The sequence below is a fragment of the Aquarana catesbeiana genome, linkage group LG01 (genome assembly GCF_042186555.1).
Source record: "Aquarana catesbeiana isolate 2022-GZ linkage group LG01, ASM4218655v1, whole genome shotgun sequence".
Taxonomy (NCBI): domain Eukaryota; kingdom Metazoa; phylum Chordata; class Amphibia; order Anura; family Ranidae; genus Aquarana; species Aquarana catesbeiana.
Genome location: NC_133324.1, coordinates 482,311,797 through 482,600,154, shown reverse-complemented (window position 1 = coordinate 482,600,154; position 288,358 = coordinate 482,311,797).

The following is a 288,358-nucleotide window of genomic DNA, read 5'->3' as shown; positions in this document are numbered from 1 at the left end:
TCATATTCTTCCTTAATGTTCATGTTGATAGCTTCTAAGAACAATTTTGTTTCAGGGCACCACCACCAGTGCCTAAGCCCCAATTTTTCTACCCCTGTTTAACAGGGGCATATAAGTATAATTTTTGCGGTAATATTTTGCAGCAGGGCTCATTCTTGCGCTCAACTAGAGTATCTGTGAGGGGTTGCAGTGATGTGGCACCAGCACCGGTGCCTAAGGTCCAATTTTTCTGCCCCTGTTGAACAGGGGAATGTAATTACAATTTTTGCTGTAATATTTCACAGCAAAGCTCGTTCCTGTGCTCAACTAGAGTATCTGTGAGGGGTTGCAGTGTTGTGGCACCACCACCAGTGCCTAAGGCCCAATTTTTCTGCCCCTGTTTAACAGGGGCATGTAATTACAATTTTTGCTGTAATATTTCACAGCAGGGCTCGTTCCTGCACTCAACTAGAGTATCTGTGAGGGGTTGCAGTGTTGTGGCACCACTACCAGTGCCTAAGGCCCAATTTTTCTGCCCCTGTTAAACAGGGGCATGTAATTACAATATTTGCTCTAATATTTCACAGCAGGGCCCGTTCCTGCACTCAACAAGAGTATTTGTGAGGCTTTACAGTGTTGTGCCACCACCACCACCACCACCGCCTAATGCCCAATTTTTCTGCCCCTGTTTAACAGGGGCATGTAATTACAATATTTGCTCTAATATTTCACAGCAGGGCTCGTTCCTGCACTCAACAACAGAATCTGTGAGGGGTTACAGTGTTGTGGCACCACCACCACTGCCTAAGACCCAATTTTTCTGCCCCTGTTCAACAGGGGAGTGTAATTACAATTTTTGATGTAATATTTCACAGCAGGGCCCATTCCTGCACCCACCAAGAGTAACTGTGAGGGCTTACAGTGTTGTGGCACCACCACCACACCACCACCAAAGGCCCAATTCTTCTTCCCCTGTTCAGCAGGGGCATCTAATTACAATTCTTGATATAATATTTCACAGCATGGCCCGTTCCAGCACCCACCAAGAGTAACTGTGAGGGCCTACAGTGTTCTGGTACCACCAACACCTAAGGCCCAATTTTCTGCAGAGTATATAGGGCAGGCCGTATATTATATACAGGTGGTCTCCTACTTTCAAACATCCGACTTACAAATGACTCCTACTTACAAATGGAGGGAGACAACAGGAAGTGAGAGGAAATCTACCCCAGGAAGGGAAATTCTCTCCTGTAAGAGTTAATATGGGAAAAAGTGTCTCCACTGATGCTTTATCACCAATCCTTGTTTCCCTAATAACCCAAAATTTTCAAAATCCAATTATCATTGGGACAGAAAGTGAGGTGAAATCTTCTGAACAGGGGCACTGACACTCACAGGTGCAGGGGAACAGGGGCACTCACACAGCTGTATGCAACTGACCTTACCATATGCGATTTATTCTGCTGAAAAGTGTGAGTGAATTTTTTACCCTTATTATATAGGGATTACATATCACACTGCCTGCACAATGGTCTTTCTTTCTTTGTTGTTTCATACTGCGGAAGTTCTTTGAAAGCCAGAAGCCAGCCCATGCTAATGAGCAGCTGAATATATGAGCAAGCCAGCTATCACTGGGGATTACTCATTGAAACCTGTCTATATTCATCAAATCACCAAAGACGGTATATTTTTTCACAGCAGTATGCTGTCCTATTGAGATACCTGTGCACTGTGGTTCATCACATTAATATATCTTATCTTTATTTTTCTCTGTTTAATTGTGTTCAATAATTTATTATCACATTGATATTTAGTTATATGATTTTGTTATTGTGATGGATGTTATGTTAATATATAATAGGCTCTATTTGATTATTTTGCACATGATTCACTGATTAATCATTAAGAGATCACACCGTGTTATATTGGGAGGTTAATATTAGCGCATTATACATTTTGAATATATACAACACTTCAATGTCTAAAATCTTGCAAAGGTTTCTCCAAAATTTGGAGGTAAATTGTACCCCTCTATCCGAGATGATATTGTTTGGTAGACCATGCAGCCTGACTACTTCCTTTATGTCCATGGCGGAGGGTGTGCCTATCATAGGCAAAAAGTGTTCCATCTTGGATAATTGGTTCACAACTACCAAGATGGTTCTTCTGGGGGCAAGTCCACTATAAAATCCATTGATATCTTCTGTCAAGGTAGCTCCGGAATGGGTAGTGGTCTTAACAAGCCCCAAGATCTAGTGTTGGACCCCTTGTTTCGCTGGCAGGTAGTGCAAGAGTTAATATAATTTTTACAGTCAAGTTTCAAGGTGGGCCACCATAAGGATAGTTGAATGAGTTTGGATGTTTTCCGTACTCCAAAGTGCCCAGCAAGTTTATGATCATGGAAGGTTTTCAGGACCTGAAGTCTGGCTTGCTGTGGAACAAAGATCTTGTCCTGGTGCCATAGGAATCCCTCTTGACTTTTTAGTGAAGATGCCTCTGGGTCCGTACACTGAACTGATGCCTGTTCAATTGAAGCTCTTAGATCAGATTGAATTAATAGGAAGTTATGTGCTGACAGAATTGTACTGGGCATCATTTCCTCAGGAGTATCGGGAAACATTCTAGATAATGCGTCGGCCTTCCCATTCTTGGACACGGTGATAGGTGATGTGGAAATTAAACCTGGAAAAGAACAAGGCCCATCAGGCTTGGTGGGGTCTTAAGCGTTTGTCAATTCTGAGATATTCCAAGTTTTTGTGATCTGTAAAGATCATTATAGGATGGGTGACCCCTTCTAAAAGATATCTCCGTTCTTTTAGGGCAGTTTTTATAGTCCATAGTTTCCAGTCCCCAACATCATAGTTTTTCTCTGGCTGGCTCATTTTCTGAGAAGAAAGGGCCACGGGTTAGAGCAATGCCTTGGGCCCTTGATGCTGAGACAGAACTGCCCCTGTGGCTATTTCCAAAGCATCAACCTCCAGTACATTGGGAAGAGCGGGGTTTGGATGTTGTAGTACTGGAACTGAAATGAACAGAGAGACTTTAGCTTGTTAAAGGCTGACTGGGCTTCTGGAGACCACTGAAATCAGATATGGTGGTGAGTTGCTTGGGTAATAGGTGAAATGATGGAAGAAAAGTCTTTCACAAACCACCTGTAAAAGTTTGTAAAGCCCACAAACATTTGAACGCCTTTTTTATCAGCCGGGGCAGGCCAGTCCAGAATAGCTTTCACCTTTTGTGGATCCATTGCGATCCCATCTGTAGAAATGATGAGTCCCAGGTTGAATGAATGGTTTTTTTGAAGTTGCATTTTTCAGCTTTAACATACAGTCCATGTTTCCTCAAGGTAAGAAGTACTTTCTTTACATGAGTTCTATGAAGCTTTAAGGTAGCTGATAAGATGAGGATGTTATCTAAGTAAACAATGACAAAGTGATCAAGGTATTCTTAGAAGATGTCGTTCACGAGATGTTGGAACGTGGCTGGTGCGTTACAGAGTCTGAATGGCATTACTAGATACTCAAAGTGTCCAAACTGTGTCCAGAACATTGTTTTCCATTCGTCCCCCTCTCGAATGCGTACAAGGTTGTAGGCACCTCTCAGATCTAGTTTGGTGAAATCCGAGCTGTACGAAATCTTTGGAAGAGTTCAGGAACAAGTGGAAGTGGGTAGTGATTTTTATGGTAATTTTATTAAGCTCCCTGTTGTCCACACATGGTCTTAGTGTTTTATCTTTTTTTTCAACATGTATAGTAGGCGTGCTTGTGGAGAGCCAGTAGCGGCAGGCGTTTGGGTGATCCAGAAGGAGTATCAGAAGCCAGGCCGGGGGTCATACACAGCAAGATCAGTCAATAGCATTGTCGGGATTCAGGCAGTAATACTGGAACAAGCCGGGGTTGGTAATTCCAGATGATGAAAATTTTACCAATATATACACCAGCCCCTCTGTATATACACCAGCCTCTCTGTATACACCAGCCTCTCTGTATATACACCAGCCTCTCTGTATATACACCAGCCTCTCAGTATACACCAGCCTCTCTGTATATACACCAGCCTCTCTGTATACACCAGCCTCTCTGTATATACACCAGCCTCTCTGTATATACACCAGCCCCTCTGTATATACACTAGCCTCTTTGTATATACACCAGCCTCTCTGTATACACCAGCCTCTCTGCATATACACCAGCCTCTCTGCATATACACCAGCCTCTCTGTATACCCAGCCTCTCTGTATATACTTCAGCCCCTCTGTATATACATAAGCCTCTCTGCATACATAGCCTCTCTGTATATACACCAGCCTCTCTGTATACCTAGCCTCTCTGTATATACACCAGCCTCTCTGTATACCCAGCCTTTCTGTATATACACCAGCCTCTCTGTATACACCCGCCTCTCTGTATATACTCCAGCCTCTCTGTATATACACCAGCCTCTCTGTATACCCAGCCTCTCTTTATATATACCAGCCTCTTTGTGTACCCAGCCTCTCTGTATATACCCCAGCCTAACTGTATATACATATATCTATGCAGCACAGTTTAGTTTGAAAGACAAAGGGAAACTCTATGGGCCCATTCACACCTACTTGTAGGCATAATACGTCCTACATGCACATGGGAGAGTGTAAATCCAGCTTTTATGTCAGTTCCAATGGTGCCAAAGTCACCAAGAGGAATACAACTGATCTAAGGGAGGTTTCACACTGCCCAGTGCAGTCCTGCTGTGCATTGGGCAAAGGTTTTGTGTAGGTTAGCTGTGCTTTCTAATAGACTTCTATGATGTCCAGCAGTTTTGGTGTAGTTTCAGAAAGTGCATCAAAGATGCAGCATGCAGGAGTTTTGGTGTGCTTTCAGAAACTGCACAAAAACCACAGGACCTCATGATCCATAACTATGGGAAAATGCAGCTAACTAACATGAAACAACGGGTTAGCTGTGCTTTAGCAAAAACACAGTGGAGCAGTGTGAAGCCGCCCTTAGTCCTGCAATGTGTAGCAGTGTTAACTGCATTTTGTAAACCAAAGAAAGTCATAATTTTAACTGTCTTTTGCATTTAAACCATTCCATGTCAAGTGTAATTGCAATCCATGGAAAGCATTCAAGAAATAAGTAGAACAGAAGGTTTCTAACCTACTCATCTCGCCCTTGCTCAGTGGTCTAATAGAATAATCACTGCGCTGGTTTGTAATTTTTCTTGGAATCCATTTAAGACCTCAGATTCTCTAATTTTATTGTGTTTGCGCTGCCCCTCATTGGTTTATGTTTGGCATTGTCCTGTGAAAAGGGGCTACAGCAGGGGTAGGCAACCTTAAAGAGGTGGAGGTCTACCTGAACAACATGGGAGAAGTAAAAAATCACAAGCATAGTGTTGCCCTGTGTCACCTCCTCACACCTGATTTAAAGTCTAATTGATGTACTACCATGTCGCAATCTCATGCATTGCACTGCAATCGTGGGTTTAAATCAGGTGGTGAGAAGACAACATATCGCCTCCTCACCACCTGTCAAATACACTGGGATTGCATTTCAGAGGAGCAGCAGTGCTTGCTGCACTTGTGAATGAGCCGTTAGTTGCATTCCGGTAGTGGAACCCTTAGGGCTCGTTCACACGTAAAGTTGGGGGTGGTAAATCCTTGCGGTTGAGTCGCTGTTAAGTGTGAAAGCAGCCCTATACTATTATGCTCAGTGCATTGCTTCACACTGACCTTAAGATCTCTTCTTTCCTGTTGCTGATACCACTCTGGAGACCGCCAGCCAGGATAAGATGTGGAGTGCAGTTGGTATTACTCCGCATGAGACAGGAGCCAGCACTACAGAGGAGGCATTGGCTTATGTGGCTCATGCGCTCTACTACAGCTCCAACTTTACAAGTAGTCCCTCTACATTGCACTCTGATGCTTTGGAATGGCTGGTCCGCAATCCCAGACCGCGATCTACCAGTCACCTGTCTGCGATCTACTGGTAGATCGCGATCTACAGGTTGCTGACCCCCGGTCTACAGCTAGGGGGGCAGATGAGGTCGCCCCTTGGACAGTGCATTATCAGAGGATACATTTTTGGTAAGTAGATCACTATCTAAAGATAATCATGCTTGCCTTCAGGAAGAGTTCTTATCACCACTACTTCTTTGGAATCTTCTCTGGCCAGTCATTGAACTGGTCAACTAGTGGTTAACCCTCCCCTCACTATCGACCGATTTGACTCTGTCACTCTTTTGTTTCAGTTTATCTGCATAGGCAAAGATGTCCTTTTTCGATTCTTTAAAATCTGAAGTAATGTAACTTTCAGAGGCCATTTTCTCTTTTTCAGAATCAAGGGCAGTAATCTCCAGTGTTCATTGATAAAGCTGCACTTTCTTCTCTTCTGTAACCAAAAGCATTACATTTAAAGAAATTAGTCACCACAATCCATTTCTTGAGTTGATATTTAATTTTGAAACCAATTAATTTTGAATGTTTTTAAGCCCTATAGAATTCAGACAGCATGAAACCATGTAATTATAAATTAAGTAAGACAATGGATAAGTAGAAAAAGGGGCCTCTGATTCAGTACATACAATATTTATATAAATATAGAATATATATTTTTTAGAGTATAAATACCAGCATACAATTTTCAAAACCAAACACACTACACACATACACCCCCCCCCCAAAAAAAAAGTTAAAAATTGCACAGGGTCCATTCCAACAAAAACATTATGAAATCCATATGTTATATACCATTTAGGATCTTGAATCAATAAGAAAAAAATCAAAGTCAGACATCTGAAATGGTAATGGTTGTAAGATTACAATAATTGTTGTGCCAGCACACAATTGATTAGTCAGAGCTATTCACTATGCTTAAGCCAAGTGTATAACACTGTAAAATATAAAAATAATTTGTAATTTGGCCCCCTGTAACACCTTAAATACCTGGCTGATCCTGCCTGGTTCTGCCCGCCCCTTTGTAAACTGACCACGGTTTATCATAGGTGGTGAGCCCTGGCAGCATGGTCAGTTTACGTGCCTCCGTCATCCACCCTGTCTCCTGTCCTCCTCTGTCCTCTGTCTTCTACCCCCTCCCCTCACTGCCTGTCAGCTCTGTGTCCGTGCCTGCCCCCTCTCCTCCTGCTGCTAAAATTACAGTTCACAATTCACACTATCCTCTCTGTTTATTAATGTAATATGCCCCTGTGTCTGTGGCTTATAAAAAAAATGCAGCTATATACCTAATTTTAGATCAGCGCTCAGCGCTCACTTGACTGGCTGCAGAGGCGAGGCCGAGTAAGCGGGGGGAATCTCGGCCCTGCACTTGCTGCAGAGGTGAGGCCGAGAGAGCCGGCCGGTCACATGAGCGCTGAGTGCCGTTCTGAAATCAGTTATATAGCTGCATTTTTTTTATAAGGCACAGACACAGGGGCAGATTACATTAATAAACAGAGAGGATAGTGTGAATTGCAAACTGTTGGTAACAACCCCTTTAATTTTCTTTACCCACGTAAACATTTTTAAATTTTTCAGAATTTTTTTTATCTCGTTTGGTTTGTAATTTTATTTTCATATTGCACATCATTTTTAGATTTCTGCCTTTTGCCCTTTGCCTTGTTGAGGTAGAGCACCCCTTTAGTTTTTTTTTTTTATATTGTTTTTAGGTTTTAGTACCTTTTAGCATTATTGTTCCTTTTTTGTTTGATTTGCAGTTTTGTCCTTCTTTGATTTTTCTCACTTCAAATTAATATTGGTGTCTTTCTTTGTTTTTTGTTTTTCCCCCCTCTTGTTGCAAGTTAGATGTTCCTTTCTTATGTCATAGTGATCTACCTTATTGCAATGTCACTTCTGGTTCTGCCAATGATGCCAATTCCAGTCCACGGAATGCACTGACATGCCCAGGTGTGATGATTTATGGCCATTGGGACACACACCGCTCTCCATCCTGATTCAAGGGCACAATTGGTACCTGTTATTTGGCAAGTGGTTATCATTTATACTCAGTAATTGTTGCAGCCAGTATAGCATCTAGTATGTTTTATAATGTATGCCTTTGTACAGTGTGGGACATATTTACAGTATGTTACACCATTGTCTGCTTCATTCTGTTTTGCCCTCTTGCACTCAACCCAACACTGCGTTACTTTAACTGACAATTGTCGTGCGACGCTGTACCAAAACAAAATTGTTGTCTTTTTTCCCACAAATAGAGCTTTCTTTTGGTGGTATTTGATCACCTCTGCAGTTTTTTTTGTGCTATAAACAAAAAAGAGCGTCAATTTTGAAAAAAAAAACAATATTTTTTACTTTCTGCTATAAAACATATCCAATAAAAATATGTGAAAAATCAAATTTCTATATCAATTTAGGCCAATGTGTATTCTGCTACATATTTTTGGTAACAAAAACCCCATTAACGTATATTGATTGGTTTACGTAAAAGTTATCGTGTCTACAAACTATGGGATATTTTTATGGCATTTTTATTTTTTACTAGTAATGGCTGCGATCAGTTATTTTTAGTGGGACTGCAACATTGCAGCGGACACATTGGGGACCAGTGACACCAATACAGTGATCAGTGCTAAAAAAATGCACTCTCACTGTATAAATGACACTAGCAGGGAGGGGGTTAACATCAGGGTCAATCAAAGGGTTAAGTGTGCTCCTAGGCAATGCTTTCTAAATGTGGGGGGGGGGTGGACTAACTGGAGGAAGAGAGACATCTGTGTTCCTAATTAGCAGGAATCACAGATCTCTCTTTTCCTCTGTGGCAGAACGACGGTCTGCCTTGTTTACATAAGCAAGCCCCCGTTCTGTCTCTTCTACAAATGATCACGAGTAGCCAGCGGCCATCGTGGCCACTGGACCCCTGATTGGCTCCTGCTGTGTCCAATTACAGCAGCAGCGGGTCTCCGGAAGCATCCCAGACCTAGGAAGAGGAAACAACATACAGGTACATTGTTTCTGCCGCAGTATATGTGCAGTGGGTGGTCCGGAAGCGGTTAAAACATTATTTTTAGATATGCATATATACTACAAATTCTAGAACTCACATAATACAAGCGATAGACATAATACAGCATTAACATGTCCCTCACTAACATGTGAGGCTGTTGAATGTGCTGTATAATCTGTATGTAGCTCAAGGCTACATACAGAATACCTCACTGTGTGCCGAGTTCAAGCCGAGACCTTTCTGTCTCATACCCAGAACACAATAGAATCTTTGTGATCTGCACTTAGCCCTTCAGAGAAAGCAATGTATTCTAGCAATGAATACAAAGCTTCTTTTGATTGGCTGAGTCAGAGAGGCGGGCTGATGATGTCACAACCTCTGATTCATTGCTAGAATACATTTCTTTCTCTAAATGGCTGAGCAGCGATTACATAGTCTATTGTGTTCCGAGCATGAGACAGGAAGATCTTGGCTCTTACCCAGAAGGCAGTGCTGTATGCTGTATGTATCCTCAGCTACATATAGTTTACACAGCACATCCAGCAGCCTCACATGTTAGTGAGGGACATAGTTTGTTTGGGCCACCTTGGTCCAAACAAACTATGTGAAGTGTGTGCAAAGCTGGAGTTCAGCTTTAAACTGTCTTAGATACTTTCATCCAGTTTTGGTCTGGCACTCCTTTTTGTATCTCTAGAGTTTGACAGGTAGGGACAGGTGCATAGACCTGGATGCACAGGGTCTGGGTTTGTGCACCCTGCAAAAGCCCTAAATCTGTATATGCTGCTACAATACAAGACTCATGAGTGCCGCTTCCAGTTGAGGTATCTACTTACTTTGAGTCTCCTGGCAGTCTCAGCCCACTAATGTGTATATATATATTTATACATATTCCTAAGGCTCCATTCACACCTAGGCAGAATACTTGTTAATGGCACCCCATTAAATCACGCTGCAATCATGGCAAAATCACAATGCGCAAAGTTTGTCACTCACTTTCCTTACATTCAATATAAGCTTCAAAAAAAGCCCTCAATGACCTTTGTGCTCGCAGATAATGTAAATTAATTCATACTCAAATTTCAGATAAGTAGGTCTCAGCACTCAATGCTCCCACTCTTCACTCCTGAGACCAGGGTACGCAGAGCTGCCTGAAATGAAATCATCATTTAACCCAAAAAGGGGCATCCTTGGATCGCTGACTGGGTGAATCTGCAGGGGACAGTGCCAGAGATAGAGTGAGTATAGTAGCCCTAAAACATCTTTTTTGTTTTTTAAAGATGTTAGGCATTGAGCCTAACAAGCTGGAGTTTGTCTTTAAAACATGTTGCATCGGTAAGGTTTGCAAAATAAAGTATACAGGTTGTATTGTCTAGGGGTGGAAAGGGCATTGTGTACTTTTTTCTAAAGGTAGGTGAAAAATAATGAGATTTCGAATCTTAAGGAAAAAGTTCAATTCCAGCCTATCCCTTTTTGTCTACAGTGCTTTTAAAAAGTATTCATACCCCTTGAAATTTTTCACATTTTGTCATGTTACAACCAAAATCGTAAATGTATTTTATTGGGATTTTATGTGATAGACCAACACAAAGTGGAACAGAATTTTGAAGTGGAAGGAAAATGATAAATGGTTTTCAAAATGTTTTACAAATAAATATGTGAAAAGTGTGGTGTGCATTTGTATTCAGCTCCCCAATACTTTGTAGAACCACCTTTCATTGCATTTACAGCTGCAAGCTTTTTTGGGTACATCTCTACCAGATTTAGGTCTGGGCCATTCTAACACATGGATATGCTTTGATCTAAATCATTTAATTGTAACTCTGGCTGTATGTTTAGGGTTGTTGTCCTGCTGGAAGGTGAACCTCAGCCCCAGTTAAGTCTTTTGCAAACTCTAATGCCCCGTACACACGGTCGGACTTTGTTCGGACATTCCGACAACAAAATCCTCGGATTTTTTCAGACGGATGTTGGCTCAAACTTGTTTTGCCTACACACGGTCGCACAAAGTTGTCGGAATTTCCGATCGCCAAGAACGCGGTGACGTCAAGCACGTACGACGAAACTAGAAAAGGCCAGTTCAGAACCAAGCGCGGCACCCTTTGGGCTCCTTTTGCTAATCTCGTGTTAGTAAAAGTTTGGTGAGAGACGATTCGCGCTTTTTCAGACTCGTGGCTTTCAGATCGTTTTCTGCCGTTCAGTTTGTGCTTGTGGGTTTGTATCTGCTCTTCAGTGCATGCAGTCAGTTCGTATTGGAGTTTTCTGTGCGATCTTGTCCGCTCGTTGCTGTTTTTCAGGTCGCTCTTCACAGGCCTTGCTGTTCTTCAGTGCGTTCTGTTACTTCGTTCTGAGCAGCCGACCATTTTCTAGCCATGTTTCGTATGCGTACTCCTCGTAGAGTTCGTGCTGTGCGGGGGCTTGGTGTTGGGGTCCTGACCTTGACACAAGTCCAGTCCATGAACAGGGTGGGGAGGAGTTCATGGACCAAGAATTGGTTGCTTCAGCGTGACAAGTTCTCTCATATGCCTTTGCTCCGTGAGATCCGTGAGAATAATCCTGATGATTTCAGGAACTTTCTCAGGATGACGGACCCCGTATTTCACCGTTTGTTGGCTTCGCTGACCCCCTATATCAGCAGGCAGGATACCTGCATGAGGCAAGCCATCACTCCGGAGCAGAGGTTGGTCGCTACCTTGCAGTATTTGGCCACAGGGAGAAGCCTGCAGGACTTGAAGTTCTCGACAGGCATCTCCCCCCAGGCTCTGGGGATCATTATCCCAGAGACCTGTTCTGCCATCATCCAGGTCCTGCAGAAGGAGTATATTAAGGTAAGATTTTTATCCTTTAATATCACATTTTATTGTATTGAATGTTTGATAATATATTGTATTTCTTTCCTCATTCCCTAATTACCATGATTGGAATATGCTGTGAATGTCCCCTTTGTCCTCATGCATGCTGGATTTTTATGTAATTATTATTTTAGGTCCTTCATACATATTTGCCCTTCAATAACCTCCCCAGCATGGTGTCTCCTGCCCTATATTCACCTCATGTAGTTACTTAACAATGTATTTTATCAGCTCCATAGTAGTGCTTTACCCCAAACACCCCCTAAAATGTTTTGAAATGTTATTTTTGATTTAAATTCAGGCAGAGGGCCAGAGGCTTTTTTTTGTGGTGTCCCCAAATTTTTTGTAACCCTCCCTCCCCCAACTGCTAAGTCAGCTGATCCCAATTCTCTATCCTCAATCATCTATCTGCTGACTTTGCCAAACCCATACACACTATACCCATCTCTTTAGTGCTCAGATTTATGGATGAATTCCCCAAAGCATGTAGTGCAAGGGCCTGCCGGTATACTTTCCAATGGTACTGTTTAAAGTTCTTGTATTCTATTATGATCTTGATAGGTAATAGCAGAATGTCCAAATGTGCTCAAATGTGTACAGTGTGTATTTATATCTTTGTATTATGACACTTCTTACCTGTCCAGTGGGCTGCCAATAGTGTAACTAAGGAGGGGCTGTTCCAAGTAATACCCTGTATTTAGGCATTCATCTCTCAATGAAGTGAAGAGGGTTACCTGTCCAAGAGTCCCCCCCCCCCTATAATGTTAGAAATGGCCCATGAGAGGGGGGGGGAATATGATAGGTGTACCTTATACTTTGTTGTTGTTAAATTCCCCTTAATAAATGCTATCTGGAGGTTGACCCATAATGTTTGTGTCTAATCTGCTTGCCAGGTTTCTGTGAAAAAATAGTAATGTTTATTGTTTTTTCCTCAACAGTTTCCTTCCACGCCACAGGAATGGCAGACTGTGGCCTCCCACTTTGCCCAGCAGTGGGACTTTCCTAACTGCGGAGGGGCAATTGATGGGAAACACGTCCACATCATCCCACCACCCAACTCGGGGTCGTACTATTATAATTACAAGGGGTTTAATAGTATAGTGATGTTGGCGGTGGTGTCGGCTAATTACGACTTCTTGTATGTGGACGTGGGGAAGAATGGCCGGATGTCCGATGGTGGAGTGATCGCCCAGACGGAGTTCTACAGGCGTCTCCAGAATGGCAGCTTGGACTTGCCACCTCCAGAGGACAATGTTGAAGGTCTCCCATTTGTGTTCGTTGCTGATGAAGCATTTGCGCTGGGGGACCACCTGATGCGGCCATTCCCGATGAGGACCGTCACCCCGGAACAGAGGGTTTTTAATTACCGGCTGGCCAGAGCCCGAAAAGTGGTGGAGAACACATTTGGAATCCTGGCCAGCCGGTTCCGATTATTTATGACACCCATCCATATGGCGGAGTATAAACTGAACCATATAATACTTGCCTGCTGTGTTCTCCATAATTTTCTACGAAAACATTCAGCCAACTATGCTGGCTCAGTTGGGCCTGAGGCCGGAATCCCAAATACATCAACAATGACGGCACTTGAAAGCGGCCGTCCTGGCTTGCCCTCCCTGAATGCCCGTGATGTCCGGTTACGATACCTGGAGTTCTTTGCGGGTAGGGGGGCTATCAATATGCCAGACAATATGTGACACCTTTTTCAAATAAAAAACAACCAAAAGAAATTCTTGGTGGACATTTACTGCTTGTGTTTGTTTTAGCTGACCCTGACAGAAATGTGTTGAGTGCAGAAAATGTCGTGATTGGGTAACCTTATAAAAAACAGTGTTGGCTGGTACTTCCTAAATGCAAAAACACATTTCACTACAAGTGCACTTGCAACTGCACTGAACCTGCACTTGTAGTGCAAAGAGGATTTGCCCTTAGGAAATAACCCCCATTTGTGCATAAAACAACAATTACATCACCCCAAAAGTGTTGTAGTGTTGAGACAATAATCCACACATTCTTGAGTAAGGCACTTTTTTATACCTGCACAATCACATGCGCATTTACCAAAGGTTTTTAAAACAAACCAACATGTTTGTTGTATAACAATGTTTGCAGTAGCATTATGAAAAATCAAAATATCCATTTCAGATAAAACAGGCCTGTGTAAAACCAACAAGAAAGCCAAAAAACTTGAACTTACAAAGTTCACATTAGGTAAAACCTGAAGGCTAGATCAGACATCAGTATTTAGGAACTGGGTTTGATCTAGCGTTCAGATGGGGGGAAATTACCCCTGGAAAAGCCAAATTTGGAAGATGCACACCAATTTACGAATGGCAACATGTGCTATCTGCCATCAGGGGGGATCAAGGGACGTGTTTTGGGGGAGAAAGCCTTTCCTCAATGCGACTTTATAATTGAGGAAGGTGTTGCACCCCCAAAACGCGTCCATTGATCTCCCGTGATGGCAGATAGCACATGTTGGCACACTGTGTGCATCCTCCAAATTTGGCTTTTCTAAACATTTTAAAAATTTTTGGAAGATTGGACCACAATAAAACAGGTGATTTTGTGGGGTTTAAATTCGCCCCAAAACATCAATGATGTTATTATTTTTTTTAATAACATCACTGATTTGTTTCTGGATGTTTTGCAATTGGAGATTACACCCCATGATCTCCCCGATAAGTATCTGGGCACTTTCTGAAGTAAAGCGTTCAGGATCCCTCACATCACGATCACCTAAAAAGAGATAAAGAACAAAAAAAAGGTCTCAAAAATCTGCCACCATCCATCTCGTTTACCTGAGTCTGTGGTCGCAGACACTCACCTGTTGTGGTGCCAATCTCCACCACGTCTTCTTCTTCCTCCTGCTCTTCTTCTTCGTTTGGGGGTATTTCACCTTCTTCCATAGGTGGGGGGTCTGTGGTCTCCTCGGATGAGGGCTGTCCTCCGAGTCTTTTCTCCCCTATGTAAAACAAAAATGGTATAATTAGCACACAGATATTTGATGGCAGAACTAGAAATAGGAAACATTGCTTGGAAGTGGGGTACAATTGTCTATTTTAGCCGAGTTCCAAGATGTATATTTTTTTTATTGCCCTTTGTCAAGCTGCAATACTTTACATGTTTGGTACAAGCTTCACAGATGTAGCCCCCCCTATAGTATACACTGGAGCACCTGTGTGCCCCCCTAATAAAAATGGTGTTCTGGGGTCCCACACTAGTGCTCCAGTGTCCAGATGTGAAAACAGCTGCTCAGTGTCCTCTCTTTACACACAATCTAGTTGTCATTTCATTCTAGTAACAAACCCATCTACACAAACAAATATTTGGCATCCAAGTAGGCCCCAAAAAATGTGTGAAAATGCATATGGTCTAAACAATGGTGTTCTAAAGGCCGAAATAAAAATGTTTGATACGAACGAATAATGGGCCCATGAACATTAAAGTTGCCCTTTTAAACGTTACAATTAATAAAAGCATATGGAGCAGAACGAACGTAATAAAGACAGAAAGAATAGGAACACAGCACAACTACTTACTTTTTTGCAGCACTCTCCGGATCTTTCGGTACTGCTCTGGCTCTCTCAACTTCAGGTCCGACCACCGCTTCCTGAGCTGATCTTTAGATCTTCGTACCCCGAAATTCCTCTCCAGACTCCTGACCACTTTACCAATGATTTTGGCCTTTCGGATGTTGGGGTGGGGGTAAGGCCCATATTTTCCGTCATAGTCGGACTTCCTCATGATGTGTACCATCTCCAACATCTCCCCAAACTACATATTTGTGGCCTTAAAACGTCTCCTTCTGGATCGGGACGTGCCTGGACCAGGGCTTTCCTCCTCCTCCTCCTCGTTGCTATAATTAGCATGCACCTGCTGTAACTCTGCCATCATGCTCTTCACCCACTGCGCCGAACGAAAAGGGGCGGGGAATACACTAGAAAGAACGTCAGGGGCGGGCGGAGTTACAAGCATGCGCAGTGTGTATAAAGCGTAACACGCGTGCGTATTACGTACGATCTGTGAGCGGAGGAAGGAGCATTGGACGCGCCGATCGCAAGAACGAAGGTAAGAGACAAACTTGTGCCTATACTGCTTCTAGATTGAGGCCTATATTGTAACAAGATTAGGAGAGTTTTGTCTGACATTAGGCTTTGTCTTGTGTTGTGTCTTGCAGTGAACATGGATATCTTAATGAGAGATACTGACTTCATGTCACTATTCATTGATATGCTAAGTGAGCTGCCCTGTCTGTGGGAGATTACCCACCCCCATTTCAAGAACCAAGCAAAGAGGAAGGCAGCACTGGAGCAATTGTGTGAAATTGTGAAGCAGGTGATCCCCACGGCAGACATCACTTATTTAAAGATTTTCATTGGTGGCCTGAGGAGCACATATCTGAGGGAGCGCAAGAAAGTCCTGGATTCACAGAGATCCGGAGCAGCAGATGACATCTATGTCCCCAGGATGTTGTACTACGACAGGCTGCACTTTCTGGCAGGCCAAACTGAACCCAGGCCATCCCTCTCCAGTCTTCCTTCCACGCTTCCTTCCCCCCTGGCTGAGGCTTCTGACGCCCAACCTGGGCCTTCCAGGCCGCATGTGGAGGAGCCCAGATTGAGCCAGGTATAGCATTCCTCTAAATATTTCTGCTTGTCCAATCAATGATGTTAACTAGATGTTAGTTTGGAGTACTCATTTAGGATTGTGATTGATGATGCAAAACATTACAACCATGTCCGTTTTTCATACACAGGGAAGTCTCAGCCAGGAGGTGGCCGGGCCAAGCCGGCTGGCTGATCTGCAGGTCCCTCCACCCCCCCTGAAAAGAGAAAGTGGCAGTAGGACGAGTGCCCTAGAGGAGGCGGCTATCAGATTCTTTTGGAGGGCTACAGAGGTCCTGGGAGCACCACACACCATGGAGGAGAACATTGCTGCATTCATAGCATATAAAATGCAGAGGATGGAGGAGGGCCAAAAAGCCATGTGTCAGGCCCTCATATCAGAGGCTCTGGAGAAAGGTATGAGGGGCCAAATTACACCTCACACACAGCTTTGGGATGGTCCTCCTCCTCCTCCTCCCTCTCCTCCAGGTCCTCCCAGTCCTCCTCCAGGTCCCCCCAGTCCTCCTCCTCCTCCAGGTCCTACTCCTCCTCCTGCCACATCTCCAACTGCACAGCCACAGCCCGGAAGGAAGCGTGAAAGGAAGACCAGACAGTGATTGCCCTGGGTCCAGTCTGGTCGGCCAAAAAATGCAGCCTCTTGTGGTACCACAGCCTGGGGACACTGATGTCATCTGCTGCTATCCAGATCTCTGTGAATCCCGGACCAGACTGCCCTCCCTTACATATGGACTCCTCAGGCCACCAATTTTGATGTTGAAGAATTGATGTCTGCCGTGGGGGTCCCAGGCTTCACTAATTTCTCCTGTTGATCCAGTGTTGCCTTCCTCTTTGTTTGGTTCTGATCCCTTAATAAAGGATTTTTGTTTGGAATTATACTCTCCTATGTGTTTTACTTCAAAAAGGACAGTTTGTTTGTGAGGATTCAGGTACATTTCTAATATACAATGTGAAATGAACAAGGGACACCAACACCAAACAATCTCCTTGAGATTAAATAATAAAAGATATCAATGGTGTTGGGGTAACTTGCCACACAAAACACACACAAAAATATTCTGGAGTAAAAATAAAAATAACATTGAACAAAGATCAGCCTTGGAAAAAATCCAAACATTAAAGAAAAAAAAAGGCTTAAAAACAAAAAAAAAAAACATAAAAAATATAAAACTGTCAGATGTGACAACTAATAACAATATATTGAGGGAATCCCACTAAAAAAACACAAATAAAAGTTTGTGAGAAGTGTGTGTGAATATGAGCAGCAAAACTACTTAATTCTTGTCACATTATAAAGAAGAAGAGAGTGCTCTGTATTAAACCATTTTTTACATTGCAGCGTGACGAAAGTGCTGTATCCATTGCGAACGCTAAGTTTACCAGAATGAGCTGTCCCGTGTCGGAATTTCTTCTGAGCATGCGTGGCACTTTGTGCGTCGGAACAGGCCACACACGGTCGGAATTGACGCGATCGGATTTTGTTGTCGGAAAATTTTATCTCCTGCTGTCCAACTTTGTGTGTCAGAAAATCCGATGGAAAATGTCCGATGGCGCCCACACACGGTCGGAATTTCCGACAACACGCTCCGATCGGACATTGTCCATCGGAAAATCCGACCGTGTGTACGGGGCATAACAGGTTTTCTTCTAAGATTGGCCTGTATTTGACTCCATCCATCTTTCCATCAACACTGACCAATTTCCCTGTACCTCCTGAATAAAAGCAACCTCACAACATGATGATGCCACCACCATGTTTCTCAATTGGGGATGGTGTGTTCAGGGTAATGTGCAGTGTTAATTTTCCACCACACATAGCATTTTGCATTTAGGCCAAAAACTATAAGTTTGGTCTCATCTGACCAAAACTTGACAATTATTTCACCTGGATCTGTCTTCCAGGTCCACAATTTTAGATTTCATCCAGGAGATGTCATCATCATGGAAATTATGGGAGTCTATCAGATCGTTAAATGTAGAAGCAAAGTCACCCATATTTTCTTCTATGTGTGTGACTCTGTTTCTCACCTCAGTGACTTCTGTTTTAAACTACTGCGCCAGTGTCAGTATGTCTGCAATGATTGTGCTTCTCAGGGAGACCAACATATCTTTTAAGGTGGTGTCCAGCACAGGTTGGTTTGTTGTAGGAAATTCTAGTATAGAGTCTTGTAACTCTCTAGTGTCCTCCAGGTTGCTTGATCACTTGCTTCTAGCGCTGTATTGAAGGAGGCATGTGATTGATTTTACAGGGCTGGAGGGATGTGAAGAGGATTGGAAAGCACAATCATCATTGTGTTGGTATCCGGGGATACTTGGTGAGAAGTGTATCTGCTTCTCCCCCTGCTTGTTATAGCTGCCATGTGAGGGACAAGAGGATGCCATCTTGGCTGGAGAGGTGGCGGGGTTGTGAGAAAAAGTCAGTCTTCTTACCCGGGCGAGTGTGGTTTTTTCCTCTTGCGGGACATGCAGTCAGTGGGTGCCCAGTCCAGAAGGGACTGAAATCACTGGTTTAGCAGGCACTGTGTGTCTACGATTTCTGGTGAGCAGATTCCATGCAGAACAGTCTGCTTATGCAGCCATCTTCCACACTAGCCGTCCATGCCCCCAAAGCTTGGGATATTTTTTTTAAACCTAACCCTGCTTTAAACTTCTCCACAACTTTATCTCTAACCTGTCTGGTGTGATCCTTGTCCTTCATGATGCTGTTTGTTAACTAAGGTTCTCTAACAAACCTCTGAGGGCTTCACAGAACAGCTGCATTTATACTGCAATTAAAATACACACAGGTGAACACTATTTATTTGTAAAAAATTTGAATACCATTTTACATTTTCCTTCCACTTCACAATTATGTGCCAGTTTGTGTTGGTCTATCACATAAAAGCCCCCAAAAAAATACATTTATGTTTTTGGTTGTAACATGACAAAATGTGGAAAATTTCAAGGGATATGAATGCTTTTTCCAAGGCACTGTATAATCTGGTGATTTAGGGACCCATGCTTGGTATGCAAGAATGTTATCCCCGAACATACCTACAACAGGCTCTTTGCTGTCTCTCAAATACAGAAAGTTTGAAGTCTCTCACAGCTACCATTAAGGTTCACACTTGCCTTGAAAGTCTGAAGGTGATTGGATATACAGGAAGCAGAAAGGAGATACATAGCACAGGTTAGAGGAATTATACTTCCAGTGACTCCCAGTAATTTACCATATCAATTTATCAAGTGATTTATGAACTGCAGTCTGAAAAAAAGTAAAATTTCAGACTGCAGTGCACTGTAAGATAGCTGCATTCTGACCAAGTGTTGGGGGGGGGGCATTCAGAATGAATTGAGTTGCAACATGCTAACACATGAATGGTGTTGTACAACACATGTGGTAACACAACGTTGCCACAATATGGTAGTGAATAGGTGCTAATATATTTGCAGTGTTTGACTGGAAGCATTAGCAACTCACTGATTGTTTAAACGTGTTATTTAAAATTCCTCTTTGTGCTGACGAGATGTGTAAAATTCTGGAATTATGTGGCTACAGATATTACATCTGTTCATGCAAAAATGCATGGTAAGTTAGCATATTTTGTCCTGACACATCGTTTGGGTAGTGCGTAAATGTACTTCTATTCTATTTGTCTTTAGTATATTTTCTTTAACAAGTAAAGGGCTTTCTGCATGTGATATGGGAGCAAGTTTGGACAACCATAAAACTCACTGTTTAAATCTAGCCTCCATATCTTTAGTTATGGCATTAGTCTAGTCTAGTTGATATTGGAGAAATGTGTGCCTGTCAGGGTTTCAAGTAACTCAGGAAATAGTGCTGTCTATTTTGTGTTCAATAACATTGATTCCCTGAGATAAGTCATATATTTATTTAGTGAGCTTATATGTGATACACTGGCTAGTTGTTTTACCGATAATTCAGAAAACCAAGCAAAAACAACATTAATGGAGCACTGCAATTGCTCCTGAGGAATATCTTCTACAGAGCTTATTTGACTTATTTGAGTTTGTTATTTTACCAATAGAGAAGGTTAGATATGAGCGAATATTAGAATTTTTAAAGGAGAACGATAGACAGTCCGCTGTATCTGAAGCCTAGAACCTATATTGAAGGTTGTTTTGAAGTTAGAAGGTGACCTCTGTGATGAGGAAGCAAGAGTGGAACCATCTTAACTGTGTAGTGTGAAAGAGGATTGGTTTCTTATTTTCTTTATTTAAAGAAGAAGTAGGGCCAAAGCTCTTTTGGCCCTACTTCTTCGGTGGATCACAGGAGTGCAGTTAGTTCTCCACTCCTGTAACCCAGATTCAGCCAAGAGTGGGTAAAAATCCATTGTCAGCTGGCGCCACTCAGCTGGTTCAGGCTCTGGAGAGATACCAACTTTAATGTTGGGATTTACCCAGATGCCTGGACTGAATGCTGGCTCAGCCTCTCAGCGAGCTGCTCCTGCCCCCTCCACATCCCAGTGCTCCAGTGACAGTCACTGGCTCTCATTCACTGAAGATGAAGAACTGAACGATCTTTTGGTCTTTGATTACTCAGTTCTTAGTCTAGAGGCAGCAGGGGACAGATGCAGCATTGGACGGATACTGCATCTACCTAGGTGAGTATGACCGTTTGTTTTTTATATTCCTGCACTTCTCATTTAAGTTTTTTCCTTATTTAAGTTTTTTCAATACAGAAAACAATTACCAAAGTAAGACTGGATATAACAGTGCAAATGTATGTAAAAAACAGTAGTGCATGTACAATGCATGCCGGAGAGATTAGATTCCTATACCCTTACAGAGGAAGTGTCCAGCAGTAAAAATGTCCCATTACACTGGGTTCCAAACACTATCTCAGAAAATGCTAATAGTGGGGGTAAGGAAACAGGCATAAGTTTGTTTCTTGCAAGGGGAAGTTCAAAGAGTTAAAAAATATTTGGGGAAAGAGTAAGAAGCTGTAGTTAAAGGAGAACTAAAGGCATTCTTTTGGGTAGAATAAGAGAGGGTTATAACCCCAGTAAGGTTTATTTTTGCCATCTGTGTCCCATTGGGGAGATTTCCATTCACTTCCTGTCCCATAGCCAAAACAGGAAGTGAGAGAAAATCCCTCTAAAGAGAGGGAATCCATGGTTATCACTAGGGTCACCAAAACTAATGTCCCCATTGGAAGATATCCCCACTATTTCTGTTGTAAGGACAACCCAAAATTTGGGATTTTCTTTTATTTTACTTTTAGTGATAATGGTAAACAGGACTAATAGAGAGGGCGAATATTCCTAACAGGGACACAAACAGCAATAAAAACAAGACAGGTGTTCTAATCCCTCTCTACTTTCTACAATTTTTTAAAAAAAGTATTAACTTTCAGGGGCGTGGCCTGGACAGAGACCAAGATGGCAGCTTAACTTGCTAGCTCCTGCGACCCGGAGACCGAAATTAGCCTTGTGGGGAGCTTACATTGCCGAACCTCTTCCAAATCACCATGAGCAGGTCCACCAGGAGCTCCTCCACATCCCGAGCTGTGACTGACCCAGGCACACAGCTCAGCAGAAACATACCGGAGCTATTCCGCACCCAGCGCTTATCTGTACACGCAGGCCTCACAGGCCCAGACCCCGAGCTCGCCTAGCCCTGTATCTGGAATGCCAATGACGGAGGAAGCTACACCCAGCGCGGTTCGAGCTCAACCTTCCAGTAAGGATGAGCCAAACACCCCCCCGGTTCGGTTTGCACCAGAATCTGCGAACGGACCGAAAATTCGCACAAACTTTAGAACCCCACTGACGTCTATGGGACTCGAATGTTTGAATCAAAAGTGCTCATTTTAAAGGCTAATTTGCATGGTATTGTCCTAAAAAGGGTTTGGGGACCTGGGTCCTGCCCCAGGGGACATGTATCAATGCAAAAAAAACTTTTAAAAACAGCCGTTTTTTCGGGAGCAGTGATTTTAATGATGCTTAAAGTAAAAAAAAAAATTTTATATTCCTTTAAATATCGTACCTGGGGGGTGTCTATAGTATGCCTGTAAAGTGGCGCGTGTTTCCCATGCTTAGAACAGTCCCTGCACAAAATGTCATTTTTAAAGGAAAAAAGTCATTTAAAACTGCTTGAGGCTTTAATGTAATGTCGGGTCTTGGTAATATGGATGAAAATCATTGAGACAAACGGCATGGGTACCCCCAGGTCCATTACCAGGCCCTTTGGGTCTTGTATGGATATTAAGGGGAACCCCGCACCCAAATTAAAAAAGGAAAGGTGTGTGGCCCCCAGGCCCTATATACTCTGAACAGCAGTATACAGGCGGTGAAAACAAGACAGGGACTGTAGGTTTGTTGTTAAGTAGTATCTGTTTGTAATTTTGAACTGGTACATTTTTAACGTGTTTAGCTCCAGCCAAAAAATCTATTTGAAGCTTTTTGGAAAACCTAGGGAAGGGTTATCACCCCTGTGACATTTGTTTTGCTGTCTGTGCTCCTCTTCAGAAGATTTCACCTCACTTTTTGTCCCAATGACAAATGTTTTTTGAAAATTTGGGTTTTTTTGTGAAACAAGGATTGGTGATAAAGCATCAGTGGAAAGGAGAAAAGATTTTCCCATATTAACTCTTACAGGCGAGAATTTCCCTTCCTAGGGGTAGATTTCATCTCACTTCCTGTTGTCTCCTTCTGTTTGCAAGTAGGAGTCATTTGTAAGTCGGATGTTTGAAAGTAGGGGCCTGCCCTATATACAGAAATCTGGGCTTGGGTGTTGTTGTGGCCACAACACTGTAAGCCCTCCACAGGCCCTGCTGTGAAATATTAGATCAAGAATTGTAATTACATGCCCCTGTTGAACAGGGGCAGAAAAATTGGGCCTTTGGTGGTGGTGCTGGTGTCACAACACTGCAACCCCTCACAGATACTCTAGCTGGAGTGCAGGAACTAGCCCTGCTGCAAAGAATTGCATCAAAAATTGTAATTACACGCCCCTGTTAAACAGGGGCTGAAAAATTGGGCCTTAGGCACTGGTACTGGTGCCACAACACTGCAACCCCTCACAGATACTCTAGTTGGAGTGCAAGAACTAGCCCTGCTACAAAGAATTGCATGAAAAATTGTAATTACATGTCCCTGTTAAACAGGGGCTGAAAAATTGGGCCTTAGGCACTGGTGGCGGGACTGGCGGCGCCCAGAACCAAAAATGTTCTTACAAACTATCATCATGATCATTGAGGAGGAAGAGGATAATTACTCAGTATAACAGGATAGTCACTCAGCATCAGCATAGGCAGTCTTTGAAGGGATCTGACATTTCAAAAAAATGTATTCAGTTACATCAGCATCAGGTGCTTGGTAGCTGGTGGTGATCCAAGACTGATTCATTTTTATGAAGGTCAGTCGATCGACCGAGTCGGTGGACAGACGCACCCTGTGATCGATTACAAAGCCTCCAGCAGCACTGAATGTGTGTTCCGAAAGAACGCTGGATGCAGGACAGGCCAGTAGCTCAATTGCATACTGTGCAAGTTCTGGCCAGTGATCCATCCTCAAGACCCAGTAACCTAAAGGATTTTCAGTGGGAAAGGTGTCCAAGTCAGATCTTGCCCCTAGGTATTCCTACACCATGTAAAACAGATGCTGGCGATGGTTGCTGGAACTGATCATACCTTGGGGCTGCGGACTAAAAAATTGTCTGAACGCATCGGTCAGACGGCCACCTTCTTCACGTCTCCTTTTTTGACTGACCGAAGCCTCAGCAACACGTTGTCCAGGAACAGGAGTTTGTAACCTCCCAGTCTCTGGGAACGCGTTGCACAGACCTTTCTGCAAGGCCTCCTGAAGATGTTTCATCCTCTGCTCCCTCTGCGACGGCAAGATAAGGTCCGCAACCTTACCCTTGTAACGTGGATCAAGGAGGGTTGCCAGCCAGTATTGTTCCTTCTCCTTGATACCACGAATATGAGGATCCTTCTGCAGGATTTTCAGGATCAGAGAGGCCATGCAGCGTAGGTTTGCTGAGACATTCAGTCCGGAGTCCTCTGGGTCACTAAGGATGACATGATCCGCAGCCACCTCCTCCCAGCCGCGTACAAGTCCATGTGTTTCTTGGGACTGTAAATGATCCCTTAAAGACTGCTGCTGATGCTGAGTGCCAGGCTCCACCTCCATACTGACACAATCCTCCTCCACCTCCTCGTCCTCTTCCTGTGTGATCGGCGAGCACGCAGGAACACTGTCTGGATAAAGGGGGCCTTAAGAGCTAAGGAAGTCCTCCTCTTCCTGCCTCTGTTCTGCCTCAAGTGCCCTGTCCATTATTCCACGCAGCGTGTGCTCCAACAGGTGGACAAGGGGGACATTGTCACTGATGCATGCACTGTCACTGCTCACCATCCTCATGGCCTCCTCAAATGGTGACAGGACAGTGCATGCATCCCTGATCATGGCCCACTAGCATGGGGAAAAAAACTGGCACCCACTGGCATGGGGAAAAAAGCTCCCCTGACCCTGATACTGCAGCTAGCAAAATCAACTGCCTGCCTGTAGTATGAGAACACCGCCAATCTTCTACAGGTAGCTTTAGATGAACACTGTGCAGAGGTTGCACTACACTAACTTGTAGCTTTAGCTGAACACTGTGCAGAGGACGCACTACACCAACATTAAAATAATGTAGCTGCCTGCGGTAGTGATAGGATCAGGAAAACACCACCAACCTTCTACAGGTAGCTTTAGCTGAACACTGTGAGGAGGACGCACTACACTAACTTGTAGCTTTAGCTGAACACTGTGAGGAGAACGCACTATACTAACTTGTAACTTTAGCTGAACACTGTGCACTACACTAACTTGTAGCTTTAGCTGAACACTGTTCAGAGGATGCACTACACTAACTTGTAGCTTTAGCTGAACACTGTGCAGAGGTCGCATTACACTAACTTGTAGCTTTAGCTGAACACTGTGAATGGAACGCACTACACTAACTTGCAGCTTTAGCTGAACACTGTGAGGAGGATGCACTACACTAACTTGTAGCTTTAGCTGAACACTGTGCATTACACTAACTTGTAGCTTTAGCTGAACACTGTTCAGAGAACGCACTACACTAACTTGTAGCTTTAGCTGAACACTGTGCAGAGGTCGCACTACACTAACTTGTAGCTTTAGTTGAACACTGTGCAGAGGTCGCACTACACTAACTTGTAGCTTTAGCTGAACACTGTGAGGGGAACGCACTACACTAACTTGTAGCTTTAGCTGAACACTGTGAGGAGGATGCACTACACTAACTTGTAGCTTTAGCTGAACACTGTGCATTACACTAACTTGTAGCTTTAGCTGAACACTGTTCAGAGAACGCACTACACTAACTTGTAGCTTTAGCTGAACACTGTGCAGAGGTCACACTAAGCTAACTTGTAGCTTTAGTTGAACACTGTGCAGAGGTCGCACTACACTAACTTGTAGCTTTAGCTGAACACTGTGAGGGGAACGCACTACACTAACTTGTAGCTTTAGCTGAACACTGTGAGGAGGATGCACTACACTAACTTGTAGCTTTAGCTGAACACTGTGAGGAGGACGCACTACACTAACTGTAAATAGTCTAGCTGCCTGACTGTGGTACTAATAGGATCAGAAGAACACCAGCAATTTTCTTCAGGTAGCTGTAAATACTGTAACAACACAAGCCTGCCTGTCAGTAGGAAGATAATAACAGGAACGGATCTAGCTAAACTGAATACAGTGTGTATATATATATATATATATATATATATATATATATATATATATACATACACCTGGGATGCATATATATACACAATACTGTAAGTGCAGCTAACTGACTGACCGTCCTGCCTAATCTAACTTAAATCAAATTACACTGTCTCTCTGTCTCTGTCTCTCAACGCCGGAGCACCCTACACAGGGCCGCTGTGCAGGCGGCCTTATATCATGTGGGGCATGTACTAAACCCCCGGGCCATAATTGGCCAAAGTCACCCTGGGGCCGTGATGCACCACACGAATTTGGCGCGAACGGCCCATATCGTTTGCAATTCGGCGAACGGGCGAACAGACGATGTTCGAGACGAACGTGGGTTCGACTCGAACACGAAGCTCATCCCTACCTCCCAGTCTATTCAATCTGGAAAATGTGGTATCCGACATCAAAAACACATTTACAGACCCCATAGCAGACCTCAGATCCGACATACAAACAGTGGTATATCGGATCGGAGATGTCGAGCAGACGACCCAGACCCACGCAGCTGCCATTCACCAGGTACAAAACACTTATGACTCCCAGCTATCCCTTCTCCTCGACCTCCACAGACATGTCAAGGACCTCGACAACCGAGGCCAAAGGCACAACATCAGGGTGCGGGGGGTCCCTGAGAGTGGTAACCCAGGAACCCTCCAACAGACTATTTGCACAATATTTAATGACTTAATTGACCTCCCTGCTGACTCTCCCATTGAGACGGAGAGAGCTCATCGAGCCTTACACCCTCAACCCTGTGAAAATGAACCACCAAGAGACATGATTTGTTGCATTGTTAACTTTTCCCTGAAGGAGGAAATTCTCCACAAAGCAAGAGAAAGGGGCCGAATCCTCCATAATGGCGCTGAGATCAAGTTATTTCAAGACCTGTCCCAGATTACGCTACAGAACAGGAGAGCGATGCGCCCCCTGCTGGAGATGTTCCGCTCTTGAAATATACAATATCATTGGAAATTCCCCTTTGGCTTATCAGCGTCCACTAGAGGGCGCTCCCTGCTGCTCTGTACACCGGAAGACCTGCAGATGTTCTGTGAACAACTTGATCTCCCACGCATTGAGCTTCCGGACTGGTACGCTTTTTACTTTCCTCCAGAACCTTGGCTCCCGGTCTCTCTCAACCCATCTCCAAAAGCCCAATGCCAAAGATCACGAAAGCACAGGGCAGATCCGCCATCACCGAACGCCCGGTCATCCCGCCAAGACCTCTACCAGCGCAGCCCGGGCTCCCCTTCATCACCATCCATGAGGAGAGATCGCCTGGTGGCCTAAAGAACTTTCCCTCTGTTCAGCCATGGATTTTGTCACGCACGTAAGTGCCTTCTTTACCAACGAATCTTATACCTGGTTTTCCTTTCTGCCTCTATTTTTCTCCTTAGACTGCTATCCTTCCTCACAGCACTCACCGACTACACTGGATCGGGAAGCAAACCGCTAACAATGCTTAGATGATGGAACACTCCCCTTAGATTGCTTGTGCCTATACCGTGAACATGGTCATCTCCCTGGACATCATCCAAACGCTTCATGCTGCAACGACTACTACCAGAGACCAAGCCCGCTGTGTTCTGATCCGCCTTTGAGAGGTAAAAAGAGCTATTACCCATTCATACCCAGAAAACTCCTATCCCTGGGACAAGACACTGTGGAACCTGTTGTGAGTACACTAGTGCTTGGCTGCAGGCCCCATAAGTACTTTTACCTGCCCATTGCATGCTTTAAAGTGCTCCTTCTCACACTCCAGGCCTACAAGAAGTACCCCTACCGCCTAACCCGCACCTTCATGAGTGACAATGTTGTATACAGCACCCTACCCATATTACGCAGGCTGCCATGGGGGCAACAATAGACTCATGTTAAAACAACCGCAAACTTGTAGTGACTTTAACCTTTCCTACATAATGCAGCCTTCCGGCTTCAATGGTTCGTTCAACTGTCACTAAACTATGCATGAGAGATGTAGCCATCTCTCTGTAGCTATGGACTGTTCAATTGCCTCTAAACTACGCCTAGGAGATGTAACCATCTTTCAGCAGCTATGGATTGATCAACTATCTCTAAACTATACTCTAACTAGTGATATAGCCACCTTTTTGCAGCTGTGCCACGTATAGTAGCTCAAAGATTGCATTTTTGATGTTATAACACTCCTCCTTCCTTTACAGCCTGCATCCAACACGTCCCTAGTTAATACTTTTTGCATATAGATGTGCCTTAGGCAGATGATGGGGACATGGAGTGTCTCGTGTGCCCAGGGGGGGAACACCATTCGGGACTTGACTAAACACAAAGCCCTCTTTTTCGCAGGAGTTTAACAAAACTTTTGCCAATCAATACACAACATAAAAGCAACTATCCAGTAGTCGATGGGGGGGATTTTGGGATTTTGGAATTTATGTTTTTACGCACACCTATTTAGTATCAATTACACAAATTTGACAGCCTGGGCTCCTGAGCTACTATCTAGTCTACCAAAATTACTAAAAGCAGCTATAGCCCACTCAATATTCTGGGATAACAACATTATATAAACACATGATCCCCCTCGAAATTGGGGAAATTTGAAGCTCACACTTGCTGTGAATTATCTTCAGGCTGCCTCCCTGCCCTTCCGCCCCTCCCCCACCACCTCCCCTATTTCCACCCCTCCCCCTTCCCCGTTACCCCCCTCTTTCCCTTCAACATCTTCTCTTTTTTTGTACTATTTTACAACCCGTTTGGTGATAAATGTTACTGATACTTTTGCCCTAGCGGGCCACTTGCAAGTTGACAAAACGCTCAGATACTGCAAATCTATCCTATGGCTGAGCTATTAGTACTGTTGTTGCTTTCTAAGCCATGGTTAACAAGTTGTCAAATGGTTTTTCTGTTTGGTTGGCTCCCCACTACCTTACCTTACACAATTTCAAATGCCCCCTTATTCTTGATCCCCGGTTCCCGGTTACCCCGTGGTTTTCGTCCCTCCTTTCATCCCCACACAGCAGTCCTCTGGGACTATTGCTGACACCCCCCATCATCTCCCTCTATAGGTGGAGTAGATAGTCTACTATCACCTCTGGTGTCTCTTTATTTCTCCTCTGACTCCTATCTGCTCTCTCCCTTACTTCTCATCCCCCTCTTTATCCTTGCTGCCCCACAACCCCTCTCCCCACCCTTCTGTCATACCCCGTACATCCCCCCACTCCCCTCACCCTATCACCCCTCACATCAGTCGGCTGGCCCTTGTGTGGATCTGCCCCCCCTCCCAGGAGAAACTTCTCCCTGCTCGCAGATCATCCCTCCACTTGATACCCACCACCACTTGTCTCGACACAAAAATTCCATCTCATCATGCAGAGTAAACCACTCGCCATGTCACCCTTGATGTTGAAATGTGTATCGCTAAATGTAAAAGGCCTCAACCTACCAGAAAAAAGATCCCAAATATTGTCCTCCCTTACTAAACATAAAGCCCACTTCATCAATCTGCAAGAAACACATTTCTGCTCGGATTCTATTCCTAAACTCTCTAACCACTCAGTTTTCCATGCCACCAACCCTGAATCTAAGACCAGAGGAGTCTCTATACTAATCTCTATACACGCCAACTTTCACATATCTGACTCTCTCATTGACCCTGTGCGGTTTATCTTCCTCAAAGGCACATACGCCTCAAAACCATTAACGCTAGCCAACATATACTGCCCAAATGAACACCACGTAACCTTCTTTAGGAAAACTTGCGATCTTCTATCTTCATTTCAGAAAGGATTAGTGCTCCTAGGTGGCGACTTTAATGGCCCTTTAAATCCTACCCTAGATTCTTCCTCAGGCACCACCACTCTACCATACAAGGCCCTCCACCAGATTAAACTACAACTTCAAAATCTTACCCTTCATGACACTTGGCGCACCATGTTTCCTTCCAACAAAGACTACACCTTCTACTCGACTCCACACCAGAAATATTCTAGGATTGACTATTTTTTCCTCTTCCAAACAGATCTACCCCTTCTACAACAGTCCACCATAGAACCAATGTTCCTCTCTGACCATCACCCGATCATGGTAACCCTTTCCTTCCCGGGATCATGCATTAAAACAAAAACTTGGCATTTGAACCCCTCCCTTCTTAAAGACCCTACAACGATAGAACACTTACGTACCCGCATCTGCCTATATTTCGCGGAAAACACCAGCCCAGAGGTTTCCCCAATTTCCCTCTGGGAAGCACATAAATGTGTGATCCGAGGTGAATTAATGTCTTTGGCTGCGAAAGCCAAAAAGGATTTCCAAGCACATATCAATGCACTTACCAAAACAATCAAAAATCTGGAAACTGACCACAAACAAACACATGCACAATCTACCCTCCAAGAACTAATGCATACCCGCTCCCTACTTCTGGAGGAACTAGGTAAGCTTACTAGGCGATGCTACATACTTGGCCAGAGGATTTTTTACGAACATGGCAATAAATGTGGTCGCCTTCTTGCCCGATCAGTTCATGCTTCCAAACTTTCCTCTACAATTCACCATATCCGTGATTCACAGGGAACCCTCTTGGCCAAGAATGAAGACATTGCCAAGGAATTTGAAAAGTTCTATGCAAAGCTTTACAACTTACACCCTAGTCACACAAACCAGATACCCACCGAAACTAGGGTTGCCACATCATCCCTTTAATCCAGGACACACATTAATTACACAGGTTGTGTGGCTGATTAAGGTGGTAATTAAATTCACTTGGTGCCTTATCTGCAATAAATCAGCCTCAGAACCTGTGTAAGTTATATGTGTCCTGGATTAAAGGGATGATGTGGCAACCCTAACCGAAACACGCCTTAAGAACATCAGAGAATTTTTATCCCAACACAGCCCAAAATCAATAACTCCTACACAAGTTCAAGAGATGGAGAGCCCCCTCTCAGGAGAGGAGCTGGAGATTGCCATCAAACAGATGAAGACTGGTAAAAGCCCCAGAGTGGATGGTATTACCCTCCAATACTATAAATTATTTGTTGATGTTCTCTCTCCTAAACTCCTCTCCACCTTCAATGCACTATCAGACCCACATACATTACCAGGTAGAATGTTGACAGCCCACATAACTGTCATCCCAAAGGAAAGGAAAGACCTCACCCAAGTAGCTAATTACAGTCCAATATCCCTTCTTAACGTAGACATCAAACTATACGCGAAGATCCTTGCTAATAGATTACTTCCCCTGGTACCTGGCCTCATCTCCCTGGATCAAGTGGGCTTTGTTCCTGGCAGGGAGGCCAGGGACAACACCATCCGCACTCTGAACCTCCATCACTGGCTGACATCCTTGAAAGCACAAGGATTTTTTTCTTTCCCTTGATGCGGAGAAGGCGTTCGACAGAGTGGCCTGGGACTACATGCGTGAAGTTCTTGTGGCCTTGGGCCTTGAGAATCGTATGCTAACGCGCATAATGTCCCTATACTCCTGTCCCACCGCAGCCGTAAGGGTTAATGGACACCCGTCGAACGCCTTCTCCATTAGCAACGGAATGCATCAAGGATGCCCCCTTTCTCCCCTTATATACATTCTGACTCTTGAACCTTTTCTCAACAGACTAAGAAACCACCCCGACATACACGGTGTGAACGTGAAGGATAGGGAATTCAAGGTCACAGCATTCGCTGATGACATTATTCTTTCTTTAACATCTCCTCGAATCTCCCTGCCCAATCTCCTTAAAAATATCAAGGCCTTCGGTATTTTATCCAATCTTAAAATCAACCACACAAAATCGCATGCCCTAAACATTACTCTCCCTCCAAATGAAGTAACCCATTGTGAAGAATCCTTCCAATCCCTATGGAAAAAAGAGGCAATCACAAACCTTGGCATCCAAATTCCCACCCGCCTGACGGATCTCTATATGAAAAACTTTCATAGTGCCCTTATCAAGGCCCAAAAACATCTGAAGGACTGGATGGGCCTGAATGTTTCATGGTTCGGCCGATTAGCCCTGATCAAAATTATCATTCTTCCACGTTTACTGTGCTTAATCCAATCAGTCCCAATACATCTACCACAAAGCTTTTTTACAACCTACCAAAAGGCCTGCTCTGCCTTCATATAGAAGAATTCCCCTCCACGTATTAAATACGTCCGCCTCACGTTGCATAAATCCAAAGGGGGTATTGGGCTACCAGATCTTCGCAAGTACTACACAGCATGTTATCTTACCAGAATCGCAGACTGAAACATACATTCTCTAAAAAAGACATTGATATACCTAGAAAATTGTTTTATGCCAAAACCCTTGCACTTGCTTTCCTGGCTACCTCACAATCACTGGCCTTCAACCCTCTCATCCCATCCGCTTATCTACCCCTCCCTTCTAGCATTCAGAAAAGCTTCACAATCTGGGACATTTGCGCCCATCCCAGGCCCCCTAACCACATTGAGAGGGAACCCTGCATTCACCCGGGCGAATCTCACTACTTTCTTAACCAAGAATGGCCCTATGAGGACGTGCTGGCCCTCCAATTTTTCTCGGGTAGGACCCTTATACCGCTAAAGAAAATGAACAATATCACCAGGACCGCCTCATTTCCCTTCTGGACTTACAGGCAAATCGGACACTTCCTCACGACCCATGCTCCACAAACTAACTGGACGAGACAACTCACACCTTTCGAGACCCTCTGCTATCGCAAGATACCTCAAAGGCATCTTATATCCCTCTTGTACACCCTCCTTTCGGAGGACACTACCCATGACCCACACCCCTCACAAGTCTCATGGAATAGGGAGCTACAAACCCCCCTAACTGATAAGGAATGGAACATCGTGTACGAATATGGCCAAAAATGCTCACTAAATGTTGCCATCCAAAAAATTGCTACAAAGTAATAACCAGGTGGTATAGAACTCCATCTCAGCTTCATAAATTTTCCCCTTCCTTTTCTAACACATGCTGGAGATGCGAGAAAGCAGAGGGTACTATGTTCCACATTTGGTGGGACTGCGAAAAGTTAAACCCTTCTGGAAAGAGGTTCACCACCTCATCACTCTTGTAACTACATTCACGATGGATTATACCCCTGCCCAGTTCCTTCTACACCACACATCTTTAGCAAAAAGATATTACTATAAGTCGTTAACCATGCACATGGTAAACGCAGCTAGACTCTTCATACCTAAACACTGGTGATCCAAGAACGCTCCAATGATCAGGGAATGGCTAACGAGAATCTCAAGCATAAAAGATATGGAAGAACTGATACACATCTCTCAAGAAAGAATGCACAAATTCCCTCTTATTTGGACGTGTTGGACCCACTTCACAACCACCGAACGGTATTGCCAATACGCCCCATAGGGATGACATGCAAAAACGGCCGTGGTCTCTGCTGGATTACAGGGGATGGGGGGGACTGGGGGGGTGGGCACCCCACGAGGCAGGCCGACAAACACTCCTCTCCACCCCACGCCCCCTTCCCTCGCCTACCCCTCCCTTCATCAAGGTTTCCTCACTTTCTTTCCCCCTCCCTCCCTCCCTCAAGGTTGAACGCTCGGCCTTCGACCTGAACCACCACATCCCCCACCCCTCTTCTTCTTATATCTTTTATTTTCTGTCACGATTTATGCCACACCAGGAAACGATATTTGTGTAGCTTTGACCCGGAGCGATCCTTTAAGATATCTGCCTCCCCCAGCTGTCCCGAGAGGGGAGGGGGAGGTGAAAGTAAAAAAAGAGACCCTCCACCTACTAATACTATGTCTTAAATCTCAGGTTTTGTTCCTAGTCAATTCACCTCAGACTGTTTTCATATGTTGTATCCGATTACTGTAACTTTCATTCAAGCTAGTAATGTGACTTAATTTACCTATTGTACTGTCTTGTCTGTTCACCCCTTTTTCATGCTAAATAAAAACTTTTTATGGAAAAAAAAAGTATTACATTTAGTTAAACATTTAGTACTGTAGGAGAACATGGAAATGGAAAGGTGTCAGAAGCTAGAAAAAGGTAAAAATAAAGGGTGGGGGTGAGGATGGGAAGGTAAGTGAGCAACAATAAGAAAAGAGAACAATGGTAGGGGTTTTCTGAGTGGGTGTAAGTCAGCGCATACCTTTATCTATGTTAGCATGGACCAAGCAAATTGCCTGGTCACTCAGGCAACTCCATTCACTGGAGTCATCTAGGTAAGGAGATTCCTATAGTCCTGAGAGTGAGCGAAATATTACCATAAATACCACATAGTTAGACATTTATTTATCCTATTCTGTTTAGTGAGGAGTAGTTCTTCCATTTCACAAATGTAATTAACCTGTCATAACCATTCCCTTACCAAGGGAACATTTGTTGATTTCCATAACCACAGAACTACTGCATGTGTTGCATTTACCAGTGGAAGTCTTGACCGGTGACCGGTGATGCAAGATGAAGCCCTGATTCATATTGATGCAATTTGGCATGCGATTTGACGTGTCAAATCGCATGCCAAATTGGCGGCTATTGCCCGCAATGGAACCATTTGAATCGGTGTGACGCCGACTTTGCGGTGCTGCACCAATTCCCAGAAGTAGTTTCTGTACTACTTTTGGCGATTTCAGATGCAATTTCAATAGACATCTGTGCAGAAAATTGCACAGATGTCTCTAAAATCATCAGACTGACATGCGGGAATGAAATTGTGTGAGTTCAGCTGAACTCGCACGATTCAATACTGCAGCAGTGTGAACCTGGGCTTACAGTAAAGTCATGTATTTTTTGCCAGTATGATTGCAATATCCAGCAATATCACATGATGTATGGTAATATGCCCACCTCTTTGTGACACCTCCAACAGGTAAGGGTATAAAATAATTAATTTCATATAAGACAGCCAGGGTCTTGTACCACTGTGTCAAAATCCTATAATTTGTTTCTTGGGTACAGCTGCTGACCGAGCTTTTGTGTATTGACAAACATGCCTCTTTCCATATTTCAACAGAAATCATTTTTTTCTCATTTTTATTTAACAGAGATGAAATAACCATGATTGCCTTCTCTGAGAAGCAAGTATAGCCAATATATAAAGTGAACACACATTTTTTAAAGGGGTATGCTTTTTTTAGCAAAGTTGATAACCCTTTGGGGGTTCTTCAAGTAGAGCTTAACCTGAGAATAGGTCCACTGAGGAAAGAAGCCAACAGTAGGTAGGAGCTTATGTCTGCTCTACCAAGAAATGCCTGGTTGCTGAAGATATGTTCACAAGTAGAGGACATGGGGGGACCACTGTCTCTGAAATTCCAAGGTTTCCCTGGGTGGGGAAATAAGTGTTCCTTCTTAAAGCAGTAAGTGGCTGTCTAAAATTCGAATATCTGTTTTCCTATGTATAGCTGAAAATAATTCTGTGGTGGCTCATGAGAGAAAGCATTTTAGATGTGTATGGATATCTGTATCCTTGAGCCAGGCAGTGGAATATAATGGTGTAGTGAGCCAGCTGTGTTCTATGGCAATTTGAGATGAGGTGGATGATTGCCAATCTATGATCCTAGCGAGGTGTGAGGCTTGATAATTTTTCATGAAATCATAAACTTCCAGGTCCTCATTACCTTTGAAAAAGAGAGAAAATTAAGTCCACATTGCAAAATGAGGAAAATGGCACTTCAAATAACAGCAGCATTACTGATATAAATGAATCCTCCAATTATCCCAATAAAGATAAAAATACAAATAATTAATTAGCTGGGGCTTGCTTTCTCTTATAGACTAAATAAATATCAAAGGTAATAATTCTGTTTTGCATGCTGACACCACTAGTCCTTCTCACAGTGTTCACACAAAAATGACAATAAATAACTGTATCCAAATGTGTTGCAAACTATTTTAGCTTGTGCCAATGGCCGACTAATAGACACAATGTTGCTGAATGGTGGAGATTTACTCACATGTGGGGAGATCTGTATGCAGCTTCTAAGTTGCAATCCTGTGATAGCAATCTACAGCTCTAATGACGGCACTCTGCCTCCATAGGCAGCAAAAAAGAAAAAGGAATACAAAGTGATAGGCTCACAACTGAAGGAGCGCCATTGATTTTTGTCTATGGCCTGAATGGTGACATATAAGAGAGAGCTTTTTTTGCAGTACAGCTGGCAAGTCTGCCTGAGAAACCTTGAGCAGCTGATTGTGACATCACACCTGTTCACCCATCCTCATTTCTGAAATGTTTCAAAGGAATCCTGTTGTTTTTACTTATTAACTTTAGTTGCCTTTGGGGCCATTGAGAAGAATCATTAAAGTCTAGAACGCTTATCAAACCAGACAAAGTTGAGAAGTAGTTCTCCAGTTGAGCAAAGAAAGTTTTGTGAAGTCAGATTGGTATGGTCTGTGGAAGGTAAAGCAGCAAAGGAAAAACATTAATCTTGATATCTGCTAATATACTGAGCCAGGTAAAAGAGACTTTCCGTCAGTGTTTAAGAACAGATTGAAGGGTGGTGTGGATTGGAGCAAAATTAGGTTGTAATAGCTTAGATGGGTCAGAAGGAAGTTTAATGCCAACATAGCTCACATAAGAATTATTTCATTTAAAAAAAAACTTCAGTCGCCCTAAAGAGTATGTTGCAGGATTAAAGTAGATCTGAAAGGCAGAAGGTTTTTTACCTTAATGCATTTTCTGCTATTGGCGCACTCAGAGCAGGTAAGTGTAACATGTTTGTTATTTAAAAAAAATAAAAATGTTATCCTTTACAATCACTTTACCATTTACGGTTTAGAATATTTGATTGTTAGGTTAGACAAGGTGCCATATTCCTCAAAGACACTAATTTGACTTCTAAAACTAGGATTGAGGGGGGAGGGTGAACTAGAATTACATCAGACAGGTCAGACATTAATGGAGGGTGGAATGGGGATAGATGGGAGGAGGGTTATGGCAGGTGACAAGAAATTTCCCATGTTGCAAACAGCCATTGGAAACTATAGTGCTATTTGTACTACTAAAAATGATATGAAAAACACCAGAGCAAACTGTAATAATGCATTAAAGTGTTTGTACACCAATGCCAGAAGTCTGCAAAGCAAAATAGGTGAGCTGGAAGCTCTGTTGCATGAGGAAAGTTATGATGTAATCGGTATTGCTGAAACTTGACTTCAATCCTCACATGACTGGACTATTAATATTCCTGGCTAGGCACTCTTTCGGAGAGACAGGGTAAAAAGGAAAGGTGGCGGTGTCTGTCTCTATGTGAGAAGTGATCTCAAAGCAAGTGTGAAAGAGGACCTGGTTGATGGAGAGTGTGATGAGTCTGAAGCATTATGGGTGGAACTGGATATAGATGGGCGTAGTTCAAAGTTAATCATTGGAGTTTGATATAAACCACCCAATGTTAGTGAGGAGATGGAGACTCAGCTCCTTGCACAGATGGAAAGGGCTGCAAGGGCTGGGACAGTGATAATAATGGGGGATTTTAACTACCCAGAAATTGACTGGAGTAATGGCACTGCTGGGACAGTTAAAGGGCAAAAATGTATAAACCTATTACAGTAAATTTTATGGTCCAGTTTATTGAGACCCCATCTAGGAATGAAGCTCTGTTGGACCTGGTAATCTCAAACCATGCAGAGCTTATTACTAATGTCCAGATAAAGGAACACTTGGGTAGCAGTGATCATAACATGATTTCATTTGATGTTAGCTGTAAACAAGAAATACATACGGGAAAGATAAAAACACTTAACTTCAAGAGAGCTAATTTTCCAAGGATGAGGGCTGCTCTCCAAGATTTAGACTGGGAGGGAATATTTGCATTGATAAACACAGAACAGAAATGGGAATTCTTCAAAAAGACTGTTTGGGACCTCACTGCAAAATATATTCCCATGGGCAATAAGTTTAAAAGGCTAAAAACAAAACCTATGTGGCTCACGACCAAAGTTAGAAAAGCTATAAACAATAGGAAAAGAGCTTTTAAAAAATATAAAAATGAAGGAACACTAGTGTCGTTTAAATGTTACAAAGAATTTAACAGAATATGTAAAAAGGAAATCAAGGATGCAAAAATTCAAAACAAACGACAGATTGCAAAAGATAGTAGGACAAACCCCAAGAAATTCTTCAAATATATTATTAGTAAAAAGGTCAGCTATGAGCATGTAGGCCCTTTACAAAATAATCTAGAGTGGGTGACCGGGGACAAAGAGAAGGCAAATTTATTAAATACTTTCTTCAGCTCTGTGTATACAAAAGAGCATAGGGAAGCTCATGTCCATAATGGGGGTGGTAGTGACACAGCCCAAAATGATCCACAATGGCTCAAAAGTGATATGGTCCAGAAATATTTAGACAGAATAAAGGTGGATAAAGCACCTGGACCTGATGTCATCCACCCAGGGATCCTAAAAGAATTGAGCTCTGTAATTTCAAAGCCATTGTATCTAATTTTTAGGGACTCATTAATGACGGGAATAGTACCACTGGATTGGCGCAGGGTGAACGTGGTGCCTATATTTAAAAAATGATCAAAGTCTTTACCAAGTAACTATAGACCTGTTAGTTTAACTTCTATAGGCAGGAAGATACTGGAGCGTTTAATAAAAGACCACATAGACGAGTTCTTGCTGGAAAAAAAATTTTAACCAACGGACAGCATGGATTCATGAAAGACAGAAGTTGTCAGACAAACCTGATTTCTTTTTATGAAGAGGTAAGTAAAACCTTGGACAGAGGGATGGCTGTGGATGTGGTATACTTGGATTTTGCAAAAGCGTTCGACACAGTTCCCCACACGCGGCTCATGTGTAAGCTAAAGTCTACTGGCTTGGAAATATCAGTTTGTAAATGGATAGAAAACTGGGTAAAAGACAGAATTCAGAGAGTAGTGGTTAATGTTTCTTACTCTGAATGGTCTAAGGTTATCAGTGGTGTACTCCAAGGTTCAGTGCTGGGACCCTTACTTTTTAATATCTTGATAAATGATATTGGGTCTGGGATCAAAAGTAACATTTCTGTCTTTGCAGATGACACTAAGCTATGCAGTGGAATAACGTCCTTACAGGATGTCTCCAATTTACAAGCCAACCTCAATGCTCTGTCTAATTGGGCGACTATGTGGCAGATGAGGTTTAATGTTGAGAAATGTAAAGTTATGCACTTGGGGGCTAAGAATATGCATGCATCATACATACTAGGGGGAGTACAACTGGGGGAATCCATGGTTGAGAAGGATCTGGGGGTTTTGGTAGATCATAAGCTCAATAACAGCATGCAATGCCAAGCTGCAGTTTCCAAAGTGAGCAAAGTCCTTTCTTGTATTAAGAGAGGTATGGACTCCAGAGAGAGAGCTATAATTTTGCCCCTGTTCAAATCATTAGTAAGACCTCATCTGGAATATGCAGTTCAGTTTTGGGCACCAGTTCTCAAAAAGGATATGGGGGAACTGGAGAAAGTGCAGAGAAGGGCAACCAAACTGATAAGAGGCATGGAGGAGCTCAGCTATGAGGAAAGATTAGAGGAACTGAATTTATTCACTCTTGAGAATAGGAGAATAAGGGGGGATATGATCAACATGTTCAAATATATAAGGGGGCCATATAGAGAACTTGGTGTTGAGTTATTCTCTTTACGGTCAACCCAGGGGACACGGGGGCACTCTTTACGTCTAGAGGAAAAGAGATTTCATCTCCAAATACACAAAGGTTTCTTCACAGTATTGCCCTGTACAGACGGTTGGATTTTTCGATGGAAAATGTGTGATAGGACCTTGTTGTCGGAAATTCTGACCATGTGTGAGCTCCATCACACATTTTCCATCAGAATTTCCGACACACAAAGTTTGAGAGCAGGCTATAAAATTTTTCGACAACAAAATCCGTTGTCGGAAATTCTGATCGTGTGTACACAAATCCAACGCACAAAGTGCCACGCATGCTCAGAATAAATTAAGACAAAAGCTATTGGCTACTGCCCCGTTTATAGACCCGACGTACGTGTTTTACGTCACCACGTTTAGAATGATTGGATTTTCCAACAGCTTTGTGTGACCGTGTGTATGCAAGACAAGTTTGAGCCAACATCTGTCAGAAAAATTCCATGGATTTTGTTGTCGGAATGTCCGATCAATGTCCGACCGTGTGTACGGGGCATAAGAGTTGTGAAAATGTGCTATAGACTCCCTCCAGAGGTGGTTCTGGCCAGCTCAGTAGATTGCTTTAAGAAAGGCCTGGATACTTTCCTAAATGTACATAATATAACTGGGTACTAACATTTATAGGTAAAGTTGATCCAGGGAAAATCTGATTGCCTCTTGGGGGATCAGGAGGGAATTTTTTCCCCTGCTATAGCAAATTGGAGCATGCTCTGCTGGGGTTTTTTGCCTTCCTCTGGATCAACTGAGGGTATAAAATTGGGTATATTGGATTGTACAATATTTTTTATTGTATTTATTTTTTGTTTTTAAGGTTGAACTGGATGGACTTGTGTCTTTTTTCAACCTAACTATGTAACTATGTAACTATGTAATGCCGCGTACACACGGTCGGATTTTCCAACGGAAAATGTTCGATGGGAGCCTTTTGTTGGAAATTCCGACCGTGTGTAGGCTCCATCAGACATTTTCCATCAAAATTTCCGTTGCACAAAATTTGAGATCCGGTTATCAGGTTTTGCAACAACAAAATCCATTCACTTAAATTCCGATCGTGCCTGGGATTGGGGCAGGCTACTGGGCCCGGCCACCTCCTGGCTGCCACTTACCCTTGCCACCTCCTGGCTGAAACATTCCTGTGTATGAAAAAGGGAGATAGTTTTAGTTTTAAAAAAGCTAGGAAAACACATATGCGGGAGTACCCGGAGCTGCACAACCCAAAAGTAGGATACAAAAAAATTGAAAATTTCCCCAGGGGGTTTTTAAAGCAGCAAAACATTGATTAATAGTTGAAGATAAAATAGATCAAATATTCATAATAATTCAAATTTACGATAAGTTTATTGTAAAATACAAACTCTGGTTCATGTGCAACAAACAGCAGCATAAAACATCACTCATGGCCAAAAGGCCCCCAGGTGAACATATTGTAGCGTAGAACAATAGCGTAACAAAATTGATATCCACTGAATACCCCAATGCATTTCAACCCATTCTGGTCTTCTTCAGGGGATTTAGATTCTAGAAAGATATATCAAAATTAAAATTGGACTTAGAACTTTGAGCAATATGCAAAACATTTGTAAAACATTTGAATTATTCAAAACAGTGTCTCATCGTATTTATAGAGGCATATTTACCATTAGGTGGATGATAAAATGAAGGCGCATCGCACGAACCAGGTTGTTTAAAAACATGAAAGTTCAAAAAATACCAAGGACCACACATACCCCATCGGTGCCCTCCAGGCGCATCCACAGTCCATTGGACTTACAAGGGGCCACACACTTGGACCTGGAGGAGACAACGGGGGGCAAGGCACCTGCCATTGGGTATAAAAACTTTGTTAGTGGGTATTCTGAAAGCATCTAGTGCAGTTGGGCGGTTGCAAACTAGCCCTCACTGCAACAAATGTTTATTTATAATAATCAAACCTATTGATTTTGAATTGGATTAGTCTAAGATTAGTGTAATAGATGGAGTAAATTTGTATTAAATGGGATATACTACCCAATTGGGTCAAAATTGGGAAATGAATGTACTAGGTGTGCCACATATGATGGTGAAGAATGTGAAAATAATCATGTTGTAAAGCACTATGGGATATATGGCGTGGGAAGCAAAAATGGTGTAATATAAACCAAAGTGATGAAAAGTTGAAAATGCATATTAAGTGCCTATAATGGTGAAAAAATGCATATATCGATTAATTTAAACCAAATAGAATAAAAATGTGTAGGAAGGAGTGGAAGTGTCAAAATATGAACACAAACAAAAGTGTTGTATTGATAAAGAAGTGGGATGGGTGTACTAGGTTAGAAATACCAAGAGCCCAAGAAGGGAAAGGTGTGGATTGATACTAAATTCATTAAAAGGAATACCAATGTCAGCCAGTCTTATATATTTGTTGTTCAAAACACTGCACTTACCTAGTGTTATCTTCTTCTTAATGTATGTTGGCGACATTCCCGAGATCAACTCAAGATCATCTAAGGACTGTCAATTTACCCCCGCCACCTCCTGGCTGAAACTTTCCTGTGTATGAAAAAGGGACATAGTTTTAGTTTAGGTTCATCAATCACACACAATTTTCAGCTCATGACTTTTGCAAGTTGAATGTTAATAAGTAGAAACGACTATCATTCTGACCCCAGGATTTTTCCATCTTGTCCCAATCATTTGTGGCCACTACTGTCTATTGATATGTAAAACACTTTGTGAAATCAGAAATGAATTATCAAAACTAACATCTATTTAACATCATTAATTTGACAACTAGAAATATTTTTAAGAATGCTATACTTGACTCATGCTGGGCTCCTCCACATGTTGCTGCCTGGAAGGCCCAGGTTGGTCGTTGGAAGCCTCAGCTAGGGGGGAAGGAAGCCTTGAAGGAAGACTGAAGAGTGCTGGCCTGGGTTCAGTCTGGCCTGTCAGAAAATGCAGTCTGTCATAGTACCACAGCCTGGGTACATAAATGTCATCTGCTGCAGCTCCTGATCTCAGGGAATCCTGGACCTTCTTGCGCTCCCTATTATAAGTGCTCCTCATGCCACCAATTTTGGACGTTAAATACTTGATGTCTGCTGTGGGGATCATCGGCTTCACAAATTCAAGCAGTTTCTCCAGTGCTGCCTCCTCTTTGTTTGATTATTATATAACGGGTGGTTCACTTGCCACAGACAGGGCAGCTCCCTGAACATATCAATGAATATTCCTAGAAATTCCCTATCATTGAAGGGATCCATTTTCTCTGCAAGACACAACACAAGACAAACCCTAATGTCAGACGAAACTCTCCTAATTTTGACCCAATATAGGCCTCAATCTATAAGCAGTATAGGCCACTGATACACCAAGTTAAAATTGTACCTTCGTTATAACGAACGTCGCTTCCGTTACTTCGTCCTTTGCTCACAGATCGTACGTATGACGCACACGTGTTCCACTTTATATACACTGTGCATGCGTGAAACTCCGCCCGCCCCGATGTTCTTTCTAGTATATTCCTTGCCCCTTCTCTTTCGGCTCAGTGGGTAGAGAACATGGCGGAGAGACAACAGGTGCATGCAGAGGAGAGCAGCAACAATGAAAGGCCGGAGTCACGAACGTCCCGATCCCAGAGGATATTGAAAGCCTCAATTATGTCCTTTGTAGAGATGGTGGAGATGGTGGACATCTTGAAGAGGGCCGACTATGATGGGAAGTATGGACCTTACCCAAACCCAAATGTGAGAAAGGCCAAGATCATGACTAAAGTTGTGAAGATGTATATATAATTATTCCTGCGCTATCATGTGTGTAAAGAACAGAGCTGATGGGAAAAGCTGCCTGCACCGAATAGGGTACAACCAGACCCTGTGGGTAAATAAATAATTGAAATAAGTGGTGCTGCGCTAATCCTTAGTAAAAGTGCAAATAATAATAATAATAAGGATGTAATCCTATTAGATTTAATAGAGTACACTGAGGTGTAAAAAAGTATAAATATCTGAACTAAAATGAGTGCTCACTAAACCTTGAAAGACTGATCACGCAAAATCACCAAAATATCACTAAAAATGCTATCACTTTGTTTAATTTATAGTGATATTTTGGTATGTAGAGTCACTGACACTCATTAATTATTTTACACTCTATGAGTGCACTTGTAACATGTTTTTTCTGTTGTTTGAGTGATCAGTCTTTCAGGGTTTAGTGAGCACTCATTTTATTTCAGATATTTATACTTTTTTACACCTCAGTGTACTCTATTAAATCTAATAGGATTACATCCTTATTATTATTTGCACTTTTACTAAGGATTAGCGCAGCACCACGTATTTCAATTAAAGTTGTGAAGAGTCTACACAGGAATTTTGGGGTACGACGATCCAAAGGTCAACTGAAGAAACGCTGGTCAGACCTGAAATTGTGGCAGCAGGATCAGTACAGAAGGATCAGAAAACTGCTTCTAAAAAGTAAGTATTTGTCCTGTGTTTCTATTATTATTATTACTTGCATGCTGCTCCATGTGCTTTTCTTTACTGTTGTACAGTTTAAAATGGCAACTTTCATGTTCATGGGCACAGTAATCAGTCGTAGGAAACATCGTTCTTTCACCCACTTATAAGATGTTTTTGGCAGATGCAGGTTAACTACATTTGTTCAGGCCTATTTGTATTAAAAGAAGTTTGTTGTCTAGATGGGTTTGTAACTAGAATGAAATGCAAACTTGATTCAGTGTAAGGAGAGGACACTCAGCAGCTGTTTACACATCTGGACACAGGAGCACTAGTGTGGGACACCAGAACAAACTTTTTAGGGTGTCCCACACAGGTGCTCCAGTGGATACTAGCGGTGTCTCCATGTGTGATACTTTACCAAAAAAGGGAAGTATTCCAGCTTTAGAAAGGAAATGAAATGTTCTTCAGCTTGGAACTCTGCTAAAACAGAAAATTGTACTACACTTCCAAGCAATGTTTCATATTCCTATTTCTGCCCTCAAATATCTGTGTGTTAAGTATGCCTTTTTTTCACATAGGGGAGAAAAGACTCGGGACATCAGAGGTCACAGGGACCCCCCACCTCTGAAAAAAGGGGAAATCCCAAAACCACAAGCAGAGGATGAGGAGGGAGAGGTTTATGAAGTGGCGAAATAGTCACCACAACAGGTGAGTGTCTGAGACCACAGCTTCAGGTAATAGATGTATGCCTGCATATTTATAATATATGGTGTGTTTTTTTATTTATTTTTAGGTCATGTGGATGTTGTGGAAGAAGAATCTAATTTCACCAGTGAAAGTGCCCAGATCCTCATCAGGGAGAGAATGGGGTGCAATCGTGATTTAGAAAATATAAAGGAAAACATCAATGATGTTCAACAAAAAATGAAGAACATCATTGATGTTTTAGGCAGAATATAAAACACACAAAAATTGTACCATTTTCTTTTGTATTTTTGCTTTGAAAACAAATTTATAAAGTATTTTAAAAGCCAAATTTTGAATATGCACACAGTGTGTCAACATGTGCTATCTGCCATCACGGGATATCAATGTACATGTTTTGTGGGTGCAACCCCTTCCTCGCAACTCAATTAGGTGAGAAGAGGGGGTTGCACCCCCAAAACACGTCCATTGATCCCCCGTGATGGGAGCTAGCACATGTTGACATTAGGCATGGTATCAGGAGGGAAATCCCCAGTTTGAATCCCAATTTGTGTGCATCTTCAAAATTTGGCTTTTACAGGGGTGACATCACCCCATCTGATGAAGGCAATATCAACACAGTTTGGACATACTAATGACTGATATTGCCTTCATTTTATCAAAGTTGAACTTTGAAAGTTCCTGAGTTGTGTATGTTATGGTCTGAAACATGCCTGTTGAACCAAAAAAAGGATATTTACAATGTGAAAATAAAAAAATGTATACACCAAAGATGTTGGTTTGTTCAAAAACCCTTTTCTAACACACATGTGAATGTGCTTTGAGTAAATTTTTTTCTACTCAACAATGTGTGGCTTCTTCTTTCAATGCTCAATAGCAATTTTATTAGTAAGTTGGTTTTTACAGTGACAATGGGGGTAAGTTACTAAAGGAAAAGAAAAGAAGGAGGGCGCACCGACCTAGTGCATTACTACTGGTAAAGCTTTATTAAAGCATAAAAAACAGCAAAATATATACTCACAAACGAGCATTTGTATGAGGCTTTGACAATTTAGCAGGTTCGCTGTTCAGAACACCTGTAAACCAGGACCTGATGTCGAATGGGTTAAACCGATATCTCAAGATGGCTGATGCGTTTCAGGGGAGTACCCCTTTCTTCAGAGCCTAAGCGGGCAATGGCTACTCTCTCATAGTCACCTCTATATATGTGTCTGCGCACCCCAATCACTAGCGATGCCCACCCTCATGAGTCATGCCCACTCACATGGACTGGCCCTCCCTGGCTCCACCTGGTCAGTCACATGCACCACCATTGTCTCCTCAGATAGGACAACATTCCAAACAATGCCCCCATATACTTAACTAGGGGGTATAATTTACAATATACAGTAAATAAAGTAGAAACTATGAATGGTCAAACAGTATAACCCCTCAGGGGGAAGTAATCAGGCACATCTTACCTCCTCTGTGACACCCCCACACTAATCCCATGCTGTAAAGGGGTATGGGGGAAATATGATAAACCATATTAGGTACCAGAGAACCACAAGCCGCAGCCGGCAGTAGGTGGAATGCACGCCACTCGGATGACCAGGAAGTGCGGGTGTACCTGCATTCCACCCACAACTTCCGGCCAACCACGGTGTCACATCCATTTCTGCACACGCAAGTGATTAGGCCATGTGCGTGGAAGATGCGGCCCGGAAGTGCAGGTGTATTTGCATTCCACCCACTACTTCTGGCAGCCAATGGACTGACTTCCGCTCAAGTAATTCTGTAGTGTTGTGTGCGTGCACATAGCAACATGTGCACACGCCCACCCTCACTGCCTGCTCCAAACTACCCCCTCCACTGGCCCAATGCTAAACTGCATCTGGCACACAACTCACAAGGAAGGGGCTTGTTAATACAAAGCTGTTAAGGTGCGCAGACACATACAAAGAATATGGGTAATTCCCAATGGTTAAAAATGCAGAAGCAACCATCCATAAATTAGTTTGAATAAAAACATATTTTAAAAAAATTTAATTTTAAGACTATTTTAAAAACTTTTTGTAAAAAACAGATTGACTGCTCATACCAAGTATAAATATTCTGGGTCCATACATTTCATAACAACATTTCAAATGCAGCACCCTACTTGGTGACAGTCCATAGTATAACCACTGTTAGGGGCATTATAGTCCCTGCTTTTCAAAGGGAAGGTATACATGCACATTCATGCATGTATATACTGACCTACACGTTTACATAAAAAAAAAATTATAAAAAAAGCACACTTATGTGCACTGAGGGATGCTTCTCCTTTGCCCGCTTATAAATGATAGCTTATACTTAAAAATGAATATATGTAGACTAAAAATATATACATAATGTTACAAAAAATATATTACATGATCTAAATTACTATCAGGCTAACCTGTCTAGGACTAGAAACTACACGTCATATCTATCTATTCTAGACCCTACTATCTAAATGCCTAAATCAATATCTCAACTACACACATTTCTTGACCAATTCTCAGCAGAAGGGCCCATCTCACACTAAATGACAGTACACCCTTCAAATCCCATGGCTACAGAGTAGGTATCGTGAGTAAAACCCTACTACCTATTAGGGCCAAGCCTCCATAGATTGTATTTGTACCACAAGGAGATCTTTAATAGTTGAAAGACAATGGACAGGGTAGACAAGGTCATCCTGGCTATACCGCAAGGAATTCGGAAGGCTCTAAGGACTGCAAGTGTCATATGACAAGTCCCTGTCCATTGTCTTTCAACTATTAAAGATCTCCTGCAAGATGGCAGGCATTATTTTATAAAGTTGGTCGCACCACGCACTGAGAAACTAGACACACGAGCACAGAAGAGATTTCTACTGGTTAGTTACTAAAGGAAATTCCACTTTGCACTACAAGTGCACTTTCAGTGCAATTTCCTTTAGTAAATAACTCCCACAGTGCTTTATAATTTGCCACAATCACACCATTTTCATGACTCCCCATAATTAATTCATGGTGCTGAAAATGAAGAATATTTTTCTCAGTAATGAATTACATACATTAACAAAAACAAGGTGTGTGTAGCAGACCCACACCATAATAATAGTTCGCTGAAGAAGAGATTGTCACCTCATGTATCAAATAAATTACATTTGCACTATTGAAGAAAATGGCCAAAAAGAAAAGCCCATTGGAGAACCTAGGAGACAGCTAAAAGAAACCCAGGCAGTAAATCAAAGGAAATATTTCAGTTTAAGTTAAACAATTTAGGATAAAATGTTTCTTAAACATTTTCTGGCATATCAATAGCCCCCTACCAGCAAAGTATTCAACATACTTTTGTCTTACTTCGTGGGCACTTTGGGGGGGGGAGCCAGGACTGCCAGCTTCAAGCGCCATCAGGGTTTCTGGTTGAAGTCCAGCCTCAGGCCCAACTGAGGCCACATAGTTCATTGAATTTCTCCTTTAATGGTTGTGGAGAATGCAGCATGCAAGGATTATATGGTTAAGTTTATATTCCGCCATATTGATTGGCGTAGGGAATAGGCGGAACCGGCTGGCCATTATCAAGAAAGCGTTCTCCACCACTCTTCTGGCTCTGGCCAGACGGTAGTTATAAACCCTCTGGTCCAGGGTGAGGGTCCTCATGGCTTCAAAATGGTCGGCTGGTCAGAACAAACTAATAGAAAGCACTGAAAAACAGAAAGGCCGGGAGTGAAAATCAGAAACGTGCGGACAAGAACGCACTGAAAATCAAATACATAATATAAATACAAACCCACAACCACACGCTGAAGAGCAGTTATGATTGGAAAAGCACGAGGCTGAAAAGCGCAAATCGTCTGTCACCAAACTTCTACTAACACGAGATTAGCGGAAGGAGCACAAAGGGTGGCGCACTTGGTATTGAACTTACTCTTTCTAGTGCCGTCGTACGTGTTGTACATCACCGCGTTCTTGACGTTCGCAAATTCCGACCAACTTTGTGTGACCGTGTGTATGCAAGACAAGTTTGAGCCAACATCCGTCGGAAAAAAAACATAGATTTTGTTGTCGGAATGTGCGATCGTGTGCACGCGGCATAAGAGAAGTATTTGGACTGGTTAGTAAGAATAGCATGTCATCAGCTAATGCTGCGACTTTGTATTTTCGATCATTAATAATTACTTCCTGTATATTAGGGTATTCTTGGACTAGTCCAATGAAAGGTTCTAATATCAGGATAAATATAGTAAGGGACAATGGCCATCCTTGTCTGTTCCATTTGATATTCAAATTTCATCTGACAAGAGGCCATTAGTCCTCACCCTTCCTATGGGTTGAGCGTAGATGGACTGTATCCACCCTAGCATTTGTTGTTGTGACTCAGTGTGTTGGATAACCTCAAACATGAAATCCCAGGCTACCCTGTTGAATGCCTTGTCCTTGTCTGTGGACAATAAGAGGTTTGCATTAAAACACAATTTTGGTCATATACATGCAAATTCCACCATTTTGTACTAGCCTTCCATCATGAAAGTGACCAAAACAGATCAAGGCATCCTGCTATCAAATGCTGCCATGAAACAATCTAAACTGGTGGTAACTTAGTTTGCAAAATTCCTGTTTTTTATTTCCATTGCTCATTTTATTCAAAGTGACAAAGCTAAAGTAAACAGTCTCTCTTCTGAGCTGGAAACTAATAAAGTAGAATTGAACATACAGTACATATAGGCTCCCCTCATTTTGTTACTATAATGTATTATAGAAACTGCCTTTATACATTTCATTTTTTAAGCAGAGAAAACATTTTATACTCAGTGCTTTAAAATACATTTTTTCTTCCACACTCCATTATATGCAATGTATCAAACTGGGATATAATTTGCTAAATTAGTTGGAGATGTCAGTTGTACCCAGCATGTGGCTACATAAACAATGCATAACTCCAACCACAAAAAGCAGAAATAATATCTGCAATTTATGAGAAATGTCAGTTCCCTCGATATGTATATTGCTAGGGAACTGCTCTAATACTGGAATGCTGAGAGCTACAGATGTGACCTGTGTTATAGATATTAAAATTTGTTGAATGACTGTAATATCCTGCTGTAGAATCAGTGTCTATCTATTTGCATTACCAACCAGAATGATATAGATTTACAAAATGGAAAACCTAAAACATGCAAAATATCTAATAAAGCAGATTGATGGCAGTAAATAGTTAACTTTACACTAATAAGATAGATTTATATTCAGACCAAATTATTTATCATATTTAGATTTTAAAATTCGCAAGACCATCAAACATTTTTAGAACTGGGAACGGTTGGTCTGAAAATGACAAGAGTTACTCCTGAGCCCGTTAGGCCATTAAGCCTACTGACAAATAAATTACCGGTATCTTCTCTTAACTGACCAGACTATATAATACCTGAATCTAATAGGTTGCTGTACATTACTGTACGTTGAATATCCTCACAGATAATTTCAGTAACCTAATAAGTTTGTTTAATTTTTACAGAAAATAATTTTCCCTGTGTTATACCACATTTGGAATGAATGGGATTTTATTTGAGCTGGTACCAGGGAATGAAAACAGGACACATGCCCAAAGGCTATTAACGCATTGATGTCAGATAACCTTAACTGCTGCTTTTCCTTTTCATGGGCAAAAACATAACAATCCAAATTTGCATTTTTATGTAACATCTGCATTGACAAAAAAACCCTTCCTACTTTCAGATTGTGCCTACATGTCAGTCTTACTCCCCTTGTCTATGACCAGATTTTCTTCAGACAGGCTGTTTAATGTACAGCATCTGGTAAAGCTTTTTGAAGTAATTGCATTATGAAAAGTCTTCATTATCTCAGCAACTAGTGTTCTCCACTGTCATATCAGACTGGATTTTTTTCCATTTTCCATTTATAACTGCTCCACAGGGTTCTTAGAATGAAGATGGCCCATCATGTCTGTGGGAGCTTCTACAGTTTCCCTTGTGAGACCCTGCTTGTCAAATAGGTGCCAACAGTTTCAGATTTGTCAAGACAGTTCAGCATCTTGGTCTTCTGTCCCACTGATGTTGTGTCCTGGGCCATGACCCAGGATCAAAATGTCAACCCTATTTAAGTTACTGCCTATGTGCAGTAACTCAAAAAGGCATTCATTGCTGGGATTGGCAGTAAGAAGGTGGTCCCTGCATATTTAGAAGCTGGGTCTGGATAGGATCAACCCTTAGAGGGGGCATGGTTTTGGAATGCCCACCCACAAAGTGGGTGGATGAAATGTGTTTTGTGGGCAGAGTTAACAGTGTCATGAGAACTGGAGCCATAATGATATAAGTATATTATAAGCTTTACGGCATTGTTAGATACACTACCATTCTTGCTCTCTCAGATGATGCAGTGTCTTACATGCTGTACTGCAGAAATTGTCCTGGGCAGCAGTGAGGGGTAGATTAGCCAGCAACACTTATTTTTTTTTGCATCTGCTTGCTTACTTTTTATTTAGTTTTAGGACAGAACCAATAGTAAGACGTAATAACAAACACTATCTAATGAGCTCTGCCCTTGTGTCTGTAATTGTTTTATGAAAAAACTACAGCAAGGATGTGCTATTGAAAGCAGGGTGCTTTCTACAGTATATAGAGAATCACCAACAAACAAGAGAAATGAGAGATTAAGTCATGCATTATGAATTATAGTGAGCCCTCTGAACATCTCCTGCACCCTGTTACCCCTAAAGTTCTCTTTCTGATTTAGCCACAAATGTTCAGAGGTGGCCAAAAGAAGAAAAGAAGATAAGGAACAAGCTCCCACAATGTGTACATTTAAGAATTGCTGCTGCCTTCTAGGCACTAGTCCATAAGTGCCATTATGGAAACTAAAGCACTGGATGCAGACCACTAATGAAAGCCGGAAAGCAGATAGAACTTTGCCCCAGTACAGCTGACAGCCATGTATTAGACTGATAGAACTTTCTCTTGGTGGTGTTTACTCCCCGAGTTTGTATTTATTTATATAGATTTTCCTTTCTAAAGGAAAAAAGACAGAACAATTGGAAAAAAAATGAGGTTCTAGTCTCCTGTTGGTTATAAAGCATATAAAAATATTTTTAAAAGAAGAGAGTTTAGTGGGATATTAATGAGGCAACGATATATTCAATTACCTCCATCCCTGTATTTGTTTAATAAGGAGAGAACAGAACAGGCAGGACTTTAAATGAAGCATGTGTGGGATAAGGGTCTGATTGTTTTAGTAATGAACATATCTATATTACACAGTATGTGTTATATTCAAATATTTTATTCATAAGTAACTATATTCTATTATTTCAGAAAATTAAAAAATATACATGTAAATAGATAGAGATTAAGCGATGTAATCCCAGAAGGGGAGGGCACAAAGAATATACAAAATTAAAATTGAAATGCTTTATTATATAAAAGGTAAAATGAATGTAGGGTTCAAGACAAACCATACACTGGGTAACATGGAGAAATGACAATACATAGACACATAATATGAAATTGATGCAATATGAAAATTATTGTTGTGACACATTGGTCGACACATGGAGTTTGTTAGCTCTACGCATTTCACAACTTATCGTCGCTCCTCAGGAACAAGCATACATTGTGTCTTTGAAATGACAATAATGGAAATTTAAATTGGTCCAATGCATTCACACATAAAGGTACAATGAACGCAAGTTCAGAGTCCTAGCTGGTACTCACAGGTTATCCATGTACTTCTGGCAAGGGAGTCGAGTCACAGACGCCCCTGAGACAGGGCACTCCACAGCAGACAAACCCCATAGGCCACACCCAGGAAAGACGAGCACCAGTCCATGATAGATGTGTAAACATGAAGTGAGTGGTATGTTGTCACTGTGAAAAAAGTGAAATATTGTACAGAAAGTGCCTAACATTGAATGTTGCAGTGGTGAATGGGGAATAGGGTGAAAAAGTGTGAGTGCATGTGTGAAGGTTATAAGAAAAAAAAAAGGGGGATAGGGAAGGGGCAAATAATATTCAAATATGTGAATATAAAACATACTGTGTAATATAGATATGTTCATTACTAAAACAATCAGACCCTTATCCCACACATGCTTCATTTAAAGTCCCACCTGTTCTGTTCTCTCCTTAATATATAAAAAATATTGTTTCTTCATAGATTTAGTGTTAAAAAAATGTTTTCTGCTACATTGTAGCAGTGTACAGTATTTAGTCTGTGTGAAAGTTATAAAACTTAAGAACGATGGTATATGCTGTATGTTTGAAATGTAAAAACTCTGGTGTTTATGATGGCCTATCTCATTTCTTGAGGCCCCAAAGTGCCTGGACAGTACAAACACCCCCAAAATTACCCTTTTTAGAAAGCAGATACCCCAAGGTATTTATAAGTGATATGATTTCATTGTCTGCCACAATGAAAAATGAAGAAAGTCAATGAAATTTGATTATCTTTCTCAAAGTTGTAATTTTAATGAAATATTTCTCACACAGCATGGGCCTACTTACAATTACATCCCTAAACACATTCTGCTGCTCCACCTGAGCATGAGGATTCCACATGTGTGAGACTTCTTCCCTGCCTAGCTGCACAGATGAGCCCAAACTTTAACCCCGTGGAGCAGGCACCTCCCGACCCTTTAAGGGGTTTAGGATGCCAGGAGGGGGGTAGTGATCAGCAAACTGGAAGCATTGGCACTGGCTGTTATTAGGTTCTGGCTGTAATCAGGCTCTGGTTGTAATCAGGCAGTGGCTGTAATCAGGTGCTAGATGCAATTTGGGAGGGTTATATCAGGGTCTGGCTGTAATTAGGCACTGGCTGTAATCTGGCTCTGGCTGTGATCAAGCATTGGCTGTGTTTGGGCAGTGGCTGTAATCAGGCATTGGCTGAAATCTAGTGCTGGCTGTAATTAGGTGCTGGCTGTAAACTGGCACTGGTTGTAATCAGCTATGGGCACCGTAACCAGGTGCATTGGGAAACTGTGATCACGTAGGGGAACTGCAATTTGCACACAAGAAGAGAGATCACAGAGATCACGAGGTACAGGGCCATTCTCACTGATTCTGTACTTTTCTAGTGATCTCCAGAATATTTTTTTTTGTGTGTTTTTTTTCTAGTGATCTCCAGAATAATTTTTTTTGTGTTTTTTTCTAGTGATCTCCAGAATATTTTTTTTGTGGTTTTTTTCTAGTGATCTCCAGAATAATATATATTTCTTTTCTAGTGATCTCCAGAATACTTTTTTTTTTGTTTTTTTTTTCTAGTGATCTCCAGAAAAAAAATGTTTTCTAGTGATCTCCAGAATAATTTTTTTTTTCATTTTGTGTGTCAAGTTACCAAGACACCATTATTATCTTTTATTTTTTAACCTCAAAGATACAACTATGTTGGTGTCCCTTGTTAATTTGACATTGTATTTTCGAAATGTACCTGACTACTCAGAGTCACAAACAAACTGTCCTTTTTAAAGTAAAACACATAGCCAAGTATTTGTCAAAATATATTTTTTTAATTGAATAGGGAGCACAAGGTCATATCAAAATAAAGAAGAAGGCAATGATGGAGAAACAGTTGGAATTGGTGAAGCCTTTGTACACCAGGGCAGACATCAATTATTTGACTGTCAAAATTGGTAACCTAAGGAGTCCATTTAATAGGGAGCACAATACAGTCCAGGACTCAGAGAGATCGGGAGCCCAGGCCATCGCTCTCAACACTTCCTTCCAGACTTCCTTCCATGCTGCTGTGGTGGGTGGGGTGGCTGTGTTGTTGGTGGAGGTGGTGGAGGAGCATGGTCCAACTCACAGAGGTGTGTTTGTTGGGTAAATTCGCCCCTTGTCCCCTTGTTTAGGGCCTGCAGAATTATCTCCTCACATATAGTGCATTGGGCCTCCTCCATCTGTTAATTTATTTGCTGTGACGCATCCAAACGCATCCTGGCCATCAGGGGCCGTGCTAATTGCCACAGTAGCATGTCGAAGGAAAGCAGCCGTGGTCTTCTCCAGGTTCCTTGCCTTCCTGGTCTTTTGGTTGGAGGGTGGAGGGGCGGAACCTGTGATTCGGTCAGGCTGCTTGCCACGGCCTCCTCCTGGCTGTGACTTTCCTGTGTATGAAAATGGTACATAGCTTTAGGTTTTTGGTCATCAATCACACACAATTTTGAGCTTATGACTGTTGCAAATTGAATGTTAACAAATAGAAAAGACTATCATTCTGATCCCAGCATTTTTCATTCTTGTCCCAATCATTTTTGGCTACTACTGTCTATTGATATGTAAACCACTTTGTTAAATTAGAAATTTATGATCAATAACATCTAGTTAACATCATTCAATTTTTGACAAGAAATACGTTCAATAATGCTATACCTGGGTCAAGCTGGGCTCTTCCACATCTTCTTCCTGGGTGGAAGGCCCAAGGTGGACCTCAGGAGCCTCAGCTGATGTTGAAGGAAGTGTGGAGAGTGATGGCCTTGGTTCCGTCTGGTCGGGCAGAAAACGCAGGCTGTGGTAGTACCACAGCCTGGAGACATATACGTCATCTGCTGATGCTACGAATCTCAGAGAATCCTGGACTTTCTTGCACTCCCTATTATATGTGCTCCTCAGGCTACCAATTTTGGCCTTCAAATAGGTGATGTCTGCCGAGGGATACACAGGCTTCACTAATTCCAACAGTTTCTCCAGTGCTGCCTTCCTCTTTAGCTTGTTTGAATAGTCCCTGCATTGTACTTGCCAGAGACATGGCAGCTCCCTGTATTTTTCAATAAAGTCAGGCAGAAAATCTGGGGCTGTAAATTTATCAACCATTATCTGCAAGACACAACACAAGACAAACCCTAATGTCAGGCTAAACTCTCCTAATCTTGTCCCAATATAGGCCTTGATCTATAAGCAGTATAGGCCACTAACCACTGATGCCCCATGTTACAATTGTACCTTTGTTTGAAAGATCGGCGATAACGATCCTCCATCCACCACTCACAGATCGTACGTACGTCCGTTACATCGCCCACGTGTTATGCTTTATATACACTGCGCATGCTTGAAACTCCGCCCCTGTCCTTCTTTCTAGTGTATTCCCCGCCTCTTCTCTTCTCTGTGGGAGAGCACATGGCGGAGACACAGCAGGTGCTGTTATTAGCAACGATGCAAGCCCGAAGCAAGGCAGTTCCAGATCCAGGAGGAGATATAAGGCCTCAAATATATCCTTTGAAGAGATGGTGGAGATGGTGGACATATTAAAGAGGACAGACTATGATGGGAATCATGGGCCGTACAGAAACCCAAATGTCAGAAAGGCCAAGATCATGGCTAAAGTTGTCAGAAGTCTGCACAGGAATTTTGGGGTATGATGGTTCAAGGATCAATTGAGGAAATGCTGGTCAGACCTGAAATTGAGGGAGCAAAATCAGTATAGAAAGATCAGGAAAGTGCTGCAAAAAAGTAATTATTTTTTGTGTGTTCCTATTATTTTTGCTTTCGTGCTGGTCCATGTGCTTTTCTTTACTGTTGTACAGTTTAAAATGCCAAGTTTGAGGTTCGTGGACACAGGAATCGTTCGTATTAAACATCGTTTGTTCGACCACTAATACGTCATTTTTGGCAGATGCAGGTTAACTACATTTGTTCATGCCTATTTTGATTAAAATTAGTTTATTACATTGTTGTCTAGATGTGTTTGAAACTATAATGAAATGACAACTTTATTCAGGAGAGGACACTCAGCAGCTGTTTACACATCTGGACGCAGGAGCACTAGTGTGACACACCATAAAAACCTTGTTATGGTGTCCCAAGCAGGTGCTCCAGTGGATACTAGGGGTCTCTCCATGTGTGAAACTTGCACAAAACAGGTAAGTAGTCCAGCTTTTGAAAGTGAAAAATCATGTATTCAGCTCGGAACTCTGCCAAAACAGACAATTGGAAGACACTTCCAAGCAATGTTTCATATTACTATTTCTAGCCTAACATATCTGTCTGCTAAGTATACCTTTTTTGCATTCACATAGGGGAGAAAAGAATTGGGACATCTAAGGACACCAGTAACACCACACAGAATGAAGAAAGGCAACTCACCACACAACTAGAAGATGTGGATGCAGATGTTCAGGAAGTGCTGGGTGAAGTGGTAGAAATGGTGTCGACAACAGGTCAGTGTCTGAGACCACAGCTTCAGGTAATAGATGGATGCCTGCATAATTATAATGCATGGTGTGTTTTTTTTATTTTTAGGTGATGTGGATGTTGTGGAAGAAGAAACTCATTTCAGCAGTGCAAGTGCACAAATCCTGATCAGTGAGATCATGGTGTGCAATCCTGATTTAGAAAAGATGAAACAAAACATCCATGGTGTTCAAAAAAGACTGAGCAACATCATAGATATTTTAGGCAAAATCTAAAAAAAAAAACATTTTAAAGTTGTCGTTATGCTGTACATGTTTTTACAGTTTTAAATGAATTGCAAAGTCAAATTTTGAAGCTGCACACAGTGTGTCAAAATGTGCTATCTCCTATCATGGGATATCACTGTATGCGTTTTGTGGGTGCAACCCCTTCCTCCAAACTAAAGTAGGTGAGAGGAAAGGGTTGCACCCCCGAAACACGTCCATTGATCCCCCATGATGGGAGCTAGCACATGTTGACACACTGGGGCAATGCAAGTGCACTTGTAGGGAAAAGTGGATTGTCCTTTCTGAAATAAGCCCCAGTGTGTCAACATGTGCTAGCTCCCATCATGGGGGATCAATGGACGTGTTTCAGGGGTGCAACATGATACATGAGGTGACAATCTCTTCTTCAGCTAACTATTATCTTGTGCTGTGGATCTGCTACACACACACAATGTTATTGTTGTTAATGTATGTAATGCATTAATGATAAAAATAATCATCCTTTTCAACTCCATGAATTAATTGCTTGGAGTCCCTAAAATGGCCTGATTTTGCCAAATTTTACAGCACAGTGGTGGTTATTTACTGAAGGCAAATCCACTTTGCACTACAAGTGCATTGCCAGTGCACTTGAAAGTGCACTGGCAGTGCACTTGTAGTGCAAAGTGAATTTGCCTTTAGTAAATAACCCCCATTGTCACTGTAACTACACCAACTTAACAAATAAACTGGTATTGAGCACTGAAATAAGAAACCACACATTGTTGAGTATAAAACATTTTACTCCACGCACATTCACATGTGTGTTATACATGGTTTTGGAACAAACCAACATCTTGGTGAATAACATGTATGTTTGACATAAATTTGCCTTTTTTGGGGCTAAAGAGGCATGTTTAAAAACATAACATACACATCCCCAACTCAGTAACTTACAAAGTTCAACTTTGCTAAAGTGAAGGCCATATGAAACATTAGTATGTCAAAACTGTGTTGATTTTGCCTTCATCAGAAAGCTCTAAAAGCCAGATTTTGAAGATGCACACAAATTGGGACTCAAAATTTGGATTTCCCTCATGATCCCATGCCTAAAATGTGTGTATTTTCCCTACATCTATTTTTCTAAAGCCACAAAACACACAGTGTGTCAAAATGTGCTATCTCCCATCATGTGATATCACTGTATGTGTTTTGTGGGTGCAACCCCTTCCTCCAAACTAAAGTAGGTGAGAGGAAGGGGTTGCACCCCTGAAACACGTCCATTGATCCCCCATGATGGGAGCTAGCACATGTTGACACACTGGGGCTTATTTCAGAAAGGACAATCCACTTTTCCCTACAAGTGCACTTGCATTGCCCCAGTGTGTCAACATGTGCTAGCTCCCATCATGGGGGATCAATGGACGTGTTTCGGGGGTGCAACCCCTTCCTCTCACCTACTTTAGTTTGGAGGAAGGGGTTGCACCCACAAAACGCATACAGTGATATCCCATGATGGGAGATAGCACATTTTGACACACTGTGTGTTTTGTGGCTTTAGCAAAATAGATGTAGGGAAAATACACACATTTTAGGCATGGGATCATGAGGGAAATCCAAATTTTGAGTCCCAATTTGTGTGCATCTTCAAAATTTGGCTTTTAGAGCTTTCTGATGAAGGCAAAATCAACACAGTTTTGACATACTAATGTTTCATATGTCTTTCACTTTAGCAAAGTCGAACTTTGTAAGTTACTGAGTTGGGTATGTGTATGTTATGTTTTTAAACATGCCTGTTTAGCCCCAAAAAAGGCAAATTTATGTCAAACATACATGTTATTCACCAAGATATTGGTTTGTTCCAAAACCATTTATAACACACATGTGAATGTGCGTGGAGTAAAATGTTTTATACTCAACAATGTGTGGCTTCTTATTTCAGTGCTCAATACCAGTTTATTTGTTAAGTTGGTGTAGTTACAGTGACAATGGGGGTTATTTACTAAAGGCAAATTCACTTTGCACTACAAGTGCACTTTTAGTGCACTTTCAAGTGCACTGGCAGTGCACTTGTAGTGCAAAGTGGATTTGCCTTCAGTAAATAACCACCACTGTGCTGTAAAATTTGGCAAAACCAGGCCATTTTAGGGACTCCAAGCAATTAATTCATGGAGTTGAAAAGGATGATTATTTTTATCATTAATGCATTACATACATTAACAACAATAACATTGTGTGTGTGTAGCAGACCCACAGCACAAGATAATAGTTAGCTGAAGAAGAGATTGTCACCTCATGTATCAAATAAGTTACGTTTGCACAATTGAAGAAAATGGCCAAAATTAAAAGGCCATTTGAGAACCTAGGAGACAGATAAGAAACACAAACAGTAATACAAATGAAATATGAGTTTAGTTTTTCAAAAAAATGTTATTAAACATCTGCAAGATTTTGTTGTAAATCAATTGCCCCACTACCCACGAAGTAATCAATATAGTTTTGCCTGACTTTGCTGGCGCTTTGGGGGGGGCAAGCCAGGATGGCCACTTTCGAGCGCCGTCATTGATGTAGGTTCTGCAGAAAAAGTTGGCCTCAGACGCAACTGAGGCCAGATAGCTGGCTGCATTCCTGCGAAGGTAGTTGTGCAGAATGCAGCAGCTCAACACAATGTGATTACATTTGTATTCGGCCAGGTTGATGATGTAATGAAAAGCCTGAACAGGCTGGCCATTATACCAAAGGCATTCTCAACCACTCTTCTGGCATGTGCCAGCCGGTAATTAAAAACACTCTGCTCTGGGATCATCTTCCTCATGGGGAATGGCCTCATCAGATGTTCCCCCAGAGCAAAGGCCTTATCCGGCACAAACACAAAATTGATGCTCGCAACATTCTCCTCTGGAGGTGGCAACCCCAAGGTGCCATTTTGTAGACGCCGGTAAAACTACGTCTGGGCGATCACTCCTTCATCAGAGTTATGGCCGTTCTTCCCTACGTCCAGGTAGATAAATTCATAATTGGCCGTCACCACCGCCAACATCACCATACTACTAAATCCCTTATAATTAAAGTAGTACGACCCCGAGTTGGGTGGTGGGACGATCCTGACATGCTTCCCATCGATAGCACCACCACAATTGGGAAAGTCCCACTGGTGGAGAAACTGGGAAGCCACAGTCTGCCATTCCTGTGGGTTGTAAGGAAACTGTGGATTCAAACAAACTGTGGAGTCAAACAAACAAGAATAAAAAAATTACTACTTTTGCACATAACATTGCAAGCAGATTAGACACAAACATTCTTGGCCAACATAAGTATATCATTTATTGAAATTAGTATTTAAAGACAAAAGTATAAGGTCAACTTATCAGATTCCTCACCCCCTCTGGTGGCCGTTTGGTAAAATGTTACGGGGTAGATGTTTTGGACAGGTAACCCTCTCCACTTCATTGAGAGCTGAATGCATAAATAATGTGTGTTACTTTGGCCAGCCAATCCTTACTTAAACTATTGGCAGCTCACTGGACAAGTAAGAAGTATCATAATACAAAAATATGAATACACACTATCCAAATTGAAGCACATTTTTACATTCTGCAATTACCTATCAAGATAATAGGAGAACAAAACTTTAAACAGTACCATTTGAAAGTATTCGGGTAGGCACTTGCACTACATGCTTTGGTGAATTCATCCATAAATATGAACACAAAAGAGGTAGGTATAGTGTGTATGGGTTTGGCAAAGTCAGCAGATAGAGTATTGGTATCGGTGGACTTAGCGGTTGTGGGGGAGGGAGGGTTCAAAATGAGTTTGCCCCCCTCCAAAAAAAGCCTTTTGCTCTCTGCCTGAATTTAAGGACAACAATAACATTTGGACACATTTTAGGGGGTGTTTAGGGTAAGCACTGCAATGGAGCTGACAAAATATATTGTTAAGTTACTAGGCTAGGTGTGTATGGGCCCAGGATAGCATGCTGGGGAGGTTAGTGAAGGCAAATATGCATGAAGGACAAAAAAGGAGCATTAAAAGCTTACGGCATACTTGAGGACAAAGGGGACATTCACAGCATATTACAATCATGGTAATTATGGAATGAACAAATGAATAGAATACATTAGCAAACATTAAATACATAGAATGTGATGTTAAAGGATAAAACTTACCCTAATATAGTCCTTCTGCAGGACTTGAATTATGGCAGAACAGGTCTCTGGAATAATGATTCCCAGAGCCTAGAGGGAGATCCCAGTTGTGAACTTCAGGTCCTGGAGACTTCTCCCTGTTGCCAAGAAAGGCAAGGTGGTGACGAGCCTTTGCTCGGGAGAGATGGCTTGTTGCATGCAGGTGTCCTGCTTCGTAATATAAGGGGACAGCAAAGCCAATAGACGGTGAAAGACGGGGTCCGTCATCCGGAGATAATTCATGAAATCATCAGGATTATACTCCTGGAGCTCCCGCAGCAAAGGCATATGACAGAATTGTTCACGATTAAGCAACCAATTCTTAGTCCAAGTACTCCTCCTCCCCTGTTCATGGACTGGACTTGGGTTAAAGCAATAACACCAAGCCCAACAATAGCACGATCTCTCCGACGAGCATGCAACATGGTTAGTTAATGAATGGCTGCTCAGAATGAACTGACAGAATGCATTGAAAATCAGAAAGGACCTGACAAGCATGACCTGAAAACCAGAAATGACCGGACAAGCACGCACTGAAAATCAGAAGCGAACTATAAATAGAATGCACTGAAAGACAGAAACAACCTGACAAGCATGCACTGAAGAACAGATACGAACCAACAAGCAAAACCTGAAAATCAGAAACAAACTGAAAAGCACAAGGCTGAAAATCGTCACTCACCAAACTTCTTCTAACACGAGATAAACATGAGATTGGAGCCCAAAGGGTGGTGCACGTCTATTTGACTTCCATTTTATTGGCTCGTTGTACGTCTTGTACGTCACTACGTTCATAATTGTTGGCCAACATTTGTGTGACTGTGTGTATGCAAGACATGTTGGAGCCAACACCCTTCGAACAAAATTCCATGGTTTTGTTGTCGGAAAGTCCGATCGTGTGTACGCAGCATTAGAGTAATGACAAGCAATACAATATTTGCAGGGAAAAAACCTTTCCCTGTAAAGAAGATGTATCCTCTAATACTCTATTAGCAACGGCTGATGTATTATCCCTTTATACCATCGTACAACACATCAAGCCTGTGATTCTACTAAATGGTTGTTGAGAGAATTTAGTACACTGTTGGGAAATCATACTATTCAATACAAAAAGGAGCTTGAAAAAATTGTCCATTTGGGAACGAAAAAGGAGATTTTAAACAAAAAAGAAGCCAAATACCTGATCCCTGAGTTCCAGTTATCTATACTATCCCCAAGATTCACAAAGACAAAGTGATCCACAAGGAAGACCTATCATAAATGGGATAGACTCATTCACATTTAGAATGGGACAATATCTAGATAACTTCATACAACTGGCAGTACAACAAAGAAAAGCTTACTTGACAGACACAAAACACGTACTCCAACTGCTTGAAACAATCCCAGTATTAGAAGAAGAACTCTATTAGCAATGGCTGATGTATCATTGCTTTATACTATCATACAACATCATCAAGTCTGTGATTCTACTAAATGGTTGTTGACAGAATTTAATACACTAGTTTGCAAACAAAGAAAATGTTTGATTAAATGTTTGAAGTACAATCACTTCTGGCATGATCAAGCGTACTATAAACAAACCACTGTTATAGCCATGGGTGCAAAATTTGCACCCAGCATTGCCAACGCCTTTATGGCACAGTGGGAGGAGAATGCAGTTTATAAAAATCCTCTGGTTGAATTAGCCTTCTACAAAAGATACATCGACGATGTACACTAGAGAAACTTTAGCCAATTTAGACAACAATGACACGAATATTAGACTTACGTGGAACATCAATGAGAAACATATAAACCTTTTGAACTTAGATATACTTGTAGGAAATAAATTATTTACCAAAACCCATTTCAAGGACATAGATGCCAATAGTTATCTATCTATGAATAGCTGCCATTTTAAACCGTGGCTATATAATATCCCAATTGGTCAACTCATAAGGATTAGGAGGAATTGCACAAAAGAAGAGGACTTCATGACTCAGGCAACATTTATAGGAAACAGGTTTAAAGATAAAGGATACACGGATGGATTTGTACAGAACCAAATCGACCTTGTGAGCAAAATGGATAGGACATCAATGCTACAAAATAAAAGCAAGTCCCAACACAACTTGGAAGCCCCTTGCCTAATTTTGGATTACAATATCCAACATAAGGAAATAGAAAAGCTGGTAAAAAAAAACACTGGCATATACTGAAGAGCGATAGACACCTCAATAGCATTCTTCCGGAGAAACCCAACATAGTCTATAAGAGAGCACCAACTCTTATGCCCTGTACACACGGTCGGATTTTCCGACGGAAAAAGTGCGATCGGATTGTGTTGTCAGGAATTCCGATTGTGTGTGGGCTCCATCGGATTTTTTCCATCGGAATTTCCGACACACAAAGTTTGAGAGCAGGCTATAAAATTTTCCGCCGTCAAACCAACACCTTGGCACAAACGCTCTCAGACATCAGCATAAGGATAGTATTCAGTAGGGATGAGCCGAACACCCCCCCAGTTCGGTTGGCACCAGAACTTGCGAACAGGCAAAAAATTTGTTCGAACACGCGAACACCGTTAAAGTCTATGGGACACGAACATGAATAATCAAAAGTGCTAATATTAAAGGCTTATATGCAAGTTATTGTCATAAAAAGTGTTTGGGGACCTGGGTCCTGCCCCAGGGGACATGGATCAATGCAAAAAAAAGTTTTAAAAATGGCCATTTTTTCGGGAGCAGTGATTTTAATAATGCTTAAAGTGAAACAATAAAAGTGTAATATTCCTTTAAATTTCGTACCTGGGGAGTGTCTATAGTATGCCTGTAAAGGGGCGCATGTTTCCCATGTTTAGAACAGTCTGCCAGCAAAATGACATTTCAAAGGAAAAAAAGTCATTTAAAACTACTCTCGGCTATTAATGAATTGCTGGTCCGACAATACACATAAAAGTTCATTGATAAAGACGGCATGGGAATTCCCCACAGGGGAACCCCGAACCAAAATTTAAAAAAAAATGACGTGGGGTGTCCCCTTAAATTCCATAACAGGCCCTTCAGGTCTGGTATGGATACTAAGGGGAACCCCAGCCAAAATTTAAAAAAAAAAAGGCTTGGGGTCCCCCTAAAAATCCATACCAGACCCTTATCTGAGCACGCAACCTGGCAGGCCGCAGGCCCTCCCCCGGTGTGAAATTCTAAGGGGGTACAAAAGAGAGTTTTTGACAATTCCTTTATTTAAATTCTTCTTTGCTCTTTCTTCTATCTTCTCTCTTCCTTTGGTTTCTTCCTCCATCTTCTTCTTCTGGTTCTTCCTCCAGTGTTCTCATCCTGCATCTTCATCCGCGGCATCTTCTTATCTTCTTCTCCTCGGGCCGCTCCGCATCCATGATGGCACGGAGGGAGGCTCCCGCTGTGTGATGCTTCTCCTCTTCTGACGGTTCTTAAATAATGGGGGGCAGAGACTCCCAGTGACCCCGCCCCCTCTAATGCATGGGGACTTGATGGGACTTCCCTGTGGCATTCCCCGTGATGTCAGAAGGGGCGGGGTTACGTAACGGGTGACCCCACCCCCCGTTATTTAAGAACTGTCAGAAGAGGAGAAGCATCACACAGCGGGAGCCTCCCTCCATGCCATCATGGATGCGGAGCGGCCCGAGGAGAAGAAGATAAGAAGATGCCGTGGATGAAGATGCAGGACGAGAACACCGGAGGAAGAACCAGAAGAACCAGAAGAAGAAGATGGAGGAAGAAACCAAAGGAAGAGAGGAGATAGAAGAAAAAAGAAAGAAGAAGCATTTAAATAAAGGAACTGTCTCTTGTCATTTTTAACATTTTTGACCATTTTTTTGTGAAATGGTAGGGGTACTTTTGTACCCCCTTACCATTTCACACAGGGTAGAAGGCCAGGATCTGGGGGTCCCCTTGTTAAAGGGGGCTTCCAGATTCCGATAAGCCCCCCTCCCACAGACCCCCACAACCACCGGGCAAGGGTTGTGGGGATGAGGCCCTTGTCCCCATCAACATGGGGACAAGGTGTTTTGGGGGCTACCCCAAAGCACCCTCCCAATGTTGAGGGCATGTGGCCTTTTACGGTTCAGGAGGGGGGGTGCTCTCTCGTCCCCCCTCTTTTCCTGCGGCCTGCCAGGTTGCGTGCTCGGATAAGGGTCTGGTATGGATTTTTAGGGGGACCCCACGCCATTTTTAAAAAAAATTTTGGCGCAGGGTTCCCCCTAAAATCCATACCAGACCTGAAGGGTCTGGTATAGATTTTGAGGGGGACCCCACGCCATTTTTTTTTTGAACTTTGGCCGGGGTTCCCCTTAATATCCATACCAGACCTGAAGGGCCTGTTATGGAATTTAGGGGGACCCCCACGTCATTTTTTTAAAATTGTGGTTCGGGGTTCCCCCGTGGGGAGTTCCCATGCCGTTTTTATCAATGAACTTTTATGTGTATTGTTGGACCGGCAATTCATTAATAGCCACGAGTAGTTTTAAATTACTTTTTTTCCTTTGAATTGTCATTTTGCTGTCAGACTGTTCTAAACATGGGAAACATGCGCCCCTTTACAGGCATACTATAGACACCCCCCAGGTACGAAATTTAAAGGAATATTACACTTTTATTGTTTCACTTTAAACATTATTAAAATCACTGCTCCTGAAAAAAACAGCCATTTTTAAAACTTTTTTTGCATTGATCCTTGTCCCCTGGGGCAGGACCCAGGTCCCCGAACACTTTTTATGACAATAACTTGCATATAAGCCTTTAAAATTAGCACTTTTGATTTCTCCCATAGACTTTTAAAGGGTGTTCCGCGGTTTTTGAGTTGGCCGCGAACACCCCAAATTGTTTGCTGTTCGGCGAACGGGCGAACAGCCAATGTTCGAGTCGAACATGAGTTTGACTCGAACCCGAAGCTCATCCATAGTATTCAGACATCAACATGAGGATAGTATTCCAATAGGAGCCAGAGACTCAGTATTCATAAACCAGGTAAAAATAGATGGAAAGAAAAAGAATAGCATGATAATGTTTAACAAAAGGGTTTATTAAATAAGAGTGTGAACACAGATGTTAAAAGGTCATCACAGGCTAAGGTGTTGGTTTTACTCGAGATCCGTTGTGCCTGCTCAGCTAGATGTATCCCTCAAGCCAGATGATTTTAAAACTTATATGACTTGGGTGGTATAAGCCTCTTCAAGTCATCAACATCTGGTAAGCCTCCCTCTGTTCACTGGTGGTGGCTCATTCACTATATTAGTCCTTTTGGGGTGTCGACATCTGAAGAATACCTGTTCAAGTGTGTTTTTGATCATTATTTTCCATCATTGGACTTTGCCAATTACAGACATACTTGCCAGTTGTATTTTGGACTTTGCCCTCTATAATGATGTTTCTTGTCTGAATACCAGATTTGTCTCTATTTACATTTTTTCATTTGTTTTATTGTGGTCATATCACTTTATCTTATTTTGTCACATTTTTTATTCAGGATGTTATTTTTGATTTATACATGTCATATTGGCATTTAAACATTGTATATACATTTTTAGCACTTTGAGATATCTTTAGCACTTACATTGTGGAGACCCACTCCACAAGTATAACACTACTTTTAATGGTCACATTTTAAGTATATTAGATATATTTTTAAACAGCGCTACACAATTTTTATACATACACATATTGCTTTTGGTCTATAGCTGTGTTGGCTGCTGTTTTTTCCTTCATTTCCGCATAGTGCTGTATTTCTTCTTTCTTATTTTATTGGTTCTTGGGCAGGTACCCTGGCTTACAGGACGTCCTGAGGCAGGCCAGGAAAGTCTGTGTGCTTTTCCGCAGGTCATATAATGCCAGTGCTCGGCTGGCTGACTTCCAAAAGGAATTTAACATGCCCAAGAACTGCCTAATCTGTGACATGCCCACCAGGGGGAATTTAACGTTGGCCATGCTACTATGGCACCTGGACAGGGTCAGGGGAGCTTGTTTTTTTCCCCAGGCCAGTGGGCTATGATCAGGGATGCATGCACTGTCCTGTCACCATTTGAGGAGGCCACAAGGATGGTGAGCAGTGACAGTGCATGCATCAGTGACACTGTCCCTCTTGTCCACCTGTTGGAGCACACGTTGCACACTTGAGGCAGAACAGAGGGAGGAAGAGGAGGACTTCCTTACCTCTCAAGGCCCCCTTTATCCAGACAGTGTTCCTGCGTGCCCGCCGATCACACAGGAAGAGGACGAGGAGGATTGTGTCAGCATGGAGGTGGAGCCTGGCACTCAGCATCAGCAGCAGTCTTCAAGGGATTATTTACAGTCCGAAGAAACCCATGGACTTGTATGTGGCTGGGAGGAGGTGGCTGTGGATCATGTCGTCCTTAGTGACTTAGAGGACTCTGGACCGAATGCCTCAGCAAACCTACACTGCATGGCCTCCCTGATCCTGCAAAGCCTGTGGAAGGATCCTCGTATTTTTGGTATCAAGGGGAGGGATCATTACTGGCTTGCAACCCTCCTTGATCCACATTACAAGGGTATGGTTGCGGACCTTATCTTGCCATTGCAGAGGGATCAGAGGATGAAACATCTTCGGGAGGCCTTGCAGAAAGGTTTTTGCAACGCGTTTCCAGAGCCTGAGAAGTTACAATTTCCTGGTCCTCCTGGACAACGTGTTGCTGAGGCTTCGGTCAGTCACAGAAGGAGCGGTGGAGAAGGTGGCCATCTGACCAATGTGTTCAGACAATTTTTTAGTCCACAGCCCCAAGGTCTGATCGATTCCAGCAACCATCGCCAGCGTCTGATTCACATGGTGCAGGAATACCTAGGGGCAAGATCAGACTTGGACACCTTTCCCACCAAAAATCCTCTGGGTTACTGGGTCTTGAGGATGGATCACTGGCCAGAGCTTGCACAGTATGCAATTGAGCTACTGGACTGCCCTGCATCCAGCGTTCTTTCATAATGCACATTCAGTGCTGCTGGAGGCTTTGTAACCGATCACAGGGTGTGCCTGTCCACCGAATCGGTCGATCGGCTGACCTTCATAAAAATGAATCAGTCTTGGATCACCAGCTACCAAGCACCTGATGCTGATGTAACCGATTGATTTTTTTTTAATGTGAGATCCCTTCAAGACTGCCTATGCTGATGCTGAGTGACTATCCTGTTATGCTGAGTGACAATCCTCTTCCTTCTCAATTTTCATGCTGATAGCTTGTAAGAACATTTTTGGTTCTGGGCACCGCCACCAGTGGCCAAGGCCCAATTTTTCTGCCCCTGTTTAACAGGGGCGTGTAATTACAATTTTTGATGCAATACTTTGCAGCAGGGCTCATTCCTGCGCTCCAACTATAGTATCTGTGAGGGGTTGCAGTATTGTAGCACCAGCACCAGTGCCCAAGGCCCAATTTTTCAGCCCCTGTTTAACAGGGGCGTATAATTAAAATTTTTGATGCAATACTTTGCAGCAGGGCTCATTCCTGCGCTCCAACTATAGCATCTGTGAGGGGTTGCAGTGTTGTGGCAGCAGTGGCTAAGGCCCAATTTTTTCTGCCCCTGTTTAACAGGGGCGTGTAATTACAATTTTTGATGCAATACTTTGCAGCAGGGCTCATTCCTGCGCTCCAACTAGAGTATCTGTGAGGGGTTGCAGTGTTGTGGCAGCAGCACCAGTGCCCAAGGCCCAAATTTTCAGCCCCTGTTTATCAGGGGCATATAATTACAATTTTTGATGCAATACTTTGCAGCAGGGCTCATTCCTGCGCTCCAACGATAGCATCTGTGAGGGGTTGCAGTGTTGTGGCACCAGTGCCTAAGGCCCAATCTTTCTGTCCCTGTTCAACAGGTGCATGCAATTACAATTCTTGATCTAATATTTCACAGCAGGGCCCATTCCTGCACCCACCAAGAGTAACTGTGAGGGCTTACAGTGTTGTGGCACCAGCACCACCACCACCAAAGTCCCAATTTTTCTACTACTGTTCAACAATGGCATGTAATTACAATTCTTGATCTAATATTTCACAGCAGGGCCCGTTCCTGCACCCACCAAGAGTAACTGTGAGGGCTTACAGTGTTGTGGCAACACCAACACCTAATGCCCCAATTTCTGCAGAGTATATAGGGCAGGCCCCTACTTTCAAACATCCAACTTACAAACGACTCCTACTTGCAAACGGAAGGAGACGACAGGAAGTGAGATGAAATCTACCTATCTAGGAAGGGAAATTCTCTCCTGTAAGAGTTAATATAGGAAAAACGTGTCTCCTCTTCACTGATGCTTTATCACCAATCCTTGTTTCACTAAAACCCACAAATTTTCAAAAAACATTTGTCATTGTGACAGAAAGTGAGGTGAAATCTTCTGAAGAGGTGCACAGACAGCAAAACAAATGTTACAGGGGTGATAACCCTTCCCTATGTTTTTCAAAAAGCTTAAAAATATATTTTTTGGCTGGAGCTACACTTTAAAAATGTACCAGTTCAAAATTACAAACAGATTCTACTTAACAACAAACCTACAGTCCCTGTCTTGTTTGCACCGTCTGTATACTGCTGTTCAGAGTATATAGGGCCTGGGGGCCCCACGCCTTTCCTTTTTTTAAATTTGGGTGCAGGGTTCCCCTTAATATCCATACAAGACCCAAAGGGCCTGGTAATGGACTGGGGGGAGTACCCATGCCGTTTGTCTCATTGATTTTCATCCATATTGCCAGGACCCGACATTACATTAAAGCCGCAAGCAGTTTTAAATGACTTTTATTCCTTTACAAATGTCATTTTGTGCAGGGATTGTTCTAAGCATGGGAAACACACGTCACTTTACAGGTATACTATAGACACCCCCCAGGTAGGATATTTAAAGGAATATTTCACTTTTTTTTCACTTTAAGCATCATCAAAATCACTGCTCCTGAAAAAACGGTTGTTTTTAAAACTTTTTTTTTGCATTGATACATGTCCCCTGGGGCAGGATCTGGGTACCCAAACCCTTTTCAGGACAATAACTTGCATATTAGCCTTTAAAATTAGCAATTTTGATTTTGAAAGTTCGAGTCCCATAGACTTTAATGGGGTTCTAAAGTTCACGTGCACTTTCGGTCCGTTCGCAGGTTCTGCTGCGAACCGGGGGGGTGTTCAGCTCATCCCTAGTTCCCGACAGTAGGCGAAGGCCATGAATTCAGAAGATGCAGTCAATCCACTTGTTGGTAATATTTTTTTAAATTGGATGAGCAGGATCACCGCATGAATCAGTTTGCCATGGCGTTACAAACGCTCCTGAGTCGCACGGCTCACCTGGAATCTTGATATCTTTGCTTTCTGAGAGAACATTGGCCTGGGCAAACCCTCTATGGGAGATTCAAAAACCTGTTGTCTTGAGTTACCCTGAGTTTGTGGCTTCTTTTAAAAGGATATTTGAAATTCCTGCACGCTCCTCTTCTGCTGCCAAGTGCCTCATGTCCATCTAACAGAGTACGAGAACTGTTGCCGATTACGCCATTGAATTCCGTAATCTGGCAGCAGAGGTTGCTTGGAACAATGAGGCCCTTGTGGCTGCTTTTTCTCATGGTCTCTCGGATACCATCAAGGATGAGATAGCAGGCTGAGATATACCCACTGAGCTGGAGAAGCTGATCACGTTTGCCATCCTCATTGACGCCAGACTCAGAGAAAGACTCCCTTTTAAGAAGCGCTTGCGGAAGCCTCCTGTACATTTGTCTCTGAACTTTTCAGTCCCACCCTTGCCTTCCTCACCTCCCATGCCTCCTGGTACTGAGTCGGTCTGTGAAGATGAACCCATGCACTTGGGCTTCACATGTCTCTCTACGGATGAGAGAACCCTTAGGAGGAGGAAGAGATTGTGCCTTTATTGTTGTCAGTAATAGTACTCACCGAGGCCGAGATGCCGAGAGTGGTTCACCCTTGCGACTAAGCGCAGTCCGCACCCTGGAGGTGATACAGGGAGTGAATGACACAAAGAGGCACAGGCTACCCCGATGGACTGTAGGTATCTTGCATGAAGGTCCTTGCAGATAGTAGCTGCTGTGCAGATGATGGTGGGCAGGAGTATAGGCTGGAACACAAAAGGAAGTTAGTCCAGAACCAGGCTGGGGGTCAAACACAAGAACAATAACTTTACACTGCAGGTTTTGAAGAAGAGTGTCTAGGAGACACGAATAGTCCAGGTACAGGCAGGGGGTCAGGCAAGGAGACAGGAGACAGTCCAAGTAACAGGCCGACGTATAAACACAGGAGACTGATGGAAATCCATTTAAACAAGCCGAGGTCAAGGTTAGGAGAAGAGCAGAGGAATCCAATAACAATCCGGTAGTCACAATAGGTAGTCAGGCATGAGTAAAGGAAACAGGATCAAATCACACAGGAAGCTGAGACAAACCAGCAATTTGTTTGATCCTCTGAGTGCCTTTTATAAGCCGCCCAAAGGATCACATTGGGTGTGCGCTAGTGCGCGTGTGCGAGTGCCGGACCGCGAACGCGCATGCGCCGGAATGCCATTCTGCCGCGCATGCGCACACGAATACGGCCAGAATGGCAGGAAGAAACATTCTTCTGACAGTGCCCCCCCCAGGGGTGGCCTCTGGACACCCAAGGTAGACATCAACTCCGGGTGTTCTTGATGAAATGCCTGAATCAAACGCGGGGATTTCCGGATGGTTCCCAAGAATTATCTTCAGGGGGATACCCCCTCCATTTGATTAGGTATTGGAGCTGCCTACCTTTCTTCCTGCAACTTAGAATTTTTTCCACCTCAAATTCATTTTCTCCGTCAATCATGACTGGTGGAGGTGGTGGTTCCTCCCAGTCAGAAAAAGGACTGGGAACAACAGGTTTTAAGAGAGATGCATGGAAGACTGGATGCACTTTGTAAGAGTCAGGTAGAGCTAGTTCAAAGGCCACAGGATTGATTGCCCTCTTGATTTTGAAGGGACCTATAAATTTTGGCCCTAACTTCCGTGAGGGGATTGGCAGTCTGAGGTTGATGGCTGATAGCCACACTTCTTTGCCTACTTTAAAGGCTGGATTCTCCTTCCTTCCTTTATTATAGTGTTTGTTATAATCTTCCTGGGCTTTTTGCATAGCCTCTTGGATCTTTTGAAAATTCAGCTGGATGGCAGCTACCCTATCCTGTACAGCAGGGACAGCTAACTCCGGAATGGAAACTGGGAGGAAAGAGGGGTGAAATCCAAAATTCGACCAAAAGGGTGTTTTGATTGGTGGTGGAATGGATGGAGTTATTATATGCGAATTCAGCATACAGTAGGAGAGTGGACCACTCGTCTTGGGAGTCAGAACAGAAACATCGGAGGTATTGTTCCAGGGTTTGATTCGTTCTCTCCGTCTGGCCGTTGCTTTGAGGGTGATAAGCGGAAGAAAGGCAGATCTTTATTTCTAAGGATTTACATAATTCTCTCCAAAACCTGGAAGTGAATTGGACACCCCTATCTGAGGTGATGCTCACAGGGGTACCATGAAGCCTGATGATTTCCTTGAAAAATACACTAGCTGTAGCAGAGGCAGAGGGGGTACCCACCATGGGCAGGAAATGCGCCATCTTGGAAAGCCGGTCAATGATGACAAGGATAGTAGTAAATCCCCCTGAGGGAGGCAAGTTCACAATAAAATCCATAGAGATTTCTGCCCATGGTCGTTCAGGAATAGACAAAGGTTTAAGCAGGCCCCAAAATTTTGTATTTCGACCCTTACTGCGCTGGCATGGGATGCAGGAAGAAACGTAGTTCTTTCAGTCCTGTCTCCAGCCCGGCCACCAAAAAGAACGTGAGATAAGTTCCATGGTCTTTTGTGACCCAAAGTGACCTGCCAGTTTGTGATCATGGAAAGTCTGTAATGTTAGAAGCCTTGATTCTAGCGGGACAAAGATTTTTCCGTGGGACCAGAATAGGTCATTGTGTTTCTCCAAGGAAGATATGTCAGGTTTGGAGCATTGACTGATGCTGATTTAATTGCGGATATCAGGTCCACTTGGGTGACCAGAAGGAAGTTTTGTGGGGACAAGATGGTACTGGGTTCAGTTACCTGAGAGGTTTCATGGAACATCCGGGAGAGTGCGTCCGCTTTTCCATTTTTAGAACCAGGTCTATAAGAAATATGAAAACTGAATCTGGAAAAGAAGAGGGCCCATCGAGCTTGTCTGGGTTTGAGGCGTTTTGCTGTTCTGAGATATTCCAAATTTTTGTGGTCAGTGAATATCATGACAGGATGAGATGCCCCTTCAAGTAAATATCTCCACTCCTCCAAGGCAAACTTGATGGGCAGTAACTCCCTATCGCCCACGTCGTAATTCTTTTCAGGTAAACTTAATTTCTGAGATGCGAAAGCTACAGGGTGCAGGAGTGCTTTGGGACCCTGTCTTTGAGAAAGGATGGCCCCAGTAGCAGTTTCTGAAGCATCAACCTCTAGTATGAAAGGTAGAGCTGGGTCCGGATGTCGTAAGACTGGTGCAGATGAAAATAGTGCCTTTAATTTTAAGAAAGCTTCCTGGGCTTCTGAGGACCATTGAAAATGATTATGCTGGCGAGTAAGTTGGGTAATGGGAGTCACGATAGCTGAAAAAACGGCGATGAAACTTCGGTATAGATTTGAAAATCCTAAGAATCATCGTAACCTTTTTCTATCTACAGGAGCTGGCCACTCCTGAATTGCCTTGACCATCTCTGGATCCATTGCAACACTGTCAGTGAAAATAATGAACCCCAAGAATTATACAGTTGTTTTTTGGAATTCGCATTTTTTGGCTTTAAGGTATAATTTGTGTTTCCTGAGAATTGACAGGACCAGTTTGACCTGTACCCGGTGAAGTTCCATGGTGGCTGAAAAAATGAGAATGTCATCTAGGTAAACAACTAGGAAGTTGTCGAGGTATTCACAAAAAATGTAGTTCACTAGGTGCTGGAAAGTGGCCGGAGCATTACAGAGCTCGAACGGCATTACCAGGTACTCGTAATGCCCAAACCTGGATCTGAAAGCGGTTTTCCATTCATCGCCTGCTCGAATCCGGATCAGGTTGTAGGCCCCGCGAAGGTCTAGCTTGGAAAAGATTCGGGCAGAACGGAAACGTTGGAATAGTTCCGGAATGAGAGGAAGTGGGTACCGGTTTTTAATGGTGATCTTGTTTAATTCCCTGTAATCAATGCAGGGTCTGAGGGATCCATCCTTTTTCTCTACAAAGAAAATACCGGCTCCAGCCGGTGACGAGGAGGAACGGATAAACGCTTTCTCAAGATTTTCGTCAATATATGACTTGAGGGCCTTCAGTTCTGTTTTGGACAAGGGAAAAATGCGGCCAAAAGGGATTTCAGAGCCAGGCAAAATGTCTATAGGGCAGTCATAAGGCCGATGAGGTGGTAGATGGTCGGCCTGTTGTTTGTCAAAAACATCTTTAAACTCCAGGTAAACTGAGGGCACATGTTGAAGATTATCAGATATTGGTGTAATGGTTGAGCAGGAGGCTGGAGCTGGGAGGAGGCAGTGTTGGGAACAGTATTGTGATGAAAAAAGGACTTCTTTCTTGTTCCAATCAATTTGAGGTTCATGAGCCTGCAGCCAAGGGAGCCCCAGGATGATGGGGAACATGGGAGAAGAGATTATGTCGAAGCGTAGGTACTCCTGATGGCCGGAGTCCGTGGATCCTGAGTAATCAGTCCAGAACGGGGAAGAGACCCATCAGCCAGGTGTACCTGAAGGCTTTGGCTTTTAGTTGTCAGAGGAATGTGTAAACTGGCAGCTAGTGAGGCATCCATGAAGCAGCTACATGCTCCGGAATCAACTATAGCGGGTAGGCGAGCTTCCTTTCCCGGTAGCTGTAAGGAGACAAAGAGAGTAACATAAATCTGTGAAAAACCGGAGACTTGGTAGTTAATGGCAGGTTGAGGGTAGGACTTACTAGGTCTCACAGGGCAGGAATGGAGGAAATGCCCTGAGCCCCCACAGTAGAGGCACAGATTGGCCTGATGCCTACGTAGTCTTTCTTCCGGGGTGAGAGGAGCACGGACCAGCCCTAGTTGCATTGGTTCAACCTCAGGAGTGGTAGAGACTGGAGGAGCCGAGTAGGATGGATGGATGGGAGATGGTTTTGGAAGCATCCAACTAGGACGAGGGACCTGGAAGCATTTTGAACGCCACTCACGCATGCGACGATCCAGTTTGGTTGTTACTTGGATTAGGTCTTCCAGAGAATCAGGGGTCTCAATCCTGGCCAGCTCGTCCTTTAGAGTTTCAGACAGTCCCTGACGGAACTGGTACTTAAGGGCAGGTTCATTCCAGCCGGTATCAGCCGAGCTCTTCCGAAACTCAACAATATAGTTCTCTACCGGCCTCCGCCCTTGGCACAAGTTATGCAACGTAGCCTCGGCTGTGGCTGTGCACTGAGGGTCATCATATAACTGTGCCATACCCTTGAAAAAGGTATCTACTGCGTTCAGCATGGGGTTCCTCTGTTCCATTAAACTATGAGCCCAAGCTTGAGGTTCGTCAGCCAGGAGGGAGATGATGAAGCCAACCTTTACCACTTCGGTAGAAAAAGTCCTGGGTTGCAGAGCTAAATACAAGGAACAAGCATTTTTAAAAGCTCTGAACTTCTTACGGTTGCCAGAAAATCGCTCTGGTACGGGAACCCTAGGCTCCGGGGAGGCCATAATCACTGTAGGGCTGGCTGATATCTGAGGAGAGGAGACCCCACTGGGAAGTGCAGAGACAGCAGCCGCTGAAGGAGGTGGTCCGGAGAGTTGCTGAAGGCAACCATCAATTTGTGCATAGCCATCCTGCGACTTTTGGACTGCTTCGGTAAGTGCCGAGACTTGTGACACAGGATTTCCAATGGGGAACGCGCTCTGTCGGCCTCTGACATGGCTGGTTTGTACTGTCAGTAATAGTACTCACCGAGGCCAAGATGCCGAGTCCGCCCCCTGGAGGTGATACAGGGAGTGAATGGCACAAAGAGGCACAGGTTACCCCGATGGACCGTAGGTATCTTGCGTGAAGGTCCTTGTAGATAGGAGCCGCTGTGCAGATGCTGGTGGGCAGGAGTACAGGCTGGAACACAAAAGGAAGATAGTCCAGAACCAGGCTGGGGGTCAAACACAGGAACAATAACTTTACACTGCAGGTTTTGAAGAAGAGTGTCTAGGAGACATGGATAGTCCAGGTACAGGCAGGGGGTCAGGCAAGGAGACAGGAGACAGTTCAAGTAATGCCCCGTACACACGGTCGGATTTTCCGATGGAAAATGTGTGATAGGACCTTGTTGTCAGAAATTCCGACCCTGTGTAGGCTCCATCACACATTTTCCATCAGATTTTCCGACACACAAAGTTTGAGAGCAGGATATAAAATTTTCCGACAACAAAATTCGTTGTCGGAAATTCCGATCGTGTGTACACAAATCCGACGGACAAAGTGCATGCTCAGAATAAATAAAGAGATGAAAGCTATTGGCCACTGCCCCGTTTATAGTCCCGACGTACGTGTTTTACGTCACTGCGTTTAGAACGATCGGATTTTCCGACAACTTTGTGTGACCATGTGTATGCAAGACAAGTTTGAGCCAACATCCGGCAGAAAAAATCCTAGGATTTTGTTGTCGGAATGTCCGAACAAAGTCCGACCGTGTGTACGGGGCATAACAGGCTGAGGGTCAAACACAGGAGACTGGTGGAAATCCGTTTAAACAAGCCGAGGTCAAATTTAGGAGAAGAGCAGAGGAATCCAATAACAATCCAGGTCACAATAGGTAGTCAGGCACGAGTACAGGAAACAGGATCAAATCACACAGGAAGCTGAGACAAACCAGCAATTTGTTTGATCCTCTGAGCGCCTTTTATAGGCCGCCCAAAGGATCATGTTGGGTGTGCGCTAGTGCGCATGTGCGAGCGCCGGACCGCGAACGCGCATGGGCCTGATCGCCGTTCCACCGCGCATGCGCGCCAGAATACGGCCAGAATGGTCACATCTCTAGAGACGCTCTCCTGTGTTCCTGTTAAAGACTTGCTTGGCTGTCATTCCTTCTGGCTCCAGATCCTGCTTGCTGTTCTACTACGCTCATCACTGACTCCCTGACGTTTTGGCTTGTCTGACTATCCATTCCGGTTCCTGAACTCTGGCTATGTTTTGACTACATTTACTTGGTTTGCCTTTTGTTATTATTATTAAAGTGTGCTTTAACTGTACTTCTGTCTCAGTCTGATTCATGGTTTCTGAAATTTTCCCTCTGCACTACTTGGTGATATTTTTTTGTTTGTGTATATATTTTGTTTTTTTCGTAATTTGATTAGGTTTATTCATTCTTAACTATGCCTTATACGTTTTTTCAGACCCTTACCTTTTCTGGCCTTTTACTCATTAATGACATCAGGACATTTACGAGAGTAAATGGTGTTTGGTCACAGAGCCATATATATTTTTATGGTATGTTTTTATTTATTTTTTATTTTTATTTTATTTTGTATAATCAGCAGGTGGCCATTACGAATATTTAGATAGGAGACACTACTATAGGGCCTACCTTTCTTCTCCTTTTTTATACAATATAGGCTATATATACTACACTGCTCTTTTTATCAAATCAAGAAAATGGCCGCTATGTCATTGGATCCATTGGGGGTTATTTACGAAAGGCAAATCCACTTTGCACTGCAAGTGCACTTGAAAGTCCACTGAAAGTGCACTTGATAGTGCAGTCGCTCTAAATCTAAGGGGTAGATCTGAAATGAGTGGAAGCTCTGCTGATTTTATCATCCAATCATGTGCAAGCTAAAATGCTGTTTTTTAATTTTCTTGCATGTCCCCCTCAGATCTACAGTGACTTTACTTCCAAGTGCACTTTTAGTGCACTTTGAAGTGCACTTGCAGTGCAAAGTGGATTTTCCTTTAGTAAATAACCCCCATTGTGTTCATGAAAATGGCCACCAATCAACTTCCTGTTACCGCATATAAATATGATCATTTGAGATCCAATCCAGTTTCCTTGATGAAGTCACGTGATGTAACCCATAGGACATGGCCGGAAGTTAAGAGCGGACCGAAAGTGATGTAAGAGGTGTCTGTAACGCCATTCTTGCACTTTACATGTGCTTTTAAACATTATCTATATAAGATTCCATTTGCGTTTTTAATAAATCTTTGGTTGTTTAAACATTTTACACTATGGGAGGCATTTATTTTATTCTCACTTGGTACCCGTAAACTTGAGTGACACATCAAGACCTGGTAATTGGGAACCTGGAAGTGGAAGCCCGCCAACACCATAGATACCTATAAGGCTGATTCACCATTTCAGGTGGTGAGAGTTCTGTGGGCACTAAGCAAATCTGTGAAGTCACGGGAACACTGTTTGCACAAAAACGTAATTAGAAGGACTGTCTTATAGACACTTGGAAGAACTCTTTGAACTCTTTGGACTGTAGTTCAACCACATCAAGCACGTCACTGTTATTTGATATTTTTATTTTTTCATAATTATTTACATTGGTTATTAAGAAATTGCACTGATGATTTTATATTTACATTTATCTATGTGCACTGTGTACACTATAGGTCTAGCACTTGGTAGCGTGAGGGACCACACTCTTTAGAGCCTTAGATCTCACCCTGCCATAGGTGTGTGCAGCCTATTGCATTAGGGTGTGCACCCCAAAGATCAAACACACATGCCTGTGTGTGTATGCGTGTGTGTATGTACATATGTATATACTGTATGACACACACTGTTATAAATAAATGTAAGAAACATTTTAAAATGTTTTAAAACATCGACGGTGTCATTGTGCGAATAGGGCAGTGTAAATTGTCAGTAGAGCAGGGGATGTGTGAGTAGGGTAGAGGTTGGTGTCAGTCAATAGAGCAAAAAATGGAGTCAGTAGTAAAAACATAAGTTAAAAAAAGCTTTAATCAGTGCAAACCAATGAATCAATATAAAATCTATATGCAAAAAAGTGAATGTTCAAATTGCTGCTGTCACCAAAAAATTTTCTCACTGGGGGAGCCGTGGCTAGCCAGTGGAGAAGATGGTTGTATGCTAATACATCTCCACAGAATCCTGGGCTATGGCGGGGAAATATAGTGACCTGAGCCTCGTTTCACAGCGCCGATCACTGGACCTACAGCGGACTCTCCTCCTGATGCCTTCCCGCAAAAGGAAAGAGCCCACGAGACCCAGGAAGATGACAGACTTTCTGATACAGCCGCACCATCTCCATGCCCAAGATGGCACCTGCAGACATGAAGGAGAGTCACTCAGCTCCTGCACACAGCGTGGACTAGATGCGAGGCAAGGCTCCAGCCGCAACTACAGCAACAAGCAACAGGGACAAGGTCAGTACCCACCGCCTCCCTCTGCCTCATCCAGCCCAGCTAAAAGCAGACAAAAAACATCATCGGCCTCTGCAGATACATCAGACATTAGTGGCTTTAACTCCTCCCTAGACGATACCAGGGAACTACAAGAATCCATCTTTGACTTCCCTACACAAAATCAGCCAGTCATGGACATGACTCTTAAGGACATGCTGGTGTCACTGCGCTCCACCTTACATGCTGACATACTATCAATCACACAGCAATTTAAATCAGAGGTGGCAGCAGTTAACACCAGAGTCTCTCACATTGAGTCTAAGATGGGCGAATTCCACCTTTAACGACCTGGTAGAAGCCCACAACAACAGGGATGATGAACTTATTTCTATTAAATCAAAATTGGCTGATTTAGAGGACAGATCTAGACGTAACAATGTCAAAATTCGGGGCATCCCCGAATCGGTCAAGCCTGTAGATCTGAAAGATTACTTTCTAAACCTCATGAAAGCTGCACTTCCAGATGCGCCCCTGGAGGACCTAGTCATTGACCGAATCCATCGCCTTCCGAGGCCCAGAAACATCCCAGAACACCTCCCCAGGGATACTATAGTTCGGATCCACTTTTACCACATTAAGGGCCAGTTCATGATGACAGTTAGAAGTCGTGAAAATCTGCCCCAAGATCTACAAGAGCTGTCTTTTTTTGCAGATCTTTCTGCTTTTACTATGCAGCAGCGCAGACAGCTGGCTACCATAACCAAGCCACTAAACAATCATCACATTCAGTACAGATGGTTATACCCAGCCAAGTTATTGATCACCAGAGAGGGCAAATCACATGTGGGAACAAGCATCAAGGATGGTATCCGCCTTCTGAGAGATTGGCAATTTATAGACCCGCACGATAATGGGAAAGACATGCCACACTCACCTCCATCTACCCGTGCCAGCTTAGACACTGATGCAAATTACGTCTTTGTAACCCCGTATGGCCCAGGAGAATGCTTCTTGGCTATTTGTTTGCTTTACCTCCCAAGTTATAGTGGTACTACATCTGCACAGATTCCTCACAGGATCGTTTCTTTTTTATAAATGTTTGTTTGTTTTTCTACCCACCTAGTTCCCTTCCTATTATTCAAGTTACAGGAACAGAAGTACAAGACTCTCAAACTGATTTGTTCAGACACCTGGGAACCATTCTACCAGCACTTCAACGAGCATTAGCTTCTCATCAAGCTAAACACCACCAACATCAAGGGCAGCCCGATACATCTCTACTCCACTTTAATCAGCATAAGGTACGTTCTCTACAATCTCTCAATATCGCATTCAATATTTCATCATTAAATGTGAAAGGTCTGAACAGCCCACACAAGCGTCAAATGGCCTGGAAAGAAGCGTCCAGGCTTAAAAGTGACATTATATGCTTTCAGGAGACACACTTTATCTCTGACAAACCCCCTTCTTTTAGCAACCGTAAATTCCCTCAAATATTTACAGCAAATGGCCCAAAAAAAAAAGGGTGGTGTAGCGATAGCAATAAGAGACACTATTTTCATTTTCACGGATTGAAACCCACCTAGACGATTCCGGCAGATTTATTATACTAGTGTGTGAGATCTTTGCAGTTAAATACACATTGGTAAATGTTTATCTGCCGAACAACAACCAAGTCCGATTCTTAAAGAAAATATGGAAAAAGGTAGAATCCATGAAACAAGTGCACATAATTCTTTGCGGGGACTTCAACGCAATCCCAGGCAAGGATTTAGACACCACAAATTCCAGGCGCCAAAAATGTCGAAGAACAACTTTGGCACAATTCATCACCTCATCTGACCTCTTTGATGTATGGAGGTGTCAACATTCTTCAGAGAAGGACTTTACTTTCTTTTCCAATGTGCACGGCACATACTCACGAATAGATCTGTTTCTGGTAGACAAATTTATATTGCAGAGGATTGTTAAATCAGAAATTGATGTTATTTCTTGGTCTGATCATGCTCCTGTTTCCATAAGTGTGGGCAGGTGAAAGACCGAGACAGGAGTGAATAGATGGAGAAATAATGTCTTCTCTATATCACAACCCAAAAACTTGAAATTAATCAGGAATTCCTTGAAAGAATTCTTCGAATTCAATGCTCCCTTGGTGTCCAACCCTTTCACTCTTTGGAACACTCACAAGGTATTCATACGTGGCTTGCTTATACAACTAAGTGCCAGGATCAAAAAACAGAGGGCAGAGAGGCTCAATGACCTGCTAAATAAAATAAAAAACCTAGAATCCTTTAATAAACAAAACTCCACACAAAAGACTAGAGATTTGCTGTTCTATGCAAGACAAGACAACTTCTGGTTTCCCAGCAGGAGAACCGCTTTTGTATTTTGAAAGCAAACAATTACAGATGCAGCAACAAGGCAGGGAAACTGCTGGTGAACCAGTTGAAAGAGAAAATGACAAGGTAAAGAATTCCACACATATTGAACCCTAAATCTAAAGAAAATAGTATCAAACCCAAAGGACCTAGCAGACGCCTTTAGCGACTACTATGAAGCCTTATACAACCTCAAAGATGATCCAGATACCTTTCAACCCTCTAATAACCTGATATCTCGGCCTGGCTACCCTACTTTCTCTCTGCTGAAATCCCCACTATCATTCTTGGGGACTTCAACATCCCTGTTAACACTAACACTACTATTACTTCTAAACTTCTCAGTCTCACTTCATCGCTTGACCTGAAGCAATGGATACAGGCTCCTACCCACTCCAACGGCAACACCCTTGACCTTGCCTTCTCCTATCTGTGCACTCCGTGCAACCTTTCCAACAATCCACTCCCACTCTCTGATCACCACCTTATTAGTTTTGCTCTCTCCTTGTCTTCCACCTCTTCTCCCTCCAACCGCTTAACGGTTACCCGTAGAAACCTTCACCACCTCAACCCTTCTCTTCTCTACTCTGCTACTGATCACCTCTATGACAAAATCTCACCTCTGTCCTGCCCCAACCAAGCTACTTTCATCTACAACAGCTCACTGTCTTCCTCCCTTGATAAGCTTGCCCCCCTCACTACACGCAGAATTAGGCCCCGACTGCTACAACCCTGGCAAACAGATGACACCAGAAGTCTCAGAAAACGTAGCCGCGCTGTTGAGCGCCTGTGGCATAAGACTAAGACTCAGGAAGACTTCACACAATATAAATCTGCCCTCCTAAAATACTACTCCTGCCTTCACAATGCCAAACAGACCTACTTTATCACACTCATTAACACCTTCTCATCCAGTCCATGTCAACTCTTCTCTACCTTCAATACTCTACTCTGTCCTCCACTGCCTCCACCCACCAACACACTCACTGCCCAGGAGATTGCCAATCACTTCAAAACTAAGATTGATACAATTCATGAGGAGATCACCAATGCGCAAAAACCTCCCCCATGCAACACCCCATGTCCACAGATACAATCATTACTTCATTCAACTCTGTTACTATTACAAAGGTTGCTAAACTTCTATCTAGCACTCATCTAACCACTTGCCCCCTGGATCCTGTTCCCTCGCAAATGCTACGCTCACCCTCTGACTCGATTCTACACTCTCTAACTCACATTTTCAACCTCTCCCTCTCCTGTGGCATCTTCCCAAACTCTCTAAAACATGCGCTAGTCATCCCCATTCTAAAAAAGCCCTCACTGGATTCCACCAATCTCAACAACTTACGTCCAATCTCCTTACTCTCCTTCTCCTCCAAACTTCTTGAAAGACTGGTCTACATCTGACTAAGCGACCATCTGACCATGAATAAACTTCTAGATCCCCTCCAGTCCGGTTTTCGCCCTCAACACTCCACGGAAACTGCTCTCCTTAAACTCTCAAATGACCTACTAATGGCTAAAGCCAATGGACACTATTCGGTACTACTTCTCCTGAATCTCTCTGCTGCCTTTGACACAGTGGACTACCCCCTCCTCCTCAAAAAACTCCACTCCTTTGGTCTCCGTGACTGTACTCTTCGCTGGTTCTCATCCTACCTATCACACCGCTCCTTCAGTGTCACTTACAACTCTACTTCCTCCTCTCCTCTTCCTTTTTCCGTTGGGGTCCCCCAAGGTTCTGTTCTTGGACCTCTCCTTTTCTCAATCTACACCACCTCCTTGGGTCAGTTGATTGCCTCCCATGGCTTTCAATATCATCTCTACGCTGATGACACCCAAATCTATCTCTCCACCCCCCAGCTCTCTCCATCTGTCTCCTCACGCATTACCAACTTACTAGCAGACATATCAGCCTGGATGTCACATCACTACCTCAAACTCAACCTATCCAAAACCGAGCTCATGATATTTTCTCCCTCAGGTGCCACTTCCCCTGCTTTCCCTGTCAATATCAACGGCTCAACTATCAACCCATCTCCCCACGCCAGGGTCCTAGGTGTAATCCTGGACTCTGAACTAACCTTTCGACCCCACATTCTATCACTATCCAAAGCTTACTGCCTCAATCTCCGCAACATCTCCAAGATACGCCCCTTCCTAACCAATGTCACCACAAAGCTTCTAATCCACTCCCTGGTCATCTCCCGCCTCGACTACTGCAACTCCCTCCTCATTGGTTTACCTCTAAATAGGCTATCCCCACTTCAGTCCATCATGAACGCTGCTGCCAGGCTCATCCACCACACAAACCGCTCAGCGTCTGCTACACCCCTCTGCCAATCCCTCCATTGGCTGCCACTCAATCACCGAATTAAATTCAAGATACTAACTATAACTTACAAAGCCATCCACAACCTGGCCCCCAGCTACATCTCTAACCTAGTCACAAAATACCAACCTAATCGTTCTCTTCGCTCCTCCCAAGACCACCTGCTCTCAAACTCCCTTGTCACCTCATCCCATGCTCGCCTTCAGGACTTCTCCAGAGCCTCCCCCATCCTCTGGAATGCTCTACCCCAATCCGTCCGTTTTTCTCCTACTTTATCCACTTTCAGACGATCCCTGAAAACTCATCTCTTCAGAGAAGCCTATCTGGCCCCCAACTAACAACTGTACATTTATCTTCTCAATCAGCACATCACCCAGAGTTATTACCTCTTGTATCTTTTGACCTTCCCTCTTAGATTGTAAGCTCTAAGGAGCAGGGCCCTCTGATTCCTACTGTATCAAAGTGTATTGTATTTGTACTGTCTACCCTCAAGTTGTAAAGCGCTACGTAAACTGTTGATGCTATATAAATCCTGTATAATAATAATAATAATAATAATAATAATAATAATAATAACAATAATAATATCAGAATATTTAAACTCAATACATCTTCCAAAAGCCTCCCAGGCAGACCTATCCAAACTTAATTTACCCTTTACAACCCAGGAAATTGAAAAAAACAATTAAAAATATGCCCCACAACAAATCACCGGGACCTGATGGATATTAATCTAAATATTATCAATTGTTCCAACTTGAATTGTCTCCTTACTTGAAGCAGGTCTTTGACACCGCGATGTCCACTGCATCTTTCCCGAAAGAGATGTTAACAGCAACTATCATAACACTGCCAAAACCTGGTAAAGATTCTTCGGCTCCACAAAATTTTAGACCCATATCCTTATTGCATGTCGATGTTAAATTGTATGCAAAAATAATTGCTAATAGAATGTCATCCCTGTTACCGGAAATCATCAACCAACATCAAGTAGGTTTTGTAACCGGTCGGCAAACAAACAATGCTACAAGGAGAATGATCAACATACTACATCTAACAGAAAAATCAAGATGGCCTTCTCTGCTCCTTACTTTGGACGCAAAGAAGGCCTTCGATAGAGTTCACTGGAGATATTTAACTAAGGTTCTCGAGAAATTTGGATTGATAGGCCCGATCCAACAGGCTATACTAGCTCTATATTCCTCCCCATCTGCCTATGTATTTACTGAAGGTATGTTCCCAAGAAACTTCCAAATAACTAACGGGACAAGACAAGGGTGCCCCTTGTCACCCTTATTTTTTTCATTAGTCATGGAACCACTGGCAGAAACAATCAGAGAAAACATACTAATCCAAGGTATCCCATCACAAGTTAAACAACACAAAATATCACTCTTTGCTGATGATGTTATCTTGACCCCATCTGATCCTTATAATTCTTTATCTGCAACACACAAGACGCTATTACAATTTAGCAAAGTAGCATACTACAAGGTCAACGCATCTAAATCCAGCATTCTAGGAATAGCAATTGATAAATCCACCAAATCCAACATGCAAAAAGATTTTCCATACCCATGGTCCCAAAATCTATATCTTATTTAGGAATCCAACTGACCTCCCCAATTTGTTCCAAACCAACTATCAACCCCTTTATTGAATAAATTTCAAAAGGACATCTCCAGATATCAGAAATTCTATCTATCATGGAATGGCCACCTAGCAGCATACAAGATGCTACTTCTCCCAAAATTAATGTACCTCTTCAGAGCCCTCCCAATACCCATCCCACCATCCTTCCTCAAATCCATGCAAAAACAATTGACAAATTTCATATGGGCAGGCAAAAGAGCTAGATTCCCATCTCAAATGCAAGGGAAACACACAAGAGGTGGGCGGCTTAGGAATACCAATACTGAAAGATTATTATGCAGCAGCAATCCTAGATCAATTAAGAAATTGGTTCGCCCAAAAGGAAATTAAATATTGGTGCCAACTGGAGCAAGCATGGCTACACCCTATATCTCCAAAGTCTCTTATATTAACACATAACCTACAGCAAATTAATCTTCAAATAGATCACCCCACCATACAAGCCTCATTGCAGGCTTGGTTGCATCTGAAAGTAACATCCAGCTCAAATGCCCACGTCACGGAGGTCCCTATTCCACTAGAAGCACTTCTATGGTTGATCCCAAACATATCCTTGTCACAATGGCAAAATAGGAATATCTCCCTCTTGAAGGACATCAAATTTGGAAACAGGTTGATGTCCTTCAAAGATATACAGAATAAGTTCAACTTACATCCATCAGAGTTTTTGACCTACCTACAGATAGCTTCATGGTATAGGGAATGGAACACTTCTGACTCTCCCATTCCGACCCAAGCATGGAAACACCTCGATTCCTCTAACCCTAGAGCAAAAGGTATTTCCCAAATGTATAGAATAATCAATGGAAAAAGCACCTTTGTTAAATTCAACCCCCTACATAAATGGGAAAAAGAAATAGGCCAGAACTTCACGGACAAACAATGGACATTAGCAATACAATGTAATCGTCGGTTTTCGAGATGTTCTAACTATGAGAAACTGGCAGCAAAACTATTGGCAAGATGGCACTACACTCCGTACATAGTAGCCAAATTCTCTAAGGATATTTCTAATCTATTTTGGAGAGGTTGCAGCCAGGTGGGAACACTGATACATATGTTATGGTCATGCTCTCATCTCCGTAGCTTCTGGTCAGAAGTGTTCAAATTAATAGCGAAAGTTACGGGAGTCTTTACTAAACCTTCGGTTGAGAAGGCAAAACTAAGCATTAACATGTCAGAGTACCCAATATCAGTCAGATCTATAGCAATGCACATCATATTTGCTGCCAGGTCCCTGTTGATGAGCAAATGGAAGACTGATGAAATTCCAAGCGTGAGAGAAATATCCACGAAAATAAACACTGTCTCAGCATACGAAATGATACTGGCCTTTAGAGATGGAGCCAGCGCAAAATATCTATCCAACTGGACACTTTGGAATTCCCTAAATCAAAGAAGAATGTAGCCTGTCGCCTGTAACCCAATTTATGACTAAGGTAACTTTCCTCCCCTCTTTACCTCCTTCCCCCCATCCCGTTAATGTGTTATTGGTGATATGTTTTACACCAAACTTATATCATTTAACTGACAAGCTTACATCATTGACAGTGATATAAAGGACATCCACATAGGATTCCTAACAAGTTATGTTATTAATACAGAGATGCTATTGTTATTTTTTTTATTTTTTTTGTTGGTACCAAAGTATGTCTTGGATATTATACAACAATTGCAGAACATATGCTACTTTTAGATCTGTATAATTACTAATTGTACAATTATGAGAATTCAACATGTATTTTGTGTACCATGTTTTAATTTTCAATAAAAAACATTTAGAAAAAAAAAAAATTCTCACGTCAACTTTTCAATAACAAACAAACATGTGTAGCGCAACTCACAGTAATAAAACAGATTATTTAAGTGAATACATAAATTCTGTGCAACAATGTTACATCTAAGGTAACAACTGGTAAATGTTACTATTTTGAATCCAAAACCAATAGTGAGTCCAAAAGAAAAGAAGTCCAAAAGAAAAACAAAATTAATAAAGGAATTGACACTTCCTTATGCTCTTGATCCTCCACCTCTGTGCTGAATAATAATATAACAGTGCTCAAACGTGATCCTCCACCAGTGAAAGGATGGCAGCTCACCTTATACTTAGACCCCTGTGTTATCAGTGGATCTAAGTAGGCAGTCCCCTAATCAGGGTACTACAAGTTTGTGCTCTGCTCCGTTCTGGGTCTCTAATACCTCTTATCAGTGGTGTGAGTTCCCAATCAACGACATATGCAAACAAAATAGAAGATATCTAGTGCTCACCAAAACTTCAATGACAGATAATACAGGTAGAAAACTCACATAAAAGGCACTCAGCTGCTCCGGCGTATCAGGCAGATATATAACCATAAAAGAGTCCCAACATGCTTCAGCAAGGATAATGGTAACCGCGGGATAACATCCAAGGGTTCGGCTCCTAGACCCCAGATGTGTGACGTCCTAAGCATGGACTTCATCAGTGAGTGGAGCCCCACCCTACATATATCACTTAAATAAATTAACCCTCACAGCTCTATCGAATTATTGCTGCTCGCCATGATAGGAGGAGCCACGAAACGAACTGGACATCCGTGCTCCCTTAACCACTTAAGGACCACCCATTGCATATATTTCATTTTATATTCATATTCACGTGTCCCATCCCTTCCTTAGTCATATATGAGTTTATTCCTATTGATTCTGAGTACTTTTTGTTTCTCTTCTTCTATCATTGTTTCTTTATATCCTTTCTTTACAAACCTATTTGACAGTACTTATGCTTGTTGCAGATAATCAACTTCATATGTGCAATTCCTGCGCAGTCTAACACAATCAATTTCCTAGATTTGGAGATATATAGGAAACAAAGGAAATTATTTACTAAAAATTATTTTAAGCCCACCATTCGAATGCTTATTTATCAATAGACAGTTCCCATCATAGATCCTGGCTATGTAATATCCCTAAAGGACAATTTGTTAGACTGTGCAGGAATTACACACGTGAAGTTGAATATCTGCAACAAGCAGAAGTACTGTCTAATAGGTTTGTACAGAAAGGATATAAAGAAACAATGATAGATGAAGAGAAACAGAAAGTACTCGGAATGAATAGGAATAAACTCATATATGAGTCAGGAAGGGATTGGCCACGTAAATATGAATATAAAATGATTTTAGATTACAACGTCCAATATAAATAACTTTAAAAGGTGGACAGGAAGCATTGGAATATACTTCTAAAGGAAAGGGTATTATGGCCATATTTACCTATGAATCCTAGGTTTATTTATTAAAGGGCACCGATATTAAAAGATCCTTTGGCCCCGGAAGTCACTGATCACCCCAAGATAAAGAATATTGCATTGCATGGCTTCCTGTCTGGTTTTCATGCATGTGGACGATGTTCAACATGCAGACATGCTAGAAATAATATAAAAAAGAGAAAGGAGTTTGTGTCCATTAGTACAGGTAAACATTATATAATAAAAGATCTTATAACTTGCTCCTCGGTAGGAGTGATGTATGCATCACTGATCAACCCAAGATAAAGAATATTGCATTGCTTGGTTTTCTATCTGGTTTTCATGCATGTGGGAGATGTTCCACATGCAGGCATGCTAGAAATAATATAAAAAAGAGAAAGGAGTTTGTGTCCAAGAGTACAGGAAAACAATATATAATAAAAGATCTTATAACTTGCTCCTCGGTAGGAGTGATATATGCATTAGAATGTGGATGTGGTATACAGTATATTGGACGCACCTCTAGAAGCAAAGCTTGCAGGTGAGGGTAGGCGAGCACATAAAAAATATAAAGAAATGTGTTATTACACATAGTGTATCTAAGCATTTTAAATTGGTCCATATTAAGGATTTAAGTACATTGAAATTCTAGGGTATTAAAAAAGTGGAAAGGCACTGGAGGGGGGGGTTATATTAGGCAGCACAGTAGAAGGGAATCATTTCGGATTTTTGAGGCCAAGGCCCTTGCCCCTAAGGGCCTCAATATTGAGTTTGACCTCAATTGTTCCATTAGCGATCGATAAATCTATATCATCTAAACTTAGATAATGAGATAATCCCCCTCTATATTACAAATTAGATTTTTTTTCTTACATTTTTTTTAAATCAATGGGTATATTTTTATTATTGTATCATCTGAGTTGCAAATAGAGGTGACATGTTTAATATCAGTGGAGACTTATAGAGATTTTATAAAGTTGTTGTATATTTCAGCCTTCTAGTGAGCTGGATAGGTGCCAATAGGAGGTATTATATTATATTATATTATATTATATTATAATATATTATATTATATTTATGTATTTTTGATGATTGTGTTTAATACTCCGTGGGTTAGGCTATCTCTGATTTAAATCCTCTGCAGTTGCAGTAAGAGGAGATGTCCCCTTACACATTGATTAAGGGAGCATGGATGTCCAGTTCTGGTTTCGTGGCTCCTCCTATCCAGCGTCCAGATGTGTAAACAGCTGCTGAGTGTCCTCTCCTTACACATAATCTAGTTTGCATTTCATTCTAGGTACAAACTCATCTAGACACCAAAATGATTTTAAGAGAAGTAGGCCAGAAAAAATGTATTGAAATGCATCTGGACAAAACATGGTGTTTTATTGGCCGAACGAACAATGTTTCCTACGAACGAATAATGTGTCCATGAACATGAAAGTTGCCATTTTAAACCGTACAACAGTAAAGAAAAGCACATGGAGCAGCATGAACGTAATAAAAAGAAAGAATAGGAACACAGGACAGTACTTACTTTTTTGCAGTACTCTCCTGATCCTTCTATACTGATCGTGCTCCCTTAATTTGAGGCCCGAGGTTTGAGGTTAATTTGGCAGACTGTGGCATCCCACTTTGCCCAGCGGTGGGACTTTCCTAACTGCGGAGGGGCAACTGATGGGAAACTCGTCCACATCATCTCACCACCCAACTCGGGGTCATACTATTACAACTACAAGGGGTTCAATAGTATTGTGATGTTGGCGGTGGTGTCGGCTACTTACGAGTTCCTGTATGTGGACATGGGGAAGAATAGCCGGATGTCAGATGGTGGAGTCATCGCCCACACGGAGTTCTACAGGCGTCTCCAGAATGGCAGCTTGGGCTTGCAACCTCCAGAAGACAATGTGGAAGGACTCCCATTCATTGCCGATGAAGTGTTTGCACTGGGGGACCATCTTATGTGGCCATTCCCTATGAGGACCCTCACCCCGGATCAGAGGGTTTTTAATTACCAGAGCCAGAAGAGTGGTGGAGAACACGTTTGGAATAATGGCAAGCCGGTTCTGCCTATTTCTTACACCGATACACATGACGGAATATAAACTCAATCACATCATCCTGGCTTGCTGTGTTCTCCACAACTTTTTAAGGAGAAATTCTGTGAACTATGCTGGCTCAGTTGGGCCTGAAGCCGGAATTAATTTCAATGAACCAACCCTGACGGCGCTTGCAGCTGACCATCCTGGCTTGCCCCCCCCAGAGTGCCCGTGAGGTCCATATAAGATACATGGAATACTTTGCGGGTAGGGTGCCATCAATATGCCAGACAATGTCTGAGACATCTTTCAAATAAAAAAATGTTTAAACTGAACAAATATTTGCTTAGATTTACTGCTTGTCTTTCTTTTAGCTGACCCTGACTGAAATTTGGGGAGTCCTGAAAATGGCGTTATTGTGTACTTGATTTGATTGTAGCCGTATTAGTGTATTAGTCTGCGTTATTGTGTAAAATTAAAAAGCACTGTTGGGTGTTATTTACTAGAGGCAAAGACACTTTGCACAAGTGCACTTGAGACTGCACAGAAACTGCACTTGTAGTGCAAAGTGGATTTGCCTTCAGTAAATAACCCCCCATTGTCACTGAAAACACCAACTTTACAACCAAAAAATGCTTTTGAGCATTGAAAGAAGAAGCCACACATTGTGCTTTGATTAAAAGGATTGAGAATCAACAATCGCATGTGCATTTATAAAAGGTTTTTAAAACAAACCAACATGTTTGTTGTATAACACATTTTTAGGTCACATTAAAAGTAGAAATTGCCTTTTAAGGTAAAACAGGCATGTTTAAAACCAACAAGAAATACACAACTCTGGAACTTACAAAGTTCAACCTTTGTAGAAATTGAAGGCAATATCAGACATGAGTATTTATAAACTGTGTTTGATATTGCGTTCAGCAAATGGGGTGAAGTCACCCCTGGAAAAGCCAAATTTTGAAGATGCACACAAATTGCTGACAACATGTGCTAGCTGCCATCATGGAGGATCAAGGGACGTGTTTTGTGGGTGCAACCCCTTCCTCTCAGCTACTTTATTATTGAGGAAGGGGTTGCACCCCCAAAACGCATACACTGATCTCCCGTGATGGCAGATAGCACATGTTGACACACTGTGTGCATCTTCAAAATTTGGCTTTTCTAGAATATGTCAGAAAAAAAAGCAGAAATAAGTAAGGGATTTCAAGGGGTTTTAACCCCTTCAATACCAGGCACTTAGACACCTTCCCGCCCAAGCCAATTTTCACCTTTCAGTGCTGTCGCAATTTGAATGACAATTGCGCGGTCATGCTACACTGTACCCAAACAAATTTTTTATCATTTTGTTCCCACAAATAGAGCTTTGTTTTGGTGGTAATTGATCACCTCTGCGGTTTTTATTTTTTGCGCAACAAATAAAAAAAGAAACGAAAATTTCGAAAAAAAACAAGTTTTTCTTTGTTTCTGTTAAAATTTTTTGTAAATAAGTACGCTTTCTCCTTCAATGATGGGCACTGATATGGCTGCACTGATGGGCACTGATACAGCGGCACTGATGGGCACCGATGAGGTGGCACCAATGAGGTGGCATTGATGAGGTGGCACTAACGGGCACTGATGATGGGCACTGATAGGCGGCACTGATGGGCACTGATAGGTGACACTGATGGGCACTAATAGGTGGCACTGGTATGCGGCACTGATGGGCACTCATAGGTGGCACTGATGGGGACTCATAGGCGGCACTGATGGGCACTCGTAGGTGGCATTGATTGGTACATATGGGTGGCACTGATGGGTACATATGGGTGGCACTGATGGGTACTTATGGGTGGCACTGATGTGTGGCACTGATGGGCACTGATAGGTGGGCACTGATGGGCACAGATGGGCACTGACAGGTGGCACCGATGGGCAATGACAGGTGGCACCGATGGGCATTGACAGGTGGCACTGATAAAACATTGCTCGGCAGATCTGGGCATTGCTGGGCAGATCAGTGACATAATGGTGCCAATCAGTGCCCATTTGTGGGCACTGATTGGCACAGATTGGGCACATGTGGATGGCCATGGGGTACATACCTGGCCATCCACGTTGCCCCTTCCCTGGTGGTACTAGTGGCATCCCTGGTGGTCCAGTGTGGTGATCTGAGGGGGGGCTGCGCTGATAAACAATCAGTGCAGACCCCCCCTGCCAGGAGAGCCGCCGATCGGCTCTCCTCTACTTGCGTCTGTCAGCGTGATCAGCCGTGATTGGACACGGCTGATCACGTGGTAAAGAGCCTCCGCCGGAGGCTCTTTACCAAGATCGGTGGAGCGGTGTGTCAGGCTGACTCACCGCTCCACCGATCGCCGCGATGCGCGCCCCCGGGGGTGCGTGGCGGCATGTTATCCTGCTGGACGTCATATGACGTCCAGTCAGGATAACAGAACCACTTACCGGACGTCAATCCACTATAGGGCGGGCGGGAAGTGGTTAAACTCTCCCTAAAACATCAATGATGTTCTTCATTTTGTTTTGAACAACATTGATGTTTTGCTTTATGTTTTCCAAGTCCCTATTACACCCCATGATCTCCCCGATCAGGATCTGGGCACTTTCACTGGTGAAATGACCTTCATCCACAACATCACGATCACCTAAAAATATAGAAAAAAAAACACACCATGTATTATAAATATGCAGGCATCCATCTCTTACCTGAAGCTGTGGTCGCAGACACTCACCTGTTTTGGTGACAATTTCTATAACGTCTCCCTCCTCCTCCTGTTGTGTTTGTGGGATTTCCCCTTCTTCCTGAGGTGGGGGTTCGTGGTCTCCTCTGATAAGTGGTGTCCTCCAAGTCTTTTCTCCCCTATGTAAAAAAAAAATAGGTATACTTAGCACACAGATATTTGATGGCAGAAATAGGAAAGGAAACATTGCTTGGAAGTGGGGTACAATTGTCTGTTTTGGCAGAGTTCCAAGATGAATAAATATTTTTGTCCTTTGTCAAGCTTGAATACTTACCTGTTTTGTACAAGCTTCGCAGATGGAGACACCCCTATAGTATACACTGGAGCACCTGTGTGGCCCCCCTAATAAAAAGGGTGTTCTGATGTCCCACACTAGTGCTCCAGCATTCAGATGTGTAAACAGCTGCTGAGTGTCCTCTCCTTACACAGAATCTAGTTTGCATTTCATTCTAGGTACAAACCCATCTAGACACCAAAATGATTTTAAGAGAAGTAGGCCAGAAAAAATGTATTGAAATGTATCTGGACAAAACATAGTGTTTTATTGGCCAAATGAACAATGTTTCCTATGAACGAATAATGTGTCCATGAACATGAAAGTTGCAATTTTAAACTGTACAACAGTAAAGAAAAGCACATGGAGCAGCACGAACATAATAAAAAGAAAGAATAGGAACACAGGACAACTACTTACTTTTTTTGCAGCACTCTCCTGATCCTTCTATACTGATCATGCTCCCTTAATTTGAGGTCTGACCACCGCTTCCTGAATTGATCCTTGGATCGCCGTACCCCAAAATTCTGGTGCAGACTCTTCACAACTTTCGCCATAAACTTGGCCTTTCTGACATTGGAGTTGGGGGTAAGGTCCATACTTCCCATCATAGTTGGCCCTCTTCAGTATGTTCACCATCTCCACCAAGTCTACAAAGGACATATTTGATGCCTTAAATCTTCTCCTCCGGTATCATGACGTTTCTGGCTCCGGCCTTTCCTCCTCCTCGTTGCTGTAATTAGCACGCACCTGTTGTCTCTCTGCCAGGTGCTCTTCCCCACTGCACCGAAAGAGAAGGGGCGGGGAATAAACTAGAAAGAACATCAGGGGCAGCGGAGTTTCACGCATGCGCAGTGTATATAAAGCGTAACATGCGTGCGTAGTACGTACGATCTGTGAGCGGAAGAAGGACTATCAGAAGCGCCGATCGTGATAATGAAGGTAACATTTAAACTTGGGCCTATATTGCTTATAGATTGAGGCTTATATTGGGACAAGATTAGGAGACTTTAGCCTGACATCAGGGTTTGTCTTGTGTATTGCAGACAAAATGGATGGCTTCAATGACCACAATTTCCTCCCCCTGTTCATAGACAAATACAGGGAGCTGCCCTGTCTGGGGCTGGTCAAACACCTGCAATATAATCATAAACAAAAGAGGCAAGCAGCGCTGGAGAAACTGCTGGAGTTGGTGAAGCCGGTGGTCCCCACAGCAACAATCCCCTATTTAAAAGCCAAAATTGGTGGCCTGAGGAGCACTTATCTTAGGGAGCGCAAGAAGGTCCAGGATTCCCAGAGATCTGAAGCTGCAGCAGATGACATTTATGTCCCTAGGCTGTGGTACTATGAGAGACTGCGATTTCTGTCAGACCAGACTGAAGTCAGGGAATCCCTCTCAACCCTTCCTTCCACTCTTTCTTCCACCCTATCTTCCACCCCAGCTGAGGCTTCCGATGTCCAACCTGGGACTTCCAGCCAGGAAGAAGTGGAGGAGCCCAGCTTGAGCCAGGTATAGCATTGTTCTACAGATTTCTTGGCAAAATATAAATGATGTTTACTAGATGTTATTATTGATCACTGATTGCTGATTTAATAAAGTGTTTTACATATCAATAGACAGTAGTGGGCAAAAATAATTTGGACAAGAATGAAAAATGCTGGGCTCAGAATGATAGTCTGTTATATTTGTGAACATTCAATTTGCAACAGTCATGAGCTGAAAATTGTGTGTGATTGATAAAGAAAAAACTAAAACTATGTCCCTTTCTCATACACAGGAAGACCTCAGCCAGGAGGAGGCTGTGGAATGTGGCACACAGGAGGAGGCTGTGGAATGTGGCAGCCAGGAGGAGGGGGGGTTAGTGGCAGCCAGTAGGAGGTGGGGGTAAGTGGCAGCCAGGAGGTGGCCGGGCCCAGTAGGAGCCTCACAGAATCGCAGGTCCCTCCCCTCTGCCTTCCAAACAAAAGACCTAGGAAGGGGAGTAAAGTGGAGGATTCAGCACTCAGGCTGATTCAGGAGGCTTCTGTGTCCCTCAGAACCACCCCCACTTGTGAAGAGGCCTTTGCTTCCATGGCTGCCACAAAACTGCAGGACATGCAGGAGGGCCAACGCCTCATGTGTGAGAAAATCATTTATAAAACATTAAATAAGGGGTTGAGGGGCGAACTCAAACCCAAAACCCACCTGAGTGAGTTGGACCATCCTCCTCCTCCTCCTGCCACAAGTCCACCACCACAGACACAGCGTGGAAGGAAGCGTGGAAGGAAGACAAGAGAGTGATGGCCTGGGTTCAGTCTGTTCTGACAAAAGATGCAGGCTCTTGTATGACCACAGCCTGGGGACATAGATGTCATCTGCTGCTGTTCATGATCTCTTGGACTTCGGGACCAGATTGTACTCAATTATATATGGACTCCTCAGGCCACCAATTTTGCAGTAAAATAATTGATGTGTGCCCTGGGGGCCAAAGGCTTCACCAATTTCTGCTGTTTCTATAGCGTTGCCTCCCTCTTTCTTTGGTTAGGACCCCTTAATAAATTTTTGGTTTGATTTATTATACTTGCCTATCTGTGTTTTCCTTCAAAAAGGACAGTTTGTTTGTGAGGAGGCAGGTACATTTCAAAAATACAATGTGAAATTAACAAGAGACACCAACACCAACCAATCTCCTTGAGATTAAATAATACAAGATAATAATGGTGTTGTGGTAACTTGACACACAAAACACACCCCAAACTATTCTGGAGTAAAAAATAAATAAATAAAATAAAACACAAGATCAGGCCTTCAAAAAATCCAAAAACAAAATATTTAATCTAAAAACATCTAAAAAATAATATTTTTTCGGTAGATGTGACAAATAAAAATATTATATTGATGAAATCATGATAAATAATAAAGAAAGAAGTTTGTGAGGACTTGTGTGAATATGAGCAGCAAAACTATTTCATTCTTCTAGCATTATAAAGAAGAAGAGAGTGCGCTGCATTAAACAATTTAAAACATTGCAGCCTGACGAAAGTGCTATATCCATTCCGAACGCTAATTTTACCAGACCGAGCAGTTCCGTCTCGGAATTTATTCTGAGCATGCGTGGCACTTTGTGCGTCAGAATTGTCCACACACGGTCGAAATTGACGCAATTGGATTTTGTTGTCGGAACATTTTATAGCTTGCTCTCAAACTTTGTGTGTCGGAAAATCCGATGGAAAAAGTCTGATGGAGCCCACACATGGTCGGAATTTCCAACAACAAGCTCCAATCACACATTTTCCATCAGAAAATCTGACTGTGTGTACAGGGCATAACACTTACAACAAAGGGTTTTTATATATGGATATCTGGGGTTTATTGGGGGTAGCAACTTCATCTCCTGATAGTACAAAGTGTAACGATGGAATTGTCCAAGGAAAAAGCATCAGCTCTATATATCTCTGATCATGTGTAGCCTCAATCCCCCATGGAGTATCCTAGCTTCTTCCTAATTATATTAGAGCAGATCCACCAAGGTAGCCTTACCCTGGGGTCTCCTAGAGTGCATAGACAAAAGATATGCAGACATGTATTATGACTGGCCTCTAAAGGAATACATGGAGAGAGGTAAGCTGACATAGTGACTAGATTATAAGCGGTCTCCAATAGAAGGTGCTCTACGAAAGATAATCTCAGGATAGTTTATAATGTATTTAGAAATATAGGGGTCATTTAGAAGTATATACCAATGTCTACCAAGGATCTTAAGTAGTTCTTTTTGTTGCGTTGAAAACCAAGTAATAAACTTTACTGGGGAAGGGCCTTTATTATTGTTTCTGGGTTTATACAGCAAGACATTTCTGTCTTGAAGCAAAGCTCTATTGTAGGCCTTATGGAGCAATGATTTGCTGTATCCCGTAAGAAGCAGACGGGATCGAAGTTGGGACGCCTGCTTTTTAAAGTCTTCCAATAATGTGCAGTTACGTTTTAAATGCAAATATTGTGCATATGGTATGCTACGTATTAGGGTGGGCGAATGGGCACTGTTAGCATTAAGCAGGGTATTACCTGCTGACTTTTTTCGGTGGAGATCAGTGGCCAAACACTGATCAGGGTCCACAAATATCTCAAGGTCCAGAAGTGATTTTGTCAGGGTCAAAGGATAAAGTAAATTTCAGATTGAAGTTGTTTATGTTGATTAAATCAATAAATCTATGCAGCTCCTCTGCGGTACCTGTCCGCAAAAAGAAAATATCATCTCTAAATCTATACCAACATAAAACACGGTTCACAAATTCTTCCAGGGCATCAAAGTGCCAAAAGTGGCGCTCCCCCAGGTACAGATTGGCGTATGAAGGGGCACATTCAGTGCCCATTGCAACCCCCTGCACCTGGAGGTAGTGGAAGCCAATAAAGGGGAACCAGTTGTGGGTTATCATGTGGTATAACAATCACAAGAGTAACTCATTAAACTTCCACTGAGTATGTAGCTGTTCCATCAAAAAATACGGACAGTCTGAACTCCTTTATCATGTGGAATACTTGAATAAAGTGCTTCCACATCTTGGGTTACTAGCAAAGTTCTTGGGGTACACTACAGCCTTCAATGTATTTTAGAAGGTCCAGCATGTCCCTGATATAGGATGGTAAGCTAGTAACATGTGGCATCAAGTAAAAATTAACAAATTTGCTAGCATTCTCACATTGTGCACCTATCCCAGAAACAATTGGCCTCCCCAGTGGGTCTAATATATTTTATGTACTTTAGGCAACGCGTAAAAAGATGCATCTTGTTGGAACTGGACATTAAGATATTTGTAGACATCCTGAGATATTTGTAGACATCCACGTATGCTGTGCCAATAAGTTCCTTATATTGGCTATTATATTTCAATGTATGGGTGGGGGTGATAGCACAATACCACTCTTTGTTGGATAATATTTAAAGACACATGCGTTCATAATGGGGTTGTAGCATTACCACCACATTGCCCCCTTTATCGACAGGCTTAATGACCACATTCAGTCTATTGCTAAGGGTCTTAAGGCCTTCAGCCTGTAGCTTGCTCAAGTTTTTAACAACAGGTGAGAAACAGGTACGTTTAATGTCGCTAATCTCAGCCATGAGAAATGCCCACACATGTGGGTTCAGTCAGATCGGGGAATCTCTGGGATTTAACCTGAAAATTGGGGGGCTGATCTCAATATGTGGGGATATATATAGATCATCAGTAACAGGGGCAGATTCATTTTCCTCCAAAAGGAGGATGAGATCTCTGAGTGCACGTAAATCCTTCATGGTAAAGCTCTTCATATTTTCAGTAAGTTCCTTGTCAAAGCAAAACATGTTAAACAAAGCACTGTCCGCCGGGTGTGAGGAGGCACACCCCTATACAGAGATAGCCCCCGCTATAGTATTTGTCCTTGGTAACTGTTTGTTTCATTACGTATGTGCCAGTGTCAATACTTTGGATGCCCCCTACCTGTATACAGGGGGTGTGTATGCTCACCCACTAGTTTGGGTTAATACTGGTTTTTATTTTTTACTGGTTTTTATTTGTTCCTAATCCATTTTCTAGTAAAAGACAATATTTACATATACATACGATTTTGTGTGTTCGATACGGTGCCTAAAAGGTCCGATTTTCTGTGGTCCCTTTTTTGTTCTGTATTTGGGTATGTCTCTACCAGCTTTGCACATCTAAAGAGTGAAACTTTTGCCCATTCTTCTTTGCAAAATAGCTCAAGCTCTGTCAGATTGGATGGAGAGCATCTGTGAACAGCAATTTTCAAGTCTTGTCACAGATTCTCAATTGTATTTAGGTCTGGGCATTGACTGGGCCATTCTAACACATGAGTATGCTTTGATCTAAACCATTCCACTGTAGCTCTGGCTGTATGTTTAGGGTTGTTGTCCTGCTGGAAGGGGAACCTCCACCCCAGTCTCAGAAAATCGAGAAAGGTTGCCCCAGGGATTTTATGGGTGGGGAGGAAAAATAAACATGTTTTGGAGAATGTTTGATTGGTATGGAGTGAATGATAAGTGATATTAGTAAAAAAATATACTTTATTCAAAAATTATACAAAATATTGGTTTAAAAACAATGAATAATTCATACAATTCTTACACTAACATCATACAACTGTAGGTTCCAGTAATAGAGGCATATACAGGCATGATATTTTTAAAGACCCAACATGTTTCGGAATGTTAAAAACTACAATTCCTTCTTCAGGGGTTTCCTGTGAAGATATATTGTATGATCTGAAAAGGTGCATAAATAAGACATACCAATCATTATTACAGAAGTAGGTCAATTGTTTTATAATAGAATATCAATGGCAAGAGTAGTAAAAATGGGGGCTTGGGGGAAAACAAAAGAAAGACAACAGCTAACAATGGTAGAAGGACTTACTAGTTAACACAACCATAGCTGTATCCTAAACCAATATTAGTTTATAGTTCAGCAGATGACACTCCAAAATCCAATCTCCATAATACCAGTTAGGAATATCTGTTGAGCAGTAGAGTGATATATAGGTATATCTGTCTAAAATTAGACGTTGAGATTTATATGGAAATGCTTCAGTGTGTCTGAATCGATAGCAGCATCACATCATGAACACATAGAGTATGTCAGGCCAGCAGATTCAATAAAGAACAGCAACAATACAGGAGGTATGGGTTCCTGGATATGAATATATAATATAGTATGGTATGAGTGTGGCTAAAAAATTGAGTTATAATGTATATCATTATTAAAGCTGACACAATGGGGGATATATACATGGGGAAATCCCAATGTGCATAATTGTATGTACAATTTAGACGATTGCTAAATACAGAGAGTTGTAGCCCGGTTTCAGGTTAGTAAACTTTTGCAGGTTGCCTGCATAGGGGTGAAGGAACAATACATATATGGGTTGAGAACCAGTGAAGTGAGACTTATTGGGTCATTAGATGGAAATAAACTGAATTGAATTCCAAAGTGGTCAGACCGCTATGTAAATCCTAAAACAACAGGGGGGTGGGGGGAGGGAGGGACTGAGATGGGCAACGCATCTAAATGTAGCATCACCCCAGTGTCCCAATAAAGTATATATGATGACCATAAAAAAGTTATACAGATTGGGTACCTGATAAGAGTGAATACTAGCAAGAGCAGGTCATAAGATGGATATTTACTGTATAGTTTAACGGGCGCTGGGATATCCTGATTCCTAGATGTAGGATCTGGGTGTGTAGCAACAGACTGCTGCCAATCCAAAGTTTAAATGTCAGCTAATTGGGGGAAACCCCGCCTGATGCGGGCGGGCAATTCCACACCTGATGATGATTTGGGTAGGGATGAGGGGGGAGAGAAGAGAGTAGAAAGCTCCACCCAACCAAACTCGGCGGCACACCTCCATGAGCTGACTAGTGTCAGCAAGGAGGAGAAAAGCCGCTGAGAGCTGTTCCCCCAGCGCTGGGGCGTCCGGCGTCACTGCATCATGAGGCGCGATGACGTCAGATGTCAGAGAGCCGCTGACACAGGAGAGAGGAGCCTGTACCCTGCTGGCCCGAAGGGCAGCCGTATCGCGCATGTGCGAACGGCGATTCCTGTTGGACTGTTGGGTGCCCATGGTAAGGCCCCACACATAACAGGTGTGGGGCCTACCCATGCCGGGGGACAACATACATGGTGCAAGACAATAGCCCAGTGAGAAATAATGCTGCTGAATACTTGTGAAAAAAACAAACAAAAAATGAAAATAAAATTAAGAAACCAAACAGCCAAAATAAGATCTGGTATAGGAGGTCGGAAAAGGGGGTGGAGCTACAAAAGAAATAACACACATTGATTATATGTTCATTGCCATGCTACAATTACAAGCCAAATGGATTATACAATATGGCTATCAACATTGAATTATATAACGGCAGTACTGTACATATACCAGAAATCTGTAAAACGTAATAACTAACCTATGGGGAGCTGACAAAACTCATGTAGACCTGAGCCAGGGAATAGGATAGTGTTAAAAAATATGTTTGAAGTATATGTAATATATAAATCTATAAGTCACCTTCATAACCCCCTGATGTATATCCCTGTGGAAAAGGGTTTAAAGCTTAGTATTTCGTTCAGGCCTGGAGGTGAGGTGGCGTTCAAATTCGAGATCCACCTCATTTCCCGTTGGAGGAGTAATTTGTTTAAATCTCCTCCTCTGGGGGTTTGGTGGAGACGGTCCAGTACCAAAACAGATACTTTCAGAAAACATTCACTATGAACTAGGGCTACATGGCGGCCCCAAGGGAAGTCTGGATTTTTCGTTTTCAAGGCTGCTATGTGGCGATATAGGCATTTACATAATTTTTGGATGGTTTTACCCACATAATAGCAACCACATTCGCACTGTAGCAAATACACGACGAATGTGGTCTGGCAGTTGGCATAGTGTTTGGGGGAAAAATTCTATCCATTGGGGAGGTGTGGATTTTTGGCTGTATTAATGTATCGGCAATAGCCACATGAGCCACAAGGGAAGGTGCCGAGAGTATTGCAAGGGTCCGTCAAGTCCCCGTGTGTCAGAGGGGGGCGGGGTCACCGGGTGGCCCCCCCGTTATTTAAGAACCGTCAGAAGAGGAGAAGCGTCACACAGCAGGAGCCTCCCTCCATGCCATCATGGATGCGGAGCGGCCCAAAAAGAAGATGAAGACAAGAAGATGAAGAGAAGAAGACGAAGAGAAGAAGGTGAAGAGAAGAGCGGGAGCCTCCCTCCATGCCATCATGGATGTGGAGTGGCCCGAGGAGAAGAAGGGAAGAAGATGCCGACGCCGCGGAGGAAGATGCTGGACGAGAACACCGGAGGAAGAACCAGAAGAACCAGAAGAAGAAGAAGATGGAGGAAGAAACCGAAGGAAGATAGAAGATAGAAGAAAGAAGAAAGAAAAAAGAAGAAGCATTTAAATAAAGGAATTGTCAAAAACTGTCTCTTGTCATTTTTAACATTTTTGACACTTTTTTAGTGAAATGGTAGGGGTACTTTTGTACCCCCTTACCATTTCACACAGGGGGGAGGGCCGGGATCTGGGGGTCCCCTTGTTAAAGGGGGCTTCCAGATTCTGATAAGCCCCCCGCCCGCAGACCCCCACAACCACAAGCCAGGGTTGTGGGGATGAGGCCCTTGTCCTCATCAACATGGGGACAAGGTGTTTTGGGGGCTACCCCAAAGCACCCTCCCAATGTTGAGGGCATGTGGCCTGATACGGTTCAGGAGGGGGGCGCACTCTCTCGTCCCCCCCTCTTTTCCTGCGGCCTGCCAGGTTGTGTTTTCGGATAAGGGTCTGGAATGGATTTTTGGGGGGACACCACGCCGTTTTTTTAAAACATTTTGGCGCAGGGTTCCCCTTAAAATCCATACCAGACCTGAAGGGTCTGGTATAGATTTTGAGGGGGACCCCACGCCATTTTTTAAAAAATTTTGGCCGGGGTTCCCCTTGATATCCATACCAGACCTGAAGGGCCTGGTATGGAATTTAGGGGGACCCCCACGTAATTTTTTTTTAAATTTTGGTTCGGGGTTCCCCTGTGGGGAATTCACATGCCGTTTTTATCAATGAACTTTTATGTGTATTGTCGGACCGGCAATTCATTAATAGCCGCGAGTAGTTCAAATGAATTTTTTTCCTTTGAAATGTCATTTTGCTGTCAGACTGTTCTAAACATGGGAAACATGTGCCCCTTTACAGGCATACTATAGACACCCCCCAGGTATGAAATTTAAAGGGATATTACACTTTTATTGTTTCACTTTAAGCATTATTAAAATCACTGCTCCCGAAAAAAACGGCCGTTTTTAAAACATTTTTTGCATTGATCCATGTCCCCTGGGGCAGGACCCAGGTCCCCAAACACTTTTTATGACAATACCATGAATATAAGCCTTTAAAATTAGCACTTTTGATTTCTCCCATAGACTTTTAAAGGGTGTTCCGCGGCATTCAAATTTGCCGCGAACACCCCAAATTGTTCGCTGTACAGCGAACTTGCGAACAGCCGATGTTCGAGTCGAACATCAGTTTGACTCAAACTCGAAGCTCATCCCTAGTTACGAAGTGCCAATATTTGGTCAAGATTTGTCTCAGTTCTCTGTGTTCATTTGAAAAAGTTGTGATTATCCTGGTGTAAGGATTTGGGTTGGGGAGAGGTTTATTGTGTGATCGTAATAAGTCTCGTCTATCACGATTATTGGCTTTATTGAAGGCTCTTTTTAGGCATCTGTGGCTATAGCCTCTATCCAAAAGGCGGTTTTTTAGAGCTCTAACTTTTCGAAGAAAATCATCATTATTGGAACAATTGTGTTTGATTCTAAGGAATTGACTGAAAGGAATAGAATTGATTAATGGTTTTGGGTGAAAGCTATCAGAGTGTAGAATAGTATTACCTGATGTGGGTTTACGATGAAGTTTACAGGCCAACACATTATTAGGATCCTTAAATATCTCGACATCCAAGAATGTTATAGATGTATAATCATAGATCATCGTAAATTTTAGATTAAATTTGTTATTATTCAAAATATTTTAAAAAGTGTGAAGTAAATCAGTAGGTCCCTCCCATAGGACAAAGATGTCATCAATGTACCTGCGCCACATAATGATGTGGCGCAGGTACATTGAGAGATCCTCGTCATTAAACAGAGTTCTTTCCCATTCCTCCCAGGTACACATTGGCATAGCCACCCTAGTCTCAAGTCTTTTGCAGACTCTAAGAGGTTTTCTTCTAAGATTGCCCTGTATTTGGCTCCATCCAGCTTCCCATCAACTCTGACCAGCTTCCCTGTCCATGCTGAAGAAAAGCATCCCCCACAACATGATGCTGATACCTCCACGTTTCACGGTGGGGATAGTGTGTTCAGGGTGATGTGCAGCGTTAGTTTTCTGCCACACAGTGTTTTGCTTTTAGGCCGAAAAGTTCAATTTTGGTCTCATCTGACAAGAGCACCATCTTCCACATGTTTGCTGTGTTCCCCAGCTGACTTCTCGCAAACTGCAAAAGGGACTTCTTATGGCTTTCTTTCAACAATTACTTTTTTCTTGCTACTCTTCCATAAAGGCCAGATTTGTGAAGTGCACGACTAATAGTTGTCCTATGGACAGATTCGCCCACCTGAGCCGTGGCTGCTTCTGTGATTAATGCTCTCCTTGCCCGGCCCGTCAGTATAGGTGGATGTCTTGGTAGGTTTGCAGTTGTACCATTCTCTTCCCATTTTCAGATGATGGATTAAACAGTGCTCCCTGAGATGTTCAAAGCTTAGGATATTTTTTTATAACCTAACCCTGCTTTAAACTTCTCCACAACTTTATCCCTGACCTGTCTAGTGTGTTCCTTGGCCTTCATGATGCTGCTTGTTCTCTCAGTGCCGGTTCACACTAGACGCGGCACGACTTGCAGGTCGCCTCACCGAGGCGACCTGCACACGACTGCCGGGGCGACTTGCAAGACGACTTCTGTATAGAAGTCTATGCAAGTCGCCCCCAAAGTAGTACAGGAACCTTTCTTCTAAGTCGGAGCGACTTGCGTCGCTCCGATTAGAACGGTTCCATTGTACAGAACGGGAGGCGACTTGTCAGGTGGCTAGGTCGCCTGACAAGTCGCCCCGTGTGAACCGAGCCTAAGGTTCTCTAACAAACCTCTGAGGGCTTCACAGAACAGCTGTTTATACTGAGATTAGATTACACATAGGTGGTGGATATTTAATAATTAGGGGAGTTCTGAAGGCAATAGGTTCCACTAGATTCTAGTTAGGGGTATCAGAATAAAGGGGGCTGAATACAAATGCACACCACACCACACCACACCATATTTATTTGTAAAAAAATTGAAAACCATTTATAATTTTCCTTCCACTTCACAATTATGTTCCACGTTGTGTTGGTCTATCACATAAAATCCCAATAAAATACATTTATGTTTTTGGTTGTAACCAGACAAAATGTGGAAAATTTCAAGGGGTATGAATACTCTTTCACGTCACTGTATATTAGCTTGTTTAATTTATATGCATAATATTGCACAATATTTTTATAAGGAAATATTTATGTTTTATTTGCGCTGCATGTCTTTATGGACTTGATTGTCCATGGAGGCAATATGAAAATGTCTTCCCCAAACTGTTATCACATGGCTAGAAATGTAAAATTATCTAAAACATCTTTATATGCTTTATCCTTCACTAGAAATACCTGCACTGGGAAATTTTCAAGGGTTTTAACGTACAGTGCCTTGCAAAAGTATTCACCCCCCTTGCCATTTTTCGTGTTATGTTGCCTCACAACCTGGAATCAAAATGGATTGTTTAAGGATTTGCATCGTTTAATTTACAGAACAGGCCCACAACTTTGAAGATTTTTTTTTTTTATTTTATCACCCCCCCTAAAGTCAATACTTTGTAGAGTCACCTTTTGCGGCTATCACAGCTCTGCTTTGGATAAGTCTCTATAAGCTTGCCACATCTTACCACTGGGATTTTTTTCCCATTCCTCCTTGCAAAACTGCTCCAGCTCCTTCAAGATGGATGGTTTACGCTTGTGAACAGCAATCTTTAGGTCAGACCACAGATTTTCTATTAGATTGAGGTCTGGGCTTTGACTAGGCCATTCCAACACATTTACATGTTTCCCTTGAAACCACTCAAGTGTTGCTTTAGCAGTGTGTTTGGGGTCATTGTCCTGCTGGAAGGTGAACCATCCTAGCCTCAAATCACACACAGAGTGGTACAAGTTTTGCTCAAGAACATCTCTGTATTTAGCACCATCCATCTTTCCCTCAACCCTGACCAGTTTCCCAGTCCCGACTGCTGAAAAATATACCCACAGAATGATGTTGCCACCACCATGTTTCACTGTGGTGTTCTTTGGTTGATGTGATATGTTGGGTTTGCGCCAGACATAGCGTTTTCTTTGATGGCCAAAAAGTTCAATTTTAGTCTCATCAGACCAGAGCATCTTCCTCCATACATTTTGTGAGTCTCCCACATGTTTTTTCACAAACTCAAAATGTGCTATTTTGTTTTTCGCTAAAAGTAATGGCTTTCTTCAGCCACTCTGCCATAAAGCCCAAATCTATGGCTTATTGTCGTCCCATGTACAGATACTCCAGTCTCTGCTGTGGAACTCCGCAGCTCCTCCAGGGTTACCTTAGGTCTCTGTGCTGCCTCTCTGATTAATGCCCTCCTTTTCCAGTCCATGGGTTTTGGTGTGCGGCCGTCTCTTGGCAGGTTTGCTGTTGTGCCATGGTCTTTCCATTTGGTTATGATAGTTTTGATGGTGCTCCTAGGGATCATCAAAGATTTGGATATTTTTTCGTAACCTGTCCCTTACTTGTTTGGAGAGTTCCTTGGTCTTCATGGCAGTGTTTGGTTAGTGGTGCCTCTTGGTTAGGTGTTGCAGCCTCTGGGCCTTTCAAAAAAGTGTGTATATGTAATGTGTATATGTAATGACAGATCATGTGACACTTAGATTGCACACAGGTGGACATCATTTCACTAATTATGTGACTTCTGATGGTAATTGGTTGCACCAGAGCTTTTTATGGGCTTTATAACAAAGGGGGGTGAATACATACGTATATGCCAATTATCATTTTTTTATTTCTGAAAAATAGTTTTATGTATATATTTTTATAATTTTACTTCACCAACTTAGACTATTGTGTTCTGATCCATCACATATAATTCAGATGAAAAAAAAAACATTGAACTTAAGGCTGTAATGTTACAAAATAAGTAAAAAGACAAGGGGGTGAACACTTTTGCAAGGCACCGTACATTTAGATTCATTGTATATTTACTATGTCAAGGAAAGAAATGGCAGCATATGCAAAACACGTAAAAACAGCACCAGCAAAGGTGTGGTCTAAGATGGGATAGACTCTTTGATGTTGCAAAAAAATAAATAAATCACCTCAAACAGTATAAGTGGATAATATAGATACCTGAGCATGTGCAAAGCAATGTTTCCTATTGAGTCATGTGTTGCCAGTTTCTGACATCTAGACAGGTTTACTGTATTCAGAACAAGCCAAGCAATGTCTTAAAATCCCAATGTCTGTTAGCTGGTAAATAACTATATAAAAGGGATAAACCATAAATGTATAAACATAAAAAATAGGCTGTGTGGAATAGAAAACTGAGGACCAAACTGGTACCTCTAACAAAATAATAGAGGTTCTGTTTTTCCACTTGCATTACACTTGCTCTCAGATGTGCTTTTGCATTGTTACCCCATCACATGCATCCCTGATGGAAACCACAGGATGCTGTGCTGACAAATATTACACAGTCATCATCCATCGTTGTCACTATCAAAGACGTGGTCCAAAGCAATGAAGTGCAGTCAATGCTGGAGAAAGTGCTTGTAGATATTTAGTTGTTGGAAAGGTCTGAACGAGATCAGCAGCAGCACAGAGATGCACCCTTTGGCTGAAACTGTCACTTTTTTACAACAAAGATCCTTTTACTGGTGTCTTAGCACTGAATTTTGCCAACAATGTGGTTACCACCATAGATTAGCATTCAACAATAACTTGTTAGATCATCTAACATCATGGCAAATTATTTTGGCAAAATTTTCTTAGGTACTCATAATGAATTCTGATCAGCAAAGTTCGTAAATAAAACCATGGAAATCTTAAACTCCATTATTGAACCCACAAGCACTCTCACATTAGAGATTACAACAGACTCTGGTCAAATGACAGTGATTAATTTCCCTAAGCAGACGGGGTAAATATTGCGTGAGTACTTCGGAAACCACAATCCATCTTCACAATTTGGAAAGCTGAATAGATCACAGTGACTGTTATCTGGTATAAAAAATGATACAGGTTTATTTGTTTTACACTTATTTAATGCTATTTCCACTCAAAAGCAAAATAAAATGAGTTAAAATACATATTACAGGCTAAAGTGGATGTTTATGATAACGGACACTTTCCTATTATCTCAGGGCAGCAGCTCCTCTATTTTGTTGTATAATTCATTGTAAAGTTATTCCAAGGCATGAGATCATATATCTATCCTAGAGTGATGCCAGGGACAGCAGTAGCAGCAGCTGCAGGACGGGCTTCTCAAGGCTGCCCTATATGTGACCTTATCTGTGACCCAGAAACATCCTTTTTAGCAGTAAGACATAATACATTCCCTAGGCTGCTTTTCTCTAGGGAATGACCTGCCAAAGAAAGAAAAAATATTTGCAATGGTTCATTTTCTCCTTCCAGAAAAAAAAAACAAAGCCTCTATACTTTTCAAATCATAATGCAATAACATTTGAACTAATATCAAGTATTAATAATTGCATTGCAGTTAAACATTTTAATGAGTAAAAACAATCTTACATTTGCCTTTAATTATCGGTGTGCTTTGCTGTACATTGAATCTTTTTCTGTACACACAAATGGGAGACAAAGCTGTAAGACCAGGGGAACGTCACAAGATGAATAGGCCAGTGGGGTCACAATGACAATCAATAAGGTTGTATGTAGTTTTAGGGATAGTGAAAAAAATGATTGAAAAGCATTAGAGAGGGAACAAAACATACTCCCCCATTAGCTAAACAGGTCTCTCATAAGTTTAATCATTTTCCTGTACCATTTTTATGACTGTTATCTCAAGGAAGTGAGGCTTGCTGGCCATACCTATGCCTTTGACCGTAGGGTTGAAAAACTTTTGTTTACACTGGTTTCTGCAGAGATTTTTAGCTGTTAATGTCATACATCAGAATTAAAAATATAAGTATGAAATGTAGGAATGCCAGACTTAAGATTGAAACACATACAATGAAAAATTATGTAAAAAAACAAAACACTAAAGAATTGTTAATTTCTTTCTTCACCACACCTTCTGGGGTGTAGATTATTTGACAGCATTGGTAACTCATTTAATTATACATTTAAGTAGAAGGGAAGATGTTTGATCACTAGTACGTAAATTAGCAATAGAAAGGTATTTTTTTACACAGTACACATGTGTATGGGCTGTGAACCATTTTTTTCTGACACAAAAGGATGAAGGATTCTAGAAAAAGCTGCCATGAACAAAAACAAAAGTTATGCCATACAAGTGACTGAATATGACATTTCTCTGTTTTTTTTTCAGGGCAACTGCTGCTCTGAACTCCACTACAGACACCAGTATTTTCAACATCTTCCCCTAGACTTTGGACCCTATTACTGTTGCTATAAAGGCAACTTATTGAGAGTGAAAATCCAAAAGCGATTCTTTTATCATTGTTACGTGATAGCTTATGTTTTTGAGTTTTTTTTTCAAGATGTGCAAAGAGATCACACAAACATTTGCAGGTAAAAGCAAACTGTATATAACATTTAATTAGGTAATTTAACAAGAAACTTAGCTATAGATGCCATTCACCAAGAAGTCCAGCCTATTTTCAATGGCTTGGCAGATGATCAAACCAGAAGCGAGCATGTAGCAGCCCAGGCGAGAGGCTAACTTATTCTACCTGTGGTATATATAGGAATAATTGATGGTAATGACCTGTTGTAACCCCTGGAAAGTAGTACACATATTTCTAAATGGGCCTAGTCAGTTTGTAGTAAGGACATTCCTGTAGTATTTGGTCAATTTGTGTGTAAAACAATTAGTAAGGACATTCCTTCATTGTTTGGTCAAATGGGTACACATCCATCCTCTCAATAGCCCCTCAATCAGGCTTGGATACATTTTTATGTATTAGTGAGCCATGACAAGGAAAAAATAATAATTTCTCCATCAACTATCTGGTTTCATTTTTCAGCAGTCCTTTAACCATTCAATACCAGGCACTTAGACACCTTCCCGCCCAGGCCAAATTTCAGCTTTCAGCGCTGTCGCAATTTGAATGACAATTGTGCGGTCATGCTACACTGTACTAATTTTTTATCATTTTGTTCCCACAAATAAAGCTTTCTTTTGATGGTATTTGATCACCTCTGCGTTTTTTATTTTTTGCGCAACAAATAAAAAAAGACCGAAAATTTTGAAAAAAAAAGTTTTTCTTTGTTTCTGTTTTTTAATTTTTGTAAATAAGTACGTTTTCTTCTTCAATGATGGGCACTGATATGGCTGCACTGACAGGCACTGATACGGCGGCACTGATGGGCACTGATGAGGTGGCACCAATGAGGTGGCACTGACTGGCACTGATGATGGGCACTGATAGGTGGCACTGATGGGCACTGATAGGTGGCACTGATGGGCACTGTTAGGTGGCACTGGTATGCGGTACTGATGGGCACTTATAGGTGGCACCGATGGGCACTCATAGGCAGCACTGATGGGCACTCGTAGGTGGCATTGATGGGTACTTATGGGTGGCACTGATGGGTACTTATGGGTGGCACTGATAGGTGGCACGGATGGGCACTGATGGGCATGGATGGGCACTGACAGGTGGCACCGATGGACACTGATGGGTGGCACTGATGACACTGATTGGTGGCACTGATGCCCCTAAGGGTGGCATTGCTGGGCATCACTGCAATATAATGGTGCCAATCAGTGCCCATTTGTGGGCACTGATTGGCACAGATTGGGCACTGACTGGGCACATGTGGATGGCCATGGGGTACATACCTGGCCATCCACATGTTGCCCCCTTCCCTGGTGGTCCTAGTGGCGATCCCTGGTGGTCCAGTGTGGTTATCTGAGGGGGGGCTGCGCTGATAAACAATCAGCGCAGACCCCCCTGTCAGGAGAGGCGCTGATCGGCTCTCCTCTACTCGTGTCTGACGATCAACGGCTCTTCCTATTGACATCGTGATCAGCCATGATTGGACACGGCTGATCACGTGGTAAAGAGCCTTTGCCAGAGGCTCTTTACCAAGATCGGTGTAGTGGTGTGTCAGACTGACACACCGCTCCACCGATCGCCACGATGCGCGCCCCTGCGGGCGCGCCCCTGCGGGCGCGCCCCCGCGGGCGCACAGGGGCATGTTATCCTGCTGGACGTCATATGATGCCCAGCTTAGGACATAAAAAGGGGAGGGAAGGGTTAAAAGGTAACCCTAAGAAACAATCAAGGGAGATCAGCCACGGTATATGAATTAATTATTAGAAGCTTTGATGGTCAAGTACAAAATTATTAACAGTGTTCCAATCCAGGCGGAACAACCCTACCCTGGTTGGATAATGTTCATGTAATTTGCAAAAAATTCATGAATCACTAATAAAATCACATGGTAATAAGACAATATTGTCACAAATTAAAAAGCGCTAATGCATGCATGACCCTGCTATATCAAGACTAATACCAAAGAGGAAGGATGGACTTGAAAGGAAATGAGTTTCCCAAGGGTGACACCAAAGCTAATTGTAGCAAAGGTGTCTCCAGCTTTCAATTAACTGTAGAAATCTGCTGTTTTCTGTGATTGACCGGTATAGGTCATTAAATATGCATTAGTTGAAGATGATTGACATCCTATTGGCTGATTCAGTCAAGTTTGAAGCTGGATCAAGGGAAACAATATAAACACCCAAAGGTAAAGATTTTTCCGTTTGTGTTTTGTCAGGTGTCCGTAGTATAGGTGTTTATCAAAATGTATACGGTCTCATGTAGATAACAATTAGACTGATATCACTACAGCGGAGGAATCATCAATAGTAGAATATGTAGCACTTGGCTCATCTGTGGGCTCCAGTGTATGAATCTTATCCATCGATAAAAAAAAGTCTTAAACCTGTTGCATACATCAAAACGGGAATGTAATTGAACAATATAGGCCCGTGTATAGGCATCTTACCCCTATTGTATCACAGTTACAGGTCTCTGTATGTCCAGGATGGATTTCCAGATTCAATTTGCTGAGATGTCCTTTGGATCAGTTGATGATTTTAGGCTGTAGTTATGATTCGATTAGTGTCCGCAATTGTAGCCGTTGTATCATAAAGAGATATGCCTAAAACTGCTGTTTTTTAGCGAGAGGATTCAATCATCCCAGGCATAGTGCAGGACACATGCAGAGATAGTGTCTGTGGAGTACGGCTTGAATAGACCAGATAGCCTCCATGTGGATATCAGGTGGATATCAAGTGAATGTCAGATGAGCCGTTTAATCAGTCCAAACCTCCAGCGTGAATGGTAGCAACTCTGCCTTATCACTCTGACTTGGGGGTCATCGAGATATGTGGGGGCATGTTAGCGCTACCCTCCATCTACGTGTTTCGTACACTAGAACGTGTACTTCATCTGGACATATGACACCCAGTCAGGATAACTGAACCACCGCCCGGCCGTCATCTGCTATGGGCCGGGCGGGAAGTGGTTAAGCTAGGTACTAAAGCTGGCCATAGATGGATACAAATTTGGACAGTTCAGCAGGGACCAGCCACATTTCTGTCCATCTAGACATCAGCTGTTCCTATTCAAGAGGAGTCAATCGAATGACCGACTGCTCCCACACAGGACTGTTGGTAAATTTTCTTTCTATTGGTGCATACAGCCAATCGGCTGCAGTGCTGAACAGTGTATTCTGACGGGTGGAGGAGTCCCCACTGTCAGAATACAATAGCACACTGGGAAGGATTTCCCCATCCACCTCGTGGACGGAGCAATCAGTTTATTTCTTTTATTTTTTTATATCAGCGCTTTCACTAGCGTTTGAACAGCAATAATCTTTATTTATTTTGTTCTCTGAAACAAACTGAAAAACAAACATTCCTTTACTGACAAAATTCATAGTACTCACAAGAGAATACATAACACCCTTCTTTCAAATCTTTAACATTTTTATTCTTCTAATTCCTAACTGTTTTCTACAGCTTAACTCTAGTTATGCTATTGGCTGTAACTGGCATCTTCCTAGCTGTTTTCCGAAGCTTACTTTTAATAATATTATTGGCTGTAAGCAGCTTGCAAAGTGACTACCATAAGGCAACACACCTAATGAGCCTGCTGTAGCTGTATTGGAAAATTAGCAGGTTGCTTCTTTGTTTTTGTTTTTTTTTTTTTTTTTTGGGGGGGGGTTGTAAATATCACATTTAGCATATGATTTACCATTAAAGTGTATCTAAAGCCTAAACCAGCTGCTCTGCCCCGTCCACACCTCAGCTCCAGTGAACACTGGAGGGCAGAGCAGAGAATCAGGGACTGACAGTCACTAGCTCTTTGCTCACTGAAGACCAAGAACTAAGCGTTCAGCGGTCTTTCCTCAGTTCTCAGTGTAGAGCCATCTATGTGGGTATGTATGTTTGTTTTATGTATTGAGGTGTGGAGGGGCTGCTGCTGCCCCCTCCACACCTCAGCTCCAGTGAACACTAGAGGGCAGAGCAAAGAATCAGGGACTGACAGTCACCAGCTCTTTGCTCACTGAAGACCAAGAACTAAGCGTTCAGCGGTCTTTCCTCAGTTCTCAGTGTAGAGCCATCTATGTGGGTATGTATGTTTGTTTTATGTATTGAGGTGTGGAGGGGGCTGCTGCTGCCCCCTCCACACCTCAGCTCCAGTGAACACTAGAGGGCAGAGCAGAGAATCAGGGACTGACAGTCACTAGCTCTTTGCTCACTGAAGACCAAGAACTGAGCTTTCAGCGGTCTTTCCTCAGTTCTCAGTGTAGAGCCATCTATGTGGGTATGTATGTTTGTTTTTTTGTAAACCCACACTTCTCTTTTAACAAAAAAAAACCCTCATTCAATGCAATTAAGTTGAGGAGAATTGGTGAGGTTTTTAGTCCAAATCAGGGGTGCAGCAGAGAGTGAGAATACTGTTCCTGTACAGGCACAGTGCAGTGAGTAAATGTTGTCTCTCTAGGGATAGGAAGTGTATTATTGGCAGAATCCCCAACTGAAAACAAAGAAAAAAGCCTGCAATTTTATTTTTGGAGAGTTTTAAATATATTTTAATTCTTTTTTTTTTGCTTCCCTAACATCCAGACATTGACAAAAATTATGTTTAATGAATGTTTTATAAATTACCTTAAACTAAAAGTAATGTGGAAAGTGCTATAGCCACCCTAACAAAGGAAGTGAGTTATTGGCAGGTACACCAGATTTAAATTAAGTGGGCAAAAAATAAAAAATCTAATGCAGCCACCACATCAACAGTATGGATGTAGATATAATTATACATTTATAAAGAAATATATATGATATTTATTAAATTTAAATTGGGCATAAATATGCTTTAAGGTTTGGATAGACTTTAATTCTAATTCTTTGTTTTATTTTTTGCCTTTTTATTTTTTTCCGGATGTTTTTCCTTTACTTAATTCCTGTTCATGTGTTCTAAGTAGCTTGGACTGTCCAATCGCTTGGGAAGACAGACATATTGGAGCACAAAAAATACTTTGTGAATTTTGTGTACATTTAGCTTGACTAAAGTAATAATTTTTTAGTTGAGGTAAATGGTAAATACATTCTTTTAGAATTCAGTAGGGCATACAGTCTCTGTACAGCAAGCACTGGGGATCGCTGTGAAATTATATATGGAATTACATACAGCCAATTCAGGATCACACTTGGAATTCTCTCTTTTACAAATTCAAATTTATGTGGCTGACAAATGCTATAGTGGTGGTCTCACATCTCACTTGCGTTTTCTTGTTAATTTTACAGTCTACATGTCAGTTTTTATCTGATCATCAGGACTTGCAGACAGCTAAATCTATTTATCAAGCTGACTAATTGACATGTCTTCCTTCTTCCTGTTCCATCATGTCAGAGTCTCCATATTTATTCTCTCCAACAATTTAGCCCTTGGCAATTTCCTCTTGCATTTTGATTCACAAAGTATAGTGTGTCCCCTCTGTGCTGTTAGTTTTCAAACTATATGCACATTCTATAAAAATATCACTTACACTTGCTCTGTTTTTATAAAAAAAAAATGCATGCATGCATGCATACTTGCTTTGTAAAATGACTGTAATTTTTTCAATACAAATCACAAAACTGTGAAAATTCTTTAAAAAAAAAATATCCAGAGATTTATAAAGAAGATTAAGAAAAAAAAGATTTTTACTAGCAAAAAAAAAAATCACAACTTCCTTTTATTCACTATGCTAAATTCATTTTATCTTTGCAAAGTGATTTTCTTCTTTGGAAAGTTTGAGAGTTTTTACTTAATTTAATGACTTCAGTCAAGTTGGAGCAAAAATCTTGTTTTTGAATTTTCCCGTCACATGATTGGGAATTCTTGTCAAAGCTAATTTTCACCTTGTTTGACCTCGTTCACTAAGATAATAAAACATTTACTTTGCCAAGTGAAAATTCACTTTGAAAGTGAGCATGTTCTATTCCTTATAGATTCCATAATAAATCAGGGATAGTTTGTCTAATTAACACAGCTAAAGTGGAACTAAATCCAACATTTTCCAAAACAGTTACATGCAAGGCATGCCGTGAATGCTAACTGTTACAAATGCTTTGGCTCTCAACCAAACTGTCAAACCATCAAATGGGTTGTGTTATAATTGATCACATGTGTAGCACCATGGCAACTGCAGATCAAAGAGAGGCTAACATGGAAGCTTCCTTGGCTGTAAAGGAAAGGAGGGCTTAGTTCCATTTAACACACCAAAGTCCAATGAGAGTTGAAAATGACAGTTAGACAACTAAAGATAAAATAAAGATCCTTATCCTTGTATGAAGATTTGTAAAATGAACCTAATAATATAACCGGATAGGCACTGATATAGTTGTCTGTCATTGAGGTCAGCAGTAAAATGCAATTTTAGAACTACTTTTTTCTCATTAATGATTTGTGTCCTTGGTAACAATAGTATTAATTAGGGTTGTCCCGATACCACTTTTTTAGGACCGAGTACAAGTACCGATACTTTTTTTCAAGTACTCGCCGATGCCGATTACCGATACTTTTTTTTTAATGTCACGTGACAGTTTTTTTTTTTGCTAATTTTTTTTTGGGGGGGGGTGAACGTTGTATGTGTGTGTGGTTTTTTTTTTTTTTCTTTTACAATTTTTATTTTTTACAATAATATTTTTTTATTATTTATTGTTTTTTTTTTTTTTTTAAATCAGCCCTGTTGGGGGGCTTTGGTGAGATATCAGGGGTCTTAACAGACCTCTGATATCTCCCCCTTGAAACAGAGAAAGAGACCGAGGATAGAGATTCCCCAGTCCCTTTCTCTGCAGCGTCAGCTGCACTGAGAATGAATGGAGAGAAGACAGCGGCTCCTCTCCATTCATAAACTGACACATCGTAATCACAGAAGATTACAATGTTTCAGTTATGTGAATGGACAGAGTCAGCTGACTCTATCCATACACAAAGGAAGGAGGAGGAGGACGGAGGAACTGAGGGGGAGAACGGAGGGAACAGATAAGGAGAGAGGAATGCAGGGGACAGATAAGGAGAGAGGAACGGAGGGGGAGAGATAAGGAGAGAGGAACGGAGGGTGAGAACGGAGGGGGAGAGATAAGGAGAGAGGAACGGAGGGGGAGTACGGAGGGGACAGATAAGGAGAGAGGAATGCAGGGGACAGCGGAGAGGCACAGAGGAAAGGAGGGGGCACGGAGGAGGATGCAGTGACAGTCAGCTGTGAGCGATCACAGCTGTATGTCACTAAAGCTGGTGAAAGCCGCTGGGGGAGAATCTTGTAACTCCCCCACGCCCCGATCACAGCTGTCCTCTAGGTATCGGGTGAAGCATCGGGAGCATTTGCCCGAGTACAAGTACTTGGGCAAATGCTCGGTATCGGTGCCGATACCGATACTAGTATCGGTATCGGGACAACCCTAGTATTAATGCTTCCAACAGGCATATCACTGGATAATCATACTGGCACAGGGAGTCCAAATATTCTTTGGGGGTATCATTTTACAGTGAGACAAAGGAGTTCTGTGCATATTATACTGGCCACTCATAAGCAAATTTTATTAGTGGTATAACAAGCAGAGATTAATTTATACAGCATGGGCTAGAGGAAGTAAGCCCTCTAGTTGAGGATGTTAGGAGTTCTGTGAATTATGTCTGCAGTAGAATACATTAGAATTAAATTTAAGATAAATTAAGTGATTTTTCTGACTTTTACCATCATTGCATTGATAATTGGAAAGAAATTCACTGAATATTACATTTATTCCTGAAAATACTATTTATAATAGTACCACCTGAATTGGGATTATTACTGTAGGGGGGAACAGCCCTGGACTGAGAGATAACTTTCTCAGAACTAAAATTTTCAGTGCTTGTAATACATTGGAGAAAATGAATTCTAAGGAAACATTGTCTCATTTTTTTTATGCACTGCTGTATTTGAATTGAAGCTGTGTATACAGCATGTGTTTATACACAGCAAGACAATGATCGCTAGCTTGCAGCGTTTCAGAAATGTTTCACATGTACTGTCAGTGCCAAAAATCTAGGCTTCCAAACCCTATGAAAACACTAAATTATTTGTATAAAAGCGCCTTTACAAAAATCGTACTTGAACGAAGGATACCTAGAGCGAGATTGATTATTGCTTATCATGCTTATAATAGTGAAATGCAAAGAAAAGGACCTTGGTAATAGCACTGATTTAAAAATACAATTCTTTTTTACTAGTGATATCCATGAATCAGTTTTGTTATTTATTAATTTTTAGTCTGTTATGCTTAAGTGTCTATTGTCAGTTTAATATGTTTCATAGGTTGAGTGTGGAAAAAAGGTAAATAATTCAGCAGCCATCAAAATGATCCACATTAATAACAGAGGCAAGAGACAATCCCATGTGAAGTGCCCTACATTCTCTCTTATGAGAATTCTCACATAACTATTAACATTGAGCTTTGAGAATTTTTTTTACGCTAACAGGTTGCAGTTTTTTGTTAATCCACATTTTGCTCTGGTCTAAAATGTTCCTAATTTAAATGACAATTATTATATATACAGTCGTCAAACAGAATCTTCACATTTTGATAAAATACTTAATAGGGGTTTGGTTAGTTGCTCAACCAAACAATTTAAAAAAATCTATATTATTAGAAAAAGAGCAGCACTGGTCTGTACTACCCTCTATGCTCCCTCATTGATTGCACTAGTGACCAGTGACTAAATAATTTTTCATTGATTTACAATAAGTGCTAAATTAAACAGTAAAATACATTTCATATAAAATACCAATATGTGCAAAACAATACAAAACTATTGTGCAAAAATGTACAAAAATTGCATGACCATAAAGTGCAAACAATACATAACCATAAAGTGCTAATGAAGTGTAAATAATTAATATAAAAAATGCAAAAAGAGTGACAAAAAATAATTAATTGTCCATTCCAAAAGTCAATAAAAAAGTCTGTGTGTGATCAAAAGAGAAAGTCCTAAAGAACACTCCAATCTTGTGCATTATAGACTTCTCAGAAGTATTTTTCACACCCAGTGTGACCCTTCACCATTTACACTAAATTAACTCACCAGAGCTATTGGCTGGTCAAGTTATAAACCAGCTACTGCACACATTGCTGATCCCTTTAAAGGTTAATGGCTCCACATTAATGGCTCCAGACTCGGTCCCTTACACTGAACCCTCTCATACAGGTTCCAATCACACATAAAAGCAGGATAGAAGAAGGAATACTTCCATAGCATAAAAATGTCTAAAAACAGGCTTTATTTAAAATACCAAAACCACTTACATGTTCATAGTGCCTTCATGACACTAGGGTAACAACGCTTGTTCGTGTAGCCTAACGTCTCCGGCCAGTGATTCAAGCCACAAGCACAATACTGGCGTGCATGATGAAGTCAGCATTCTTGCCCCGGCTTACACGTTTCATCATGTGACATCCTCACGGAGCGGAAGGACGTCTGCTGTCACCACGCCATCTTTATAGAGGGTATCCACCCCATTTAACATTGCATTGTACATAAAAGATATAAAACACATAAAAAGTATACATCTGAACAGGCTCATATACATTACACTACCCCAGCATAATACCCCCATGTACTCGGGCCCGCATGTAGTGTATCCAACATGATAAGGCTCCTATGCATCTCTATCAATCCTTATCATTATGTGGTTATACATATGTATCAATGGGAATCAAACAGAAAGCATATTTATCTCCACATATCAAAGTGTCAATCAAAAATTGGTCAAAAAACAATTAAAATCGATGTCTATATTTAACTCAAACTGCAGATGATGCATTATAAAAAATATTCAAAAAAGCAATGTAAAGAACTGTGAAGTGCAGCCACCCTTAGCATTAGAAATTATGCTCAATGACATAGCATTATGATTAGTAACTAGAGTTTGTTTTAGACAAAATGGCATCCTGTGCAAATATAAAAGTGGAGACCTCATATGCTAAAATTCTGCACTTTGTGCCAAGGGCATCTAAACAAAACTAGGGAACTACACATTAAACCTCCCAAAAAAGTAATATATTGCAGCTTGCCAATTCTTAAATGTGGCAACTTTTTAGGCTTTTTCCCCTTTATTTCACCTGGTAAACAGGCCAGTAACACACTTCCTGTCTTAGGTTGTCTTCACTGTAAATGGAGGAGCAGACAGCAGCATTGTCAGTCTGGGGAGAGAGTAGTGTTAGATGCACTAGCAGATTTATGTTGACTTGACTTACAAATTAAAGCCAAACTTTTGGGATAAAGACTTTACATTATTAAATAAAATATGACCATTGTAAGCACCTCTGTCAGTGTTAAATGATGTGTTTCAACTCTCTAGCTGTCACTTTTGCTGGACAGCTTGGTCTTTAACCACTTCAGCCCCAGAAGGATTTGCCCCATTAATGACCAGGCCATTTTTTGTGATACGGCACTGCATCGCTTTAACTGACAATTGCGCGGTCGTGCGACACTGTATCCAAACAAAATTGACGTCCTTTTTTACCCACAAATAGAACTTTCTTTTTGTGGTATTTGGTCACCTCTGCGGTTTTTCTTTTTTGCGCTATAAACAAAAAGATACCAACAATTTAAAAAAAAAACATTTTTTTTTACCTTTTGCTATAATACATATCCCAAAAGAAATCTAAAAAAACTAATTCATTCATCAGTTTAGGTCGATATATATTCTTTTACATATATTTGGTAAAAGAAATTGCAATAGGCGTATATTGATTGGTTTGCGCAAAAGTTATCACGTCTAAAAACTATGGGATGGATTTTATGAGATTCAGCAAACAGGTTAGAAATTTAATGAAGTTAAAGTTTTTACCGCAATGATATTAGAAGTTCCTACTGGTAATGTTGTTTGTACAAAAGAGAAGACAAAGACTCAGCAGAATAATGGTGTATGTGCTAATTGTCCGATTTTGACTGAGCAAATAGATGACTTGCAAAATGCAATTCAAATAAAAGATATTCAGTTGTCTGAATTGCAGAATAATGTAAAAAGGATTTGTGTAAATTCTATAGTGGAGTCAAGCAAGAGTTCAGAGATTAACAATAGTGCAGACTCTAAACAGAAGTCTTCTATACCAGAAATGTGGTCTATAGAAATGAATGAACAGGACCATAAAGTTTTGCTAAGGCTACACCCAGCCATAGTGTTACAGGGGTCTCCTTTACTCCTATTCAGATGATTTGCTCCCTGCATCACAATTTGGGTTACCTAGCCTGAAAAACTACCACCAGGGAGGCGCTTGCACGGCAAGCAAGATGGCAGAAGCATGAGAGACTAGCTCCTTCCCTCTGTGACCCTGCACCGCTTCTGCAGTCCACAGGAGTCACACTATCCACCTCCGGAATCCCCCAGGCACTACATGGGAAAAGTTGGATTCCAAAAACACTTCTACCAGGGATTTAAAGTCCAATAAGTCCTGGACTTGAAATTTACAGGCCCTACTACAGGATCTGACACGTAACATTGCCAAAGAAGTTGGGAAAATTGCTCAGGAACTCAGGGGGGAAATCGATCAGTTAGGTGCACAAACTGATACGTTAGAGCAGTGTTTCTCAACTCCAGTCCTCCAGGCACCCCAATGGGTTATGTTTTCAGGCATTCCATTATTTTGCACAGGTGATTTGATCACTTTCACTGCCTTAGTAATTACCACAGCTGTTTCATCGGAGGGAAATCCTGAAAACATGAGCTGTTGGGGCGCCTTGAGGACTGGAGTTGAGAAACACTGCGTTAGAGAACCAATTCGATGAAATCGTACAATATGTGCATGTCCTAGAAGAGGATAATGCAGCTCTCAAACATACGGTCTTCCAGATCCAACTGCAACAAGAAGACTTGGAAAACAGGGAATGCCGTCAAAACTCAAGGATCCACGGAGTCCCTGAAACTGTAAATGATAAGGAATTGCGTGCCTACCTCCTGGGTCTCTTTGTTACTCTGGCTCCACACGATATTGATTGGCGCCTAGACAGGGCCCCTAGCTCCAAACCCACCCCCTGGGTCCAATCCAAGTGATATAATAGTTTGCTTCCACTATTTTGACAGTAAAGAGGCTCTCATGGTGGTTACATGTAACAAGAACCACATTGACTTTAAAGGATCCAAAATCCAAATATTTGGCGATCTGTCCCCTATCACCTTAGCTAAACGGCGCAACCTCCGCCCGATAACAGCGCACCTTCAACTTCACCAAGTACCTTACAGATGGGGTTTTCCCTTTAGACTCTCAGCCTCAAGAGATGGAACGCAGTACTCCATTAGAGATCTTCATGAATGCAAGTCCTTTATCCGTAACTTGGGACTGCCACCTATCCCTGAGGAAGACCTTCCACCTCCACCTCCCAATTTGGTCTCCAAACCCCTCCAGGCTTCTGCAAACCCCTCCAGGCTTCTGCAACGATCTGGACCCCGGTCCATCGGAGACACCAGAAGGCCTTTTCTAACCCTAAGCGCTCCAACCCATCCAGACCTCCCACTCGAAGCTCCTATGCCCTCTTGAAGTGATCCCTTTCTTTTTTTGTTCCATACAGATACCCAGGACTTCGTCTGATGTTTCCCGGTGTCTGTGGGGAGTGCTCTCCCTTTCCTTGTTCCTAAGGGCCTTATTTCCAGGATGTTAGCCTCCCTTGCTGCCTACGGTATGAGGTTCTATAATTAAAAATTCTTATCTCCACAGAGTGGTACTGTGGATACGACACTAGGATAAAATTTGCCACGTCCTGATATTTAGATTGTTAGGAAATTAAGGTTTTTTGGATGATGGACTTTTTAGGCATAACACAATCTTATAAAAAATTAATATTTATTACAAATTTAAAATCAAGACAATTACAGTATCTCGCATAAGTGAGTACACCCCTCACATTTTTGTAAATATTTTATTATATCTTTTCATGTGACAACACATGAAAAGACATAAGAAATGACAGAAATGATAGAAGAAGATAGAAGAAATGACACTTTGCTACAATGTAAAGTTGTGAGTGTACAACTTGTAAAACAGTGTACATTTGCTGTTCCCTCAAAATAACTCAACACACAGCCATTAATGTCCAAATTGGGCCCAATTAGCCATTTCCCTTCACCGGTGTCATGTGACTCCTTAGTGTTACAAGGTTTCAGGTGTGAATGGGGAGCAGGTGTGTTAAATTTAGTATTATCACTCTCACTCTCTCATACTGGTCACTGGAAGTTCAACATGGCACCTCATGGCAAATAACTCTCTGAGGATCTGAAAAAAAGAATTGTTGCTCTACATAAAGATTCCCAAGGCTATAAGAAGATTGCCAAGACCCTGAAACTGAGCTGCAGCACAGTGGCCAAGACCATACAGCAGTTTAACAGGACAAGTTCCACTCCGAACAGGCCTTGCCATGGTCGACCAAAGAAGTTGAGTGCACATGCTCAGCGTCATATCCAGAGGTTGTCTTTGGGAATAGACATATAAGTGCTGCCAGCATTGCTACACAGGTTGAAGGGGTGGGGGGGTCAGCCTGTCAGTGCTCAGACCATACAACACACACAGCATCAAATTGGTCTGCATGGCTGTCATCCCAGAAGGAAGCCTTTTCTAAAGATGATGCACAAGAAACCCTGCAAACAGTTTGCTGAAGACAAGCAGACTAAGGACATTGTTTACTGGAACCATGTCCTGTGGTCTAATGAGACCAAGATAAACGTATTTGGTTCAGATGGTGTCAAGCATGTGTGGCAGCAACCAGGGGAGGGGTACAAAGACAAGTGTGTCTTGCCTACAGTCAAGCATGGTGGTGGGAGTGTCATGGTCTGGGGCTGCATGAGTGCTTCCGGCACTGGAAAGTTACAGTTCATTGAGGGAACCATGAATGCCAACATGTACTTTGACATACTGAAGCCGAGCATGATCCCCTCCCTTCGGAGACTGGGCCGCAGGGCAGTATTTCAACATGATAACGACCCCAAACACACCTCCAAGATGACCACTGCCTTGCTAAAGAAGCTGAGGGTAAAGGTGATGGACTTGCCAAGCATGTCTCCAGACCTAAACCCAATTGAGCATCTGTGGGGCATCCTCAAACGGAAGGTGGAGGAGCACAAAGCCTCTAACATCCATCAGCTCCGTGATGTCGTCATGGAGGAGTGGAAGAGGACTCCAGTGGCAACCTGTGAAGCTCTGGTGAACTCCATGCCCAAAGGGGGTTAAGGCAGTGCTGGAAAATAATGGTGGCCACACAAAATATTGACACTTTGGACCCAATTTGGACATTTTCACTTAGGGGTGTACTCACTTTTGTTGCCAGCGGTTTAGACATTAATGGCTGTGTGTTGAGTTATTTTGAGAGGACAACAAATTTACACTGTTATACAAGCTGTACACTCACTACTTTACATTGTAGCAAAGTGTCATTTCTTCAGTGTTATCACATGAAAAGATATAATAAAATATTTACAAAAATGTGAGGGGTGTACTCACTTTCGTGAGATACTGTACATAAATTTCTCATATATAATTAATTCACAAAAATTTGCCTATGAGCATGAATAACGCACCACCTATATACAGTATAGTCAAAGACCTTGGAGGACCAGACTGATCACTCTTGAGAATTATGGAGTTTGACGAGGTAGCCTGTCATAAAAATGTTCAGCTCTACTCTACGTGTCTTCCCAATGGTAGGTATAGATTACCTATGTGCATGCTATGCATGTGTTTCTCTACTCATTTGCCAAACTCTTGTCGGGTCTTCCCGACATAGAAGGCACCACACCGGCACTGCATGTGGTAGACGACGCCTTGCGTCTTGCAGTTGCCAAAATGGCGTAAACAGAAGATCTCCCCATTCAGCAAAGCCAATGTGGTCCTCCTTCCTATGACTACACATTGTGAGCTGGATCCACATGGATAAGTACCCCAGGTTTTACATGGTTCCTTCCTTGCATTTCCCCTGTACTCACTCTGCATTAGCATATTTCCGATAGAGCCTGATTTTTTGTATGTGATCTGAGGTTTAGATGTCACCAATCCTCTCAGGAGGGGATGCTCTGTGAGGATCGACCAGTGTTTCGAGATGATCCTTCTTATCCGATTATGTTCATTGGAGAATCTCATAATGATTATAGTTGTTGTATCTATTTTACTTTGGTTTTTAGTTTTGAAGAACGAGTCCCGTCTGTTGGAGTTTTTAACATGATTAAAGGCCTTTTTTAGGGCCAATTTCATGTAGCCTCTATTCAGCAGTCTGAAAAGGAAAAGAACGAATGGCTAACCTACAGTATGTTAAAAACAGCGCCACATCCAGTATTCAAGACAGAGACTTTTCTGTTTCCTACTGCTGTTCAATTGAGACCGGTTCTGTCTTTCTTTCCTTATATTGATCTGAGCATCAGACAGTGTATTCACTTCTTATTTAATGCGTATGGATAGTTTCACCCTATCTATAATACTGCAGACTGTCCTTGTGGAGTTTTTCTGGCCCCCCTAGCCCTCCTTGTGCTGCGATGGACCATTTGAATTGCCCGGCACAAAAAGCCACCCAGTTTCTATTCTGGGCGGCGTTTCTGGAGGCTGATGGATGTATTACATCAATGCCCACAGCCTCCATCTTGCCACTCTGGCGGACATGCGCAGTCCGCCGAGTTGGCATACTGTGTCGGTGGGCTGGGTGTGCGCAATGCCGCTCCGACGTGCAGACGTTTGCGCATGCACGGTGGGGGCCGCGCCGCGCACACTCGACCCAGGGGGCAGCTGAGAGGTTTCCCTGGCAACCATCCCTAGTATCAGCTGTGCGTAATTCCTTGTGCCAGCTGATTGGGATTTACTGTCCTTAAAACCCATGGCCAGCTCACTCCCAAATCAAGCACTATGCTGCTGGATGTCGGGATGTGCGGCTGGTCTTTTCAACCTCTCCTATACTAGGGTAATTACCTTCCACATATCCTTTTTTTCCCCACTGTTATCCTATATAGTCATTTTTAATTTACACAGCCAGTTATCAACATTTTGTTTAAGCCATCTGAAGATAAAAAGTTTAATTAGAATACATCCCTCAGCAAGGCTTTCTTGCACAAAATCTGATGCTTACTTTGTACCTGTGTGTATGCAGGCTTAAATATCCACTCACTTATTGTGTACCTGTATATTTACAGGTGTAAACACTTACCTGTTATTAATACATTTCATACTACATATATATATACTTTTTTATTCTGCCCATTTGGATATTATAATGTTTAAGCAATTCTTTTATCTGTAGTAATCATACAGTATAGCTTAAACAGCACTCATATCAACATACTGCTGATCACCCCAGCACCTGGACATAATTCTAGGCACTTATGACAATGTTCTTTGAACTTTATTTATTTCTACTATAGATAGCATTACGAGTACTCCTATGATCAGCAGGCATGGGTGTGTATATATATATATATATATATATATATATATATATATATATATATATATATATATATATATATATATACACATATTTCTCTTGACTTTGTTGAATTATAAAATACCTAATTTTACTACACATCCAGCACATTTTTGATCTGGATTTATATTCTCAGTACATCTTTTCTTTACTCCCAGGGATTCCATTTGCCTCAGTATATTCTTCTGGCCGTCTCACTGCCGTGGAGTGTGGGGGAGACCTTTTTCCTCCTGAGGACATCATTACTCAGTTTAGATTTATAGATCTCTCTGATGCCCCATTTGACTTAAGACAGCTATCCCACCGGCTCAGTTATCCAGTGCTACTCTAACTGCAAGGTTTTAATGTATTCAACGAAGCATTGCAAAATTGCCTCACCATCTAACTTTATGTAAGTGCTCTACTGCAATACTCTAAGCATGTAGTTTTTTTGTACTCTTACATGTCTTGACAATTTACTGATTGTATATCTTTACTTACATCTTAGATGAACCCCTCTTTTTTTCTGCATCCCTGAAGAAGGACTAGAATATATACCGAAACGCGTTGGATGTGAGAAGGTTTTTTCATGCATATATTCTGTATGGTGACAGAAACGTATTGTTCAGATGAATCAATGTTTCGTTATAGTCTTTTAATGTTGTTTATCCATTAATAAAATGTGTTTATTATTATATTACTTTGTATACCTTGCTACACATTTTATATATGATATAATTGAGTGCCTTAAAAGTCCACCTAGGGGAACCCCTTTTGTCTTTGTCAATTCAGCAGTCTGGTAGTAAGTTCATCTGACTCTCGGTGGAAGTCCTCATTCGTGCTACAGTTCCTTATGAGCCGAAGAAACTGGCTGAATGGGATTGATTTTTTGAGTGGATAAGGATGGAAGCTGTCCGCGTGTAGCAACATATTGCCGGTGGTTTTCTTCCTGTATAATCTGCTTGAAAGTCCACCAGCATGGTCCTTGGAGATGGTTATATCCAAAAAATTAACCTCATGGAGGTTATAGGTCATTGTAAAGAAAAGGTTGAAGTTGTTCTGATTCATGAGATTCAGACAGTCTCTAAGCTCACCCTCTGGACCATCCCAAATAATCAGTATGTCATCTATGTATCTCTGGCACATACAGATGTGGCGCGTATACATAGATGCTATTTCTCCCAACAAGAAATCTTTCTCCCACTCCCCCAGGTACAGATTGGCATATGAGGGTGCGCAGCATGTCCCCATAGCCACTCCCTGTACCTGGAGGTAGTGGGAGCCCTCGAACAGGAAGGTGTTATGCCTTACAATGAAGTCTAACATTTGGAGAACAAAAGCATTGAACTTCCAATCGGTGGTGGCCCAATGTCTAAGAACACGTTCAATAGCTGCAATACCTAGGTCATGTGGGATACTGTTGTACAGTGATTCCACGTCAACTGTGACCAGTATTGCAGAGTTGGGAATCACCAGATTGTCAAGAATTTGTAATAGATGGATCATATCCCTTGTGTACGAGGGTAAGTCTATAACATGAGGCCTTAAGTGTTGATCTATTATTTGACTTATACCTTCAGTGATGGAGCCGTTGCTGGAAATGATGGGTCTTCCTGGGGGGCTAGTTTTTTGTGTACCTTCAGCAGGGTATAGAACGTGGGCGAACAAGGGTGCCTTGTCCATATAAAGTCCCACTTGTCTTTATTGATGGCATCCTCATTGAAGGATTCATAAACAAGGCAAAAAAATTCCTGATTGAATTTATCTACCAAAGCCGCATCTGTTATTATTCAATATTTTCAGGCACATTCTCTCATAGTTAACATTGTCCATCAGGACAATATTTTCCCCTTTGTCCGATGCTTTAATTGTAATGTCCAGACCACTGATCTGAGACCAGTGGTCTCAGATCCTTCAGCATGACATCTCCTTGTTGGATTGGGGGAGTATCTGGGAGTCCACCTCCAAAATCTCCCGCTGTGTGACCCATAAGGAAACAGCGTATAAAGTTCTACTTTTTTGGTATAGGACCCCAGAACTCTTACATGCCCATAATCCGACAACCTCAAAACAATGCTGTAGATGTAATAATGCGGTGGGCTCACATTACCATATTTTCTGGGAATGCCCCTCAGTTAATCAGTTCTGGGTACAGATCCAAATGCTTCTGGAAAAGTTGCTAGAGATCCCCATCCCTTTTAATCCTATGCATTATCTACTAGGTCTCCCTTTACCAAATATTCCTAAAGCTAAACGGAGACTCATGCTCTTTATATTATTAGCTGCTAAACAAGTTATCCCTAGGCTTTGGCTCTCTACTTCTCCACCTACACTCCCACAATTTTTCTCTATTATACATAGGATGGAACATTTGACTGCTTTAGTTGATGGTTCAGTACAGAAGTTTTCAAAAATATGGCAGATATGGGATGAATCCGACTATTGTTCTGACACAAATAGTCTCAGTTAGGGGATAATTGACACCTATGTTCCTTTTTGCTATGACTCCAATGTTGACATAAGCTATGTATACAGCTCTTTGTTGTGCATTCCCTCCACCTTTCTGTCTCCCCCCTGTTGGTATGGTGCATTACTAGTGCAGGTTTGAACCCTTGTTTATGAATATTCTAAGTCAACTTAGGCTGCAAATTCGTTCTTATTGGTATTCTTATGGTTTCTTTTTCTTATTTGTTATAAATGACAGTGTGTATCTGTACTATCCACAGAGTTTGTATTCTTTGTGTTACTTTGTATGCTTTACAAAAATTCTTTAAATAAACAATTACAAAAAAAAAAGTTTTGCTAAAAACAAAATGAATGAATAAAGCTGCAGGATGCACACAAGGTTTAGACAAACAAAAGCAAGATGGCGATCAGAGAGTTGCCACGTGTATAGCCACACCCAGATATGGTGAGATACACGTCACAGGCAGAACCAAAGTTTCAGAGCAGACAGGAAATGCTATTTGCCTTTGCGGTAAGAAATGTGGCCATGTACAGAAAGAATGTTTAAAATATAAATTAGATTCACAAAGAAAAACTTTGGAATTAGAATATGGGAAAACTTCTGAGCAACTTTTTCATCCTTGTCAAACCATAGGTTGACTGAAGTCAAACAGATCAGTACACTGACTGTTAATGATAGGTTAATCAATATGACAAACAATGTTACTGACAGAGATGGGTTGCTTCCATTGCCAAAATCAGGATTAAATTAAGTTTTGACTCCTCCAACATTAAACTATGTTGCTCCATTTTTATTGGATGAAAGTGGAAGAGCATATTTACAAGGTCTATTGAATGGTAGGAAAACTAAATGGTTAATAGATTTAGGAGCCAAACTCAGTTTAACTAAACACAAATTACCTATGAAGGCTACTTCTCCAAAATGCAATTTAATTGGTTTTAGTGGAAAAGAAAATGCAGTTGCAACTAAAGTTTCTAATGTGACTTCTGAGATTCCAGGACTTTTGAAAACTAACATTGACATGTGGTGTTGTCAAGATACAGAGAATATTCTCGTCTCAGCAAGGATGTGATTAGTAAACTAAATTGGATTATTGATTTAAGTAATTCTACTATATGGAAAGATTAATCTAGACCCACATCTTATGTTAATTGATCCTTCCATGTACAGTAATGTTGGAAGTATTTGTACAACAATCACTGACATATCTTCAGATTATAATTGGCCACATACAGGAACCAATCTCATATTGGAACAATTGGTTCAATCGCATAAAAATCTTTGGAGTCAGACCAAAAATGATACAAGCTTGTTTAAAGATTTTGAAGTAAATATTGAGGGTAGAGACCCCAAATTCAATACAAGTTGCCACAAGAATCAATAGGTCCAGTTGCTGACATTATACAAGAGTTTTTACAACAAGGAATATTAAAGAAAGCACAATCAGTGGTATATAATTGTATTTGGCCTATCAAGAATGCTGAAAATTTGTATTCTTTATCAGTTGATTTATTCTTTATCTTTTGTATTCTTTATCAGTTGATTTAAGATCACTGAATAAATGCATTACAAATAACAACCCTGTTGTTCCTGATTTACATTTAATGTCACACCTGGATGCCAAGGCCAAAGTATTTTCTGTACTGGAAATCTCTAACAGCCATTTTTCAGTACCATTAGCTAAAAGCTGTCAATATAAACTTGCCTTCAGCTTTAAAAAATAATTTTATGCATTCACTAGAATAATCCCAGGATTGGACATTAGTGATGGTATAGTGCACAAGTGTTTACAGAAAATATTATCAAAGTTCTGTAGACTAGAATGTATTTTCCAGTATGGGGACATGTTTTTGCTGACTACACAAAGTATAGAGGAACATATCGCTCTTTTGTTGAGTTACTTACTGTGTTACAAACGGCAGGGCTGAAACTGAACACAGAGACTTTTCAGTTGATGAAAGTTCAGATAGGATTCCTTCATATGCAAATTAGTCATGGACATAGACAATTATCACAGGAAAAAGTTAGAACCATTTCTGCTATTCCAATTCCAACAACTCACAAAAAATGACATACATGTTTGAGCTAAGTAAATCACTGCAAAGAATTTGTGCAGACATGTAATGATAAAGTTAAACCTTTTTTCCTTTTGTATTGCAAACTGATGTACCTGAGAATTCGATTTCAGTGACCTTGTCTCAAAGGTGATCAAAAAATATTAGGCTTCTTCTCCAGAGGTTTGACAAATATGGAAAAGACCTTTGACACACATATTAAGCAATTTTTAAGTGTTTATTTTACAGGCAAAGTAATAGAAAAGATTGTGAGATCTAGTAAAATCATATTACAGACACCTGATCTTTCACTAAAACTTCTTCTAGCTGCTTGCCGACCACCGGCTGTCAATTGACAGCCAGGCGGAGCGGCTCTCATTGCGGGAGGGCGTCATATGACTGCCTCCCATTTGAACAGGGAATGCGCGCGATCGTGTGCGCGCATCCCTGTTCCTTCAGTGGCGGCATGTCACAGAGACACTGCTCGCCACCGAGGGGGGTGAACAGCCATTGGACATGGCTGTTTACCACGTGATCGGCCGTGATGAAGTCACGGCCGATCACAGATAGGTCCACCCCATTGTGCACGGTGCATGCGCAGGATCGTGAGCACGCTGCGCATGCACGTCGGTGGCGGAGTGTTCCTGGGAACACTACTCGTCACCGACGCCGGTAAACAGCCCTTGGCCGGCTGTTTACCCACGTGATCCTTTCACAGCCGATCATAAATGTAAACACAGAGCGGTAACTAGCTGCTACCAGCTCTTCTCTCCTCACACACCGTTTCCAGTGTGAGGAGAGAAGAGCCAAAAGCAGTGAGTTACTGATCTGTGTTCTGTAGTGTCTGCACCAACACCACACCTGTCCCATCGCCCCCCCAATTGTCATCAGTCACCACAGTCACCTAATAAAGTGCACCTGTCAAATAAGGGACTGCCATCAGTGACCGTCAGCGGTGCACCTGTCACCCTTCACAAATCAGTGACCGTTAGCGGTGCACCTGTCACCCGTCAGCCATCACCCGTCACCCATCAGTGACCACCAGCCATCACTGGTCACCCATCAGTGACCGCCAGCCATCACCCGTCACCCATCAGTGACTGCCAGCCATCACCCATCACCCATCAGTGACCGCCAGCCATCACCCGTCACCCATCAGTGACCACCAGCCATCATCCGTCACCCATCACCCATCACCCATCAGTGACTGCCAGCCATCACCCGTCACCCATCAGTGACTGCCAGCCATCACCCGTCACCCATCAGTGACCGCCAGCCATCACCCGTCACCCATCACCTGTCACCCATCAGTGCCCATTAGCCATCACCCATCACCTGTCACCCTTTAGTGACCACCAGCCATCACCCGTCACCCGTCAACCATCACCCGTCACTGTCCGTGGCCTGTCACCCATCAGTGACCATCGCCTGTCACACCGTCATCACCTATCAGTGAACGTCAGCTGCCACCCATCGCACAGCCCATCAGTGACCGTCACCTGCCACCTGTCACACCGTGTCATGTCCAAAAGAGTATACAGCAGTGAGGAGGCTTCCAGATCCTCTCCATGACCAATGAGAGCAACAGGGAGTTCTCATCAGATTCCAATTCTGATTCTGAATCCAATTCGGCATTTGAACCGAATAGTCTGCAAATGATTCGGAGGAAGAATGGGTCCCTCCCAAAAGGGCACGGCACTCTGGAAACCAGGATTATATTCCCAGGCACAGTACCAGCGCTGCCACCACCAATAGGCCCCAGGAACAAATTCCCAGGCCCAGTACCAGCGATGCCACCAGCGTTAGGCCCCGGGAACAAATGCCCAGTACCAGCGCTGCCGCCGGCGATAGGTCCCAGAAACAACATGCCCAGACCCAGTACCAGTCCTGCCACATCACGCCTAAGTACCAGCACAGGAAATTCCATTTCAACTACTGGAGTGTCACACCCCCCAAGAGCCAGGGCCTCTACATACATGCCAGATGGTCTTGCCAACCCAAAATGGCTGCCTTCCAACTCGGCATCACCAATTATTTCCCCTTTCACAGCACTGCCAGGTGGGCAGACCAACACCCAAAATTTCTCAGAGATTGATTTCTTTCATATGTTTTTGCCCGACATTATGCTGCAATTTATTGTGGACCAGACAAATTTATATGCCCAGCAATATATTGTCAACAACCCCCAATCTTCATATGCCCGTCCTTTTGAGTGGAGAGATCTGAATTTGGAGGAGTTCAAAGTGTTTATGGGCCTGCAATTTATTGTGGACCAGACAAATTTATATGCCCAGCAATATATTATCAACAACCCCCAATCTTCATATGCCCTTCCTTTTGAGTGGAGAGATCTGAATTTGGAGGAGTTCAAAGTGTTTATGGGCCTCACCCTAAACATGGGGATTACAAAAAAAAATGAAGGACATGCCTATTGGTCCACCAACCCTATCCACAACATGCCCATTTATTCTGCCGTAATGTCCAGGTCCCGATACAAGATGCCCTCCCCACAATCATCCAAATTACGACAAGTTATACAAGATTCACCCACTGATAAATTTCTTTTCCCAACAATTTGCAGAACTCTATGTCCCCAATCAGAATATATGTGTCGATGAGTCCCCGGTACCCTTTTCAGGCCGGCTAGAAATAATGCAATATATTCCTAGCAAAAGGGCCAGATACGGAGTAAAGTTATACAAGCTATGTAAGAGAGCCATGGGATATCTGTATGCGTTCTGCATATATGAAGGAAGAGAGTCCCAGCTCCAGCCCACTGAATGCCCGGCCTACATGGGCACAACTGGAAAGATTGTATGGGACCTGGCATACCCACTTCTGAACAAAAGATATCACATATATGTTGACAACTTTTACATGAGCCTGACCCTTTTCAAACACTTATACATTGCAAAAACCCTGGCCTGTGGAACCTCCAGAAAAAATAGGAAGGGCTTCCCACAATCTCTAGCGAACAAAGAGCTGCGAAGGGGGGAAAGAGCATCATTGAGATGAAACGAAGTGCTGGCCTTGAGGTGGAAGGATAAGTGGGATATGCACATGATGTCCACCATCCATGACGACACTACAATTGAGGTACAAAGAAGACGAAGTCCCATTGAAAAGCCAACATGTGTCCAAGATTATAATCTCTACATGGGGGGAGTGGATTTTAATGATCAAATGATTCAGCCCTATTTGTCAATAAGGAGGTCCCGATTCTGGTATAAGAAGGTAGCAATTTATTTCATTAATTTGGCCATTTACAATTCCTACGTAGTCTACACCAAATCCATTGAAAGCCCCGCCCCCTTCCTAAAATTTATAGAAGAAGTTGTCACGTCCCTCATCTATCACCAAAGACCCCCCCCCAGAAGACCTTCGCTCTGAGGCTGTTTGCCGACTTCATGAGCGCCACTTCCCCTTCAGCATTCCACCATCGAAGCAGGCCGAAGACGGCAAAAAAAATGTTGCGTGTGCACCAAAAGAGGATTTAGAAAAGATACCAGCTACCATTGTCCCCAGTGTCCCTCCCAACCTGGCCTTTGCATTGGTGAATGCTTCCAACTTTATCATACATCCCTAAAATATTAGCCCATATTTTTAACCATTTCCCCATTTTCATCATCTGTGCTGACCATTTTCCATTCTTCCCCAAATAACCATGCCACTGCCTTCCACATGAACTGACCCTGGCCTGTTTTTTGACTATGCCTCTGCCTACCATTTGGACTGCTTCCACGTGAACTGACCCTGGCCTGTTTTGTGACTATGCCTCTGCCTACCGTTTGGACTGCTTCCACGTGAACTGACCCTGGCCTGTTTTATCAACTACGCTACTGCCTACTGTTTGGACTGCTTGCACGTGAACTGACCCTGGCCTGATTTATGGACTATGCTTTTGCCTACCGCTTGGACTGATCTGTTGCCCTGCTACTGTAGTACACAGGGGTCTCACATATGTGAGGGGCTCCAGAATTGTTTTTCCGGATGGAGAAAAAAAATTTGTTTGTTTTCTCCGGGTTTCGGAATTTCCGGATTAGGGTCTGGAGTCTGGAGGCTTCATAGAGATTTGGGTGGGTCGAAGCCTCTACCCCTGTGCCCCTGTGCACAGGTCTTACCTGATTGTGGCCCTCAGCCTGCTGCTGACTTACTGACACCATGCCTCTGCCTGTCGCATGAATGGACCACACCGCTACCTGGACTATGTAAATAATTAGCTGTAGCAAGAGGCAGTATGTTTATGATGGGCTGGAGAGTGGTACAATAATAAGTGTCTGCAGGTAACAGTGTACCAGGACCAATATTATGGCTGTGCTGGCTGTTTCTGCCTGGACAATTTCTATGGACTGTGCTGACTATAGACAATATTCCTGCCTGCTGCCTGGATAATTTCTATTGCTGTCGCTAAGCACATCCCTGCCTGCTGCCTGGACCAGTGCTCTCCTCTGTGGATACTACTAAAAGCACAGGTAATGCTTTTTTTTTAGCCTTTCCACAATCAAATTTATTTTGGATTGTAATTCTTGGTATGTGCATGCTATGGCTTAGAAATATGAAGGGTTTTCAAAAATGATAGGTTGCCAGGAAATTATATATGTCATTTATGCTCCTAGAATGCTTGATGGTGCTACTATATATGTGGCCAGGCTGTGTAAAAGTCTCACACATGTGGTATTGCCATACTCAGGAGGAGTAGCAGACTGTATTTTGTGGTGTCATCTTTGCTATGTACATGCTATGTGTTGGAAATATCTGATAAATTAACAACTTTGTGTAAAAAAAAATGCGTTTTCATTTTTTTCCCACATTTTCCAAAAACTTCTGGAAAAAAATGAACCGTTCAAAAGACTCATTATGCCTCATAGATTATACGTTGGGGTGTTTGCTTTCCAAAATGGGGTTTTTTGGGGTCATTTTGGGGGCAATTCCATTGTCCTGGTGCTCCAAGGCCTTCAAAAATGCAATAGGTGGTTGAGAAATGAGATGTGTCATTTATGCTCGTAGATCACCTGATGGTGCTACTTCAATGTTGGGCCTTTGTATGTGGCCACGCTGTGTAAAAGTCTCACACATGTGGTATCGCTATACTCAGGAGGAGTAGCAGAATGTATTTTGGGGTGTCATCTTTGCTACATACATGCTATGTGTTGGAAATATCTGATAAATCAACAACTTTGTGTAAAAAAAATGCGTTTTAATTTTTTTCCACATTTTCCAAAAGCTTCTGGAAAAAAATTAACCATTCAAAAGACTCATTATGCCTCATAGATTATACATTGGGGTGTTTGCTTTCCAAGATGGGGTCATTTTGGGGGCAATTCCATTGTCCTTGTGCTCCAGGGCCTTCAAAAGTGTAAATGGTGGTTGAGAAATGCGATGTGTCATTTATGCTCGTAGAACGCATGGAGATGCTACTTCAATGTTGGGCCTTTGTATGTGGCCAGGCTGTGTAAAAGTCTCACACATCTGGTATCGCCATACTCAGGAGGAGTAGCAGAATGTATTTTGGGGTGTCATCTTTGCTACATACATGCTATGTGTTGGAAATATCTGATAAATGGACAACTTTGTGTAAAAAAAATGCGTTTTCATTTTTTTCCACATTTTCCAAAAACTTCTGGAAAAAAATTAACCGTTCAAAAGACTCATTATGCCTCATAGATTATACGTTGGGGTGTTTGCTTTCCAAAATGGGGTCATTTTGGGGGCAATTCCATTGTCCTGGTGCTCCAGGGCCTTCAAAAGTGTAAATGGTGGTTGAGAAATGAGATGTGTCATTTATGCTCGTAGAACGCATGAAGATGCTACTTCAATGTTGGGCCTTTGTATGTGGCCAGGCTGTGCAAAAGTCTCACACGTGTGGTATCGCCATACTCAGGAAGAGTAGCAGAATGTATTTTGGGGTGTAATTTGTTGTATACATATGCTCTGAGAGAGAAATAACCTGTTAATTTGAAAATTTTGTAAAAAAAAAAAAAAAAAAAATCTTCATTTTGCAAAGAATTGTGGGAAAAAAATTACAACTTAAAAAAATTCACCAGGCTACTTACTTAATACCTTGGAATGTCTAGTTTCTAAAAAGGGGACATTTAGGGGGTATTTGTACTTTCCTGACTTGTTAGTGTCCGAAAAAATGAGATAGACCGTCAGTACATCAGAGGTGATCAGATGTGATCAATTTTCAGTGATTGGCACCATAGTTTGTAGACTCTATAACTTTCACAAAGACCAAATAATTTACACTAATTTGGGTTATTTTTACCAAAGATATGTAGCAGTATAAATTTTGGCCAAAATTTATGAAGAAAAATTACTAATTTGCAAAATTGTATGACAGAAACAAAGAAAAAGGCATTTTTTTCACAAAATGTATGGACTTTTTTATTTATAGCACAAAAAATAAAAAAAACACTAGTGATTAAATACCACCAAAAGAAAGCTCTATTTGTGTGAAAAAAGGATACAAATTTCATATGGGTACAGTGTTGCATGACTGAGTAATTGCCATTCAAAGTGTGAGAGTGCTGAAAGCTGAAAATTGGTCTGGGCAGGAAGGGGGTGTAAGTGCACTGTATTGAAGTGGCTAGAGAATATTAGTTCAGGAAAATTTTGTGAAAAATTTTCATTTTTGATAACATTTTTGCAATTTAAATCTATACAGGTAGATCTGGTAACAGAGCATTCTCAGCAATATGCACAAACGGATGCTTGTACAAATGCATCCAGGAAAACATGTAAATGGTGTTTTTAGAACAAGTGCTGAGAGAGGCTTTGAGCAAGTATTTGTTAATACTATCAAGATTCGTTCAGCAGGTCTTCCTATGTGGTACCCATAGAATGGTTATGCTATTCAACAAAAATTCTAAATAAAATGCTGAATTGTAAGATGCCAAAAAGTATAGTACAGCATGCATGACTCTAACTTTAACCACTTGACCACTGGGCACTTAAACCCCCTTAATAACCAGACCAATTTTCAGCTTTCAGTGCTCTCACATTTTGAATGACAATTACTCAGTCATGCAACACTGACCTATATGAAATTTTTGTCCTTTTTTCACACAAATAGAGCTTTCTTTTGGTGGTATTTAATCACAGCTGGGTTCTTTATTTTTTGCACTATAAAAGAAAAAAGACAGAAAATTCTGTAAAAAAATGCATTTTTCTTTGTTTCTGTTATAAATTTTGCAAATTAGTAATTTTTCTTCATATATTTTGGCCAAAACTTATACAGCTACATATCTTTGGTAAAAATAACCCAAATCAGTGTATATTATTTGGTCTCTGTGAAAGTTATAGAGTCCAAAATCTATGGTGCCAATATCTGAAAATTGATCACACCTGAAGTACTGAGGGCCTATATAATTTCTTGAGACCCCAACATGACATAAAAGTACAAATACCCCCCAAATGACCCCTTTTTGGAAAAAAGACATTCCAAGGTATTTAGAAAGATGCATGATGAGTTTTTTGAAGTTGTAATTTTTTCCCACAATTCTTTGCAAAATCAAGATTTTTTAAAAAAAATTGTCATATTAGCAGGTTATTTCTCACACACAGCATATGCATACCACAAATGACACCCCAAAACACATTCTGCTATTGCTCCTGAGTATGGCGATACCACATGTGTGAGACTTATACACAGCGTGGCCACATACAGAGGCCCAACATGCACGGAGCACCTTCAGGCGTTCTGGAGCACCCAGGCCAATTCTGACATTTCTCTCCTACATGTAAAAAACATCATTTATTTGCTAGAAAATTACATAGAACCCCAAAACATTCTATATGTTTTTTTAAGCAAAGACCCTAGAGAATACAATGGCGGTTGCTGCAACTTTTTATCTCACATGGAATTTTGCGCAGCAATTTTTCGAACGCTTTTTTAAAAAAAAAAAACAGTTTCGTGCTTTTAAAAAAAACAAAACAGTAAAGTTAGCCCAATGTTTTAGCATAATGTGAAAGATGAAGTTATGCTGAGTAAATAGATACCTAACATGTCACCCTTCAAAATTGCACACGCTCGTGGAATAGCGCCAAACTTCGCTACTTAAAAATCCTCATAGGCGACTGTTTAAAATTTTTTACTGGTTACATGTTTTGAGCTACAGAGGAGGTCTAGGGTGAAAATTATTGCTCTCGCTCTAACGTTCGCAGCGATACCTCACATGTGTGGTTTAAACACCGTTTTCATATGTGGGCGGAACTTAAGTATGCGTTCGCTTCTGCATGCGAGCACACGGGGACATGGGGGAAATTTTTTTTTTTTATTGTTCATTTTACTTTATTTATTTTAGTTTGATGCTTTTTTCCAAAAAATAAATTTTTTGATCACTTTTATTCCTATTACAAGGAATGTAAACTGAATATGGCATGACAGGTCCTCTTTACAGTGAGATATGGGGTCAATAAGACCCCACATTGAGATATGGGGTCAATAAGACCCCACATCTCACCTCTAGGCTTGGAAGCCTGAAAAAAAAAAAGATCCTGGCTTCGATCGTTGCGGTGAGTCGGTAGAAGCACCTGAGGGTGGCGGGAGGGGGGGACATCCCCTCTCGCCTCCCGTAAGAATGATCAAACAGTGGAACAGCCACTATGATCATTCTTATGGTGTAGGGAATCACTGGCTGAAAAAGCTGATATCTGAATGATGCCTGTAGCTGCAGGCATCATTCAGATATCCCCGCACAAAGTCAAGGAAGTCGTATGACGGCCGGCGGCGGGAAGTGGTTAAAACGCTTTTTTTTTAACACAAAGTTGTCCATTTATACAATATTTCTAACACATAGCATGTACATACCAAAAATGACACCCCGAAATAGATTCTCCTACTCCTGAGTATGACGATACCACATGTGTGAGACTTCCACAGCCTGGCCACATACAGAGGCCGAGTACAGCCGAGTATGGTAGAGTATGGCAGAATATGGCTGAGCATGGCTGGGTATGGCTGAGCATGACTGAGTATGGCTGGGTATGGCAGAGTATGGCTGGGTATCACCGAGTATTGCAGAGTATGGCTGGGTATTGCAGGGTATGGCAGAGTATGGCTGGGTATCACCAGGTATTGCAGAGTATGGCTGGGTATGGCAGAGTATGACTGGGTATGGCAGAGTATGGTTGGGTATTGCTGATTATTGTGGGGTATTGCAGAGTATTGCGGGGTATTGCAGAGTATTGCAGAGTATTGCAGAATATTACAGAGTTGTGCAAGGTATTGCAAGATATTGCAGGGTATTGCAGAGTATTGCGGGGTATTGCAGTGTATTGCAGAGTATTGCAGGGTATTGCAGGGTATTGTGGAGTATTGGGGGGTATTACAGGGTATTGCAGAGTATTGCAGGGCATTGCAGGGTATTGCAGAGTATTGCAGAGTATTGCTGAGCATGGAGGGATGGCTGAGCATGGATGGATGGATCCATGGATGTGACTGCAATTGTCACAGAGCAGCGCTGTGGGCACTACAGATCCAGCCCACAGCACTGCTGCCATCCGATCTCTCCCCTCCACTGTACAGATCAGTACACAGTGGGGAGAGAGGAACTGGTGTCATGACATGACGCCGGTTTGTTTACATGTGATCACTCCGTCATTTGACGGAGCGATCACATGGTAAACGGCCGTAATCAGCGGCCGTTTACTGTGATCCATGAAGCGCTGGGTCCTCTGGACCCAGCGGTCGCGAATGTTCTCGGGTGCGCGCCCCAGGGGGCACGAGAGAGCAGGATTCTGGGAGGACGTCACTGTATGCCCTCCTAGAGTTATCCAACCGCCCTCCAGCCGTCATTTGACTATGGGCCTGTTGGTAACTGTTTAAAGAGGAAAAGTGAATGGACACAGTTCACTTCAAACTTCTGGGTTGATATGAAGCCTTTCTTTGTTTGTGAAAACAAGGTTTTGAGTCGTAACCAAAAGGAGAAATTGTGTCCTGTTATATTTAAATACTAGCATAAGAGTATAGGTCATTTTAAGAAAAATAGGGCAATGCAAGGTAGTTAGAAATGTTATTATCAAAATATGTCTTTCATGTCATGATAAAAATGTTAGGATTGTAATATGTAAAAAGAATAAGTAAATGAGAGTAAATCTTAACCAATGCAATTTTTGTTTCAGGAAATGACTTATAATTCACCAATGGAAGAGAAATTAAATATTGATAGACCTTCCAGATGAAAACAAACCCCTTGAAGCTTAAGAATATCTTTTTTTTTTTTTTTAATCAAAAATGTGTTTATTGAACAAGTTCACACAGTTTCCAATGCACAAGCATCACATATTAATACATTTTCATGCAAAAGGTACAGTCTTCCCAGCGTCCATAAAGTTTATCTTGTCTTTAAACCTAAGATGTTTACAACATTACTAATACATATCGTACATCTGGCTTTTATCCATCAATAAACCGTTATGGTCCTCCCGTAGGGCATTGCAACAATCTAGGCATTACCAATTCCCTGGGACTTAGTCCGGGGGTATCCAACCAATTTTTTCTAATCTGCCAGAGCTAACCCTATGTTGATAAATATATTTTTCCATAACCAAGGTGTTTCCCATATGTGTTATCCAGGAGGCCACTGAGGGTGAGGAGACTGATTTCCAGCCAATCAGAATAAGTTTGCGTGCCTTGAACAATGCCCTAGAGAGTGCTATTATAGTCATCTCCTCTGGGACACCTTCCTCCAGGACCTCTAGTATGCAGTGAATTGGATCTAAGGGGACGGTAGTCTGGAACACTTGATTAAGCGTCCCAAGCACCTCACTCCAGGACCTATGGAGTTTTGGACATTTCCAGAGTAAGTGGATGATGTCGCCCGCATCTGCTACATAGAGAATCCGGCTGCCTACCCATTTTATATAATCTAAGTGGGGTGTACTGTACTCTAAGTACTATATAAAATTGGGAGACCTTTTGAGCCACGTTGAGAGAGCATATATTGATTGATTGCAGGACTTCCTCCCATTGGTCTCCTGTGAGTGGACCTACATCTTTCTCCCATAGGGAGACTAGGTGCTTTAGTTGGGTGAGCTTTTAAGTGATGCGTCAATAGCATCTGGTAGCAATGTGAGATAATCCCTTTAGTTTCCACACTGGTCTGCAATAAATGAAAAATGGGGGGCTGGACATAACCCAGTGGGTAGCATCTCCCTGCACGCCCACCGTATGTCGGAGCTGGAGATAAGGGTAGTACATAGTAGTTGGTAGATTAAACCTGGCTCGTAGTTCAGGGAAAGACAGCAACTTGCTGTTCTGAAATATGTGCGATAGTAAAGTCACACCAAAGGAGCGTCACCTGGGGCCCTGTTTTAGTTTTGCTAGTTCGACATAGGAGAGGTTCCCCCATATCGGACTATATTCAGTAAAGCCAGTCACCTCTTGTATCTGCCTACCCTCATTCCAGATTTTCTGGATTAAAGTGAAGGTGGGTGTCTGTTTATTAGATTTGTGGAACATCTGAGCTCCCAAGCCCATTGGAACAGTCTTCACTCCAGATCCAGTCAGCATCAGCCGTGCAGAGGAGCAGGCTTGATCCTGGGCCATGGAACCAGATGCTGCATTTGGGCCTTGATATAGTACAGTCAAGGGTTGGGCACTGCCAATCCTCCACTGTCCTTAGGGTTCTGCAACTGTTCTAATTTAATTCTGGGGTGGCCTGTGTTCCATAGTAGACGTCTAAAGAGGGTGTTAACCACCCTAAAGATTTTCAGGTGGATCACAACCGGAGAGTTGTGTAGGAAATATAGTAGCTGTGGCATCAGTATAATTTTTATTAAATTGGCCTTACCTGCCAGTTTAAGATTGTTCCAAGTTTTAATTTTGTCTCTAAATCTAGACAGTAAGGGGTTTATATTTTAATGGCAATAGTCCGCAAGTTTAGGTGATTTTTGTATTCCCAGATATTTGAATGAGGTCACCACCGGGATCGGGCAGGAATCCGGCACATCCACCGCTCATTCCCCATCTAGCTCCATCAGGGCCGACTTGGACCATTTAATCGTCAGGCCGGAGAAGTGCCTGAATCCTGAAATAATGGCGTTCACCTCAGCCAAAGAAGTGGTGGTGTCCTCCAGGAAAAACTTCATGTCGTAGGCATATACCATAATCTTTTTGTGAAGGTCACCATACCTAAACCCCGGGATCCCCTGAGTTGCCCTCACCACAGCAGCCAATGGCTCAATAGCGATGGCACTGAGCAGGGGAGACAGGGGACAGCCCTGCCTCATGCCCCTGCCCAAATCGAACGCATGAGACATCCTGCTGGACATCCTGATAGTCGCCTGCAGGGAGGCATATAACAGGTTAACCCAGGCTATGAATCGGTCTCCAAACCCAAACTTGGATAGCACTGCCCATAGGTATCTCCTGCTGATGCTGTCAAATGCCTTGTTGGTGTCTAGGGACAGCAGAGCCCTGTTCCCCCCATTGTCTGCCTGCAGCTGCATGTTTAGAAAAAGGCGCCTGAGATTGGTGGCCGTGGATTTTTGCGGCATAAAGCCTGCCTGGTCAGGGTGCATTATAGATGCTATAATCCGGTTGACCCGCAGCACCAAGACCTTAGCCAGGATTTTAACATCGCTCTGAAGGAGAGATATAGGCCTGTAGGAACCTGGGTCCACCGGATCCTTCCTTGGTTTTAGCAGCAGGATTGCTCTAGTCATTGAAGGCGGCAGACGTCCCTCCTCGAAGGAGGCATTAAATACTTCTAGTAAGTGTGGCATTATCTGTTCACCATATTGAGTAAGGACCTCCATGGGGATGCCATCCTCCCCGGCGCCTTACACGTGGGAAAGGAGCATGCCACACTTTGTAGCTCTTCCTAGGTCAGAGGAGCCTCCAGCTGCTGTCTGGCCTCCTCCGACAGAGAGGGCAGATCAATCCCCAACAGATAGGTTTCAAGATCAGTATCTGAGTAGCCATCCCTTGCCCTGTAGAGGTCATTGTAGAAGGATGCCAGCTCAGATATAATGTGTTCTGGATCATTAACCACCTTGCCATTGGCGGCGCGGATCGCTCCAACTGCTGGGGACTGTTGCTGCGACCTAGCTATCCTTGCCATTAGGCGTCACATTTTCTCCCCTTTCTCATAAAATGCCAGCTTAGTGAAGAATCTCTTGCATTCTGCAGTGGAGGATCTCAAGCGGTCCAGAGAGTCCTGGGCCGAGATCCATGCCTCCCTTGCAGAGTCCGTAGGATGCATGGCATAGGATAGTTCCAGCTGATGTACCTGGTCCCCCACCTGTTCCAGTAGGGCTGAAGAGTTCTTTTAACTGTAGCTATCTCTGCAATAAACACACCCCTGAGGTAGGCTTTGAAAGTTTCCCATTTTTGAATCTTATCCGTAAAGTGACTGTGGGATTGAAAGAATCAATCAATTTGGGTTGCTATTCGCTCTTGAGAGGTGAACAGTTTGAGCCAGAATGCATTAAGTTTCCAAGGCACCTTGGGTAATGAGGTGGGGGGTTGGGCAATCAGCCAGAGGGCCACTGGCGAGTGATCAGGCACTCCACGAGGAAAATATTCCACCCTGGATGTGTGATCAACTATATTGGGCCTGCCTATACTGAGGTCAATATGTGACAAGGAGCCGTGGGTTTTGGAAAAACATGAAAAATGTTTCGCGCCCGGGTTACGTATGTGCCATATGTCTGTCTAGCCCACTTCCGACAGTAGGCGGCTCAACACAGTACCCCTGCTACCCCTGGGGGGGGGGGACCGGGGGTGTCTATCCAATTTGGGGTCTAGATAGCAGTTGAAATCCCCCATAATCAGCACTGGGACATCAGGCTTACCTGCCAGGTACGTCAGCAACAACTGTAACACATCCCGTGAAAACGGGGGTGGGATATATATAAAAGCTAGCATCAATGTTAAGGTATACAGTTTACAGTAAATAAAGACAAATCTACCAGAGGCATCCACTATCGAATCAAACTCCTGGTAAACCAACGCTTTGTGTATTAATACACTCACCACGCGTGAGTACCCGGAGTGAGTGGAGTGATATGACTTGCCAACCCAGGCGTATTGCAAACACCCCACATTGTCTCTAAGAAGATGAGTCTCCTGAAGGCCAATGATAGTGGGGTGGAATTTGCGCAAACATGAGGAGATCATGATCCTTTTTAGGGGGTCATTCACTCTTCGTACATTCCACGATAATATAGGTGTGGACAATATTACATACAGTTAGAAATATGTTGAAAAGGGGCCCTTTGTGAGTCATCTGACCCTTAGAGATCAGATTGACCTGAACTGCACGATGGCCCGGATGTAGTGGATCATATTGCATCAAAAAGCATTTGCCCTGCAGGGGGGCTGTACATTGGAAACACAGTGTTCGCAAAAGGTGAATAGTCTTGCGCAACTGCGCGGCAGATCAGTAGAAAACAAAACATAAACTGAGATAGATGAGAGCCCCGGATCTAGCCATGATTAAACGCACATAGCCAAAACTTTCCAGGTGTTGTAGGGTATGCGATCCATTCTGTCTGTTTATGCCAACTGGGCATTGAAACATTAGCCATGTAACCCATGACCTCACGTAACTCACAAGCACCCGACACGTTAGCATCACCCATGTGGGCCGTTGCTAGTGGTGGAGATAACGAGTAATGAAAAAATAAAGATTTTTTTGTGTTATTCACTCACTGTGTAAATGACATGTATAGTTCTTCTTCAAAATGACAAACAGAAAAAGGCATTTAATGCCCTATAATTACCAGCATTTCAACTGCCAAACAGGGTTTATCCTGCTCCATCTTCTTGGCCTTGGCAGTGAAGATCCTGCTCATTGCGTCTTGTGCATTTTCAAAGAATTGGTTCTGTCCTCCGGCTGTCACCCTTAGCTTGGCTGGGAACATCATTGCATATGGTAACGGCAGCCTTTGTAGCCTTTTCTTGACATCAGCAAATTTCGATCGTCTGCGTTGCACTTCCGTGGAGAAGTCCGGATAAAATGAGATTTTGGTGCTATTGTGTGTGACAGTGCCCTTTTCTCTAGTCAGACGCAGCACCACCTCCCTATCCTTGTAATTCAGAAGTCTGACTAGCATCGATCGTGGGGGGTTGCCAGGCGGAAGGGGTCACGGGGGCACCCTGTGGGCTCTGTCCACAGTGTAAATAGGGGAAAAAGCTTCTTTGCCGAAAACTTCCTGCAGCCATCCTTCAATAAATGTTGTGGGATGCCGGCCTTCCACTTTTTCAGGGAGCCCCGCTATACACACATTGTTGCTTCTCAGGTGGTTCTCGATGTCGTCAGTTTTACTGAGAGCTTGGAAGACATTTTGAGTAGCCATTCTGACATCCCTGTGACATCCCTTCTCATTATGAGAGGAACTTATAAAAACAATTGACTTTTGACTACTGATGAAATCATTTACTCATCAGATATATATATTTTGTTTATTATTTTTTTTTTATGTGACATGATATGTTTATCATATCAAGATGAGATATTTTTTACACATTAACTTTTAGCATCACATGTTGTGTACTTTCAGAGTTCAAAGGGTTAGACCTCTTTGCAATAGAGTCACTTTAGTTAGGAGGAACATCTGGTGGTAATTAAGATAAGAGTACGTTTTTTCCTAAAGTTCATTCAGACAAGTTATGAAAAAGAATTCTGATAAAGTATGTTCCCAATGTGCCAAATCCCATGAGAATAAGGAAAAAGAGGAAAACCCCTAGGGTGGGACTTTGAAGGCACTACCAAAAAACAATGAATAATGAAAATATATTTATTACAAAAACAATATAGACAAGGTACTGAACATGGTCATGAATACTAAAAAATCAAGGTATACAACAATGGAGATACAGTATCCTATACCCGACACGTTTCAGAGCCGATTGTCGTCTCCTTCATCAGGGATTTAACAGGATATATGTAGTCTATGAAATCCAAAATTATACAGTCAACAGTAAGTTAAAACATCAATCCAATAACATACAGACATAGAAAAGCCAAATGTAATTGGCAACTCACATCTAGTTCAGTTGTATATACATGAGAAATCCATGTTCATATATAAAAACATTGCCACATGGGGTCAGAGCCTGAAAGAACTGGGATATTAGAGATGCTAAAAAGAAATCCAAAAAACATGTAGGGTAAGTATCACTGCTGTAGGCAGAGAACATAAAGTAGATAGCCCCTGTATTGAATGAAAGCAGCGCTTGATGAAAGCGCATGCAGCATTACAAAGACAGAGTACTTATTGCTAGTAGACTGAAGTCTGAAGTCTAGAGTGGATGTCCCAGCTTGTTCCTCTCAGTACCCGTGACACCGTGGGAAATAGGGGCCGAGTATATATAGACCCGTACATCTCTGCCGTGCTGTCCACTGAATGGGTGACAGCTGAGAGGCCCCCTGAGTCGAGTCTGCGCTGTGCCTCCATGCCACGTGTGCGCAGAATGACGTCATACACACACGCTGTGGAGTGACGCGACGCATGCATGTCCCGCCGACACTGCAGTGTCTCCAGGAGGCCGGGAAAGCGGTCGCCAAGGAGGTAAAAGGGGAGTGGCAGATAGAATCTATCAAAAGACAGGCCACTACCGCAGAGCATCCTGAAAAGGAGCGTCTTACCCGTGCCGGACAAGCGGCGCCATTTCCAATATAAAAAAGCTATATTCAAAATGGGAAATTAAGAAAAAATCCAAAAATAAAAAAATTATAAAAACTACATAGATGTAAAGCTTGTATCTATAGAGTCTGAATGACATTTGTATAGATGTATAAGATAATATAAGTTCAAAAAACAGGTTGCGGCCAGGAAAACGAGCGCACCCATGTGGCAATGTGTACATCGAGACATGCAGCAAAAAGCAAAGTACAAAAAACAAAGGAAAAGAAGAGAAAACAATGCAAACAATAAGAAAAATCATTTGTTAACAAGGGATATTATGATTATTATTATACAAATAAAAAATTTGACAAAATTCTTGTGTCAGTATGTAACAAGACAAAGAAAATTTAAACAGATAAGAAAAGAAAAACCAAAAAGAAGGATACAGAGATAGAAGTCAACCAAGAAGATTTACAGAATGTAACCCTGAGGACGGTTACTTTTCCATCCCCCTGAGGCAAAGCCAGGGGCGTTGCTATGTGGCAAAAAGACCAGGGGCTTCAGCCCGAAGTCCGCGCCTGGCACCGTGGGGGGGGACTCATCGCTGACGCACACAGACCTACCTGATGCACACTGACCTACCTGACACACACTGACCTGACATATACTGACCTACCTGATCCACACTGATCTACCTGACCCACACTGACCTACCTGACCCACACTGACCTACACTGACCTACCTGACCCACACTGACCTACCTGACCCACACTGATCTACCTGACCCACACTGATCTACCTGACCTACCTGACCCACACTGACCTACCTGACCCACACTGATCTACCTGACACACACTGATCTACCTGACACACACTGACCTGACATATACTGACCTACCTGACACACACTGATCTACCTGACACACACTGATCTACCTGACACACACTGACCTGACATATACTGACCTACCTGACCCACACTGATCTACCTGACACACACTGACCTACCTGACACACACTGACCTGACATATACTGACCTACCTGACACACACTGATCTACCTGACACACACTGACCTGACATATACTGACCTACCTGACACACACTGAGTGACCTACCTGACTAGACCTCAGGTGATGTGACCTCTGAGTCTTCCTGCAGCTCAGCCATACATCAGAGTAGAGTAGACTAGATAGCACTGCAGCAGGCACTCCACTGGTGACTCCAGGCAGCCAGAGCCATGACAGGAGAGGAGAGCTGAGCGGGGATCTCGTAGTGACACGGCGTGGTGGGCCGCATTGTAATTCCCGCCTTCTGGAGCCTACAGCTCCTATGATGGACCTCACACATCCCACGGTCCCGACATTGTCCCAGTGGAACGTCCATCATAAGCACTGCAGGCTCCAGAGGGCAGGACCTGCTAGAGTCTTGAGGTCAGATCGGTCCTCAAGACTCAAGTGCAAGTGCACGCTTTTCGTCCCGCCGTGGCCGTGCGCAGACGTAGTGTGTATCTCCGGGCCAGCCGCGCGTGCCTTGAATGACATCACACGTCCCACGATCCTGGCATTCATTGGACCAGTGTGATGTCCATCATAGGACATGGCAGTGCGGCGCCTATGATGGACATCTCACTGGTCCAATGCCAGGATCGCGGGCGGGACCGTGTGACGTCCAATAGTCTCGGTCACTCGGAGTTAGGTGCCGCAGCCCACATGACCGGACTTTGTGCTCGCTCATGTACAGTGCGGTGCCGCATTTTCATGGGGGAATCAGGGCTAATAATTTTAAAATAAATGGCCGAGACTCGGGGCTTTTCGGGGTCACATTCGGGGCTTCAGCCACATCTAGCCACCCCCTCCCGACGCCCCTGGGCAAAGCCCTCAAGGAAGTGCCTGAAACAGACCGCCTCATTGAGTCCCGGGGAAATGTAGCTCTCAAGGTGTATATCCAGCGGAGCTCCAGCTGGAGAAGATCTTTGTTCCAGTCTCCTCCTCTGGAGCTGGGGTGGATATGATCCAAAATCAAGAACTTGATCTTGGGAAATTTGCCCTGATGAACAGTATGTCTACCCAGAGGTAGGTCAGGATTGCAAGTCTGCATGCTTCTAATATAATAATAATAATAATAATAATAATAATAATAATATGGTAAGCTCGTTTCCAGAATTCGAGTTTCGTCTTACCGACATAAAAGCAGCCACAATCACAATCACATTTCAGCATACCACCCCAAAGGTCCTACAATTCGCAAAATGTTTTGGTTTGAAGATCCTGCCATCAGGTCACCTTTAAATTCGCTTTTCACTAGTTTGGTAGCAATTGAAGTTGCTTTCTTAAACGTAAAGAGAGGAACCTCTGGGTTCAATCGACCCAGGGATGAGAACTTTGTTAACACGTGCCAAAATTTGGAAACAATTTTCCGAATCTCAACATGCTGGTTGCAGTATTTGGTGATAATTCTTAATGGATTATCTTGGCTCAAGGATTTATGAGGATATAGAAGGTTGTGTCTAGTGTGTGATGTGGCTGGTCTAAAGGCTTTTTGAAGGGATGTGCGGGAATAACCTCTCTGCAGGGTGCCATCATCTCCTCTGGAGACCTCCACATTGAGAAAGGAGATTTGATCAGTGCTAGAGGACATGGTAAATGTCAAATTTAATTTGTTTTTATTTATTCTCTCCAGACACTGAGGCAACAAATCCATACCTATAATAGGCAGGGCTGCTGACGACCCCATGTGGCAATGTTTTTAACTATGAACATGGATTTCTCATGTGTATACAACTGAACTAGATGTGAGTTGCCAATTATATTTGGCTTTTCTATGTCTGTATGTTATTGGATTGATGTTCTAACTTACTGTTGACTGTCTACTTTTGGATTTCATAGACTACATACATCCTGTTAAAACCCTGATGAAGGAGATGACAATCAGCTCTGAAACGCATCGAGTATAGGATACTGTATCTCCTTTGTTGTACACCTTGATTTTTTAGTATTCATGACCATGTTCAGTACCTTGTCTATACTGTTTTTGTAATAAATATATTTTCATAATTCATTGTTTTTTGGTAGTGCCTTCAAAGTCCCACCCCTAGGGGTTTTCCTCTTTTTCCATTATTCAGACAAGTTAAGACAAATTTTACATTGTAATATGATTTTTTTTAAATCATTTCATATATATGATTGAATGGAAGTTAGGAAACATGTTTTATGTTTTAGATTTTGACAAGGTTATTTGTAAGGTTGTATGCATTATAGATTTATGCTAAACACAATTTGGAGGGAAAGTATGGAACATATATTTCTGAAGTGACATCCATACTTCAAAGCATTGTACTACAATTTAATTAATTAATTATTAAGGAAATTGATCATTTTTTAAAAGAAAAAGAAAATAATAAGGGTGAAAATATCTTTATGGTATATGAAACAAAAGGTTTACCAAGTTTACTTTTCCTTATATAGAATAAAAATTGAAAATATATTTGAATCAATTATCTTAAGGTCTAAAAGGCATGTATGGATACGGATGAGATACATTTGAGGTATAAATGGATTAAGAAAAGAAAATGATTGAGATTGCTTAATCAATCATTTTGAGAGGGAAATGTTATAAGCCTTTCTTTCTTAATTTAATATCTAATATTTATCAATTAACAATACTAACATTTGTATGAATGGGTTGGGTCTTTATTGTATGATTGATTTGCATATATTTTGGTCTTCTAGATTGGGAAAAGTAAAATATATAGACTTTTATACTTATATGAAAATATACATTTTATTATAGCTTCATAAGCATTCCTATGGAGAGCTAATATGTGGTAGTAATTAAGCTATACCACCCCCATCGCAAATGAGATAAGGTTACACATTTCTTAAGAGGCAAGAGTTTTCTGTTATGTATGATTTAAGAATATAAGTTCTGGAGGAGGCAGGAGGCGGAGCCTAGCAGAGCAGACATGCATTGTTAGAGCTCCACACCGCTGAGGAGAGAAGAGAAGGACAAAGCGGAGCCTGCAGGCTCAAAAGGTATCCATTTGAACCTTTTTGCCCCAGGGAACAAACTGTGAAAGTTTGGGCAGGAAATATGGTACTGGGAGGAAACCGTGGCAGAAATAAAAATCACCTCACAAAGAGCTCACAGGCACTCACTGCAGCTGAAGCAGCTCCAGTCACCTCACAAGATACAGCATCAGGGCGCTCTCACAGACAGAAAATGTCACAGCAAGACTCTCCATTTGAGTCAGATACAGAACAAATCCTCTCACAAACTTCTCCACAAGCCTCCTCAGTATCCGCAGTAATATTATTACAATTTGAAAAGATGCTTCATAAGGCTTTAAAACAAACCTCAGACCAAATAACAAAAAGCCTAACCAAAGAAATAAGAGAGCTGGGAAACCGCACCGCAGCCTTAGAAATAAAAATGGATGAAATTGAAATTACAACCCAAGAAAATATAACAGAATTGGAACAATTAAAAAAAGAGAATTTAATACTTCAAACTAAGCTCGAAGATTACGAAAATAGAGCCAGACGTTCAAACTTACGCATAAGGGGAATACCTGAAACTGTGACAGACCTGCAATCTACTATTACTGCTCTATTACAAGAACTAAAGCCAGATATCCCTATTGAACGTTTAGAACTGGACAGAGTACACAGAGCCCTCACAGCCAAAAAGAAAGATGGACACCCACGTGATATAATCACAAAATTTCATTATTACAGAACGAAAGAACAAATACTAATTGCTGCAAGAGAAAAAAAGGAACTTAATTTTCAAGGACACAATTATCACATTTTTGCTGACCTATCCCAACTTACTATCACTAAAAGACGATCCATGAAACCCCAACTAATGGAACTGCAACGCCACAACATTATGTATCAATGGGGCTTCCCCTTTTCAGTCAGATTTAACTACCAATGTACAATTTACAGAAGCAGATCAGCAGATGAACTACAACAAACCCTTTTAAAATTAAATCTGACAGAACCCACAAGCAGCAACACTCCCACACGCAGAAGAATGGCATCATCTTCACCTTCAGGCAGCACCCAGAAAATTTCAGAACAAAATGGGAATCATCATTCTCACAAAAGAGGCCGTTATGCCACATCATCCATGGACCAAGAAGATTCAATGGACTGACATCCTAATTCCTGATATCTCTTCATTTATTATACTAAGAGATGGTTCTCTATAAAAAAACCTATATTTATAACTGAATGTAACTGCATTCTGATAGTCACACACTGTGTGGGATCATGTTACATTCCAGTTATATTTCTTATTACTTCTGATTCATATAGCCTTAGAATATATAAGTGAAATAAGGAAATTCTTGTTCAGTTATATATTATCAGGTAATAACAATAGATTTATTACTTTTTAGGACAAATATATTCAATAATCCAGAAGTAATGGAAGCTTTTTCTTTCTTTTCTTAAAACAAATATATTATTACCTAACTAGTTCCTAGAATTATGTTTTTGTTTATTCTAATCTGAAGCAATACAACCTCAATTTTATGAGTTAACATATCTAAACAGTTACGTATGAATAAAATATGTAATTGTTTACTCTAAAAGGGTTAAAATCCCAAAATAATTCAAACTATCTTCATCAATACCAAAGTTATTAACAGTACCTTTCTAACTGAATTATTTAGCCTAGGGCAAGACTAAGCCTTATACAACCACCCTGGAATAAATAATTTCAACAAAAATTATATTCTGCACTCCAATTAATGAAACATCATTTTGATGACTTTTGACATAGCACTTCTCTCCTGTAAGCGGAAGATCCGTGTACCCCCATTAGCCCTCCTCATTCTCCCAACCATATTATGTGGGAGTGTGACGAAGGCACTTATTCCCCTGAGAGAGATATTTATTCTCTTTCACGGGTAAATTGTGATTACTTGCAAAAAATAATTTATACAATGTATCATCTAATCTCATATGTTTTTTGTTTACTCTTTACTCCAGAATTCACTGGTTTCTTTTCTATCTATTCATCTCTTCAGTCCACACAGGTTGATCTGCGCAGTCAGCTCTGCATAACAAAAAGTAAGTCAAAACTATTTGATCTATTGCCATGGCACCACTGAATATTCTTTCCCTGAATGTTCAGGGAATAAATGTCCCTCAAAAAAGGACCAAAGCCTTCCGTACTTTCCATAACAAGAAGGCTCACATAGTATGCCTCCAAGAAACACACTTCACCAAAGATTCTACTCCAAAATATATTTCTCCTTTTTATCAACAAATTTACATGGCTTCTGCCTGTACCAAGCAAAGGGGAACTCTAATTGCATTTCACCGATCCACACCATTCACCTTATCATCAGAAATTAAAGACCCAGAAGGTAGATACCTGATACTCATGGGTTATATAATGGATACAGCAATCACGGTGATTTCCTACTACTCTCCTAACAAACAACCTACACCATTCCTCTCACATATATTACAAGTGATTAATACACACAAAATAGGAACAGTGATAATGTGTGGGGATTCGAACCAGGTCCTCCTCCCATTTCTAGATAAATCACCTTTTACACCATCCAAAATAACCTCTAGATTACCTTTTTCTCAACTTCTTTCCAAATACAATCTGGTAGATTCATGGAGAGAAAGTAACCCAATGAAAAAGAAATTCACTTATTTCTCGCACCCTCATCAAACCTTCACCAGAATAGATCATATTTTTCTAACAATAGGAATGATACCAGAAATTATTGCATCAGATATAATTCCGATTCCGTGGTCTGACCATAATGCAGTATACACTACTATAGCCTCATCCATACCAAAAGCGCATGACCCAACGTGGTACTTACCGGACATAATGCTCAAACACCCACTACATCAGATGGCCATTGAACAAGCTTTAAAGGAATACATATCAATTAATAATACAACAGACATCTCCCCAATAACACTGTGGGAAGCTCATAAGCCTGTCTTGCGTGGTACAATACAAAGACAAATGGCACTATTTAAACGGGAACGCAAAAATCTAGCAAAAAAACTAGAACTCAATTTTAATACAGCCTACATATCATTTCAAGATAATCCATCTCAGAGTACAAAATCTCATCTGGAAAAATCTAGATTGGAATACGATCTATTTCTCACTGAGTCAGTTGATAAATCCCTCAAACGCTCCAAACACAATTTCTACATGAATACAAACAAACCAGGTACATATTTGGTTCGGGCATTAAATTCAACTAACAAATCTTTCAAACCAATACGTTTGAAATTATCAAAAAATGTTTACACTTGTAATCCAGTTAAAATAGTCCATAAATTTCACTCACATCTCGCAACTTTATACAAGACAAACAATGAATTTAATCCTACAGAGGCTGAATCCTTCTTCTCAAAAATAACCTTACCTGAGTTATCTCAGAATCAAAAAAGCAGTTTGGATGAGCCTATAACTATAGATGAAGTTGCTAACGCCATAAAAGACCTAAAACTTAACAAAAGACCAGGCCCAGACGGCTACTCCGCTTTATACTATAAAACATTCTCAGAAATACTCTCTCCCATTCTCACTGAAACTTTTAACAAACTTCTAGATGGACATTCTTTTCGGCAAGAAACACTAATGGCAATTGTTTGTATGATCCCAAAACCCCTTTCTGATGATACTTCCTGTGTGAATTATCGGCCTATCTCTCTGTTAAACCTCGATATTAAATTATTAGCAAAAATAATAGCAAAACGCCTCAATAGCATTATAGGAAAATTAATACATAGAGATCAAGTAGGCTTCATGCCAAATAGACAGGCAGGCGATAATATACGCAGGGCAGTGTTATTGGCACATATTGCTAAAAAACGGAAAATCCCTTTATGTTTTCTATCTCTCGATATTAAGAGGGCATTTGACACAGTATCCTGGCAATATATGCAATATTCATTACAAAAATGGGGTTTTGGACCCCACTTTTTAACATGGATCAAAGCATTATATAATAAACCCAAAGCCTATATAAAATATGCTGGATACAAATCTGAAGCCTTTAATATCGAAAGAGGTACCCGACAGGGTTGCCCATTATCTCCCTTATTATTTGCCCTTATACTCGAACCCATGGCCCAATACATCAGAACAAACCAAACTATAACTGGCATTGAAGTAGGAGGTATTACACACAAATTATGTATATTTGCAGACGATATATTACTTTTTCTATCATCACCACAGGTCTCTGGTCCTAACTTAATACCAGCTCTTGATGGGTTTGCAGCCCTATCCGGCCTTATGATTAATCCTAAGAAATGCCTAGTGCTTAATATTTCACTCACAAACATGGAATTGATCCCGGCTAGGGCTGCACTCCCATTCACATGGGCAGAAAAATCAATCCCATATCTTGGAATTCATTTAACAGCATCTCATTCTGACTTATTCTCAACCAATTATCCTCCTGTATTAAGACAGATCACAAATCTAATAAAACAATGGTCGCAACTTCCTTTATCCTGGATAGGGAAGATTAATGCAATCAAAATGACTATTCTACCCAAATTGCTTTATCTATTCAGAGTCCTCCCTATTCCAATTCCTTCCTATTTTTTGAGAATAGTACAAAAAAGAGCAACTTCATTTATATGGGGCTCTTCTAAACCACGTATACCTATACACACACTACATCTTCCCAAAAATAAAGGAGGCCTGGGATACCCTAATTTTACTAACTACTACAGAGCAGCACATTTGGCCAGTCTGTCCAAATACCATGCAAAACAGGAAATCCCATTATGGGTATTTATAGAGGCTTCAGAAAATGACCCTCTATTAATATCAAATTTATTATGGCTTGATCCTAAAGACCGCTTTAAAATTCATAATCCCATAACTAAACACTTCTTATCTCTCTGGGATAAACTAAAAACCAAATATCAGTTACAATCTCCACACAATCCTCTCCTTTCTTTTATCAGAAATCCGGCCTTTTATCCGGCATGGATCTACCCAAATTCTTTTAAAGCTTGGACAACATCAGGCATTCAGACACTAAATGACTTCATAGCATCTAAATCATTCCTTTCATTCCCATCGCTTAGAGAAAAATATGATCTACCAAACTCTGAGATATTTAGATATCTCCAAATCAAAAATTTCTATACACCATTCCTAAAGGGGGATACACCATTATCCCAATTATCCATTTTTGAATCAATCTGTACAAAAGATCCATTTGCTAAAGGTACAATTTCATCACTTTATAATCAATTATATGGAGTAGCAAATCTTAATAGACCCTCTTACGTTCAGAGGTGGGAGGAGGACCTGGGACGAACTTTAGAAGACACGGACTGGTCTAACATATGGCTCACATCTAAGTCATCTTCACCCAACATCTTAGCACTGGAGACAAATTATAAAGTCCTAACTCGCTGGTACCTTGTACCCGCTAGAGTGGCAAAATATTCACCTAATACCTCAGCTCTTTGTTTTCGAGGATGCCCAGAAATAGGTACATATTTACACATATGGTGGACGTGCCCAGTAATCCAAACCTTCTGGAAGGAAGTCTTCGTGATTGCATCTAAAATATTTAAAAAAATAATACAACCAGATCCATATTTAACTTTACTTAATCTAAAACCGGAATGGTTAACACTCTCTCAATTCAAACTTATGATCCAACTAATAACGGCTGCAAAACAAACAGTGGCCAAGGCATGGAAATCTCCTACATTGGTACTAGCAGAAACAATTCACAGAATGAATAATACAATGTCCCATGCTAAGATGGTAGCCATCGATCAAAATCAAATTCCAAAATTTGAAAAACTTTGGCATCCTTGGATAAAACAACAGTTCCTGTCAAACTTCAATGACTCTGTCCTGTTGCCATGGTAACAGATTAAATGACTTACAGAGACACCCATTCTAAGGCTTCAAAGAGAACTAAAAAAAATAATAAACTGACGAGCGGGACAACCTTGTGGACCATACCTCTACCTTTCAACCCTTTTTCTTCTTTCTCTTTCCTTTTCTCCACCTTACGATTAAAGCTCATTATCAGAATTTATTTGACCTATATACACTCTACTTGTAAACAATATGTATAGTAGGTATAAATCATTTAAATACCTACAAAAGTAACTAAGGAAATGATATATATCTTTAATTTAGGTTTACGTGAACCCAATGTTTAATATTTGAAATTTCATGATATTTACCTATATAAACCCTACTGTAAAACAATGAGCTTACTTTATAGATCCTTGTAAACTTACTTTATGTATCTTTATAACATTGTATACTCAATAAACTTCTTTTGACAAGGAAGAATATAAGTTCTTTATACTATAATATTTATTGATTACGATATAAATAAGAACAAGGGCTTTTCAATGAATATAATTTATACATATATTGGTATATGTATTATTTGATTTAAATGATAGATAAAGTTATATTGTATAAGTTAAATGGTTATACACATGGATCTTGCCCATCCCCAGGACCCCAGGAATGTCAATGCATAGAGACTGTGAGTTTAGTTTCTAGTCAACCCCCATCATTATGTGAAAGGCGGAGGATTGAAATTTAGGTTGAAATACATTGGAGTTTGTGGAACTATAAGACAAACCGACCCTCTTTAGGAAGGGGGGGGTTGAATTGTGGAATATAAGCTTTGGGACAAAGGGTTTTGCAGGGCACACCGCTACACATGAGGAAGCTGCTATAGCTTCAGACATACAGAGACACACATTTGATCATATACACAATCTTCATCTCAAGAATATAACTACATTATTGACATTTTTACATTTTGTATTTTAATATGATTCTTGTAATGTTATGCTATTTTATTATTAAATCCATTTTTGAGCTTTTACACAAGAAATGAATGGACTCTCTATTTCGGGACTTTTCTCATCAATATAAGTTTACAGAATATCAAGAGAATAATATCATATTTAACAGCGGAGGACAGAGGAGATATGCATGGAAAAGCAAACAAAAACAACTGTTAGTAGAAAATCTGACTAATACTTGTCCCTTCCTCAAAACTACAACAAAGGTTGTAAAGGTTAACCCCTCTGTGTAAGGTTTTGGTACAATCTTACTGGCACCCAAAAAGGGTCCTTTTCGTTAAAATATGAAATTGCATAGATTACATTGGGGCGGTGCTAAATTCAGTAAAATAGCATATCACGTGTCATGGCACAATAATTAACAGGACAGTAGTAAAGGAGGCAGGTACAACCCATGTGCACACATATGTCCTCTTTAGCCGTTGATGTAACAGTTGATGTGAGTTTCAGGTTTTATGTCACACACCAGAGACAGCAATTGCTCTAATGCAAGTTCTAATGCAAGTTCTCAATTCTGCTTGTAGTTTTCTTGGAATTTGGACATCTTTGCAGATGTCTCCCTCTCCACCTCTTCAGAGCAGCTTCCATGGGAGCCCAAAGCAACAGATGTTTCATATAAATCTATATTGGTTCTTGCTAGCTTGAAAATGTTAGGATTTTGTAGCATTTAATTACACAGCATAAACCTACTTCCTTTTCTACATCCTCTTTTTTTGGTGGAATGAGCACTAGAAACACTTAATTGATGTATATATTGTCTCCTCACTTTTCAGTATCAACAGATGCCTCAAATCCTTCTGTCTCTTCATGTAATCCCAAACAGACTTCCATGGACAGCACTGGGTGTATTGGGTCCCACTGGTTTCCACTAGTTCTGTGCTGATGGCACTGCTGGACATCTTCCAATGGCAAAAAGAAGTAAACAGGTCTTTCATCTACTGTATTAAGTTTCTGTGGCCGACCACTGCATCTACGGTCCTATGTTGCCTATTTCTCTGTGCTTTTTCAAAAGAGATTGAACACCACATCTTGAAATTCCAGTCTGCTTTGAAATCTTTGCCTGGGACAGACCTTGCTGATGCAATATAACTACCTTGTGTCTTGTTGCTGTGCTCAGTCTTGCCATGGTGTATGACCTGTGACATAAAATTGTCTTCCACAACCTCACCTGAGTAGCAGAGTTTAGCTGTTCCTCCTGGATCAGAACTTTATGATTCATCACACTAGCCTTTATCTGTGGTTGTGAGTATGTTTTGGGCCTATAGGTGTTTAATAAAAGTGATAAAGAAAAGATGAATACAATCAGCGCATAAAGAAATTTAAAAAAAAAGGTAGAACTGCAGCTGAACACAGAGATTTTTCACATAATCACAAGTCAAATAATACACAGGGAAGTGCAGCGCATGTCAGGGCTAAATAAAACATCACACACGTTTTACACACATGTAAAAGTCTGTAGGAATCCTAAGTAAAACAGTAGATAGAAGGTGGACTAACAGTCCCAGCAGGCAGAGAGTCCGTGTGAGTGATTTCAATATAAAAGTGACATTCCCTCCACCTCCAGCACACTTGCTTCGCTCACCTCTAGATGTGGACCTCTGAACAAACAGATGGTCAACACCGCATGTCCCATAAGGGTAAACTTCCAGGCAAGGTCCGGATCCACCGACCAGAATCCCCAGGAATATGTTATGTGAGAGAAAGACAGATCTAAGTGTACACTGTTGGCTTCCTTTAAATGGCTTTATTAATATTAAAATGGCTACTCACAAAGGTATCTTTAAAACAGCACTTGTAATATCAAACACAGGTAAGCATGGAGCTTCAAGATGACAGAGGGTGACGTCAGAACGTAGCTACTCCCCCGTACGTGCTGCGTTCACACGAACTTCCTCAGTGGGACAGAGCCTGCCCGCTCTCATGTTGAAGGTTCATGCTTACCTGTGTTTGATATTACACACGCTGTTAGGCCACCTTCTATCTACTGTTTTACTTAGGATTCCTACGGACTTTTTATTACACGTGTGATGTTTTGTTTAGCCCCGACATGCGCTGCACTTCTCTGTTTAATAAAAGTGGTTGTGGTAATGCACTAGGTATTTGTGCCCTTGTGTCCATTTTTACAGTTTCTTTCAAGATTCCCCAGTCTGAGGAGTGTTGAGTCAGGGAAGCATTACAGTGGGTATAAGTGGCACCTTCTGGATGTGTATACTTTTGAGTGCTTGTTTGTGCATACCTGTGATTTGGGGGGTCTGGGGGGAAGCTGCACATAGAATGTTTTTTTTTTTTACTTTAACACAGATAATACATTTAGGTAAAAAACCTAAAACCTTTACAACCACCAAGTGTGTTCAATGTTTGGAATATGGGAACCATATTGTATGTGTACTCCTTGACAATATAAATATACAAACTATATTTCAGTCTGGTCCCAGCAATAGACTAATCAATCTATTTTTGTGTATGTATACATACTTCTAAAGTGGCTAAAGAGAGGGATTATGGGGTAAGTTAACTGTTTTTGACTCATGTATGTGTAAAGCAAGCAATACTATGAGAAAGAATAGAAAGGCAAAATTATAGCAGGATGCATATGCAATAGATATAAAAAAGGAAACAAAAGGTATTCAGTAGTCAGTAACATCTGGAAGAATAAATCAAACACAATAAATGATGTAACAAAGAGACAACCTGAAATGATTTTGTCAAGATTTACTATACTTTGCAAAGTGTTTTCACTTAACTTCTGATATAGAATACTTTCTTAAGCTGAATCATTTAACCTTGCTTTTCTTTTACTTAATTCCTAGTGTGTTTTGTTTTTCAAAGGTAAATTTTATGCAGTGCATGCAAAAATTAAAATAAGGAAGATAGCTACAAGGATCTTTTTATGCACAAAAGAGCTGCTTGATGTACAAGGAAAGTCAATGCTAAGTAGAGTTCTGTTTCAGGTGGAAAAAAAAAATGCAAAATAGGTAAGAATTTCAACCAGCCAAGTAATACATGTGCGCCTTTGAAGATACTACATTTTCCTAATGCTTTCTTGCCATGCAAAAATAGTGTCTTATGAAAATATGAGACAAAACAGCTCACTCAAGCATATTCCTAAAAAGAAATCACATTGTTCACAATTGCATTAGCTAAGACCAAGGTTCACTGAAATGTGTTTCACAGTCTGACTCTCTTTTCCTTGAATGTACCTGAATTTTTCCTTTAGTTACAACAGCAGTTGACTTTAGAGCTGCTGATGTGAGGCTGATGAAAAAAAAAAAGTCAGCGAGTGTTTTTCCTCACATATCCTCCACGGGGAATCAGTGCCAGCAGATTAATATTTTCTATAGCCAGTAAACTGAATGGACATTGTTACTAGTTATTATGTGACAGCACACAGGACATTCACCGCACTAAAGAGTTCAAAAATTAGTGGAACTTTCAGCTAATTTGGCAGTAAATTTCTATTCAGTTGTTGACACATTAACATGAAATAGAGAAGCTTTTGACTTCTTGGTTTATTTTGTGATTACAATTGACTAGAAAATGCAGTTTTAGAGGTTATGTGTACAGTATACTAAGGCCCCTGGCAAATAGGTTTGCATCACTTATAATCATACTTATCTGTCTAATCTGGAATTATACGGCACAAGGGAGATTGAGGGAAGGGTCCAAATAAACTTCCATATTAACAGTTTAGAGGTATTTAAGACAAGATGGTTGATGAATATTGACTGAGACCTTGATGGGGATCTGTGAAAAGTAAGAAAGGCAAACTAACGAAAGGCGGTAGTCTATGTGTCCTCTCTCAGTGAGACACTGTACTAATGTAAAGTGTTACTAAACCCAGGGCCCTGCATTCACTATATCTGGTCTCCCACAGTACACAGAACATGGAAATGCAATTATTTTAGTAAATATAAACTGCTAAATACCCTTTCTCATCAGCAGTTAGAGCTTGTCTTGTGACGTCTATCAGTGTCTGGTTAAAGCTTGTAGGAGGAGTTTTCATTTTGCTCTGACTGTCCTATGAGGCTGCAGGGCCCCTGACCTTCTATCTGGACAGTGCAGATTGGTCGCATATAGTGTTATACAAATTAGACAAATCATATGGATATACTTCTCACTATAGATCTAACATAAGTTGCAGTTGCTCAGTTAGGGTGGGATATCAATTTGAATAACAATATATAGAGCACATATGGAAGTAATGGAAGATATGACAAATGTGCTCTATATATTTTTATTCAAATTGATATCCTACCCTAACTGAGCAACCTACGCATCGCTACAATGCTTGTTCTTTTTGCTAAGCAAATAGTGTAAATCCTCTCTCTCCGATGGTCTCGGACTCGTTGGCGGGATAGGGGAGATCTCCACTGGCCTTGCCTGCCTCCTTTCTCACTCTCCCCCCCTCCTTAGCCCATCTGTGTTGGTGGGCAGGGCGGGGCTGGGGGGGTGTGGGGGCAGCGCACGGCCACTACCACATGTCCCAACCAACATTGCGCATGTGCGGTAGCACATTCTGATGCTGAGGCCACATTCTATGAAGCCAGAGCACTAGTTTTGGCACAAACTTCACCTATTTAAGGTGAAAGTTCACACATAACTCTCAAGGTGATCCATATGGTGGCATGTACCTCTGGTCCTCATGTTAGTGTGGCAACCCCTCAGTGATTGCTCCTCTTTGTTGCAGGTATGTTGGTGTCTAGCAATGGCCTTACCTATATGGTATGCGTGGAGGAATCCCTGAGACTGGTTATTTACCCTTTTGCCTATTGTAACGAGCCCCTTGCTCGTTCGGTTCCACTCTCTCGACACTCCTCTGAGGCTATAGAATCAGATTGCAGATCGCAACATCTGATGGTTCGGTCATCCAATGCCCTGGAACTAGAACTACAGCTATGTGCCGTTCTAAACCAGCTGTGTAGCTCAGAACAAACACCAGGCAGGCTGTATGTAAGTTCAAACAGGAATCTCTTATATTGAAAAATACAGGCTCTTTTATACAGTAAAAGAGGAGGTGCATACCTCCGGCTCATATTACTCTGAACATACACCTGTGACCAGAAACCTAATTAACATGGGCTAATTAACTAATCCCTTTAATCAGCCTAGATGACTCAGACATGACCTTTAGGCCAGACTGGCCGTCTTGTAGCTCAGAAAACCCAATCAACATTATCACAATAGCAGAGTTAATTAACACAAACAACAATGGGGATCTAATGACTCTTAGATCCCATACTAGAGACTTATTTACAATACACATTCTAGCAGGCAACAGACAGACAGGTGGCTGGAATTGACATCAGCATCTCCTAACAGTATTTTTCCCAGCATTATGAATCAGCCACTATTCCTAATATGGCAAATCCAGGGTCCCCAGAGTCTGTGTATCCTGGGGGACCAGGACCCGAATCCACAGTGATACCACCTCAAGGGTCCCCAGGCCCACAAGCTCACAAAGAGCACCGTTCCCCCAAATGCCAGGGCCCACGATCGATTGGCAAGAGGCTAGCATTCAGTCCCCTCCAAAAGTCTCTCTCCCGGCTAGGTCTGTCACACCTATGTTTTTTTATAGACCTATCTTTGGAACTTCTGGACTATCTATACAAAAGGGGTGATCTGTTGAGGTGTTGTACTGTACAAATTCAGTAGGCACATGTAAGCATACTGTTATGTGTTCTTTGGGCAGAGCCTAAGGTCTGGGCCCTCTCCTTTCTTAATATGTATTGTCTGGTCACACGGGATTGAAGAGATAGATATATATGGGTTTTTTTACGAAAGGAAAATCCACTTTGCACTACAAGTGCACTGCAAGTGCACTTGAAAGCGCACTGAAAGTGCACTTGGGAGTGCAGTCGCTGTAGATCTGAGGGGGACATGCAAGGAAAATAAAAAACATAATTTTAGCTTGCATATGACTGAATGAGAAAATCAGCAGAGCTTCCTCTCATTTCAGATCTTCCCCTCAGATCTACAGCGACTGCACTTCCAAGTGCACTTGCAGTGCACTTGTAGTGCAAAGTGGATTTCCCTTTCCTAAATAACTCCCATAGATATGTTCTATTTTTTGTGATACTTTGATTTCTTAACAGGAAGATTCTTGGGCTTCTGGCCAGACAAGTCTGCCCTATTGGGCATCACCTGCCTGTTCCTAGGGTTGTTGCTTGTGGCCTGGAGTTTGGGACAATCTTGATCTGACTCGTCTATCTGTATCTGCGCACTTCTCAGCATTTCTGACTTTCTTGACATCGCCAAATGTTCTGCTCTCATATCAATTGTGAGTCAGTGGACAAAAAAAAAATCAAGAATGTACATATGTTTATTGTATATGAACTGTTTATTATGTATCTATTTTTTCTTTTCAGTTGTTCTAAACCATACAAATACCCTGAAAAAGCCAATACAGGTGAAACATGTTGGTACAAGTTTTTCACTTCCTGCTGCAAGTTATGTTAGATCTATAGTGAGAAGTATATTCATATGATTTTTATTATTTGTATGACACTATGGGGGTAATTTACTAAGATGAATGTGCTGCGCAGGTTCATACCTTAATTGGTACGCCGGATAAATCCTTAACTGAGCGTGTGAACCGGCGCACGCACAGCAGTACTTGGCCGCGAGAATGTTTCCAGCGCAATCCCATCGTGCTGGTTCTCGGCGAGATACATGTCGTGCTCGCTGCAATAAAACACATCTTCCTATTAAAGCAGCGTGAGAAAAACCGGCATGGGTTCCCCCTCCAGGGGTATACCAGGCCCTCCGTTCTGGTATGGATTGTAAGGGGAACCCCCTACGCTGAAAATCCATACCAGACCCTTATCCGAGCATGCAGACCGGCCGGTCAGGAAAGGGGGTGGGGACGAGCGAGCACCCCCCCTCCTGAACTGTACCAAGCCACATACCCTCAACATGGGGGATGGGTACTTTAAAGAAGGTTGCGTGCTGCGGCCCCCCCACCCCAAAGCACATTGTCCCCATGTTGATGAGGACAAGGGCCTCTTCCCGACAACCCTGGCCGTTGGTTGTCGGGGTCTGCGGGCAGGGGGCTTATCAGAATCCTGGAGCCCCCCTTTAATAAGGAGGCCCCCAGATCCCGGCCCCCCGTCCTACGTGAATGAGTATGGGGTACATGGTACCCCTACCCATTCACCTGGGGGAGAAAAGTGTCAAGAAAGAAACACACTAGACAGTTTTTTAAAGTAATTTATTAGGCAGCTCCGGGGGTCTTCTTCCGACTTCGGGGGTCTCTTCTGTGCTCTCCAAGTCGGATCCCCGTGCTTGTCGCTCATTGGGAAAGGAAAATGTTTTTTTCCTTTCGGCTCCTTTCACACTGAGGCGTTTTTCCGGCGCTATAGCGCTAAAAATAGCGCCTGAAAAACTCCCTACAGAAGTGGCTCCGTTCACTCCAGTGTAAATCAGGCTTTCACACTGGAGCGGTGTGCTAGCAGGACAGTAAGGCCCCTTTCACACTGGGGCAGTGGAGGCGTCTATGGTACAGTGCCTCTTTACAGTCATTTTAGCAGCGTTATTCGGCTGCTAGCGGGGCAGTTTTAACCCCCCTGCTAGCGGCCGAAAAGGGGTTAAATCCGCCGACAAAATACCACTCCAGCGATGTCCCATTGATTTCAATGGGGAGGAGCGGTGAGTTCACGGCTCCAAAAAAGCTGCTGGCAGGACTTTTTGTGACGCCCTGCCAGCACACCGCTCCAGTGTGCAAGCCCTCACTGGAGTGAATGGAGCTGCTTCTTTAGGGCGTTTTTCAGACGCTATTTTTAGCGCCAGTGTGAAAGGTTCCTAAAATAAGTCCTGCCAGCAGCACCTTTGGAGTGGTGTATAAACCGCTCCTGCCCATTGAAATCAATGGGACAGTGTGGCTATACTGCCGGCAAAACGCTGCTGCAGTATTGCATTTATATAAAGCGCTTTTTGGCCACTAGCGGGGGTTAAAACCGCTAGCGGCCGAATACTGCCGGTAAAGTGGCGCTAAAAATAGTGCCGTTTTACCGCTGATGCCCTTTCAGGTCCGCCTCGGACCTGTGCACCTGAACGGACACTCCATAGACTTCTATGGAGGGTCGGATGTCAGTGGTGACATGTCCGCTGACATCCGACCCACTCCAATCCAAAAAAGTGTAACGGAGGAAAAACCTATTTTTCCATCCGTCTGCGGATCGGATCGGGTGACGACGGACTCTACGGTCCGTCGTCATCCGATCCCCCATAGAGGAGAGCGGCACTCTGACAGGTCCGTCCCTGCACAGTGTGCAGAGACAGACCTGTCATCTGCCTGCTCAGCGGGGATCCACGGAGCGATCCCCCGCTGAGCACAGCGGGCTCCGTACACAGACACGTCCGTGTGAAAGAACCCTAAGGCCAACGCCCTTTGTACAAAAATCCATGGGAAAGTTTGTACAAAGTCCCATCATGTGTATGAGGCTTAAACACCAGAAATTCAAGTTTTCATATCTTTAAAGGTCACCATACACTGGCCAATCAGTTAGCTCTTCCATGAATTAGATTCAGTGCAAGAGCCTGTTTGGTTTTTTACAATTAGAAGTAATTCTTACAGTGCATCTTCCTATTACTGCTTTAGTCTAATGCTCTCTTTCCACTATTTCAACCCCAAAGTTGCATGATTTACAATGTGCTTTTTCAGGTTGTTTTCCACTATTGTGACTTGTCATGCCATTTGGGACTGAAAAGTTGCATCACAAGTTCTACCCCATGATTTACAATGAGTACAGTTCATATATGTGCGACTTGCTTACGCCCATGCGCACATGCCGTGTACACAGCGAGCACACATCTTTATTACATAAATCCATATTTGGCATGGAAATTAACCACTTGCTTCCTGGGTACTTAAACCCCCCTGCTGTCCAGACCAATTTTCAGCGCAGATGCACTTTGAATGATAATTGCGCGGTCATACTTAGCCAAATTTTTTTTTTGTTTCCCACAAATAGAGCATTCTTTTGGTGGTATTTGATCACCTCTGTGTTTTTTTTCTTTTGTTCATAAAAAAGAAAAGACATATTTTTATGAATAATTTTGTATATTTTTGGATATTCTGATATTAAATTTTGCAAACAGGTAATTTTTCTCCGTCATTGATGTATGCTAATGAGGCGGCACTGATTGGTTACACTGATAGGCAGCACTGCTTGGGACCACTGGTGGGCATTGATAGGTGGCACTGGCAGGTGGTACTGGTGGGGACAGATGAGGCAGAATTGCCTCTTCGGGACCAATGTCCCTTGTACCTAAGCCAGTGATCAGCTTTTATTTTTATCCTCATGCTGTCAGCGTGAGGAGAAAAAATAAACAATTACCGAGGTTTAGTTAACATCATGTGATCAGCTGTCATTGGCTGACAGCTAATCACGTTGTAAGGGGCCGGGATCGGCCCTTACTTTGATTTGTGATCACCCGGGTCTCAGTGCGCGCTGCGCACCCTGCAGGGAGCACACGGGGAGCCCGTCCTATGACAGCCTCCCAGAAATTCAGGTCCAAGCTGTGGCCGTCTTTTGGCTATAGCACAGACACCAAGTGGTTAATAGAAAAACAGATGCAGATTTCTAGGACTGGCCAAAAATAATGTTTAGAGTCAAAGGTAACTGATGACTTTCTATTAAAGGTCTAAATGGGCCATTAACATGCATCACAATTGAACTTAGGAATGTGTCTTTGCAAAGTTAAGCTAATTAAAATCCTTTCTTATTTTTGCTTGGGGATAGACTGCAGAGGGATTAGAAGTTTTGTCAGATGTCTACACCCCTGATAGGGTGAAGACACCTCCCAAATTTTACCAATTTCTCATTCAAAATTATTCACTTCCTGTCACATAGCCAAACATGAAGTGCGGGTAAAACCCTACCAATGTATGTCCTTGGGGACACACAGGTCAATCTAAATAGTTTCTCCATTTGGGAAATTGCACTCTAGCATTTTGCCATGTCCATCCCAAATTATTATGTATCTTGGGGTTTATTTACTAACAGGTAAATCCACTTTGCACTACAAGTGCACTTAAAAGTGCAGTTGCTGGAGATCCGAGGGGGACATGCAAGGAAAAAAAAAAAAACAGTATCTTTGCCTCTACATGATTGGATGATAAAATCACCAGTGTTTCCCCTCTGATTTTCATCAACTACACTTGTATTGCAGAAAGGATTTGCCTTTAATAAACCCAAAAATACCTAATAATTTGGGGTGTACACAACAAAGTGCTAGAGTGCACTTTGGGGACACTAGTTAGATTGACCTGTGTGTCCTCAAGGAAAAATATTGTTAGGGTTTTATTCTCACTTCCTCTTTGGCTATGTGACAGGAAGCGAAGCCAATTTTAAGAAAAGAAAAAATCTTGATTACCCTCAAATGTCCACAATTAGAATAGTCTTCAGCTTGATTTCAGTGCTGTGCTCTAAATCAGTGCTTCTCAACCCTGTCCTCGAGTACTCCCCAACAGGCCATGTTTGCAAGTTTTCCTTCATCTTGCACAGGTGCTTTAAATCAAAGACAATGGCTTTGTATTTTGGACAGCTATTTTAGATAAGATACATTTCCTAAACATGTCCTGTCGGGGGGGTACTTGAGGACTGAGGCTGAAAACCACTGCTCAAAAAGAAAATTGAATACTTACCACTCTGAAATGTTACTTTCCTGGTCACTATCCATGGCAGCATACGCACAATCCATGCATGTGCTACCATGAAGGCACCAGGAAAGTAAGTTAAACCAAAAAATAAAAATAAAAAAGGGATTTGTCTAAGACATGCCAATCAGCCTAGTTAAGCTGCAGCTGGGAAATCCGTTGCATGAAAAGAACACACAAAACATAAAAAAATGTAAACAATTTTATTGGTCCAAAAAAAACAGGACTTGGAAAAGAAGCAAGGCAAAAAAGCAAAATACGCATATATGTTAATTTGAGACACTAACAGAATATGTTTGCGGTTTGACCCTTTTGCAGTGTAAATTAACAGGAGTTAAAAGGAGTGCACCCACAAATGGACATCTATTAAGGATTAAAACAACATTAGGCACAACATCTTGAGAAAGAATTTTAAAAATAATGCAGCACAGACAGTTAAATCAAAGTGAACAACGTAAAAACAACAAAAATGGCCAATATAAAAAAGATTTTATTTTAAAATAACCACAACTCAAAAAAATACAACAAACCAAAGTAACAAATAAACTGGACCTAAGGGCCAGATCACACCATAGAAATGCAGTTCAAATGCATTCCAGGTGCTTTTCTGCATGCATGTTTTTGATGCGTTCCAGTGCGTTTTTGGTGCATTTTTGATGCAGTCCAGTGCTTTTTTCCCCCCTCTTATTTCTTAACCTTAAATAAGGACAAGTGTGTTGCAGTGCATTTTTGGTGCATTTAGGTGCGTTCCAGTGCGTTTTTGATGCATTTTACAGCGTTCCAGTACAGTCCAGTGCATAAAAAATGAAAAAAAGAACTGCAAGCACTGGTGTGAACTATGCCATTGAAAACCATATAACCTACTTTCCATGCGTTTTTGATGCAGAAAAAAAAGGCACTGGACTGCATGTGGTGTGAACTGGCCCTTAAGGTATAAAAGTTTTAGTGAAATGTCAATCCGGCAATACACATGTTTTGTAAATACGAAAATGTCATTTGCACATCGGCGTGCGCCGCAACTCATGGCGCAAATGCTTCGTAAATCAGCCCATATATGTGGGAATAGAGACTCAACTTCCAGGGGTGTTTGTTATGGTTTCAATACTATGTTGTAGGAACAAAAATTCACACTTTTAAGGGGTTATACCCCTTTTAACACAATGCAGAAAATTAACCCCTTAGGTTCCACAGTGAGTATAACAAGCATTCTTTACCGCATATACAGACTGATTTTACTGTTGTGGGTTTAATAACACTTTAATAAAATGGTTCTAAAGCCAAAACATTATTTTTAGTATACAATAGAGTAAGGTTACAACTTTATTTTATTTCTTTGTTTTTGCTGTCTGTGTCACATTGAAGAGATTTTCCTTCACTTCTTGTCTTGAGGTACAAGTTAAAGAAAAGAAAGGGAAATCCTCTCTTAGACAGTTGTGGAACAAGTGTCCTCATTGGAAAATGTATCCTCTTATCACTTACCAGGGCCAATTTAAAATTTTGGGCTTTCTCCAAATGATTGCCAGGACAAATAGAAAAATCAAGTTACTTGCAAAAGCTGCTGATCCTGCATAGTATGTAATGACATTGGCAAGATGTGCAGCAACACGACTGGAGAAATAACAGCTTTGTGGAACTGTTGATGACTACGAGTAAACCTAAAGCCCATTTCCCTCCAGCTCAGTAGATGTATCTCTATCTAAGTTCCCCACATATAAAACAATATGCTGCATATCCTGGGAGAAGGGGGCACATTTACGTTTTGGACCAATCCAGAGTTCTATTTTAAATATGGGAGACATGTACACTGCACATAGCGTAAAGTAGTAACATCTAATATTAACTGTTACAACTATATCAACAATTTTTATTTACAAAATTTATAATAAATTCATTAACTTACTGATGCTTACAACGATTCTGATTTGTGTATACTTTATATACAATTGCGCCCTCCTATTCTCATGAAAAATTGCACATCATCTTAGCAGAGTACAGTTACATAGTAATACTAATTATCAATGTTATTTCCACTGCATATCAGGGCTTAATTTAGATTAGTATAGTCACTAGGGATGGGCCGAACGCCCCCCCGTTCGGTTCGCATCCAGAACATGCGAACAGGCAAAAACTTAATTCGAACATGCGAACACTGTTAAAGTCTATGGGACGCGAACATGAAAAATCAAAAGTGCTAATTTTAAAGGCTTATATGGAAGTTATTGTCATAAAAAGTGTTGGGGGACCTGGGTCCTGCCCCACGGGACATGTATCAGTGCAAAAAAAAGTTTTACAAATGGCCGTTTTTTTGGGAGCAGTGATTTTAATAAAGCTTAAAGTAAATTTCGTACCTGGGGGGTGTCTATAGTATGCCTGTAAAGTGGCGCTTTTTTCCCCTGTTTAGAATAGTCTGACAGCAAAATGACATTTCTAAAGGGAAAAAAAAGTCATGAAGTAATAGTGAATAGTGAATTGTCGGCTATAGTGAATTGTCTATGTGAGAAATCAAAAGTGCTAATTTTAAGGGTTAATATGCAAGTTATTGTCATAAAAAGTGTTTGGGGACCTGGGTCCTGCCCCAGGGGACATGTATCAGTGCAAATAAAAGTTTTAAAAATGGCCGTTTTTTCAGGAGCAGTGATTTTAATAATGCTTAAAGTGAAACAATAAAAGTGTAATATTCCTTTAAATTTCCTACCTGGGGGGTGTCTATAGTATGCCTATAAAGTAGCGCATGTTTCCCATGTTTAGAACAGTGCAAAATGACATTTCTAAAGGAAAAAAAATCATTTAAAATTACTAGCGCTAGTGCCGACTATAATGCATTGTCGATCCGGCAATACACATAAAAGTTCGCTGATAAAAACGGCATGGGATTTCCCCACAGGGGAACCCCGAACCAAAATTAAAAAAAAAATGTGTGGGGGGGCCCCCCAAATTCCATAGCAGGCCCTTCAGGTCTGGTATGGGTATTAAGGGGAACCCCGTGCCAAAATTTTAAAAAAATGGTGTGGGGGTCCCCCCTCAAAATCCATACTAGACCCTTCAGGTCTGGTATGGATTTTAAGGGGAACCCCGCACCAAATTTTTTTAAAAAAATGGCGTGGTCCCCCTCAAAATCCATACCAGACCCTTATCCGAGCATGCAACCTGGCAGGCCACAGGAAAAGAGGGGGGACGAGAGGGCGCCCCCCCTCCTGAACCATACCAGGTCATATGCCCTCAACATTGGGAGGGTGCTTTGGGGTAGTGGCCTCCCAAAGCACCTTGTCCCCATGTTGATGGGGAGAAGGGCCTCATCCCCACAACCCTTGCCCAGTGGTTGTGGGGGTCTGCAGGCGGGGGGCTTATCGGAATCTGGAAGCCCCCTTTAACAAGGGGACCCCAGATCCCGGCCCCCCGTGTGAATTGGTAATGGGGTACAAATGTACACCTACCATTTCACAAAAAAGTGTCAAAAAGGTTAAAAAATACAAGAGACGGTTTTTGACAATTCCTTTATTAATATCTTCTTCTTTCCCCACTTCTTCTTCCATCTTCTTTCTTCTGGTCTTCCTGTGGTGTTCCTCTTCTTCCTCCATCTTCTTCTTCCCCCGCTTCTTCCTCCGGTCTTCTCGTCCGGCATCTTCCTCCGGCTTCTTCTCCACTTCGTCCTCCGCACGATCTGCCTCAGTGGGAGTCTTCCGCTGTGTAACGCTTCTGTTCAGATGACAGTTCTTATATAATGGAGGGCGGGGCCGCCCAGTGACCCCGCCCCCTCTGACGCACGGGGACTTCCCTATTGCTTTCCCCGTGTTGTCAGAGGGTGGCAGAGTCAAAAACGGGTGACCCTGCCCCCCTCTGAAAACACGGGGAAAGCCATAGGGAAGTCCCCGTGCGTCAGAGGGGGACGGGGTCACCGGGCCTGGCATGGAATTTGGGGGGACCCCCATGCATTTTTTTTTTAAATTTTGGTTGGGGGTTCCCCTGTGGGGAAATCCCATGCCGTTTTTATCAATTAACTTTTATGTGCATTGCCGGACCGACAATTCATTATAGCCGGCACTAGCAATAGTACTTTTAAATGACTTTTTTTCCTTTAAAAATGTAATTTTGCACTCAGACTGTTCTAAACACGGGAAACATGCACCACTTTACAGGCATACTATAGACACCCCCCAGGTATGAAATTTAAAGGAATATTACATTTTTATTGTTTCACTTTAAGCATTATTAAAATCACTGCCATTTTTAAAACTTTTTTTTGCACTGATACATGTCCCCTGGGGCATGACCCAGGTCCCCAAACACTTTTTATGACAATAACTTGCATATTAACCCTTAAAATTAGCACTTTTGATTTCTCCCATAGACAATTCACTATAGCTGACAATTCACTATAGCCGCTATTACTTCATGACTTTTTTTTTCCTTTAGAAATGTTATTTTGCTGTCAGACTATTCTAAACAGGGGAAAAAAGCGCCACTTTACAGGCATACTATAGACACCCCCCAGGTATGAAATTTAAAGGAATATTTCACTTTTATTATTTCACTTTAAGCTTAATTAAAATCACTGCTCCCGACAAAAACGGCCGTATTTTAAACTTTTTTATGCACTGATACATGTCCCCTGGGGCAGGACCCAGGTCCCCAAACCCTTTTTATGACAATAACTTGCATATATAGTAAGCCTTTAAAATTAGCACTTTTGATTTCTCCCATAGACTTTTAAAGGGTGTTCCGTGGCTTTCGAATTTGCCACGAACACCCCAAATTGTTCGCTATTCGGTGAACGGGCGAACAGCCAATGTTCGAGTCTAACTCATGTTCGACCTGAACATAAAGCCCATCCCTAATAGTCACACACATTCTCTGCTTTAACTTTTTTTATCTTAAGCTAGTGTATCTTTTGTGTTAATTTGGGAGTTTTTCAACGATAGGTTTATTTATAAGAGCTGATCTGGGGTATATATTGTAGGATGCAACATAGTTAACATATTCCTTACTTTTAGAATCTTTGTTTGTAATGCATGCATTAGCATACCAATATAATACTTTTTTACAGTGATCTCCTTGAGCTTATTCTGTTCAATAGACTTGGCGTGAAAGACATCACAACTAGAGCAAGAAAATTCTCAATTGGCTACTGGAGTTAATTAAGCAAAAATTGTTAATCACACATTGCTTGTCCTTTGATAGTATGAGGATTGCAACACAAACATGTAAATGTCTTGAAAAAACTGTTGCTGTTCAGGGTAATGCCGCGTACAGACGATCGGACATTCCAACAACAAAATCCTGGATTTATTTCCGACGGATGTTGGCTCAAACTTGTCTTGCATACACACGGTTGCACAGATGTTGTCGGAAATTCTGATCGCCAAGAACGCGGTGACGTACAACACGTACGACGAGCTGAGAAATATGAAGTTCAATAGCCAGTGCGGCTCTTCTGCTTGATTTCGAGCATGCGTGGAATTTTGTGCATCAGAATTGTGTACACACGATCAGAATTTACGACAACGGATTTTGTTGTCGGAAAATTTGAGATCCAGCTCTCAAATTTTTGTTGTCAGAAATTTCGACAACAAATGTCCGATGGAGCCTACACACGTATATGTAATGTAAATTTATCACTGATGACTTCTAATACAGAAAGCTCTGAATGTATTATCTTCTCTTTCTACGATCAATGCTTTTTTCAGATGGTCTTTTGATATATTTTTACATGCTTACTTGTATTCAGCCTAGTCCATTTTTCACTGTCATTATGATACAGGTCAACACCTGTTTTTCTTTTTGCACATTTCTGTATCTTTGTCAATATTTTAATAAACTTATGGGGAAAAAAAGTGTGGGCAGGCAGGCTCTTTATTGCAGAAGAGACATGCAACTTGCTTGCCTCCCATACAGGCAAATACAATGCACATATATCGAAAAGTGTATATATAAATGTGTTGCACCACCTCTTGTTAATGTGCAAACGAATACAATATAATAAAATATATGTAGAGCCCACCTACTTAGGTGTGTGCTATATTAGACAGTTAGGATTAAAGCTAGGCTAAATTGCCAGTGTTTTACACTGTGGTGTAAGCTGGTGGGTTTAATTTGGTTGGGAGGTTAGTTAGAATAGAGGAAGGTATGGCCACCTACACTCTGCCTGTGTAATTTCCACCCCTTTCTATAAAATGTTCTGGAAAGTGGGAGGAATAAAGGAATAGAGTGGCAGGTAGTCTTTTGGAGACCCCTCTGAGCCAATCATTGTTTTGCTTGGGCGGAGGCGGGACTTCTATAAAAGACAAGGTCACATGCTTCCAGGGGGGAGTTTTTTGGAGATCCAGAGAAGAAGGGTGTAGAGGCTGGTGCAGCTCGGGTGCTCTCCCCTTCGGGGGAGGAGGATATGCCATGTGGAGAGGAGATTTCAGGAGGAGATTTCATGAGAAGGTTGCTACTACTGACAGATACAAGGACTGGGAGAGGACCCTCTGTGGCAAGCATGGACAGTCACTCGGGAGCACACGTGAGTGTAACCCAGGGAAACAGTGCTTCTAAGAGACTTTAAAGGGGTTAGAGTGCGGGTCCAGGAGAAAAAGGTACAGAAGTGGGCCTTAAAGAATTAACACCCTGGAGGAATCCAATCAGTCATCTCTGGATTTTATTCAGAGTATTGTCCTTAGAGCTTAGCTTGGAAGTGCTGTACAGTCAGGAAATAGTAACTAACAGGAGGAAGGAAAGCTGCATTACACATTTGGAACCAGTGCAAGATGGAAGTTATTCACAGAGGCTTTACATGTTCTGAATTGAGTGTTGTGTTCTCATTGCATAAATCTTTGGGAGTTATTCAGAGTGGCTCTTTAATGCAATACCGCAACGAATACCGGAAGCGAAATAAAGTTTAAAGTTTAAATGTTTATGGACTGTCTGCCATGTCAATCTGTGAGGGAAAGGGGGTAACGGGAACACACTTCAGGAATGGATGAACTACCCAGCAGCTCCTACGGGGGTAGTGCGCTACATATAAATATAAAAAAATGAAAATAAATAAAAAAAGACTTTCTCCAACATGTTCACATTAAATCATCCATATACAACACAAATCAAACACAATATATTGCGCAACCCACATTAAATTTCTAGGTGCTCACAATTGTCAGTATAAATGTGTCCAATATAATATTCAGTGTTCACAAAGTTCCAAAAAACAGCATGAATAGATATACAGTTCTGAGGATTGTTCACAACGTGCTCAAAAATATATCTACCACACAATTTCTGGTGAATTCCACCACCTCATGTGCCTACACACTCACCTCCATAAGTGGACCTGTGTACTCGCAGGTCACAAGCACCTTCCCCTTTGGGGATCAATCCTGCTCAGTCTCCAACACTGTTGTTATTATTGCTCCTCCTCATAAACTTGAGAAAGATGGGATTTGATATGTAACTCCTTGTATAGGAATAAGAGTGTGTGGCCCCATTAACCTGTTCCTGACCAGCCGCTGCAGTTGTACTGTGGCAGAATGGCACGGGCAGGCGAATCGCCGTCATGTTATGTCGGGCGTGCACCCGCCGAGGGGGCACTCGCGCTCCCCCTCAGTGGCCCGATGGTCGGATACGATCCAGAACTGATCAATCCCCAGGCCCATGCCAATGAAATCTGGCCTGGACCTGGTAATCGGTCCTGGCGAATGAGATCCTTGCCCTGTCTGTGTAAGTGTAAACACAGCAGGGGAAGTGATGTCATCTCTCCTCGTGTTGTTCTTTCCGTTCCAGACCGAGGAGAGAGAACATCTAATAGTAAGTTCACCAACACTACACTGACACCAGTCCATGTAGGTACACTTGCCACCCCCTGATCACCCCCAGTTAACCCCATTTACCCCCTGTCACTGTCAGTGCAGAATTCAGATTTTTTTTTGATCGCTGTACTGGTGTCATTAGTGACAAAAATCAGCATTAGGATAATTAGTATTAGGCCCAGAATGGTCTAGGGACCCCCCCTAACCCCTTGATCACTCCCTGTTACCAGTGATCACTGTATAAGTGTCATGGGTGACGCTGGTTAGCTAGATTTTTTTAATAGCGTCAGGCCACCTGCCATATATTACCCAATAAAGGTTTAACCCCCTTGTAACGAGCCCCTGCTCGCTCGGTTCCACTCTCCCGTCACTCCTCTGTGACTATTGAATCAGATTGCAAAGTCTGATGGTTGGTTCATCCGATGCTCCGGGACTAGAACTACAGCTATGCGCCGTTCTAATCCAGTTGTGTAGCTCAGAACAAACACCAGGCAGGCTGTATGTAAGTTCAACCAGGAATCTCTTTTATTGAAAGGAATACAGGCCCTTTTATACAGTAAAAGAGGAGGTGCATACCTCCTGCTCATATTACTCTGAACATACACCTGTGACCAGAAACCTAATTAACATGGGCTAATTAACTAATCCCTTTAGACAGCCTAGATGACTCAGTCATGACCTTTAGGCCAGACTGGCCATCTTGTAGCACAGAAAACCCAATCAACATTATCACAAATCAACACTGAACTCTTCTTCACACAATAGCAGAGTTAATTAACACAAACAACAATGGGGATCTAATGACTCTTAGATCCCATACTAGACTTATTTACAATACACATTCTAGCAGGCAACAGACAGACAGGTGGCTGGAATTGACATCAGAATCTCCTAACAGTATGTGTCCCAACAGTATGAATCAGTCTTATCAACAGGGGGGCTGCTGGAGTAATCCCCCTCCCTCTACAGGGACACACATCCCAAATGACCACAGCAAAGAGTCCACAACAGAATGAGACAACATACAATATATACATATATACACGATTGAGTCTGATTAGTACAGATCAGACTGGATTTCTAATTCACCTTGCAGAGTATTGTTCCCTTAAAATCCAGGGCCCATAATCTGTTGGCAAGAGGATTGCGTTCAGTCCCCTCCAATAGCCTCTGTCCCGGGTGAGTGTGTCACATTTCTCCCCCATCAAAGGTTGACTAACAAGGTCCCAGACCTCCACCTGGTCTGAACATGCGTTAGTCAGGCAGAGTGAACTCACATAGTCTTCCTGCATGATCTAATTTCTTGGCTGCAAGGAATAGTTGATCTCAGTAGGTGTGGGGCAGAGGTCATTTACTCTCTGTCTGGCTGTCAGCGCTTCAGCTGGGTGGTGTTTACCATTCCATGGCTTGGCCTGTTGCTGGACAGAGGGGCCCACTGTCCCAATTCCCTGAAGCTGAGAAGAAACTGTAGGTACGAGACAGAGGCCAGCAGCGCTCTGCCCTGTTGCCAGCGATTCAGCTGGGAGTAGCAGCTCCACTACATCAGCTTGTCACCGGAGAGAGGGCCCGACTGCCCCGGCTCCCTGGATCTCCACAGTTGTTGCTGGTGCTGGGCAGAGGTTGGTAGCACTCTGCCCTGTTGCCAGTACTTCTGCTGGGGACTTCACACCCTCTGCTCTGGCTAACCGTTGGGGCAGGAGGCTGGATTCCTCCACTCCCAAACTGTGCAGCTGCCATTGGGGAGGTGAGCCAGCTGCTTCCTGTTCCATTCCCTCATCTGGCTGCTGGGATGACATGTTTGTGGTACTGTCTCCCAAGTGCATGGATCTTTGCTGGGGAGGAAAGGCCGCTTCCTCCACCCTGGCCAACTGTTGGGGAGGGACAACACACACCTCCTCTCCCTTCTCCCCCTGTATCTGCTGCTGGGAAGTGATTGCCACCTTCTCACCTTGACCCTCCAAAACTGCCACAGGTGTGGGGCAGAGGTCTTGGACCCTGTGTCCGGTTGCCAGCACTTCTGCTAAGGGCTTGCTAGGTGGTTCCTCCTCTACAGAAATGTCTATTAAATCCCCAGTCTCTGGAATTACTAAAAGTGTGGGGCAGAGGTCTTGGACCCTCTGTTCAGTTACCAGATCTTCAGCTGGAGAAGTTTGTTCTAACTCCACAGACACTGCTGTTGGTGCTGGGCAGAGCACAATGAAGTTTGGCCCAAATAACAGCTCTTCTTCTGCTGGAGGCTCACCAGGTTGTTCTTCCTCAGCAGAAAAGTCTTTCAAATCCCCTGTCTCTGCAACTGGTGTCTGGGGATAAAGGTACACCATCTCCTGTCCCTGGAACCCAGAAGATGCTATCAGTGCTGGGCAGAGGTTAGCAGAGGTCTGCCCGTTGTCAGCACTTCAGCTTTGGGGATAGCGATCTCCAGATTTTCCACTGCCGATTCTCTGGCATTCTGCTGGACAGGCACATTCCTCCATCCAAGATCATCCAATGCAGAAACAGGTTCATCAAGGTCAGTCAGCACTTGCTGCATCCACAATAAGACCTCCGCCTCCATAGCTGCGGGGCCAGGTTGGCAAAGCACATTGTTACTCTGCCACATTGTCAACTCTTCAGCCAGGATTTCAGAGTTGTCAACTGGTATTTCCTGATAGTCCCAGGCAAAGGGAGCCCCACCCTGCTGCTGAGCAGAGTCTAGCAGCTGTCTGTAGGCCATCTCAAGCTCCCATTCCGGAATGGCCTGAAACTCCAAATCTTCCTGTGCCCAGTGCACTTCCGAGACATTCAGTCTTTGCTCTCTGTGCTCCATTATTTCCTCCAAACGCCACTCCCGATCACTCCCAAAGTCAGGGTCCCTGGACAGCCTCCAGTACAACAATCCCAGGCCATCGTAATCAAAGCCTTCCGTGGGACTGTCATCCGCTGTCCATGGGCACACTTGGGCTACATACCACTGTAGGGCTCTGTAGCTCTCGCCCAACCACATTTCTGCCCGGATCAGCCTGCTTAACTCAGCTGTCCACTCCTGGTTCGGCTGTTCCCCCAATAACAGCATTCGCACTTCATACTGCGACCAGTACCTACCTTACATGGAGGTAGGGGAGAACTTTTCCCTGGTTTCGCTGCTCACGGACTAGCGCTTCCTTCCAGAGTTTGCAGCGGATAGAATCAAACCATCCTAGCAAGACCTGCTCTGATACTGGTCCTCTGTGCTGTATCTGCATCTCTCACAACCTCCTTCTGAATTCCTCTTCCATGGTGGCTGGTATCTGTACCTCTCCTTTCCTGCTATCTGGACCTTGGATCCAGGTGATGGTTTGGATGTGTTCACGGCAAGGAAGCACGATGCCACCGGTCCCTCCCGGCTCTCAAGTAAGTCTTTCATAGTGGCTCTCCTGCAGGCTGGTTTGGAGTGTCCCAGTAACTGGAGAGCAAATCCCACAGCTGCCAACCAATGTAACGAGTCCCTGCTCGCTCGGTTCCACTCTCCCGACACTCCTCTGTGACTGTTGAATCAGATTGTAACATCTGATGGTTCGGTCATCTGATGCTCCGGGACTAGAACTACAGCTATGTGCCGTTCTAATCCAGTTGTGTAGCTCAGAACAAACACCAGGCAGGCTGTATGAAAGTTCAACCAGGAATCTCTTTTATTGAAAGGAATACAGGCCCCTTTATACAGTAAAAGAGGAGGTGCATACCTCCTGCTCATATTACTCTGAACATACACCTGTGACCAGAAACCTAATTAACATGGGCTAATTAACTAATCCCTTTAGACAGCCTAGATGACTCAGTCATGACCTTTAGGCCAGACTGGCCGTCTTGTAGCACAGAAAACCCAATCAACATTATCACAAATCAACACCGAACTCTTCTTCACACAATAGCAGAGTTAATTAACACAAACAACAATGGGGATCTAATGACTCTTAGATCCCATACTAGACTTATTTACAATACACATTCTAGCAGGCAACAGACAGACAGGTGGCTGTAATTGACATCAGCATCTCCTAACAGTATGTGTCCCAGCAGTATGAATCAGTCATATCAGCAGGGGGGCTGCTGGAGGAATCCCCCCTCCCTCTACAGGGACACACATCCCAAATGACCACAGCAAAGAGTCCACAACAGAATGAGACAACATACAATATATACATATATACACGATTGAGTCTGATTAGTACAGATCAGACTGGATTTCTAATTCACCTTGCAGAGTATTGTTCCCTTAAAATCCAGGGCCCATAATCTGTTGGCAAGAGGCTTGCGCTCAGTCCCCTCCAATAGCCTCTGTCCCGGGTGAGTCTGTCACACCCCTGATCATAATAAAGAGTAAAAACCACCTGAATCCACCTGTATACTGTATAAAAAAAATAATAGTAGTAGTAAAAGATCAGCCGATTCGTCTGTGCAACGGGTTATCTCCCTAGAAGCAGAGTGATAATCTTGTGAGAAAAAAAGAAAATTGGGACCACAGTAGTCCCATGACTGCCAACAATGGGAGAGTCAACAATGGGATTGATCAATTATAAATACAACTTTATTGATAAATGCAAAATAGGGTATGAAAGAAGTCCCACTGACATGGCACAAAGGCCATATGAGTGGGATATGTTCCTTCATGAAATCTGCTGACACTAATAAAATATTGCACACTGAAGACAAAAAATAATAAACAACATTGTAACATTAAAAATAGACATTCTGGCAGACCCTCCCCCACCAACCCTAAGCAAAAAACTTCCTTAAATGGATTAAATGGGACCAAGAACGTTGTGGATCAGAGTCCTGCTTTCTCTGGGTGACTAGAGGTTGACTCAACTTTTCTATGTGAACCTGTGCCCTGACCCAGGCTTGGAAAATGAAAAGAAATGTCAGTAGAGATAAATAGGGGGCAGCAGGTCTTTTAATCTGATGCAGTAGAGTGGAATGTCCAGCTAGCAATAATAGTCCTGCCGGTATAGAGGTTGATCAAATATCAGTTTGTCCATGCATGATTCGATATATAGGTCTCCAATAATTCAAAAGTGAGACATGGCACACACTGGTAAACAAAGTTTTATTCAGCGAATGCAGGGAGCTGCAGAGACATGCACTGGTGATTTAAAGCACAGAACCGCTATAGCTCTTATCAGTTGGTGCATATTGTAGCGATAAGTCTAAGTATAAAATAGAGATGCTAGTCTACATGAGATTCTTACCCCTCCCTTCACTGTAGTTGCTTGGCCATCTCTGAAAATGTCTCACATGCGTCAAGTTTCAGATGATCAAGCCGAGAGAGGCTACGGTCATGCAAGTGTGGTGGGTTCTGTGTATCCGGCAGAGTTGCCACTCATTTGCATAAGAAGCAATAGATCTAATTGTATCCAGTTCACTGCACAGGTAGTACCGCTGTATTTAGTCGCTGGAAGGAGCTCTTTCGTAAATCCACAGTAACACTTGTTAATTCGGTTTTCAAATGCAAGGAATCATCTTGCTAGCATCGAAGATGGAACCGCTGAGGGGCGAAGGGGGCTGCCAGTGTCTGTAGCATCGCTACATCGACGCGTTTTGTGCTTTAAACAAGCACTTCATCTGGTGGGGGAGGGTCTGCCAGAACCTCTATTTTTAATGTTACAACGTTGTTTATTATTTTTTGTCTACAGTGTGCAATATTTTTATTAGTGTCAGCAGATTTCGTGAAGGAACATATCCCACTCATACGGCCTTTGTGCCATGTCATTGCGACTTCTTTCATGCCCTATTTTGCATTTATCAATAAAGTTGTATTTATAATTGATCAATCCCGTTGTTGACTCTCCCATTTTTGGCAGTCATGGGACTGCTGTGGTCCCAATTTTCTTTTTTTCTCACAAGATTAACCCCCTGATCACCCGGTGGGTGAGATCAGCTAGGTTTTAGAGTCAGTCAGGGTCTGCGTTGCCCCAGGCAGCGTCAAGTTATTGCCAGTAGCGCTAACCCCCACGCACACACCATACACCTCCCTTAGTAGTATAGTGTCTGAACAGATCAATATCTGATCTGATCAGAACTATATTAGCGCCCCCCGCAGTTTAGGGTTCCCAAAAATGCAGTGTTAGCAGGATCAGCCCAGATACCTGCTAGCACCTGTGTTTAGCCCCTCTGCCCAGCCCAGCCCAGCCCACCCAAGTGCAGTATCAATCAATCAATCACTGTCACTTACAAAAACACATAACTGCAGCATTCGCAGAGTCAGGCCTGATCCCCGCGAACACTAACAATTTTTTTGGTAGCATTTAAATCAGTCGCTGACAGTCAGGTGTTTTTTTTTCTTTTGAGTCTCACTAGTGTACCAGTAAATTTAGAGACCAAAATGTCAAATCGAAGGTACACTAGTGAAGAGGCCTACACCTTTATGAGCATGACAGATAGTGAAGAGGAAGTCACTCATCTGTCAGATTCAGGCTCAGAATACGAACCTGTAGAGAGCAGCGGCACCCTGACAGATAGCTCTGACGAGGGAGTTGTGGTCCCTGCCAAGGTCAAGCATACCAGACCTCGTTCTTCTGCTGTCGTTGAGATGCAAGAACCGCAGGTCCCTCGTATGGAGCAGAGAGCCAGTACTAGCGCCGTTCATCCTTCTGGTGAACTGACAAGCACCATCGGCCTAGTACATCCTGGTCATACATCCAGCACTGTAGTATCACTTGGTGACATGGCGAGTCCCATAAGTGCAGTTCAAGCTGGCAAGGTGGCTAGCAAGAGTAGTGTCCCGCTGCCACCAAGAAGAAGACAAACACAGGCTCGTCGAGCCCATAGTGCCCTTCCTGCTGCATTCGCCAATCCTAATTGGGAGCCCACCACTTCTGCAGCACCCGTACTTCCCCCATTCACTGGCCAACCTGGAATTCAGGTGAAAACAGTTGATTTTACATCACTTGATTTTTATTCGTTGTTTTTTCACCGAAGATCTCTATAGATCTATTGTGGACCAAAGCAATTTATATGCTGGTCAATTCATCGCTGCTAATCCCCAGCTGACCCTTGCCAGAGATTGGAAACCAATTACAGTTTCTGAATTTAAGACCTTCCTGGGCCCTTCCTGGGCCTATCCCTCCTCATGGGCATAACTAGAAAGAGTGGGTTGCGGTCATATTGGTCCTCTGACCCAATTCACCATATGCCAGTGTTCTCTGCCTCCATGACCAGGACACGATACGAGCAGATCCTGCGGTTCATCCACTTCAACGATAATGAACTGTGTCGTCCTCAGGTGACCCTGAATTTGATTGGCTCTACAAAATTCAGCCCCTCGTTAACCACTTCAACCAACGCTTTGCAGCCTTGCTTACTCTCCATCAAGTTGTCTGCGTTGATGAGTCCCTGATTATGTTTTCTGGCCGCTTGTCATTCAAACAGTATCTTCCCAGCAAGCGTGCCAGATATGGGGTCAAGATGTATAAGCTCCGTGACAGGACCACAGGCTATACATATAGTTTTATGGTTTACAAGGGAAGAGATAGTTACGTAGAGACGGAGAACTGCCCAGACTACATAGGGAGCGCTGGTAAGATTGTGTGGGACTTGGTTTTACCCTTATTCGGAAAGGGGTACCACTTGTATGTGAACAATTATTACATAAGCGTGCCACTTTTTAGTCACTTGTTTGATCACCAAATTGGCGCATGTGGCACCGTGTGATCTAATTGCCGGGGCTTACCCCAGCGGCTTGTAGATTCCTGTCTTAGGCTGGGGGAGAGAGCCTGCTTGAGATGTAATAATTTGCTCACTGTGAAGTGGAGGGATAATAAGAATGTTTTCATTCTGTCCTCCCTTCATGCAGACACAAAGGTCCAAATTCCTACAGTGACTGGTGTTGTGGAGAAACCCCTCTGTGTCCACGAATATAACCTTAATATGGAAGGGTGGGCCTCAACAACCAGTTGTTGGTGCCATACCTAATTGCCCGTAAAGCCAGACGCTGGTACAAAAATATGTCTGTATACTTATTTCAATTGGCTCTGCTGAATGCTTTTGTGCTATACAAAGCTTCAGGACAAACTTGATCCTTCCAGGAAGAGATCATCACAGCCCTTCTGTTTCCAGACAGTGCTGTGCCCAATTTCCCAATTCAAATGCAGTAAGGCTGCATTAGAGGCATTTTCCGAATGTCCTCTCTGGTACCCCTACCCAAAGAAACCCCCAAAGAAGATGTTGTGTCTGTAAAAAGCGCGGATATAGGCGTGACACCCGCTGTTATTGTCCCACCTGTCCTGACCAACCTGGTCTTTGCATTGGCGACTGTTTCAAACGCTACCACACACTAGTTGTGTATTAGCGTAGGGTACAGCACTACACAGTCCTAGGCACACGTACACAGGGTCTCGAAAGATGTGATGGTCATCACATTTTGAGAGACCCTAATCTGCAACGTTCAGTTTACAGTTTTTTATAAAAGTGAAAAAAGTGAAAAAGAAAACACACACAAAAACACAAAAAAAATAAAAAGTAAAAAAGCCAAAAATAGTTGTGGTTTTATTTTTCTTCTCTCTCTCTATTGTTCTCTCTCTTATGTTCGCTCTCTACTGTCCGCTCACTAATGTTCTATATCTATCGTTCTCTCTCTGTTTTATTTTTACTGTTTTATTGTATTTGCTTTGCAGGTATGGTATGTTATACTGTAATGTATGTTTTATTGTTAACCATCATTTGCTTAGCAGATACGCCAATCAGCTGCAGCACGGGTTTATTTATTCTGACAGCAACAGCATTTGCTTCCATGATACATAAAGCTGTGACTCCAGCGCTGTCGGAGGTGATTGCACCACCATAGCTAAAAAAAAGAGCATATATGCCAAAGCATGGGGGCAGGGGTGGAGGAGTGATTTGCTCCTAACATTTAGGGGCGGATTGCCCCCATGCTTCGGCATATATTTTTTTAGGCACAGATTGCAATGTTTTATTTTTACTATGTTTTATTGTATTTGCTTTTCAGGTATGGTAAGTCTTATGCCCTGTACACACGATCGGACTTACCGATGAAAAATGTTGTCGGAAATTCTGACCATGTGTAGGCTCCATCGGACTTTTTCCATTGGAATTTCCAATACACAAAGTTTGAGAGCTGGATCTAAAATTTTCCAACAACAAAATTCATTGTCGGAAATTCTGATTGTGTGTACACAATTCCGACGCACAAATTACCACGCATGCTCAGTATCAGGCAGCAGAGCAGCACTGGCTATTGAACTTAATTTTTCTCAGGCTCGTCCTACGTATTGTACGTCACCGCGTTCTTGACGTTCGGAATTTCCGAACAACTTTGTGTGACCGTGTGTATGCAAGACAAGTTTGAGCCAACATCCGTCGGAAAAAATCCGATGGATTTTGTTGTTGGAATGTCCGATCGTGTGTACAGGGCATTACTGTTATGTTACTTTGTTTTATTGTTAACCATCATTTGCTTAGCAGGTACGCCATTCAGCTGCAGCACTGGTTTATATATCTTGACAGCTACAGCGTTTGTTCCCACGATACGTAAATCAGCGACTCCAGTTCTGTAGGAGGTGATTTCACCACCATAGTTAAAAAAAAATGGTGCATGTATGCCAATCATTAGAAGTGTACAATGGACGATTTTTCCTCTTAAGTGGGATTTTAAAGGGTGGAAGTCTCAAAAAAAGTATAACAAAAAGTATAAAAAAATTATCAGAATTTTATTGTATCAAAAATTTAAAAGAAAAATATGTGCTAGAATGGAAACAATGGATAAAAGCAACAATGGATGCCAGAATTAACAAATGATGAAAAATACAACCAGGATATACATGACAGGTCGACAGAGCTACACAAAACCCCACAAAGGCTATATCAGCAAGGAGCCAATTGACAGTGCAGGCCCAACGCGTTTCGAGGCTTTATATAAGGATTGCGACCTCTTCTTCAGGGGCTAGAGGTAAGGTGTATATCTGTCTGCGAAACATTGTTACAAAAAAAGAGACAAAAAGACACACAATGAAAAACATATTGATGTCAGAAAATCATGCATATATACAACTATTTACATAATCAGATTGTGATGTAATTACAAAAAATGTATCCTAACCATGCTATTGCAGGGTCAATACTGTATGGCATCCACCCCAGACAAGGGGGAAGGGGAGAACGGTAAGCCACCGGGGCCCAGATCTGAATATCAGTGACGCCGCCACACAACCAGGACCGCCAGCGGATCAGGACCAGACACAGAGGGCGTCACGTCCCTCAGCTGTATTTTAAATTCCTTTTATCAAAATCTCTTTATCAGCTAAAAACCAAGAAGACAAGGGGAGGATTTATAAGTGTGGGATACAAAGGTCCCAGAACAAGATTTTACTATTTTGCTATATGAGAAGTCCCCCTAATGGGTTCAAGACGGGGGACTCTAGTAAGTGTAAGGTTGTACCTACCTATTGACGCAGGCTAGGATTATCTAAGCCTTGACTCCTCGGGCGGGTAAACAGCAGCTGACAGCACCCAAAGTGTGTAGGATATACTAAGAATCAGCATCAGGAAAAAAAAAAAAAAAGGGGGGTTACTCAAATAAATATTTTTCCTGTAAACACACATCCACAGGAGTCCTGTGAACATACCTATTGGTGCATAATGAAGGGTTGATCCCTGTGCTGATTCACACAACAGTGTTGTCTATAGTGGCTGATAGATTTTAGATACCTCGCTCCGGGGGAAAAATGGCAGAAGAGCGTCTATATTCAGCGGCTAGAGTGATATAAACAGGGAAAGTATGTGTCTCAATGGTAAATGAATAAAGGCTCTTAAATGTATCAAAGAGCATAGGTTGTAAAAATATCTTACAACTCCATAAGCCCTATTGGTGCTCAGTGTGTATATGCACACTGCAGCTCCATAATTAGTTTCAAGTAAGCCTTAATTATGGATATAACAAAAAGAGTTAAGTTCTTTACCTTGAGCATATCATAGCAGCTGCACTTTCAGTTCTGTGTCCTCCCAGGGTATGAGCTGACAGTCGTATAGGGCGTACACACGGTCGGACTTTGTTCGGACATTCCGACAACAAAATCCTAGGATTTTTTCCGACGGATGTTGGCTCAAACTTGTTTTGCCTACACACGGTCGCACAAAGTTGTCGGAATTTCCGATCGCCAACAACGCGGTGACGTACACCATGTACGACGAGACTAGAAAAGGCCGGTTCAGAACCAAGCGCGGCACCCTTTGGGCTCCTTTTGCTAATCTCATGTTAGTAAAAGTTTGGTGAGAGACGATTCGCGCTTTTTCAGACTCGTGGCTTTCAGATAGTTTTCTGACGTTCAGTTTGTGCTTGTGGGTTTGTATCTGCTCTTCAGTGCGTGCAGTCAGTTCGTATCGGAGTTTTCTGTGTGATCTTGCCTGCTCGTTGCTGTTTCTCAGGTCGCTCTTCACAGGCCTTGCTGTTCTTCAGTGCGTTCTGTTACTTCGTTCTGAGCAGCCGACCGTTTTCTAGCCATGTTTCGTATGCGTACTCCTCGTAGAGTTCGTGCTGTGCGGGGGCTTGGTGTTGGGGTCCTGACCTTGACACAAGTCCAGTCCATGAACAGGGTGGGGAGGAGTTCATGGACCAAGAATTGGTTGCTTCAGCGTGACCAGTTCTGTCATATGCCTTTGCTCCGTGAGATCCGTGAGAATAATCCTGATGATTTCAGGAACTTTCTCAGGATGACGGACCCCGTGTTTCACCGTTTGTTGGCTTCGCTGACCCCCTATATCAGCAGGCAGGATACCTGCATGAGGCAAGCCATCACTCCGGAGCAGAGGTTGGTCGCTACCTTGCGGTATTTGGCCACAGGGAGAAGCCTGCAGGACCTCAAGTTCTCGACAGGCATCTCCCCCCAGGCTCTGGGGATCATTATCCCAGAGACCTGTTCTGCCATCATCCAGGTCCTGCAGAAGGAGTATATGAAGGTAAGATTTTTATCCTTTTATATCACATTTTATTGTATTGAATGTTTGCTAATATATTGTATTTCTTTCCTCATTCCCTAATTACCATGATTGTAATATGCTGTGAATGTCCCCTTTGTCCTCATGCATGCTGGATTTTTATGTCATTATTATTTTAGGTCCTTCATACATATTTGCCCTTCAATAACCTCCCCAGCATGGTGTCTCCTGCCCTATATTCACCTCATGTAGTCACTTAACAATGTATTTTATCAGCTCCATAGTAGTGCTTTACCCCAAACACCCCCTAAAATGTTTGGAAATGTTATTTTTGATTTAAATTCAGGCAGAGGGCCAGAGGTTTTTTTTTGTGGTGTCCCCAAATTTTTTGTAACCCTCCCCCCCCAACTGCTAAGTAAGCTGATCCCAATTCATTATCCTCAATCATCTATCTGCTGACTTTGCCAAACCCATACACACTATACCCATCTCTTTACTGGTCAGATTTATGGATGAATTCCCCAAAGCATGTAGTGCAAGGGCCTGCCTGTCTACTTTCCAATGGTACTGTTTAAAGTTCTTGTATCCTATTATTATCTTGATAGGTAATAGCAGAATGTCCAAATGTCCTCAAATGTGTACAGTGTGTATTTATATCTTTGTATTATGACACTTCTTACCTGTCCAGTGGTCTGCCAATAGTGTAACTAAGGAGGGGCTGTTCCAAGTAATACCCTGTATTTAGGCATTCATCTCTCAATGAAGTGAAGAGGGTTACCTGTCCAAGAGTTCCCCCCCCCTATAATGTTAGAAATGGACCATGAGAGGGGGGGAGGGGGAATATGATAGGTGTACCTTATACTTTGTTGTTGTAAAATTCCCCTTAGTAAATGCTATCTGGAGGTTGACCCATAATGTTTGTGTCTAATCTGCTTGCCATGTTTCTGTGAAAAAATAGTAATGTTTATTGTTTTTTCCTCAACAGTTTCCTTCCACGCCACAGGAATGGCAGACTGTGGCCTCCCACTTTGCCCAGCGGTGGGACTTTCCTAACTGCGGAGGGGCAATTGATGGGAAACATGTCCACATCGTCCCACCACCCAACTCGGGGTCGTACTATTATAATTACAAGGGGTTTAATAGTATAGTGATGTTGGCGGTGGTGTCGGCTAATTACGACTTCTTGTATGTGGACGTGGGGAAGAATGGCCGGATGTCCGATGGTGGAGTGATCGCCCAGACGGAGTTCTACAGGCATCTCCAGAATGGCAGCTTGGACTTGCCACCTCCAGAGGACAATGTTGAAGGTCTCCCATTTGTGTTCGTTGCTGATGAAGCGTTTGCGCTGGGGGACCACCTGATGCGGCCATTCCCGATGAGGACCCTCACCCCGGAACAGAGGGTTTTTAATTACCGGCTGGCCAGAGCCCGAAGAGTGGTGGAGAACACATTTGGAATCCTGGCCAGCCGGTTCCGACTATTTCTGACACCCATCCATATGGCGGAGTATAAACTGAACCATATTATACTGGCGTGCTGTGTTCTCCATAATTTTTTAAGAAAACATTCAGCCAACTATGCTGGCTCAGTTGGGCCTGAGGCCGGAATACCAAATACATCAACAATGACGGCGCTTGAAAGCGGCCGTCCTGGCTTGCCCTCCCTGAGTGCCCGTGATGTCCGATTACGATACCTGGAGTTCTTTGCGGGTAGGGGGGCTATCAATATGCCAGACAATCTGTGACACCTTTTTCAAATAAAAAACAACCAAAAGCAATTCTTGGTGGACATTTACTGCTTGTGTTTGTTTGAGCTGACCCTGACAGAAATGTGTTGAGTGCAGAAAATGTCGTGATTGGGTAACCTTATAAAGAATAGTGTTGGCTGGTACTTCCTAAATGCAAAAACACATTTCACTACAAGTGCACTTGCAACTGCACTGAACTTGCACTTGTAGTGCAAAGTGTATTTGCCCTTAGGAAATAACCCCCATTTTTGCATAAAACAGCAATTACATCACCCCAAAAGTGTTGTAGTGTTGAGACAATAATCCACACATTCTTGAGTAAGGCACTTTTTTATACCTGCACAATCACATGTGCATTTACCAAAGGTTTTTAAAACAAAACAACATGTTTGTTGTATAACAATTTTTGGGGGGGCATTATCAAAAATCGAAATATCCATTTCAGATAAAACAGGCCTGTGTAAAACCAACAAGAAAGCCAAAAAACGTGAACTTACAAAGTTCACATTAGGTAAAACCTGAAGGCTATATCAGACATCAGTATTTAGGAACTGGGTTTGATATAGCGTTCAGATGGGGGGAAATCACCCCTGGAAAAGCCAAATTTGGAAGATGCACACCAATTTACGAATGTCAACATGTGCTATCTGCCATCAGGGGGGATCAAGGGACGTGTTTTGGGGGAGCAAGCCCTTCCTCAATGCGACTTTATAATTGAGGAAGGGGTTGCACCCCCAAAACGCGTCCATTGATCTCCCGTGATGGCAGATAGCACATGTTGGCACACTGTGTGCATCCTCCAAATTTGGCTTTTCTAAACATTGTAAACATTTTTGTAAGATAAAACAGGTGATTTTGTGGGGTTTAAATTCGCCCCAAAACATCAATGATGTTATTATTTTTTTTAATAACATCAGTGATTTGTTGCTGGATGTTTTGCAATTGGAGATTACACCCCATGATCTCCCCGATCAGTATCTGGGCACTTTCAGATGTAAAGCGTTCTGGATCACGATCACCTAAAAAGAGATAAAGAACAAAAAAAACAGGTCTCAAAAATCTGCCAACATCCATCTCTTTTACCTGAGCCTGTGGTCGCAGACACTCACCTGTTGTGGTGCCAATCTCCACCACGTCTTCTTCTTCCTCCTGCTCTTCTTCTTGGGTTGGTATTTCCCCTTCTTCCAGAGGGGGGGGGTCTCTGGTCTCCTGGGATGAGGAGTGTCCTCCGAGTCTTTTCTCCCCTATGTAAAACAAAAATGGTATACTTAGCACACAGATATTTGATGGCAGAACTAGAAATAGGAAACATTGCTTGGAAGTGGGGTACAATTGTCTATTTTAGCAGAGTTCCAAGATGTATATTTTTTATTGCCCTTTGTCAAGCTGCAATACTTTACCTGTTTGGTACAAGCTTCACAGATGTAGCCCCCCCTATAGTATACACTGGAGCACCTGTGTGGCCCCCCTAATAAAAATGGTGTTCTTGTGTCCCACACTAGTGCTCCAGTGTCCAGATGTGAAAACAGCTGCTCAGTGTCCTCTCCTTACACAGAATCTAGTTTGCATTTCATTCTAGTAACAAACCCATCTACACAAACAAATATTTGGCATCCAAGTAGGCCCAAAAAAAATGTGGGAAAATGCATATGGCCTAAACAATGGTGTTCTAGAGGCCGAAAGAAAAATGTTTGATACGAACGAATAATGGGCCCATGAACATTAAAGTTGACCTTTTTAAACGTTACAATTACTAAAAGCATATGGAGCCGAACAAACGGAATAAAGACAGAAAGAATATGAACACAGCACAACTACTTACTTTTTTGCAGCACTCTCCGGATCTTTCGGTACTGCTCTGGCTCTCTCAACTTCAGGTCCGACCACCGCTTCCTGAGCTGATCTTTAGACCTTCGTACCCCGAAATTCCTTTCTAGACTCCTGACCACTTTCGCCATGATCTTGGCCTTTCGGATGTTCGGGTTGGGGTAAGGCCCATATTTTCCGTCATAGTCGGACTTCCTCATGATGTCGACCATCTCCAACATCTCCCCAAACGACATATTTGTGGCCTTAAAACGTCTCCTTCTGGATCGGGACGTGCCTGGATCCGCCCTTTCCTCCTCCTCCTCCTCGTTGCTACAATTAGCCCGCACCTGCTGTATGTCCTCCATCATGCTCTTCATCCACTGCGCAGAATGAAAAGGGGCAGGGAATACACTAGAAAGAACATCAGGGGCGGGCGGAGTTACACGCATGCGCAGTGTATATAAAGCGTAACACGCGTGCGTATTACGTTTGATCTGTGAGCGGAGGAAGGAGCATTGAACGCGGCGATCGTAAGAACGAAGGTAAGAGACAAACTGGGGCCTATGATGCTTCTATAGATTGAGGCCTATATTGTAACAAGATTAGGAGAGTTTGGTGTGACATTAGGCTTTGTCTTGTGTTGTGTCTTGCAGTGAACATGGATATGGTACTGAAAGATCAGGACTTCATTTCAGTCTTCATAGAGATGCTAAGGGAGCTGCCCTGTCTGTGGGAGATTAAACACCCCCATTACAAGAACCAAACAAAGAGGAAGGCAGCACTGGAGCAATTGTGTGAAATTGTGAAGCAGGTGATCCCCACGGCAGACATCACTTTTTTAAAGATTTTCATTGGTGGCCTGAGGAGCACATATCTGAGGGAGCGCAATAAAGTCCTGGATTCGCAGAGATCCGGAGCAGCAGGTGACATCTATGTCCCCAGGATGTTGTACTACGACAGGCTGCACTTTCTGGCAGGCCAGACTGAACCCAGGCCATCCCTCTCCAGTCTTCCTTCCACGCTTCCTTCCCCCCCGGCTGAGGCTTCTGACGCCCAACCTGGGCCTTCCAGGCCACATGTAGAGGAGCCCAGATTGAGCCAGGTATAGCATTCCTCTAAATATTTCTGCATGTCCAATCAATGATGTGAACTAGATGTTAGTTGGGAGTACTAATTTATGATTGTGATTGATGATGCAAAAACTAAAACCATGTCCCTTTTTCATACACAGGGAAGTCTCAGCCAGGAGGTGGCCGGGCCGAGCCGGCTGGCTGATCTGCAGGTCCCTCCATCCCCCCTGGAAAGAGAAAGTGGCAGTAGGAGGAGTACCCTAGAGGAGGCGGCTATCAGATTTTTTTGTAGGGCTACAGAGGTCCTGGGAGCACCACACACCAGGCAGGAGAACATTGCTGCATTCATAGCATATAAAATGCAGAGGATGGAGGAGGGCCAAAAAGCCATGTGTGAGGCCCTCATATCTGAGGCTCTGGCGAAAGGTGTGAGGGGCCAAATTACACCTCACACACAGCTTTGGGATGGTCCTCCTCCTCCTCCTGCAGGTCCTACTCCTCCTCCAGGTCCTACTCCTCCTCCTGCCACATCTCCAACTGCACAGCCACAGCCCGGAAGGAAGTGTGGAAGGAAGACCAGAGAGTGATTGCCCTGGATCCAGTCTGGTCGGCCAAAAGATGCAGCCTCTTGTGGTACCACAGCCTGGGGACACTGATGTCATCTGCTGCTATCCGAGTCTCTGTGAATCCCGGACCAGACTGCCCTCCCTTACATATGGACTCCTCAGGCCACCAATTTTGAGGTTTAAGAATTGATGTCTGCCGTGGGGGTCCCAGGCTTCACTAATTTCTGCTGTTGATCCAGTGTTGCCTTCCTCTTTGTTTGGTTCTGAGCCCTTAATAAAGGAGTTTTGTTTTGAATTATACTCTCCTATGTGTTTTACTTCAAAAATGACAGTTTGTTTGTGAGGATTCAGGTACATTTCTAATATACAATGTGAAATGAACAAGGGACACCAACAACAAAAAATCTCCTGGAGATTAAATAATAAAAGATATCAATGGTGTTGGGGTAACTTGACACACAAAACACAGACAAAAATATTCTGGAGTAAAAATAAAAATAACATCGAACAAAGATCAGCCTTGGAAAAAATCCAAACATTAAAGAAAAAAAAAGGCTTAAAAACAAAAAAAAAAAAAACATAAAAAATATAAAACTGTCAGATGTGACATCTAATAACAATATATTGAGGGAATCCCACTAAAAAAACACAAATAAAACTTTGTGAGAAGTGTGTGTGAATATGAGCAGCAAAACGACTTAATTCTTGTCACATTATAAAGAAGAAGAGAGTGCGCTGTATTAAACCATTTTTTACATTGCAGCGTGACGAAAGTGCTGTATCCATTGCGAACGCTAAGTTTACCAGAACGAGCTGTCCCGTGTCGGAATTTCTTCTGAGCATGCGTGGCACTTTGTGCGTCGGAACAGGCCACACACGGTCGGAATTGACGCGATCGGATTTTGTTGTCGGAAAATTTTATCTCCTGCTGTCCAACTTTGTGTGTCGGAAAATCCGATGGAAAATGTCCGATGGCGCCCACACACGGTCGGAATTTCCGACAACACGCTCCGATCGGACAATGTCCATCGGAAAATCCGACCGTGTGTACGGGGCATAAGTGTGGTTTTAAATAGTGTTCCTAATTAGGAGCATATGTGAGACAGCTGACTCCACAGGGAGCAGCGTCATTGCTGACAGGAGGAGCCGCCCCCCGAGTCCCCGGCGCGCAGACCAGCCCCCCCGCCCCACGCACGAGTCCAATCCAAGAGCGGATTGTATCACACCCTGGAAGGAAAACATGACCCGTGCTGGGAGGGGACTGACGTCCGCATCAGGCACCCGCGGCGCACTGATCGCCATGACAACGGGATAAGCAGATCCCGGTCATGAGCGATCGTCTATACGGAGGCCGAGCATTGCCAGCTAAAAGTGGCAGCTTCGGCCTACGTGCGCCGAGTGTCAGATCCGAATGCCGACAGGCGAGACCGCACACACAGCGGCGCCCCCGGACCCGCATCCCCGATGGCACACACGCCCCCCCAGGCCCCAGGGCAGAGTGGAATAACACAACATTGACCCATGAATAGCCACACATGAAGGACAATAACAGCAAGATGTCAATGCAGACATAACTAGTGGTTGAGAGCATGTATTGCAAAAGGAGGGGAGGAAAAAAAAAAAATAAAAGATTTTCCAGCATGAGTGCAGCCACCAGCCTATTTAAAAAAAAAAAAAAAAAAGATTTTCCAGCATGAGTGTAGCCACCAGCCTAATTAAAAAAAAAAAAAAAAAGGGAGAAGGAGAAAATTAATTGAACGCTAATAGTGACATACAAAAAGGATGATGGCTCTTTTCTAACACAGTCCCCATCCGATTGCAAATTATTATTGGCTCACCTTTATCCAATTCCCACTGATTCTACAGGAAAAGGGGGGTATTTACATCGGGGGGTTCCCACTCAGACCCCCCCGAAGTAAAACCCTCTAGAAAGGGTCTAAAGGACGTGGTATCGTTAAGGCCTGGTGCCCTAGTGGCCTGAAGGCGAAAAATCCACTTTTGTTCTTTTTGCAGAAGGATTTTGTTCCAATCCCCCCCACGTAACCCTGGATGGACGCGGTCAAGAATCAGAAAAGACAGCTTGGGAAATACCCCAGAATGAAAATTAGAAATGTGTCTGCCCAGTGGTAAACTGGGGTTACACGTTTTCATAGAAATTATATGGCGGTAGGCCCTCCGCCAGAATTCCTGGTTTGTTTTACCGACATAATAGCTTGCACAGTCACACATGAGTAAGTATATTACACCAATTGTTTTGCAATTAGCAAAGTGTTTTGGCGTATATTTGCTGCCATCGGGTAGTTTGATATTAGATTTGGTATTCATAAACTGACAGTAAGGGCATCCGCCACAGCGGAAGGTTCCCATGCGTTTGCATGGATCTCGCTTTCCTGTCCCACCCCCCACATATTCGCTCGATACCAAATTGTCCTTAATGGACCTAGCGCGTTTGAACGTAAATGATGGTTTATCTTGTATAAATGGACCGATGGTAGGGTCTAGTTTCAAAACGTGCCAGTAGCGTTCAATGATATTTTTGACAGTTTTATGTTGATTTGAAAATTTAGTAATTATTCGAATAGGATTAGTTTTTTTCCTGTTTGATACCGTGCCAAAAATAAGGTCACGCCTGGTCTTCTGACAGGCCCGTTTGTATGCCCTCTTAAGGCATTTTTTTGAGTACCCGCGTGTCAGTAACCTCCTCATCAGCAAGTCGGCCTCTCTTTTAAAGACTTCGTCACTGGTGCAGTTACATCTGACGCGCAGGTACTGACTGTAAGGAATTGATTGGATCAGAGGTTGAGGGTGGAAACTTGTGGCATGTATTTAAATAGGCTGGTGGCTACACTCATGCTGGAAAATCTTTTTTTTTTTTTTTTCCTCCCCTCCTTTTGCAATACATGCTCTCAACCACTAGTTATGTCTGCATTGACATCTTGCTGTTATTGTCCTTCATGTGTGGCTATTCATGGGTCAATGTTGTGATATTCCACTCTGCCCTGGGGCCTGGGGGGGCGTGTGTGCCATCGGGGATGCGGGTCCGGGGGCGCCGCTGTGTGTGCGGTCTTGCCTGTCGGCATTCGGATCTGACACTCGGCGCACGTAGGCCGAAGCTGCCACTTTTAGCTGGCAATGCTCGGCCTCCGTATAGACGATCGTTCATGACCGGGATCTGCTTATCCCGTTGTCATGGCGATCTGTGCGCCGCGGGTGCCTGACGCGGACGTCAGTCCCCTCCCAGCACGGGTCATGTTTTCCTTCCAGGGTGTGATACAATCCGCTCTTGGATTGGACTCGTGCATGGGGCGGGGGGGCTGGTCTGCGCGCCGGGGACTCGGGGGGCGGCTCCTCCTGTCAGCAATGACGCTGCTCCCTGTGGAGTCAGCTGTCTCACATATGCTCCTAATTAGGAACACTATTTAAAACCACACTAAGACTGTCAGCTCATACCCTGGGAGGACACAGAACTGAAAGTGTAGCTGCTATGATATGCTCAAGGTAAAGAACTCAACTCTTTTTGTTATATCCATAATTAAGGCTTACTTGAAACTAATTATGGAGCTGCAGTGTGCATATACACACTGAGCACCAATAGGGCTTATGGAGTTGTAAGATATTTTTACAACCTATGCTCTTTGATACATTTAAGAGCCTTTATTCATTTACCATTGAGACACATACTTTCCCTGTTTATATCACTCTAGCTGCTGAATATAGACGCTCTTCTGCCATTTTTCCCCCGGAGCGAGGTATCTAAAATCTATCAGCCACTATAGACAACACTGTTGTGTGAATCAGCACAGGGATCAACCCTTCATTATGCACCAATAGGTATGTTCACAGGACTCCTGTGGATGTGTGTTTACAGGAAAAATATTTATTTGAGTAACCCCCCTTTTTTTTTTTTTTTTCCTGATGCTGATTCTTAGTATATCCTACACACTTGGGGTGCTGTCAGCTGCTGTTTACCCGCCCGAGGAGTCAAGGCTTAGATAATCCTAGCCTGCGTCAATAGGTAGGTACAACCTTACACTTACTAGAGTCCCCCGTCTTGAACCCATTAGGGGGAACTTCTCATATAGCAAAATAGTAAAATCTTGTTCTGGGACCTTTGTATCCCACACTTATAAATCCTCCCCTTTGTTTTCTTGGATTTTAGCTGATAAAGAGATTTTGATAAAGAGAATTTAAAATACAGCTGAGGGACGTGACGCCCTCTGTGTCTGGTCCTGATCCGCTGGCGGTCCTGGTTGTGTGGCGGCGTCGCTGATATTCGGATCTGGGCCCCGGTGGCTTACCGTTCTCCCCTTCCCCCTTGTCTGGGGTGGATGCCATACAGTATTGACCCTGCAATAGCATGGTTAGGATACATTTTTTGTAATTACATCACAATCTGATTATGTAAATAGTTGTATATATGCATGATTTTCTGACATCAATATGTTTTTCATTGTGTGTCTTTTTGTCTCTTTTTTTGTAACAATGTTTCGCAGACAGATATACACCTTACCTCCTAGTCCCTGAAGAAGAGGTCGCAATCCTTATATAAAGCCTCGAAACGCGTTGGGCCTGCACTGTCAATTGACTCCTTGCTGATATAGCCTTTGTGGGATTTTGTGTAGCTCTGTCGACCTGTCATGTATATCCTGGTTGTATTTTTCATCATTTGTTAATTCTGGCATCCATTGTTGCTTTTATGCATTGTTTCCATTCTAGCACATGTTTTTCTTTTAAATTTTTGATACAATAAAATTCTGATAATTTTTTATACTTTTTGTTATACTTTTTTTGAGACTTCCACCCTTTAAAATCCCACTTAAGAGGAAAAATCGTCCATTGTATATGTATAAAGGGATGCGGGTTGGTTGTCTCATTCCATAAAGCTCTTGTCACCACCAGTTTCTAATCATTAGAAGTGGGTGGATGAAGGGCGGTATTCTAATGGTGGGCATCCACCAATCAATCTTATATTTTCGTTCAGCCCACAGGCTGCATGAAAAAAAGAACATTACAATGTATGCCCAACAAGGACCAGCAACGTACTGGTATGTTTCTGGACTTTGAGTGGTTATACCAGAATGATGCCTGCAGGTTTAGGTATCATGTTGGTATCATTCTTTTCAGCTAGTGGTCGGGTTTCATGTAAAAGCAATTCTAGTGGCTAATTAGCCTCTAGATTGCTTTTATAAGCAGTGGGAGGGAACGTCCCCCCCCACCGTCTTCCATGGTTTTCTCAGGCTCTCCTGTCCCAACAGGGAACCCGAGAATTCAGCCGGTGGTTCTGCCAGCTGACCATAGAGCTGATCAGAGACCAGAATGGCTCCAATCATCTCTATGGCCTAAGGAATTGGAAGCTACAAGCATTTCATGACTTAGGTTTCGCCGGATATAAACAGCGCCAATGGGAAATTGGCAAAGCATTTTATCACAGCGATCTTGGTGTGGTCAGATGCTTTGAGGGCAGGGGAGAGATCTAGGGTCTAATAGACCCCATTTTTTAAAAAAAAGAGTACCTGTCACTACCTATTGCTATCATAGGGGATATTTACATTCCCTGAGATAACAATAAAAATGATTAAAAAAATGAGAGGAACAGTTTAAAAATATAATAAAAAAGCAAAATACATAATTAAAAAAAAAGCACCCCTGTCCCCCTGTGCTCACACGCAATGGAGAAGGCAAGCGTCGGTCTGGTGTCATGTGTAAACAGCAATTGCACCATGCATGTGAGGTATCACCACGAGTGTCAGATCAAGGGCAGTTATTTTTGCAGTAGACCTCCTCAGTAAGTCTAAAATGGTAACCTGTAAAGGCTTTTAAAGGCTTTTAAAATGTATGTAGTTTGTTGCCGCTGCACGTTTGTGTGCAATTTTAAAGCATGTCGTGTTTGGTATCCATGTACTCGGCATAAGATTATTGTTTTTATACCATCAAACATTTGGGCAATATAGTGTGTTTTAGGGCATTGAAATTAAAAAAAGTGTGTTTTTTCCAAAAAAATTGCGTTTGAAAAATCGGTGCGCAAATACTATGTAAAAAAAAAATGGAATACCCACCATTTTAATTTGTAGGGCCTTTGCTTTAAAAAAATATATAACGTTTGGGGGTTAAAAGTAATTTTCTTGCAAAAAAATAATATTTTTTCATGTAAACAAAAAGTGTCAGAAAGGGCTTTGTCTTCAAGTGGTTAGAAGAGTTAGGCGTGGCCTCCTTCTTCAAGTGACCTGAAGAAGGGGGCCATGCCTCCGAAACATGTAGTCTTGGCAACCGTTTTTTTGTTAGCTAAAGAGGAGACATCTCATTCACCTTGTCCTTCCTCTCCGGCCGCGAGTGATGTCACGCAGCGCCGGCTGGACTGTGCGTGTGCCCTACAGCAGACACAGCCTAACGAGATGAGGAAACAGAGTTCACAGTGACTTCTCATACCATCACCACTCGTTCTTGGGAGCCAACCCAGTTATACAAGCCAGGAAGGAAGACATACATCCTGCTGTACATGCAGCATCATTCAGACATCAAAATGATAGCGGGGCCGCGGGCCTCAGGAGATTCTAAGGAAGTCACGTGGGTGTGACGAAACACTTGGAGAGAGCCAGGCCAAGTGACATTTTGATTGACAGGCGATACCAGAAGTGACGTGAAAGCCATAGCCTCACTGTCATTTTGACGTCTGAATGGTTTTATATCCCGTAAGTGCAATGGTATTATTTTCAAAAGCTGTTTTAAGCCTTACTACACCATGAGGGGTCTCTATGTCTTATGAGTCTGGTTGTAGAATGGGGGGAGCAGTAATGTCGGATTCTTAAGGGGGCCACACACCCTTATCTCCTTTCTCAAGTTTATGAGGAGAAGCAACAATAACAATGGTTATTGAGTGAGCAGGATTGATCCTCAAGGGGGAAGGCGCTTGTGACCTGTATGCACACAGGTCCAATTATGGAGGTGAGTGTGTAAGCACAGAAGGTGGTGGGATTCACCGGAGATTGTGTGGAAGATTTATTTTTGAGCATGATGTGAAGAATCCTCAGAACTGTATATCTATTCATGATGTTATTTGAAACTTTGTGGACACATTTATACTGACAATTGTGAGCACGTAGGAGAATAATTTAATGTGATTTGCACAATATATTGTGCATGGTTTGTGTTGTATATGCATGACTTAATGTGAACATGTTGGAGAAGGTCTTTTTTTATTTATTTTCATTTTACAACCACCAGTTGCATATAGCATGTTGCCTGAATGGTGCACTAGCACTTTTAACAGTGTCTGTGCATGGTTCAGCCCCTTGGTCCAGTTTGTTTGTCTAGTGTGAGTGCTCTTAATCGTGCCAGTGTTAAGTATATTGTGGCCTGGACTACTTAGAATAAGTGGTCTTGGGCATGATTCACTTGTAATTGGGAACGGTTTACTTCAATGTAAGTGCAAACTGTACCTGAGCACAGAACTCGCCATAAATCACTGAACACAGAAGTAGAAATCACTTTGGATTGGATGCCCAGGAACAAATATTTTAAAGCATAGTATGAGTGCAGACTAATGGGGGAGTGGCGACAATCAAACTTGGGCATGGTTCAGTTCAACTGTGCCCAGTGTGAGTGAACGCTTATTTACAAGGATCACCAAAATGTTTGCTGTCAGTTAAAGGGGTTGTAAACCCTGGGAAAACAAAAATGAAAAAAAAAAAAAAAACCTGTAAGACAAAGGCATAATGAGCTAGTATGCATTGCATACTAGCTCATTATGAAATACTTACCTTAGAACAAAGCCCTCCAGCGGCACCCGCACAATGATGAGATGGCTGACATCTTCCCCGGTGTGTTTCTTCGGGGTTCGCGGGCTCCGGCGCTGTGAGTGGCCAGAGCATTCTATGTTCTATCAGCCAATAATCGATCCTAGTGTATGTCCCGTGTACAGGGGAGTAGAACATATAATCTTGTGTCCTGGGATGTTGTATTCTCCATATATCTACTACTGGTGTTGGTGTAATTTCTGTTTTATCACCTTCAATTGGACATTCCTCATCCCCTGAACACAGGACGTACTATCTTGTTTTGGATTTATACAAAAATTCAGGTCCCCCCGCCATGAACACTTTCCCTTTTTTAAATTCCGATAATTTTTCCAGGGCTCCCCCCAAATATACGGTTGGGCCTTTATTAGGGCAATAAATATTAGCCAATGTGCATTCCATTCCCAACAGCTTCCCCCTTAAGAAGAGAAATCTTCCCTCTGGGTCAGTTAATCTGTCCTCCAAGGAGAACCGAACTCCCTTACATATTCCAATTGCAACCCCTTTGCCTTATTTGTCATTGAGTCGCCATAGTACCAAGTTGGGAGCTGATGGGAATACAACCTCACATAAGTTTCATGGGCGTGGGTGCCTCCGGTCACGGCACACGGCTCTGATGAAAGGGCACGGGCGGCTGTTTCTTCAGAGCACATGCGCCCATGATGCCATTGATGGGGTATACAGTAAATATCTCCTAAATGGTGCAAGTTTAGGAGATATTTACAGTACCTATAGGTAAGCCTTATTATAGGCTTACCTATAGGTACAAACAAATCAGGGGAGTTTACTTCCTCTTTAAAGTGGAACTTTATCCAGAAAATTAAGTCCTGATAGATCACTTCATGCAGGCCCATTTTGCAGGTCTAGCTATGTAAAACATTAAAAAAAACATCCAGCCCATACATGGACGAAAACTCAACCAGTCCCTGAACCGCCTAGGTTTCAGTCCATGTACTGTATGCCCACTTTAAAGCTTCAGTCAGCCTTCCCCTTTAGCTAAGCCAAGACATACAATCAAGGCTGGAAATATACAAAATTTAATTACAGAAATTGACATATAGTTTTGGAAACCAAGGAGAGAGGGAGAGTTTCCAAAAAGGAAGTGACTACTCTTGGCCTCAACAAAATGGTGGCCTCCAGCAAGAAGAAACAGCAACAATGCTGGAGGTAATTTACAGCATACACTCATTTTGATAGCATAATTTAGCAAAAAGTATTCATTACTTGAATTTCAGCCTGCGGCCTTACCATGGAGTTTTCCTCCTTTTGTTGCTCAAGGGTAGACTTACTAAAATCATAGGACAGGTACCTTATAGTAGTGGGTTCAGCAGGATTAAAACCTAGTGATATCACTATTTGAGGCCAACAAAAGATTCAAGGTAAACCGTGATTGATTAAGCTTTTAATATCCAACCAGAAGCAAAATACAGGTTTTGGGTGAATTGACCCTTTGTATAAAACCAATAGTACAACTATACATTTGAATGTGTAATATATGTTCAAGAAAATTTTATTTTTGTAGTGTTTTAATATCTATACCCATGAACACACTTATCTCTGTTTTATAAGAATAGTTTGTCCAGAGAACTATTCAACTTTTTTTTTCTTTTATCTTGCTATATTTTATTCTCTAATTTTTTTTTTATCTTTGTCTAACAATTCAAATGAATGTGCCGAATATAAATATTCTGAGACTCAAAGATGACTTACATAGAATGCACCATGGGGATATGAAATAAAGCTGTCATTCTCATTTGTAATAATTATATTTTCAGCTCAATGATTTTATAATGAACATTTCACATCTCACCTTTGGTTTCTTCTTTCTTGTACAAAGTGACATTTGGAACGGAAAGCCAAATCCTTTAGAAAGGTTATGCTGTACTTGTCAAGGGTTATTGACCATTAATAGCATGTTTCTCCTGCCAAACTTTTAGAGCCCAAGATGGAGAAAAAAAAGTCTGCTGTGTAGCTAGTATTGTTTTGTACTGTTTTAAAGTGCAATGTGAACAATATAAATTATAAAAAAAAATAAAAGTAGACTTCTTAGGATAATCATAACTTTTACGTGTGCATTACAATGAGATAACAAATTTGACATTTTTCAAATCTACCTGGAAATACTAATCAGTACAAAGTACATGTGCAGTAAAATATTTATCTACATTTGGAATTATAGTGTAAACTAATATAATGCTCACAGATAATATTATGTTTTGCATTGAATAAAATGTTTTACTGTGACTTTAAAGCAGAACTTTACCCATAATAGTTTGATAACAATTAATGCTCTTAACAAAAAAAATACATCCCAGCTGGGCAGCATTTTGGTGTCCATGGCAACCAGTGGCACAGCCATTATCCTTTTTATTACTGTGCATAACTTCACAACTTCCAGAGTATATAATGGCTTCCCTTTCAACCTACACTGAACATAAGCTCTATGTATCCTTTAAAGGTTAAGTTCACCTTTTATATTAAAAAATAAATGAATAAATAAACATATTTTTGCAGTTAAAAAAATGTGCATTTATTATTTTTTTATATTCTGTGGCCTGTAAGACATTTCAGCCATGATCAGCAGATTGTGGCTGCAATGCCAGGATCCTGCAGACTTTCAGTGCATTGGTGTCTGATATGAGCAGGCAGTTACTGAATGCAGAAAGAATCAATTACTAGAGTGTACATCAATGCCCTTGCAGTATGTTGAGAACTACAAGCTGTCTGCTGTGGCGGCCAACAGCACTTGTAGTTCATTCATTCACAGAACTTTGTGAATGAATGACGTGGCCGTGTGGGTGGAGCACCACAGGACCGCGCTGTTTTTAAATTCTGACAACAGGTGTGGGGAGGAGAGGAGACAGTATGTTCCAATGGTGAAGTTATCTTTTAAACCCACAAAAAATGAAATATAAGCTATGCATTGTTTTAACTATTTAGTTTCATTTATTATTATGATTGTAGCACCCTCTACTTTAGGAAGGTGCTAGAAGTAGGTTTTTGTAAGTGCAGATAAATTTAATCAGGCCTAGCAGTAAGCTATACCTGTTTGTTTTGATCTGTGTGGGCTGGGAGTGGCTCAGAGTAGGCTGGTGACTCACAGATAGCATCATCTTTCAGTTACATCCCTTCTGCTTCTAGAGGATTCTAGAAGGAAGGGGGGAAAAGAGGTGGAGCTGTCTGAGGTGTCCTAAGGAGCCCTGACCAATCCCCAACCTGGATTGGCAGAGGGCAGGCCTCCTTAAATACCTACAGTCAACCCAGCTGGGGAGGAGTTGTTGGGTGGTAGAAGCTGGAGATGGAGCACTAGGTTGTCAGGGCCTTTAAGGTACCCCCCAGTCTGGGGGGGTGACCTTGGGCCTGTGGGGTTTGGATGCAAGTTGGAGCTTTGCTGAGAAACAAAGATGGTTCTGGACAGGAGGCACAGAGAGGAACCAAGAAAAACAACGGGAGCTAGTGTTGCTGGGAAAATCTCCAAGAGGGATCCACCAGAAAGCAGCCAGGAGGGGTGGTGAGTGACAGGCACAGTTGGGAGAGCTGTGGAAGCATGCCGGAGCAGACTGGGAGAGTGCAGTCTGAGATGGATGTAGAGCCACTGTAAAGTCATGGGCAGTAGAGTTGGGCAGCTATAGCCAGGAGGGCTGGCAGGGCCTGAAGTGGACTGACTGGGAGCAGTAGTCCACCAAGGTCAGCTAGCACTAAAGACTTTCCTATTTGTTGCTACACTAAAGGGGCCCGCTGTCCCTGCCTGCAAATGGCAGTTGCTAAGGCCTACCATGACAGAGTCAGAGTTGTGCCTACCATGTGCTAGCTGTACTTGGAACCAAGTATTGTACATAGTGATGTATTTAGGTTTTGTGCTGCCCTAGGCCTGACTAAACTCATGCACCCCCTAATTTAAATATGACCCACCCCTTCCTGTCAAGGCCACACCCCAATGTAAAGAGGAGAACTCTGATGTAAGAGGGACTGCTGCGGACTCTGGTGCAATAGGGAATTCTGATGTAAGGGGTCTCTGGTAACCACAGCCCTTTCTTTACAAAAGAGCCCATATAGCTCCCCCTCACATCGACAGAGACTGCGGGCATGGCACAAGGAATGTTCAGAGACTGCGAGCATGGCACAAGGGACGGTCAGAGACTGCGAGCATGGCACGGAATGAAGTGTGAATGGGGCCAACCAACCTGCAACCATGTGCATTGCATGCAGTTGCAGTACTGTGATACTGCATTTAAGGGGTTAACACAGGCATTGCGGAGGCAACTTTTTGCCTCTTCACTGCATGTCAAATTCCTCTGAAAAGAGATCCGAGCATGAATTGCTTTTCAGAGGTGTGTTAGTCCTTACTGACATTGTGAACGAGCATAAAAAAAAAGCAGTCGTGATTGTACAGGATTAGGGGCAAGAGTAATGTACATACACACACATGTCGCCAGCAACACCCAGGCACCGCCATGCTGCCAGCAACACCCGGGCTCCGCTATGTCACCAGCAACACCTGGGTACTGCCATGCTGCCAGCAACACCCAGGCACCGCCATGCTGCCAGCCACACCCGGGCTCGGATATGTCGCCAGCCACACCCAGGCTCCGCTATGTGGCCAGCCAAACCCGGGCTCCGCTATGTTGCCAGCAACACCCGGCACCACCATGTCGCCAGCAATACCTTAGCACCTGAGCACCAGTATCTCACCTGTTAGACCCAGAGACATATATTTATTATCAAGCAATGGTAGCCTGTATGTACCAGGATACAGAGGAAGCTGTCCCTGCCTGTCACCTCTCTGTGCTGTGCAGTCATGTCAGCCTCACCTGGTGCTATAAGTTTTCGTGCTGACATCTTCCCGACCACTCCTCTCAGCATCTTCCTCTCCTTCCGTAGATCTCCCCTGGCCACCGCACAGCCAGCGCCTCCCACTCCCCGCCGCCCGCTGACTCGCACAGCATCCTCATCTGCTTGCAGTGCCCGGACTTGCCACTCATACAGACCCCTCCTCCGCTGCTGCAAGTGTCCTCATGTCACCTCTGGATTGGTGCAGGACTTCGCTCACTAGCAGAGCGGCTCCTTCTGTCTGCCCCGATGACACCATAATTCGGCAGCGCAGTAGGGGCTCGGGGGGGCTTTTTTCGTGTGGGGGGGCGGCTTGACCCCACAAAGTGCCGCCCTAGGCCTGGGCCTCGTTGGCCTAGGCCAAAATACAGCGCTGATTGTACAGGAGAGAGAGGAACAGTCTACAAATAAGCGCTGTGCTGGAGGAGATTGTTTATATTTTTCTTTCTTTTCATTTATCCTGTTTTATATTTTCTCCTAAGGGTCAGTTTGATCGAATGCTAAAAATAATGATCAATAGCCACAGGAGGCATAATAAGTAGAGCATAGAATTAATTTATTTAAAAAAATTTTTTTTTTTTTTTTATATAGGTATGTGGGTTGTGCCACAGCAACAATACAATTAGCTGCTAGCACAAAATGGTGCAAACTTGAAATTAAATATAATGCTGTGCTTATTATAAAAATCTTAACCACTTTTCCTCCAGAAGGTTTTTCCAGCTTGATGACCAGGGCATTTTTTGCTATTCAGCACTGTGCTACTTTAACTGGCAAGTGCTCTGTCGTGCAACACTGTACGCAAATTAAAAATATATTTAAAAAAATAATAATAATAAAGCTTTCTTTTGGTGTTATTTACCCCGTTTTTCTTAGTTCCTGTTATAAAATTTAGCAAACAAATTATCTTTCTTCATAAAAATTAGGCCAAAATGTAGTCTGCTACATTTCTTTGGTAAAAATAACTCAAATATCACAGAATACAAATGCCAGTATCCTGTGAAAAAATATGTGGACTTACACAAAGAGCACCATGTCCTAATATATGTATATATAATATTTGCTTTATTGAGATGCCATAAATAGGCAATAAAATAAATGCACCAGCAATATACAAAAAACCCATAAACCAAAACCAGAGAATCTAGTAAGAGAAAAGGGCTAACAATGAACAAACTGCCTAAAACAACTAAATAACTATACACAGATAGTAGGATACAGCTGAAAAGCGTAGTCAGAGCCAGGGTCATACATGGGAGATCAGCAGAGGGAGCAGGGAGCAAGCCGGGACAAGGAGAGGGTACACGGAAGCAGGAACAAGCAGGCAGGCTAGGTTCAAAACTAGGTTCATCAACAGGAGCAGGGCCAGAGTACAGGTGCAAGGTTCACAGGTCAGGGGTACATAGGCAGAATAACAAGGCAAGGGGGAATAGCACAGGACAAACTAAATATTCTCCTAGCAACCAGCCTCAGGTGATGACTAATTACTAAGAGGTTCTGGCTGCTGGAAGACACCCACTGGTGGACCCCAGAACTACAACCTACAGGTCTGGGAGCTACAGTGCCACCAGCAGGTGAACCCATTCCTGACACCAAATCAGTGTTTATTATTTAGTCTGTGTGAAACGGAATCTATGGGATATATTAGAAAAGAAATCTATCCTAAGGTACTGATGGCCTATCTCATTGTCAGAAACCATAAATCAGACTGATACAGAAGTACAGTTAAATCACACTTGTTTAACCGCTTGCCGACCAGCAGCCACAGTTTTACTGCGGCAGAATGGCACGGCTGGGCGAAATTACGTTACCATACGCTTTACCATTTGGCCACTTGGGGCGTGCATGCCCGCAGCTTGTGCCCAACCCCGATGCGAGTGCCCGGCTGGCGCGATGACTGCCGGGTTCCTGTGATCGCTCATGACACACAGACCCTGGTTCTTTCAGGGGAGAGGAGACAGATCGTGTGTCCATACTATGTATGAACACCAATCTCTCTCTTCTCCTAGACAGTCCCTTCCCCCCACGGTTAGAAACACACATAGGGAACACAGTTAACCCCTTGATCGCCCCCTAATGTTAACCCCTTTCCTGCCAGTGACATTTACACAGTAATCAGTGCATTTTTATAGCACTGATCGCTGTATAATTGTCAATGGTTTCAAAAATGTGTCATAAGTGTCCGATGTGTCCGCCATAATGTCGTAGTCCTGATAAAAATCGCTGATCGCCGCCATTACTAGTAAAAAAAATAATAATAAAAATGCCATAAGTCTATCCCCTATTTTGTAGACCCTATTTTGTAGATGCTATAACTATTGCGCAAACCAATTAATATACGCTTATTGCGATTTTTTTACCAAAAATATATAGAAGAATACATATCAGCCTAAACTGAGGAAAAAATTTTTTTTTTTGATAAAAAATGTGGGATATTTATTATAGCAAAAAGTAAAAGATATTGTGTTTTTTTTCAAAATTGTCTCTCTTCTTTAGTTTATAGTGCAAAAAATAAAAACCGCAGAGGCGATCAAATACCACCAAAAGAAAGCTCTATTTGTGGGAAAAAAAGGATGTCAATTTTGTTTGGGTACAGTGTTGCACGACCGCGCAATTGTCAGTTAAATCGACACAGTGCCGAATCGCAAAAAATTGCCTGGTCATTGAGCAGCCATATCTTCTGGGGCTGAAGCAGTTAATAATAATAAAAAAAGGTAAACAGAGTAAACATAGCCAGAGTTCAGGAACCAGAACAGATAGTCAGACAAGCCAAAACATCAGGGAGCCTGAGAGGAGTGTTCTAGAACAACAAGCAGGATCTATAGCCAGAAGGAATGTCAGGCAAGCAAGTCTTTAACAGGAATACAGGAGAGTGTCTCTAGAGGTGTGACCAAGGTGAAGGCAGAGATCATCTGGACTGGACGGCTTAAGTAGACAGGACTGACGAGCAGCATATCATCAACAGGCGAGCCACTGTTTGAGAAGGAAGGGCTAAGCCCAGCCATGGCAGTACCCCCTCCTCAATGACCCCTCCCCCTCAGAGGACCACCAGGCTCGAAAGGAAAACATCTATGGAAATTACGGAGGAGGACAGGGGCATGTACATCCGAGTATGAGACCCAAGAGCGTTCCTCTGGACTGTACCCTTTCCAATGCACCAGGTACTGTATGCGCCCACGGAACCTACGGTAGTCAACAATGGCCTGTACTTCATACTCCCCATGGTTCTCAACCTGTACAGAGTAAGGAAGCGGCACCGAGGAGGTAAAGTGGTTGCAGACCAATGGTTCTAATAGGGAGACATGAAATACATTCGAGATACGCACATTAGAAGGAAGGTCTATTGCGTAAGCCACTGGGTAATCCTGCAAAGAATACGGAAAAGCCCAATAAACCGAGATGCTAGCTTCAGAGAGGGAACACAAAGTCGGTGGTTGCGAGATGACAGCCAGACCCTATCCCCAACCTGGTAGGAAGGCTCAGGCAGGCGTCTGCAGTCAGCATGGAGTTTGTACCTATCATTAAGTGGAGTTCCACCCAAAAATGAAACTTCCACTTTTTGGAATCCTCCCCCCTCCGGTGTCACATTTGGCACCTTTCAGGGGGGAGGAGGGAGCAGATACCTGTCTAATACAGGTATTTGCTCTCACTTCCTGGCATAGATCACCGCGGAGCTTGCGGTCACCTACGCCACTTCTGGCGCCTGCGCTCTCCTCCACCGCTGTACACAGAACACAGCAGGGACCTGAGAGGACGCACAGCGCGACTTGCACATGCGCAGTAGGGAACCAGGAAGTGAAGCCGCACGGCTTCACTTCCTTATTCCCTTACCGAGGATGGCGGCGGCAGCAGCCGAGAGCCGAAGGACGGATCGGCTTCGGTTGCCAACACCGCGGGCTCCTTGGACTGGTAAGTGTCCATATATTAAAAGTCAGCAGCTGCAGTATTTGCCATAAATGGGACAATCAGGAAGCAGAATTCAAGGCACTATTGTGAGCAAACTCTGCCCATGGTAAAAGGTCTGACCAGTTGTTATGATGATTAGAAATATAGCAATGTAGGCATTGCTCCAAGGACTGATTGGCTCGTTCTGCGGCCCCATTAGACTGCGGCTGATACGCATAGGATAAAGCAAGCTGAATTCCCAGCTGTGCACAAAAGGCTCGCCAGAGCTGGGACACAAACTGACTACCCCTGTCCGAGACAATCACCTTGGGTAGCCATGTAAGCGAAAGATCTCCCGAGGAAAAATGGAAGCCATTTCCTTAGAAGTGGGCAACTTCTTAAGTGGAATACAGTGGGACATTTTAAGCATAAATGTCTTGCCCAGGGATTTGGTTAACGATGAAATCCATAGACAGGTGGGTCCAGGGCCTCTCTCCATTGGGTATGGGTTGTAGGAGGCCCACTGGAAGGTGTCGTGGAGTCTTAAGCCTCATACACACAATCCAATTATTGGCCAACAGAGCGTCAGACTTTTGTCAGAAGGGCATGTGCCAGGAACTTGTCTTGCATACAAACGGTACACAATTGTCGGCCAGCAAACACGAGCGTAGTGCCATACTAGACATACTACGAGACTACAAAGAGGAAGTTCATTACTCAAGCACCACCCTTTGGGCTCCTTCTGCTAATTTTGCATTAGTAGAAGTTTGGTGAGTGTTGATTTGCACTTTTCAGTTTGTGCTTTTCAGTTTGTTTCTGAATGGCCGTTCTTCAACCAGCCATTTTGTGGAATCGGAGGAAAGAACATATGATTGGGCTTGGAGTTATTGCTTTGACCCAAGTACAGTCCAGGAACAGGAGCGAAAGATCTCCCGAGGAAAAATGGAAGCCATTTCCTTAGAAGTGGGCAACTTCTTAAGTGGAATACAGTGGGACATTTTAAGCATAAATGTGTTGCCCTGGGATTTGGTTAACGATGAAATCCATAGACAGGTGGGTCCAGGGCCTTTCTCCATTGGGTATGGGTTGTAGGAGGCCCACTGGAAGGTGTCGTGGAGTCTTAAGCCTCATACACACAATCCAATTATTGGCCAACAGAGCGTCAGACTTTTGTCAGAAGGGCATGTGCCAGGAACTTGTCTTGCATACAAACGGTACACAATTGTCGGCCAGCAAACACGAGCGTAGTGCCATACTAGATGTACTACGAGACTACAAAGAGGAAGTTCATTACTCAAGCACCACCCTTTGGGCTCCTTCTGCTAATTTTGCGTTAGTAGAAGTTTGGTGAGTGTTGATTTGCACTTTTCAGTTTGTGCTTTTCAGTTTGTTTCTGAATGGCCGTTCTTCAACCAGCCATTTTGTGGAATCGGAGGAGAGAACATATTATTGGGCTTGGAGTTATTGCTTTGACCCAAGTTCCGTCCAGGAACAGGAGAGGAGGAGTTCTTGGACCAAAAATTGGTTGCTTAATCGTGACCAACTATGTCATATGCCACTGCTGCGGGAGCTCGAGGAGAATAATCCAGATGATTTTCGGAATTATCTCCGGATGACGGACCCCTGCTTTCACCAACTTTTGGAATTGGTGACCCCATATTAAGAAGCAGGACACATGCATGAGGCTTGCCATCACTCCAGAGCAAAGGCTCATAGCCACCTTGCATTACTTGGCGATAGGGAGAATTCTCCAGGACCTTAAGTTTACCACTGGGATCCCCCCCCCAGGCTCTGGGACTCATTATTCCAGACACCTGCTCAACCATTATTCAAGTACTGCAGAAGGACTATTTTCGGGTAAGTTTTTACCTTTAAGATCACATTCTATGTATTAATGTTTGCTAATGTATTGTATTAATTTGTTGATTACATAATTATCAATATTGTAATATGCTGTGAATGTCCTCTTTGTCCTCATGCATGCTGTAAGCTTTTCCTGCTCCTTTGTTGGCCTACATGCATATTTTACATAACTAACCTCCCCAGCATGCTATCCTGGGCCCATACACAACTAGCCTAGTAACTTCACAATGTTTTTTGTCAGCTACATTTTGGGGCTTACCCTAAATAACATGTGTACAAATGTTATTGTTGTCCTCAAATTCAGGCAGAGTGCAAGAGACCATTTTTGGGGCACAAACTCATTTGGAACCCTCCCTCCCCCCCAAAATGCAAAGTCAACAGATACAAATACTCTATCTGCTGGCTTTGCCAAACCCATACCCACTATCCCTCTTTTGTGTATACATTTCTGTATAAATTCACCAAACCATGCAGTGCAAGGGCCTACCTGATTACCTACAAATTGTAACGTAGAAAGTTTTTGTCTCCTATTATATTGATAGGTATTTTCAGAATATCAAAATGTGCTGCAATTTGGACAGTGTGGATCCATATTTTTAGATTATGACACTCCTTACCTGTCCACTGGGATGCCAATAGTGTAAGTAAGGAGAGGCTGGCTAAAGTATCCCAGATTATTTATGCAAACAGCTCTCATGGAAGTGGAGAGGGTTACCTGTCCAAAACATCTACACATTTCCTCTCCCCCACCCTTAAATTTTGCTAATGGACCACCAGAGGGGGAGATGAATCAGATAAGTTGACCCTACCCTTTTGTCTTTAAACACTCGTTTAAGTTTTCTCCTTATGTTGGCTAAACATGTTTGTATCAAATCTGCTTGCAATGTTATGTGCAGAAGTAGTCATTTCTTTTTCCTTTTTTTAATCTACAGATTCCTTCCAACCCATAGCAATGGCAGGATGTTGCAGCCCAGTTTCACCATCAGTGGGATTTTCTCAACTGTGGTGGTGCTATTGATGGCAAGCATGTCCGCATTGTCCCACCACCCAACTCTGGCTCATATTATTTTAATTAGGGGCTTTTGCATATTATTTTAATTAAGGGCTTTTGTCCCATAGTCATGCTAGCTGTAGTGTCTTATAAAAATAAATATAGCGCTCGCAAACACAATAAGTGAAAATTTGTTAACCAAAAAGAAAGTCCAAAATACAATAAGTGAAAATAAAGTCCAAATAAGGTGACTGAAGGTGCTCTAATCCAAAGTGAAGGAAATATAAGGTGCTTCAGAGAAATTCAGGTGTGCAACACCCCCTCATGTATCCCCACTCACCAGATCACAACGATCCCCAGCTTTTCAGTCTGCTGGTTCATGAAAAGCTTGATAGAGAATCCTGGGATGGCGGATAAGGTGTTATGCCTTCAGGTCCGGAAAACCGTTAAAGAGTTTCTCAGCCAGAACACAGCAGGTACCCAGAAGTAAAAACAAAAGGAAACTGATAGTGAAGTACCATTAAAAAGGTTTTATTGAAAAAGGGAGTGGGTACTTACAACAAGTAAGATAAAACAAGTCTCAAAATGGAGCTGTGAGTGTAAAAACTCCGTTGCTGGTGTGCATTCCACAGGACCGGAAGTGACATCAGTGATACCAGAAATAGTGTCAGCGTTTCGCCCTCCCACAGGGCGTCATCCAGGACCTAGTTTCTGGCTAGCTGAACCATCTTAAATAGGGGCGGAGAAGAAAAAACCCTCCAGGAAACCAATCAAAATTGGCATAGCGGCCATTTTGTTGCTGGGACAAAAGAGTCGCTCCTAGGGATCGAGTTCAGTCCATAGGAGAGACTTCAAGTAAATCAATGGATGTCACTTCAGGCTAGATAGTGGAACGATAGACAAAAAAACTTTTCTAAAGACTTCGAACATAAAAAAAGAAAGAGAAAAGAGAAAATAGAAATAGAAATAAAATAAAATGAACAAAAATATAAAATAAATATAAATACAATTAAAAGTGAAAATAGGAATAAAAATGAAAATAAAAATAAAAATAAAAATGAAAATAAAATAAAAATAAAATAAAATAAAAATAAAATAAAAAGAAAGTAAAAATAAAAATGAAAATAAAATAAATAAATAAATAAAAATAAAGTGAAATGAAAATGAAAATGAAAATTAAAAAAGGGAAAAGAAAAAAAGAAAAGAAAAAAGAAAAAAAGAAAAAAGTGAAAAAAGAAAGCTAGATAGAAAAGTGAAAGAAAGGAAAAAGGGCAATGGTGAAAAGTCAATAGCACAATAAAATTTGTATCACATTAAAATTGGGAAAATATATGCAAACTCTTCCTAAAATTTGTTCTAAAAATTGGACAGGAAGCAATTGATATCTAGTTCGATATTTAACCCCAGGGGGCTCATCGTTTTAAGACGATGGATCCACTGGGTCTCATTACGAGATATTTTCTCACTAACCTTCCTCCCGACCAATCAGGAGGCAGGACGTCAGACCTGCTTCCTTATTGGCCAAAGCGCCAGGTCACCCTATTGGATGCCTGGCACTTAAGAAGAGGAGCAAGGAGACTCGCACTGGAGCAGAGGTCGCCGCCGCTCTGAGAGGTAAGTCACCTCCGCTTAGCCGGCTGCATCCCCCCATGCACGTGGATCGTGGGGGGTGCCAAAGCCGCAATCCACACGCAAAGGTGGTGCCAGAGCCGCGATCCAAGCACGTGGGGGGGTAGTGGGGGGGTTGATGGGCACAGTGGCTGCATTTGGTGGGCACAGGTGGCTGCGTTTGATGGGCACAATGAAAGCATTTGATGGGAACAATGGCTGCGTTTGGGCACAAGTGGCTGCATTTGATGGGCACAGGTGGCTGCATTTGATGGGCAAGTGGCTGCATTTGATGGGCACAATGGATGCGTTTGATGGGCACAATGGCTGCATTTGATGGGCACAGGTGGCTGCATTTGATGGGCAAGTGGCTGCATTTGATGGGCACAGGTGGCTGCATTTGATGGGCACAAGTGGCTGCGTTTGATGGGCACAATGAAAACATTTGATGGGAACAATGGCTGCGTTTGGGCACAAGTGGCTGCATTTAAAGGGCACAGGTGGCTGCATTTGATGGGCAAGTGGCTGCATTTGATCGGCACAATGGATGCGTTTGATGGGCACAATGGCTGCATTTGATGGGCACAGGTGGCTGCATTTGATGGGGCATGTGGCTGCATTTGATGGGCACAATGGATGCATTTGATGTAAACAATGGCTGCATTTGATGGGCACAATGGCTGCGTTTGATGGGCACAAGTGGCTGCATATGATGGGCACAAGTGGCTGCAATTGGTGGGGGGGTTTCAGTATTTTTCAGTTTGTTTGTGCCCCCCAAAAAAATTTTGAGCACCAGCCGCCACTGATCCCCACCCACGGCCAGCACCATTCATCCCTCCAAATCAGTCTCCACAATGCATCCCCACCCATGCCAAGCACCATCCATCCCTCCAGACCATTTAAATTGGATTTTAATGAGAATAAAGGTATTGTGCTTTAGTCAGTCAAGAGTTGTTATATTGATTGATTCATGTATCACCAAGGAAAGGAAATAAGGGCTAAGGGAGGGTTGTAATCCCTTACTGTTAAATATTGAAAGACCTGATGACTTTGATTTGACTTTAACAAACAGTCACGCATTCAAGTTCCTTATGTATACCACTGAATATACACCTTTTTGATAAAAACCTAGGATTAGCGCAGCACTACCCATTTTCTAGATTTACTTACGAGGTCAGGTGCCTACCTTTAACAGTGCATGCAGCTTTTCTATTTTTAGCCGATTCCATATATGATAGTGCGGGAATAACCCATCTCTTTTATCTGTACACCTTACACACCTCCCATTCCTGCGGCAATCATGGACGTGTTTTCGTACATGGAAAAAAGGCAAATAAACTTAGAGGAAGTATTTAATATCAGCAATACTAAAACCAACAGTAATTTAGACCTTGAAAGCTTAATGCGTAAACTAGGACACAATATGGAAAAGAAAGTGAGCCTCTGGTGGGACATTTGTACATTTGAGACATACCTGAAAGAAGGTATTGTCCCCAGAAGGCTAAGGTGGGATGTTCCCCCAAATGACGGCCTTACTGATCAGGAATCAAATGATGAGTGGTATAAATTCTTCAATGACAAAGGCCTAGAACTATTGGGATTCCTGCTAGACAGGAAACGCAGGAAAAATAAGATAATAGACCAGAACATTGCAAACCTCAAAGAAGAAATAGAACAATATAAAGACACAATTGAACACAAAACCCTAATGACACAATAAACAAAGATCTTGCCAAAAAGGACAAAGAGGTCCAACAAAGGAAAAGCAAGAAACACACAAGAGACACGAATGATTTCCGGAATAACCAAGTTTTCAAATGGCAAAGCCAATTGGGGAAAATAGAACCTCCATCAACATACTCTACACCGGAAAAAACAGTGAAAATGCACCCCCAGCCTCAAAATGAACCATCTAGGATAGTAACGGAGAATACAAGATACCAGGATCAGAGAGAAGAAAACAGAAACATGACCCCTAGACAAAGAGATTACGATGGGAGAACCAATGAATACCGAAACTATACCCCCTACCGGAATGAACGGAGACCCCAATATAATTACAGGACACCCCGGAATGGAGGAAGAAAACCCTATTATGGGAAGAACAATAGAAGACCTTACAATAGGAAATACTGGTACAGACCCCCTTATGAAGAACGCGAACCCAGAGGTGTACCATATGAATATAGAGACCAAAGGAAACCGCCACAAGACTACAGAGATAACAGAGAATCAGACTATTATAGGCCTAGAGAGAGAAGCCCCATACAAGATTATAGAAATGAAGATAGAAGAGGCCCACCACAAAGAAACTACAGACCAGACGAACGTAGTCCAGTCCCCACCCAGAATTACTATGCCCCCCTGGCAAATAGAGAAGAGGAAGATAGACCCAGTAGACCTTACCCCCCACCCTATGGAGAACAAGAATCACATAGATCTTTTTTAGACAGGGGCAGAGAAAATTATCCGGTGAGATACCAAGAAGAAATGCGAGACCTCAGAAAAAGTCCCGAAAGAAGAGAGGACGACGAGCTGGCAAGAGACAACAAAAGAAAGAGACAGTGAGAGGAGAGGGGATATTCAACCTCAGTGGGAAAGAACTTACACATGAAGAAGTGAGGGTGCTCGACAAAGGGTTAAAATATGCACCCACAAAAAATTTGAACAAATTCGAGACCTACATTGGGATACAAAAGTTCGTACGCAAGCTAAACATACAAAAATATATGTTAGGAAATGCCCCATTGCCGAAAGTAGCACAGCCAACAGAGAATGGGTTTTTACATAGTTCACTCAGGAACAAATCGGTTTTTAACCCACCAGCGAAAGACAACAAATACATTGATGTTTTTAAAAAGATTGTTTTAGACTAAATAAAGGAGGGGAAAATCAAGAAAAAAGAAGAACCGAATTTTATTAAAAGTGGGATTCAGAAGCTAATTAAGAGGCAAGATATAGTTATTCGACCAGCTGATAAGGGAGGTGGGATTGTGATCCTCTCCAAAGAACAGTATCACAACACCATGACTCTTATGCTGAATGACACCAATACACATACCAGACTACTTAAAAACCCAGTCTTTAGCTGCCGGAAAGCATTAGAACAAGTGGTACATCTGGGGGTCAAGAGGGCAATACTAAATAAGAAAGAAGCACGCTACCTCATCCCAGACTCCTGCCGGACGCCAATAATTTACTCAATGCCTAAAATACATAAAAATAATTACTTTTGGTACAATAAATCTTATTACCATCAGCAGACTGGGGTAGCCATGGGCGCCAAGTTTGCCCCAAGCATAGCCGGTATATTCATGGCACAGTGGGAAGAATATAGCGTCTTTGGAGACCGCCCCAGCCAGCTTGTCATATACAAAAGGTACATAGACGATATTTTTATACTGTGGGATGGAGAAGAAAAAGACCTAACGGAATTCCTCCTTAAACTTAATAAGAATGACAGAAATATCGCACTAACCTGGGACATCAGTACGGAAAAAATTCACTTCCTCGACTTAGAGATTTCACTGAATGGATCCGCATTTAGTACAAAGACGCACTTCAAAGGAGTAGACAGGAACAGCTACCTTCCAACCACAAGCTGCCACCACAAAAACTGGATTTTCAACATCCCAAAAGGACAATTGATACGTATAAAAAGAAACTGTACCAAAATCAACACATACTTTGAACAAGCTGAAAAATTAGGCAAGAGATTCATATCGAAAGGCTATGAGCATAGATTTATCCAAACCAAAATTACAGAAGTCTCCAAACTGGATCGTAATCTACTGATCGAAGAGAAAACCAAACAGCAGGAGAAGACACCTGAGGGAATACCACTGATCCTGGACTTTAATGTACAATATAAAAAAATTGAAAAAATAATCAAGAACCACTGGCACATTTTACTGGCAGATAAGCATTTACAAGACATCCTTCCCAAAAAACCAAAATTTATATATAAAAAGGCACCTACAATCAGAGATATAGTAGTCAAAAATGTTGTAGACCCACCCAAAAAACCTTTTTCCTTTTTTACTGGGAATGGATTTTATCCATGCAAAAGGTGTTTCGCCTGCCTTAGGACCAAACGCCCAAATAAAAAAATGTTCGACTTCACCTCCACCAGCACGGGGGAAAATTTTGCAATTAAAGATTTCATTTGTTGCAATACCGAAGGGGCTGTATACGCACTGGAATGTAGCTGCGGCCTCCAATATGTAGGCCGCACAAAAAGACCCTTGAGAGTCCGCATTAAGGAACACGTTAAAAACATCCTTAATGGCTACGACAAACACTGTGTGTCCAAACATTTTTTAACCTGTCACAACAGAGACCCCACCCACCTGAGGTTTTGGGGTATCACCCCATACATGAAACACTGGAGGGGAGGCCACAAGGTGAGAACCCTCAGCAAACTAGAATCCAAATGGATCTTCACCCTAGACACATTTTGGCCCCGTGGCCTAAACATAGAATTTGACCTCAACTGCTTCCTGAGTGATTTTTAACTTTCAAGCAATTTTAATTACCAATTTTATCTGTTCTAAAGAACACCCTCTCAATATTTTTATAATATCTATGTTAATATTTTTTATTAATATTTTTTAACGTACACAATGTTGTGTCTCCCATGCCCTTATGGAAATACACACACTGTGATTGATCCATTTCTGTAGTCCGTATAACCTCACCCTCAACGGTGGCATGCAATAGAAACAAAGTCAGCATGCACTGTAAGATAAGAGACCCAGATATAGAGGTACTATTTACATTATTATTAGCCACAATTATTCTAACGCCCTAAGAAAGACACATCATCTGATTTTTCTAGTTTTACATTTTTCAATATATAAATAGACTGTATTATTTTCCCATTCACCCTTGTTTCCGTATTTTATATCCTATATATTTTTTATTTATTTAATAAACAATCAATACACATCACTATTTTTAGGGGTACATATTTATTAATGGCCATTCACCTTATTATTATATACATTGTTTTTATCTAATATGTTTGTGTATATGTCTATGCCACTGGTGTCTGCTGCTTTTCTTCCTCCCGGGCTTCAAATCACAGACTTAACCAATAGCATTGCAGGATGTGTCCCCTGCACTTAATTAGCACTTGATCTGATCACTAGACCCATTTAGGTCTAAATTATTTCCAACACTTGGTCCTTACTACGATTTAATCAGCGCTAGTACTTTTCTATTGTCCCCATCTAAATGCTCCCTCGCCGGTTTCCGGCTAACGGATTAGAAATTGACTCCCTTTGCTGACACTTGGAGACATCATCCATGCCTGAACTGTCTCCATTGGTCGAACGAGTCAGCTGAGGCGTCACACAGACGCATTCCTCAGCGGAAGTAGCGGCGCACAATCCTTGAGAAAATGGCCGCCGCATCCACTTCCTTTAGACTCCAAGAAAATGGCCGCTCCATAACGGCCAATTCTGAACTACTTAAGGACACAATTTCAAGCCTGTAATCATCCCCTGATGAAGTCACGTGTGGTGTGACGTCACGCGTAGGGACGAGACAGGCTGCATTCACCACAGAGGCACACGAGCTCGCCGCTCGTCGGACTACATTCACTGTTGTTCAATTTTAAATGTGAGTACCTATATACTTTTAATAAAAGAGGTTCAATTTACCAAAAACGGGATTACACTATTGGCCTTTTCCTTTTTGCCTATCATTCCTCATACCCCCCGCCCTGGCACTATACCTGAGGGAACCCCATCCCAGGACGTAGGTTGGTGAGGGACGCGCTGGAGCTAATAGGAGGATCCCAAAGAGTTATTTTGGCTACATGCTGTTGCCCTATTACCTAAAGGTAAGGGGCCACTACCTAACCAGAGTGGTGTCACACGAAGAGGCACTGGATGTGTTGCACTTGAGCACTTTAACTGCAACGTGTGCATGCCAAGACGTTGTCGTCACATTTTGTTGAATTTTTATGGACCTTTGTGTTTTTTTTTTTGTTTTTTGTTTTGGTTTTATAAGACTTTCTCCCTGCCAAACCTTTTTCAAGGATTTGAGATACTTTATTATTCATTTTTCTATATCCAATTTTTGCACTTACGCACTGTATGAATTAGCAGTCCACTACTACCTCACTGCCTTAAATAGGCTTGTCACGCTGCACTTTATACTAGCACAATTAGCATTGGCTACCCCCCACTGTGGATGTATTTACCCCCAATGGTTATGCACTATATTTATTTATTATTGACAGTCACTTAAGCTATATATCATCTTTTATTAGTACTGTTTTTATGTTTACTCCCAATTGTTATGCACTATATTTATTATTGACAGTCACTTATGCTATATATTATCTTTTATTAGTACTGTTTTTATATTGTTTATCATCTGATCCCACTCAATCTTATTGATTCCACTCAAAAATTATCGCCGCCCCCTTATGCTGGATATAGACCCCTGCCCAGATCCCAGGGGGTACTCTTATTGTATATTGTATATATTATTATTTTAGTCATCACACCTTTAATCAATACCACCTTACGCTTATTTGACTTTAACAAACAGTCACGCATTCAAGTTCCTCATGTATACCACTGAATATACACCTTTTTGATAAAAACCTAGGATTAGCGCAGCACTACCCATTTTCTTGATGTAAACAATGGCTGCATTTGATGGGCACAATGGCTGCGTTTGATGGGCACAAGTGGCTGCATATGATGGGCACAAGTGGCTGCAATTGGTGGGGGGGTTTCAGTATTTTTCAGTTTGTTTGTGCCCCCCAAAAAAATTTTGAGCACCAGCCGCCACTGATCCCCACCCACGGCCAGCACCATTCATCCCTCCAAATCAGTCTCCACAATGCATCCCCACCCATGCCCAGCACCATCCATCCCTCCAGACCATTTAAATTGGATTTTAATGAGAATAAAGGTATTGTGCTTTAGTCAGTCAAGAGTTGTTATATTGATTGATTCATGTATCACCAAGGAAATAAGGGCTAAGGGAGGGTTGTAATCCCTTACTGTTAAATATTGAAAGACCTGATGACTTGTAATCCACTTTTCATATATTAAGTTAGAAGAGTGTTAAAATAAATGTGGGTGCACCGAAGGATTCTGTGGGATGGCCAGTGGGTGGTTTCAGAGAGACGACCAGTGGGCGGCCCCTGGGGAATGTTAGGGTCGGGCCCCCGGGGGCCCAGGCCTAAAGCTGTGTAAGGGGCCCCCGAATTTCTGATGGCTGCCCTGTCTATACCACAGAAGGTAAGCCCACTAGGGTCCCTTCCGTGGAATAGTCTGAAATGGTTGGACAAACTGTGATGTTTGAATCCCTTTTTGATCCTATTAACATGTTCCCTTAATCTTACTCCCAACGCTCTGGTGGTCCTACCCACATACTGTAGCCCACATGGGCAGGATAAAAGGTACGTGACGTGGGTGGTACCACACGTGATGAATTTGTTAATTTTAAAGGACTCGCCAAAGGACCGGGCTGTGAATTCAGTGGTTTTACTTACCCTATGTTTGGATGTTCTGCACATAACACATCTCCCACAACTGAAAAAAACAACCTGATCCAAGAAAGTACATGTCTTTTTCGGAGGATCAACAACATTCGGTGCCAATTTCAACCGTAAGGTGAGGGGTTTGGTATAAATGAACTGAGGTCTGCTGGGTAGAATTTTAGATAGATCATTGTCTTTTAGCAGAAGATACCAATATTTGGAAATTATTTTTTCCACCTGTCTATATTGGCGGGTATAGCCAGTCATAAAAGTGATACCAAAATCCCTTTCAGTGACCGCCTTTTTCTTGAACAGATCATCTTGATTCATACTTCTTACAGCCTATAAAGTTTTGTTTAACTCCCATGAGGTATAGCCCTTTTCCACGAATCTGTCAAACAAAACTTTGGTCTGTGTGTCAAAATCCTCTATACTGGCGCAATTGCGCCTGACTCTCACAAATTGGCTCTTGGGAATAGCACTGAGCCATCAAGGATGATGACAGCTCCCCGAAGGGATGTAGCCATTTCTGTCAACCTCCTTAAAATAAGTTTTGGTGGACAGTTGATGGTTGTTTTTGAAGACTACTAAATCTGAGAAGTTGATACTGTGATAATCAGAAACTACTGAGAAGGATATTCCATAATTATTCTCACCAATTTTTGACAAAAACTGTAAAAATTACTCATTTGATCCTGCCCAAATGAAGATAATGTTATCGATATAACGCTTATAGAACTTGAGCTGGCTCCAAAAATGGCACCTTTTTCCCAGTAACTCATGAACAAGTTAGCCACTGAAGGGGCATACTTAGCCCCCATGGCTACCCCTTTTTTCTGCTTGAAGAACTGTTTATCGTGCCAGAAAAAATTGTGATTCATAGCCAAATCCAGGGCATGAACAAGAAAATCCTTTTGTTTATTTTTCATTTTTGTATTTTTCAAAGCCCATACCACAGCTTCAACAGCATGTCTTTGCTGGATGTTAGTGTACAAAGAGTTGACATCAATGCTGGCCAATAAATGGCTATCATCCACCTCAACCTGCTGTAATAGTTCCATAAGGTTCTTAGTGTCCTTGAGGCTGGACAACTCTGTGCTAGCGGCTGGAGTAAATGGTCCAGATATTCCCCAATTCTGGCAAACAGAGAGTCTACCCCACTCGCAATGGGTCTCCCTGGTGGTTTAGCCAGATTCTTGTAAATTTTGGGTAGTTGGTAAATAACTGGCACCCTCAGGGCATCAGGTACCAGGTATCTAGCCTCTTTTTTAGTGACAATACCTTCATCCTGGGCACTTTTAACCAGACGTCTTAGCTTAGCTTTAAACTTATTGGTGGGATTACCCCCCAATTTTTCATAGGTTTCAGCATCATGGACCAACCTGTTAAGTTCTGCTAAATAGTCAGATTTATTGAGGATAACAAGACCTCCCCCTTTGTCTGCAATCCTAATGACAATATGATTTTTTTTTTCTAGGGATCTAATACCTCTTTCAATGTCTGCCTTCCACCTAATGGATTTAATAGATAAACCCTCTAGGTCATGTTGGACCAGAGATCTAAATACATCTAAAAAATGACTATTGGGATTTATAGGGTTAAAAACAAATTATTCCTCAAATTGGTGTGACTGTAATCCAATGCTTCCTGTCCTGTATGAGGTGAAACTCTACTATAATGTTTCTTTATATTAACTTTCCTCATAAATTTCTGAAAATCAATAAAAATATCAAAATTATTAAGATCCTTATCAGGGGCAAATTTGAGACCCAACTTCAATACTTTTAACTCGTCTAAATTAAAGGTGGCATCACTCAAATTAAAAATACCCTGCATTAGGTCTCTCTCTTTCTTTTTCCTTTTGCCTCCTCTGCAGCCTCTCCATGTGCTACGCTTGGTTCTCCTCCGTGGGATCTGGGGGTGCCATTGGATACCAAGGTTTCCACTCCCCTGCTCCATTCACCTGAGGATGTTGGCCTCTCCCCCTCCCTCTGGGGTGAGGGGACAGATTGGTCCATGATGCAGAAACCTATGAAAAATTGGGGGTAATCCCACCAATAAGTTCAAAGCTAAGCTAAGACATCTGATTAAAAGTGCCCAGGATGAAGGTATTGTCACTAAAAAAGAGGCTAGATACCTGGTACCCTATGCCCCAAGGGTGCCAGTTATTTACCAACTACCCAAAATTCACAAGAATCTGGCCAAACCACCAGGGAGACCCATTGTGAGTGGGGTAGACTCTATGTTTGCCAGAATTGGTGAATTTTCCTCCAGCCGCTGGCACGGAGTTGTCCAGCCTATCTCAAGGACAGTAAGAACCTTATGGAACTATTACAGCAGGTTGAGGTGGATGATAGCCATTTATTGGCCAGCATTGATGTCATTTCTTTGTACACTAACATCCAGCAAAGAAATGCTGTTGAAACTGTGGTATGGGCTTTAAACAATACAAAAATGAAAAATAAACAAAAGGATTTTCTTGTTCATGCCCAGAATTTGGCTATGAGTCACAATTTTTTCTGGCACGATAAACAGTTCTTCAGTCAGAAAAAAGGGGTATCCATGGGGGCTAAGTATGCCCCTTCAGTGGCTAACTTGTTCATGGGTTACTGGGAAAAAGATTCAATTTTTGGAGCCAATATACCTCAGCTCAATTTCTATAAGTGTTATATCAATGACATTATCGTCATTTGGGCAGGATCAAATGCGTTGTTTTTACAGTTTTTGTCAAAAATTGGTGAGAATAATTATGGAATATCCTTCTCAGCAGTTTCTTGAATATCACAGTATCAACTTCTTAGATTTAGTAGTCTTCAAAAACAACTATCAACTGTCCACCAAAACTTATTTTAAGGAGGTTGACAGAAATGGCTACATCCCTTTGGGGAGCTGTGATAATCCTCGATGGCTCCATGCTATTCCCAAGAGCCAATTTGTGATAGTCAGGTGCAATTGCGCCAGTATAGAGGATTTTGACACACAGGCCAAAGTTTTCTTTGACAGATTCGTGGAAAAGGGCTATACCCCATGGGAGTTAAACAAAACTTTATTGGCTGTAAGAAGTATGAATCGAGATGATCTGTTCAAGAAAAAGGCGGTCACTGAGAGGGATTTTAGTATTGCTTTTATGACTGGATATACCCGCCAATATAGACAAGTGGAAAAAATAATTTCCAAATATTGGCATCTTCTGCTAAAAGACAATGATCTATTTAAAATTCTATGCAGCAGACCTCAGTTCATTTATACCAAACCCCCACCTTACAGTTGAAATTGACACTGAATGTTGTTGATCCTCCGAAAAAGGCATATACTTTCTTCGATCAGGTTGGTTTTTTCAGTTGTGGGGAGATGTGTTATGTGCAGAACATCCAAACATAGGGTAAGGAAAACCAATGAATTCACAGCCCGGTCCTCTGGCGAGTCCTTTAAAATGGACAAGTTCATCACGTGTGGTACCACCCACATCATGTACCTTTTATCCTGCCCATGTGGGTTACAGTATGTGGGTAGGACCACCAGAGCGTTGGGAGTAAGATTAATGGAACATGTTAATAGGATCAAAAAGGGATTCAAACATCAGTTTGTCCAACCATTTCAGACTATTCCACGGAAGGGACCCTAGTGGGCTTACCTTCTGTGGTATAGAGTTGAGGGACACTGGAGAGGTGGGAATCTCAAGCGGACCATATCTCGTAATGAGACCCAGTGGATCCATCGTTTCAAAACGTTGAGCCCCCTGGGGTTAAATATCGAACTAGATCTCAATTGCTTCCTGTCCAATTTTTAGAACAATTTTAAGGAAGAGTTTGCATATATTTTCCCAATTTTAATGTGATACACATTTTATTGTGCTATTGACTTTTCACCATTGCCCTTTTTCCTTTCACTTTTCTACCTATCTTTCTTTTTTCACTTTTTTTCTTTTTTTCTTTTATTTTTTTCTTTTCCTTTTTTAATTTTTATTTTTATTTTCATTTCACTTTATTTTTATTTTTTTATTTTCATTTTTATTTTTACTTTCTTTTTTTTAAATTTTATTTTCATTTTAATTTTTATTTTCAGTTTTAATTTTATTTATATTTCTTTTATTTCTTTTTATATTTTTGTTCATTTTATTTTATTTCTATTTTCTTTTTTCTCTTTCTTTTTTATGTTCGAAGTCTTTAGAAAAGGTTTTTTGTCTATCGTTCCACTATCTAGCCTGAAGTGACGTCCATTGATTTACTGGAAGTACTTGTTTGATTTTATTAAACCAACAAAATGGCATTTTTGTCTCTCCTATGGACTGTACTCTATCCCTAAGAGCGACTCTTTTGTCCCACCAACAAAATGGCCGCTATGCCAATTTTGATTGGTTTCCTAGAGGGGTGTTACTTCTCCGCCCCCTATTTAAGATGGCTCAGCTAGCCGGAAACTAGGTCCTTGATGACGCCCTGTGGGAGGGCGAAATGTTGACGCTATTTCCAGTATCACTGATGTCACTTCCGGTCCTGTGGAACGCATGCCAGCAACTGCGTTTTAACACTCACAGCTCCATTTTGAGGCTTGTTTTGTCTCACTTGTTGTAAGTACCCACTCCCTTTTTCAACAAAACCTTTTTAATGGTACTTCACTATCAGTTTCCTTTTGTTTTTTTTTTGTTTTTTTTACTTCTGGGTACCTGCTGTGTTCTGGCTGAGAAACTCTTTAAAGGATTTCTGGACCTGAAGGCATATCACCTTATCCGCCATCCCAGGATTCTCTACCAAGCTTTTAATGACCCACCAGACTGAAAAGCTGGGGGACGTTGTGATCTAGTGAGTGGGGATACATGAGGGGGTGTTGCACACCTGAATTTCTCTGAAGCACTTTATATTTCTCTCACTTTGGATTGGAGCACCTTCAGTCACCTTATTTGGACTTTATTTTCACTTATTGTATTTTGGACTTTCTTTCTGGTTAACAAATTTTCACTTATTGTGTTTGCGAGCGTTATATTTATTTTTATATGTTTTTCAAATGATTAGCACTTTGTGTATAGCAGCTGCAATTTTTTTTTGAGTTTGATACAACATTAGCATGAGTGTATATATTTAGGTATATATATTTTTCACAGCTGTAGTGTCTGCCAACTATGAGTTTTGTATCTGGATGTTGGGAAGAATGGCCGCAACTCTGATGGAGGAGTAATTATGCAGACAGAGTTCTACAAGCGGCTCCAGAATGGCACCTTAAACTTGCCACCTGCTGAGGATAATGTTGAGGGCCTCGATTTTGTCTTTGTTGCAGATGAGGCCTTTGCTCTGTGGGAACATCTGATGAAGCCATTTCCTATGAGGAACCTCACCCCAGAGCAGAGAATATTCAATTACAGGCTCTCTCGTGCCAGAAGGGTGGTCGAAAATGCCTTTGGCATCTGATCGAGTTGTTTCAGGCTGTTTTTGACTCCAATCAACCTGGCACTCTACAAGATGAACCATGTGGTCCTGTGCTGTTGTATTTTACATATTTATTTAAGGAGGAATGTGACTAGTTACCTTGCTTCACTGCCAATTGACGTGGACCCTTCAGTGGCAGGCCCAACTGAAAAGGCTGCAGCTCGGCTGTCTGTGGGCGTGCTGACGGCTCTTGAAAATGCCTGTGCTGGATTGCCCTCACAAATTGACAGAGATTTATGGCAGAAATACCTAGATTATTTTGTGGGTAGAGGAGCAGTGGCTTGGCAGCAAATTGTAGCTGATTATGCCTAATATAATTTCGAGATCATAAACTCATATTACATTTGAACTACTGTTGTCTGTGTTTCTTATCTGTCTAATAGGGATAAGCTTCGAGTTCGAGTCGAACTCATGTTCGACTCGAACATTGGCTGTTTGCAGGTTCGCCAAACAGCGAACAATTTGGGGTGTTCGTGGAAAATTCGAATGCCGCGGAACACCCTTTAAAAGTCTATGGGAGAAATGAAAAGTGCTAATTTTAAAGGCTTATATGCAAGTTATTGTCATAAAAAGTGTTTGGGGACCCGGGTCCTGCCCTAGGGGACATGGATCAATGCAAAAAAAAGTTTTAAAAACGGCCGTTTTTTCAGGAGCAGTGATTTTAATAATGCTTAAAGTCAAACAATAAAAGTGTAATATCCCTTTAAATTTCCTCGCGGGGGGGTGTCTATAGTATGCCTGTAAAGGGGCACATGTTTCCCGTGTTTAGAACAGTCTGACAGCAAAATGACATTTCGAAGGAAAAAACCCATTTAAAACTACTCGCAGCTATTGCATTGCCGACAATACACATAGAAGTTCATTGATAAAAACGGCATGGGAATTCCCCACAGGGGAACCCCGAACCAAAATTTAAAAAAAAAATGACGTGGGAGTCCCCCTAAATTCCATACCAGGCCCTTAAGGTCTGGTATGGATATTAAGGGGAACCCCGGCCAAAATTAAAAAAAAAAAAACGGTGTGGGGTCCCCCCAAAAATCCATACCAGACCCTTATCCGAGCATGCAACCTGGCAGGCCGCAGGAAAAGAGGGGGGACGAGAGTGCGGCCCCCCTCCTGAACCGTACCAGGCCACATGCCCTCAACATTGGGAGGGTGCTTAAAAAACTGTCAAAAATGTTAAAAATGACAAGAGACAGTTTTTGATAATTCCTTTATTTAAATGCTTCTTCTTTCTTCTATCTTCCTTCATCTTCTTCTGGTTCTTCCTCCGGCGTTCTCGTCCAGCATCTCCTCCGCGGCGTCTTCTATCTTCTTCTCCTCGGGCCGCTCCGCACCCATGGCATGGGGGGAGGCTCCCGCTCTTCTCTTCATCTTCTTCATCATCTTCTCTTCATCCTTCTTCTCTTCTTCTCTTCTTCTCTTCTTCATTTTCTTCTCCGGGCCGCTCCGCATCCATGCAGGCATGGAGGGAGGCTCCCGCTGTGTGACGGCGTCTCCTCGTCTGACGGTTCTTAAATAACGGGGGCGGGGCCACCCGGTGACCCCGCCCCCCTCTGACACATGGGACATGATGGGACTTCCCTGTGGCATTCCCCGTGACGTCACAGGGAAGTCCCATCAAGTCACCGTGCGTCAGAGGGGGGGGCAGGGTCACCGGGTGGCCCCGCCCCCCGTTATTAAGAACCCCGTTATTTAAGAAGAGAAGAAGATGATGAAGAAGATGAAGAGAAGAGCGGGAGCCTCCCCCCATGCCATGGGTGCGGAGCGGCCCGAGGAGAAGAAGATAGAAGACGCTGCGGAGGAGATGCTGGACGAGAACGCCAGAGGAAGAACCAGAAGAAGATGAAGGAAGATAGAAGAAAGAAGAAGCATTTAAATAAAGGAATTGTCAAAAACTGTCTCTTGTCATTTTTAACATTTTTGACAGTTTTTTAGTGAAATGGTAGGGGTAAGTACCCCCTTACCATTTCACACAGGGGGGGGGGCCGGGATCTGGGGGTCCCCTTGTTAAAGGGGGCTTCCAGATTCCGATAAGCCCCCCGCCCGCAGACCCCCACAACCACCGGCCAGGTTTGTGGGGATGAGGCCCTTGTCCTCATCAACATGGGGACAAGGTGTTTTGGGGGGCTACCCCAAAGCACCCTCTCAATGTTGAGGGCATGTGGCCTGGTACGGTTCAGGAGGGGGGGCCGCACTCTCGTCCCCCCTCTTTTCCTGCGGCCTGCCAGGTTGCATGCTCGGATAAGGGTCTGGTATGGATCTTTGGGGGGACCCCACACCGTTTTTTTTTTTTTTGGCGCGGGGTTCCCCTTAAAATCCATACCAGACCTGAAAGGTCTGGTATGGAATTTAGGGGGAACCCTACGTCATTTTTTAAAAAATTTTGGCCGGGGTTCCCCTTAATATCCATACCAGACCTTAAGGGCCTGGTATGGAATTTAGGGGGACTCCCACATCATTTTTTTTTTAAATTTTGGTTCGGGGTTCCCCTTTTTTCCTGTTCGCATGTTCTGGTGCGAACCAAACAGGGGGGTGTTCGGCTCATCCCTACTGTCTAATATGTTTACAAATGGGCCTTATTTTGACTACTTGCTCCAATAGTGCAAATGTACCTTATTTGCTACATGAGGTGACAATATCTTCTTCAGATAACTATTATGGTGTGCTGTGGGTCTGCTACACACACACAATTTTTTTGTTCTTAATGGATCTAATGCATGAAGTTCAAAAACATTATGCCTTTTCAACTCTTCTAATTGTTTAGAGGACTAAAAATTGCAGGGGTTGGCCACATTTAAGAGCACATTGTCACTGTAGCTACAACAACTTAACAAACACACTGGTATTGAGCTTTGAAATAATAAGCCACACATTGTTTAGTAAAAAACTATTTACTCAAAGCACATTCACATGTGCGTTTTAAGGTTATAAAACAAACCAACATCTTGGTGTATAACATGTATGTTTTTCCCATTTTTTGATGTTAAACAGGCATGTTCCAAAACATTAGATACACATCCCAAACTCGGGATCTTACAAAGTTCGATTTTGGTAAAGTGAAGGCCAAATGAGACATCAGTATCCCAAGACCATGTGGATGTTGCCTTCCTCATATGGGGTGATCTCACCACTTTAAAAGACAAAATTTTAAGCCACGTACACGTAGAAACATACCAATTAAATAAGCCTTATGATCCCATGCCGCAATGGTGTGTAGTTACAAAAATCTTTTTTCCTAAACCCACAGTGTGTCAACATGTGCTAGCTCCCAACACGGGGTATCAATGGATATGTTTCAGGGGGTGCAACCCCTTCCTCTGAGCTTCTTTAGTTATGAGGAAGGGGTTGCACCCCTAAAAACACGCCCATTGATACCCAGTGATGGTAGATAGCACATGTTGACACACTGTGTTTTGTGGCTTTTGGCAAACTAGATGCATGGAAATACACACATTTTAGGCATGGGATCATGAGGGAAATAAGAATGTTAAGGCACAATTTGGGAGCAACTTTAACTTTTGGGTTTAATATTCTTAAAAACACTGAAAAATTACAATTCACATTAGTTAGGGCAGTGTTTCCCAACTCTCCTCCTCAAGATACAACCCAGGTCATGTTTTCTATTCTTGTAGAATTTGGCACAGGTGATGTTGTCATGTTTACTGTTATTAATTCGCACAGTTGTTTTTAGACTGAGGAAAATACAGAAAACATGACCTGATGGTGCACCTAAAAGAGTGGAGTGGAGAAACACTGAGTTCTGTCCCTAAACTTTCATATTTCCAAGTCCGAAAAACATGTTAAATAAGAAAAGGGCAAACAGGAGCCAACAAGTGGAATAAAAAACTTCAGAACAGGCAAGAGGGAATTAAAATTTGGCAAGCGTTTCCACAATATCTCAGATTCTTCACTGTAAAGCAGTGGCAGCCTCTTTGATTTGCTCCAGATCCTTCAAACAATGCAACATATCTGCACACAATTCTGCCAATAGTGCATCGTGGAAGATCATGACCTAGTAAGAAGACAAAAAGGATTAGGGTAACAATGATCAAGTGGCTGAGGCCCTACATAGTGAGTTATGGTCAAATTCAGTAAATACTTACCTGCTCAGTCTATTTTTGCTTGCAACCTGGTTGCCCTTCAGACACCTACACTACTAAGAATGTACACACTGCAACTACTCTTTAATCTTGGCCCTGGTGCCTGGGTCTCCTAAACTCTGGTACCTAGCAACACTGCCAGCTCCTTCCACCTCTTCCTTCTCCATGCTAATGTTAATGCACTACATAATCTGCTAATGTGTGGAGTGGGTGTTTGGCTTCAAATGTGTATGCATGTCGAGTGCTTTGTTGTCCAAATAAGAGTCCAACAATACTTACTTGCACAAACAAGAGGCTCCCAAATACTTTCCTCTTCTGGGTCGCTTTGGCCCTCAGGGTGACTCGTGTTAGGGTATTTGCCATCTGTGCCGGGTCCAGGAGTCAGATCCCATGCCTCCAAAACAACATCCTGGGTGAGCTCACCACACTCTCTTTCCTCTAAAAAGAAACAATACACCATTCATTAAGCCACCCCAAGTCCCATCTGTTTCTAGCATCCATTTTACTACATTAGTTGACCAATCTTGCACTTGGTCTGCTGTCAATGTTTGCTGCTGACTTGCTGACTCCACCATGCTGCACTCTGGTTATTTTCCTGTGAAAAATGCATAGAAAATGGGATGGTAATCTAATTTTACAGAGGGCAAACACTGGACAAGTGCCAACATTTAAAAAGTCCAGCAATTGCCCCCCACCCCTCTTGTCTCCTATGGGAAAGAGGATACATGATGACCATCCTAGCAGGCATGACTCTGTGTGACTGTGTTCCCAGGGGCCTCTCCTCTACCCATGTCTACACTGGCAAGGCTGCATTAATGGGCACTGATGAGGCAGGCAGCAGTGTTCTTTACCCCTTTACCTCCTTCTGACCTAAGCTCATGGCCTTTAGCCCACCTAAAAGCACCTCTGGCGGTGGCTAAATGAGTGTGTATGAAGTTGACACTTACATTTTGGGGGGAAGATGCCCTTGTTGCCTCCCCTGTTGGGGCCCGAGCGAGGGTAGCCTCCCTTCACGCGTTGTGGTGGCTTGGCTGGTGCCTCCTTTTTTGGTGCCTTCCTGTTGAAAGAAGATTAAAAAATTAGTTACAAAAATAAATAAATGTCCAAAAACTTGACCAAATAAGAATGTTCATATCTGCTTTATATTTACCTTGATCTTTCAAATACGAAGTCATACAAAGATTTTATATAACCTTATATATAATTCTCTAGGGCTACTTGGAGAAAGAACATATACAGACAGCTAATTTACACATATACATATTGGTTAGATACAAATATTGCTTACTTTTTTATGATCTGATGTATGTACTCCATCTGGTCTTGCTCACGGTGTTTGAGATCAGACCATCGTTTTCAGATTTGGTCCTTTGATCGTTCCACCGAAAAATTACTCTCCAAAACGGCGATGACCTTCTCCAAATTTCTGTCCTTTTGGCTGTTGGGCCTCTCGTAATTGCGCAGCTTGCAGCTGTAATCGTGCTTCTCTAGGATGCGCACCATCTCCACCATCTCATCCTTGCTCATGGGAATTGCTTTGTGCCTCCTATGAGCTCCACTACCGAGGGGCTGCCTGGAATCTGCAAATCCACCATGTTGTCCCTCCCAAATGTTCCGCCATGTGTGTCACATGCAGAAGAGAGATGGTCACGCCCCAGTGTCATGACGCACTGAGAGTGGAGTTTTACGCATGTGCAGTGTATATAAAGCCATAACGCATGGTTGATGGAATGGCTGTAGGAACGATCTTGGAGTGGAGGACGAACAATCACCATCGCTAACACACGCAAGGAGCCAGAAAACTAAGGGACAATTGGAAATTGGGGCATAGGTGGTTAGTGGCCTATACTGCTTAGATTCAGCCTAGATTGGGACCAACTTATGAGTTAAGCCAGACATTATGTTTTGTCTTGAGTTCTGTCTTGCAGGCATCATATCATTTATTATGATGGATACATTTACTGCGCCCGATTTTTTGCCCCAATTTATTGACCTGTACCGGGAGCTGACCTTTTTCTGGAAGGTCAAGAGTCGAGACTACTCAAATAAAATCTTGAGGAAGGCAGCGTTGTAGAAACTGCTTGAGTTGGTGAAGCCTTTGTACCCCAGGGCAGACATCAGCTATGTCAAGAACAAAATATCAAACGTAAGGAATACTTTTCAAAGGGAGCTCAATAAGGTCATGGACTCACAGAGATCTGGAGCATCATCAGATGACATATATGTCCCAGGCTGTGGTATCACCACAGCCTGCAGTTTTTGACCGACCAGACAAAACCCAGGCCATCGCTGTCTATGCTCCCTTTGACATCTGCTGAGGCCACAGCTCCTGAGGTCCACACAGGTCCAGGGCCGTCTTTAAGGCAGGGCAGGGCTGCCCAGCTCTGTTCTATTGTTGTGTACAGATGACTCACCTGCAGACCCTGTGTTTACATGTAAATAACCGGCAATGATATGTACATAGCGGCTGCATTAAGTTGTAAATAGCCGTGGACTGGAGGCATTCATATCTAAATAGAGGTGAAATTCATATGTATATCATGCCCCCCTGAGGTCATATCCACCATCACCTATACTGAATGCTGCCCACTGGGGAGACGAAGAGGCATGCTTGAAAGTCCTGCCAGCAAAGATGGTCTTTCAGCCTAACATCAGCCTGTTCTGCAAAGGCAAGCATATTGGAGGAGAGGAGGGTAGTGTGGGGTGTGCAGAGTTAGGCAGAGAAGGAATTATAGTTTTGGAGCACAGGTGAGCAAGTAGGGGATGTATAGAGGTAAGGAAGGTGGGTGCAAAGATGAGCAGAGGAGGAAGGTAGCATTAAAGGGTGGAGGGTTGGAGTGGAGAGAATGGGGGAGGTTTGGGGTGCAGAGGGCGCTGTAGGGCAGCATAATTATTTCAATGGGCTGCTCTATGCGCTAGAAATGCGGAAGACAGTCCCTAACCCTTTTTTAAAATCACACGTCACATGTCAGCAGATGCGTGAGGGTGTCATTAACAATTAATGGCACTGCTGTGTACCTGCTAAAGGGCAGCACGTGTCTGTGGTGTCAGGAAAGCGATTTTGCATGCGTTCCCGACACACACAAATGTGAACGCAGGCTAAATGTCTCAGTTACATTGGTCAGTGTAAATCTTCTCTTTACATTGGGGTTTGGTGTAGAATCCTTTCATTCATACTAGTGGCCAGTGTGAAGGTCCCCCTTACTCTAGTGGTCAGTGTAAATCGCTCCTTACATTGGTGGTTACTAGGGATGAGCTTCGTGTTCGAGTCGAACCCAAATTCGTGTGGCGCGTCACGGCCCATAATTCACTGCGGCATCGCAGTGCATTACTGGCTGATGATTGGCCAAGCATGCACTATGACCTGCATGCTTGGCCAATCACAGCGCCGTCAGTAGAGAGAGCTGTAATTGGCCAAAGCCAGGGTGGCTTTGGCCAATTATGGCTCAGGGGGTTTAGAACACGCCCCACACTATATAAGGCCGCCTGCAAGGCAGCCCTGTGTAGTGTGTTCCGGGGTGCTTAGAGAGAGAGAGGCAGTGTCATTTCATTTGAGTTAGCTAGATTAGGCAGGACAGTCAGTGAGTTAGCTGCACTTACAATGTATTGTGTATATATGCATCCCAGGTGTTGTGTGTATATATATATATATATATATATATATATATATATATATATATATATATATATATATACACTGTATTCAGTTTAGCTAGATCCGTTCCTGTTATCTTCCTACTGACAGGCATGCTTGTCTTGTTACAGTATTTACAGCTACCTGAAGAAAATTGCTGGTGTTCTTTTGATCCTATTAGTACCACAGTCAGGCAGCTAGACTATTTACAGTTAGCGTACTGCGTCCTTCTCACAGTGTTCAGTTAAAGCTACAAGTTAGTTTAGTGTGACCTCTGCACAGTGTTCAGCTAAAACTACAAGTTAGTGTAGTGCATAGTGTTCAGCTAAAGCTACAAGTTAGGGTAGTGCGTCCTGCTCACAGTGTTCAGATAAAGCTACAAGTTAGTTTAGTGTGACCTCTGCACAGTGTTCAGCTAAAGCTACAAGTTAGGGTAGTGCGTCCTCCTCACAGTGTTCAGCTAAAACTACAAGTTAGTGTAGTGCAACCTCTGCACAGTGTTCAGCTAAAGCTACAAGTTAGTGTAGTGCGTCCTCCTCACAGTGTTCGGTAAAACTACAAGTTAGTGTAGTGAGACCTCTGCACAGTGTTCAGCTAAAGCTACAAGTTAGTGTAGTGCGTCCTCCTCACAGTGTTCAGCTAAAGCTACAAGTTAGGGTAGTGCGTCCTCCTCACAGTGTTCAGCTAAAGCTACAAGTTGGTGTATGTGTCCTCCTCACAGTGTTCAATCAAAACTACAAGTTAGTTTAGTGCGACCTCTGCACAGTGTTCAGCTAAAGCTACAAGTTAGTGTAGTGCGTCCTCCTCACAGTGTTCAGCTAAAACTACAAGTTAGTGTAGTGCGACCTCTGCACAGTGTTCAGCTAAAGCTACAAATTAGTGTAGTGCGTCCTCCTCACAGTCTTTAGCTAAAGCTACAAGTTAGTTTAGTGTGACCTCTGCACAGTGTTCAGCTAAAGCTACAAGTTAGGGTAGTGCGACCTCCTCACAGTGTTCAGCTAAAGCTACAAGTAGGTGTAGTGCGTCCTCCTCACAGTGTTCAGCGAAAACTACAAGTTAGTGTAGTGCGACCTCTGCACAGTGTTCAGCTAAAGCTACAAGTTAGTGTAGTGCGTCCTCCTCACAGTGTTCAGCTAAAACTACAAGTTAGTGTAGTGCGTCCTCCTCACAGTCTTTAGCTAAAGCTACAAGTTAGTTTAGTGTGACCTCTGCACAGTGTTCAGCTAAAGCTACAAGTTAGTGTAGTGCGTCCTCCTCACAGTGTTTCGCTAAACATACAAGTTATTTTTTTGCGAGCTCTGCACAGTGTTCAGCTAAAGCTACCTGTAGAAAGTTGGTGGTGTTTTCCTGATCCTATCACTACCGCAGGCAGCTAAATAAGCTACAAGTTATTTTTTAGCAAGCTCTGCACAGTGTTCAGTTAAAGCTACCTGTAGAAGGTTGGTGGTGTTTTCCTGATCCTATCACTACCACAGGCAGCTAAATAAGCTACAAGTTAGTGTAGTGCGAGCTCTGCACAGTGTTCACCTAAAGCTACCTGTAGAAGGTTGGTGGTGTTTTCCTGATCCTATCACTACCGCAGGCAGCTAAATAATCTACAAGTAAGTGTAGTGCGAGCTCTGCACAGTGTTCACCTAAAGCTACCTGTAGAAGGTTGGTGGTGTTTTCCTGATCCTATCACTACCGCAGGCAGCTAAATAAGCTACAAGTTAGTTTTTTGCAAGCTCTGCACAGTGTTCAGCTAAAGCTACCTGTAGAAGGTTGGTGGTTTTCTCATACTACAGGCAGGCAGTTGATTTTGCTAGCTGCAGTATCAGTACATACATATATATATATATATATATATATATATATATATATATCTCAGCTTAGTGCAGCTACAGGCCATTAGTATGTCTGGAACAACAAGGAGAGGCAGACAGTCACAAGCCAATAAAAGAGGGCAAGCAGGCTCTGTGTCTAGAGGCAACAGTGCTGGTCGTGGAGATGGTGAATCCTCATCAGCATGTGGCCGTGGGGCACGCTTGGCCTTTTTTTCGGCAGCTGGTCGTGTTGAGCCGCAACATGCGGAAGGCTTGGTCGAGTGGATGACCAAGCCATCCTCATCCTCCTCATCCTCTCTCACCCATGCTCAGGGTACTTTGTCTGGCAAAGCAGCTGCCAATATCTCAGCTTAGTGCAGCTACAGGCCATTAGTATGTCTGGAACAACAAGGAGAGGCAGACAGTCACAAGCCAATAAAAGAGGGCAAGCAGGCTCTGTGTCTAGAGGCAACAGTGCTGGTCGTGGAGATGGTGCATCCTCATCAGCATGTGGCCGTGGGACACGCTTGGCCTTTTTTTCGGCAGCTGGTCGTGTTGAGCCGCAACATGCGGAAGGCTTGGTCGAGTGGATGACCAAGCCATCCTCATCCTCCTCATCCTCTCTCACCCATGCTCAGGGTACTTTGTCTGGCAAAGCAGCTGCCAACGCGGCCTCTTCCCTCGGCTCAATGTCATCAGTGACTCCTTCCCTAGCCCCACCATGTCCTCCTGAGGAGTCCCTCGAACTGTTTGACCACAGTGTTTGGTACATGCTCCAGGAGGATGCCCAGCGTTTGGAAGGCTCTGATGATGATACTGAGCTAGATGAAGGCAGTAACGTGAGCATGGACAGAGGGGGTGCCCAAGAAGGACAGCAATCTGGCAGTCATGCTCCCCCTGCTGCAGCATACTGCCAGGTTTGCTCCAGTGATGAGGAGGGAGGGGATGATGAGGTCACTGACTCAACGTGGGTGCCTGATAGGAGTGAGGAGGAGGAGAAGGCACATCACCAACGAGGCAGGATGCCCTCCAGGGGCCAACCTAAGGGCAGCACACTGACTGCATCACACCCCAAAGCTCCGCATGTGCAGGGCGCTGCAGTCTCTGCGCGTTATTCAAAAAGTTCTTATTCACAAAGAGGACCTCTCCTTGCTCCTCATCAGCTGAGATCTCCAACCCCACTATACCTTCAGTCCTCTCTGAGACCTGCACTGAGAGGAATGAAGGTGTAGAATTAGGTGTGCCACAGCCAAGTACTTGTGGGCAATCTGCTTTTGGTACAACGACGTCAGATTGTACCAGGCAAATTTCCCTGCCCCAGCTGCTGCACCGCCGAAAGAAGTTCGCTCCCAGCCATCCACATGCCCAGCGGTTGAATGCTAGCTTGGCAAAATTGCTAGCACTTCAACTGCTACCTTTTCAGTTGGTAGATTCTGCCCCCTTCCATGAGTTTGTGGAATGTGTGGTTCCTCAGTGGCAGGTACCCAAACGCCACTTTTTCTCATGGAAGGCAATTCCGGCTCTCTACCGGCATGTGGAAGGCAATGTCTTGGCCTCACTGGACAGGGCGGTCAGCGGTAAGGTGCATATTACCGCTGACTCATGGTCCAGCAGGCATGGACAGGGACATTACCTAAGTTTCACGGCGCATTGGGTCACTCTGCTGGCAGCTGGGAAGGATGCAGGACAAGGTGCAGTAGTGTTGGAGGTTGTTCCGCCACCACGCCTCCAATATGCCACTACTAATGATTGAAACACACCTCTCTCCTCCACCCCTCCTCTTCTTCTTCCTCCATGGCCTCTTCCTGTGCTTTGTCCTTGGAACCAGCAGTGCTCCGTAGGCATTCAAGGGGCTACGCAAGTACGCAGGCCAAAAGATGCCATGCGGTGCTTGAGCTGGTGTGCTTGGGGGACAGGAGCCACACTGGGGCAGAGGTTCTGTCAGCTCTGCAGGGGCAGGTTCAGAGGTGGTTGACGCCACGCCAACTTAAGGCGGGAATGGTGGTTTGCGACAATGGCACCAACCTCCTCTCTGCCCTCCGACAGGCACAAATGACCCATGTGCCCTGTTTGGCTCACGTCCTTAACTTGGTGGTGCAGCGGTTTTTGGGCAGGGACCCGGGCTTACAGGATGTCCTGAGGCAGGCCAGGAAAGTCTGTGTGCATTTCCGCCGGTCATATAATGCCAGTGCTCGGCTGGCGGACCTCCAAAAGGAGTTTAACCTGCCCAAGAACCGCCTAATCTGTGACATGCCCACCGGGTGGAACTCAACGTTGGCCATGCTGCAGCGGCTGCACATGCAGCAGAGGTCCATCAATGAGTACCTGTGCGACTATGGCACCAGGACAGGGGAGCTTGGTTTTTTTTCCCCATGCCAGTGGGCCATGATCAGGGATGCATGCACTGTCCTGTCACCATTTGAGGAGGCCACGAGGATGGTGAGCAGTGACAGTGCATGCATCAGTGACACTGTCCCCCTTTTCCACCTGTTGGAGCACATGCTGCGTGGAACAATGGACAGGGCACTTGAGGCAGAACAGAGGCAGGAAGAGGAGGACTTCCTTACCTATCAAGGCCCCCTTTATCCAGACAGTGTTCCTGCGTGCCCGCCGATCACACAGGAAGAGGACGAGGAGGAGGAGGAGGATTGTGTCAGTATGGAGGTGGAACCTGGCACTCAGCATCAGCAGCAGTCTTTAAGGGATCAGTCCCAAGAAACACATGGACTTGTACGTGGCTGGGAGGAGGTGGCTGCGGACCATGTCGTCCTTAGTGACCCAGAGGACTCCAGACTGAATGCCTCAGCAAACCTACGCTGCATGGCCTCCCTGATCCTGCAAAGCCTGCGTAAGGATCCTCGTATTCGTGGTATCAAGGAGAAGGACCAATACTGGCTGGCAACCCTCCTTGATCCACGTTACAAGGGTAAGGTTGCGGACCTTATCTTGCCGTCGCAGAGGGAGCAGAGGATGAAACATCTTCGGGAGGCCTTGCAGAAAGGTCTGTGCAACGCGTTCCCAGAGCCTGGGAGGTTACAAACTCCTGTTTCTGGACAACGTGTTGCTGAGGCTTCGGTCAGTCAAAGAAGGAGCGGTGGAGAAGGTGGCCATCTGACCAATGCGTTCAGACAATTTTTTAGTCCACAGCAGCCCCAAGGTATGATCGGTTCCAGCAACCATCGCCAGCGTCTGTTTTACATGGTGCAGGAATACCTAGGGGAAAGATCTGACTTGGACACCTTTCCCACCGAAAATCCTCTGGGTTACTGGGTCTTGAGGATGGATCACTGGCCAGAGCTTGCACAGTATGCAATTGAGCTACTGGCCTGTCCTGCATCCAGCGTTCTTTCGGAACGCACATTCAGTGCTGCTGGAGGCTTTGCACCCGATCACAGGGTGCGTCTGTCCACCGACTCGGTCGATCGACTGACCTTCATAAAAATGAATCAGTCTTGATCACCACCAGCTACCAAGCACCTGATGCTGATGTAACCGAATACTTTTTTTTTAAATCTCAGATCCCTTCAAAGACTGCCTATGCTGATGCTGAGTGACTATCCTGAGTAATTATCCTCTTCCTCCTCAATGATCATGCTGATAGCTTGTAAGAACATTTTTGGTCTGGGCGCCGCCACCAGTGCCTAAGGCCCAATTTTTCAGCCCCCTCACTCTTGGTGGGCTCAGAAACAGGCCCTGCTGTGAAATATTAGATCAAGAATTGTAATTACATGCTCCTGTTGAACAGGGACTGAAAAATTGGGCCTTAGGCACTGGTGCTGGTGCCACGACACTGCAACCCCTCACAGATTGGGGTTGCAGTGTTGTGGCACCAGCACCAGTGCCTAAGGCCCAATTTTTCAGCCCCTGTTTAACAGAGGCGTGCAATTACAATTTTTGATGCAATACTTTGCAGCAGGGCTCGTTCCTGCGTTCCAACTAGAGTTTCTGTAAGAAGTTGCAGTGTTGTGGCACCAGCACCAGTGCCTAAGGCCCAATTTTTCAGCCCCTGTTTAACAGGGGCGTGTAATTACAATTTTTGATGCAATACTTTGCAGCAGGGCTCGCTCCTGCGTTCCAACTAGAGTATCTGTGAGGGGTTGCAGTGTTGTGGCACCAGCACCAGTGCCTAAGGCCTAATTTTTCAGCCCCTGTTTAACAGGGGCATGTAATTACAATTTTTGATGCAATACTTTGCAGGCAGGGCTCGTTCCTGCATTCCAACTAGAGTATCTGTGAGGGGTTGCAGTGTTGTGGCACCAGTGCCTAAGGCCCAATTTTTCAGCCCCTATTCAACAGGGGCATGTAATTACAATTCTTGATCTAATATTTCACAGCAGGGCCTGTTTCTGAGCCCACCAAGAGCGAATGAGGACTTACAGTGTGGTGACACCAGCACCACCAACAAAGGCCCAATTTTTCTGCCCCTGTTCAACAGGGGCATGTAATTACAATTCTTGATCTAATATTTCACAGCAGGAACCTGTGAGGGCTTACAGTGTTGTGGCCACAACAACACCTAAGGCCCAAATTTCTGCTGAGTATATAGGGCAGGCCCCTACTTTCAAACATCCAACTTACAAACGACTCCTACTTGCAAACAGAAGGAGACAACAGGAAGTGAGATGAAATCTACCCCTAGGAAGGGAAATTCTCTCCTGTAAGAGTTAATATGGGAAAAAACATTTCTCCTTTCCACTGATGCTTTCTTTATCACCAATCCTTGTTTCACAAAAAAACCCAAATTTTCAAAAAACGTTTGTCATTGGGACAAAGGGTGAGGTTCAATCTTCTGAAGAGGAGCACAGACAGCAAAACAAATGTCACAGGGGTGATAACCCTTCCCTATGTTTTCCAAAAATCTTAAAAAAGATTTTTTGGCTGGAGCTAAACATGTTAAAAATGTACCAGTTCAAAATTACAAACAAATTCTACTTAACAACAAACCTACAGTCACTGTCTTGTTTGCACCGCCTGTATACTGCTGTTCAGAGTATATAGGGCCTGGTGGCCCCACACCTTTCCTTTTTTTAATTTGGGTGCGGGGTTCCCCTTAATATCCATACAAGACCCAAAGGGCCTGGTAATGGACTGGGGGGTACCCATGCCGTTTGTCTCACTGATTTTCATCCATATTGCCAGGACCCGACATTACATTAAACCCGCAAGCAGTTTTAAATGACTTTTTTTCCTTTAAAAATGTCATTTTGTGCAGGGAATGTTCTAAGCACGGGAAACACGCGCCACTTTACAGGCATACTATAGACACCCCCCAGTTATGATATTTAAAGGAATATTTGACTTTTTTTTTTTACTTTAAGCATCATTAAAATCACTGCTCCCGAAAAAACATCCGTTTTTAAAAGTTTTTTTGGCATTGATACATGTCCCCTGGGGCAGGACCCGGGTCCCCAAACCCTTTTTAGGACAATACCATGCAAATTAGCCTTTAAAATGAGCACTTTTGATTTCGAACGTTCAAGTCCCATAGACGTCAATGGGGTTCTAACGAATTTTCGGTTCGTTCCCAGGTTCTGGTGCGAACTGAACCGGGGGGTGTTCGACTCATCCCTAGTGGTTACTGTGAATGCTCCTATTACATTAGTGGTCAGTGTAAATCCCCTTTACATTGGTGGTCAGTGTAAATCTTCTCATTACATTGGGGCTTGGTGTACAATCCTTTTATTCACACTGAAGGTTCCCCTCCTTACATTGGTGGTTACTGTGAATGCTTCTATTACATTGGTGTCCAGTGTTGAAACTCCTCTTTATATTGGTAGTCGGTAAAAAAAATCAGCATTGCCATTGATCACACCCTCCCCTCCCCCCAGCACTGCCACTGATCCCAGGAGTTCTAGGATCCCTAGGAGTTTTCTGTCTATTGATGGGTCCCCTCACCACCACAGTCCATGGTGTCCAAGAAGGTGGAGAGCGAAATTGCATGGAGGGGGGGTGGGGGCCCAAGAAAATGTTTGCCCAGGGTCCAATCAATATTAAAGATAGCCCTGCACAGGCCCTGCTGCACAGGATGAAAATGTGGAGGTGCCCAGCATGACCCAGGTATAGCATTGTTGAACATATTTGTATCCAAAAATACAATGATGATAACTAGACGTTATTGTTAAAATATTTCTGCTTTAACAAAATGGTTTCCATATCAATAGACAGTAGTGACCAAAAATGATTTGAACAAGAATAAATAATGCTGGGGTCAGAATGATAGTCTTTTCTATTTGTACACATTCAATTTGGAACAGTGAGGAGATCAAAATGGTGTGTGATTGATGACCAAACCCTAACCAAAAATTAAAATGATGTCCCATTTTCTACAAGGGGGGAGGGGCCAAATTTTGGAAAAAATACACATTTTGGATTTTGAGGCCCCACCTCCACCACAGCCACTCCACCTACCACAGCCACCCCACCCACCATAGCAGCATGGCGGTCAGTGGCAATACCAGCCACAAGACGCCCAACAAGCGGGCTGGACTTGGGATTTTCAGCCCTTCACCAATTACTCATTTCCTTTTTTTGTTTTGGAATAATGATTTTATTTGTTATATTTTCTAAATCTTTGTATGCATAGAATGCACTTTTTGGTTAAGTTATTTATATTTGGATGGCAGAAAGCATCTCTAAATTATTTTTTTTGCTTTTTTAATACACAATAAAAAAATTGTGTAGAATAATACTTGGCTATGTGTTTTACTTCAAATGACAGTTTGGGAGTAGAAAGTTACATTTGAAAAAATACAAGGTAAAATTAACAAAGGGACACCAACATAGTTGTATCTTTAAACATAAAAACTACGGGATAATGGTGTTTTGGTAACTTGCCCAAAAAAAAAAAAAAAAAAAAAAAAAGCATAATAGTATTATTCTTGATATCACTAGAAAAAAAAAGCATTTTAAAGTATGTTTGGCAGCACTCCTTTAGCATCACCAGCAAAGCAACTTCATTAATATCCCATTAACCAATTCAGCCCCGGAAGGATTTACCCCCTTCCTGACCAGAGCACTTTTTACAATTTGGCACTGCGTCGCTTTAACTGCTAATTGCGTGGTCATGCAATGCTGTACCCAAACAAAATTTGCGTCCTTTTCTTCCCACAAATAGAGCTTTCTTTTGATGTTATTTGATCACCTCTGCGGTTTTTATTTTTTGCGCTATAAATGGAAAAAGACTGAAAATTTTGAAAAAAAATGAAATTTTCTACTTTTTGTTATAAAAAAAATCCAATAAACTCAATTTTAGTCATACATTTAGGCCAAAATATATTCGGCCACATGTCTTTGGTAAACAAATGTCAATAAGCGTATATTCATTGGTTTGCGCAAAAGTTAAAGCGTCTACAAACTAGGGTACATTTTCTGTAATTTACACAGCTTTTAGTTTATGACTGCCTATGTCATTTCTTGAGGTGCTAAAATGGCAGGGCAGTACAAACCCCCCCCCCAAATGACCCCATTTTGGAAAGTAGACACCCCAAGGAAATTGCTAAGAGGCATGTTAAGCCCATTGAATATTATTTTTTTTTTGTCCCAAGTGATTGAATAATGACAAAAAAAAAAAAATTACAAAAAGTTGTCACTAAATGATATATTGCTCACACAGGCCATGGGCATATGTGGAATTGCACCCCAAAATACATTCAGCTGCTTCTTCTGAGTATGGGGATACCACATGTGTGGGACTTTTTGGGAGCCTAGCCGCGTATGGGGCCCCGAAAACCAATCACCGCCTTCAGGATTTCTAAGGGCGTAAATTTTTTTTCACTCCTCACTACCTATCACAGTTTTTAAGGCCATAAAATGCCCAGATGGCACAAAACCCCCCCAAATGACCCCATTTTGGAAAGTAGACACCCCAAGCTATTTGCTGAGAGGCATGTTGAGTCCATGGAATATTTTATATTTTGACACAAGTTGCGGGAAAGTGACACTTTTTTTTTTTTTTTTTTGCACAAAGTTGTCACTAAATGATATATTGCTCACACAGGCCATGGGCATATGTGGAATTGCACCCCAAAATACATTTAGCTGCTTCTCCTGAGTATGGGGATACCACATGTATGGGACTTTTTGGGAGCCTAGCCGCGTACGGGGCCCCGAAAACCATTCACCGCCTTCAGGATTTCTAAGGGCGTAAATTTTTGATTTCACTCTTCACTGCCTATCACAGTTTCGGAGGCCATGGAATGCCCAGGTGACACAACCCCCCCATGACTCCATTTTGGAAAGTAGACACCCCAAGCTATTTGCTGAGAGGCATGGTGAGTATTTTGCAGCTCTCATTTGTTTTTGAAAATGAAGAAAGACAAGAAAAAACATTTTTTTTTCTTTTTTCAATTTTCAAAACTTTGTGACAAAAAGTGAGGTCTGCAAAATACTCACTATACCTCTCAGCAAATAGATTGGGGTGTCTACTTTCCAAAATAGGGTCATTTGGGGGGGTTTTGTGCCACCTGGGTATTCCATGGCCTCCGAAACCGTGATAGGCAGTGAAGAGTGAAATCAAACATTTACGCCCTTAGAAAGCCTGAAGGCGGTGCTTGATTTTTGGGGTCCCGTGCGCGGCTAGGCTCCCAAAAAGTCTCACACATGTCGTATCCCTGTACTCAGGAGAAGCAACAGAATGTATTTTGGGGTGTAATTTTACATATTCCCAAGGCATGTTTAAGCAATATAGAAGAAGAGAATGTGTGCTGCATTTCGACATTTCATAATTTGAATCGTCACAAATGTTAATTCTCCATTACGAACGCTAGTTTACAAGACTGACTGCTTCTGCCTCGTCCTTGCTTTTGAGCATGCGTGTTTGTACTTTGGACTTTTGTGTGACGGACTTGTGTACAGATGAGAGGAAAATCTGACAACAGACCATTGTCCACTGAAAATTTACTAGCCTGCCATGCAACATTTTTTGGCCGAAAGTTGGACAACAATTGTCTGATGGAGCATACTAACGGTTTGTATTTTAGGCAAACAGTCTCTCACCACACAATTCCCTGCTGAAAATCCAATCGTGTGTACAAGCACAAATGGAACAGGCAGCTACGAAGGCGGTTACATCAGCGCGTAGACTGGGCCACCAGAATTGTTGGGAAATGGTCCAAAAGAGTTGATTCCTCCCAGGGTGGCCAGCAGCCTTTGGAGAATGGTAAGTCTGGAGCACAGCAGTACGGAGACTCTCTGGGACAAAGCAGCGGTCACAAGGTTTCTCAGGAGAAGCATGGACCTAAGCAGCAAGAATTTTGTCACCCAAAGGAGAAGTGAGACTGGTGCGAACCATAGCCAGAATACGATCAGGAGAAATCACAGGAACCGGAACCGACTCCCTCTTGAAAGTGGAGGAAAATTGTTGTGACAAAGTGTCAGCCCTTACATTCTTAGTACCGGGTAAGAATGAGACAATGTAATTGAAACTAGACAAGAAAAGAGCCCACTGCGCCCTTCTGGGAGAAAGGTGTTTAGCCTCAGACAAGAATGTGAGATTCTTATGGTCAGTAAGAATGAGAACTGGCACAGTGGTACCTTCAAAGAGATGTCTCCACTCTTTCAGGGCTAAAATGATCGCTAACAGCTCTCTGTCACAAATCTCGTAATTGCACTCCGCAGGTGACAATTTCTTGGAAAAGTAGCCAGAAGGATGCATAGCGCTCTCAGAGGTAGGACGTTGAGACAGAAGGGCGCTAACTCCAGTCGATAAAAGGTAACGTAGGATCAGGATGTGCCAACACAGGAGCAGAAACAAAGGCAGCCTTGAGACTCTCAAAAACCTTAATGGACTTCGGAGACCAACTCTGCGGGTTACTGTCCTTTCTGGTCATATCAGTCAGGGGCTTGACCAGAGACAAGACGTTATGAATAAGCTTCCGATAATAGTTGGCAAGGCCAAGAAAACGCTGCAGAGGATGTAAACCCCTGGACCGGGGCCACTGTAGGACTGCTGAAAGTTTCTCTGCGTCCATCAAAAAACTAGCAGTGGAAATGACATAACCCAAGAATTTAACCTGTTCACGATGGAATTCGCATTTCTCCAATTTATAATAGAGATTATTCTCTCTTAATTTCTGAAGCACACGACAGACATCTGTGTGGTGGCTCTCCAGGGACTTGGAAAATATGAGGATATCGTCAAGATAAACCACCACACATAACTGCAACAAATCTCAACGGCATTACAAGGTACTCATAGAGGCCTGTTCTTGTTATTAAACGCAGTTTTCCACTCATCGCCCTCCTTAATCCTCACAAGATTGTATGCCCCTCTCAAATCAAGCTTCGTGAAAACCGTTGCTCCCTTGAGGCAGTCAAATAACTCCGTAATCAATGGAATCGTATAGGCATTCTTAATCGTGAAACAATTGGGACCCATATAATCAATACAAGGTCTCAGTTCACCACTCTTCTTCTTTACAAAGAAGAAACCAGAACCAGCAGAAGACAAGGATTTGAGGTTGAAACCTCGAGAAAGTGTGTCTGCAACATACTCCTCTGTGGCCTTATCCTCCAAGACCGACAAAGGGTAAACCCGGCCATGAACGGTATGGCACCAGGTTGAAGGTCAATTGTGCAATCATACGACCGGTGTGGAGGCAAACTACCTTTGTCCTTTGTCAAAGACAACGCTAAAATCGCGGTACTCCTCTGGCAGGGAGGAGAGTGAAGAGATACACAGGACCTTGGCTACTTTCTGGAAGCATGTCTTACTGCATTGTAGCGACCAGGAGAGAACCTCAGCACGGAGTCAATCAAAAGAGGGGTTGTGCCTCTGTAACTAAGGATAACCAATAACCAGCGGAAACTTAGGTGAGGAAATAACTTGTAATTGGATAATCTCATGGTGAAGAGCCCCTATGGCCATGGACAACGGAACAGTCTCATGAGTCACATGGGCAGGCTGTAGAGGTCTCCCATTAAGAGCCTCAATGGCAAGTGGAGTGTCATGCAGCTGCAGCGGAATCGAGTGCTTCGATACAAAGGCAGCATCAAGTTGATTAGAGCCTGTATCTTGATGGAGCAGGGACTTATCCTTCTGGATAATTGGGGACGAAACAACGCCACCTAAGATCTGTCCGTGACAGAACCTCAAGGTTTGGGCGTTGCCTGGACGGGTAGGACAAGACTTCAAAAAGTGACCTGCCTGGCCACAATAAAGGCACAATCTCTCCCTCCTTCTAAAGGTTCTCTCATCCACAGAGAGACGCTTGAAGCCCAAGTGCATGGGTTCATCTTCACTAGGGATGAGCCGAACACCCCCGGTTCGGTTCGCACCAGAACCTGCGAACGGACCGAAAATTTGCACGAACGTTAGAACCCCATTGACGTCCATGGGACTCGAACGTTCGAAATCAAAAGTGCTCATTTTAAAGGCTAATTTGCATGGTATTGTCCTAAAAAGGGTTTGGGGACCTGGGTCCTGCCCCAGGGGACATGAATCAATGCAAAAAAAACTTTTAAAAACGGACGTTTTTTCGGGAGCAGTGATTTTAATGATGCTTAAAGTTAAAAAAAAAAAAGTGAAATATTCCTTTAAATATCATACCTGGGGGGTGTCTATAGTATGCCTGTAAAGTGGCGCGTGTTTCCCGTGCTTAGAACAGTCCCTGCACAAAATGTCATTTTTAAAGGAAAAAGGTCATTTAAAACTGCTTGCGGCTTTAATGTAATGTCGGGTCCTGGCAATATGGATGAAAATCAGTGAGACAAACAGCATGGGTACCCCCCAGTCCATTACCAGGCCCTTTGGGTCTTCTATGGATATTAAGGGGAACCCCGCACCTAAATTTAAAAAAAGAAAGGCGTGGGGCCACCAGGCCCTATATACTCTGAACAGCAGTATACAGGTGGTGCAAACAAGACAGGGACTGTAGGTTAGTTGTTAAGTAGAATCTGTTTGTAATTTTGAACTGGTACATTTTTAACGTGTTTAGCTCCAGCCAAAAAATCTATTTTAAGCTTTTTGGAAAACATAGGGAAGGGTTATCACCCCTGTGACATTTGTTTTGCCGTCTGTGCTCCTCTTCAGAAGATTTCACCTCATTTTTTGTCCCAATGACAAATGTTTTTTGAAAATTTGGGGTTTTTTGTGAAACAAGGATTGGTGATAAAGCATCAGTGGAAAGGAGAAACGTTTTTCCCATATTAACTCTTACAGGAGAGAATTTCCCTTCCTAGGGGTAGATTTCATCTCACTTCCTGTTCTCTCCTTCCGTTTGCAAGTAGGAGTCGTTTGTAAGTTGGATGTTTGAAAGTAGGGGCCTGCCCTATATATTCAGCAGAAATTTGGGCCTTAGGTGTTGTTGTGGTCACAACACTGTAAGCCTTCACAGGGCCCTGCTGTGAAATATTAGATCAAGAATTGTAATTACATGCCCCTGTTGAACAGGGGCAGAAAAATTGGGCCTTTGGTGGTGGTGGTGCTTGTGCCACAACACTGTAAGTCCTCACTCGCTCTTGGTGGGCGCAGAAACAGGCCCTGCTGTGAAATATTAGATCAAGAATTGTAATTACATGCCCCTGTTGAACAGGGGCTGAAAAATTGGGCCTTAGGCACTGGTGCTGGTGCCACAACACTGCAACCCCTCACAGATACTCTAGTTGGAATGCAGAAATGAGCCCTGCTGCAAAGTATTGCATCAAAAATTATAATTACACGCCCCTGTTAAACACTGTGCAGAGGTCGCACTACACTAACTTGTAGTTTTAGCTGAACACTGTGAGCAGGACGCACTACAATAACTTGTAGCTTTAGCTGAACACTGTGCAGAGGTCTCACTACACTAACTTGTAGTTTAAGCTGAACACTGTGAGCAGGATGCACTACACTAACTTGTAGCTTTAGCTGAATACTGTGCAGAGGTCTCACTACACTAACTTGTAGTTTTAGCTGAACACTGTGCAGAGGTCACACTACCCTAACTTGTAGTTTTAGCTGTGAGCACTGTGAGCAGGATGCACTACACTAACTTGTAGCTTTAGCTGAACACTGTGCAGAGGTCTCACTACACTAACTTGTAGTTTTAGCTGAATACTGTGAGCAGGACGCACTACACTAACTTGTAGCTTTAGCTGAACGCTGTGCAGAGGTCTCACTACACTAACTTGTAGTTTTAGCTGAACACTGTGAGCAGGACGCACTACACTAACCTGTAGCTTTAGCTGAACACTGTGCAGAGGTCTCACTACACTAACTTGTAGTTTTAGCTGAACACTGTGAGCAGGACGCACTACAATAACTTGTAGCTTTGGCTGAACACTGTGTGGAGGTCTCACTACACTAACTTGTAGTTGTAGCTGAACGCTGTGAGCAGGACGCACTACACTAACTTGTAGCTTTAGCTGAACACTGTGAGGAGGACGCACTACCCTAACTTGTAGCTTTAGCTAAACACTGTGCACTACACTAACTTGTAGTTTTAGCTGAACACTGTGCAGAGGTCACACTAAACGAACTTGTAGCTTTAACTGAACACTGTGAGGAGGACGCACTACACTAACTGTAAATAGTCTAGCTGCCTGACTGTGGTACTAATAGGATCAAAAGAACACCAGCAATTTACTTCAGGTAGCTGTAAATACTGTAACAAGACAAGCCTGCCTGTGAGTAGGAAGATAATAGGAACGGATCTAGCTAAACTGAATACAGTGTGTATATATATATATATATATATATATATATATATGCGCAACACCTGGGATGCATATATATACACAATACACTATAAGTGCAGCTAACTCACTGACTGTCCTGCCTAATCTAGCTAACTCAAATGAAATGACACTGTCTCTCTCTATCTAAGCACGCCGGAACACACTACACAGGGCTGCCGTGCAGGCGGCACTATATAGTGTGGGGCGTGTTTTAAACCCCCTGAGCCATAATTGGCCAAAGCCACCCTGGCTTTGGCCAATTACAGCTCTCTCTACCGACGGTGCTGTGATTGGCCAAGCATGCGGGTCATAGTGCATGCTTGGCCAATCATCAACCAGCAATGCACTGCGGTGCCGCAGTGAAATATGGGCCGTGACGCGCCACACGAATTTGGCGTGAAGGGCCCATATCATTCGCAATTCGGCGAATGATCGAACAGCCGATGTTTGAGTCGAACATGGGTTCGACTCGAACACGAAACTCATCCCTAATCTTCACAGACTGACTTGGTACAAGGAGGCATAGGAGGTGAGGGAGGCAAGGGTGGGACTGCAAAGTTCTGAGACAAATGTACAGGAGGGTTCCACAAGCGCCCCTTAAAAGGGAGTCTTTCTCTGAATCTGGAGTATATGAGGATGGCAAACGTGATCAACTTCTCCAGCTCAGTGGGTATATCCCGGGCTTCTATCTCATCCTGGTATCCAAGAGACTATGAGCTAAAGCAGCCACCAGGGCCTCATTTTTCCAAGCAACCTCTGCTGCCAGAGTACGGAATTCAATGGAATAATCAGCAACAGTTCTCGTACTCTGTTTGATGGACAAGAGGCACTTGGCAGCAGAAGCAGAGCGTGCAGGAACGTCAAATACCCTTTTAAAAAAAGCCACAAACTTAGGGTAACTCAAGACAACAGGTTTTTGCGTCTCCCATAGAGGGTTTGCCCAGGCCAAGGCTCTCTCAGAAAGCAAAGCTATCACAAAATCTACTTTGCTTCTGTGCGTGGGAAACACCTGGGGCAGCATCTCAAAGTATATCCCAACCTGACAAAAATTGGGAAAAAATCAAACAACTATAGATATCTCTCCCTCAGCCCTCAATATCAACCAAGCTGCTACTATAATAAAAATCAAAATTGTGTCCAAAATAAATATTTAAACACTAATAGCGCTTATATATTCTGAAAGTCTTTCAAACTTGATACACAGTCCACTTTTACAAAATAGGCAGCCAAAATATGAGAAAGATGAAGTAAAATCCGCTCCAAAAGAGAAATGTTCAGGGTAAATTATAATTAATTACTCCAGATGATTAACCATCACCGTGATTCTTGAATGACAATCCTCAAAAGAAATTTACTTACCAGATATTACTGGATTTATTGCATATCTCTGGGTATGTTATCAGCAAGCCTCTGTGAATCTTCATACAATATTAGTGGGAAGGTGTGTGGATGTCAGGTGGCTAAAATCAGCAATCACTGCATTTTTCCATCTGTATGTTGCTCGTGACAAGCAGGAAAATAAGGGTGCACATAGCGTAATCCAATTTTCCCAAAGGTATGTTTATTTAATAAACCCTCATAGATGTTCACTTACAATAAAAACATAAGTTAAAAGCATAAGTAAAATTATACTTGTGAAGTCGCTCCCTCCTGATGTACCTCTTCACCGCTACATCGGTGATCCCGGGTAAGGTAAACTGGAGAGCCGACAGCTTGATTCAATGGCATGGGTTGCTGCCAGGGGCGTAACTAGAAATAGCAGGGCCCCATAGCAAAATGTTGTATGGGGCCCCCCTGCAAACAGCACCCCCCACAGCTGCCCTAGTGTCAATGCAGCGTGACATGTGCCACATATAGCGTGACCTGTGCACAATGCAGCGTGGCCTGTGCCCAATGCAGTGTGACCTGTGCACAATGCAGCGTGACCTGTGCACCATGCAGCGTGACCTGTGCCCAATGCAGCGTGACCTGTGCCCCATGCAGCGAGACCTGTGCCCCATGCAGCGTGACCTGCGCCCAATGCAGCGTGACCTGTGCCCCATACAGCATGACCTGTGCCCCATACAACGTGACCTGTGCCCAATGCAGCGTGACCCGTGCCCCATACAGCGTGACCTGTGCCCAATGCAGCGTGACCTATGCCCAATACAGCATTGCCTGTGCCCAATACAGCCTGGTCTGCCTGTGCCCCATACAGCCTCACCTGTGCAGAGGAAGAGGCAAGCCATCCGGATCAGCAGAGAGCAGGATTGCCCGCTGTAATAGCTTTCATTTTAATTTCCCGTCTTCCCGGGGCTCATCGTCACATAGCCCCACCTCTTGGCCTGACGCCTTTGATGACGTCACACGTCCTGCATTGGATTGGCGTTCTGTCTATCAAAGGCGCCGGGCCAAGAGGTGGAGCTATGTGACGTGAGCCCCGGGAACACTGGAAGTTATAATGAAAGCTATTACATCGGGCAATTCAGCTCTCTGCTCATCCGGGTGGCTTGCCTCTTTCTCTGCACAGGTGAGGCTGTATGGGGCACAGGCAGACCAGGCTGTATTGGGCACAGGTCACGCTGCACTGGGCACAGGCCATAGCTTGCCTCTTCCTCTCCTCTCTCTTCCCCTGGCTGGGAGACTGTGCTGGCGGTGGTCTCATCCTCACTGGGCCCCACTTGGCTGCGGGCCCCATAGCGCCCGCATGGGTCGCTATGGTGGTAGTTACGCCCCTGGTTGCTGCGTGATCAGGCCCTGACTAGTTTCCTCATTGCTTTCGTCAGAGGGCATGGCCAGACAGCGCTGCTCCCAACCTTTTATACACACACAAGCTCATGGGAATTAACCCACTCTTGTATGTTAATTTTGCTATTTGAGCGGCTCTCACCACCTATCCTAGCTGCACTTGCAAACAATCCTTTAATCCTATAGGGCTATAGTGCATTCTATAACTAATATAAACATTTAGAAAAATATCTCAAACATACCTCCTATACTAAAAAAGGAAGTGTGTATTTGTTTAAACATACAGATAGAAAGATGCAGCGATTGCTGATTTTAGCCACTGACATCCACACACCTTCCCACTAATATTGGATGAAGATTCACAGAGGCTTGCTGATAACAACATACCCAGAGATATGCAATAAATCCAGTAATATCTGGTAAGTAAATTTTTTCGTGGAGATTGTCATTCAAGCATTGCGGTGATAGTTAATCGTCTGGAGTAATTAATTATATCTCAACCTGGTTGAGAAACCCTCTGCATTGGACTGGATCACCCCCAAATCGCTGGGAAGCAGAACCAGACATACCTCTTATAGAGGTAATATAAAAGGTGGGTCCCTGCACAGAGACTGGAGCAGCAGCAGGGATGGCCTGCAACACAGGTTGTACCGGAGCAACCACAGTGGGAGATTCCAGGTGAGCCGTGCGACTCAGGAGCGTTTGTAACACCATGGCAAACTGATCCATGGGGTGATCCTGCTTATCCAATCTGAAAAAAAATATTACCAACAAGTAGATTGACTGCATCTTCTGAATTCATGGCCTTCGCCTACTGTCAGAAACCAGGAATCAGACTGAGACAGAAGTACAGTTAAATCACACTTGTTTAATAATAATTAAAAAAAAGGTAAACAGAGTAAAAATAGTCAAAACATAGCTAGAATTCAGGAAAGGAGCGGAGTAGAACAGCAAGCAGGATCTGAAGCCAGAAGGAATGTCAGCCAAGCAAGTCTTTAACAGGAACACAGGAGAGCATCTCTAGAGATGTGACCAAGGCGAAGGCAGAGATCATCTGGACTGGGTGACTTAAGTAGGCAGGACTGACGAGCAGGATATCATCAACAGGTGAGTCACTGTGGAGAGATAGGAGCTGGCAATTAGCCGACAGATGAGCAGCCAGCTTTGAAAAGGAAGGGCTGAGCCCAGCCCTGACACTTATTTCCTGAGGTCCTAAAATGCCAGGACAGAATAAATACCCCCAAAATTACCCCTTTTTGGAAAGTAGACAGCCCAAGGTATTTAGTAAGAGACATGGTGAGTATTTGAAGTTGTAATTTTGTTGCCACAATGTTTTGGATAACAGGAAGGAAGAAATTAAATAAAATGTTTTTTTTCACAATTTTATTTACATACTGTCACCAGTGCAGTATAGCGTCATCATATGAGTGCTGTGGCAGTGATCAGGGATACTGACTGGTGACAGTATGTAAAAAAAATAAGATTAAATGATTTTTTATTACATTTTTTAACATTTTTTTAATTTATTTTTTTACATACTGTCATCAGAGTAGTTTAGTGCCACCATAGAATCACTGTACTACTCTGTGTGGGTGATCAGGGATTTTTTTTACACTGTTATTGCTTGATCACTGTTATAAGCAATAGTATTAACTGTCCTGAATGGCTTTAATTTATGACAGCTTGCTTACTATTGCGATGCTGTGAATGGCTACAGCTAATTGCATGGTACAGGGTTCTGTGTTTGATCCAGGTACCATGTGATAGCTGTGGGCCAATCACAACATCACAACAGTAAGCAAGCTGTCATGAATGGAAGCCATTCATGACAGTATTGCTTATATTTAATCATGTGATCGTTGTGATTGGTCATAGCGATCACATGATACCCTGGCCACTCACAGCAGCCGTGTACTGAGCACCATGATCTGTTGTGTCTACCAGTCCCAGTGATCACAGGATCATGCTGCTCCGTGCCCCAGGGGGGACATCAGTGCACATGTGCTGAGTGATGTATCAAAACAACCCTCAACCTGGAGCTGCCTTCCTGCCGCAGTAAATGTACTGTGGGTAGGCGGCAAGTGGTTAATATCAATAATATGGAATAAAATATCAATAATGTGAAATGAATATGAATGAATTTGTGAGGTTGATTTACTAAAACTGGAGGGTTCAAAATCTGGTGCAGCTCTGCATAAAAACCAATCAGCTTCCATTTTTTTTTTTGTCAAATCCTAATTGAACAAGCTGAAGTTAGAAGCTGATTCGCCTCCATGCACAGCTGCACCAGACTTTGCACTCTCCAGTTTTGTGTGGTCAGAATTTACAAATACAAAACGTATCAATAATATCAAATACAAGTGCCAATGTTGCAAAACAAACTTTAATACTCACTGACCACAACAATTTTAGAACTTAAAAATTGAATGCATACAAAGGTGCTCAAAGTCTATAGAAAAGAAGAGTTCAATGTCCATAGAAACACAGGTAAAACATGAACCAGTTTTAAAAATACAAAAGCATGCTGTGAATAAGTGCAGTTAATCCTCCCCCCCGGGATTTCCTTGTGTTTAATAGTAACAGCTTTGACGTGATTTGTGTGAGCCTATTTCATCTATGTAAATTACTGGGATCTGGTGGTGTGAGCTGTCTCACCAATATGCATTTGCATAAAGTGGAGTTCCACCCACTTTTACAACTCTTCAGCATCCCTCACTAAACTGTGCACTGTAAACGAATTGGATATTTTTAATTTTTTTTTCTCAGCACCTACTGTATATCTGCTGTATTAATTTTTCACTTCCTTCTCCCTGGCCGTTGCTCATCGCATCATTTCCTGTTTGCAATGCCTTCTGGGAAGGGTCCGGCAACTTCCTCTGACACTGCCATTGCTATGGAAACCTGACCTGAAACCTATTACACTGCTTGTGCTGCACTGAGCATGTGCGAGATCTGCAAGGATGAGATGCAGGAAGAAATACAGTCTGGCTTCTGATGCCCACACTTAAGATGGCCACACCTGCTGTAAGTTTATAAAATAACAAACTACTGCTATAAACTAACAAAACAGACCTTAGTTTACAGACTAACTTTACTAGAATACATTAAGCTTGTGTATTATAGGGGTATTTTTATTTAAAAAGTATAATTTCGGCCGGAACACCACTATAAGAATGGGACCAAGCATTCAATTTAAACCTCTCCCTGTTCGATGCTATCCATTCCCTTGATGACATCATTCTGATGCAACGCATAGAGCGGAGCCTATTGACTCAGGAGAGTGAATAAGAGACCTTATAGACGGCATGTTACATGCTAGAGTGGTGTTTGGTCTTTCAGTGGCTGCAGAAGGAAGGCATGTAAATGAGCACAGTAGCAGGTTTGGAAGCGCTTGTTTTTAAATATTCGTATGCATTTGTTTTTTTTAATAAAATCAGTTTGTCAGAGAGAACTATGGATTGCCCTTTGTTTTATTGAGCTCAAGACCTGGATAACTACTGGTGATTGACATCCCAATTGTACACATTTCCCCCATTGATTGGATTTTATGGGCTGTTTTTTATGATTCTGACCTTAGGGTCAGATGGCCAGGTGAGAGCACACCCTTGGGGGACCTGGTAGAGGATTGACAGCACTTATTCACAGCACACTTTTGTAATTTCAACACTGGTTCACATTTTAATTGTGTTTCTATGGACTTTGAACACATCTTTTTTTATGGATTTTTAGCACATCTGTATGCAATACATTTTTTAGTTCTTAATTGTTGTGGTCATTGATTATTGATGTTTGTTCTGCAACATTGACACTTTTTTGATAATATTGGTACTTTGTCTATTTGTGAACTCTGATCACACTATTACATTGTGTGACGGTATGCGAGGTGATGTAGTGGATAATCGCTATATTTCACCTCGCATTCGTTCTGTTGTAAGGGATTGAATCGGAATCCAGCCTGGGTTTTTCCAGCCTTTGTGGCAGGCTAGGTTCTGGTCCAGATGTTCTGGTCCACTTGAGCCTACACTCAGCTGGACTTTAAATGACCAGGAAGAGAGCACAACAGAGCTCTCTGGTTTTGAGACTCAGGAAGGAACCTGAGCGAGAAGAGCCCTGGGTGTTGAACTAAAAAGGTTTGCTTTTCAGCATGTTTTGTGGGTGACGGGGACCAGCCCCGCACTGTATAGAGTGGAGATTATTTGTTTAGTTAGTGCCGGATGGTAAGGATTTAATTTACTGTTTGTTTGTTTGTTTTAATTTTGCAAACCTCCTGCAAATAAACCTGGCATCCGCCAGATTTTGAAGAAAGTGCCCATTTGCTGATTGTCATTCAGAAAAAGGTTATTCCCACGAGCTAATTCCCCACAATTGTTTACCAATTATTATCTGTTGGTAAAACAGAGGAGGAGCTTTACTAAAACAGGTGAACTCAGAAACTAGTACAGCTGTGCATGGTAGCCAATCATAAAGGACAAGAAAGGCGCCTCTAAGTACAGTATTAAAAGATTTATTACAAGCACAGGGGGGATAAAAACACTTACAAGATTGTTGGGAGATAGGCATATAATGGTATGTCTTCATTCAGATCACTGTGTCATTCATATGTCGGGGGGGGAGAGAGAGAGCTGTCCTGCAAGGCCAGATGTATATTAATCCAATGAATCTAATATGTTAAATGTGTTATATTCTCTGCCACAATATTATGGTCCTGGCCAGGGGCGTAACTACCACCATAGTGACCCATGCGGGCGCTATGGGGCCCGCAGCCAAGTGGGGCCCAGTGAGGATGAGAGCACCGCCAGCACAGTCTCCCAGCCAGGGAAAGAGAGAGGAGAGGAAGAGGCAAGCTGTGACCTGTGCCCAGTGCAGCGTGACCTGTGCCCAATACAGCGTTGCCTGTGCCCAATACAGCCTGGTCTGCCTGTGCCCCATACAGCCTCACCTGTGCAGAGGAAGAGGCAAGCCATCCGGATGAGCAGAGAGCTGAATTGCCCAATGTAATAGCTTTCATTATAACTTCCAGTGTTCCCGGGGCTCACGTCACATAGCTCCACCTCTTGGCCCGGCGCCTTTGATAGACAGAACGCCAATCCAATGCGGGACGTGTGACGTCATCAAAGGCGTCAGGCCAAGAGGTGGGGCTATGTAACGATGAGCCCCGGGAAGACGGGAAATTAAAATGAAAGCTATTACAGCGGGCAATCCTGCTCTCTGCTGATCCAGGTGGCTTGCCTCTTCCTCTGCACAGGTGAGGCTGTATGGGGCACAGGCAGACCAGGCTGTATTGGGCACAGGCAACGCTGTATTGGGCACAGGTCACGCTGCATTGGGCACAGGTCACGCTGTATGGGGCACAGGTCACGCTGCATTGGGCACAGGTCACGTTGTATGAGGCACAGGTCACGCTGCATTGGGCACAGGTCACGCTGCATTGGGCACAGGTCATGCTGTATGGGGCACAGGTCACACAGCATTGTGCACAGGTCACGCTGCATTGTGCACAGGTCATGCTGCATTGGGCACAGGCCACGCTGCATTGTGCACAGGTCATGCTGCATTGGGCACAGGCCACGCTGCATTGTGCACAGGTCACGCTATATGTGGCACATGTCACGCTGCATTGACACTAGGGCAGCTGGGGGGGGCTGTTTGCAGGGGGGCCCCATACAACATTTTGCTATGGCGCCCTGCTATTTCTAGTTACGCCCCTGGCCCTGGCCCTTTAAAAAACTGACACATATCGATATACACAACTCTTGTATATCCTGCAAAGTGTACGTGAATCTCATACTCTATGAACATCAGTTCATATATGCTCCCCATCACCATTGCATGCCCCAGAGCTGCACCCAGACTTGTATCATCAATTTCCAGATTTTCTACGATACGATCTTTGAGTATATGCCCAGCACAGATTTGCATTACGAACGGGCCTTAGCTATACACTCCCGGCTCCAGATCCACCCAATCAGCTAGTTTGCACTCCTCCCCTCTCTCTCTCACCCAGTCAGAAGATACACACTCCTCCTCTTTCTCCTCTCCTTCACCTCTTATAAGCCTGTTGGGCAAACATGGGCATAGGTCTGACGAAGGAGCCGCGCATGCTCTGAAATGCATTACCCTCCACCATCCTCACCTGACGTCACATTGGCTGCGTGCACACTAGCTTGGTTCTGGAACCTGGGTTGCCTCACTGACTCTTTGCTTCCTCGTCACTAGGGAATCTGACAGCTGCAGGACGTCTCTCTCTCTCTCCCTGACAGATGAATGACACAGCGATCTGCATGAGGACATACCATTATATACCATTATATACCTATCTCTCCTTACAATCTTGTGGGTGTTTTTATCCCCTTGTGCTTGTAATAAATCTTTTATTACTACACTTAGAGGCACCTTTCTTGTCCTTTATAAACCTCCAGAGTTGCTTCTTCTCATACAAGAGCTGCCCTCAGTGCCATCTTTCCACGGCTACTAAAGGACCGGACACCCATCCTCACCAGAGCACCCTCATCTCTCCCTCTTTCTGCATGGTAGCCTTCTAACTTGGCTGTTCTGGCTTGTTCAGTTAAGCTTTGGCAATAAAACCTACATGCAGATTGGCGTCTTTGCAGAATTGCACCAGATTTTGCACTCCAGTTTTAGTAAATAAACTTCACAATATTGTTTTACATTCATATTATTGATGTTAGGTTTATATTTATTTATCTTTATTATTATTAACCTATGTTTGTAATAACGATGGATGCATCTAAGCTTCTGTTGGTACAGTTTGCTTCTTTTACTGCTTGCTGTTTAATAAATGTTGGTTATGTGTTAATAGTAGGACACTACCACCCCAGAGTATTATTTTATATGATATATAAATAGTAATACAGCTATGGCTCAAGCATCAGGGTATAAATGCACTATATTTGTAATATAGGTGCACATCATTACATCTAGGTTATGAGCATGCCTTTGCATTTAAAAGTGTAAATTCAGACATTTTTTTGTTTTGGATAGATTAGGGATGGGTAAAACCCTGTATCTGTTTTTTACTGCCATCTAGGGTTCGGTTAGAGAGATTTACCTTCACTTCCTGTTCTGCTGACAATGTCACACCAGACAATACATTAGGAGAATACTCTAATGACAATAAAGACAAAAAAATGACTTTCTTTAGGGAAAGGCTAGAACCCCCTTTCAGATAATTCTTTCTGTGCCCCTTTGCAGACCTTCCCTTCCTGCCTTGTAAAACCACTATCACTAGGACAGGAAGTAAGGGTAAATATATCTCTAATAAAGTATAGCAAAAAACCCCAAAAGGAGGTCTAATCCTTCTGCCCTGTATCCCAAACTGGAAAAGAAGTGTTTAACATGACATGCACTTTATTTGAAGCAGAACTAAGCTTTTCTGTTTCTTGAATGCAATTTTTGCTACATATTAGAAGAAAATATGCGTGTTTGCAAATATACATTTATTAATTAATATTACATTTATAATTTATTTTAATGTGCTTTAGAGTTGCTGTTGGAGTAATCTCTGAATGCTGAATTAGGCATCATTGGCAGGTAATAGACCTTTCCCCAGCTCCTCCTAAATATGTCAGACCCTACTGACAAGATAAGAAGGGGTAGTGTACTTTGTTTTGCTGTCCTTTTTTGTCTCCTCCCACACCCTCTATGCAGCATTTGTCTAGTGTGATGAAAGGACCACCCTAATCTTGTACAGGTAGGCTATATAGGGCTACATGATTTCTAATGGTGGTCCTGCATGTGAGTCTTTATTGCTCATTTCCTGTTTTGGAAGAAACCTACAGAAAGCGAAGGAATATCTTCCAACACCAACAAAGGGATGAGAAATACATTTTGGCAGTTAATATTTAATTACTAATAATATATGGAATAACAATCAGCGCAACCACCTTAACCCTCACCCAAATTGCAAGCTGTACACTACAGGTAATCACAATAAAAACCTGAAAAATGACATAAAACAAAATAAGTGCAGCGCATTGATATTTAAGACAATAGATGAAAAAAAGTCCCCAAGAATTCAATTCAAGCAGATGAAATCTGTCAGATCAGATCTTAATGTCAATGGTCAAAGGAGATACAATCCCAGTGTGATATATTCGCTTACCAGATGCTGTGGACCCCTGCACAGCAGAGGTCAAACTCACGTGTTTCCCCTCAGGGATGTTGGTGTCCTGGAAGCTGTCACTGGAGCCGAATCCTGATGTCCACACACAGGCACGAGTCTCCACAGGAAAGGGCCCCCAAGCACTATAGGAATCTGGAGCGGGATATCCTCACAAATATCTCCCCGGTATCCACCAATGAAAGACAGAGAGAAAAGGTTCTCTAAGAGTAGTCCGTTTATTCAGCTTAAAAATGTGGTAACAACCACAAATGAGAAGGCGCTCACAGGCGCTAAAAATCAATTTCACAGTGTACAGTCGGGCTGCGGTGCACGAGCAGACCCGACAAACAGGCGGAGGCAGCGGGTGACGTCCGTGGTTAGGCTCCTCCCCCCGTACACGGCGTTACGTCCTCTTGGACTTCGTCAGCGAGGGGTGGAGCCTGACGTACACCCTTTGCATTTATATGTTACGTTTACGGTGTCCTCACAGGGTCACAGGTACCAGGAAGCAGAAAAGCTTCCTTAGCAACTGTGCCCTAGATACAGCGCGTCTATTGGGGGACAGCAACGTTACATAGATAAATCTATGCTATAAGACAAGATTAAAATTGATCGCTGGATGGAGATACCCGATGCTTTATATTCTAAAATAAGCAAACGGCCCTTAAAAGTAATATATGATATAAAGACATGATAAAGCATCTTATATATCCTCATACAAAGAGCAGGGCGGACATCATCCAATACTAAAATACTCTAAAGAAGTCTCCCGCTGTCTCCTCTGTTTACATAAATCATCCTTAATAAAAAATACTCTAAAACCAATAAGAAAAGGGGGCACATAACACTTAAAGTTACAGCGTATAGAATAATGATGCAGTAAAAAATCACACTATGTATAAAAATGACAAAACTCAAACACTATATTTTATAAAATGTAATACGACTATTTGTTGGAAATAAAACAATTAAGATCGAATTCCACATTCAATCCGTTAGGGAATAGTACCTGGGTCTCATGAATCCACATGGATTCCCACTGGCTTAACTGTCTAATATAGTTACCCCCCCGCCAATGTGGATTAACTCTTTCAATACCCCAAAATTTTAAGTGTCTAGGATTGCGGTCATGACATCTTCTAAAATGTTTGGAGACACTATGAGTAATGAGTCCTTTTTTAATGTTGTTCACATGCTCCGCGATGCGGACTCCCATAGGTCTGGAGGTCCTCCCTACGTATTGGAGCCCGCACTCGCATTCCAGCATGTAAACAACCCCCACCGTGTTACATGTGATGAATTGTTTGATATTGTATTGCTTATTGGTGGTAGACACTATAAACTCTTTCTTTCTTTTCATATTCCCCTTGCATTGCTTACAGGCCGGACACCTACCACATGCGTAAAAACCTGTAAGCAAATTACAAATCCTATTTTCTTCCTTAAATGTTGGGGATCCACAACACTAGGTGCCAAAATATTTCTTAGTGTTGTTGGTTTCCGATATACAAATTTTGGACGGGGAGGCAGTGCTGGGCCCAACACGTTGTCTCTTTTAAGAATTTCCCAGTGTTTAGAAATTATTCTCTCGAACTTTTTATATTGGATGTTATAATCCAGGATAATTTTATACTCAAAATTATCGTGAGATGAGTTGGAGTCAATAGGTTTTTGAGCAATAAGAGAAGTGCGTTGTAAACCACCCACAGTAGCCAGATCACTTCTAATCTGCTCCTCCTTATAACCCTTCTGCAAAAAGCGGTTCGCTAGAATCTCAGCTTGGGTAAAATAGTCGGAGTCAAGAGTACAGTTTCTCCTCAACCGGATAAACTGTCCTCTGGGGATATTATACAGCCAGGAATGGTGGTGACAGCTGTCCAGCGGTATAAAACCATTCCTGTCCGTGGGTTTAAAAAAGTTTTTTTGTGGCATACTTGTCCCCCTGCTTAAATATTTCAAGATCTAGGAAAGAAATACACGTGGGATCTGCATTCCAGGACAGGTGGATCCCCTTATTATTGCCGTTGAGTTTGGACATGAACATTTGCAGGCTTATGAGATCTCCCTCCCAGATCATAATCAGATCGTCAATGTATCTTTGGTAGCAGACCAGCTGAGCCGGTCTACTACCAAAGACCACCTCCTCCTCCCATAGTGCCATGAAGATATTGGCAACGCTGGGCGCAAACCGAGCCCCCATTGCGACTCCAAGCGTTTGGAGAAAAAATCTCCCACCATACCAGAAATAATTTCTGGATAGGCAGAAATCCAGAGCCCTCAATACAAAATCTTTTACAGGGAGGGGGAGACTAGAACCATTAAGAGCCCATTGTACAGACGTAAGGGCATCCCTATGGCCTATAATGGTGTAGAGAGAGCTTACGTCCGCAGTAACTAAAAGACTATTTTCTTTACATATAACATTATCCAGAATCTGAATAATGTGTTTAGTGTCTTTCAGATATGCTTTGGTATTGGACACTAAGGGTTTTAAAAAATAATCTATATATTGACCCAAAATTCATAAGGATGCCAGGTCCCCCCCAGGCCGTCCTATCGTTAACGGTATAGACTCTGTTACTGCTCGCCTGGGTCAATATATAGATTATTTTTTAAAACCCTTAGTGTCTGTACAATGGGCTCTTAATGGTTCTAGTCTCCCCCTCCCTGTAAAAGATTTTGTATTGAGGGCTCTGGATTTCTGCCTATCCAGAAATTATTTCTGGTATGGTGGGAGATTTTTTCTCCAAACGCTTGGAGTCGCAATGGGGGCTCGGTTTGCGCCCAGCGTTGCCAATATCTTCATGGCACTATGGGAGGAGGAGGTGGTCTTTGGTAGTAGACCGGCTCAGCTGGTCTGCTACCAAAGATACATTGACGATCTGATTATGATCTGGGAGGGAGATCTCATAAGCCTGCAAATGTTCATGTCCAAACTCAACGGCAATAATAAGGGGATCCACCTGTCCTGGAATGCAGATCCCACGTGTATTTCTTTCCTAGATCTTGAAATATTTAAGCAGGGGGACAAGTATGCCACAAAAAACTTTTTTAAACCCACGGACAGGAATGGTTTTATACCGCTGGACAGCTGTCACCACCATTCCTGGCTGTATAATATCCCCAGAGGACAGTTTATCCGGTTGAGGAGAAACTGTACTCTTGACTCCGACTATTTTACCCAAGCTGAGATTCTAGCGAACCGCTTTTTGCAGAAGGGTTATAAGGAGGAGCAGATTAGAAGTGATCTGGCTACTGTGGGTGGTTTACAACGCACTTCTCTTATTGCTCAAAAACCTATTGACTCCAACTCATCTCACGATAATTTTGAGTATAAAATTATCCTGGATTATAACATCCAATATAAAAAGTTCGAGAGAATAATTTCTAAACACTGGGAAATTCTTAAAAAAGACAACGTGTTGGGCCCAGCACTGCCTCCCCGTCCAAAATTTGTATATCGGAAACCAACAACACTAAGAAATATTTTGGCACCTAGTGTTGTGGATCCCCCAACATTTAAGGAAGAAAATAGGATTTGTAATTTGCTTACAGGTTTTTATGCATGTGGTAGGTGTCCGGCCTGTAAGCAATGCAAGGGGAATATGAAAAGAAAGAAAGAGTTTATAGTGTCTACCACCAATAAGCAATACAATATCAAACAATTCATCACATGTAACACGGTGGGGGTTGTTTACATGCTGGAATGCGAGTGCGGGCTCCAATATCTAGGGAGGACCTCCAGACCTATGGGAGTCCGCATCGCGGAGCATGTGAACAACATTAAAAAAGGACTCATTACTCATAGTGTCTCCAAACATTTTAGAAGATGTCATGACCGCAATCCTAGACACTTAAAATTTTGGGGTATTGAAAGAGTTAATCCACATTGGCGGGGGGGTAACTATATTAGACAGTTAAGCCAGTGGGAATCCATGTGGATTCATGAGACCCAGGTACTATTCCCTAACGGATTGAATGTGGAATTCGATCTTAATTGTTTTATTTCCAACAAATAGTCGTATTACATTTTATAAAATATAGTGTTTGAGTTTTGTCATTTTTATACATAGTGTGATTTTTTACTGCATCATTATTCTATACGCTGTAACTTTAAGTGTTATGTGCCCCCTTTTCTTATTGGTTTTAGAGTATTTTTTATTAAGGATGATTTATGTAAACAGAGGAGACAGCGGGAGACTTCTTTAGAGTATTTTAGTATTGGATGATGTCCGCCCTGCTCTTTGTATGAGGATATATAAGATGCTTTATCATGTCTTTATATCATATATTACTTTTAAGGGCCGTTTGCTTATTTTAGAATATAAAGCATCGGGTATCTCCATCCAGCGATCAATTTTAATCTTGTCTTATAGCATAGATTTATCTATGTAACGTTGCTGTCCCCCAATAGACGCGCTGTATCTAGGGCACAGTTGCTAAGGAAGCTTTTCTGCTTCCTGGTACCTGTGACCCTGTGAGGACACCGTAAACGTAACATATAAATGCAAAGGGTGTACGTCAGGCTCCACCCCTCGCTGACGAAGTCCAAGAGGACGTAACGCCGTGTACGGGGGGAGGAGCCTAACCACGGACGTCACCCGCTGCCTCCGCCTGTTTGTCGGGTCTGCTCGTGCACCGCAGCCCGACTGTACACTGTGAAATTGATTTTTAGCGCCTGTGAGCGCCTTCTCATTTGTGGTTGTTACCACATTTTTAAGCTGAATAAACGGACTACTTTTAGAGAACCTTTTCTCTCTGTCTTTCATTGGTGGATACCGGGGAGATATTTGTGAGGATATCGCGCTCCAGATTCCTATAGTGCTTGGGGGCCCTTTTCTGTGGAGACTCGTGCCTGTGTGTGGACATCAGGATTCGGCTCCAGTGACAGCTTCCAGGACACCAACATCCCTGAGGGGAAACACGTGAGTTTGACCTCTGCTGTGCAGGGGTCCACAGCATCTGGTAAGCGAATATATCACACTGGGATTGTATCTCCTTTGACCATTGACATTAAGATCTGATCTGACAGATTTCATCTGCTTGAATTGAATTCTTGGGGACTTTTTTTTCATCTATTGTCTTAAATATCAATGCGCTGCACTTATTTTGTTTTATGTAATATTTAATTACTGCAAAACTGATAATGACTCGATTTAATTGATTCACATATTGATTCTTTTTTTTCATTTTGTATAGAGCAAGGGAGGGTTATAAGGCCTTTCAGATTATTTTTTCGCCATCTTTGTCCCATTTTGGAAATTTCCCTTCACTTTCTGTCCCATTGCCAAGACAGTATGTGAGAGGAAATCCCTCCAAATTAAGGGAATTCCTTGGGGACCCCCAGGTCACCAGAACTAGTGTCCCTATTAGAAGATTTCCCCTCTATTACTTTTCTGGGGAAAACCCAAAATATGGGATTTTCTTTTACTTTCACTTTTAATGATAATGGTAAAGGCAAAGAGAGAAGTTGAAGCTCCTTAAAGCGGAGTTCCTCCCATCCCTCAGCAAAAAATTAAAAGTCCCATACTGTAACTGCTGACTTTTAATATTGGGACACTTACCTGTCCAGAAATCCAGCGATGTTGGCACGCCAGCCAATGTTTCCATCGGCGCTCAGGTGCTGCCACTGCTAATCGTAATAAGGGAAACCGGCTGTGAAGTTCCCTACTGCGCATGTACAAAGCGCACTGCGTTTTCTGAATGGCTCGGCAGCGGGGGAAGGAAGAGGGGGGCTGAACTTCTGAGTGACCTCACTGCAACAATATCTCTCGGAAGTGGGGACAAGTAACTGTCAAAAACAGGTACCCGCTCCCCCCTCCCCCCTGAAAGGTGCCAAATGTGGCACCTGAGGGGGGGAGGAAGCAAATAAGTGGAGCTTCCACTTTTGGTTGGAACTCCACTTTAAAGCCCCGTACACATGGGCCAAATATCGGGCAACAATAACCGGTTCAATAAAAACTGTCCAACATTCGGCCCATGTGTAAGGAATCTGGTCTGATAGAAGCCAGGCATTTGGACGAGCATGCGGGAAAACTAGCGGGAAAATTAGCAGTCGTCTGGCTCCCGATCAGCGCTCTCAGCCAATGGCTGAGAGAGCTGACCAGAGTGTTCTGGCGGGGGGGGCATCCCCCTGTCATGACACAAAAGAGCAGCAGGGAAAATCACTGTACTAATGTCTGATCGTTAGTACAGTGGCTCCGACTGGAGCTGTCAGTTTTTTTTTCCGTTAGTTTTAGTTTGCCCATGTAAAAGAAACCTTATTTTTTTCATTTTTTTTTACACATACTGTTCTTTGTTTAAACTTTTTCCTCTAGCAAGGAGAAAAAGATACAGGTGTTGATTTACTAAAGCTGGAGAGTGCAAAATCTGGTGCAGCTCTGCATAGAAACCAGCTTCCAGTTTTTTTTTGGCAAAGCTTAATTGAACAAGCTGCAGTTAGAAGTTGACTGGCTACCATACACAGCTTCACCAGATCTTGCACTCACCAGTCTTAGTAAATCAACCCCACAGTGTATCTTTTCCTCCATTCAAGAGGAGAAAAAAAAGCACAGGTGCAAGCTGTACAATGACTGATCACTGTGATAGCCAATCAGATTCTATCATATCAGGTGATTGGGAACAAGGCCTCCCAATTTCTGACCATTAGTAGGAGAACCTCATTGAAAGATTGGTCTCTGTGCTAGGAGTGCACTGTGGCACAAACTCTCAGCACAAACACAGAGGTGCATATACTGTTTATGGCCAGATGGAAGAAGACCCACTTTCGTAAAGATGCATATATGCATAGGCTCATCGGGAAGGAGTTAATTTAGAGGTTCTACAATACATTCTATAATGAACAAAGTATTGATACTATGTAGGGCTTGATTTACAATTTTCAGCTACTCAATAATAGTGTGAAAAAATATGCAATCATAGCAGAAACAAAAACAAACATTCACACAGTAGCATAATCAGAGATTGTGCATACTTAATTTTCATCTCAGCAAACTCTATAATGGATGATAATGGAAGTGATAGAAATGCTACCTTCTATAGTAGATGAATACATTTTTAAAAAATTCAAATCAAATTGATTATATCTTTGTTTCCCGAGTGTATTACCTGTTAAGTTATGAGTAACAGTAGCATATTTTAGTGCCTGCAGCCACAAATTACCTTTTAGTGGCAGAATATAATATCCACTAGTCTTAATTAAAACTTCTTTATATAAAATACCAGGTTTGGGTTTTTCTAAGAGAGTTAAATTAAGTTAATAGGTTAATGACCAGAGGCTATCCTAAGAGGTATGACAGTATGGGTGAAAATGCATTACACTAATTTCACAGGAGACATATGCAGTTTTTCTCATATCTGTAGTTGTAACAATTCATTTCGTTACAATTGTAGAGTTTTATTGGTGGTTTTGTGACTTAGTGCAAGAAAATGTAGCAGTAAAAAGTCTATTATTATTTCAAGGTTTAATAGATGCAGTAAGAGTAACAAGGCAGCTGTGATGAAGCTATGATTTTTAGCAGCTTAGAATTGAGCAAAAATAGAATCAAGGGATTAGATGTTATTAGAAAGGGTAATTGTAGCTATGTAATGGACGTTCAAATATTTACATATTCTTAAAGCAGAACTTCGTTCAGTTCACCTTGCATTGTACACGAGGAAACCAAAGGTCTGCTCACATAACAAGAGCATCAGAAAATGGACAAAATGTTGCTCTGGAGCAAGGAACAAAGTATTTTGCCTTCATTACCCTCTAAATGAAGCAAACAATAAACACTCGCAGTGCTCCCCCATTTCAGCTGTATTGTACTGAATTGTAAAACAGAGCAGGTACTCTGGCAGGAGGTGAGCAGAGTTATTGAGAGAATGACTTGAACTTCTGATGTAAACTTTGAGGATGAACCGCTTCACAATGTCTGCAGCTACAAAGGTCAGTGAGGGATTTAAAGCTCATTTACTACTCTTTAAAAATTAGTGAGTATTCATAGCCTGGCCACAGTTGCACGTTAAAGTATTGTGAATTAAATCCCAACTTTAACCCTTTCACACTAGTATGTTGTAGTAAGGCACATTCACTTAACTTTCTCATGGCAACACATGAAACATAATGCATTGTGTTGCAGTACCATTCATTTTGAATGGTACTTGGATGCACTTAGGCAATGCACCAAAGTCAAATGCTGAGGTAAGCCTAGTTAATAAAAACACAAAGATCCAGCGCTCAATGGATTGAGGAAGCAGTCCGCAACAGATAAAAAATGATGAATAATGAATAATTTTATTCAAAATTGCAGGTGGTAAAAAACACTCCTGTTTGATCACAAGAAAATAAAAGAAAAAAACATAGTCACCTCCAGTCCGCTGAGCAACGAGGAGCTGAACAGTGTCCCAGTCAGATCCATTCTCCCATAACGGGGGGGAGAAAAGGAGAGGGGAATCGAGGAAGAGGCGGCCGCCTAAGCCCCTGCTGAGTTGTAATGTAATCACAGAAGGACGTGCTCACCGGCGTGTGGGTGGTGATCCAGGGTGTAGGGGATGAAAACCGCAACAGGATACAACAGGAAGATGAAAAAGAGCTCCGTCCCATGTGTGTCAGTGATGTCAGACCAGCTGAGACACTGACGCGGGAATAGGGAAAAACCCAGCGGTGCTGTGATGGATCTGTTGTAAGTCTCTCCTTTGCACGTGGTGTGGTCCACTGCTTAGACACTACTGTGGGAATGTGTGACCCACTACTGGAAGGTCTGAGCTGACAGGCTAGGTTAACTGTCCAAGCTGCCAATGGTTGCCGGAGATGGAAGTCCCAAATGATGGTGGATAATAGGACGTGGTGACTACCCCATAAGCTATATTAATGTTGCCTTGACAACGCGTTTCGTGCACATTTGCTTTGTCACAGTCAAGAAGGAGGGCAACCAAGGGGGTTTAAAAAGTCTAAAATGGGTGGGAAATTAACCGAGCTAGGGGGTGGGATGAATCAAAACACTATCGTTAACCCCCCATTGCTCAGTGGATTTACAAATAAATACACAATACTGATCAAAACAATCCATAATTGAGTCCAGTTTAACACATGCCTAATAATTAAAACAAAAACTATAACAACTTCAATGTTGATAATAAATAGTACTGCTACAACCAAATACAATATTATGTCAAAAAATACTATGACCAAAAATACATATTACCAAATTTTATATTTAGAAAATTAAGTGCCATTAAACTGCACATTTCTAATTCTTTGTTTAACCCTTTGGGGGCAAGCGAATCAAACATATATATCCAGAACACTTCCCTCTTACATAAAAGGGAAAATTAAGTACCACTATATAAAACTGCATGTTTCTAATTCTTCGTTTAACCCTTTGGGAGAAAGCAAATCAAACAGAACACTTCCCTCTTACATAAAAGGGAAAATCTCTCGTTTGTAGTTAGTGTTCCTTTGGGGATAGTTTCTATAACAAAGAGATCCAGGCATTTAATATCTTTATTGTGAAAGCGATGAAAATGCCAGAGAACGCTATGCTCATCACACCCCATTGTAATGAATCTACGGTGATCGCCTATTCTTGCACGTAATGCACGAATAGTATACCCCACGTAGAAGAGGCCGCACGGACACTGTAAAACATAGATCACAAAATCAGTAGAGCACGTGATGAACTGCCTAATTTCATCATTTTTACCTAAATTAGTGGTAATTATCTTTGTCCCATGGGTAATAAATTGGCAGGTCAGGAATCCTCTATTTTTGCACTGCAAAATGCCTTTCCTGTCATCAAAATACGACCTAATATCCAGAGGGGAGCTAGTTGACTTCTTCGATATTTTACTAGGTGCCAATAAATTTTTTATAGTGCGAGCTCTTGTGAAGGTGACTTGTGGAACCTCTGGTAGTTCTGGGGCTAGACGTTTATCTAACAATAAAGTATTGTAGTTTTTTTTATTATTTTCGAAACGGATTTAAATTTATAATTAAAAGTTGAAACAAAGCTCACAGTATGATTATTGTTTGATTCCTCTCTAGAAACCTTCTTTCTGGTGGGAGGATTCATATTGGACAGAAAAGCTTCTTTAATTAGCTCTCTTGGGTATTCTTTTTCTATAAACTTTTTTGTCATCAGGGCACCTTGTTCTGTGTAGTCTTCTACCCTCGAACAGTTCCTTCTCAGTCTATTAAATTGTCCACTAGGAATATTACATTTCCATGTGGGGTGATGACAGCTTTTAAAATGGAGATAGGAATTGCCACTAGTGGGCTTAACATAATTTTTTGTAATGATCCTATTCTGATCATGAGACAATACTAGATCCAAGAATACAAGTTCGTGGGGATCAAGTACATGCGTAAAGAACAGGCCAAAGTGGTTGGCACTGCAGTGGGCCAGAAAGGAGAACAGCTCCGGACCCCCACTCCATATGAGAACAATGTCATCAATATATCGGCCAAAATACACAATGTGTTCAGCAAATGGATTGTTGGCCCAGATGCTGTCCTCTTCCCAGTGACCCATGGTTAAGTTGGCATACACCGGGGCAAAATTTGCCCCCATGGCTGTACCCCCCTACATTGTAAATAAAGCGCTGGATCTTTGTGTTTTTATTGTCTGATCCGTATCTACCAGTTATGGTTTGTATCCAGCTGTGCTGGGTATAGACCCCTCTCCAATGACTTTCACTTCCCCTTTTTTGTTTGTTTCACATGTTTCCACTTTTTAGCGCTGGTGTTTCTTTGTTTTTATTGGTTGCTTCTCTGGTCTCTCACTAGCAGCTTAATGTTGGTCATCTGTATATATGCCAATAGGGGAGTTTTTTTATATATAGAGAGGGGAGCAGTATACCTGTCAGTTCCCATCATCATTGTATTTTCATGTTTTGTATTCCCTTAGGGGCAGTATGATATATACCATTTTCAAGCAATTATTATCATCATACTGTTCCTATTTTTAAAGTCAGTATCACATATGCTTTTTTAAAGTATTTTTAGTATGATTATTTAAATTCTTTTTGGTTTTCTTTTATTGGTGTTATTATTATTTTTATTTTATAGATATTTTTGTTTTGTTTTGATTGCCTACAGAGATTTAAATCATGAGTGCGGAGAGGGCCAATCGGCTGCAAGCCATATTTGATAATATTAATATTAGTAAAAGTAATTTAATACAACAAGATAAAACAGCTAAAGGCATTGCTAACAATTTGCCACATACTGAAGGTTTTGAAATCCGCATGAGGAAAGCTTCCTTGCATTTGCAGGATGCTAAACAGTATGAACAGACCCAATAGTGGGATTTAGCATTCCTTAAAAAGTATTTAGAACTAGGGATCACACCAAGAGGTCTTCGTATCAAGAAGCAGTGCAGTTTCTTGGATGAGGACCTCCACAAAGAATGGAGATCATTAGCAGAATTTTGCATGATTAAATGGGTCAAAATCCTTATTATCCAAAGGGAGAGAAATTTCAGGAATTTAGCACTTCCTGTTTATATCCTAAATGGCTACAAGTCCTAAATAAAAATGTAAAAAAGGATGAAGATAATTTGATCCTTAATAAAAACTAATGGCCAAGATTGGAGACATCCCAAACAGGAAGACACGGACACAATAATACATAAAACACAAATAAAAAACAAAAAATAAATCCAAATCCAAGGGTAATAAACCAAATAAACACAAACAAAATAGACCAAAGTATCCACCACCACCTCCCCAGAGGGCTACTGTTCACTCTTCAGATAGATCTATCTCGAGATCCATGATTCCTACTACATCTGTACCGAATCCAGTTATACTGATTGAGGAAGCACCAGCTATTACTCTTCTAGATTCCACTCCTTCTTTATCCTTATGCCCTCCTTCTCTGTTAGAACCATTAATCCCATCAATTGTCAATTCTGCATCGCCTCCTCTTACTCAATCTCAATTATCATATAACATACCAACCCATAATAGTTACAGTCCTTTATCTTGAGACCTAGAGGATTATATCCTACTAGGAGCCAGGCCCAACCTTCAAGATAATACTGGTGGTCAACACTCACAAGATTTGAATAGTCAAATAATGCCTACCAATAGCCAAAATTTTCAGACACTGCCTCCAAAGGGAGCCCACAAAGAAAAAAGAAAACTAGACGAGGACGAAGAGGAGGAATCATTAGGAAGAACCAACAAGAAAGAGAGGACAGAGTTAATACAGGAGCTAGTACAATAAAAATGTACAATCTGTTCACCTATACCCTCACCCCTTCTGAATATTTACTGTTCCAAAAGGGTCTAGGTTTTTCTCCCTCCATAGGACCAAACAAATTTGGCCTATTCAAGGATCTACACCATTTTATACATTCCTTGACACTAAAACACCACTATGCACCCAATCCTCGAGTTAGTCATAAAACTAAGAGTGGTAATAAGTCCCTTTTGGTTCCCACATCAGAGACCATACCTTCCACTGAACTTAATGAGGAGGCACTACAGATTCTTGAGGATCTATGGGCAGAGGGTCATACAGAGGGTTATGTTCCAACATCTGGATTGGAACCACCTGTTACACATACAACATTCAGACCCAAATCAACATTTGTACCAAGCCATTTACAAAGATCTTTTTTCACTGTGTAATACACCCCATACTCAGAAACATCAAAATTTAACTGAAGCGGAGAGTCAGTCTCTAAAAAATCTTATGGCTAATACGGACATCACCATCAGGCAAGCCGATAAGGGAGGCAGCCTGGTGGTACAAAATCATGTAGACTATATTTAAGAAGCCAGTCGACTGTTAGCCGATACAGATACATACTTGAAGTTATGAACTGACCCTTTACCTGAAAGCCAGTTGGAACTTAAGACTTTGGTACATGATGCATGGGAAAATGGGGTGTTTACTAAAAAAGAAAGACAATTTATACTGCCATCAGAATGTAGCACTCCGTATTTCTACCATCTTCCCAAAGTTCATAAATCGTTGGTCAACCCAATTGTTGTCAAACCCAATAAATCATTGGTCAAGACCAATTGTGGCCAGTACTAATAGTTTTATTAATGGTCTATCTAAATATATATTGATTTTTGTTTACAACCCCTGGTTTGTCAATTGCCATCGTACATTAGGGATTCAAGTGAAGTGATTGATGCTCTTCAACCCTATATGTGGGAGGAGGATTATTGGTGGGCATCTCCTGATGTTACCTCCCTGTACACATTACAGTCACAATTTTTGATCCAGGCTACTGAATTTTGTTTAAAACATAACTATTTCCCATTTTGTGAACAGTTTTATTTACAACGTAGGAGTACAGCCATGGGGGCAAATTTTGCCCCAGTTTATGCCAACTTAACCATGGGTCACTGGGAGGAGGACAGCATCTGGGCCAACAATCCATTTGCTGAACACATTGTATGTTTTGGCCGATACATTGATGACATTGTTCTCATATGGAGTGGGGGTCTGGAGCTGTTCTGCTCATTTCTGGCCCACTGCAATGCCAACCCCTTTGGCCTGTCCTTTACGCATGTACTTGATCCCCATGAACTTGTATTCTTGGATCTAGTATTGTCTCACAATCAGAATAGGATCATTACAAAAAATCATGTTAAGCCCACTAGTGGCAATTCCTATCTCCATTTTAAAAGCTGTCATCACCCCACATGGAACGGTAATATCTCTAGTGAACAATTTAATAGACTGAGAAGGAACTGTTCGATGGTAGAAGACTACACAGAGCAAGGTGCCCTGGTGACAAAAAAGTTTGAAGAAAAAGAATACCCAAGAGAGCTAATTAAAGAAGCTTTTCTGTCCAATATGAATCCTCCCCCCAGAAAGAAGGTTTCTAGAGAGGAATCAAACAATAATCATACTGTAAGATTTGTTTCAACTTTTAATGATAAATTGAAATCCGTTTTGAAAATAATAAAAAAACACTATAATATTTTATTGTTAAATCAACGTCTAGCCCCAGAACTACCAGAGGTTCCACAAGTCACCTTCAGAAGAGCTTGCACTATAAAAAATGTATTGGCACCTAGTAAAGTATCAAACAAGTCAACTAGATCCCCTCTGGATATTAGGTCGTATTATTATGACAGGAAAGGCATTTTCCAGTGCAAAAAAAGAGGATGCCTGACCTGCCAATTTATTACCCATGGGACCAAGATAATTACCACTAATTTAAGTAAAAATTATGAAATTAGGCAGTTCATCACGTGCTCTACTGATTTTGTGATCTACGTTTTACAGTGTCCGTACGGCCTCTTCTACGTGGGGCGTACTATTCATGGATTACGTGCAAGAATAGGCGATCACCGTAGATTCATTACAAAGGGGTGTGATGAGCATAGCATTCCCCGGCATTTTCATCACTTTCACAATAAAGATATTAAATACCTGGAGGTCTTTGTTATAGAAACTATCCCCAAAGGAACACTAACTACAAACAAGAGATTTTCCCTTTTATGTAAGAGGGAAGTGTTCCGGATATATATGTTTGATTCGCTTGCCCCCAAAGGGTTAAACAAAGAATTAGAAACGTGCAGTTTAATGGCACTTAATTTTCTAAATATAAAATTTGGTAATATGTATTTTTGGACATAGTATTTTTTGACATAATATTGTATTTGGTTGTAGCAGTACTATTTATTATCAACATTGAAGTTGTTATAGTTTTTGTTTTAATTATTAAGCATGTGTTAAACTGGACTCAATTATGGATTGTTTTTATCAGTATTGTGTATTTATTTGTAAATCCACTGAGCAATGGGGGGTTAACTATAGCGGTTTGATTCATCCTGCCCCCTAACTCGGTTAATTTGGTTGCCCTCCTTCTTGACTGTGACAAAGTGCATGCGCGCGAAACATGTAATCAAGGCAACATTAATATAGCTTACGGGGTAGTCACCACGTCCCATTATTCACCATCATTTGGGACTTCCATCTCCGGCAACCATTCGTAGCTTGGACAGTTACCCTAGCCTGTTAGCTCAGACCTTCCAGTAGTGGGTCACACATTCCCACAGTAGTGTCTAAGCAGTGGACTGCACCACGTGCAAAGGAGAGACTTACAGCAGATCCATCACAGCACCACCGGGTTTTTCCCTATTCCCGCCTCAGTGTCTCAGCTGGACGGACGTCACTGACACACGCGGGACAGAGCTCTTTTCCATCTTCCCTCTGTATGCTGTTGTGGTTTTCATCCCCTATATGCTGGATCACCACCCACACGCCGGTGAGCACGTCCTTCTGTGATTACACTACAACCCAGCAGGGGCTTAGGCGGCCACCTCTTCCTTTATTCCCCACTCCTTTTCACCCCTCCCTCCCCCCCCTGTTATGGGTGAATGGAACTGACTGGGATACTGTTCTGCTCCTCGTTGCTCAGCGGACTGGAGGTGACTATGGAAGCTTTTTTCTTTTGATTTTCTTGTAATCGAACAGGATTGTTTTTTTACCATCTGCAATTTTGAATAAAATTATTATTAAATTATTAAATTATTTAATAAAATTATTCATCATTCATCATTTTTTATCTGTTGCGGACTGCTTCCTCAACCCATTGAGCGCTGGATCTTTGTGTTTTTATTGTCTGATCCATATCTACCAGTTATGGTTTGTATCCAGCCGCGCTGGGTATAGACCCCTCTCCAATGACTTTCACTCCCCCTTTTTTGTTTGTTTCACATGTTTCCACTTTTTAGCGCTGGTGTTTCTTTTTAGAGGTAAGCCTAGTTAGTCACCTGCTTTTGGCAAACAGTTCAATCCTCAACATAACAAACAGAGAGCAAACAGGGGTGATCAAGTTCCTCACTTATAATAATACAAATCCAGTAGTTTCCATTTTCCCATCTGCATCAAAAATGTTGATGGACCACTCCTGATCCACGTGTTCAGCTTTTTTATCACCAGCTTATCCCTAAAGATGTATCTGCCCAGACTCCAGTTCTGCTGTCACCCGAGAAACTATCCTAATACACAGCAAAACGTGGATTACAATACTTATGCCAGGGTACTCCCACATCTGATCACACCAAGCCTGCTGTTTGCTCTCTATCCCCTTAATATTGTGTTTAGTCACACAGGAATATTCATATCCCTATATACAAGGTATCTCCATCACATTCCTTTTTCCCCAGTGGGAGATATCTATCTGGAGCACTTTTAATAAGTTGACATGTGCTTGCTTAGGATCTAAGGCTTGTGCTAAAGTGCATTGTGGAGAAAATTCTGGTCTAAGCTCCCGATTATTTTTATCCAAGTACAGTCCTCCAGAGTTTTCTAGCATTTGTACAGCAGCTTCTACTTTCCTGTAGTTCTGAAATTCTGTAGTTCTGTCCTCTACAATCTCTTCCCATGACCTTTCAGAGCAAGATATCTATGACGTCTCCCCCACCTCTGACTCTGTTAGGCTATATGGCACTGCTGGCTACCTCCTTCTGTTTCTGACATGGGTGATTCTACCTCTGACTTTCCACTAAAACCTCAAAGGTTTCAATTTCCTTTAGAGCGGGACGTTCAGTAAAAATGGTCTTACCTCTTATTCAGTATAAATACAGTTTTTCAGTCAAGGTCCCTCTATGGTGGCTGTGTAATTAGCTGACTGATCTCTGGGTCAAGGCGAGCTATCTTGTAAACCTCTGAGGTCCAAGTTCAGCTGCACTGGTGGACATGATTTAGTTTGCAGGCAAATCTACAACAATGAGGCAGGTGTCCAGTTGATTCCATGAAATATTGTCAGAGAGATTAGGCAGCATCTCCAGTAAAATTCCTCAAAACTGTCAATGACATCAGGCCTAGATTGTTGCTGCCATTTTCCAAACTTCCTGCAGGCTATCAACATATGTATGTATGGGGCAAAGTGGGAAAATCCCTCTTGGTGCTATTATTACTTCAGTGTCCTTAAGTTGATTGTTTTTGGTATTGGGCATCTAAGTCAAAATACTCAATACTTTTGATGCTAAGACTTCCTGCTATAAAGTCTATAGTCAAACCTACAAAAATGAACCCTCAGATCACTGGTCAAAGCAACAAATGTTGGCAATCTTTTCTCTACAGCAAAAATAGATGTGTTGTCCCTGTAAGTGCTCACAAATCAATCAAATAAAATAATTTACAAAAAATAATTCAAGTGAAATAGTTAAATACGTGAACAAATAAAAATATATAAGAAGACACAACTCATGTGCTCTCAAATAATAAAAAAGTGAATATATAACACCTGGAAAATAAATAATCAAATTAATATTTAAAGTCCAAGAATGTTCCCAAGTTAGTGCTATGAAATTACTGCCAAACATGTGTTCCTCAATGTGTTCCACCACCTCCAAGTGCTCAAACTTCTTACCAGAGATGGAGGACCTCTATGCTATAGGAAGTCAAAACAGCATATATAAGATAAACCAATGATCTCAGCAGCATCAGCTTTAAGTGGGCAGATCCACCACAACGTGGTTCCAATTATATCAGGAAGACTCACAACATTGCATCAGCTCAGCTGACTGTTAGGCCCCTTTCACACATTCGGACCGTTCGCTTAATCAGTTCAGTCACATTTTTTTAAAGAAAAAGCTAATAAAGTTTACATCAGTTTTTTCATCAGTTTGTCATGTTTTTTACATTTTTTTTACTCTGCCAGCTAGATTCCTTAACCACTTGTGTCCCAGAGCCATGTTTTCATGCAAAAACGGACTGTTTGTCCACTTACATCCGTTTTTCATCTGATTGTTTGGTGTCTTCAAAACAAGGAGTTTATTTGAGTAATAAAGTTACTCACAGAATCAACAAGAACAACGAGTACAAGTTTTTTCTATTTATTTTAATTTATTTTATGCAATACTTTTTGTAAATTCCTATATTCTTTTGTATTTACAAAGTGCAAAATCAGTATCATTATAAAACAATTTAAGTCCAGCTCTATATTTAACCCATAGGGTGTAAGACTTTTCATTAAAAAAATTCACTTAGTTTCCCTTTGGGACAGATCTCTTACTCGATACTTACCAAGATGGGTACACCCATAGGTTGTAAGACTTTTCATTAAAAAAATTCACTTAGTTTCCCTTTGGGACAGATCTATTACTCGATACTTACCAAGATGGGTACACCCAATCTATTCCTCGAAATTGTAACCCCGTTGGGTCTTTATTATGTTTCTCCCTAAAATGTAAGGAAACACTATGTTTTTTAAAACCTTTTTTAATATTGGTTACATGTTCTGCTATACGCATCTTAAGTAATCTTTTTGTCCTTCCTATATAAAATAGGCCCCATGGGCACCACAACAGGTAAACAATATGGGACGTATTGCATGTAATAAATTCATCAATAGTGAAGGTTCTACCCTCCATATTGGTGAAGCAAGTATGTCCCCTGTTGCTAGTCTGTACTGTCCTGCATGAGATACACTTCCTACATGCACAAAAAAACTTTTTATCAAAATGTATTTTTTATGACCTGATGCGTCAAGGATTTTTTTTACCACCCCATCTCCAAAATTAGGTGCTTTCCTATAGACCGGTCGCAAGTCCCTATCCATACACAGAATATGCCAATATTTTTTGAAAACATTCTCCACATCTCTATATTGGCAATGGAAGTTCAAGATAAATCCCCATTGCTGCTGACCTTTCTATGTTGAATGATCTTTATTAGTGAGACATTGATCTCTCGAAATAGCTCCAACCTCATAAATGGTTCTATCAAGGGTCTCAGCATTACACGCCTTTTTGTATAATTTTTTTTTTTTTTTTTAGCTGATTAAGTGATTAGCTTGCATATAATAGTCCTCCTGTTTACTACAATTATGCTTCACCCGCTGTGACAGACTCACCTGGGATAGAGGCTTTTGGAGGGGACTGAATGTGAGCCTCTTGCCTACAGATTATGGGCCCTGGCATTTGGGGTACCCTTGAGGTGTTGTTACTTTGGCTCTGGGTCCTTGTCCCCCAGGACACACAGACTCTGGGGACCCTGTATTTGCCATAGTAGCAATAGTGACTGAGTCATACTGTTGGGACTCATACTGTGAAAAGATGCTAATGTCATCAACTCCACTCACCTGTCTGATGTCAGCTATAATGTGTTTAATGTAAATGAGTTTAGTCTGGATTACCACAGGTTCTAAGGGTATTCAACTCATTGTTGTTTGTTCTAATTAACCCTGTGTTGATGTTTATGGTAATGTGTGTTGAATAGTCAATGAGCTAGGAGACGTAGTCACTTAGTCTGGGTAAAATGATTAATTAGCTCATGTTAATTAGGTTAGGTTTTAGTCATTCTGCTGTGTATATATTTGTGTGAGATCTCAAATAAAGAGTCAGTCCATGTTAGCAACAAGCAAGTGTCGCCTTGTTTTGTGCTCAGAGAGGTTGGAATATCTGATATCTGTATCCAGACTAAAAGGAAGTGGTATACTGACGGAAGCACTCAAGCGGAGTGTGGGACGTTCCGTGACATTGGTGGCAAGCAGTGGGAAAGCTTCCTGCAGTCTGGGAAATCTAAACCTCCACCTGGATCCAAGATCAGGATAGCAGACTTCAGTCACCCCAGCAGAGATATGGACCTGGCATCAGAGTTCCCGGGGCTGCTGCAGATCATCCTTTCAACGTATACCAGGACTGTGTCTGAGGATGAATACCTGGAGCTCAGGCAGCAAATTCGGGTGGATCTCTGGATTGAAGCCCTCCAGTTCGCTGGTATAAAACAGGGCAAGTGCTTTCCAACCCAAGAGCAACGGGCCAGTGACCAACGGGCATTGCGGATGACATTCCTGGGAGAGCGGCCCCAGGAGCAATGGGTGACTGAGTTGGACAGGCTGGTCCAGGAGGAGATAGAGCTGGACAATCATTATCGGGCTCTGCAATGGCACGCAGAGCAGGGATATTTAGGGGAGACAACAGAATGCTTTCTGGAGGGATATGACTTTGGAGGCCCTGGATTGCTGTGGGAGAGCCTTACAGATCATTTTGTGTTTGGCGATGAAGGGGAACCTGACCTTGAGGAGATGCATGAATATAGAGAGGCTATGTTCGGTCTTGCAGGGGTCTCAGAGCTCAAACCTGATCTGGACCATTTGCTAAGGAAGGAACAGCATCTGGAAAGAGCATACAGGAAACTGCTAGAACACATTCAGCAGCATGCCAGAGAATCGGCAGTGGAAAATCCGGAGATTGCCAGCCCCAAACCTGAATTGCTGACAACAGGGCAGAGCTCTGCTAACCTCTGCCCAGCAATGATAGCATCTTCTGTGTTCCATGGACAGGAGATAAAACACAATATAAACCCAGCGCCAATGATGGGCTACCTGGAGTGTTCTGTATAGAACGTGTGAAGCATGACTCAACTGGATCTAACATGCCAGGTGTCGGACATTATGTAAATAGACACCATAATCTATACAGAAAAGTGGAGGGGAAAAAAAAAAAAAAAGAGAAAAAAGAAACAGGACACCCCGTGCAGCTGGACCAACCGTAGCTGGTGGATACAGATCATAACAAGAAAAGAACAAATACAGCCCAGCGCTCAGGATGTGTTAAAAAACTAACTACTACAACAGAACATAAAATATGTATAATTTTAATTAACCAAAATATAATTAAATAGTGGTAACTAGTGGATAATAAAACCACCATGTGTACAAAAATATAGAAAAACTGTTGTAGAAAGCACCACAGTAACACAGAATTAAAAAACAATGATAATTGTGAAACAATAACCAAAAATTAAAAATAGTGCATTAAAATAATAACATATAAAAGGCACTAGCAATAACGGACAGACAGCCCTCTAATGACAGAAGACCAGCACAGGAGATATAGTCCAGAAAAGGACTTAATATAAAACAATGGGTAGAATTACACAGTTGAAGTGTAGTACTTGGAGTAGATGGCAATGGGTAAAGTGATGGAAGTGGGAGAACGTGGAGAGAAGACACTGACAGCCTACCCGTGGTGAAGGGAGTCTAACCTCATGTGGGGGAGCTCGCCGGCTCCAATGAGCTGTCGGGTGGCTGTAATGTCCAGGGGGATGGGAGGAATGTAGACTCGTGCAGGGGGGCTCGCCGGCTCCAGTACGCTGTCGGATGGCTGTGGAACTCAATGAGCGGACGATCTGTCATGGGGAGAACAGCCCGGCTGGAGCTCCAGGGCGACGGCTGATGACGTCAGCACGGGGAGAGCCGCCGGGATGTCAGCAGGTAAAGCACTGAACCGCTGTGTCTCCGGATGGTGTCTCCACGAGGGTAAAACGCTCCTCAGTAAAACTTGGTGTCACTGCTCAACAGCCAATACTGGACCTGAAGAACTTGATGGGGGGAGAGTGGACGAACAGGCAAGCTGATGGAGCTCACATCAGCCTGGGGGACCTCACACTCCCCAAAGAAGTGCAGAGGCAGTGAAAAAAATTGTATGAAATAATAAAAAAAAAAAAAATAAAAAAACCAGTATTGGCTGTTGAGCAGTGACACCAAGTTTTACTGAGGAGCGTTTTACCCTCGTGGAGACACCATCCGGAGACACAGCGGTTCAGTGCTTTACCTGCTGACATCCCGGCGGCTCTCCCCATGCTGACGTCATCAGCCGTCGCCCTGGAGCTCCAGCCGGGCTGTTCTCCCCATGACAGATCGTCCGCTCATTGAGTTCCACAGCCATCCGACAGCGTACTGGAGCCGGCGAGCCCCCCTGCACGAGTCTACATTCCTCCCATCCCCCTGGACATTACAGCCACCCGACAGCTCATTGGAGCCGGCGAGCTCCCCCACATGAGGTTAGACTCCCTTCACCACGGGTAGGCTGTCAGTGTCTTCTCTCCACGTTCTCCCACTTCCATCACTTTACCCATTGCCATCTACTCCAAGTACTACACTTCAACTGTGTAATTCTACCCATTGTTTTATATTAAGTCCTTTTCTGGACTATATCTCCTGTGCTGGTCTTCTGTCATTAGAGGGCTGTCTGTCCGTTATTGCTAGTGCCTTTTATATGTTATTATTTTAATGCACTATTTTTAATTTTTGGTTATTGTTTCACAATTATCATTGTTTTTTAATTCTGTGTTACTGTGGTGCTTTCTACAACAGTTTTTCTATATTTTTGTACACATGGTGGTTTTATTATCCACTAGTTACCACTATTTAATTATATTTTGGTTAATTAAAATTATACATATTTTATGTTCTGTTGTAGTAGTTAGTTTTTTAACACATCCTGAGCGCTGGGCTGTATTTGTTCTTTTCCATGGACAGGAGATGGTGAACCTATATCCCTAGACATCAGTTGCAGAGACTGGGGATTTAATAGACGTTTCTGTAGAGGAGGAACCACCTAGCAAACCCCCAGGAGAAGTGCTGGCAACCGGACAGAGGGTCCAAGACCTCTGCCCCACACCTGTGGCAGTTTCGGAGGCTCAGGGTGAGAAGGTGGCAATCACTTCCCAGCAGCAGATTCAGGGGGAGAAGGGAGAGGAGGTGTGTGTTGTCCCTCCCCAACAGTTGGCCAGGGTGGAGGAAGCGGACTTTTCTCCCCAGCAAAGATCCCTGCACCTGGGAGACAGTACCATAGACATGTCATCCCAGCAGCCAGATGAGGGAATGGAAAAGGAAGCAACCGGCTCACCTCCCCAATGGCAGCTACACAGTTTGGGAGTGGAGGAAGCCAGCCTCCTGCCCCAACGGTTAGCCGGAGCAGAGGATGCGGAGTCCCCAGCAGAAGTGCTGGCAACAGGGCAGAGTGCTACCAACCTCTTCCCAGCACCAGCAACAACTGTGGAGTCCCAGGGAGCCGGGGCAGTCGGCCCCTCTCTCCAGCGACAAGCAGATGTAGTGGAGATGCTACTCCCAGCTGAATCGCTGGCAACAGGGCAGAGCACTGCTGGCCTCTGCCTAGCACCTACAGTTTCTTCTCAGCTTCAGGGAACTGGGACAGTGGGCCCCTCTGCCCAGCAACAGGCCAAGCCATGGAATGGTAAACACCACCCAGATGAAGCGCTGACAGACGGACAGAGAGTCAATGACCTCTGCCTCACACCTACTGAGGTCAACTATTCCTTGCAACCAAGAAAGGAGATCATGCGGACAGACTTTGTGAGTTCACTCTGCCTGACTAACGCATGTCCAGACCAGGTGGAGGTCTGGGACCTTGTTAGTCAACTTTTGATGGGGGAGAAATGTGACAGACTCACCCGGGATAGAGGCTTTTGGAGGGGACTGAATGTGAGCCTCTTGCCTACAGATTATGGGCCCTGGCATTTGGGGTACCCATGAGGTGTTGTTACTTTGGCTTCGGGTTCTTGTCCCCCAGGACACACAGACTCTGGGAACCCTGTATTTGCCATAGTAGCAATAGTGACTGAGTCATACTGTTGGGACTCATACTGTGAGAAGATGCTAATGTCATCAACTCCACTCACCTGTCTGATGTCAGCTATAATGTGTTTAATGTAAATGAGTTTAGTCTGGATTACCACAGGTTCTAATGGTATTCAACTCATGGTTGTTTGTTCTAATTAACCCTGTGTTGATGTTTATGGTAATGTGTGTTGAATAGTCAATGAGCTAGGAGACGTAGTCACTTAGTCTGGGTAAAAGGATTAATTAGCTCATGTTAATTAGGTTAGGTTTAGTCATTCTGCTGTGTATATATTTGTGTGAGATCTCAAATAAAGAGTCAGTCCATGTTAGCAACAAGCAAGTGTCGCCTTGTTTTGTGCTCAGAGAGGTTGGAATATCTGATATCTGTATCCAGACTACAAGGAAGTGGTATACTGACGGAAGCACTCAAGCTGAGTGTGGGACATTCCGTGACACCCGCATCATCTGACTTTTTGGTATATTTTTAATCCACAAGGGACAATGCCCACTATTGACTGATAAATAACTGTTCCGGTCCGAAGGCTTACAATAAGCCTTTGTTTACAATATAGAGCCAAACCATTAAATATTAACCTCCAAAAAGTGTATAGTAGTATCACTAACCTGACAGTCCAGTTTAATGTTATTACCATTATCATTGAGGTACAACAGAAACTCATCAACAGAAGTTTTAGATCCCTCCCATATAACTAAAACTTCTAGCTAGACACACACTATTTACCTAGTTCTTTTTTTATGGTAGATGTGTTTTATGTTAATTTGTTTAAAGTGGCAGCTATATTTGGAATTTTCTAGCATTATTTATTCACGTACATTATTTGGTGCAGGGATAAGATCTGGGGTAATGTGAGTAGTTTGAGATCTTTTTGAGTCTTACAAAAAATTACAGCTTTAAAAAAACTCACCATGCATTTTACTAAATACCTTGGACTGACACGTACCTCGAATGTGGGACTGACACGTACCTCGAATGTGAGCCTGACGTGCAGAGGGAGACCACTCGTACAGCCCTGGTTCCTAGGTCACTAGAGTTGAGGACAGTGACTGTAGGAGCACAGTGGGGTATGAGTGCCTGGTGGATTCCCTGGAACTGGAGATCATGTCCACTGGGAGGCACTGGAACCGGCTGGAGTGCCAGGTGCAGGTAAGCTGGATGCAGGTCAGCAGGGTGCAGGTAAGCTGGATGCAGGTCAGCAGGGTGCAGGCAAGCTGGATGCAGGTCAGCAGGGTGCAGGTAAGCTGGATGCAGGTCAGCAGGCTGCAGGTGCGCCGAGAAGCAGCAAGCGCACGTGGGTGCGCACAGCAGGCAGAAGCAAGGTCAGACAAGCCGGGTCATACACAGCGGATCAGTTAAACAGAATCGGCAGGCAAGGAATGGTCAAGTTCAGGCTGGTTCTGGCAGCAGGAGATCAGGCAGGCAGGTAAACAGGATCAGGTCAAGGAAAGCCAAGGTTCAGGATTGGAGACAGCAGCATAGTCAGGGAGCCAGGACGGAAGGTGATCAGATGCAGATTACAGTAACAGGTCACAGGTGAAGCTGCAGATCAGAGAGCAAGAGCTCAGTGGTGGAAGCCCCTCTTAAAGGCCACTGTGATCGGCGCATGCGCATTGACGCACGCTTGACCGCTACTGGGGACCTGTTGGCGGGGATGCGCCTGAGCCCTGTTGCAGGTCTGGAAGTAGTATGTCCATGACATTCCCCCCCCCCCTTAAGGGCAACCTCCGGGTGCCCAAAAGAGCTCTTTTCTGAGGATGTCTGCGGAAGAAGGCCTGAATCAGTTTTTGGGCATGCACATTTTGCTTAGGTTCCCATGAGTTCTCCTCTGGTCCATACCCCTTCCACTTGAATAAGAATTGAAGTTGGTTACCTCTCTTCCTGCAGTCTACGACAGCCTCCACTTCATATTCCTCATCCTTATTAATAATAACGGGTTCGGGTGGCCCCGATCCTCTGTCCGGGAAAGGGTCAGGTACTGTGGGTTTAAGCAGAGACGCGTGAAACACTGGGTGCACTTTGAGCGACTCAGGCAAGGTAAGTTCATAGGAGACCTCATTCAATTTCCTTTTAACTGGGAAAGGGCCAATGAATCTGGGTGCCAGCTTCTTTGAAGGGAAAGCCATCTTGAGGTTGGTGGTAGATAACCACACCTGATCACCTGGTTGTAGACGTAATTCACCTCTTCTCTTCCTGTCATAAAGCCTCTTGTTGGTTGCCTGCGCTTTGGCCATAGCTTCTTGCAACAACTTGTTGTTGCGACCCAGGAACTCGACAGTGCCTTGTACTGCAGGAACTGGAGATTCCGGGATAATGTTAGGCAGGAAGACAGGATGAAACCCATAGTTTGCAAAGAATGGTGACTGACCTGTGGCTGAATGGCTGGCATTGTTGAAAGCAAATTCCGCTAGAGGCAAAAGTGCTACCCAGTCGTCTTGGACAAACAAGGTAAAACAACGGATGTACTGTTCCAGGGT